Source organism: Acomys russatus, chromosome 29 (genome assembly GCF_903995435.1).
Source record: "Acomys russatus chromosome 29, mAcoRus1.1, whole genome shotgun sequence".
Classification (NCBI taxonomy): domain Eukaryota; kingdom Metazoa; phylum Chordata; class Mammalia; order Rodentia; family Muridae; genus Acomys; species Acomys russatus.
Genome location: NC_067165.1, coordinates 20,115,120 through 20,341,091, shown reverse-complemented (window position 1 = coordinate 20,341,091; position 225,972 = coordinate 20,115,120). Strand labels below are relative to the sequence as shown.

General features: G+C 48.9%; 5 protein-coding genes across 6 annotated transcripts; all 5 read right to left on the bottom strand.

Moving 5' to 3' along the window:
* Positions 1–5,510: 5,510 nt before the first annotated feature.
* Positions 5,511–43,577, bottom strand: Stk40 (serine/threonine kinase 40). Its single transcript, XM_051171879.1, has 11 exons — positions 43,435–43,577; positions 23,018–23,137; positions 21,813–21,898; positions 21,371–21,514; positions 18,701–18,928; positions 17,989–18,041; positions 12,075–12,190; positions 10,729–10,873; positions 10,444–10,563; positions 9,995–10,079; positions 5,511–7,611 (listed from the first exon to the last, which is right to left on the bottom strand). The coding sequence occupies exons 2-11, from the start codon at positions 23,127–23,129 to the stop codon at positions 7,393–7,395; spliced, it is 1,308 nt and encodes a 435-aa protein (XP_051027836.1). The 5' UTR covers positions 23,130–23,137; positions 43,435–43,577; the 3' UTR covers positions 5,511–7,392.
* Positions 42,715–53,410, bottom strand: Lsm10 (LSM10, U7 small nuclear RNA associated). The gene is made up of 5 exons (XM_051172051.1): positions 53,319–53,410; positions 51,510–51,892; positions 43,435–43,614; positions 42,953–43,095; positions 42,715–42,755 (listed from the first exon to the last, which is right to left on the bottom strand). Exons 2-5 carry the CDS (start codon positions 51,866–51,868, stop codon positions 42,715–42,717), a joined length of 723 nt encoding a protein of 240 aa, XP_051028008.1. The 5' UTR covers positions 51,869–51,892; positions 53,319–53,410.
* Positions 53,411–65,476: 12,066 nt separating this feature from the next.
* On the bottom strand, positions 65,477–97,376 carry Oscp1 (organic solute carrier partner 1). Of its 2 annotated transcripts, XM_051171880.1 has the most exons (11): positions 97,073–97,376; positions 91,511–91,540; positions 81,949–82,103; positions 78,793–78,960; positions 78,370–78,450; positions 72,774–72,877; positions 72,186–72,314; positions 71,020–71,089; positions 68,974–69,113; positions 67,801–67,864; positions 65,477–66,593 (listed from the first exon to the last, which is right to left on the bottom strand). In XM_051171880.1, the coding sequence occupies exons 1-11, from the start codon at positions 97,266–97,268 to the stop codon at positions 66,477–66,479; spliced, it is 1,254 nt and encodes a 417-aa protein (XP_051027837.1). In that variant the 5' UTR covers positions 97,269–97,376; the 3' UTR covers positions 65,477–66,476. The 2 variants fall into 2 exon arrangements, with proteins under 2 accessions (XP_051027837.1, XP_051027838.1); XM_051171881.1 differs by lacking the exon at positions 91,511–91,540 and having other exon boundaries at positions 97,073–97,351.
* A 2,759-nt stretch (positions 97,377–100,135) lies between these two features.
* On the bottom strand, positions 100,136–107,966 carry Mrps15 (mitochondrial ribosomal protein S15). The gene is made up of 8 exons (XM_051171885.1): positions 107,752–107,966; positions 107,476–107,523; positions 106,228–106,306; positions 104,180–104,228; positions 103,326–103,410; positions 102,214–102,272; positions 100,518–100,709; positions 100,136–100,286 (listed from the first exon to the last, which is right to left on the bottom strand). Exons 1-8 carry the CDS (start codon positions 107,879–107,881, stop codon positions 100,161–100,163), a joined length of 768 nt encoding a protein of 255 aa, XP_051027842.1. The 5' UTR covers positions 107,882–107,966; the 3' UTR covers positions 100,136–100,160.
* Positions 107,967–114,040: 6,074 nt separating this feature from the next.
* Positions 114,041–129,708, bottom strand: Csf3r (colony stimulating factor 3 receptor). The gene is given in 15 exon segments (XM_051172050.1): positions 114,041–114,517; positions 115,457–115,538; positions 115,705–115,792; positions 118,179–118,319; positions 118,430–118,576; positions 120,136–120,237; positions 120,599–120,784; positions 122,006–122,219; positions 122,607–122,686; positions 122,774–122,927; positions 123,010–123,179; positions 124,798–124,985; positions 125,172–125,295; positions 127,273–127,572; positions 129,361–129,708. Coding segments are annotated over 15 exon segments (2,688 nt in total). The 5' UTR covers positions 129,596–129,708.
* Between the last annotated feature and the right edge of the window lie 96,264 nt (positions 129,709–225,972).

The window sequence follows — 225,972 nt, the reverse complement described above, 5'->3', positions numbered from 1 at the left end:
CCAGTAAGCAGCGTTTCTCCAAAGCCTTTGCTGCAATTTCTACCCCCAGGTACCTATCCTGCATTCCTCCATGGCCAACTATGAGCAGAATGTGTACACCTGTAAACCCTTTCCTTTCCTTTCCATGTGACTTTAGGTTGTTGTCTTTATCACAGCAATAGAAAGCAAAGGACAGAAATTGGTGCTGGGGTGGTGGGACACTGCTGTGACACAGATGCTGGGGTTGTCAAGGGATGACTGTGAAGGACTTTGAAGCTTTTGACTGGAAAAGCTGCTGAGTGTTCAGAACTTGATGTGCCTTCCCCCCTGCCCCCCCCCCCCGAACTTAGACAATGTACAGACAGTGGAAGCCTGGTTGTGATGCTTCCGAGGGAGGTGTGAGAGTGCCTCTTGTTGGGGCTGTTCATTCGTGTGCTGTCATTTCTTCCCGCCCCTACCCTTGGAGACAGTGTTTCTCTGTGTAGCCTTGGCTGTCCTGGACTTGCTTTGTAGACCAAGTTGGCCTCGAGCTCAGAGATCTGCCTGTCTCTGCCTCCCAAGTGTTGGGATTAAAGGGGTGTGCCACCATGCCCAGCTGTGCTGTCATTTCTTCCCCACCTCCTCAGACAGGATTTCTCTGTGTAGTCATGACTGTCCTGGACTCACTCTGTAGATAAGGCTGGCATGGAATTCACAGAGATCCATTTGCCTCTGCCCAGCTGATGTGCTGTCCTTTCTTGTCAGCTGGGGCCATGATTTTTTTTTTTTAAAGAGTATTTTTATTTTCTTTAGTATTCTGCCTGCATGTGTGCCTACAGGCCAGAAGAGGGCACCAGATCTCATCATAGGTGGTTATAAGCCACCATGTGGTTGCTGGGAATTGAACTCACGACCTTTAGAAGAGCAACCAGTGCTTTTAACCCCTGAGCCATCTCTCCAGCCCAAGTCAGCCATGATTAACAAGAGACCAGAAACCACTAAAACAAAACCTTTGTTTTACTGAGACAATTGATGCTGGCCAGTCAGAGCTGAGAAAACGGCCGTGACTGAGAAGAAACCAGCGTCACTGAAGTGCATTCTTCTGGGAAGGTTTCCTCAGGGCCAGCACACCTGAACTGTGGCCCAGAGGAGCCCAAGGCTGTACTTGACACTGGCAGCTTAACTTGGCAGCATCTGAGCCTTGGCCTGGGGGATGCCAGGAGAGGTTGTTTGTGAACATTCAGCCTCAGTTACAGTGACACCCCCAGGATTTCAGGGGGCAATGGGGAAAAGGCTGAGGCTTGGCACTGTGTGACAGGATCAGGACCTTTGAATAGAATCCAGGAGATAGGAAAGGTGCAGGTGGACGAGACCACCAGCATGCTGGAGATGCCAGGATGACGGGATGCTCACCAAAGATAGCAGATGCTGTGGAGTGCAACTGGCCCGCACCTAGGAGACGGAGCTGCTAGGGCCCTTTGAAGCCTGGATGATAGGATCTGGAGTAGGTCTCGGGTGGTACACACGCAACTTTTTTTTTTCCTCTCACTTGGAGTAAGAAGTATTTATTTTATTTTACAGGAACCCACAGTTCAGACTTAGGATTCTTAAAAAAAGAAATGCTGGCCAGGTGGTGGTGGTGCATGCCTTTAATCTCAGCATTTAGGAGACAGAGGCAGGTGGATCTCTCTGAGTTCGAGGCCAGCGTGGTCTACAGAGCGAGTATAGGAGAGCCAAGGCTACACAGAGAAACCCTGTCTCGAAACACCAAGCCAAGCCAAACCAAACAATAAAACACCCCCCAAAAGAGGCAGGCATGGTTGTACATGCCTTTAATCCCAGCACTTGAGAGGCAGAGGTAGGCAGACTTCTATAGTTCAAGGCCAGCCTGGTCTACATAGTGAGTTCCAGGAAAGCAGGGCTGCATATATCCTGTTTTGAAATACAAACAACAACAAACAAAAAAGTAAAAGTCAACAACAAAGTTTAGCCTATGTTTTACACTAAGATAGGAAGGAAGGTTATGGCTTGTGATATATTTGTGTGTCAAAGTGACAAGGGGTCAGTTGTCAGTTTTCGCTGACTTGACAGAAGTTGGAGTCGTTTGAGAAGTAGGAACCTCAACTGAGAAAATGCCTCCACCAGACTGGCCATTTTCTTGATGACTGATATGGACTGTCCCAACCACTGTGGCCAGTGCTGCTCCCTAGGCAAGTATGTCTGGGGTGTGTAAGAAAGCAATCTGAGCCGGTAAGAAGCAAGCCAGTACAAGGCATTCTTCCAGGGCTTTGCTTCAGTGTCTGCCTCCAGGTTCCTGCCTTGACTTCTGACAATGAACTACAACTGTAAAGTGACATAAAGCCTTTTCTCTCCAAGTTGCTTTTGGTTATGATCTTATACGTTATAGCAACAAAAACCTAACGCAGTCACTATGGCAGGCCCCATACCTGACTTGTTATAAATAACAAATGTGTGAATGTTTTGGCTTTATGTATGTCTGTGTACCATGTGCCTGTCTGGTGTCCAAAAAAGTCAGAAAGGGAGGTGGGTGGGTGTCTGATCCCTCTGGAACTGGAGCGTAGACAACTGCAAGCCACCATGTGGGTGTTGGGAGTCAAACTTAGGTCTTTTACAAAAACAAGTGCTCTTAACTGTTGAACCATCTCTCCAGCCCTGTTTTATTCTTTGAAAAACAAATTTACACATACAAGTCTGTGTTTATGTGTGCGCCATGTGTGCAAAGGCTAGAAGAAGCTGTTGCATCCCCTGGATGCAGTGACAGGCAGGACAACCATGAGCACCTGGTGTGGATGCTGGGAACCAAACTCAGGTCCTCTGGAAGAGCATGAAGTGTTCTTTACGTTTTTGAGACAGGGTTTCTCTGTTACACAGAGACCTGGCTGTCCTGGAACTCACTTTGTAGACCAAACTGGTCTCAAACTCACAGAGATCCACCTGCCCCTGCCTCCCGAGTGCTGGGATTAAAGGCGTTCACCACCACAGCCAGCCTGCATTAAATATTCTTAACCAATGTGCCATCCATTTCTGGCCCCTTCCCTGATTTGTTGTTGTTGTTGTTTTGTTTTTGGTTTTATGAGACAGGGTTTCTCTGTGTTACAGCCCTAGCTCCTGGCTGTTCTGGAACCTGCTTTGTAGATCAGGCTGGCCCTTCTCTGATATTTTATACATGTCAATGTAGTGTATTTTGACGCCAGGCAGTGGTGGCGCACACCTTTAATCCCAGCACTTGGGAGGCAGAGGCAGGTGGCTCTCTGAGTTTGAGGCCAGCCTGGTCTATAAATCAAGTGCAAGATAGCCACTGCTACATAGAGAAACACTGTCTCAAGGGGGTGGGGGAAGGGTGTATTTTGATCAAAAACAGTTGAAACTTTTGGAGACAGTTTCATGGCTTCTGGGAGTGACCTTGAACTTCTGAGCATCTTGCCTCTCTACACTTCCCATGCTGCCATTATGGAGTTCTGGGAGTTGCATCCAGGGCCCCATTCATGCTAGGCAAGCTACAGCCCTAGGCTTTACTATGAAACCCTTACTGGCCGGGCGTGGTGGTGCATGCCTTTAATCCCAGCACTCGGGAGGCAGAGGCAGGTGGTTCTCTGTGAGTTTGAGGCCAGCCTGGTCTACAGAGTGAGTCCAGGACAGCCAAGGCTACAAGAGAAACAACAACGAGAGAGAGGGGGGAGGAGAGGGGGAGGGGTAGAGGAGAGAGGGGGAGAGAAAGAAACCCTTACCGGCCTGAACTTGCCATGCAGACCAGGCTAGTCTCAAAATTGCAGAGATCGGAGAGCTGGGATTACAGATATATGCCACCATACCTGGTTACACCTAAGTTTTTGTTTTTCAAGACAGGTTCAGTCTCTCTGTGTAGCCTTGGCTGTCCTGGACTCACTTTGTAGACCAGGCTGGCCTTCGAACTCAGAGATCTGCCTGCCTCTGCCTCCCGAGTGCTAGGATTACAGGTGTGTGCCACCATGCCCGGCCCTACACCTAAGTTTTAAGAGGCTCTTTCCTGTCCCCATAGCACCTGGACTGTCAGGGGTAGAAGAAAGGAGGCTGGGGACAAGTCTTGCCACTCACAGTGGAGTTGGAAAGTGCTCAGATTCAAGGCAGAGCTGGGGGTTTACAGGGAGGACTGTGAGGGAGACATGTATGTCACCTAGCCCAGCTCCAGGGACAGACCTGAGTGCAGCAGCAACGGGGTGAAGAAGAGACAGATGTACAGAACACTGGGATCAGGCAGTCTAGGCTCTCGGGTGGAGAAACTTCAGCTTGCTTATAATATAGAGTTGAAAAAAAAAAAAGACCCGAAATCTGATAATTAGTAAAGAATAAACAGCCCCAGTGCAGAAAAGCTAATCAGGGGGTGGAGAGTCAGCCCAAGTGTTTGAAGAGCACTGGCTGCTCTCCCAGAGGACCAGGGTTCAACTCTGAGCACCCACATGGTGCCTGTGACTCCTAGTCCTGGGATCTGATGCCCTCTTCGGGCCTTTGTGGGCACTAGGAACACAGGTAGTACAGAGACATAGACATGAAAGATAAGGTTTTTTAAAGAAAGAAAATTTGAGTGTCTAAACAGGGCCACTTTGCTTTGTCTGCTAAGGCAAAAACAAGGCAAACTAGGCAGTTCTGAGCACCAGCTGAGTGCCAGACCAATTCTGAGGGCTGAGGACACAGGGGAAGACCTGGACAGCCCCAGAGACACTTGTACCCAAAGTAGGAGGTTGTGAATGGAGAACAGACCCAGGACAGCAACTGGTGGTCTGAGAAGGGCAGGGCACCTCATGGTAGTGCATCTAGGCCACAGAGTAGTGTGTGTGTGTGTGTGTGTGTGTGTGTGTGTGTATGAGAGAATGTGTGGGCTGTGGGGAAGGGGCAAGGCAAGGCAGCCATGGGAATCGGGGTCCTGTCTGGGAAGTCTTTTTCTTCCTTGCCCAGCGAGGGCTGGCCTAGCCTACCTCTCCCTTCTCCAGGAAGCTCTCATGATTTTTTGGCTTTGCTGGGAAGTACACTGTACAGTCTAAACTTAGGCAACGGAAGGAAGGCAGGCAGGAAGGCACCCCAGGGGTTCCCAAGGAGGGGAGGGTAGTGCAGGAAAAGGCCAGGCCGGCTAGCTTCTTATCCCAGCTCCCTGGACCGGGCATGTGGGTGCACGGTGGCTCCCGACACTGGATTTTACAGAGGGTGCAGATGGCTCTCTAGTTGTCAAGTCCCTGCCATTCCTGCCTACAGTGGGCAGAAGCAGAGCCAAGTCAAGCTAGAAGCGTTCACTGGGCACTGGCAGGAGGCAGGCCATCCTGCTACTGACAGCATGGCTAGAAATTATGGTGACCAGAGATGGCGGGCTAGAAGAGGACAAGAACAGAGGCGTGCGGCAGGCCATGGCGGCTCCAGATCAGGAAGTTTTATTGCTGACATGCAGGAAGAGTCCCCATGTAGTACAAAAATACGTCTTTATACAAACTTTTTGTGACTTTTTCCATTTTGGTTTTTTTTGTTTTGTTTTTGATTTTTTTTTTTTTTTTTTTTACTTTTTTTGTTGTTTTTTAACAGGACTTCTCAGTGTGTGACACCAGTGAGGGCAGGCCCAACCTCCTCTCATCTGCAGTGCCAGAAATACCATCAGACCCAGGGTTGACCTCAGAAGGAACCAGGCTGTCTGATGGGCTCTACAGACCTGAAGGTATTGCTTTTAAAAGGTGGGCATGTGGAAGCAGACCTGAGGGGCTAGGCGTGACTCTGCCCAGGAGGACCCTAGCCAGGCCTCAGAGCCTCACTGGAGGGCAGTCATGGGCTAGGAGCCCAGGCTGACTTCTGCTCCCTTGGGAGACTTTTCATTATCAAATAAATATAGAAAAGAGCCCCCTCCCAGCACCAGGCCCTGACTCTCAGCGGCCGGCTGGCTGAACTAGAGGCAGAGCTGGGTGCTAGGGGAGTACCTGGGCTCAGGTGGGCTCCCACAGACCCAGCAAAACAGGCGCGGGTGCCCAGGGCTGGACAGGGGGCACAGGAGGAAGGGGCATGGGCGGCCCTGCTACTGCTGGCAAGAGGTGGCCCCATTTTTTTCCAGATGGGGAAACTGAGGCACAAGGAGGTTTGGGAACTTGCCCAAGGTCACTCACAGTGAGTCAGCTTTTCAGGGGGTGAGGAGCAGCTCACACTCTAGGGAATATGGTCTCCCCAAGAGGCAGGAAGGGTCTGCGACTGCCAGGATGGGGACAGCGCCCTCTTGAGAGTACATGGGGTGTAGGCCTCCAGAGAAGGATCTTTGCTTGGCACTTGGTGCGCCAAGTCCAGTGCAGGGAGGGGCATTCTGGAGAGAACAGCATTTCTGGCAAGACGGGCATCCACTTCAAAATTTTCGGCTCAAAAGGGTAGCAGGGCTGTTCTCAAGACAGGTAGGTAGGTCCCCATCCCTACAGATTTCCCTCCCAAGTCTTCCACCCCCAAGCAGGCATCTGCCCAGGTCTGCTGGGAGAGATACCACATCTGAGGCAGGGTGGGAGGCTCTCTGAGCACAAGTGGCCTGTCCTCAGCAGGCCAAGAGCATCCTCCAAAGTTGGCCACAGGTCCCTTCACACTGTCTATGCTACCTGGGTACCACATGAAGGATGGAGGAGGCAGGACTAATGCGAATGTGCAGCACCTCAGAGAAGCTACTGAGACAGAGAAAGAGCCAAGTCTTGAAACAGAGGGCCTTGGAGGGTCGTGAGCAAAGAGGAACTAGCAAGAGAGCTCCTAGGTGCCTGGGGGTGAGAAGGGAGCCTAAGTACAGATGTGGGCCCTGTAATTCAGCCAGGCTGGGGGACAGAGTAGCCATGGGCTGAACCTAGAGAGGGGAGAGAAGTTGGATTCAATAAAAAAATAAATATATTTGAATTGGGCAGGAGATGAGGTGAAAGTGTCCCAAAGCTTAGACTGAGGACAGCCCCAGGGGAAGGGGCAGTGGTGGGGACATGGACGGTGGGAAGGGGTGCTTACTGGGCGCCAGCAGCGAGCTGCATGGTCAGCTTATATGGACTGTGGGGAGCAGTGGGCTTGCCAGACTGCAGCTGCTCCAGGGCCTGGGCTGCGAATGTAGGCTCCCCTCTTTCCTCCTGGCACTCAGTCCAGAGACAGCGGGGTTAAAGAGACAGAGGTAGATTAAAATGTCATGATTAGAAGCAGATTAGGTATCTAGAATTCTCAGATTAAAAAACAAAAACAAAAACAAGAACAATCAAGCAATCATCCCAAAAGGTAGCTTTGTGGTACCTCTGTTGACCCTGGCTATGAGCTGGGCTGTCCCTACCCTGCCCTGTCCCCATTGCAGCCTGGGAGAGTCAGTTCAGCACTGCTGGGCCCTAGCCCAGGCCCAATGGCTGGGCCTCAGGTGGGCTGAGGAGAGGTGTGCTAGGGCCAGCGCTCTAGCTGAGAGCACTATTTCCGCAGATAGCGCTGGGCCAGGATGGCTGTGTCCAAGGAGGTCATGGGCTGTGCATCGTGGCCAAGCCGTCGCACTGGTGGCATACTGCCGAACTGCCGCTTGGGCACCCAGGTCCGGGCCTCGTGGATGGAGCTCTTCTCTTCAGCAAGCAGCAGTTGTTGTCGCATGTAGTTCTCAAACTCGTACTGGGAGCATTCCTCTGTTACCTTTGCCTGTGAGGCCGAGAGACCAAGGTGAAGCCAGAACACAGGGAGCCAGGGCTGGGCAGTGTGGCTGGCGAAGTCACGCTTCCCGGGTACCACCATCCAAGCCCCTTCTTCCTAGAGGCTGAGTGTGGGGCCCTCCCCTTGCTGGCTGACAGAGTGGCTGCCGTAGGCTCTAGCTGAGCACAGCCCAGTCCTGACCTAGATCTTTGCCTTTCAGGGTGCATAAGCACCTTCACCACAGTGTGTGTGTGTGTGTGTGTGTTGGGGGGGCGTGCAGGGGTGTGTGCATATGTATGAGGGTGGGGCACAGGGGTGTGCATGTGTATGAGGGTGGGGCACAGGGGTGTGTGCATATGTATGAGGGTGGGGCACAGGGGTGTGTGCATGTGTATGAGGGTGGGGGCACAGGGGTGTGTGCATATGTATGAGGGTGGGGCACAGGGGTGTGTGCATATGTATGAGGGTGGGGCACAGGGGTGTGCATATGTATGAGGGTGGGGGCACAGGGGTGTGCATATGTATGAGGGTGGGGGCACAGGGGTGTGTGCATATGTATGAGGGTGGGGCACAGGGGTGTGCATATGTATGAGGGTGGGGCACAGGGGTGTGTGCATATGTATGAGGGTGGGGCACAGGGGTGTGCATATGTATGAGGGTGGGGGCACAGGGGTGTGCATATGTATGAGGGTGGGGCACAGGGGTGTGTGCATATGTATGAGGGTGGGGCACAGGGGGGTGCATATGTATGAGGGTGGGGCACAGGGGTGTGCATATGTATGAGGGTGGGGGCACAGGGGTGTGTGCATATGTATGAGGGTGGGGCACAGGGGTGTGTGCATATGTATGAGGGGGGGGCACAGGGGTGTGCATATGTATGAGGGTGGGGGCACAGGGGTGTGCATATGTATGAGGGTGGGGGCACAGGGGTGTGTGCATATGTATGAGGGTGGGGCACAGGGGTGTGTGCATATGTATGAGGGTGGGGCACAGGGGTGTGCATATGTATGAGGGTGGGGCACAGGGGTGTGCATATGTATGAGGGTGGGGCACAGGGGTGTGTGCATGTGTATGAGGGTGGGGCACAGGGGTGTGCATATGTATGAGGGTGGGGCACAGGGGTGTGTGCATGTGTATGAGGGTGGGGCACAGGGGTGTGCATGTGTATGAGGGTGGGGCACAGGGGTGTGCATGTGTATGAGGGTGGGGCACAGGGGTGTGTGCATGTGTATGAGGGTGGGGCACAGGGGTGTGCATGTGTATGAGGGTGGGGCACAGGGGTGTGCATGTGTATGGGGGGGGGGCACAGGGGTGTGTGCATATGTATGAGGGTGGGGCACAGGGGTGTGCATATGTATGAGGGTGGGGCACAGGGGTGTGCATATGTATGAGGGTGGGGCACAGGGGTGTGTGCATGTGTATGAGGGTGGGGCACAGGGGTGTGCATGTGTATGAGGGTGGGGCACAGGGGTGTGCATGTGTATGAGGGTGGGGCACAGGGGTGTGCATGTGTATGAGGGTGGGGCACAGGGGTGTGTGCATGTGTATGAGGGTGGGGCACAGGGGTGTGCATGTGTATGAGGGTGGGGCACAGGGGTGTGTGCATGTGTATGAGGGTGGGGGCACAGGGGTGTGCATGTGTATGAGGGTGGGGCACAGGGGCGTGCATGTGTATGAGGGTGGGGCACAGGGGTGTGCATGTGTATGAGGGTGGAGGTGCAAGGGTATCTCCTCACAGAGGGTCTCTGGAACTCTGAGAGGCTGCCAAGGTTAAGAGCAAAGCCACTTTCTGACCCATGGCCTCAAATGAGCTCCTTCCCTCACAGGCAGGCAAAGCAATACTGCAGTTCTGACTAGCGGACGGCAGGGTTTTGGAACACAGTTCTCCAGCTGCCAAGCTGTGTGGCAGTTTACCTCTCTGATCCTCAGATAAAAATAGGTCCCACAGGCTTCCGGGTGGACTGAATGGGAGCCAGGCAGGCTTCCAGGCACGGCTCCTTCTGGTCCCCAGGCCCCGGTTCCCCCCTGGGGGGGTGCCCTAAGACCTCCTGTTGCTACCTAGCATGCACATCTCTGTCCCTACCCCTAGTCCAGCACTTTCACCAGTGCAGGAACAGGAAGGAGAGAGAAGGGATAAATGAATCCTCTAAGAACTGAAAGCAGGAAGGGTGAGAGAACCAGTGAGTCAGAGGGACAGAAATGTGACTTGGGCAGGAAGAGAAAGCCCCCGGAAGCCCAGATGGCTGCCTGGCACTGGGGCCTCCCCCATCTCGGCTATCTCTTCTCAGGCTGGGGACCTGCAGGTGGACAGACACAGGGCAGGCCAGAGGTACCTTTCCATTGCAAGGGCTGGGGAAGGAAGCCCTGCCCCTGCCACCCATCCCACACTCACCTCCTGGGAGCTGTCAGAGTTGCTCATTTGGTCATCGATGTCAGGGACCACTTGCAAAGGCCCACTCAGAGAGGACAGGGACTGCCTGCAGGGGACGTGGCCACATCAGATTAGACAGGTCCTTACTGCTCCTGACTTGCCTTCAGTCAGTTACCTTAGAGCCAGTCAGTACCTGCCTAACATGGCTGACTGCTCTGAGTCTCTGTCTCTTTGTCCAGTAAAGAGGGGGCATCTGCTGTAATGGCTGTGGTAAGAACTCAGCGAGGCAATGCCTACTTCACAGCTGGCATGTCTGGCAAGCAAGAGATACCCACTCTGCACTCTGCCTACACCTTCTTAGCCCCACCTTCTGGATGATTTGAAGCTGATGGCACAGCAGAGCAATGGGCTGCTCTCCTGGGCAGGGCAGCAGAGCATCTGTGCTCCCAGCCTTGAACAGGCCCACTTACCAAGATGCAATGATGGCACTGAGGGCCTCTAGGACATCAGCAGCAGCCAGGCGTTGCTGGGGGTCAAGGACCAGCAGTTTCCGGATAAGACACACTGTGTTCTCAGAGACCCTCCCATCCCTAGATGGGGAGGAAGAGGAAGAAGTCTCAGTGGGGTGATGAGGGATAGGATTGTGGGGGAGGGGAGGTGGGGAGGGCTTTGACCTAAGACTCCCAGGCCCCAGGTGGTGTTGCTGTCTGTTCACGGAAATCCCTTCCCTACCGCTCCCAAGAGGCAAGACTCACTCGGGGATGGTGTACTCGGCAGCTTTGATCTTGCGGAAGAGCTCCTGTGGGATGCTGTCGTAGAAGGGGAACTGGCCATAGAGCATGGTGAAGAGCACCACACCCAAGGCCCACATGTCACTAGGCTTGCCCCGGTATGGCCGGCCTGGGGACAAAGGACATTCATAGTCAGAGGGAAGGATGTACCCTGGCAGCTGCTCCTCTGAATCCTCTTACTCCTGGGGCAAGCACAGTGGTGCGCTCCGAGCTCCTGCACACTTGCCAGGCCCTCACTCCCCTGCTGACCCCTGGCCATGTACGGCCACCCACCATGCCCTGCTCTGTGGGGCTCTGTACCACCTTCTCCATCAGCCTAGTAGACTCTGGGAGCTCGGCCTGAGTCTACCACACCCAGGAAGGCAGCTCCCAGAGCGGGTGGTTGGCATGTCTGTAGACACAGCTGGCAGCCACTCACACCCCCACCCGTCACTCCCATCTCGCCTGGTTCCTTCCCAGCGTTTGTCACCATCTGCCAGGCCCCCTACTAGATGTGAGGTTCTCTGACATAGGCGCGTTGCCACTGCCTGGGCCCAGCCTAGATAGTAACCTCTGTCGGCTTCCCTTGTTAGTGGTGCCAGGATCCCCACCATAGGGAGGGGGCATGGAAAGAAGACCGTAATGGGACACATGGGACAAAGAAGCAAGAGAGACTACTGGGAGGGAAAAGGGAACTAGGAAGGACATGGAAGGAGTGGGGAGGACAAACAGGGACAAAGAAAGAGGCCTGAAACTGAAAACGCCGCAGTGAAACTGGTTACTAATTTTTGAAGGTGCCAAACAAAAAGGTCACCTTACTGTGGGGTTTTGTGAGATTGTCCTTAGGGTAGTAGTACAGCTTGCTTTGGGAGCAAGGTCTTGTTACATGGCCCAGGCTAGCCTAGAACCAAGATCCTCCTGCCTCTGACACCTGTGTGCTGGGATGCTGGAAGTGTGGCACCACTCGGCTTCTAGTTTTAACACTGCATAGATGCCACATGTGGGGGAAGAGTGGTCTCACTCTTGTTTTGGAGACAGGGTTTCTCTGTGTAGCCTTGGCTGTCCTGGACACACTTTGTAGACCAGGCTGGCCTCGAACTCTCAGCGATCCACTTGCCCCTGGGATTAAAGGTGTACATCAGCACTGCCCTGCATTGGGGAAGATGTCTTACCTACCCTTTATATGCTCTTGTGGAACTCCATTCCTCCCTCTCTCCTAGCTGTAACCTGACGTGGGCATGTGACCAGTCTGGGCTCAGGGAGCCCTAGCATGTAGTCCAGGTTCTGCCCACAGGTCACCATCTGTTTAAGGACTGTACTGCCACACGTACCACTGAGCACATCAGGACTGATGTAGGCAGGGCTCCCCCTCTGGTCCTTCAGCAGGTCCCCCTCACTCACGAGGTGCTTCCCAAGGCAGAAGTTGGTGATTGTTATCCGATGGGTCCTAAGAACAGGAGGCAGACATCGTGTGGGTCAGGCCCCCCTATTCTAAACAAAGCAAGAGGCCACTGTAAGTGCAGCCGCCGCCCCTGCTGCTCTAGCTCAAGCTCAGAGCTCAGAACAATTCCCAGACTTTTACCAGTATTCAGGAGTGGGAGTGACCTGGAACTTCAATATGATTCCCTCATTCCCACACACAGGAAAAAGACCAGCAGAGGTGACCGACCTTAACCCTCCCTCTCTGTGCTGTGGCCAGTGGGCAAGTCCTGAGCCTCCCTGCCTCACCACTGCAGAGCAGACAGGAAGCTCAGCACATCAGGCCTGGCCCTCATTCTGGTTCTGTGTGAAGTTTCCACATGCCCTGGTGAAGTGTGGAAGCTGATCTTATGCTATACTCTCCAGCTGACAGCTGTGTGTGTATGTGTGTGCACATGTTATGAAGGCCCAATGTCCGTATAAGCTATCTTTCTCTATTCTCTACTTTGGGTGTTTTGCCTGCATGTATGACAGTGTACCACATAAGTGCCTGGTGCCTGTGGGGGGCAGAAGAGGGCATGGATCCCCTGGGACCTGCATTACAGATGGTGAGCCATCTCTTAAGCCTTCTTTACATTGGTTTTAGAGATGGGGTCTCTTACTGAACCCAGAGCTCACTAATTTGGCAAGACTACTTGGGCTAGCAAGCCCCAGGGGTCCTCTTGTCTAGTCCTACCAGGGATGGGACTACAGAATCAGGTCATTGTTCGATTTTTTTTGGTTTTGTTTTTGGGTAGTATTTTGAGACAGGGTCTCTCTGTGTAGCCTTGGCTATCCTGAACTCACTATGTAGACCAGGCTGGCCTCAAACTCACAGCAATCCTCCTGCCTCTGCCTCCTGACCACCCAGCCCTCACTGTTCAGCTTTTTATGCCAGGGATCTGAACTCACATCCTCCATACTTGCCTGGCAAACACTTAACCAACTGAACCCTCTCTCTTGCCCCCAGGCTATCCTTTCTGGGGAGGAGGGGGGGGAGAGTGGGGGTATCTCTCCATGGAGCTCTGGCATCCAACTAGTGAATGTGTCATCTAGCTCTTCCTAGTCCCCACAGCCCTCAGAGCTAACAATAGGAACAGAGGGTGGCAGCACAGTTGACCAATTTCAACTACTCTTTCTAGAACCCCACTCTAGGCCAAAGCCACATGGGGGACTCAGTACTGGAAGGGTGGGGACTTTCCTGGAGTTTTCAGATTGCATAACCTCTATGGGCAGGAAGAAGCAGGTGAGGGCACGCGAGCCCTTGTGCAGGAGCAACTCCAACCCTGGTCTCCTCCCTGCTGCATAGTAGGGCAAGCACATCCTGCTGCTGATGTAGGGTGACCGTGAGCCCAGTGGCTAGGGGATAGCTGGCAATGCAGGTCTGGTCTTCACTGACTCAAGGCCTCCAAGAGAAGGTTCACCCCAGAAAAGGAGGCACTGTGAGCTGGTGATGCTGCCAAGTTGGGGTTCCCTTTGCTAGAAGCTTTGAGCAGGTAGCCTTTAGAAGAATTCTGGGGTCCTGCTGCACGGGTCTGTGGAGGCTCAGCCCACACTGTCTAGTGAATGAGGCACTACCCTAAATGTGGCTGGTCCCTGTGGGCTGCAGCCACACCACACCATGTTCACAGGCTCAGTGGGCACATTTCAGTCTCTCTGTGAGACAATGCGATGTCTACTCTCAGCAACCTTTGTGGCTGTTTCATTTCTGTAGTGCTAGGGGTCAAAGTGAGGGCTTGTGTACACCAGGCACGAGCTCTCACACTATACCCCAGCCCTAGTTCCAACAATTGTGAGCCCAAGCGCTGTCACTGACAGTGCAGCCTCCTGCTAGTCCTCCTCTAGAGCAGCGGTTCCTGCTGGGAGGTGACCCTGATTTCAGATGAGGAATACAACTCCACACCATGGGCAAGAGTCCCACAAGAGCCCTCGGCGTAAGGATGGAAGCTGAGCTGAGGCAAGAGATGCTACTCCACTGTTATGGTGAGGACAGCAGGGAAGAGGCCCATAGGAAGCACACAGAGCTAGCTCAGGGCCTCCCTTGGTAGCACTTCTGTCCTTTGCCAGGACTCAGGTGGGTTGTTTTCATTTACTCCCACAGCAGCCTATGAAGGGGTCTTCTTCAGTGTCCTATCTCAGGTGGTACAACTAAGGCTGAGAAGTAGTGGGACCTGCCCATGGTCACACAGCTTGGGAGCATTGGGAGGTAGGTCTGAGCCCAGGTCTGTTAGGACTCAGAGCCCCTGGGAAGTGCCCAGCCCCCAAATGACTTTTCCTTCTGCCGTCTCCAGGCTGACTCATCTCATGCCTTGGGTTTCAGGCTGCCTTGGCCTAGAAAAACAGACTCTTCTCCGAGAGCCACCAAGCAGGCGGCTTTGGCTTAGAACCTTTCTAGGAAGCTCGTGGTGTGGTCTTCACTACAGCTGGGAGTGAAGGGAGGGTGGCCCTTGCCAGAGGACCCAGGAGAGCACCAGTGAGGAGGGGTGTGTCTCCCCTACCTGTACCACCTGTGCTTGTTATTGGCTGAGCATTGCAGCTGGGGAGCACGGTGAGATGCTCAGTGAGCAGCCTTGAGCACCTCTTCTTACAAGTTTCCAGAGCAGAGGGGAGGGTGGGCTCAAGAGCAGGGTATGTGGCTGCAAGTGGACTTCCCTGGGAGCCGCATCCAAGAGGCTCTGAGAACCCTTCAGCTCCTTCAGAGAATTCTGCTGGCAAAGGGCTTGGTGTAAACAAAAGCCAGTCTGTCCTCCACGTTCCCTGTTGAAATGTGGGCTCCAGCTCTCACACAGGACTCCCTGCAGAAGCCTGCCTGGTGGCCTGTAGGCTAGAGCCTAAGAATACAGACAACTGCACATCAAGGTGCAAAACACTCCAGCTGAGCCTCCCGCGTCACTGCTTTGGACATAGGGCTGTAAGTGTTTACAGAACAGCACTGTGTTTCCGTGCTGGCCACTGCAGTCACAAATGTACGCTGTGGTACGTGCGCTCTGAGGATAGCTCAAAGCAGGGGCAGTGGGCTGAAGACTCAGGTTCCCAGGCCTGATCCTGTCTCTGCAGTTCCTTGCTATGTGAAGCTGTTGCTAACTCAAATGTCCTTTTCTGTGAGGGGAAATATGGCAGCGCCTGACTCTCAGGATGGAACTAGATCTGACTGGGTAAGAAGACAGTCCACAGTGGGTGCTGTGCTCCGGTTTGCCAGAGGAAGCTGCCATAGCCTCTCATTCTCTGCGGCTGGCATGCCTAGGACAGACACTGTCTGACATGGGTAATAACAGGCCCCGGAGCACATGCATTTGTGTTCTAGGTCCTGCCAGCAGGACAGCCAGCCTTCTGCTTGTGGCGGCTCTTCTGCCACAGACGTACCTGGAATCTCTCCCACAGGAAACACTACGGTCAGCCTGGAGACCTCCTAAAGCTTGGCAACATTTGTTTGTCTTGCCGCCGCCACCCACGGTGGCAGGGTGGCACACAGCTCCCCAGGAGTCCCAGACCCCCCAGCTGGTCCTGAGAGGAGGGCAAGGGCACTGGGGGTGGCGGGCAATGTGCGTCAGCAAGGGCTGCTCTGGGTGAGTCACGCTTCAGCTATGGCCCCTGGGCTACCACAGTGTTCTGCTTTTCTAGGAATTGGTATGCAACTTGCCTACCCAAGAGGAAGGAGGAAGAAGGCATCCACAGCCAGCCTCATATAACCCCAAGGACAACTTCAGATTTCAGCCCTTGCTTCTCCCTGTTCCCTCCCCTGGGCTCTCGTCCCATGTATCTGCATCCCACTGGCTAGCACAGGCGCCTGGCAGGACGGGTGGGAAGGGGCTGCATGCCAGGGATGAGCGGGAATATAAGGGGCTTTCCATGTTATATTTCTTTGTACTCTTCCTGAGTGTCTGGGTACTTAGCTGGATCCTGTCTGTTCTAAGTGAGCTACAGTGCTCTGCAACCTCAAGGTCACTTGAGACCTGCTACAGCTGTGCTGGGATTCCAGAGGTGCACCTTCAGACCACACATAGAATGGAGGGGGAGAGGGGGCTGGAGAAGGGAAAGACACAGAACCACCAGTGGGGGGAAAGCCATGCATACTTATGTATGCTAACAGGCGGGAACCCCACTGAATGTTTCCATGACAACTCCCAGAATGCTCATTTAGAGAGCCAGCAAGCCAACAAGCGGCTGTTATGTAGAGCCTGGGCCCTCTATTCCAGCTGGTTGGGTCATGGGCTCTGCAATGTCCCACAAAGGGCCTAGGTCAAATAGGATCCAAGCCTTCCTCTTTCTTACAGGTTTTGTTTTGTTTTTTATTTTTTGTTTTTCAGAGCTGGGGACCGAACTCAGGGCCCTGCACTTGCTAGGCAAGCACTCTACCACTGAGCTAAATCCCCAGCCCCTTGTTTTTTCTTTTAAAGATAGGGTCTTTCTTGCTTCTATAGCTCAGGCTGACTTCAAACTTGTGATGCTCTGTCTCTGAGTGCTGGGAACGAGGTGATAATTCGCCCTAACACAACACACTCTCCACACTCATGGCCACGCCCTCCAACATCTGCCGCCTTCTTCTCAGTCCCAGCCAGGCCTCATCTGAGGTGGGGGAGCACCTGGCCCACTTTTCTGTCTCACTCACAGGAACCTCGGGCCTTGAGGGAACTGACACTGGAGTGTACTTAGGAAGAGCCAACCCCACACTGGCAATCTATTTGATTCTCAGGCTGCTCTCTGCAGGACGGGGGCATCACTCCATCCCTACAGATGAGGGACAAGCAGAGTGCTGGCAACTGGACACATGAACGAGTGCACTTAACAAGTAAATAAATACGAGGCACAGCCGCTAGCGCACAGCGGGCTCTGCGCCAGGTCCGACCCCCACATCCTGCCCCTTCATCTTCCCTAACTCCTCACTTAGCCGCACGGGGTCAAAGCAGCTCTGGAATTTCCTGTTTCCTTCCCTCCCCTCTGCAGACTGTGACAGTAAGGCTCTCAGGCTGGCAAACCTTTGCTCAGCCAGCACGCAGCTAGCTCCTCACACACTGTCCTCAGTACGTGATGCGATAGTTGTTTTCTGGCCGGCACCCTCATCAGATGGCAGTGGGGTAGGTGCTGCACCCTCGAAACAAGTCTGTAGTCCCGACCCCCAGGGGAGCTGGCAGAGAGAAGGGTCACTTAGGCCCTCTGTATCATATTACCCAGTGGTGTAGCAGGCTGGGGCTTTGAAGCCTGTGGCCCTCTCTGTCCTCCTCTTGTGGCCCACCTCCCCACAGCGTCTTTTCCCATGACCACCGAGGCTTTGGCTACTGTAGGAGGACAGGAGGGCCCCTCCTGGGCTGACCACGTCATGGAACAAATCGGCACCATCCACTTGTGCTATGAGCACATGCTCTGCTGCCCTTTCTGCCCTCTAACCTACTGGAAGGGAAAAGGAAGGAGAGACTCAGAGAAGCAGGGGAGGCAGCGTTTCCCCACAGTGCTGCCTTTCCAGGACTGTGGTAGCCCACAGAACAGCACTTCCTCCTGTGGGATCCTGAAAGTTTGCTCCGTGGGTGCCCTTACACCACTGCCCTAATCCCGGTTGGTCAGTCGAAGGGGCTAGCGCCCAGGAGAGCCATCTGCTGCACCTCCCCCACCCCTCCAAGACTCAGCAACTCCATCCGATACTGGGGGTGTCACGCTTCTTCCTGTCTGAGCAAGACAGTAGTCCCAGCCCTAGGGTTCTGGGCGTCTCTGCGCTGGTTCCTAGGGCCGTGCGTGCACGGGGCAGCTGCGCATGGCCCCGCCCGGGGTCAGGCCGAGGGAGGGCGTGCTTACCTTTTATTGAGCACCATGTTCCCGAGCTTCAGGTCTCTGTGCACGATGTTTTTCTGAAAACCAATGAATGATGGTTTGCACCAGAGAGTGACAAGTGGGATGGGGTCCGCCTTGGGTGATGGAGGCTCCTCGGGGTTCTGGGAAGGCACGAGCCCCTAGGTCTCCTAGGACCCTCAAGCATGTGTCTGAAGTAGGTAAGAAGTGGCCTAGCAGTTTCTTCAGCTGCTTCTCACCCCAGACCAGTAGCTTATGGGAAAAGCTCCCACCTCTTCCTCACTCACCCACCCCATGGGGAAAGGAAGCTTCAGCCTAGAGATGGGGCAAGGAGCAAGCACCACACTTCTGGCTTGGCCTACAGCGCCCTGGACAAAGCTCAAGCATTTCTGTCCTTCACCCTGGGGTACCTGGGATATCATCCTACCAAAGGTCAGGCGATAGGTCCCTGCACTACGAAGCTATAATTTAGTCTCTTGACTGACTGGGAGCATGGAGCTCTCGTGGGCTGCTCTGTCAGTCGGCCTTCAAGGGAAGGTGGCTATGACCTGCAGTGCTGTGTGTGCCTCACCCAGGCAGCAGACATGCGGCCACTTTCCTCTGGATACTCTCAGCTGCAAGGCACATTTGGGTGAGGTCAGAACCAAGCAGTTTTCTGCTGAGCAGAAGCCAAGAAGGATGCTTTGGGGGGGTGGGGATTTGGGACCCTGGGCCTCACCTGGTGCAGGGCTTCCACCACGCGGACCACGTCATAGAAAATGACCACGGTCTCCCGTTCACTGAGCCTCTTCTCCTTGATGACGTAGTGCTGCAGGTTGATGAGGTCGGCTGTCTTGTCGCTGAAGTCGTGTGCACAGAGGCAATCAAGGACGAGGCAGATGCGTTTCTTCATCTTCTTCACCATCCGACCAGACTCTGTGTCCTCGACTGCTTCACAGGTGCGGTCCTGGGAGGCAAGGAGACGGGCCGTGGGCAGGGGCTTAAGGCTCTCCTTCAGAGGTTCAGAGGGAGTGGCTGGCTCTCTGCTGCCCTGGGTGAGGCGCACACAGGTGGCCACTCAAACCCTGCAGGAGTCAGTGGGTGGCAGCCAGACACAGACAGCCTGACTGGGTAGTGTCAAGTTCAACATCTCAGGTGTGATCACAGGGCAAGGGCAGCACTGGGCATTTAAAGCCAACTGGCCCCCTCAGCCCAGCGCAGCAGCAGTGAAGCTGAGTCCTGGGGCGTCTCCCTCCTGCTGTGCTCCCAGATTCCAGCTAACACCAGTGTCACTTCCATCCATGTCCAAGACTGCAGATGGTTTTCTCAGTTCTTTGAGACAAGACCATCTCACTAAGTAGTCTTGACTGGTCTACATACTGAGTTCTAGGCTGGCCTAGGACTCAGAGATCCATCTGTTGGGGTGAAAGTCATGTGCCACCACTCTAGGCATAAGACTACAGGAGTCTGAGAGTAGTCACTGTTGGAAAGCTCCAGTCACGCATTTTTCTGTGTATGATGGCTGATTTTGGTTGTCAATTTGACTGCACCTGGCATCAACTAACTGGGGAGGGATGGTCTTCATCTGGGTATCTGAATCCGGGCGAGCAACCCTGAGTATGTGCCACAGGTTTTGGTGGTAGCCTGCGTAGAGGATGTGGAAAAAGGAAACCGAGGGCCAGCCAGCGGGATCATGTGCTTGGGAGGCAGAGGCGAGCAGATCTCTGAGTTTGAGGCCAGCTTGGTCTACATATCACAATTTAGGCCAGTCACGACTACTTAGTGAGAGCCTGTCTCAGCAAACTAAAACAAAACAAAAACCTGCCTTTTGCCTGCTTGGCCTCACTCTCACTGGCAAGTCCACCCGCCCCGCTGCGGCAGCACTCCTTCACCCGTACTAAAACTAACTCTGACCTTCCAATACAAACTGAAGCCGAGAGGCTCGGTGGGAGGCCTTCAGCAGCAGGCTGAGGCTATGGATGGATTCTCAGCCTTCCTGCCCTCAGGCAGCCATTGTTGCACTCCCTGGACCACAGCCTGGGAGCCAGTCAATAAACCCTCCTTACGTTCTGTTCCATTAGAGAAACCTGACTGCCCAAGACAATGGCTTTCCCCATGGCTGCAGGACTGCTGGGCAGTCATAACTGGAAGGAGTACGGGGTGGGCCTCAGATAGCTTCACCGCATGAGTCTCGTTCTTCAGGCATAAAGGGGAGCTAGCCATCCTTCCCTCCCTTAAGTCAAGGATTCTATAAACCAACCCAGGCCTGCTGCCGTCAGGGGTCAGCAGGTCAGTTACTAACACTGGGCCTGCAGCCCTAGCCACTGTCCTTACTGCAAGGGATCCTAAGTGTGACAAAAATAGGTGTAGCATGAATACTGTGGTCCTGCCAGCCAGAGGAGGGCTGGCCATTACCAGCACACAGCCGAAGCCCTCTGGGAAACTCCTGGAGGACCAGTCAGAGTTATCCTTAAAAACAGGATCAGACCTGTGATTCGCCTGCTGCAGGGTCTGGGCCCAGTGTCTAACGCTCAAGGCACTTTTGGTCACCTCTGCTCTGTCATCCGAAAGAATACAATTGAAGGCCAAGCTTGTGAAGACACCAGAATTGCATATGAAGATATCAGAATTGAGATACTAAGATCAGCTTCATTTCCGTTTAAGAAAATGCTCCAGTTTTTGGAGCTGCCTCTAATGGCAAGTCTAAGAATAAGGCCTTGGCAGGTGTGGGTGTGGGCGGGTATCGTACTGTTATCCCCAGACTGGCAAGCTACAGTTCAGCTTGTTAGCATTTTCCACTTGCTTCGTGTGAGGGATCAAACTGACAGGGAAACAATGGTGATGATGAGCAGGTGTCACAGCGGCCAGGGCTGGATGCACGCCTCGTCACTGCTGCGCATCCGCCTGCCAGCCGTGAGGCAGGGGACACTATGACTGTCTCTGTTCTTTATACCATGGGTCTGAGGCTCAGCGGCCTGAAATGACTCGCCTGAAGTCACAAAAAGGACATCTACAGAACTGAGATGCCTGGGCAGGCAAGGGGCGGTGGTGCGGTCACGCCGTGAGAGCTGACCACAGGTCAGACTAACTCTTGCTCTGCCTTCCACACAAGCCCAGCCAATCAGAACAACATAGTTGGAGCGGACAGTAAATGGCTATCTTTTCTCCCTCAGAAAAGCAACATTTCCAAGCTCGCCTGGCTGCCGCAAGTTGTCGTTTGTGAACAGTCCTGCAGATTGAGACCATCACGAACACTGTAGCAGCCAGCATGGCCCTAGCCTGATTCCAAATCCCTCTGCTCAGGTCTTGATGGCCAGCAGGGAAGGAATACCGGGAATTTCATGTTGGGATGCTGGGAGCCACAGCTCTGAGCGATGCCAGGAAGCACAAGGAGTGCAGGGCCACTCACCTGGAAGAGTCCATGGTGGTGGACCACGCCGTCCTGCGTGTGCAGCAGGGAGAGCAGAGAGTATTCGGTGTGCAGCAGCATCTTGCCCTGCCTCTCCTCTTGGCTCTCTAGTCCTTGCTCGCCCCTCTCCTCAAGGGTGAGGATCTGTAGGGAGGCACAAAAAGGAAAAGAACAAATGCTTTCCGTTACCCAGGAGACAGGCGGGACGGGGGAAGCAGGTTCACTTCTGCTCTGCCTGACCCCACGCAGGCACGCATGGCAGCTGCTTTTCCTGATAGCCTGTAGTTCACACAGAGCTCTTTAATCAGGAGCTGAGTGAGACTGTGAACTTGACTGTTCTCAGGAAGAAACAGGGCTACTTATAGGTGATACAGTGTGAAGGTGACAAGGAGGCTGGGCTGGGCTGCCCTGGTTCTGAGGGCCTTGGCCTGTGCTTGCTTACCTTCAACTGATAGAAGTCATCCGTGCCATCTTTCCTCGCCAAACACTGCACGATGCTTGGTACCGGTGAGTTGCCCAGGCGGGGACCTGTGGCACACAGAGCTTACTTTGCAGAATGTCACCACATGGCCTTCTGGTGAGATCGGCTCTTTATACCTATTGGGCGGTGCCCACAAAAGTTTCCTGGTGGAGAGTTCTATCTCTTCCACAGTGGAGGGGGATGTGTGTGCATCTGCCTGATACACACCTGGCTTCTGCTGGCATGTTCCTCACAAGGGTTTCCAGTGTCTAGTGTAGGGCACGCCCGTAATCCTAGCACTCAAGAAGCTCATGTAGGGGGCCGGCCGGCTGGAGGCCAGCCTGGGCCGCACGTCAGGCCTTTCCTGCCTTCACCATCCACAGAATCTTCTCACTGTGTCCCACCTTGTTCATCTCCTTCTAGTACTCTGCTAAAGTCTTTTTTCTCCAACAAACAGGCTAAATTCTGTGATGGCAGCAGCGGACCCTCTTCATCACCCTACAAACAGTGCAGGGCTGTTTGCTGGGAGCAGGCGCCATTATGAGCTGTTTGCTGGGTGTCTGAGGTTGGAAGAGGTTGTGCCTCTGAGTCCCAAAGGCTGTCCCTAGAACAAAAGGCCTACCAAGCCCCTGGTGCCAAAGCCCACACCGCCGGAGCCTGGACTGGCCAGGCCTCAGACACACTCAGAATGGCAGCTGCTCCTCACGCGCTGGAGACGTTCAGTTCCACAGGATTTTCACACTGTTCTACAAGTAGCTCAGGGCACACCTTTAATCTCAGCTCTTGGGAGGCAGAGGCAGGCAGAACGCTTTGCGTTTAAGGCCAGCTTGATCTACATAGATCCTGCCTCAAAACACCCCTCCCAAATGAAATAAATATAAGCAGCTCAGGGAAATGCTATACAAAAACACTGAAATCTTTCATGTCATTCAAGAAAGGCAAAGAGTGCCTAAGGTGGTGAGTGGAGGGCTGTAATGCAGCTATGTGCTTTGTGTGCCTGTAGACACTCTGGGGCTCATGTTCTCAAAGGTGGGAAGTGAGAGACTGGCTCTTGATCTAAAGCTGGAATGCTGACAAAAAAACTGACTCTTTTTGCTATGGAGTGATCACAACCCCGCTACCTCCACAGATACTCCAGGGCCCTGCATAGCCCTGGCCACACCCACTTCCCGGGGCCAGAGACTCACCCAGGATGAACGGTCCTGCTCTCTTGGCATTATTTCCAGCAATGCCAGTCCCTAGAGCCTTGGCCCTGGCTGACGTCTCCCCAGCTCCTCTGTCTGAGGCTCTCCGCTTCATTCTCAGTTCTGAACAAGACAGAAAAGATCCTTTCTGTTGAGTACATCAACAACTTTCCTTACATGAACCAGCCTACCATGAGGACACATTACACAGCTGCCACTGCTGCCACCTTCTCCCCACCAGGAGGAGCATCCAAGGCGCCTGAGGACACAAAACCCAGCCCCTTTACTTGACAGTCAGTACACACCAACAGCAGATGTCCTTGAAGGCAGTAGACACAGATCACAGAAGTGAGGGTGGGGTAGTCTGCTGTAAAGGTGCCAGAGGGACACCGAGAGGAGGCAAAGGACTTTGTGTGGGTGTTGAAGACAAACCCCTACAAAGACAGAATAGGCAACTAAGCCCCAGCCCTGAGCTGTTGTTCTCAAAGTGGCCCCCACCTCCAATGCTTAGAGCCAAAAGACCCACAGTGCTGCCTCCTGGGCCATCTCCACGAGTGGTGGGCCATGGGTCCCAGGGAAATGGCCCCTTAAACATGGTGCTTAGTTCTTCCTTCCTGGCCATGAAGTCTGAGGAGTTCCCTATGCAGTCAAGGATGACCTTGGATTTATTTTTAATAATGAACTACCCATCATGGCCACTTGACGGTGCTGAACACAAGATAATATTTTATTTTATTTTGGTTTTTCGAGACAGGGTTTCTCTGTGTAGCCCTGGCTGTCCTAGATTCACTTTGTAGACCAGGCTGGCCTCAAACTCATAGCAATCCACCTGCCTCTGCCTCCCTGAGTGCTGGGATTAAAGGCGTGCGCCACCACACCCGGTTTTTTTTTTTTATGAATAAATTTTTGTTCTTAATTATGTATTTCTTAGTTTTTCCAGACAGGGTTTCTCTGTGTGTAGCCCTGGCTATCCTGGAATCACTCTGTAGACTGGCTGGTCTTGAACTCACAAAGATCCGCCTGCTTCTGCTTCCTGAGTCCTGGGATTAAAGGTGTTCTCCACCACTGCCTGGCTTACTTTATTTATTTTTATGTTATATGCATTGGTGTTTTGCTTGCATTTTTGTCTGTGTAAGGGTGTCAGATCTTGGGAGTTGTAAGATCAGATAGTTGTGAGCTGCTATGTAGGTGCAGGGACTTGAACCTGGGCATCCTCTCTGGAAGAGCAGTGAATGCTCTTAACCACTGAGCCATCTCTCCCGACTCCCTCCCACCCCCCCCCCCCCCCCCCCCCCCCCCCGCAATAGGATTTTCTCTGTGTAGTCCCGGCTGTTCTGGAATCACTCTATACTCTAGGGCTGGCCTTGAACTCAAGAAATCTGCCTGCCTCCTGAGTGCTGACATTAAAGGTAAGCACTACCACTGCCTCACTTAAGGAATATTAAAATTTAGGTTGTATAGCTATTTTGCCTGCATGTGTATCTCTGGCAGCACGCATATGCATGCCTGGTGTCTGTGGAGGCCAAAAGGGGGCACTAGATCCCTGCAACTGGAGTTAAGAGAGTTATGAGCCACGGTGTGGGTATTGAGAATTGAACCCAGGTCCTCTGTAGGAGCAGCAAGTGCTCTCAACCAATGGCGGAACCATCCCTCTAGCTCCAGGACACTATCTCTTAGAAAGAAAGGAAGGATGAGGCCAACCTGGTCTACAGAGTGGGTTCCAGGACAGCCAAGGTTACCTAAGAGAAACCATGTCCTGAAAAACTAAACAAAAACAAAAATAACACCACACACACACACACACACACACACACACACACACACACAAAAACAAAAACACGCAAGGGGCTGGAATTGGAGCTGAATGGCAGAGCACTTGCTTAGTGTGTCTGAGGCCTTGGGTTCCATCTTTATCATAGAAAAAACAAAACAAAAAACAAAAAACAAAACAAACCCAGATTTGTATATGATAAAAAACATAGGAGGTATGTCTTATCTCCCCCACTTTATGGGCATCCATTCCTTCCTTCCCTTTTTTTTTTTTAATGGTCACACATATGCCTGTATATTTTGGCTCTCTCCTCCTCTTTAAGGTTTAAACCCCAGGGTAGGCAAACTGCTATGCAGGAAGAGAATAAAGAAGAGAAGGCAACACCACGCTAGTTCAGCCCGAATGCAAGCAGCCATTTGGTTGGGAGGGGAATGAGAAAGAGAAAGAAAAAGAGTAAGGAACCCAAAGTACCAGAAAAAGCAAACTTAGGCTCTGGCCAGCACCAGAAGGAAAGAGACAAAGAAATAGTTATTCCTTTCCAAGTCAGGGCCCAGAAATGTAGACAGACCCAGAACTCATGGCAGCTCATGGGGACACTCTTGGCATCCTGTTCTCTCAGGATAAATGCCAAGAAGCAAGACGACAGGGTCAAATGGGGTAAAGAACTTTATTATTTTTTCTTTCTCTCCCCACCCCCCGCACCCCCACCCCCACCCCACGAGACAGAGTTTCTCTGTGTAGCCCTGGCTGTCCTGGAACTCACTCTATAGATCAGGCTGGCCTCAAACTCACAAAAATCCATCTGCCTCCTGGTATACACAGCCACTGCCTGTCTTATTTTTATTATTATTTTTTCAAATGGTCTCACTCTAGCCCAGTAGTTCTCAACCTTTCTTCCTAATGTTATGACCTTTTAATACAGGTCCTCATATTGTGGCGACTCCCAACCACAAAATTACTTCATTGATACTTTGTATATGTAATTTTGCTACTGTTACGAGTCATAATGTAAATATCTGAAATGCAGGATGTGTGGTGTGTGACTCCTATGGAGGGTGAGACCCACAGGTTGACATCCACTGCACCCAGCCCATGGTGACTAAGAGCACTTTATATAGCTCAGGCTGGCTTCAAACTTGTGATTCTTTCTCAGGACAAGTGTATAGGGTATAGGTGTGAACCACTGTGCTTAGCAGGGTGAATGTTTTATGTGTGTGTGTGTGTTTTACTTACTGACTTATTTTCCCCAAAGTGTTTATTTAACACATAGTGGCAAACTGTTCCTAGGAAGGCTGTGGCAACTGACAGTCCCACCAGCAGTGTCAGGGAAGGAATCACTGGTCCTGCACCTGTACCAGGGCTGTTTCCTTACTCTTGTAAATGACTCATTTCATGAGTAATAAAAAGGGATAATTCTTTATGTCTGAGGTTGAACTTCAACATGCTTTCTGGTTATATGTATTGTTTCTTTTTAAACTTTATTTTGTTCTCCATTTAAAAAGTGATTACATTCACTATTTATTTGAGAGAGAATGAGAGAGAGAGAGAGGGGGAGGGAGAGAAAGTACACACACACCTTGGTAGACATGTGGCACTGTGGGAGAAGCTTTCTCCATCTATCACATGAGTCTTGAGGACTGAGCTGAACCCTGTCCTCCATTTTTTATTTCTATGGGTATGAAAGTGTTACTGTTTAAACTGCTATCTAGCCAAATATCTGTCTGTTCCTTTAGCCTTGTTGGTATCCTGGAAAGCTCATGCTGATGGTCACAGTTCTGTTACCAGGGGTCCTCTCCAAATATCCAGCAGTCCCCAGAAGCAGAGAGGAATCAAAGAGCTTTAGAAACATCCTGGAAAGTCAGACATAGTGTGTACTAGTGTTCATGCTCTTTGCCTGGCTAACTCCTAGGCATCACCAGGGCACACGTAATTTCTGCAGAGAAGCTAAGTTCAACAGCCCATTGCCAGTGGCTCTCAGCTGGCCTTACACTTAGTGTCGTATGAGTTTGTTTGTGTGTCTATGTTTAATGACTGTCACCACCACTAGGAAAAGAATCTTATATATACACATGAGTATCAGCCCCTGGTGCCGGCCCAGCACACAGTAATCAACAGATGCCTTCCCTGCCGTTGCGGATGGTTCTGCCAGGGCCAGCAGCCTCTGGTAGTAGTTGGTACCACTACACTCTGATCCTGTTCTCCTTCTCTGGGGTGCTGAGCCTCCTCTTTTTTCCACAGTTCCCTGGAGAGCACCAGGCAGGCATATCACATCTGTGCCAATGCTTCTTCGCCTACACACAGTCTAGACGCCTGTTTGCTGGGAGCAGCTGTGACCCAGACAATGAGTGGGTTTAGCCTTACCCCTCCTACCCCACTCAGGATTCGACTCAAGCAAATGGCATGGGAACAGCTCCAAGACGCGGCAGACAGAAGGATGGGAGCAGATGGGCAGGGAGAGGAAAAGATGCTGGCGGGGAAGAGGTACCCAGGCTGCCTTCCTTCCTAAACATCATTTCCTGCTACCCAGAGTTGACAGAAGCAAAGGAAATCATGGTGAAAAGGCAGGCCAGGAAAAACTGGAGGACAAGGTTTTCAGAGAGAGAGAGAGAGATACAAAGGACAGCCCCACCTTGCTCTCCAGCCATCCAGGCAAGATGCTCCAGGCATACCTCTAAATGGTCCACAAAAAGGCCTGTGTGAAGGACCCACACCTACGGTGATGTAATAACAATACTGCCCAAGTCCCAAAAGGACTTGGGCATTGCCCTCTCAAGCAGTTGTCCTCAACCTGGAGTAGAGGCCCCCTCACCCCTCATATTTTGCAGAAGTCACTGATATTGGAAAGAGTACCATAGACCTCCATGTGTAGCACATTAGCAAAGATGCATTCCTTATACTCTTCCTTGGCTAAAATGTGCAAAATGAATCCTAACTGTGACAACCCTGAGTTGAAGTCCTTTCAACAAAATGGGTCAGCTGTGTGCTTCAAAAGCATCAATGCAGCCGGGCGTGGTGGCACATGCATTTAATCCCAGCACTTGGGAGGCAGAGGCAGGCAGATGGCTGTGAGTTCGAGGCCAACATGGTCTACAAAGGGAGTCCAGGACAGTCAGGGCTGTTACACAGGCTGTTACTCTGTCTTGAAAAACCAAAACCAGCCAAACAAACAAACAAAAAACCAAAACAACAATAAATCAATGCGAGTTAAAGAAAAGCTAAGCCACAGAACTGTAACCCCAGGAATCAAGAGGTGAGGGTAGGAAGACAAGCACTTCACGATCGGCAACCCAGGTCATCCTCCACTACCGAGCATGTTCAAACCCAGACTGGGGACTTGTGAGATCCTGACTCCTGCTGGGGACCCAACTCAGGTCCTCTGGAAGAGCAGCAGCTGCTCTTAACCACTGAGCCATCTCTTCATTTTACATTTCCTGGGTTTGAAGAGCATGTGTGGGCTATATAACAGAATGTCCTTGCTCTCTTAGATGCACAAGTGTTCATGAGTGGGCAGGACGTGATGTTTGGCATGACACAGGATGAGGACCCACCTGTTGGACTAGCTCCCAAGACTCAGCTCACAGGTTTAAAAGGGCCTGTTTGCATACATAATCGCAGTGGGGCAACCTGAAACCTTATTCTTGCTAGGCACTCAGTCTGGCATGAACAGATTTAATCATATATGGCCAAGAAATGAGGGGGGGAAAAAATCAGGGTTCTGTAACCTATAGGTCCGCCACCTGGTGGCGCCTTTCTGCAACGCATTCTCGGTACTTCTCTGCACCAAGGGCAGGGCAGTGGCCCTTGCTCTCCTTCAGGCTGATGAGGATTCAGGGACCAGTCCGTCAGAGACAAAGATACTCTCTGCTGACTGGTAATGGGTTGGGAAGACAGAGTCCATCAGACAGCTACCTGCTGCAGAGGTCCTCCAAGGCTCCCAGTTTTCAGAAAGAAACCCGAGCTCCCCAATGAGGCTGCCGGCCCCAGGCTACCTCCCCCACCTCACTGCCTTTATATGACGCTAAATGTAGCCCATGAGTCATGGGCGCTGTATGTGCCATGAACAGTCTTGCCCTACCCTTCTCTCTGGCCTGTTTGTCCTTCTCTGTCCTCACTGAAGTATCTGACACCTACAGCAGATACTCACAGCCACTTGCCAGGGCTGGGCAGTCTTTACCACCCAGAGCACCTCTGACCCCTCCTCCCCCTGGGCTGTGACTATTAGTTTGTTTAATCTCTCCATCCCAGGTTTTGGGCTCCCGGAAAGCAAGTCCAGTTCATCTTTGCTTGTCTTGCCCAAGCCCCATGCCTGCCAAAAGGCCGAGAGAACAAGCCACCATGCACCTACAAGGCACCGAGGCCAGGGCTAGGGCAGAGGCTAGAGACAGCTGGACATGGAGGCACAAAGTGGTGTTCACAGGTGAGCCCTGCCTCTGCCAGGCTGAGACTGGTATGGGATCAGATGGAAACACAGCAGGGCAGACTAGGTAGTGTCTACCAGCTCAAGGCAACAGACACAGGATTCTGCTGGTGTTGGACAGTTTGACCAGGGGGGAAAAATCCATGGCAAATTAGATGCAGTGAGCCAGGCACTCGCCTTTAATCCCAGCACAGGCGGATCTCTGAGTTTGAGGCCACCCTGGTCTACAAAGTGAGTCCAGGATGCCAGGGCTGTTACACAGAGAAACTGTGTCTCGAAAAACAAAACGAAACAAAAAAAGTGCAGTGGCACAGCCTATAACCCCAGCACTTAGGAAGTAGAGTTAGGAGAGCAGAAGCCAGAAGCCAGTCTGGGTTACAGAGTGAGAGGTGCCTTGTACTGCCCCCCACAAAATTAAAAAGAATAGAAAAGAAAAGGCAAAGAGAGAAAGCAAGTGAGAAAAGCAGCTAGCACTAGCTTGGCTGAGGCAAGAGGATCACTGTAAATCAAAGCTAGCCTGAGCTGCCATAAGACCCCATGTGAGCAGGGCATGGTGGCCCACGCCTTTAATCCCAGCACTTGGAGGCAGAGGCAGGTGGACCATTGTGAGTTCGAGGCCAGCCTGATCTACAAAGTGAGTCCAGGACAGCCAAGAATACAAAGAGAAACCGTGTCTCAAAAAACAAAACACAAGGGGCTGGAGAGATGGCTCCGTGGAAAGATCACTGACAGCTCTTCCAGAGGACCCGAGTTCAATTCCCAGCACCCACATGGCAGCGCACACCTGTCCATAACTTCATGATCTGACACCCTCACACAGACATTCAGGTAGGCAAAATACCTATGTACATAAAAAATGAATAAATAAATAAAATTTAAAAAGAAAAAAGAAAAACAGAACACACACACACACACACACACACACACACACACACACAAAAACCATGTGAGAGACATCTCAACCACCGAGTCAAACCCATTTATGTATGGAACCCCATAGTGGACAGACTAAACCTTGTGCAAAATCTCTTAGAGTCCAAGTAAAGGGGGCTGAAGAGATGGCTCAGGGGTTAAGAGCACAATCAGCTCTTCCAAGAGGTCCTGAGTTCAATTTCCAGCAACCACATGGTGGCTTACAACTATCTATAATGTAATCTGATGCCCTCTTCTGGTATGCAAGTGTACATGCAGATAGAACACTCATAGATTAAACAAACAAACAAATAAGAAAAAAGAAAATCCAAGTAAGAGCTCTACATCCTCACATTGTCTAAGTGGTTTCTGCTTACAGCTTTATAATTCACAAGGCAGTTGCAAATGTACACTTCTACCGATCCTCCCCAACACACTGAGGTGCATGCACATTTTTCAAGACAAAGGAAAGGAGATGGTGAGACCTGGGGAAAGGTGAGGCAGTAACACAGGTTTTCCAGGGCTAAATCTGTATAAACACATTGCTTCTTTAACAGCCTCCATGACACCTGAGATCGGCAACTTCCCTACAGACCTGAGTTCTCTATACTCAGGAAAGTAAGAGGAACTCACAGCCCACGAACAAGGGTTTTAAATCGCTGACGGTTACCCAAATGACAGTTGGGAGAGCAAGACCAACATGAGGTGTAAACCAGGGTTCAGGTCTTAGCCTGCTTTGTGACCCTAAGTGAGTTAACTACTACCTTTTGTGGGCCACAGTTTTCTCATTTTAAAAAAGGGAGATTAAGCCGGGCGTGGTGGCGCACGCCTTTAATCCCAGCACTCGGGAGGCAGAGGCAGGCGGATCGCTGTGAGTTCGAGGCCAGCCTGGTCTACAAAGTGAGTCCAAGATGGCCAAGGCTACACAGAGAAACCCTGTCTCAAAAAACCAAAAAAAAAAAAGGGAGATTATACACCTGTAATCCCAGTACTTGGGAGGCAGAGGCAGGTGGATCTCTATGAGTTTGAGGCTAGCCTGCTCTACAAAACGAGTCCAGGACAGACAAGGTTACACAAAGAAACCCTGTCTCAAAACACCCCTGCCCCCCCAAAAAAGGGTGATGGTGGTAACATTTCCTTCATAGGCTGTCCAAAAGATCAGCTGTTATCTGGGGCTGGCAGGAGAAAGTGTCCCTGCTGTGCACAGAGGCGACCTGGTACAGAATCTCTCCAGCACATTAACTTTCAGCTTGCACTTGAAGGGCCCCTCCTAATTACCAAGACCTATTCTTAGGCTGTTTTTGTTTTCCTCCCCCTAAATGCAGGGTCTCATTCAATATGTAGACCAGGCTGACCTTGAACATGAGATTCTCCTGCTGCCTCTGCCTTCCAAGTGCTGAGGTTACAGGCGTGCACGGCCATGCCCTGCCTGAGTTCTTTTTAATTCTTACAACGTTCTCACTTGTCTATTTTTGTTTGTTTGTTGGAATGCTGGGGATAGGATTCAGGCAAGCACCCCACCACTAAAGTACACCCCCTTCTCTGCTGTTGCTCTCTTTCAGGGCAATTCCTTTGAATCTGAATGACAGGTGTTGCTGAAGGAGGCGCAGGAAAGCAAGCTGTTTGGCTTTGTGCTCTGGATGGATGCTGGGGGGATGGGGAGGTGGATTAGTAATCCTTTGACTTCGGCCAGGATTCCCTGATGACAAAGACTCACGCATGTGCTGTCATCTTTACTATTCCCAAATAGAGTGACAGAGTGATGATTCTGCTCACTTTTAAATGAGAGAGGATCCACATAGCCCCAGTGTTTTAGGACAACGTAACACTGTATCACTGTATCACTCTGTACCGGCTGAGGGGTTACTAGTGAGAGGGCTACACAGAGTAAGCCTCACCCACTGCAGCTGCTCTACTCAGGGCCTGGGAGAGAATACCTGCGGCAGCCAGAAAGGAAGTGACTCAGCCAGGGGGAAGTGGGAGGGGTGCTCACAAAGGCCCTGCACAGCTCCCCCAAAGTACATCCGCTGCCATTAGGCAGCCTTTCCTCAGCAACACTTGATCTTGCTGAGCTCTGCAGCTGGGTACCAAAAGGGGCCTAAAAGCCCCACTCTGCAGCTTGGGGATCCAGCTCTGTCTTCTGTCCTCCAGGAGGCAGCCTTACAAATTAGCTCGGCACAAGGAGATTGTGTAATCACCTCACTACCCTCAGGAATCCCCAGTGAGCTCCACTAGAAGACCAAGGTGCTGGCCAGGGTGGGCTCGGAGCGGTTTTAGGGGAAAAAACCCACAAGGCTGTGCACCCTATGGGGATTCTCTGGAGAAAAGACAGGGTGTCACTAGTCCCTGTGGATGCTGAAGGAGGCTGGCTGTTCCTGAGGGCAGGTTTCACCAGCAGCCACCAGAAGAGGATCCATTGTCAACTGTGCTGTCACCAGCTGACCCCCCCTCCTCCCTGCCTCCGGGAGCAGCTGACGTGACAACAAAAATCTGTCAGGGTGTGTGGGTGTCAGAGGAAGGGACAGTCTTAATAGCTCTTTCTTGAGCTGTGCTTGCCTGGTATCTCCCACTCAGAAAAGCAGCCAAGCACACTGGCTTGGTAGACGTTTATGATGGGCCTTGGTTCTGCAAGGGGCCTTGAGCCATAAGCAAGGGACACTAGAGCAGGTCACTGACAGCTCTCCCTTGTCATACCAGTCTGCTTTAGCTCACTGGCTAGAAAAGAAATTCACAGCAAGGAAGATCCTAGCATGTGACTCAGGGGCCCTTCAGCTCAAAATATCAGTTACTTCTTTGTGTGGTTGACTCAGCCCCCCGAACAGGCCTGCCACAGGGTCCCATGTGGGGTTCAAGTACTGTTACCCAGAATAGATGAAATCAGGCAAAGAGAAAGCAACAGGAAGTCAAAGAAGGGTTGGTTAAGTCTGAGAGTCACCTCACTGTCCACTTTGTGTCCTGGACACATGTTTCGAAGCCTCCTCTCCTAGAGGAGAGGGGTGACACTGCCTCCAAGAAGGGTGCACCCTTAGGGACTGCCCTCGGAACCAGCATGCACATGAGGGACCAAGCAAGTGTCTAGCCAGATTTTCAGAGTGACACTGGAAAGCCCAGGCTGAGCACACATGCAGGCAACTTTCCCCTTACAACGTCTCCAAGAGCTGGAAGAACCCTGCTAATGCACTGCCAGAAAGGCGATTTCTTTCTTTTCTTTTTTCTGGAGACAGGGTTTCTCTGTGTAGCCTTGGCTGACCTGGACTCACCTGTAGACCAGGCTGGCCTCCAGCTCACTGCGATCCACCTGCCTCTGCCTCCCAAGTGTAGGGATTACAGGCATGCGCCTCCACACCCCCAGAAAGGTAATTTCAATCAGAGCTATAAATTAACTATGTTTTTTAAAATTGCCTCTATAAAAAGTTAAGTTAAACTTCACAGCTTTGGGCTAAAGACATGGCTCAGCTGGTAGAGAGCTTGCCTGCACTCCCATCACCACAGAAACTGGGCGTGTGGCAAGGGATGCACCTGTGACCCTAGCACTCAGAGGCTGAGGCAGGAGATTCAAAAGTTCCAGCCTAGCATAGGCTTTATGAGACCCTACCAAAAAGCAAAAAACAAGGCTGGCAGTGTTGGCGCACGCCTTTAATCCCAGCACTAGGGAGGCAGAGGCAGGTGGGCTAGAGAGGTCCAGGACAGCCAAGGGTACACAGAGAAATCCTGCCTCAAAAGAAGAAGCAAACAACAAAAACTAAACCACCACCAACAAAAACCTAACTCCAATAGTGAATAGTACAGGTTGGGTTTTTGAAGTTTCATGAGATGCTCTTTCCTGTGTGGCGGGTGGCCTGTATGATTACAGCCACAGGTAGGTGCAAAGTAGGCGCAGTCATCTCAGTGCCCCTCAGATGCTTGGTCACTCAGGTGGATGGACCCATGTGACCCCAAGCCACCAAAAGGCCAGAGCAAGCTATCTCAAGGATCATAACCCCCCACCCAGAAACTAATGTGAGCATGTGTTTTGCTTGAGTATATATTGCTTGAGGGAGTCTTTACCCCAGGCCATGGCTGAAGTTAGCAGCTATGCAGAAAAACCACAAGCTGTGTATGAAGCCAGACCCGGCAAAAAGGAAACTCACATGCTGTGGGCAGAGTACTTCCTGGGGATTTATTCTCTAGATAGGGTGCATACGCATTCACAAAGATAAATTTAATTTGGGTTCCATGCATTGCAGAAGAGAAAAAAACAAACAAACCACACACATACGAATCAAAATACCCATAGAGCCAGACAGGAAATGATCTAACTGCAACAACAACAAAATTTAACTAATTATGGTCTCTCAACCTGTGAGTCGTGACCCCTACGGGGGTCATGTATCGGATATTCTGCATACCAGATAGCCACATTATGATTCATAATAGAAGTGAAATTAGTTATGAACTGGCAACAAAGTAATTTTATAGTTGGGGGTCACCACAACATGAGGAACTGTATTAAAGGGCTGCAGCATTAGGAAGGGTCAGAACCACTTTCTAGACAGTAAAAAAATACTATGTAATCTTTTCTAGACATGGAACCCAGACTTTCTAGACAGTGAAAGACTAAGCCATACCAGCAGAGAAAAATGTCTATGATACATCTACTATCCCTCAAAAACCAAACTGCAAGCAAAGGCATACCTTTAATTAAAGGCACACCTTTAATCCCAGCACTCAGGAGAGTAGGCAGCGAGATCTCTGAGTTCAAGGCTAGCCTGGTCTACAGAGTGAGTTTCAGGACAGCCAAGGTAACACAGAGAAACCCTGTCTAGAAAGACAAAAAAAAAAAAAAAAAAAAAAAAAGAAGAAGAAGAAGAAGAAGAAGATAGAGGAGGAGGAAAAGGCATGGTGGCACACGCCTTTAATCCCAGCACTCAAGAGGCAGAGGCAGGTGGATTGCTTGAGTTCGAAGCCAGCCTGGTCTACAAAGCGAGTCTAGGGCAGCCAGGACTACACAGAGAAACCCTGGCTCGAAAAACCAAAGAAGAAAAGAAAAGAAAAGAAAGAAAGAAAGATAGATCAGCTAAACAACCTGCAATAACGTAAGTACATATGATCCTATTTTGTTTCAGGAAATTACAAACACTCTTGAATGTACATAGGAAATTTTTTTAAAGAATCCAAGAAAGGAAGGGGGATTTTTGTATTTCTTATTCATATTCTGCATTATCTGGTTATTTCCCTATAGGTTATTATAATGATAATTTTTGTTTGTTTCTTTTTCTTTTTCGAAACAGTGTTTCTCTGTGTAGCCTTTGCTGTCCTGGACTCACTTTGTAGACCAGGCTGGCCTGAACTCATAGAGATCCACTTGCCTCTGCCTCCTGAGTGGTGGGATTACAGGGAAGTAACACCACACCCAGCTAATGATAATTTTTATGAATCTGAAATTTTGCTGAATCAATTGTTACTGATAAATACAATAATGGCATCTAATGAGGCTGGAGCTTCTTGAGAAGGTGTGACATGGTGGCAGGTGGAAGCTAAGTGCCCCAGACGTGTGGAGCTGTGTGATGAGGCAAGGGGGTCCCAGGAACTAAGGATGGAAGGGTCAAGGCCAATGCTCCTAGAAAGTATGCTCTCCCTCAGACAGCTTGCAAAGATGCCTAAGGACCTTCCTGCTTGCCATCTGGTACCCATAGGGCTGAAGGCTGCCTTGAGCTCTCACTTTAGGCATATTTAATCCACTAATAGAGACAGCACCAAGTCACCCCAGCCCTGGGCCAGGAGCCTGACTATATGCTAGGCAATAAACTAAACTTGCTATCACAGTAACCTGTTTCCACCTCAGTGCAGGGATGGCTACATTCCTTTTACAGGAGGACAGGGTTAGAATGACTTGTTCAAGGTCATTTGGCTAGCATGTGACAGAGCTGGGTTCTGAAGCCAGATCTGACTGTGGCTACAATGGTTTAAAGTGTCCCTACCTATTCCCCACAGGGAAGAGAGAAACTTGTCTCTGGGCAATGGCAGTTCCACTCTTCAGGCTAGGGAGAGCCAAGGGTTCAGCCCTAACACGGATCCTTCCAGCTCTGCAGCTCTAGGACTCCACGGATCTGGGGACTTAGCTCCCTGGGGCCAGAGCCTGGCCAGGATGAAGGAACGGTTGGGTTGCGTGCGTTCCAGAGTCACACAAAGATGGATGGAAAGTCCCAGCTCCATCCTCACTGGCTGGCTCCTTAATCCTACGGATCCCAGCCAAACTGTTCTGTAGAGCAGAGACAAACCCTCCAACTGCCCCCAGCCCAGGTCATACAGTGTCCTCAATAGGGAACCTCTGTTGATTCCAAGCCTTTTGTTGTTCTTGATTTCCTTCCTATTTCTTCAGGAGAAGACACATCCCTTGCCCATGATGCACCCCCCCTAGCCTGGGATGTACCTTTCTTCTGTCCACATCTGACCACAGAAATGCTCTTTGTCAAGTTTCAGAAACTACAGGGTATTCCTTCAATCTGCCCATAGCTGCCCTGATCAAGCTACAGCCAGAGGGTCCCTAACAATCTCATTTAGAGGAAGCTCTCCCAGCTGCCTGTGGAGGTCCTGGACAACTTTACTGCATCAAACTTACTGCAAAAATGGCAGGACTTTCCTGGCCAGATCTAGGAGGTGCCAGCCACGAGGTCCAAAGTCCCACTGAATGTTGGACCAAGTCTCCCAAGGGCTGAGGAATCCTGTCCCTAAAAACACTGTTATACCTGTAATGCACCTCATCATACCAGCTGCACCCAGACGAAAAGACACAGAACTGGCAGCCCAATCCTGCACTTTCCAGTTCCCATTCCAATGATGAGGAGCTCTCTTCCTCCTGGACCGTTGGGCAGCAAACGTTTTTGTTTGGTTGGTTGGTTTGCTTGGTTTTTGTTTTTTTTTTGAGACAGGGTTTCTCTGTGTAATAGGCCTGGTTATCCTAGACTCACTAGACCAGGCTGGCCTGAACTCACAGCGCTCCACCTGCCTCTGCCTCCCCAGGGCTGGGATTAAAGGCGCACGCCTGGCTTGGACAGCAAACTTGGTAAAGGCTTAAGAGTCTGTCTATCAGGTGGGCGTGGTAGCGCATGCCTTTAATCCCAGCACTCGGGAGGCAGAGGAAGGCAGATTGCTGTGAGTTCGAGGCCAGCCTGGTCTACAAAGTGAGTCCAGGCTGGCCAAGGCTACACAGAGAAACCCTGTCTCAAAAAAAAAAAAAAAAAAAAAGTCTGTCTATTCCTCTAGAAGGGTAGGTGGCAGTCCGTATGCATATTTAGAGGGGACTGTTCATCAGCCCAGGGGGGAGCTAAGCCCCTGCAGTCTGCATTCCCACCCACCCACTAATCCCCTTATGTGCCTCAGGCAGGAGAGGGATGGGCTGCTCTATGTGCACAGCCAGGAGAGGCATACTTGTTGGGGAATAGGTAGGCTTAGCTCTCAGGAGGCTGAGAAAGGAGGAAGGTAAGTTCAAGGCCAGCCTGGGACAACCCAAGCTATTATGGCAGGACCTCATCAAAGCAGCAGCAGAAACCGTTCTTTGAAGTGGTAGCCTTTCCAGTAATTTGTTCCCTCATATATTTGGGTGGGGCTAAATCTTATGTATGAACAAAGTCAGGGTTTGGAGAAATGCCTTAGTGGTCAAGAGCACTTACTGCTCCTGCAGAGGACCTAGGTTCAGCTCCCCATACCCACATCAGGTAGCTCATAATCACCTTTAACTCAGGCTCCAAGGGGTCTTGATGTCCCGTGACCGCCACAGCCACACACACTCTCAGTGCACATAAACTCATGCAGCCTCATGCACACACAAACAAAAAATAATTAAAAAAAAAGAACGTCTGTACCTAAGAACTTGTTCAGTTACACTCAAGACGGTGCAGAAAGTAAGTATACTAGAATGACAGGTGTATAAATGGAACCATCTCTAAAACCACACGCCAATCAAACACGTAATACTAGCCTCTCCCCTCGTGGCTCTGGATTCTATCGCCTGGGGACCACCCGAAAGCTACAATCTCACTGGAGCTGGTGGCAGAGGAAGAAGACATGCTCCTGTCTCAGACCAGTTCACTTTTTTGGCTTCAGATTTGCTATGTAGCAGATGATCAGCAACTTATAAGCCTCCCACCTCTACCTCCCAGGTGCTGAAGCACAGGCACGCACCAGTACACCTGCCTTTGACGCACTGCTAAGGACGGAACCAGGGCTCCATGAATGCCAAGCAAGGCTCAACCAACAGAACCACATCCCGCCGGGCGTAGTGGGGCACGCCTTTAATCCCAGCACTCGGGAGGCAGAGGCAGGAGGATCTCTGTGAGTTTGAAGCTAGCCTGGACTACAGGAGTGAGTCTAGGTCAGCCAGGGGTACACAGAGAAACCCTGTCTTCAAAAATCAAAAAAATTAAATAAACAAAAATAAAAAATAAAAAGAAAGAGAGCCACACCCCCAGATTTTGTTTGTTTGAGGTTTTTTTTTTTTTTTTTTTTTGGCCCCCTCCCCCAAGATCAGGCTGGCCTGGAATTTGAGAGACCAGCCTGCTTCTGCCTCCCCAGGGCTGGGATCAAAGGCTTGTAACCACTCTGGGCAAGGGTTGACTTTTGATCAATGTTGGAAAGTTATTCCAATCTTGTGGCCTTTCTAGGACCTCCACAGGTGGCTTGGAGAGCTTCCTCTAAATGAGACTGTTAGGGACCCTCTGGCTGTAGCTTGATCAGGGCAGCTATGGGCAGACTGAAGGAATATACTGCAGTTTCTGAAACTTGACAAAGAGCATTTATGTGGTCAGAAGAAAGGAAAAGACAGGCAGAATGCCCTCATCCAAGGTACAGATGCAGGCAAACCAGCAGGAAGCCTGTCCCAAAGCTGGACAGGGTTCTGCAGGGCTGTGCATTTGAACCCTCTTCTCTCTTGTGGGTAAACTCGGGGCTTACTGAACAGGGCTGGCTGATCCCGCTGGCCGTTAATCTTCTCCCTAAACTGCCTTACTGCTGTACCACCATTCCCACTACCATCCAAACCAAGATCTGCAAGTTACCGCCAGCATTTCTCATCCTTCAATCATCACTATGGAATACTGTGAGAGACCAGCAGCCTTTCCCACAAACAGGACTGACCTCAGCCCTGATCCAAGGCCCCACTAGCCTGCTATATTACTGTAGCATTCACTTTCTCCTCAGCCCACCGTTCTCCTGAAGCCAGAGGACTCTGGAAGCTGCAGGTCTAACACGTTCCCAGCATGAAAGCATCCATCACAATAGAATATCAGAGCTCGAGCATCTTCACTGGGTGCCTGCTTATCTCTCCAGTTTCTCTTTCCCATATGTCCTGTAGCCAAGTAAATCCTGTTACAACCTGCAATGGGACCCCTGTGCTACACACACACACACACACACACACACACACACACACACACACACACTGTCTGTGTCACACTCCTTCCACTGCCTAGAGTGCTTCACACAACCCAAAAAAACAGGGCCCGGCGAGGTGGCGCACGCCTTTAATCCCAGCACCCGGGAGGCAGAGACTGGCAGATCACTATGAGTTTGAGGTAAACCTGTTCTCCTAAGTGAGTCTAGGACAGCCAAGGATACACAGAAAAACCCTGTCTCAAAAAACCAAAACAAACAAACAAACAAAAAAGAACCCCAAAACACTATCCATTCCTCAAAATTTTAAGGGCTCTCCAAACTTCTCCTTAATATCCCTACCTTCAGGAAAGTGATTCCTTTTACTCTCTTGATTTGCACTTCATGCTGCATAGACTTGTGAGAAAGACTCCCTAATACCTATACAAGTGCCAATGGATCGGGGTGCCTGTCTCCCCTGGACACATCCTTCTCCAGGGCACAGCTGTCTCTCTCCTCCTTTTCCTTGCCCCTGTCCCTAGCACGTGGCAATCACATGGGGGGAATTCACAGGTATACAGCAGACTCTCCACATTGAACCTCCATACACTCAAGTTTGATGCAGCACACATGTATCATATATGATGCTTCCCAATGACCTAACTTGGGTTCCAGACCAGACTCATTAGTCAAGATGCCAAAGAACTTGACATACGTTTTCTCCACTTCAATAATGAAAATGATATTTATCAGCCAGGTGTGTGGAGGCACAAGCCCATAATCCCAGAACTGGGGAGGCAGAGGCAGGAGGATCAATACAAGTTTGAAGCCAGCCGGGGCCACATAGAAAGACCCTATCTCACAAGGCCAAACACTTTCATCTCTCAGCAACTCCACTTCTACTTTTCTGGAGGTTGGGGTAGGGTCTCTTCATGTAGCCTTAGCTGTCCTAGAACTCACGAGGTAGACCAGGCTGGACTGGAACTCATAGAGATCCATCTGCCTCTGCCTCCCAGTGCTAGCATACCTAGCTCTGTTTTTCCTTTTAAAAAAGGTTTTTTGTGAGCCGGGCGTGGTGGCGCACGCCTTTAATCCCAGCACTCGGGAGGCAGAGGCAGGAGGATCGCTGTGAGTTCGAGGCCAGCCTGGTCTACAAAGTGAGTCCAGGATGGCCAAGGCTACACAGAGAAACCCTGTCTCGAAAAAACCAAAAAAAAAAAAAAGGTTTTTTGTTTGTTTTTGTTTTTGGAGACAGGGTCTCTCTGTGCAGCCTTGGCTGTCTTGGACTTGCTTTGTAGACTAGGCTGGCCTCAAACTCACAGTGATCCGCCTGCCTCTGCCTCCCCAGTGCTGGGATTAAGGTGTGCGCCACCACACCCGGTTTAAAAAACCGTTTTATGGGGCTGGAGAGATGGTTAAGAGCACTGTCTGCTCTTCCTGAGTTCAATTCTCACAACCATCTATAAGGATCTAATGCCCTCTTCTGGCATGCAGGTGCACATGCAGATAGAACACTCATATACATAAAATAAATAAATAAATAAATCTTCGGGGGGGGCGGGGAAAGTGTTAGGAAAGATCAAATCTGCATTGCTCCTATACAGCCTGGGAAAGTGTCCATTCTCATTTCAGAAAGAATATAATAAAAGACAGTGCTCCTCTGCTCTCTCAGGACAGTCCTGACAGCTCAATGGGACACAGCTTTAGTTCCTGGGACTTGCTACAAGTAGTTTCCAGAGGGTCTCCCTCCCCAGCAGCCTGGGAGGCATCTAGTACTTGGTGACCCTCCAACACCTATCCTAATCCTCACAACTGCCCTGTTTGGGAGGTCCGGCTGCTTCTCTTTACAATGAGAAATCTGAGCATAGAGAGGACATGTAACCTAGTGGCTGGCAGGGCTGGGATCAGAAGCAGATCTGTTTGAGCCCAAGGCAAGCTCCTAGCTTCTACAGCCTACTATCTTATTTATGAAAGGTACAAGAGAGAAATGTAACACCCTCTACAACTGGCCTTCTGGGAGGAAAGCCCTACCTTCCCAGCAGTTTAGGCAACCTGAAACTTCAGAGAGGGGCACATGTGCAGACACTGCAAGGTGTTACCCATCTAGCACTGGCTGGCGTCTCAGCCCAGATCTAGTGTGCCTCGACCACTCTCTCGGAAGCATGTGGTGGTGTCCGATAAGGTGCCCAGCTTCTTCACCTTCCTCGGCTCTACCTCTTTTGCACAGAGAATGCTATCTCAAACATGGATCCCGTCATGTCCCTCCTCAGCTAGAAACATTTTACTGGCCTCTCACTGCGCTGGACATAAAAGTCCCAAGCTATCAATGAGACGTTCGTTTCCTTGTTAACTTAGTTTGCTTTACTTTGTACCCTATCAGCTTCCATACCACTATACTTAATGGGCTGAGGTTTTTGGAATCAACTCAAATTTTTCTGACTCTCTGTAATTCCGTACAACATCTGCCACGTTAGTCTCACCTGGGTAAGCCTTCCCTATTTTCTATCCTTCTAGACTGGACTCCAGTCGCTGCTGTCCAGTTTTCCTGGAACACCCCTCCACTCCATGCCTCCCTGTCCCAGGCTGGCTGGCAGCTTTCCTTGCTGTGTTCCCTCAGCACTCAGTTCCCCTTGCTCTTGTAGATCACATTTCAACCATCTGCTAGCAGGTCAGTTTCCTCTCACTAGACAGTGAATTAGTTCAGATAGAAATCTCTTTATTGCTGTTAACTTAACTCTCCACAATAACTCTTTATCACCGCCAGTGTTTTGCAAATGACGACACTGAGACAACCAGTCCAAGGCCACATACCCAGAAAGCTGATGTACTGTAATTTCAGTCTAGGATGTAAGGGGCCTTTAATCCCAGAATTTAAGGATCATGGCTCCAAAACCCACTAATACTACACAACATTTGCCTCTGCAGGCAAGGTCCTTTTGTTACGTGAAAAAAACGAAAGAAAGAATGAATGAATGAATGAACGAACGAATGAATGAGGACTATTGCTGGCAGGTCGAGGTCTAATCCACAAACCACTGAAATAACAGGGCCATTAAGGGAAGGAGGAACTCACAGCACTGTTTATAAATTAGGGCTCTACGATTTTGCTCTTCCTTATCTCATGCAAAACTACTCAGGCAAGAGGGAAAGGTGCCCAGCCCAGCATGACTACCCTCTTCCTCAATGATTCTCAAAACCAGCAAAGCCAACCGGTTTTCTCCGGTGACTTAAAACAGAGCAAAGTCTATCCTGCTACTTAAGGCGGCTGTCATCTTCTTCCTTCCGCCAACAACCTGGGGGGAGTAGGGGCGGACAGAAGCCACGGAGAATCCGAAAGCTCCTACCCAATGTTGAAAGGTGGGGCCAAGTAGCGTAGGAATGGGCGGGCCTGACCAGGACGGCAGGTGAAACACTGACCACAGCAGCAAGCTCTCCCACGGTGAAGACCGGCCCAACGTGGATCTGGCAAGCAGGTAGCTGTGACTCGCACCTGAACGCCGCCCAGGATGTGAAAATTCCCCAGCAGGAATGGTGTCGGTGCCAACGGGCGAGCGCTCCAGGAGGAAAGCCTTGGCTGGCTGTCCCTGGGGACTCGTCCTAACTTCCAAGTCACTCTCTAGGTCAGGAGAGAAGCTTGGAGAGCAGGAGAGGGGGTGGTGGGGTCTCTCTGGGGTAAAATCTAGAGCGAGGCAAACGCCGGCTGCTTCACTGACTGACCGACAGGGTCCTGGGCAAGACGGGCAGTGCCCACTTTCCAGGGCTGCGACGAAGACCGAGGTTCCCTGCGGCCGCCCGCCCCCGCCGCCGGGAAAGACAGACCCCCCCATGGCGGAGGGGGAATTCGCTATGGCCATTTTTGTCGCGCTGGTCAGTTTCGGGCTGTCACCCGGGTCCCTCCGCCACGGCTACCCAGGCCCGCCCCGCCAGCACGCAGCCCCCACCTGGCTCCGCGTCCCAGGACACCCGGCTCACCTTTCCCGGGTGATCAGCGCTGCTCGCCCATAGTCCGCAGCCCGGAGCCGGGGCTGCTCGGCGCTCCGTCCCGGTGGCCCGGGCCGGCCGGGGGCGTGGGAGCCGCTCACCGCCGCCTCCCAGCGCAGTCGCCAGAGCCGCCGCCGCCGCCGCCTCCTTCCATGGCTGCGGCGCCGCCACCTGACAACGGAAGTGACGCACCGTCCTGCGGGCCCCCCCCCCCGGCCCCCTCCCTCTTGCCTCAGTCTGGGGTTGTGTGCCATCTTGAGGATGGGCGGAAGCCTTCAGGCAGGAGGCCCAGATAAGATCGCCGATTGGTTCTGGGTGGAGTCTGGGTCGAAATCTGCAAAACGATTGGGCAGCCAGGGGGAGGTACTTATGGCTAATCTACATCTACAGTGGGACTAGGACGGAGGCGCCGCCCAGCCTCGACTCTGCAGGACCTCGACGACCCTACGTTTTGTTGGGGTTGGGGACGTCACTAAGTGGCTGCTAGAGCCGTCGACCGCACTGCAGTCAATAGAGAGGCGGACTTTCCTTGATCCCCATTTCTCGGCTTCTGGAAATCTGTACGAAAACGCCCTGAAGTTGGGTTTAAGAGAAGACAGGAATTGCTGTCGCTACGTTCACAATTATTTCACTGTACGTCCTTTAGAAACCCCAGAGATGGCCAAGTTCATCCTGGACATCCCTGGAGCCAGGGAGATTACAGTGAAGAGTTCCAGTGAACGATCTCTGTCTACCTCACTCCCTCCTGCTAGTTTCCGTCCCTTTCTCCTCCTCCAGCAACCACGCCCTCCGTGAATCAGCTTCTTGCACCAGCAGATGAGCCCTTTAAAGGGATTGCATCAGTCTGGTGACTCACTGGGGGCCCTCGGAAAGCCTGGCTTCCCTCCACTGCCATGTAGAAGCAGCCAGAAGGGCTCGGTGGCAGCAGTACCAGCGGCCATAGTCCCACTCCTTTGTCTCGGAGTTTAACAGGAGTACTTGATGACTCTCAAGTTTTTTCCTTCCCTCCCCTTGGTCGTCCTATATCCACGTGTAGAAACATGGGGCCACGACTGTGCCCTGCTAGGAGTAAGCATGCATTTGTCATCTTACAAGGTGCTGCCAGGACATGAAAGCAGGTGTTAATGAGGTCTAGCTGTCCTAGCCTGCATCCTCAGTCCCTTTCAATCTTTGGTGGCTACTGAGCTATAGATAAGGCTGAATAACAGTAGTCATCAGAGCAGCTCCCAAGGTCTTGTCTTAGGAAAAGTGAAGCACTTTAGAGTCCTGTTTACGGATGTGGAAGCTAGTGCTGAGACAGACAGACAGATAGACAGACCTTTGCAATGACACTCAGCTAATAATGGTTGGGCTGTGGTTTGAAGAAAGTTTGGTGGGTTCCAAAAGGCTAGAGCTTGAATCCTTGTATCATTTACAAGCTAGGTAACTTAGTGCAAATCCTGGCTGTCCAAATGGAGCTAACACATCACACTATCTCTGGGAGGACCCAGTGAGTTTCAGATCCAGCTCACCACACCCTATGAATGTCCACTGGTTTGTCAGGGAACCTCTGTGAGGCACGTGACCCAGAAGCCAGGCCCACTTAGCTCCTCTCTCTGACAAAGGGGGAAGGACTAAGGATTCCGGAAGCCCTGACTGACAGGAATGAGTTTTGGGTTTTCCATATCTCTAATTATCAGTCAGATGAATCACTGGGTGCTGACACCACCACCCCAACTCTCTGTAGACTTTCAGCTGACTCAAAATATAGGATTTTGAACAAAGCAGAGGAGGAGAAAGAGGGTAAGGAAAAGGAAGTAAAGGTGCCAGCCAGAGGAGATTAAAAAAAAAAACAAAAACAAAAAAACAAAAACAAAAAACAACTGTCTTCAAGACACCAACTCAAGGATCTCTGAAATATACATGCGTGGTGACAGTCTCCTGCTGGCTTTCCAACTCTGGCTCACTGGCAGATGGTGCTGCCATAACAAAGTGACACCTGTCATAACAGCTCAAGATGGCTTCTTGACAAGGTATAGGCAGATTGGACTAGCACAGAATGGGGGGAGGAGACCTCACCCCCAGGAGCTCCTTCAGATGACAGAACCCTAGGTCTCTGTAGTGGCTGGTTTTTAGCTTATGTCAAAGCTCCAAGGTTTGGTGTTTTTTGGTTTTGCCTTTTTTAGTGTTTGGGACTGAACCTTTACGGCCTCTTCTGTGGTAGCAGATAGTTTACCAGTGAGCAGCCCCCAGTGCTTTTGTGTTTGAGATGGTCTCTACGAGTTGCTCAGGCTAGCTGTCCACTCAGTCTGGCCTTGAACCTCTAACCTGCCCTCACTTCCTCAGCAGACAGGATTATAGGCCTGCACCACCAGATCCAGTGGGATGAGCAATATAATGTCAGGAGTACTGGGAAACAGAAGAGTCCCACAGTGGCTGGCGTTGTAGCCCAGATGGTACAACTTAACAGGCCTTAGTAAGCATGAAGCTCTGAGTCCTATCCCTAAGTATTGCAATAAACCAGGCATGTAAGCCCAGTGTCCTGGGAGGTGAAGGCTAGCTTGGCGACATTGTGTTCAAAACAAACACAAAAGTGGTTAAGACAGGCAGGTGTGAGCCTGGCGGGTTATCGCGTGCTTTTAGGAGGCAGAGGCAGGTGGATCGCTGTGAGTTCAAGGCTAGCCTGGTCTGTCTACAAAGTGAGTCCAGGACAGCCAAGGTTACAGAGAGAAGCCCTATCTTGAAGAAAAACAAAAACAAAAACAAAAAAGTGGTTAAGACATGAAATCTGGTACTAGGCAGGCCTGATTTCAAATTCCCTGGCTGTTGTTCACCCCAGCCCATCATTTTGCATGATTGTGTGACGAGGCTGTTAATACACAGGGTAAATCTGCAGCTCTGCCCTGGTGGAACTCACCAAGCTCCCAACACAGGGTGGGGCAGCAGCAACTGCTCTGACTACCATTCTGCTGCCCAGGGGAGCATTCATTTTCCTCAGCCACCTGCTGGGGAAGAGTCCCCTCCCTCTCTGGACCTGCTTTCTGAAGGGTGACATAATGGAGTGGGCCAGTGCTTCTTAGCCTTCCCATCCTTTAAGACCCCCTCCCCCACTTTTTCCCCCCCTCCAAAGGTTATGTTACCCTTTTCATTGATAGCATACCTCTCCTCCCCCTTTGGAGACAGGGTCTTACTATGTAGCCCTGTGTAGGCAGACCAGGCTGGTCTTGAACTCAAGAAGATCCTAGCCAGGCATGGTGGTGCACACATGTAATCTCAGCACTTGGGAGGCAGAGGCAGGGGGATCCCTGTGAGTTCGAGGCCAGCCAGGACTGTAAGAGAAACCCTGTCTCGAACAATCCAGAAAAAAAAAAAAAAAAAAAAAAAAAAAAAAAAGGAGCCAGGCATGGTGGCTGACACCTTTAATCCCAGCACTTGGGAGGCAGAGGCAGGGGGAATCTCTGTGAGTTTGAGGCCAGCCAGGTCTACAAAGTGAGTCCAGGACAGCCAGGACTATAATAGGAGAAATTCTGCCTCAAAGAAAGAAAAATAAATAAATAAAAAGTATGTATCTCTGGGTCTTCCTGGAAAATTAATGAGAACTTCAAGGGCCCTTGCCTGCCCTTTAGCCAGGGGTGCCAGACTAGAGCTCACAGGACTGGTTTAAGTCCAGCCTGCTCAGCCATGCAGAGAAGTGAGCATATCAAAGTCCCTTGTGTGTCTCTGGTGTGAGCCAACTTGTTGGTTTTTTTTTTGTTTTGGGTTTTTTTTTTTGGTGGTGGTTTTATTTTTTTCCAAGATGTTTCTCCTTGTAGTCTTGGCTGCCCTGGACTTGGCTTTGTAGACCAGGCTGGCCTCGAACTCACAGCGATCCACCTGTCTTTGCCTCCCTCCCAGAGTGCTGGGACTACAGGCATGCACCTCCGCCCCTGTGAGTTAGCTGATTTGTAATCTGCACGCTTATTCAGCCTTCTAGCTTCAGTGCTCCCCTCCCTACAAATAGCAGTCTTCCCCACCCCCCCCCCCCCCACCCCCCAAAAAAACCCTCTTCTCTCCAGGAATGAAGTAGATATGAATGTTGCTTGAGCATGCAAGAGTTCTTGGGGGCTCTGCCATCATTGGGAACCCCACTTTGGCTGGAGCAGCAAATAGGGTGGGATGTGAAAGGTTGAGCAAATGCTGTGACAATCTAAACTCCAATACCCTCTTAAAACACACTGCCAGTTTTCCTTGGTGTTCTTGGGCCCCTGTTGTTCCATTTGTTACCTCCGGGAATGGGAGACACAACAGAATGCAGAGACTATTTTTAGTATATGAATTCCAAAAGCCCAGCCTTCAAGAAGGAATGGTAAGAATGTCTACGTAGAAACAAACTTCGGAAAACCATGGAAAAGGTGTGTGTGTGTGTGTGTGCGCGCACACAGACACTCCACATGAATCTCAGGGGCTGCCAGGAGACAAGAGCCAGCTCATTTCCCACTGTGAGGTAACAAGACCCTCCAAAGATCTATAGCTTTGGAACTGTGGGCTGCATTTGGGCTAACTGATCTAAAATCCACGAACTTCCTGGGACTAAGAGGACTTAGGGAGAGCAGCAAAGACCAGGATGCCCAAGCGGGCTGGAGTGGTGCACTCCTACAGTACCAGAACATGGGAGACAGACGCAGGAAGATCATGAGTGCAAGCCAGGCTGGGATGCATGAGACCGTGTCTCAAAATACTAACAGGAACAAAAATCTAAAACTTCTGAGTGGAATGTACCCTTTAATCCCAGGATTTCAGAGGTAGAGGCAGAGGCGGGGCTACATAGTGAAACTGTCTTGAGAAGAAATCAAAAAAAGAAAAAAAAAAAAAAAAAGGTGCTGTGCTGGAAAGACAGCTGAGCAATGTAGGGCACTGGTTGTTCTTGCTCAGGACCCAGATTCGGTTCCCGGCATCCACATGGTGATCACAACTATCCATAACTCCAGTTACAGGGAAGCCAATGCCGCCTTCTGTCCTCTGAGGACATTAGATGTACATACAGTTGCCTGTACATGCATGCAGGCAGAACACTCATGCAGAGGAATTTTCATTCAGAACATGACTGTTCAGGCAAGAGTTGACATTCAAAGACTTCCAGGCCTCTGGTGATCTGTCTAGATTACAAACACACCTTTAATCCAGGAGACAGAGGCAGGCAGATCTGAGTTCAAGACCAGCCTGGTATAGAGCAAATTTCAGGTAAAGAAAAGCTTAGGTCCAGGTGTGGTAACACCAGCCTTTAATCCCAATGAAGGTAAAGATACTTTGTAGAAGCACCCTGTCTGGTGGTGCACACCTTTAATCCTAGCACTTAGAAGGCAGAGTCAGGTGGATCCCTGTGAGTTCGAGAACAGCCTGGTCTACAAAGCGAGTCCATGACAGCCAGGGTTACACAGAGAAACCCTGCCTCAAAATAATTAATTAATTAATTAATTAATGGCTAGGCAGTGGTGGTACACACCTTTAATCCCAGCACTTGGGAGGCAGAGGCAGGTGGATTGCTGTGAGTTCGAGCACAGCCTAGTCTACAAAGTGAGTCCACAACACCCAAGGTTACACAGAGAAACCCTGTCTAAAAATTAATAAATAAATAAATAAATAAATAAAGATTTATGGCTGGGCAGTGGTGGTGCACACCTTTAATCCCAACACTTGGGAGGCAGAGGCAAGTGGATCACTGTGAGTTCGAGGACAGCCTGGTTTTGAAAGTGAGTCCAGGACAGCCAAGGCTACACAGAGAAACCTTGTCTCAAAAAAAAAATATATTTATGCTAGAGTAAGATCTGAAAGAATAGGATATGCCCAACTCTCTGAAGCTACTTAAGGGAGCAACACAGAGAATGGGGACCGAGGAGGCAGTTTTACCAGGACAGTAATGAGAGACAGGTTGCAGAAAGAGAACTCAAAGACCGAATGAGCAAGAGAATGAGAAGGAGCCAGGAGATTAGAGCAGATGGCTGGAGTTAGTTTGAGGCCAAGCAGAGCAATTTAGGGGCCAAGAGAGAAGCCAGATTGAATAAGTCAGGTGGGAGAGGAGTTTGGGCTGGAACAGCTGAGCTGAACCAGCCAGCCTAGAGCACAGTAAGAACAAGAAAAGGTGAGCTTATGAAGCAGTAAGTCTCAGAGGATAAAACTTCCTTTTACACACTCATACACATGGGGAAAAAAATCCAGCAGTGGTGCATGCCTCCAATCCCAGCAATCAGGAGGCTGAGGCAGGTAGAGTTGTGAGTTCGAGGCTAGCCTGGTCTATATATATTTGGGTCAGGAGTGACTGATGGAGGAATGGAGGAGTCTTCTGATCAGGGAGCAGCAACATTTGAGGGTTGATATGAAGCACAGAATTTCAGGGGATGCTAAATAGATGACCCCCAAGTGAGACTTCCCTGTCAGGGCAGAAAAGACCCTCAGCTCCAAATAAAGAAAATAAGGGGATTGGGGCAGGAGAGATGGCTCAGAAGTTAAGAGCACTGGCTGCTCTTCCAGAGGTCCTGAGTTCAATTCCCAACAACCACATGGTGGCTCATAGCCATCTGTAATGTGATCTGATGCCCTCTTCTGGCTTGCAGGTGTACATGCAGGCAGAGAGAGCACTGTATACATAACAAATGAATAAAAATAAAGGGATTGCTAAAGTAATTAAGGCCTCTTTCCAAAAGAAACCGTAACCAGCCCTCCTTGCCCGCAGCCTCACATCATTTCCTCATAGCTCACTGTCCTGCCCACCTGCCCGTCTCAGCGTAGGTACACAGAAATTCCGTTTACGAGCTTTTCCAACTCAAGGTCTTTGCACTGGCAGCTTTCACTCCCTTTTTGTCTTACTTTCTCAGACCATTTTCTTTCTCCTTGTACTGTTTTTGTTCTTCGAGATAGGATTTCTCTGTGGAGCCCTGGCTGGACTGGAACTCACTATGTAGAACAGGTTTGCCTTGAACTCACAGAGAGCCTCCTGCCTCTGCCTCCCTAGTGCTAGGGTCAAAGGTGTGGCCCCCACTGCCTAGCTAAAATATGTACCACAGACTGGCCTGAAAGTCATGATCCTCTTGCCTCCAGCTCTTCAGCAAACTCTACTGTGTGTACCACTAGAATCAGTCTGTTTTGGTGTTTTGAGATAGGACTTCACTGTTAGCCCAGGCTGGTCCTCCTGAGAGTCAGGATTATAAGTGTGAACCACTATGCCTGGCTGGGACTAATTTCTTTCTTTCTTTTTCTTTTCTTTTCTTTTTTTTTTTTTTTTGGTTTTTCGAGACAGGGTTTCTCTGTGTAGCCTTGGCCATCCTGGACTCACTTTGTAGACCAGGCTGGCCTTGAACTCACAGCGATCTGCCTGCCTCTGCCTCCCGAGTGCTGAGATTAAAGACATGCGCCACCACGCCCGGCTGGGACTAATTTCTTATTAGCTGAACTCTCCATCCTGAGGGTAGGGGCCAAGGGTCTCTGGACTCTCAGCTTCAGTAAACAGCAGTAAGACTCAAGAGCCTCAAGGACTACCAAAAAAAAAAAAAAAAAAAAGCCACTTTCCACTAGATCTCTTTCATGGTACCTGGGAAACCTCAAGTCCTACTGCCTGGGCCACATTCTAGACCAAGTAAACCGCGGTGTGCTCCCCACTTTGAGAGCTGCACTCTGAACTACATAGGAGCCAGTAGATGCCAGGGAGATGATCAGGCACAGCCTTGTATATATCCAAATTTGGTTTTATGAGCAAAGAAACAAATGTCAAGAAACATGGAAGAGTTACAGGTGATTCACTCCAAACACTTAATAATCCTCACTGTCAGAGTCGATCACTCCTTCATAGTTGCGGTCAATCAGTGACTGGAGATCCCAGATGCAAACCATCAACTAGAGGGATCATGACCTATCCACAAGGCCACAGACAGGAGGAATTCTGGGTCCCAAGTTGTGTCTGAAAAGAGAACCCTTTGAAAGGCAGCTGTGACAGGTGCCTGTCAGACACCAGGTCACTGGTGAGGAAAAAAAAAAAAAAAAAACGGCAGGGAGCAGGCTTGGAACACTCAAGGAGCCTGAGGTGGTAGCGGAACTTTAAGAGGACATGGCCTCACGACCTTTTGGAGGAAAACTCACGCCGACCTCGACCACCAAAGTTGCGCACACGGTGGATGATGGCCAGCTGCTGCTCAATGGTGGCAGTGATGTTCACACCGTCTGGGATATGGACGTAGCGGACATTACGACCTGTCACAAAGAGGTCATCCAGTTCGACCTGATGTCCCCGGCGGTCAGTATAGGTGACGTTGGCCAGGCGGATGTTCATAAAAGCATCGACGTTGTCAATGCGTCCTCGGGCCACGCTCTCGTCTCGAAGGTCCACAGTGGTGACCTGGCCCTGGAGGCCCTGCAGCAGGATGACGAGGCTGTTCTCAGAGATGGTCCGCTCCTTCACGGAGTGGCTCAGTGCCATCGTTCCACATGGGCTGGCTGCTCGCTGTGGGCGAGAGCACACGGATAGAGGTAACCGACCCCTGGCAAGCCCTGAAACTCCACACTTGTGGTCCAGAGGCCCCGCTGTGCACTAGACTCACCTAGGGAAACTTTTCCTGGCCTTTACGTCCCGCACATCCCAGAGGTCTAAATTCATTTGGTTAGGGAGGAGAGGTCCAGGATTTCATTGTTGTTTTTATTTTTTTTATTTTTATTTTTTTATGGTTTTTATTTTGCTTTTCGAGACAGGGTCTCTCTGTGTAGCCTTGGCTGTCCTGGACTCGATTTGTAGACCAGGCTGGCCTCGAACTCACAGGGATCCACCTGCCTCTGCCTCCCGGGTGCTGGGAATAAAGGTGTGCGCCACCACACCCGGCTCATTGTTCTTTTTAAAGACAGGATCTCACTATACAGCCTTGACTAGCCTAGAACTTGATATGTAATGGCATGTAGACCAGTCTGGCGTGGAACTCACGAAGATCCACCTGCCTCTTCCTCACCAAGTGCTGGGAGTCAAGGTGTGTGTTACCACATCCTGCCAAGTATCCTATTTTAAAATTATGAGACAGGGAGCCAGGTGCACGCCTCGAAAAGCCATAAGTAAGTAAGTAAGAGGCAGGGTCTCTCTACATAGTTCTGGCTGTCCTGGAATTCTCTATGTAGGCCAGGCTAGCCTAGAACTCAACGAGATCTGCCCACCTTTGCCTCTCTTTTTTCTTTTCTTTCTTTTTTTTTCTTTTTTCTTTTTAGAGACAGGGTTTCTCTGTGTAGCCTTGGCTGCCCTGGACTCACTTTGTAGACCAGGCTGGCCTCGAACTCACAGTATTCCACCTGCCTCTGCCTCCCGAGTGAGTGCTGGGATTAAAGGCGTGCGACACCACGCCCAGCTCCACCTTTGCCTCTCAAGTGCCACGATTAAAGGCGTGGACCACTATGCCCGGTGTGCATTTTTTTTTTTAAAGATTCCCCCCAAATAATTCTAATGTGCCAATGAGCTTGGGAACCATTGCTGTAAATTGTAGTTTATTTATGTCCTTCTGCCAGGTACTTGTTAATACATAATCTAGCCAAACATGGTGGCGCACACTTGTAATACCACCACTCTAAAGGTCTAAGCAGTAGGAGCATCCCAAGTTCCAAGCTGGCACGAAGAACATCCGGGACTATACAGTGTGATACTGTTTCAGAACAAAACAAGCCAAACCTAGCCAAGACGCATGCCTTTAATCCCTGCACTCAGGAGGAAGAGGCAGGCTGATCTCTGAGTTCCCGACCAGTCTGGTCTACAAAACGACACTCTGTCTTAAAACAAACAAAACCCAACAAGACCTTTAGCTCCGGCTCTGCCACTTCCTAGGGCTTGCCACTAGCGGTCAAGCTTGTTAGTTCCATCCGGAAACCCAGGGTGCCGAGTGCGCCCCTCGCCTCACCGCGTGTAAGGGGTTTGGGAAGAAGAGTCCGCAGCTGGTGCGCCAAGGAAAGAGGCCGCCCGGGTCCCAGCGCACCAGGATTCCCCACACTCGACTCACTACCTACCGCGTGATGTCTTCCGCCTTCTGCGCGCTACGTCGCCAAAACCCGCCTTAGTCTAGGGGCTCCACCCACCGCGGCTCAGAGAAGCCATGGCAACCGCGGGCGCCCCAGCACTTCAGAGCATGCGCCTCACAGACTGCGAACTACAAGTCCCATGAGGCCGCGCGCCGCAACCCAACCCCCCCCCCCGGGGGGGTCTGGTTTCCACCTTTTGTAGGCGCTAGGCTTGTAGCTGTGTCCCCATTATAATGGCATCCTATGTTGATGGCGCTGCGTGGGAGAGAACATCTGTAAGAAAATAATCCGAAAAAGCAGGGTAAACGTTCTTCACCTGATTAAAATTGCGGGAATAAAAACCCTGTCTCCAAAAACAAAAACAAAAAGAGACTGGAGAGATGGCTCAGAGGTTAAGGGCACTGACTGCTCCTCCAGAGAGCCTGAGTTCAATTCCCAGCAACCACATGGTGGGTCACAACCACCTATAATGTGATCTGATGCCCTCTTCCGGCCTGCAGGTGTGCATGCAGACAGAGCACTGTACACCAAGACGTCATGAAGAACACCCAGGACTATGGAGTGTGATACTATTTCTAGACAAAACAAGCCAAACCCAGCCAAGATGCATGCTTTTAATCCCAGCACTCAGGAAAGCTGAGGCAAACGGATCGCTGTGAATTCAAGGCCGGCCTGCTCTACAAAGCGAGTCCTGGACAGCCAAGACTACATAGAGAAATTGTGTCTCCAAAAAACCTAAGTAAATTTAAATAAATAAATAAATAAAATTGTGGGAATGTGGCCGGACATGGTGGCACACTCCTTAATTCCAGCAACTCCGTGGGCAGAGGCAAGTGGATCACTGTGGGTTTGAGGCCAGCCTGGTCCTACAGAAAGTTTTTCAGGACAGCCAGGACTATGTAGACAGACCTTGTCTTAAAGAGGAAAACATAGGGCTATGGAAAGATGGTTTAGCTGCTAAACTTTAGCAATTAAGATCACATACTAAGGCCAGGCGTGGTGGGCACCCCTTTAATCCCAGCATTAGGAAGGCAGAGGCAGGCGGATCCCTATGATCAAGGTTAGCCTGCTCTTCAGAGTGAGTCCAGGACAGCCAGGGATACACACAGAGAAACCCTGTCTGGAAAAACAAAAACAACAACAAATAGTGCATACTATTGCAGATGCCCTTAAATAGGTTTCCAGCTCACAATTGCATGTCATTAACAATTAAAAATAAAATCTAGAAGCCGGGTGTGGTGGCATAAACCTCTAATCCCAACACTCTTGATCTGGGCATGGAGTCTCAAAAAACAAATAAAAAATTTAATTTTAAACTGGGCGGTGGTGGCGCACGCCTTTAATCCCAGCACTTAGGAGGCAGAGGCAGGTGGATCGCTGTGAGTTCGAGGTCAGCCTGGTCTATAAAGTGAGTCCGGGACAGCTAAGGCTACACAGAGAAACCCTGTCTTGAAAAACCAAAAAAAAATTTTTTTTAAATTTTAATTTACCTGTTTGAGGGCTGGAGAGATGGCTCAGTGGTTAAGAGCACTGACTGCTCTTCCAGAGGTCCTGAGTTCAATTCCCAGCAACCACATGATGGCTCATAGCCATCTATAATGTGATCTGGTGCCCTCTTCTGGTATGCAGGCATACATGTAAGCAGAGCACTGTATATGTAATAAAATAAATCTTTAAAACATTGTTTTTTTTTTTTTACCTGTTTGAGTGTGTCTGTGTAAAGGTATACTGTGTGAGAGAGAGGTGGGTGCCCTCAGAGTTCAGAAGAAGGCATCAATTCTCTGGAGCTGCAGCTAGAGGTGGCATGGTTCTGGGAACTGAGCTCTGGTCCTCTGAAAGAGCAGTATGTGCTCTTTGTTTTTGTTTTGTTTTGTTTGTTTTTCCAGACAGGGTTTCTCTGTGTTAGCCTTGGCTGTCCTGGACTCTCTTTGTAGACCAGGCTGATCTCGAACTCACAGTGATCCGCCTGCATCTGCCGCCCGAGTGCTGGGGTTAAAGGTGTGCGCCACCATGCCTGGCAAGTTTTTTGTTTTTTGTTTTGTTTTGTTGCAGTATGTGCTCTTATTAGCTGAGCCATCAATCCAGCTCCTAAAAATAACATCTTTATTTAAAAAGTGTGTGCGTGCATGTTGGCCACGGAAACTAAAAGAGGCTGTCTGATCCTCTGAAGCTGAAGTTACAGTTGTGAGCTACTTGATGGAACCCAACCCAGGTTCTCTGCAAGAGCAGTAGGTGCTCTTTGGGACAGGGACTCTCTCTCTAGCTCTGGCTGTCCTGGAACTTGTTCTGTAGAGCAGGCTTGGCCTCAAACTCACTAATATCTGCCTGCCTCTGCCTCCTGAGTGCTGGGATTACAGGTGTGTGCCACCACACTCTGCTGGCTGGAAAGTAACTACTATTAAAATGTGATTGTTTAATTTTTGTTTCATTTTGTGACTGGGTCTCTAGGTGACCCATGCTGCCTTGAATTCACTATGTCCTGGAGGACCTTGAACCTGATCTTCTGACCTCTGCCTGCCAAATACTGGGGCGATGCGTACAGGCCACTGTGCTGACCCTGGCCATACTCTATTTGATCGTATTGTTTGTTTTGAGTAAGGCCTGCTTTGTTCACTGTGTTATGCCAATCCCCAAACTGATGAATTTGGGGAGGGGAATCTAATTTATGGGTACCCAAATATGAGACAGAACCCACACTGTTGAAGATTATTATTATTTTTTGGTTGGTTTGGTTTGGTTTGTTTTTCGAGACAGGGTTTCTCTGTGTAGCCTTGGCTGTCCTGGACTCACTTTGTAGACCAGGCTGACCTCGAACTCACAGCAATCCACCTGCCTCTGCCTCCCTAGTGCTTGGATTAAAGGCGTGTGCCACCACGCCTGGCGAACAGTATTATTTAATATTTATTATTTTAATAAATCAGTGGTTACTCCTTGGCCAGCTTTAAACTAACAGCAACACATGCCCCCACTCTCCAACCTGTGTTCCCCAGATAGGTTGGCCTAACCTATAGGGAAAGAGAAGCAAAACGATCTGTATTCTGCACAGAGGTGATCAAACCTCACGGATCTTCACAGAGAAAATTCCAGAATTTTCCTGTTGGAAGTGTGGAGTTTGGTCCTAATCCAAAGGTCACCCACTACACACTTGCACAGGCCCTGGGGAAGGAGGGGTGCTTTCAACCAGTTGGAATGGCTTCCAAGTTCCCTTAAAAAAAAAAAAAAAAGAATCTAGGTCAGAGTGTCATCTGCAGTAAAACTATGGGAAGTAGACAGCTAAGTAACCTTTGGTGACAGGGCTTTATCAGGTTTCCTTGGACGCAGTGCCTGCTGCCATGCAGCCTTCTCTGCCACTCCAAACCCTGTGCCTAGCACTCAGTCAGACTGCTCTACAGATGCCCTATCTCCAGGCATCTCTGTGGCATATTTTCATGTCCTTCTGGTACTTAGAAATCACCAGGGGACAAATTCACCTAGACCTTGTAGAATTTTTGTTTTGTTTTGTTTTGTTTTTTGTTTTGTTGTGCTTGCTACCACTATTTTTTACTACCTACGTTGGGTACCTTCAGTAATTATGAAGTCCTCTTCCCCTTCCCACCTGCACCCCCTCCCTCTCACCCCCTTTTACATTATTTCTTTTATGTGCATGTGTGTGAGCCTGAGCATACCTAGTGAATGCACCATGCTTGTGCAGTACCTCAGGCCAGGTGGTGTCAGATCCCCTGAAGGTGGAGTTTCAGATGCTTATAATCCACTATGTGGGTGCTGGGAACTCAACTTGGCTACTCTGGAAGAGCATTCAGTATCCAGTACTCTTAACTGCTGAGCCATCTCCCCTTAATACCCTGCTCCCCATCATTTCACTTTTGAGACAGGGTCTCATGTAACCTAGGTTGTCTCTAAATTCCAGATCTTCCTGTTTCTGTCCCCCCCCCCCCAAGAACTGAGATTATAGGTCTGTGCCCCTATACCCAGCCTCTTGGCTCTTTTGTTTTCTAGTGCTGTTGTACCATGCTGCAAACACAGTTGCATGAAAAAACAGATGGCTGACTTCTATGCCAGCCAGCCAGCCAGCCAGCCAGCCAGCCAGCCAGCCAAAGTAAGATCCTTTCACTTTCTCCCCCAATTATTTTTTTAAATTGTGTGTGTTGGGGGATGGAGTTGTACACGAGTGCAGGTGCCCTGGGAGGCCAGAAGAGAGTGTCGTCAGATCACTTGGAGCTGGAGTTACAGGTGGTTGTGAGCTGCCTGACATGGGTCCTGGGAACTGAACTTGGGTCCTTTGGAAGTGCAGGCCGAACTGTTGACCCATCTCTCCAGAACCCAGGCTTGAATTTCTGACCCTCCTGACTCCACCTCCGGAGTTCTGAGACTAGTCCGGCTCTGCTACCCTCAGTTCATGGTGGGAGTGAGACTGTGAGGTAGAAGAAAGGCCCAGCTTTGGTGCTTCCGTGATGTGCCACAGCCCTGTCAGAGTCAGGGAAGGAAGCAAAGGGCTTCTGCAGGTTGCTGCCAACAGGTGTGTAGGACAGTCCATCTGTCCTGTGCCCAGGACAGATGATTTGAAAGACAGATACTGTTTCTGATCCCTGTTAAGTACTCTATGGACTTGTGACCTCCTTAGGGCTTAGCAGGCTTTAAATCTGGAGCCAGTGACAACTGTTTCAGCTCAGTGCTGGTGTTGGTGTCACATGTTAATGTGCCAAGGCCTCTGGTCCTCTGTAGCTGAGGCTGCTCCTGAACTTTGTTTGTTTTTGAGTCAGGGTCTCTCTGTGTAGCCTTGGCTGTCCTAGACTCTCTTTGTAGACCAGACTGGTCTTGAACTCATAGCGATCCACCTGCCTCTGCCTCCTGAGTACTGGGATTAAAGGTGTGCGCCACCATGCCTGGCTGCTCCTGAACTCTTGATCCTCTGCTCCTACCTCCCAAGTGCTGAGATTACAAGCAAGTGCCAGCCAGTGTACTCATCTTACCTTGTTTTTTATTTTTGGAGTCAAGGTTTAGCAGCATAGTCCAAGCTGATCTGGAACTCACAACTCTCCCATCCTCCTGCTGCAGCATGTTAAATGCTACGATTAGAGGCTGGGGAGATGGCTCAATGGGTAGAGCATTTGCTTCTCTTCCAACGGTCCCAGGTTCAATTCTCAGCACCCACATGCCGCCACACAGCTGTCTCTAATTCCTGTTCCAGGAGGCCCAATGCCTTCTCCTGACCTCAGTGGGCCCTGCGTGCATGTGGTGCATAGACATTTGTGCAGGAAAAATATTCATATACATAATAAAATAAAAATGTAAAGTTTTAGGGTTAAAGACGTGTGTCACCAACATCAGCCAAAGTTTTACCTTTAAAAATGGTTACTTTTAGCCAGGCGTGGTGGAGCACACCTTTAATCTCAGGACTTGGGAGGCAGAGGCAGGTAGATATCTGTTGAGTTCAAGGCCAGCCTGGTCCACAAAGCAAGTCTAGGACAGCCAGGGCTGTTATACACAGAAACCCTGTCTCGAAATGTGGACCACAAAAAATGACTTTCCTATTGGAGCTGAGAGTTAAATACTTTTTCTCTTCTTTTTTTGCCCCCGTCTTTGGTTTTTTGAGACAGGGATTCCCTGTGTAGCCCTGGCTGTCCTGGACTCATTTTGTAGACCAGGATGGCCTCCAACACACAGAGATCCACCTGCCTCTGCCTCCCAAGTACTGGGATTAATGGTACGTGCTACCATGCCTGGCCCTCTTCCCTTTAAAAAAAAAGTTATTTATTTATTATGATGTATACAGTGCCCTGTCTGCATGTACACCTGCAGGCCAGAAGAGGACATCAAATCACATTATAGATGGTTGTGAGCCACCATGTGGTTGGTGGGGATTGAACTCAGGACCTCTGGAAGAGCAGGCAGGTCTCTTAAATGCTGAGCCATCTCTGCAGCCCCTTTTCTTTTTTATTCCAGTTTTCTTTGAGCAACTTTTTTTTTTCTTTTTTGCTTTTTTTCGAGACAGGGTTACACGGTGTCGCCTTGGCCTCCTGGCCTCACTTTGTAGACCAGGTTGGCCTCGAACTCACAGCTATCCACCTGGCTCTGCCTCCAAGTGCTGGGATTAAAGGCACATTCTACCACCGCCTGGCTTTGAGCAACTAGTAAAGTCTCATCTTTTCCACAGCCACTTTTACCTCTAGGGCCTCTAACTCTGTAAAAATAAGAGGGGACATTAGCCAGGCATGGTGGTACATGCCTTTAATCCCAGCACTCAGGAGGCAGAAGCAGGTGGATTGCTATGAATTCAAGGCCAGCCAGCCTGGTCTACAAAGTGAGTCCAGGACAGCCAAGACTAACATAGAGAAACCCTGTCTTGAAAAACAAAACAACAAAAAATATGAGGGGCCAATTTTATTTTATTTTTTGCATTTAAGGTACATAGATGTTTCCCTTATATGTTTGTCTGTATACTGTGTGTGTACCTGGTACCTGTGAAGGCCAGAAGAAACTGATTCTGGAATTACAGACAATTGTGAAGCAACATGTGGGTTCTGGGACTCGAACTTGTATACTGAGTCCTCTCTTCAGCCAGTACAATTTGAGAAGAGGTCTTAGTCACAACAGGGCCAGAAGAACAGGTGAACACAGGGGGAAAGCAGTGCAGGGCTGCGGGGAGAACATTTGAACCCCCAGATTCTCACCTGGGATGATGCCTAGACTCTGGAGACTAAACACACTCAGTTGGGTCAGCAGGGATATAGCTGAACTAGGTCTCCCTCTTTTTCTTTTTTCTTTTCCTTTTTTTCTGAAACAGGGTTTCGCTGTTTCTAGAACTGCCTTGTAGACCAGGCTGGCCTCAAACTCATGGAGTTCTGCCTGTCTCTGCCTCCCAAGCATTCGGATTAAAGCCCGTCATGTCACTCTCTTACAGTCGAGAGTATTGATGTTTTCTTGATGTGGTAACTGGCCCAAGACAACACAGTGAATTTGAGGCAGAGAGGGGATCAGAGCACAGTGTCCCAATTCCAACCGTGTTGGGCATGAGGCCCTTGTGACTTTTTGGTATTCACTTATTCATACAGTCATTTGTTTGTCGTGAGAGAGAGAGCACCTGACGTATGCATGCACCCTTTGGTCTGATTTGAAATGGAGACTTGTATATATTACTTAGCTGAAACTTTAGGTAGAGTTTCTTTTTTTGCCCCCAGTGCTAGAAACGAAGCCTAGGGGTTCACACACTATGCTGTACCACTGCGTCACACACCAGCTCCTATTTTTTTTAAAAATTCCCTTTCTGACTCCCATGCTTTAACTGGCATGCAAATAAACTTGTTTTTCTCAATATTTGTGCAGGCCTAGAAGCATGAAACTCAGGGATTGCTTCATCAGCAGAGATGTGTATCTCTCTTGTTTATCTACTGAGAGGGCAGGTATGTTTCAGATTGTCAGCATCTCTGCAGGGCAGGTGGAGGAGGAGACTAGGATTTCTGGGTAGCGTGTGTCCCCTCTTCTAGATCTAGTCCCAGATGCCAGTGACATCTACATCTGTGACAGTGTGGAGAGTCGCAGAACCTTCCCTTTGCCTTTACCCAGGCAGTCCCCAGGTGCAGGCCGGAGTGCTGAGAGGCTAAACAGAATGCACGTGCTGTGTCTGGAGCACAGAAACAGGTGGATCCAACCTGCAACCCATGGGATCCATGTGCCTCAGGATAACCATGAATGCAGCCTGACACGAGATAGAACTGTAATTTAGCTGCACTCCTTTAGTCCCAGCACTTGGGAGGCAGAGGCAGGGGGATCACTGTGAGTTCCAGGCCAGCCTGGCCACATAGTAACAGGAGAGTCAGAGCTACACAGTGAGACCCTGTCTGAAAAAGCAAAAAACAAAACAATAAACAAAATACAATAACCAAACGACAACAAACCCCTTAGAATTGTAAACTAAGACATTAAAAAAGAGACCAGTTTAAAAAAAAAAAAAGAAAGAAAGAAAGAAAAAGAAAAAAACGGGGCGTGGTGGTGCACGCCTTTAACCCCAGCATTCGGGAGGCAGAGACAGGCGGATCGCCGAGAGTTCGAGGCCAACCTGGTCTACAAAGTAAGTCCAGGACAGCCAAGGCTACACAGAGAAACCCTGTCTTAAAAAACCAAAAAGAGAAGAGAAGAAAAGAGGCCAGTGATGTGGCCCAGTTGATAAAGGTGCTCATTTCTAAGCTGAATGATCTGAGTTTGACCTGTGGGACCCACTGTGGAGTAAGAGAAAAGACCCTGAAAGTTGCCTCCTCCACATTCATGTGTCACCCACGTTAATACATTTGGCTTGGCTGATGAGCAGTTACTTTTTCAGCTCACCAGCCAATGTCCACTCATGTGGTTTATTTTTTCTTCTTCTTCTTTTTTTTTTTTTTTTTTTTGTTTTTTCGAGACAGGGTTTCTCTGTGTAGCCTTGGCCATCCTGGGCTCACTTTGTAGACCAGGCTGGCCTTGAACTCACAGCGATCCGCCTGCCTCTGCCTCCCGAGTGCTGGGATTAAAGGCGTGCGCCACCACGCCCGGCTTATTTTTTCTTCTTTTCTTCCTTCCTTTCTTTCCCTTTTTTCCTTCTTCCTTCTTCTCCTCTTCCTCCTCCTTCTCTTCTTTTTTCCCAAGACAGGTTTCTCTGTGTAGCCTTGGCTGTCCTGGACTCACTTTGTAGACCAGGCTGGCCTTGAACTCACAGTGATCCGCCTGCCTCTGCCTCCCTAGTGATGGGATTAAAGGGTGCGCCACTGCCGCCTGGCCCTCCTCCTCCTTCCTCCTCCTTTTCCTCTTCTTCTTGTTTTTTGTTGTTGTTGTTGTTTGTTTTTGTTTTTGTTTTTTGAGACAGGGTTTCTCTGTGTAGCTTTGGCTGTCCTAGACTCACTTTGTAAACCAGGCTGGCCTTGGACTCACAGTGATCTGCCTGCTTCTGCCTCCCAAGTGCTGGGACTAAAGGCGTGTGCCACCACGCCCGGCTTTGTTTGTTTGTTTTGACAAGGTTTCTCTTTTACTGTTTTGGGACTTTGTAGACCAGGCTGGCTTCGAACTCACAGAGATCTGCCTGCTGCTGCCTTCCAAGTACTGGGATCAAAGGCTTACCACTGGCTAAAACATGATTCAGAAAACAAAACAAAATGAAACAAACAAACAAAAAATCTCCCAACTCAGTTGTGCTGCAATGTGGTTGCAATGTCAAAATGTTGGACACACCTGGTGGGAAGGGTGGCTTTCCTGGATGAGTAATACCAAATGTATCTGGTGGCCTGATCTCGCATTCTGAAACTATATCACCATCCTTCCCATGGGGTGTGGTCTCGGTGGTCCTTCAAGTTGTCCCTCAGTGTGTCCTTCACACAGTGGCCTGCTCAGTTGTGCTTCTGTGCCATTCAGATACTCCTCTCATAGGAACGGGGACTCTGACTGCTGACAGTTGGCTGGCCCTGAGGGAACTCAGGGTTACTTGGTCCCTAGAGGGAGCATACAGGACAGGGCTCCTGGCCATTCGGAGCTATCTCAGGCAGCGTTGACCTGAGGCAGCTCACATGAGTCCCTGGGGGGAGGCACTCCACATAACACTTGCTAGGCACCCAGCCTAAGGCTCGGCCTGGTGTTTGATGGTGATTTTGAGGATCAGATGTCACAACACATCAAGCCAATGTCTTTGTGATAAAGGTAGATGCAGGGGAAGAGTAAATGCATGGAAGGGCAAACATCTGGGCCCCCTGGTGTCCCTTCTGGGCTCAGCAAAGCCTGTCTTGCCATTGCCTGGCTTACTCTGCCTCTCAGAGGGTGGGGCGTGGGAGGCAGGGTGCCTTTTAAGCTGAGCTATGACTGTTTTAGGGTTTCTATTGCTGTGATGAAACACCATGACTGAAGCAAGCTGGGGAGGAAAGGGCTTATTTGGTTTACTCTTCCACAGCATTGTTTATTATCAAAGGAAGTCTGGTTAGGAACTCCAATAGGACAAGAAGAACCCGGAGGCAGAAGCTGAGGCAGGAGCTGAGGCAGAGGCCATGGAGGGGTGCTGCTTCCTGGCTTGCTCCTCATAGCTTGCTCAGCTTGCTTTCTTATAGAACCCAGGACCAGCCCAGGATTGGCCCCGCCTACAATGGGTTGGGCCCTCCCTGTCAATCACTAATTAAGAAAATGCCTTACAGCGGGGGCATGGTGGCATAGGCCTTTAATCCCAGCACTCGGGAGGCAGAGGCAGAGGCAGGAGGATGGATGTGAAATCAAGGCCAGCCTGGTTTACAAAGTGAGTCCAGTACAGCAAAGGCTACACAGAGAAACCCTGTCTGGGGGCGGGGAGAGGGGAGGGAGGAGGAGAATGAGGCCCCGAATTCAGATCCCAGAACTCACATGAAGCCAGATGCTATGGCATGTGCCTGTACTCTCAGCATCCTACAGGCAGAGTTGAAGCAGAGATAGGAGAATCCCTGGAAGCTCATAGGCCAGCTAGCCAGGCTTTCACAGCAAGAACCAACACCTGAAGAGCAGACTTCCACACACATGCCATGGCACACATAGCTGAACTTCTTACACATGCGCGTGCACACACAAAGATTTTTTTGAAAAATTTGAAAAACAGTCAAGGTTTCTGGTGGGTGTTCTGTTCAGCAGTGGGTCTTGCAGGTGAGTTTGAGGTCAGAGAAAAGAACAGGTACCTCAGTGTATGGCTAAGCTTTACGTGAACTTGACACTAGCTAGAGTCACTGGAGAGACCAGAGCCTCCAGTGAGAAAGTGTCTCCATAAGATCTGCTGTAGGCAAGCTTGTAAGGCATTTTCTTTCTTTTTCTTTTCTTTTTTTGGTTTTTTGAGACAGGGTTTCTCTGTGTAGCCTTGGCTGTACTAGGCTCACTTTGTAGAATCAGGCTGGCCTCGAACTCACAGTGATCTGCCTGCCTCTGCCTCCCGAGTGCTGGGATTAAAGGCGTGCGCCACCACACTGGCTGTCAGGTCCTCATTCTTGTGCTGTTCTTTACCCACTGAGCCATATCCTCAACCCTGGGTTTGCTTGCTGGTCTCAAACTTATATTGCTGAAGCTGGTCTTAAACTCCTGATTCTCTTCCTTCTACCTGTCGTGTGTGTGTGTGTGTGTGTGTGTGTGTGTGTGTGTGTGTGTGTGTGTGTTGCATGCTGTGCTTTGCATGTGGGGTCCCGGGACAATGTTCATGAGCCCCTGGTTTCTGTTCTTGTTACTTACTTACCTGAGGTGACCTGGCCTGCAAACTTGCAGACCATTCTGTCTCCACTTCGCATCTTGCAGTAGAAGTGCTGGGATTACAGATGTGTGCTAGGGCTGGAGAAATGGCTCAGCGGAAAAGAGAGCTGTCTACTCTTCCAGAGGTCCTGAGCTCAATTCCCAGCAACCATATGGTGGCTCACAACCGTCTATACTGGGATCTGACCCCTTCTTCTGGCATCAGGTGTCCATGCAGATAGAGCACTCATACATAAGATAAATAAAATATTTATAGATGTGTGCTACCACATCAGCTTTTTAAAAATTAACTAAGTCGGGCAGTGGTGGTGTATGCCTTTAATCCCAGCACTTGAGACGTAGAGGCAGGCAGGCAGATATCTATGAGTTTGAGGCCAGCCTGCTCTACAGAGCAAGTTCCAGGAAAGCCAGAGGTATACAAAGAAACCGTCTCAAAAAAAAAAAAAAATCCACAAAATTAATTAATTATGCATTTTATGTATGAGTACACAGTCTGCATGTATGCTTGTGTGCCATAAGAGGGCATCAGAACCCATTATAGCTGGGCGCTGGTGTCACATGCCTTAATCCCAGCACTTGGGATGCAGAGGCAGGTGGATCTCTCTGAGTTCAAGGTCAGCCTGGTCTACAGACCGAGTTCCAGGATAGCCAGGGCTACACAGAGAAACCCTGTCTCAAAAAACCAGAATTAAACAACAACAAGAAGAACATAACCCATCATAGATGGTTGTGAGCCACCGTGTGCTTGCTAGAAATTGAACTCAGGACCCCTGGAAGAGCACCCATCTTTTAATTGCTGAGCCGTCTCTCCAGTCCCCACATCAGATTCTTTTTTTTTAATATTTTATTTAATTTTTAAATTTATGTGCGTTGGTGTGAGGGTATCAGATCCTAGAGTTACAGACAGTTGTGAACTGTCATGTGGGTGCTGGGAATTGAACCCAGGTCCTTTGGAAGAGCAGGCAGTGCTCTTAACCACTGAGCCATCTCTCCAGTCCCCCACATCAGATTCTTGACATGTAGGTTCAAGGAATCAAATTCTGGTCACCAGGCTTGAATGTCTAGTGCATTTGCTCACTGAGTCCCCAACCTTTTCTGGTTTTTTTTTTTTTTTCAAGACAGGGTTCCACTATGTAGCCTTGACTGTCCTGGACTTGCAGTGTAGACCAGGCTGGCCTCGAACTCACAGCAATCCACCTGCCTCTGCCTCCCGAGTGCTGGGATTAAAGGTGTATGCCACTACTGCCCGGCTACCCTTTTTGTTTTTTTGAGACAGGGTTTCTCTGTATAGTCTTGACTGTCCTGGACTAACTTTGTAGACCAGACTGGCCTTGAACTCACAGTGATCTGCCTGCCTCCGCCTGCCAAGTGCACCACCACTGCCTGACCCTTTTTGTTTTTTAAAAGAGATGTTATGTTATGTAGCCAAAACAGACCAGAACTTCCTATCCTCCTGCCTCAGGGCAGGGATTTCATGTGTTGCTTGTTTGTCCTTCTAGGCACTTGTGACATGCAGGTCCCTGCAGGAAAGCTGCCATGGTTAACCCACAGTGGTAATAAATGGCCATGCCTCCTTGACTTGGGCTCAGCCTCTGGCCCAGGATGCTTACATGGTCATCATAAAATTAATTATAATGAGAAAGGTCTGGGTTAAGAGCCAGAATACATTTTGCTGAAAATACACACGTGTGTGGCTTCAGAAATGGATACTCTGAGAGATCTTCACAGTTTGTTCGACGTAAAAGTGGACCACAGGTGCCTCCGTTGGAGAATCCAGCAGTGGCACACTGGATCCGCAGCCATCTGTCCCCGAGTGCCCATCTGCATGTCTACAACCGGTCCATCATGGCAAGCAAGTCATCTCCCTTGCTTGTGCTCTGCTCTGGCTGCTCTGTGATCTCAAATTCCCCCATGATCCGGGCCAACTCCTCATTCCGTTGCTGGTCCTGTGGGAGAAGGGAGGGTGGAGGGAAGGAAAGGCTGTGTTTGCAGGGGCCGGAGGCAGGGCACAAGCATTCATATTTCCATGCCTCCAGATCGGGGAAAAACAGAATAGGGGACCTTTGGCAATCGGATGTTTAAAAGATTTGTTTTGGGGCTGGAGAGATGGCTCAGAGGTTAAGAGCACTGGCTGTTCTTCCAGAGGTCCTGAGTTCAATTCCCAGCAACTACATGGTGGCTCACAACCATCTAGAATGAAATCTGGTGCCCTTTTCTGGCCTGCAAGTGTTACATGCTGGCAGAACACTGTATACATAATAAATAAATAAATCTTAATTTTTTTTTCTTTTTTCTTTTTTTTTTTTACTTTTTCGAGAGAGGGTTTCTCTGTGTAGACCTTGGCTGTCCTGGACTCTCTTTGTAGACCAGACTGGCCTCGAACTCACAGTGATCCGCCTGCCTCTGCCTCTGGGGTGCTGGGATTAAAGGCGTGCGCCACCACGCCCTGCTTTGTTTTGCTTTTGTTTTCTGTGCATAAATGCCTTGTCTTCATGTATGTATGCACATCATATGCATGCTTAGTGCCCAAGGAGGCCAGAAGAAGGCATCAGACCCCTTGGAACTGGAGTCACACAGATGGCTGTGAGCTGCCATATGGGTGCTGGGAGTTGGACTGGAGTCCTGCAAGAGCAGCCAGTGCTCTTAACCTCTCCATGCTCTAAAATAGTTGAAAATTTTAATTTATTATAAATTATTCAGATTACACCCCAATTCTTTTTTTTTTTTTTTTTTTTTTTGGTTTTTCGAGACAGGGTTTCTCTATGTAGCCTTGGCTGTCCTGGACTCACTTTGTAGACCAGGCTGGCTTTGAACTCACAGCGATCCGCCTGCCTCTGCCTCCCGAGTGCTGGGATTAAAGGCGTGCGCCACCACGCCCGGCTTACACCCCAATTCTTATCCCCCGACTTGTGGCTTCCTGTTCCCACCCTCCCTCCCTCTTCTGCCCTATTCCCCTCCCCTAGACCTGTGACAGACGGGGATCTCCACCCCCACCACATGACCACAGCCTATCAGGTCTCATCTGGACATGCTCTAAAACTTCAGAGCTTTTGGAGAGCAGTTTTTTGTTTTTTGTTCTTTTTTTCTTTTTTTTTTTTTTTTTTACAAGATGTTGATGAAGACAGGCCTGGACCCTGTGAGGCCCTCACGTACCTGTGTAGCCTGTATGCTGATGACTTCATAGGACAACTCCTCAGGCCTGGACTGCGCTGCATGTCTGGATGGGGCAGGAAGAAACAGCCCATGGTTACAAGATCAGTGTTCCTCTTCTTAGCATGGTGAACTACCTCCCTAGAACATGCTAACCTGCTTTCTCTGCTTCATCTTCTGTCACTTCCCCTCACCTCCCCGCCCCGCCTCCCCACCCTGCCTCCCCACCGCGCCTCCTTACCCCACCTCCCTACTCCACCTCCCCTCCACATTCCTATAGTTCAGAAAATGACATGTGTTTGTTTCTCTGCCAACATTTCCCCTCTCTGTTCCACAAGCCCTGAGGCTCAGGTCATGTGCCAGCCCCTTCAGACTACAGCGCCAGTCAGCCTTCACTAAGGCGTTTGTGACCAGCAGCTGAAATCCTCCCACCAGGCTGGGAGCCTGAGGCTGGCTCAGGGTCCTGTACCCCTTCCTCGTATGTGTTCACGAGCATGTGCACATGTGCCATGGCAAGCACGTGTGAGTCAGAGGACAACAGTGGGCATCAGTTCTCTCGTCCTACCGTGTGGGACCTGGGGCTGGAATTCAGGTGCCAGGCTTGGGACCGTTAGCTGCTCAGCCATCTCGGCTGCCCATTCAGCCTGGTCACCCCCGAATGCTTCTTGTTTAGCTTTGTGTTCAGTAAGACTTTAGGACTTTTGGGGGAATGACTTCAGGAAGCTCCAGCTGTTTAATCCCCAGGGAGCCTTTAGCTAGGACAACACGGATGCTGGGGTTTCACTTGTGGTTCTTGCATCTGTGCAAGTTGGTCTGAAGTTGTCATGTCTGGGTTCTCATCACACCTAGGGATTTACATACGTATTTACACTTGGTCTAAGCCATGGGGACAAGACATGTATTGTGTATCCTTAAAAACTAGGTTTAGGGCTGGAGAGCAGTAGGGCACTAGCATGCACAAAAGCCCTGGATTCGATCCCATATAAACGGAGTGTGGTGGTACACACCTGCAGTCCCAGCGCTTGGGAGGCAGAGGCAGAGGCAGCAGGGTCAGGAGTTCAGGGCTACACAGTGAATTTGGGGCCATCTGTGTGATATGAGACCCTGTCAAAAGAGAAAGAAAGAGAGAAAGAAAAGAAAGGGAGAAAGAAAGAAAAAAATAGGTTTTAAACGTACTCCTCCTCTTCATCAGTCGTAAATAGATTCAGCCGGAATCCTGGTTCAGGGCCACTCGGTTTCTTGATCTCCATCCCTCCCATTAGCCTGGCCAAGAAATTCAGCTCTTCTTTGGCAAGAGGGTTTGGAGCAATGTTTTCCTGTAGAAACAATTGTGTGATTTGTAGCCACACAGGGCGCTCACATTTCCTGCCAAGACCCCAGAGACCCAGGGAGGAATTATACAACAAGGCAAAAACAATAACAGTTTAAATTATTTCTGGGCTCAACTAATGCACAGAAAGTAAGCTGAGCCAGAAGAGTAATCCAGTCAGCAGCAGACAGGCTCCAGCAAAGAAGCAAACTGCTGACTCTCAACTTTGAAGCTGAGTGGAATGCCCCAGGGAGCCACACTTCTCAGACTACCTTCCTCCTTGGAGGAGAGGAGAAGGCCCGCTTCCTCTTCAATTCTGTCAGTGCAGTTCCCTCTCTGCCAAGTGGCTCCTGTCAAGTCTGCAGGTCAGGGGTACCACTCTAGAGAAACTCCCATACTGCCCTCTGGTGGTGACATCCAGGAACACAGACGGACTCTAGGCCTTTCCTCTCTTACCACCACCTTTTCCAGACTTTACTATTTACCTCCCTACACAGCTCTGGGCTCTATCTAATCCACTACCATCAGTTACTGAAAACAACAAAGCCCCCTATGTCTTCCATAAAGAACAAAATAGAGGCCGGGGGTGGTGGCACACGCCTTTAATCCCAGCAGTTGGGAGGCAGAGGCAGGTGGATTTCTGTGAGTTCGAGACCAGCTTGGTCTACTGAGTGAGTTCAGGACAGGCAAGGCTACAGAGAAACCCTGTCTCAAAAAACCACACACACACACAACACAACACACACACACACCCACACACACGCGCGCGCGCGCGCGCGCGCACACACAGAACAAAATGGAACCTAGTGATGATGGTGGCATACACCTTTAATCCCAGCACTTGGGAGGCAGAAGCAAGAGGCAGTTGGATCTCTGTGAGTTCAAGGCTGGCCTGGTCTTCAGAGGAATTTCAGGACAGCCAGGGCTACAGAGAGAAACCCTGTCTTGAAACACCCTACCCCAACCCCAACCTCTCAAAATATATAAACAAATAAATAAAAAACAAAAACAAACAAAACCCTCAAATGGAGTTAAGACCTTTTAAAATCAGGCCCTACTGTCCTTGGGACTAGTAGAACCTCTGCCACCTGCTTCTGCTGTGCTATGGTCCAGCCACGTGGAGTCTAGCTGCCTCTCCAAACAAAGCATGTTCCTCCTGTCTCTGCTTGTCCTGCCACCGTGACTGTCACCGCTCCTCCTCTGCTACTTGCTGTCTTGCCTGCCCTGGAGCGCTATTTCCACTCCCCCCTCCTCTGAACGCTTTTTTGATCCCTTGTCCCCCTGATCCCACCCCGAAGGACAGAATACGAGGTCTTTTGGCACAGACTGTCAATATGCTCCTTCCCTCTTGTTGCTGTTTGTTTCTACCATTGTCCTGCCCAGGGAGCCAAGAGCCTTGACCACCTACACCAAGCCTCTGTCCCAGTACCCAACCCATGGGCACAGCTCCACTAATGTGGGGATAGTTGGTGAAAATTGTAGATATGGGAGCTCAGAAGAATGAAAACCTCATTTTTAAGGTGGCCATAACGTCATGCCAACCAGGAAGCATTGGAAAGGGACGATTTAATAACTGCATCTGCTCACATGTTGGGCCCAGCAGCTACAGGCCTCATGGCTCTGGTACAAAACTATCTGTCAAGTCCTGCTATGTGGCTCCTATTTAATTACAGTGGTGAACCAATCCCCAAATTACCTAATTAGTCAGATCACTGGAAGGCTCCAAGCAAAGCGACAATTAAAAACCTATGTACATGTAAGGCTGAAGGGGCAGATGGCAAACAATGAGGGGAAAGCTGACTGGCTCTGAAAGCCAGAGTTGCTCCCTCCTCCCCATGCAGATTGTTGTATGTAGAAAGAAGCAAGGAGGACAAGAACGGGGGTGGGTGGGGGGATGGGACACAGAAGCTCACCTGTGTCTTGGAGGCTGAGTTCTTTGATGTTGCAGAGATGTGGGTTTCTACAGGACGACTCACACTGTACCTGGTGTCAACAGAAAACGGTGCTGTTATTCAGCCTGCTTCACTGACTTCCTTCTAATTGGTAAGCACAGTTGTGTGTGTGTGTGTGTGTGTGTTTTAAGATTGATTTATTTGTTATTTATACAGTACTTTGCCTGCACGTGTGCCTGCATGCCAGAAGAGGGCACCAGATCTAATTACAGATGGTTGCCAGCCTCCCAGGGGTTGCTGGGAATTGAACTAAGGAACTTTGGAAGAGCAGCCGGTGCTCTTAACCGCTGAGCCATCTCTCCAGCCCAGTACAGGTTGTTTGTTTTGTTTTTTGACAGGGTTTCTCTGTGGCCCTCCCCAGCAGAGACACTAACCACTTCTCCATGATTACTTAAGATTATATATCTTGGGGCCTGGAGAGATGGCTCACAGGTTAAGAGCACTGGCTGCTTTTCCAAAGGTCCTGAGTTCAATTCCCAGCAACCACATGGTGGCTCACAACCATCCACAATGTGATCTGATGCCCTCTTTTGGCCTGCAGACACACATGTGGACAGAATATTATATACTTAATAAATAAATCTTTTAAAAAATTATATATCTTTTGCCTATGGAGGTGTTGCTAGGAATCCTTGGCACTTAAATGTCAGGGATTATATTTGGGGAAAGGTCTCCGGTGGTTTTGTTTTTCCCCACACATGCTCTCATGTATTCCAGGCTGGCCTCAAACTCACCATGAAGCCCGGAATGACCTTGATGAACTTTTCATCCTCTGGCTTCCGTACCCCAGATGTTGAGATTACAGGCTCGCACCATTATGGCACTTTATGTGGTGCTGGGGTGGAGCGCAGGGCTTCACACATGTTCGGCAAGCACCCTATTAGCTGAGCCACAGCCTCAGTAAAGTCAGTGGGGTTTTTAGAACAGAAGGTTTTTTGTTTGTTTTGTTTTTCGAGACAGGGTTTCTCTGTGTAGCCTTGGCTGTCCTGGACCCCCTTTGTAGACCAGGCTGGCCTCAAACCCACAGTGATCAACATGCCTCTGCCTCCCTAGTAGAAAGTTTTTCTTTTTTAATGAATCAAGCGGCCTCTGTGTACTGAAGTTCATTCGGGAGGAGGATTGCTTACATGTTAGTTCCCAGTTTCAAGACTCGGTCTCCATAAAGTTCAAAAGAGCCTTCCTTGTGTGCAGCCACAAAGTTTCCACCATACGTGAATTTCATCTTCTTCACTTCTTCGCCTTTGTTATTGAACATTCTGAAATACAAAGTATGACACGACGGGGAGTTCTCTAAGCTTGGGCAGCCTCAGAGGACAGCTCATCATTTGCACACAGCAGGACAAATAGGAATTTAATCCCCAAGACACTAGGTTGGAGGCATAGCTCAGTACACTTGCTTAGCATGTGCAAGACCATGGGTTCTATCCCCAGTACCCCGAAAACCAACCAACCAACTGTGTCAGTCGGGCAGTGACAAGAGCTGTGTAAGCACTTCAGAGTGCGGCCACTGATTCTCACTGCAACCACTTCCGGATGGGAAGACAGACACTTGCCCCAGCATCCTCCCTTCCAGTGGCAAAGCTGAGATTAGATCCTTGACCTAATCTTTACTCAGCTTTACTGAAGAGGGGACAGAGAAGCAGAGCCTGAAGGGCTTGGCAGGGCTGCAGTTTGTGGGGTGGGGACACTCTGGCCAGTCACCACAGAGGTGTTACCTGATCACTCCAGGAACTTCAGTTCCCCAGGGAACAGGCCCGGACACCGGCAACACAAAGTGACCATTAGAATTCTGAACTTTGTCCTTTAGAAATGTGGATACCTGGAAAAAAATATAAATTTGGTGCCATTTTTCTGGTATGTTTTTTCTTTTTTTCTTTTTCTTTTTCTTTTCTTTCTTTCTTTCTTTCTTTCCTTTTTTTTTTTTTTTTTTTGGTTTTTCGAGACAGGGTTTCTCTGTGTAGCCTTGGCCATCCTGGACTCACTTTGTAGACCGGGATGGCCTCGAACTCACAACGATCTGCCTGCCTCTGCCTCCCGAGTGCTGGGATTAAAGGCGTGCACCACCACACCCGACCTCTTTTTTCTTTTTTGGTTTTTCAAGACAGGGTTTCTCTGTGTAGCCTTGACTGTCCTGGACTGGCTTTATAGGCCAGGCTGGCCTCGAACTCATAGAGATCCACCTGCCTCTGCCTTGCTCAACTGATATGTTTTCATGGACAAAAATCCTCTGGGGATGACGAGTGGGCAGTGGTTTGTGAATGGTATCTAGTGAGCGTGTAACACAAAGAGAGAAACATATGCAAACTGACATGCAGGGTTAGAGGTACCTCACCCACACAATGCCTTCATATGTATTCATGTGCATATGTGTGAGCAAGTGCATATGTGTGAGCAAGTGTATGTACACTTATGGTACCTGTGGAGGAGGCCAGAAGAAAGACGTGGGTCCCCTGGAGCTGGAGTTGTAGGAGGTTATGAGCCACCTAAACAAGGTGCTCCTAACGGCTCAGCTCCTTCTCCAGTTCCACGTGATTGGATGACTTCTGAACTTCACCCTAAACCCTGCAAAGTGAACAGTGTTTTCCTATTTTAAAGATGAGAAACATTGTGCTGGAGAGATGGCTGAGAGCATTGGCTGCACTGGCTGCTCTTCCAAAGGTCCTGAGTTCAATTCCCAACAACCACACGGTGGCTCACAACCATCTGTAATGAGATCTGGTGCCCTCTTCTGGTGTGCAGGTGTACATGCAGACAGACACTGTATATATAAGAAATAAGTAATTAAAAAATTTTTTTTTGGTTTTTTCGAGACAGCGTTTCTCTATGTAGCCTAGCTGTCCTGGAGTTGCTTTGTAGACCAGGCTGGCCTTGAACTCACAGTGATCTGCCTGCCTCTGCCTCCCGAGTGCTGGGATTAAAGGCGTGTGCCACTACTGCCCGGGGAAATCTTTTTTTTTTTTTTTTTTAATAAGTAAGTCTTAAAAAAAAAAAAAAGACCTGGGAATGCAAGTCAGGAGTTGAATACAACCTAGTATGTGTAAGGCCCTGGCATCAAGGATGGGGAGCAGGCAGAGCCTGTACATAGCATGTCCTTCTCTTTACTAGTCAGCTTGGAGGCCTAGGAGGTACTTAGTTTAGAGCTCGTGCTGAGCATGGCTGTGGCGCGGGGTCCATACTCTAGAGTTAGAAAGAAAGAAAGAAAGAAAGAAAGAAAGAAAGAAAGAAAGAAAGAAAGAAAGAAAGAAAAAAGGCCTATTTTGGACACAGGACACAAGTGTATGTGTAAAAGCACCACCTGGTGGTCTGAATGAGAATATGCCTAGGCTTATATGCTTGAATATTTGGTCCCCAGTTGGTGGAACTGTTTGGACCGGATTAGGAAGTGTGGCCTTGTTAGAGAAGGTGTGGCCTTGTTTCAAAAGACTTGCGTGATTCCCAGTGCTTGCTCACTTGCTCACTCTCTGCCCTGTGGTCCTGGATCAAGATGTAAGCTCTCAGTTGCTCCCCTCACTCTGCCATCGTAGACCCTAGTCCTCAGAAACCATAAGTAAGCCCAATTAAATGCTTTCTCTTATAAGTTGCCTTGGTCATGGTGCCACAGCCAGCAACAGAAACATAACTAAGACACACTATAGGACATTCCACATAGTATACTTGAGCATAGTAGTTTATGAAGAGAGCAATGGCAGGTCAGGGATGCTGGGAGTGGGGATGCTAGGGCCAGGGATGCTGGGGGCTGGGATGCTGGGGCTAGGGATGTTGGGGCCTGGGATGCTGGGGCCTTGGATGCTGGGGGCTGGGATGCTGGGAGCTGGGATGCTGTTTGATCTGGAGGAAGCAGGTATTTATTGTGTATGATGCGTCAGAAGCAGAAATGAGCAGGCACAAGTCATGTTCTGAGGGAATGGGTAAATGGGCTTGATCAGAAGTGAGTGAAATGACCTTTAAGGATTCTTCACTTTCAGACCCTGTGATGAAGGAACATGAGTTTAGCAGAGAGGAGAAGGCCGGGGCTACTGAATGCTCTTCTAACTAACCCTACTCTCTCCCAGCCTCCCTAATCCTTTAGAATGTCCAATCTTAGTGAGCACTATTAGGCCACCAAGCTAGCCATCTGAGCCACCTTCAGTCACTTTCATTTTTCTCTTGGGTGCCAAGCCAGTGCAATGGGCTCCTTGTACCTGGCGTCCTTCTCCACCCGACCCGCTGCTCCTCATTGCTGACCACCTTCTCCTGCTTTCCTTATCTGTTTCGAGCCAACTCCCCATCCTACTTCTGAAGACACTCTTCTGGACTACTCAGCAACCATGTACCTTCCTTAAAGCCCTGCTGCTCAACAGATCATGTCTAGCTGCAGGTGCATTTCTGACTCCTGTGTTTCCCATATGCAAGTGCTGAACCTCACTTCCAAGCCTTGAAAGCAGTATCTTTAGTTAGGTAACCGGGCCAGTATCCTTTGTTCCCACCCTGTCCCCATCCTTTTTTCCATGGGCCTGACAAAAATGTGGGGTAGAAGGCAGAGGGGAGGGGGAGGGAGGAAGGGGTAGGAGAGAGAGAGAGAGAGAGAGAGAGAGAGAGAGAGAGAGAGAGAGAGAAAGAGAGAGAACACACACACACACACACACACACACACACACGCACGTGTGCACGCTCAGTAAGTAGCTGCCTGCTGTGTAAGCATAAAGACCCAACTTCCCCCACAGCCCATATGTGAAAATAGGAGTTTTACTGTAAGAGGAAGGGCGGCTCAGAGTCCCACCAGCTGCTGCCAGAGGGCCCTGTCCATCTAAAGACAGCTGCTCAGGACAAATGGATACTAAGTAATGGCTCAAACAAATTTGTAGGTTACATGCCTATAAGCCCAGATGAAAACAGGCAGGTTCCACAGGCTTGCTAGCCAGCCTGTATAGTCTAATTGGCAAACCCAGATCCCAGTGGACATCTGTATCTCAGGAGATAAGGTGGACGGTGGGGTGTGGTAGTGCATGCTTTTGATCCCAGCATTTAGGAGGCAGAGGCAGGCGGATCTCCATGAGTTCAAGCCTTGAGTTTGTTAATATGTAGCTGAAGGGGCTTGTGGGGCTGAGATGGTTGAGGGCCCTAATGGAAGTGGCCTTAGTGCAGTCTCTGTCCAGGTCCCTACAAACAGGGCAGGACCATGGCCACATTTATGGTGGTTAAGGTATAGAAAGCTTGGTATTGGACATGGCAGCTTTGTATTTGCTCTAGTTTTTTAAAAAAGCAAGAGTTCTTGGTGCAGAACTGTGTTTTCTTCATTTAGTTGGTTTTGCTAACAAATCTAAAAACTATCCGTACTATTTTGAAAACAGAAAACTTGTATAGGCAATCACAAGTTGCAGCTGAACAGAAACATTATTAAAGACCAGACTTGGGAAGCCAGCCCAGATGTTAGGCTCATCAGAAGAGGGTTGCCAAGCTGTGGGAGCCGTCAGCCATCCTGCTTCCACACCCCCCACTCCCCAGGCCCGCTGGCTGGGGCTGCAGCTGAGGGTGGCCATGAACTCCTGTTCCTCTTGCCTCTACCTCCAGAGTGGAGCATGTGCTGCTGTGACTAGCCGTGACTTTGATGTTTCCTTGTCTACCCATTTAGCAATTAAAGCCCAATATATTTAGTGGCACAATACATTTTAATGATTTCACTATAGAATTATGATCAGCCATGCCTTTTCATTACAATGCATTTTATCTCCTCACAACTGAGAAATCAATATTGCTGTGTATATTAGTACAATCCATAAATTATGCCTGAATATGCATGGTCCTGGTACACTACTAAGTGGAATTTTCATTATGTTCAAATTGATTTTAATTCTGCTGCAGAACTAAATCTTGCTTGTACTTTCATAATTTTGTATTTTCACACATGAACATTAGACATCTTAGTTTATACATTAGAGGTTATATTAGAACTTAGTTCTTGCTCCATCCATAGTGAATCCAATGAAATTACTCATGAGTGTTAAAAAATAAAGTTGGCATTAGGGCTGAATGCCCTTCCTTGGAAGGGAAATACATTCAGGCACAAACTGTACTCAAGTCCTTTTCTTGGTATGGTTTGGTGTGTGCATAGGTATGAGGCCCCAAAGGTACAGAACGGGTTGTGTTTCCTTGCTCTGCTTGTCCTCCACAGTTCCTAACTCCCAGGAGGAAGCACTGTGACCAATTTCTTGCATATTCTATGCAATTCACATATAAGCACACACATACATTGCGTATGTTCCTTCACTAGGTTCTTCTAGCGAACTCCAAACTCATATAGTCATTTCCACTTTTCAGGCCAAGGAGCTAGGATCCCAGAGCACAGGGCTTGGCATGCAGCTGACACTGCCTAGCACCAGGGCCTCAACTTTTGGGAGGAACAGAGCCCCATCTAGGAGAGCCACCCCCACCGCCCCAAGTTTAGAAGTGTGTTTTTGAAAGTTAGGGCATAGACCTGTTTGGAGTAGGCATGGCACAATGAGAGAGGGACATTTAGGGGACAACAGATTGCAGGCTAAGGATGGAGCTCAGTGGCAGGGAACTTGCTTAGCACACACAGGGGCTTGGTCAGGGCGTCCCAGAAACTGGGAAAAAAATAATGTGACCCTAAGCTAATGTGCTGGCAGCTTGGAGAGAAGGGCAGAGCTATAGGAAGAACAAACCTATGCACTTTAGAAGCAACTGGACAAACCAAGGATGGCGAGTCAAAGTGACACTGGTTCTAGGCCACATGAATGGTAGAAAGGAAGTCCTCAACAGAAGCCAGAGAGTCAGGCACAGCTGGCTTTCAGGGAAGGGTTTAGTGGCAGACATCGGCAAGTAGGTGGATGGGTGAAGGCAGGAGGAGGGAAGCCTGGGGACAGGTGAAGGAAAGGCCAAAAGGGAAGTGGGAAAGCCAGGAAAGGGAGCATCTCATGGGGCAGGAGGCAGCCATGCAACAGTGTCTCATGCTGGGACCTTGAGGATGGTAAGCTGGAGAAAAGCTTTGAGATGACACTACTACCTGGACAGCACCGCTCTTTTGTAGAAGCAAAGGATGAGCCCACATTTCAAAGCAGCTCAATGGAGCTCGGGGGGGGGGGGGGGGGGGACAAAATGGCTTAATGGCTTAAATCTATCATGAGAATGCTTCTAGTCGCATATTCAAATCATGGTGGGCATCACTAGCTGGGCAAAATCCTGTTCCCAGTTTTTTCCAATGACTGGTGTGTGGCTAGGCAGCCAGGTGTGTGTGTGTGTGTGTGTGTGTGTGTGTGTGTGTGTGTGTGTGTGTGTGTGTGTGTGTGTGTGTGTGTGTTTCCAGGCACTTACCCGGATATGCAGGTCTTGGAAGAAGATAAGCAGTGTCTGCCGGATCAGCTGGAACTCCCCGGCAGAGAGACTCCCATATGTCTGCAAGGTGGTAGGAAATATTGCATTTTCCACCATGGGCTGAGTTGTGGGGACAGGTGGGGTAGAGGTTGCTCCTACGACTGAGCAAACATGCAACTCCCCATACCCTTTCAGATGTCAGGGGAAATTTTTTTGTTGCTGTTTTCCCACTACAAAGGCAACAGCAGAGGACATAAGATAACTGCCCATTGTAGTTACAAAATAGGCAGCTGTGGGATTTTAGAATGTTCTAGGAGAGTGGCAAGCTTTGGCCCTGTCCTTGTAATCATAGTCTGCTGGTTTTTACAGTTGACGGAGAACAAGGGCTGTGCCAGGGAGGGGACAGGCTGGGGGCATGCTTACTTCTGTCAGTTGCCGGAAGGTCTCGTCCACCTGATGCAGGATGGTTGGGGAGTCCTGGATGAATCCCTTGATGGAGTCTAAATGGTTGAAAGTGACCAGCAGCACATCCTTGGGACGTGGACACAGCAGGACTTGATATTTGAAAGCCATGATCATCAGGTCATAGAGCTGTCAACACGGACACAGGGTAGATGGGATCATACAAGCAGATTAGAACCGTTGCTGAAAAGCACCCATGGGCTTGCCTCAGGTGACCACATGGATTGTCATCCAAGCCAGAGCACTTCTGAGAATGCGAGGGGGTGGGTGATGCGAGTAACTAAGCTAAGACAGCAGGAGTAGCCAGAAGGTCCCTGGGAAACTGTGGTTTCTGGTCATCCTTTGTCTTCCTGATGGGACACATCTGAAACCCGACTAGCTGCTGTGAGTTCTGCACTGGGCACTGGACGGCCACCCTGTTTCTGCTTCTTCTCTTGGGGTGTCCAGGCCCACTGTGTACCGGGGCTCGATGCAGGGACCATCATTTGAGAGGTGGAGGCAGGAGGATCAGAAGCTTGAGGTCATCCTTAGCTTCACAGTGAGCTGGAGGCTGGCCTGGGCGACGTTAAGACTCTAGCTAAGAGAAATCTCAGTTTAGTTTCTCCCCAACGCCCCTAGATTTTTATGTGTAAGGCCACTGTTGTCCTTAGGAGTGCCACCCATCTCTTTTTTTTTTTTTAAAGGCAGAGTTTCTCTGTGTAGCCTTGATTATCGTGGACTCACTTTGTAGACCAGGCTGGCCTCAAACTCATAGCGATCCGCCTGCCTCTGCCTCCTGAGTGCTGGGATTCAAGGAGTGCCACCACCGCCCGACTCACCCACCTCTTTTGAGACAGGTTCTTTCATTGGTATGGAGCTCACTGATTCGGCTAGGCTGGCTAGCTAGCAAGCTCCAAACATCTTCCTGTCTTTGTCTCCCTGGGATTATAAGTGCATACCATGCCACCATGCCACCATGCCCAGCATTTGGTTCTGGGGATCAAGCTCATGTTCTGTGTCCTGTAAGGCAAGCACTTGTGACGGAGTCATTTCCCCAGCCCTAATGTTGCACTGTGCTGCAAGATCCCCCTCTAGAACAAACAGCGCATTTGGCTGCCAGGCTCTTCTGGGTTCCTCTTGCCTTTGATGGCCCCACTGACTCTCCTCGTTGGTCATGTTGATTTTTTTTTAGATTTACTTTTTTTGTTTGTTTGTTTTTCTTTCTTTCTTTTTTTTTTTTTTGTTTTTCGAGACAGGGTCTCTCTGTGTAGCCTTGGCCATCCTGGACTCACTTTGTAGACCAGGCTGGCCTTGAACTCACAGCGATCCGCCTGCCTCTGTCTCCCGAGTGCTGGGATTAAAGGCATGCACCACCACGCCTGGCTGTTTGTTTGTTTTTCAAAACAGGGTTTCTCTATGTAGCCTTGACTGTCCTGGACTCCCCTCTTAGACCAGGCTGGCCTCGAACTCACAGAGATCCACCTGCCTCTGCCTCCTGAGTGCTGGGACTAAAGGCGTGCGCCACCACTGCCCAGCTAGATTTACTTTTATTTGTGTGTATACGTGTGTGTGCATGAATGTGTGTACAGGTAAAATGGAGGCTGAAAGAGAGTGTCTGATCTCCAGGAGCTGGAGTTACAGGCCACTGTGAGCCATCCCACCTGGGTACTGAAAACTGAACTTTTAGTCCTCTGAAAAAGCAACAGATGCACTTAGCCACTGAGCCACTTGGCCTGCTGCTCGGGTTTGCATTTTTTTTTTTTTTTTTTTTTTTTTTTTGGTTTTTCGAGACAGGGTTTCTCTGTGTAGCCTTGGCTGTCCTGGACTCACTTTGTAGACCAGGCTGGCCTCGAACTCACAGTGATCCACCTGCCTCTGCCTCCCGAGTGCTGGGATTAAAGGCGTGCGCCACCACGCCCGGCTGGGTTTGCATTTTGTAGCATGCCAGTGCCATGTGTCTGACACTTTTCTTGTGGTCAGAATGGGGCTATGGGCTCTGTGGGGGAAGACCACAGGTGATGTGCCATTTTTATTCACGCCATGTAGGAGACATGATGCCAGCGCCCCCATCACTGTGATGGGGCCCTTCCAACCTGCTGAAGAAGGCTGCTGAGTGTCTGCATGAGAAGCCCTGAAAATGTTTGGTTTTTCACGGCAGAGCTGAAATTTATTGCAAATGAAGTAGTGTTAAAGTTTTTTCTTTTATGGAACTGGAGAGATGGCTCAGCAGTTAAGAGCACTGACTAATTTTCCAGAAGACCTGTGTTCAATTCCCAGTGTCCACAAGGAAGCTCACTGTTGTCTGTAACTCCAGCATCCAACACTCTCACATAAACATACAGACAAAACACCAATACAAACTAAAAAGTTTTCCTTTTAAAACATGATGATGATGATGATGGTATTTTTTAGAGAGGGCTTCTCTGTATAGTCTTGGCTGTCCTGGAACTTGCTCTATAGACCAGGCTGGCCTCAAACTCCCAGAGATCCACCTGCCTCTGCCTCCACAGTGCTGGGATCAAGGGCATGGGTCACCACTACCTGGCTAGAGCCTAATTCTTTTTTGTTTTTTGTTTTTGTTTTTGTTTTTGTTTTTCAAGACAGGGATTTCCTGCGTAGTCTTGGCTGTCCTGGACTCGCTTTGTAGACCAGGCTGGCCTTGAACTCACAGCAATCCACCTGCCTCTGCCTCCCGAGTGCTGGGATTAAAGGCGTGCGCCACCACCACCCAGCTAAAGCCTAATTCTTAAGGTACATCTATTGCTTCTATTAATGGGTTTCACCGTGGCATCTGCATACACGCACACCAGGCTTCAGGCACACTGGCTTGCCTAACTGCTCTCTCGTACCCTCTTCCAGAGGTAAAGGTGGAGTCCTTGATCTGGGGCACCCCATGCTCATGCCCATAAATAGAGATATGAATGGCAGGGCTCTCTTTGGGCAGGTGCCACACAACAGAGAGATTGGGTACAGATGCCTCCTGAGATCCTATCACCCTGGCAACTGGCCACAGCTCATAAGTTTCATGTACCTGTTTTCCCCAAGACACTGCTGCATATGGAATCCTACTTGATGCCATCTGGGACTGTCCACAACAGTGGCAATTGCAGCAGCTAAGCTAAGCGGCTGCCTGCTCACCTTATCCATGCTGGCCTGGTTCAGTCGCATGATGGAGGCATGGGCCAGGCGGTCATACACAGTCCTCAGGGCCTTCTTGGAGTACAGTTCCTGGGGTTTGAACAGCTCCTCTATAAACTTTCTGTTGAACATGGTTGAGATGATGTCATTCAGAACTGTAGAGACAAGAGAGAATCCCGATAAGCGAGGGAGGTACCGCAAGAAGCCTTGCTTAGGAGTTCTGTCTGTGTATGAATGGAGCGAGGCACAGGCAGAGCCGAGATATGGAGTGCTTAGTGAAAGCAGCCCAGGTGTCCAGGAGGAAGCAGGGCTCAGGGGTGCTCTGTGGCAAGCTTTCAGGGCAAATGTCCATGGTGACAATATTCCAGAAGACCGTGCTTTAGATGGTACATCCCACTTCACAAACATTCTCCACCTTGATAAGGAAACTATTTCTCTCTCCTCTCTCTCTCTTTCTCCCCCTCCCCAGGCTGTCCTGGATTCACTTTGTAGACCAGGCTGGCCTTGAACTCTGCCTCCCAAGTGCTGGGATCAAATGAATGCATTACCATGCCTGGCAGAAAATCTTTCTTTAAAAAAAAAAAAAAAAAAAGTACCACTTTGCTTTGCTCTGCAGTGGTGGAGCATACCTTTTGTCCCAGCACTCAGGAGGCAAAGGCAGGTGGATCTCTGAGTTTGAAGCTACCCTGATCTACAGGATGAGTTCCAGGACAGCAAAGCTATACAGAGAAACCCTGTCTCAAAAAACAAAAAAAAAAAAAAAAAAAAAAAAAAAAAAAAAAAAAAAAAAAAAAGAAAAGAAAAAGAATGTGGGGCTGGAGAGATGGCTCATCTGTTGAGAGTACTTGTTGCTCTTGCAGAGGACTTGTACTAAGTTTCCACCACTCACATGATGGCTCTCAAGTGCCATTAACTCCAGTTCCATGAGATCCAGTGCCCTCTTCAGATCTCTGAGGGCACCAGGCATGCAAACACTATACATACATACACATATGCAGGCAAAACACTTATACATACAAAATAAATAAATCCAAACCTTTTCTATTAAAAAGATTATTTAAACATATAAAGATTATAAGTTAGAGCATTTCCTTAAAAAGAGAAACAGTACACACATTCTTAAAAAAAGTTATGCCAGGCATAGTGTCACATGCCTTTAATCTCAGCACTTGAGAGGCACAGGCAGGTCTCTGAGTTCGAGGCCGGTCTGGTCTACAGAGCGACTTTCAGGTGGAACGCTGTTTCAACAAAACAATAACAAAAATCAAATAAATAAATGTAAGTGTTGTTACTAGTTTGTGTGGGGAGGTATGTATGACGCGTGGTGTGGTGTGTGGAACTGAGAGGACAACTTTGTGCCAATTTGTCTTCCCTTCCCCCTCACCAAGGATTGTGGGCACTGAAGTCAGGCTGTCAGGCTGCATGGTAAACATTTTAGCCGCTAAACCAACCCACTGGCCCTTTTACCAAAAATAGTCTACTTTATTATTAGTGTGTGTGTGTGTGTGTGTGTGTGTGTGTGTGATATGCATGCTGTTTTTCTTTTTTTGCAATCTAAACTGTTTTTCTCCTAAAATTAAACTTCACAAATGTCAGGCAAACAATGGTGATTTGCTTTTCCTAACAAATATCTCATGAAAATAGATATGCTGCCCGCTGGTTATTGACTACAGTGTCTTTAGTGCTTCTACAAAATGTGCCCTTCAGACTGCCCCATGCTAGCACGACCTAACCCCTCTTTGGTCTATGATGTTGACTTCACAGCACTGGAACAGATCCCGTCCTGTTGGGCTGGTAAAACTCCCAGCTTTTGGGAATGAAAGACTTGGACAAGCCAACATGGCCTCAAGTTTCCTCATGTCGCCATTCTCATTACTCAGCAAGTACCCTAGTGAAGGTAGCAGGGACAGGCGAGCGTAGATTGTTCTTAATGTTTTTTTCATATTGTTATTGTGGGGTGTGGGTGTGGTGGGGAGGTACATGTGTGCTAAGGTGCATATGTAGAGGTCAGAGGAGAACAGTGTGGCATTGCTTCGTTCCTTCCACCTTTCCAAGGCTTGTGGGGATTGGACTCAGGTTGGCACATTTGCTTGCCAGGTGCCCTGACCCAGATTAGTCTTGAAGAAAAATGTAAAATTTGTGTGTCTGTGTGGGTGTTATATGCAGGTGCCCTCAGAGGTTAGAGGGGTCTGACTTGATGGATCTGGGATTGAAGGTGCTTGTCAGCCACCTGACATGGGTGCTGGAACCGAACTAGGGTCCTCTGTGACAGTCGTACATGCTCTAATCACTGAGCTGTTTATCTAGCCCTCCAGATTAGTCCTAAGCCAGTTATTTTAGAATAAAGGGGAGAGTATACAGACATCAGAAGCATATATTCACAGACAACTGGGTTACTTAGTTACACAAAATGAATTAAAAAAAAAAAAAGAATATTTTTAGCCAGGCATGGTGGTGCATGCCTTTAATCTGCCCCTGGGAGGCAGAGGCAGGTGGATTACTGTGAGTTCGAGGCCAGCCTGGTCTACATAGTGAGTCCAGGACAGCCAAGGCTAAACAGAGAAACCTTGTCTCTGTGGGGGAGATGGGGAAAGAGTATTTTTAAAGATATATTTGTTGTTATATAAAGTGAAAATGCCAACCATTCAGTTTTACCAATGAAGACTCAGGAGCCAGATGCTGGGGTGAAAACCTGCTAGCTCAGAGAAGTAGAGAAAGTACCCAGCTGACCTTCCTACTCAGTTCACGTCCCAGAGGAAACACCATAAAGCTTACTAGCTCAGTTGACAGCCCAGGAGGAAAAGCCAAAGGCTTGCTAGCTCAAAGCTCAAAAAGCCACTTCTTATCCATGCTGGTTTTTTTTTTTTTTGGTTTTTCGAGACAAGGTTTCTTTGTGTAGTCTTGGCTGTTGTAGACCAGGCTGGCCTCAAACTCACAGCGATCCACCTGCCTCTGCCTCCCAAGTGCTGGGATTAAAAGTATGTGCCATCACACCTGGCTATCCATGCTATTTAAATATCCTTCAACTCAAAGTCCCTCCTACTCTTTAATCCCTGTCAACTGGTTTCTTGCTCTGCCTCTTGACCTAGGGTTAACTTTATTAAATCCTGTTTACAGAAAGTTCTTGTATTAAAGGTGTGTGCTAGGGCTGAACCATCACACAACTAGAAACAGGTTTTTACAGTACACAATCTTGGGATTCATAATGGGATGAAATATATTCTCTCTCTCTCTCTCTCTCTCTCTCTCTCTCTCTCTCTCTCTCTCTCTCTCTCTCTCTCTCTCTCTCTCTCTCTCTCTCTCTCTCTCAGTGCTCTAGCTGCACATACACCTGCAGGCCAGAAGAGGGCATCAGATCACATTATAGATGGTTGTGAGCCACTATGTGGTTGCTGGGAATTGAACTCAGGACCTCTGGAAGTACAGAAAGTGCTCTTAACCTCTGAGCCATCTCTCCAGCCCCTTAACATATATTTTTATTGTTTTAAGTGTGTGTGTGTGTGTGTGTGTGTGTGTGTGTGTGTGTGTGTGTGTGTGTGTGTTATAGGCATGTGCGAGAGAATGTAGGTACCCAACAGAAGCCACAGGAGTCGGGTCGCCTGGAGCAGAGTTACAGACAGCTGTCATCACCTGATGGAGTGGCTATCTACTGAACTCTGGCCTTGTGGAAGAACAGCACACACACATGTGCTCTTAACTGCTGAGCCATCTTTTCAGCCCTTATCTTTTATTTTTAATTTTATGTATTGTATCTGTGTATGAGTGAATGCAGGTGCCTGTGGAGGCCAAAAGAAGGCTTGAGATCCCTGTAGCTAGAATTATAGAAGGCAGTGAGGCACACAGCGTGGGTGCTGGGAACTCAGGTCCTCTGTGAACTCAGATCCTCTGTGAGGGCAATGCATATTCTTATATTATTATTTTGGTTTTTCGAGACAGGGTTTCTCTGTGTAGCCTTGTCTGTCCTACTCACTTTGTAGACCAGGCTGGCCTTGAACTCACAGAGATCTGCCTGCCTCTGCTTCCCAAAGTGCTCGGTTTACAGGCATGTGCCACCACGCCTGGCCTAAAATGAATTCTTAATATGAGTGCTTAGTTTTTCTTCTTTTTTCTCCTCTTCTTCCTCCTCCTCCTCCCTGGATCTTGCTCAGTAGACCAGGCTAGCCTTGAACTCAGAGATCTGCCTGCCTCTGCTTCCCAGGCGCTGAGATTAAAGGCGTGTGCTACCACTATCCAGTATGAGTGCTTATTTCTGAAAGTGCTAGGTGGTTGGCTCTGGTCCTCTTAAAGAACTAAGGCAACAAAGAGTTGGAATTGTTTATTATTATTATTTTTTAAAAGATTGATATTGTGTCTGCATGTACAAATGTAGGCTATCAGTACTCAGTATAGATGGTAGTGAGCCATCATGTGGTTGCTGGGAATTGAACTCAGGACTTTTCAAAGCGTAGCCAGTGCTCTCAACCTCTGAGTCATCTCTCCAGCCCATTATTTTAAAATCATTTTATAGAGAAAAGAGAAGCAGAGGGCTGTACATTATTATTATTATTATTATTATTATTATTATTATTATTTTGGTTTTTCGAGACACGGTTCCTCTGTGTAGCCTTTGCTTTCCTGGACTTTGTAGACCAGGCTGGCCTCGAACTCACAGCGATCCACTTGCCTCTGCCTCCTGAGTGCTGGGATTAAAGGTGTGCTAAATTAATTTTTTTAAAGGCAGAGTCTCATGTAGTCTGGTCTGGAATTAAGTAAGGCTTGTAGCTAAGGATGGCCTTGAATTTCTAATATCCTTACCTTCACCTTCAGATTCAGAGTGCTGGGATTAGAGGCAGACAACTAACTCAGCTGGTACTTGACTTGCCCTCCACCCCCAGACAGGGTTTCTTTGTATAGCTTTGCAGACCAGGTGGGCCTCGAACTCAGAGCTGTGCCCGCCTCTGCCTCCCCAAGAGCTGAGATTACAGGTGTGTGCAGGGCGCCCAGCTGGTACTTGACTTTTAAATGGAATTGCTTCAGAGAGAGCGGGAAGGGACCTATTTCCCTCCTATACTGACTGTGGTGGTTTGAATGAGAATGGCTCCCAACGGCTCCTGTGTTTGGACTCTTGGTCCCACGTTGAAACTGTTTCTGAAGGCTTTCGAGGTGTGGTATTCCTGGAGCTGCAGTGTCACTCAGTGCAGGCTTTCAGGTTTCTTTTGTTTGTTTGTTTTTGCTTTTCGAGACAGAGTCTCTCTGTGTTAGCCTTGGCTGTCATGGGCTAGCTTTGTAGACCAGGCTGGCCTCGAACTCACAGCAACCCGCCTGCCTCTGCCTCCCAAGTGCTGGGATTAAAGGCGTGTGCCACCACCGCCCGGCTGGCTTTCAGGTTTCAGGGACCCACGCAATTATTCCCAGCATCCTCTCTCTGCCTTGTCCTTACTGATAAAAGATGTAAGCTCTCCACAGTTCCTTCACTGGTCATCATGGCCTCTAATCCTCTGATGTCATAAGCTCAATTAACCACTTTCTTTTACAAGTTTTGTTGGTCCTGGTGTTTTACCACAGCAACAGAAAAGTAAGACATGGACACATACAGCCAATTCCTTATAGAACCGTTGAACTCACACTTGACCTTTGGACTTTCACCCTGACTGTCCTGCTCCTCAGACAGGAAGAATGAGACCCACAGGCAGTGCAGGAGCCCTCACCCCTGAAAACCCCAGCCCAGCATGGCTAGCGAACACTCCTCCCACAGGGCTGCTCAGAGACACAGGAAACATGCAGGGGCCTGCAATAAATTGGGGTTTCTAATGTTTTTTTCCCTCTCTCTCTCACCAAAGCCTTTGCATAGAGTTCAGAATCTGCAAGGAACAGATGCCAGTGAAAGCCCACAGAGTTCTCGGAAAAGAAAGAATTTCCCACAGGTGACATGGGCAGGGAGGAAGGCGGCCAGTTAAGCCATTCCTTGGCAACTGTGATTGTGTTAAAGCTCACAGAGAGCTGAGTCATTTCTCTGGGGTCTTTGAGTTCACTCAGGATCCAGGAGAATAGCTTACCCTCAAATAAATTGGTTTGAAAAGTGACAAAACCCCAAGGCGATTGTTACTGACTTTGGCCAAGCAAAAAGAGAGGAGAAGCCTTTCCCCAGGGACATGGAACAGCCATGCCTCCCCATGCCTCCTGCAGCAGACCTAAGTGATGTTCACTCCTGAGAACTGACGGCAGCAGGGGCTGTCCCAATGGGCACAGCAGGGCACACACGAGCCCCTGAGGAAGAAATAGAAGTTTCTGGGCCCTGTCATCCGGGATCCCTTGTCTCCTCTGCAATTATAGAAAAGATGAAACAGAGGCCATCAGGTGCATATGCTAATTTGGCCATGAGGTCATTGGCTAGAACTGTAGGAAATCTTTTCCTACAAGCCCCTCCTTTGGCGGATGCCAGTGTTCTACACAGCAGGGACTTGGGGAAATTTGAGTTCTTTGGAGTCCGCTGTTTCTACAGTATGACGGCTGACGGGAGGGGCACACATGTCTTCAAGTAGAATCTCTCTTCCCCTGACAGGGCCAGGCTTCCACTTTGGTGCTTGTTTCTGGCACTCAAATGAGCTTTGCCACCTTCTCATGAGGGGGAGTGGAGTGGGACTCAGACTTGATCATGAAGAGCATGAAGCCGGGGTGGGGGTGGGGGGGATGGTGGGGGGGTGAGGTGGGGGGTGGAGGGGTGGGGAGGTGAGGGGATAGTGGTGGTGGGTGCGGGGGTGGGAGGACAGGGGGCATCTTTCACAGGGACATCAGAAGGGCTAGGGATGAGGCTCCTGCTCTGGGCTCAGACAGATGATGATCAGTGTTGGCTGAGTATTTTTGAACACTTAAGTTAAAAAAGCTCCAGCAATCTAATTACACACATGAAAAGCCCTCAAGATCCACACTTCACACCTGAAATTCTGCCAGGCATCAAAGGACGGGCCAAAAATTGCTCAAGAGAAGTGTCAAAAGATGGTTTTGAAATATAATAAAAGCAACCCAGCACTTCAGCTGGGCTCCTCTGAACCCAGTCTGATGAAATAATTATCTTGATGAAAGCAATTCAGTTTCCATCAATTACCCCTGCTCTGAAATCACTTGTTTATGGAAATACACCCAGTGGAGCCAAGGATCCGCGAGAAGCCAGGGAATGGTCTGCACCATTACAATGCATTCAATCTTTAGGCTGTTCTAGACATTGGACTTAGAACTTTACATGCATTACCTCATTTAAAGTCGAAGGCAAGTCTAAATTATCCCCATTCCTATATTCCACCGAAGAGGAAATTTTATTATTATTATTATTATTATTATTATTATTATTTTATTTTTTTTTTTTTTTGGTTTTTCGAGACAGGGTTTCTCTGTGTAGCCTTGGTTGTCCTGGACTTACTTTGTAGACCAGGCTGGCCTCGAACTTACAGAGATCCACCTGCCTCTGTCTCCCGAGGGCTGGGATTAAAGGTGTGTGTCTGTCTCAGACACACACTCACACACACACACACCCCCCCCCCCCCCCGACCATTGTTTATCTGAGACAGAGTATGTAGCCCTGGCTAATCTGGAACTCACTAAGTAGATTAGGTTGGTTTTGAACTTTCTGCCTCTGCCTCCCAAGTACTAGGGTTAAAAGTATGCACTAGGGGCTGGAGAGATGCTTCAGAGGTTAGGGGCACTGACGGTCTTACAGAGGATGAAGGTTCAGTTCGCAGCACTTACATGGTGGCTCACATACATTACTCCAGTTCCAGGGGACCAAATTCCCTCCTCTGACCTCTGTAGACACCAGGCATGAATATGGTACACATACATACATTCATACAGGAAAAACCCTCATACACATAAAAATAAACAAATCTGTAAGGTGCACCACCACATCCAGCCTAATTTAGTGTGAGTGAGAGTGTTTGTGAGTGTGCTTATACAGAGGTCAGAGGACAAAGTCCTAGGTCAGCTCTCTCCTACCATGTGGGTTCCAGAGATCAAACTCAGGTTGTCAGTCAAGCATGGTGGCACACGCCTTTAATCCCTGTACTCTAGGAGGCAGAGGCAGGTGGATCTCTGTGAGTTCCAGGCCAGCCTGGTCTACAAAGGGAGTCCAGGACAGGCAGGGCTACACAGAGAGACTCAGGTTGTCAGGTTCGGTAGCAAGCGCCTTTACCCACTGAACCCAGCGATGGCTATTTTTTATTTTTTTGTTTTAAATTTTCCCTTAAGAGATAGCATCTCGCGTATAGCCTTGATTGGCCTGGAACTCTGTAGACTAGGCTGGCTTCAAACCCTGGATGTGCCTGCCTCTGCCTCCTAAGTGGTAAGGTTAAAGGTGTGTGCCACTACACCCTGACGCACATGATGCCCTCACATGTGGATTCAGAATGTTGTAACCCATCAACACATCACACTTAGATCCACTTACCAGAACTCGCTAAATAGATACTTCCCCCTATTTGTCTCCAAATTCTTCATTCCCTACCCTGGCATTTTTTGTTTTAAGTTTATTTTATAATTGTTTTTGTTTTCTATAATATCACATTCCAAGTAAATTTTATATTACAATTAGGAAAATATTTACAAGCTCAAAAATATTATGTAGTTATGCTAAAAACTTTCAATAATAAGGAAAACAAACCTACACCTTTAAAGTCAAAATCAGAAATATGGAAATGCTTTCAGTGGGCCTTTCATATTTTAAATATACATATATCTTATGCACAAAATTTCAAAAAAGTTTTTATGTAGTATATATTAATTATGCATAAAATGGGTTATGACGTTTTCACACATGTACATAATGTACCTTGATCATATTTACCATCATTATGCATTTAGGCATTATAAATATTCATAACTGGCATATCTGGTATGATAAGAGATTTTAAAATACTGAGGATGGCCGACGGTAGGTGTAAACGATTCCCATTTGTCAAAGGAAGGCATATAAAGATTGAGAAAAGCTGAGGTCTTGGTCTGAGCCAGCCTCAGCCTTTCCAGGCTTGCAGCTAGTTGTGGCTGAGGGGGGAAGCAAGATTTAACAAAAGGCAACAGTGCATGCATGATCCCATGCCTTCTGCCCACACTCCTGGCAGCCATGCAGCCACATGCTTCCATCCTCCTCAGCTGCTCCACAGGTACCTCTGTGTGCTAAGGCAAAGAGCTTGGGAGGGCCACTCACACTGAAGCACACCTGGTTACATCACAGTATCAGAAGGACATCTTAGGACTACCGTAGTACCCAGGAATGGAGCGTCCGCCCTGGCTGTCCCTGAAAGCTTGGCACAATGACGACGACGACGACAACAAGAAGGGTAGTGGCGGGACCTGGGTGGGGAGGCCTTCAGATGCAGTGTGGCCCCTCTACCAGAGCCTCACGAGTTTCAGATTACACACTATGCTTACTCCTTTGGAGTAAAACAGCCCAATGTCCTAGCTGAAGAAAATCACATCTGTTTCCTACCTAGAAATACTTAAAGTGGCCTTGCTTGAAAACAAATCCACTAACAACCAACCGAGCGAACCTGTGAATACAGACTGAACGCATGCAGCCCAGAAATTAGCATACCTCGTTTTCTGTCCACCTCTGTCCATTCATCTATATGAAGCATACAAAAAGAAAACACCAGTTCATGAAGCAAGAACATTAGTTACAAACACCACATCCACTTATCTGGCCTATTGAACTTTATTTTCTATATGAGTTTAATGTCTTATGTGCACACTCCACCTTCAGTTGGAAACTTAAAAAAAAATTCAGAGTTGGAAAAACTAGACAGATGACTAGTGAAAAAAAAAAAAAGTAGTGCAAGAGGCGTCTGGGGAGAACTAGCTACCTTGGGGCTTTTCTTGGAAGGCGGCAGAAGTAATGTTCTCTCTCCAACACAACAAGGACAGACAGGAAGCCAGGTGTGCTGGCATGTGTGTTTAATCCCAGCACTTGGGAGGCAGAGGAAAGCAGAGCTCTGTGAGTTCTGGACCAGCGTGGTCTACACATTCAGACACAGTTTCAAAACAAAACACAACAAAAATCCCAAACAAACAAACACCCCCCCCCAAAAAAAAAACAAAGCAAGCTTTTAACACTAGCTCTCCAATGAAAAATAATTGCAAGGAAAGACAGAAAAAGGAGCTTCTTTTCATACAGTTTGATTTGTCCCCCAAGAGCTGCCCTGGGCATTTTAGCAGGCACGTGTTGCACCAGTCACCAGTTTCTCCCCTAAGCCCTGAAAATCAACTTTTCCCTTTTGTCATTTCTTTTTTTTTTTTTTTTTTTTTTTTTGGTTTTTCGAGACAGGGTTTCTCTGTGTAGCCTTGGCCATCCTGGACTCACTTTGTAGACCAGGCTGGCTTCGAACTCACAGCAATCCGCCTGCCTCTGCCTCCCGAGTGCTGGGATTAAAGGCATGCGCCACCACGCCCGGCCCTTTTGTCATTTCTTAGGTAGGAAAATTTCATTCTACACCTCCGCTGCTTGTACTTTCCCAGCCCAGCCCTTCCAACGCAGCGCTACACATACCCACATGTGGAAAACATTTCACAACTAATGGCGTTTTGGGAAACACTTGCCACTATATTGTTTGGAAACGATTTCTGAAGTACACTGAAATTCTGCATGCCTTCACCAGCTACTGGCATAGCCTCAACATAGAATACAAACAGCTTTTTTTGACCAGTGGGTACCATGCAAGGCCAAATTTTCCTGGAAGTCGCCATCTTTCTCAAGGGCCACCGGCTCAGCTGGGGCCTGGGGACACAGGACTGGAATTCTCATTTCTCAGCAGGCTCAGGCATGATCCTACACAGTGGATTCAAGGCCACTTAGTGAGCCGGTGTCGCTAAATCACGTGAACTGGAGAGGTAGTTCAATGGCAGGGCGCTTGCCTAGGGTGTGTGAGGCTCTCGGTCTGTTTCCCAGTACTGGGGGCGAGGGTGGTGAAGTCGCCAGCCTTTGTAGAGCGTTTACTAGGCAAGCAGGCCCTGTCTGGCCTTCCTAAAGCAGTTCTTTCTTTCTTTCTTTTTTTTTTTTTTAAAGATTTTATTTATTTATTATATATACAGATCTCACTCTAGATGATTGTGAGCCAACATATGGTTGCTGGGAATTGAACTCATGACCTTTGGAAGAACAGTCAGTGCTCTTAACCTTTGAGCCATCTCTTCAGCCCCAGGTATTTCTTTTTGAACATTGTATCAACTGTTTCTCTGCAATGTTAGCATCAAAGGCTTGCAGTAATTTAGAGATGGGAAGTTTTCATCCTCCTGAGGGTATGTCTGGGGACAGTGATGTTCTGTCTGCTGTGGATAAAACAGCTGGAAAACACTGCAGTCACTCCAGTCCGCAACGGTACCCAGCGCCAGCAGAGGGCTCTAGAGAGCTGCTGGTTCCTCCCCACTTTCCTCCTTAAAGAGTTACGCGAGGTACCCCAAGCTGTCTTCAGATGACTTGTTTGTGACATTCAAGTTTCAGTTATATTTTGCACGGGATGTAGGCCCAGGGGTCCTAGGGCTGGCTGTTACATCTGAACTGGAAAAACCATACTGAGCTCCATTGCTAATTATTCCTTCAGTAGGACACGTCTTAGGAAAACAAAACAAAACAAAACAAAACCCAAACAAACAAATCCAAGCAAACAAATAAAACAAAAACAAAAGGCCACGTCACAGTCATGTGATCATGTGTCTCAATTTCTCTCCTACAATGAGGAAGGTAACAGGGTTTTAGTCGTATGGCTTTCACGAGGACAGAAGTGAGGCAAACAGCAGCCTTTATTGCCCACCCTATTGCTTAAAATGTGGGACAGCATTTAGTACACAACTCTCACAAGCCATGCTGTTAAGAGCACACTTCCTCTCTGTTCAGCACTAAACTCCGGCTGCATTGTGGGAGAAACTGTAATGTCTGCACTGGTCTTTTGGGACCAGAGACGGCCTCCAGGAGACCAATTAGTCGTGTAAGATAATGAAAACAGCTCCAAGAAATACGAGTTCCTTCAAAGCATCCACAAGGACTAATTTATCACCTCAGGGGTTTTTAATACAGGCACTTGTTACAATGGCACTGGCTCTAGTTCCTACAGTCTCACCCCCCCCCTCCTCCCGCCAAGCCTTAGCTGTCCTGGACTCTGTAGACCAGGCTGGCCTCGAACTCACAGCAATCCACCGGCCTCTGTGTCCCAAATGCTGGGATTAAAGTTGTGTATTTCCATGCCTGGCTAAGACTATCACTCTTTTAAAAATGTCTTATTTCTGGGTACAGTGGAACACAACTGTGAGGAGAGAGGGATCAGAGTTCAAGGCCAGCCTTTGCTACATGAGACCCTGTCTCAGAAAAACCAAAATAGTGATAGAAAAAATTTTTTTCTGTAGAAAAAAAATATGTATATATTGTACTTTTGAGATCGGTTCTTGGGCTGGAGAGATGGCTCAGAGGTTAAGAGCACTGAATGTTCTTCTAATAGGTCTTGAGTTCAATTCCCAGCAACTACATGGTAGCTCATAACCATCTATAGTGAGCTCTAGTGCCCTCTACTGGCGAGCAGGTGTACATGTGGGTAGAATAAGTACTAAAAGTTGTTTGGTGTTTTTTTTTTTTTTTTTTTTTTTTTTTTGGTTTTTCGAGACAGGGTCTCTTTGTGTTAGCCTTGGCTGTCCTGGACACACTTTTTAGACCAGGCTGGCCTCGAACTCACAGCGATCCACCTGCCTCTGCCTTCCAAGTGCTGGGATTAAAGGCGTGTGCCACCACACCCGACTAAAATTGGTTTTTACATTTTTAGTTTTAGGGTTTTGTTTGTTTGTTTGTTTGTTTTTTTGAGACAGGGTTTCTCTGTGTAAAGCTGTCCTGGAACTCTCTCTGTAGATCAGGCTGGTCTCAAATTCACATCGATTTGCCTGCCTCTGCCTCCTGGGTTCTGGGATTACAGGTGTGTGCCACCATGCCCGGCTATTTTAATTTTTAGTTATGTGTATATGTCAGGGTACGCGCATGGAAATGCAGGTGCTCTAGGAAGCCAGAGGACAGTGTTGGACTCCCTGGAACTGGATTGCAGGTGGCTGCAAGCTTCCCAGTGGATGCTGGGAATGGAAAACTGACCCTTTGAGAGTGCAGTAAGTGCTCCTAACTGAACTGATCCATTTCTCTTGAGACTACAGTTTTGTTTTGTTTTTTTGAGACAGGATTTCTCTGTGTAGTCTTGTAGTCTTGACTATCCTGGACTCGCTTTGTAGACCAGCCTCAAACTCACAGTGATCCGCCTGCCTCTGCCTCCCAAGTGCTGGGATTAAAGACCTGCGCCACCACTGCTCAGCTGTTAAGGAAAGCCTGACCCATTGTACTCAGAGTCTTGCCCAGAACTCAAGACAGACAACACCAACTACTAACTGCGTGAACATGAACTGCACGTTCATTCAGTCCTTACAGCTTTGCATTCAGGTGTGTATTTTGATCCCCATTTTATAGAGAAACAGGCTTACAGAGGTTACACCTCAAATCATGCAACTAGCTAAATGTGGGATCTTGGCCTATCTTTCTCCCAAGGGTAGACTCAATCGCTAATTGACAAGATGAAGACTACCTAGAGAAATCTAGTTCCTGTCACTCCACTCAGGCCGTTAGCCTGAGCAAAATCACATAACACAGGCAGCAAGAAACCAAGAAGCCTCCCGAGGAAGGAACACGGGGCCACATCAAACAGCCAAGTTGCTCAGCAAACCTTTACCGAGCCCCGATTTATTCCACCTGGGTGTTGAATGTTCGAGGCTGAAGTACAAACACGAGTGAGTAGGACAAACGAGTGGGGAGACACATGTAAACGGGTGAGCATAAAACAGCCATGGGGTGAGGTGAAGAGACGCACGGACAGGGCGCTGTGAGAACACAGGCAGGTCCTTTTCCTGTGGAGGGAGGCCTCTCAAAGGGTGATGAGTCTTCAGTCAATGGTACCTGAGGTCAGGAAAAGGGCAGAGGGGTAGGGAACGCAAGCACGGAGTCATGAAGGACATGCTTTAAAGATCTACAGACACTTTGGTGTGATTTGGGTTTAAAGTGTGAATTAAGCAAAGATGGAAAATCAGACTGGGAAGGGCCCAACATGTCCTGCATAGGACCCGGTCTCTGCTTAGACAGGAGCGGGAAGTTGACTGCAGCTAAGCATATCTGCATTTTGTAAAGCCCTCTGGAAGCAATGCTCCGAACGAGTGGGAGGGAGTGGCCTAGGGAGAGCTCCTGTCTGTCTACGCATGAATTTACACAATCAGACACAATAGTTACTTTCTGAATGTGCATGTTTAACACCAACCGAGTGTGGACAAGCTGTGGAGAGAAAATAGTGTTTTCATTAGTGTTCATGTCAACTGTCTTTTATATAAACTTTTGCCCCTCAACCTAGAAATATTATAGCTCATAATCAATCCCAGGAAATTTAGTGAACAAAGCTGCTTGCTGAGAAGAAAAACTATGGCAGAGTGTCTGACTGGCCATTTCTCTGTGAATTAATATGGCATAATTTTGCATTTTACATGTTTTCCAATAACATTTTTACAATTGCATTCCCCTCCAAACACCTGCAAAATAAAGAGGTATGTTTTCGTTCTTACCTATATTATTTTAGGACCCTACATTTCTAGAAATGGTTTCTGAAATGAGCAGACTAACCTTCAGCTTATGTGGGAGGACAGAGAGTGGGGGAATCAGAATCTGTTCCGTGGGGCTTAAAGAGGATGGCTGTACCAGCCAAAAGAAGATTGCCAGCTGAGAACTTCTTTTGGAAGGGGGCAAATTTCAAGAGACCTAGAAATCGAGGGTTCAAGCACTTTAACTATGACCAATGTATTAGGTTTCTCTGAGGGAAAATGTCCTTTTGGGGAATTAATTTGACTCCTGGGGGACTTCCAACTGCATGTGCGCTGCGTCTTTTGAGAAAGACACCCGAAAGACACCCGGCTGTCAAAGAGAAGTGCGCAGAGGCGCTGGTCTGGCTAGAGGGATGAAGTGAAGGGGACCAGGCTGGCCGTAGGTGTGAGGGCGAAGGCGGGCAAGCGGGGCGGGCGTGGAGTTGTAGTAGGTACTAGGCTGCAGATCGGGATAGGGATATTTAGTGCAGTGATGAGGCTGCAGGGGGCCTCTTACCTCTGCGGGCCTTGTCTCCAGGGATGTTCTGGGCCCTCAGTCGCTGGTCTAGGACGTAAAGCATCTCCCCGCCCAAGTTCAAAAAGAGCAGCGGCAGAGTCCGCACCGACATGGTGCCGGAAACCTGCAGGGCAGGTGATAGAAGAGCCCTCAGGGTTTGGGATTTCAACAGCCTGGAGGCCCCTACGCGTCCCATAGCCTGGTTGCTGGGGCAACGCAGTAGCCAGAAAGGCGAACCAATCAGATGGCAGTTTGATAGGCGGTGGCCCGAGGACGGGCGCCCATTGGGTTAGGTGACAAAGACCGGTCCAGGGAAATTGTTCCGAAGGGAGGTTTGCGTCCCTGGCCTCCCTGGAGCGCTGGTTTTGAGTTTTCCCTCGAAGCTTCTTCCTTCTGGCCCGGAGCCTTCCAGTCAGCCCCAGCTTCTTGGGAGCCGCCAACCGCGCAGTAGCCTGCTGTGTCGTCCCGGGCAGATTTGCGAACCACTGCCTAGGGACGCTCAGAGGAACTAGTGAAGTCTCTGCACACGCCAAGGCGCTCTGAGTTATATCACTCCCTCATCTCGATTAGGTGTATCATTTCTATTTCCTCTCTAGAACCTCCCGGAAGTGATACCACACCGGATTTCCTACTTGGTGAAGCAACCTGGCCCAGTGCTCCTCGCACCTTTAGTAGGCTCCTTAGATGTTTCTCCTCCCACTTTCCGGTCCAGGATCAAGTTCAGCTGGTCCTTTTCAGATAATTCTTGTAGATTTCTGCTAAGCATTCAGTCTGCCAGCCACTGCAATCTCGAGTCTTTAGCTTTGGCTCCCACACCCACCTCCCTGGGTCCTATTAATAATCAGCCACCTACTTTACTTGCAGGACCCTCTCACGTTTATCCCTCAATTTCCTTTTCTTTATTCGTGTGTTCCTCCGTATCAGTGCTCTGCTGCACTACATTTCAGAAGACAGCACTCCAACAAAACAAAAACCCACAGCACATTACTGCTTCTGGCATCCTCCATGTCACATTTTCCAGTCGTTTTCCTTTTTTTCTACCAGCCAAGCTTTTAGAAATTGTCTAGTACAACTTGATTAAAATAAAATAAAATAAAATAAAAAAAAGATTTATTATGTATACAGTGCTCTGCCTGCAATTATACCTGCAGGCCAGAAGAGGGCACCAGATCTCATTATAGATGGTTGTGAGCCACCATGTGGTTGCTGAGAATTGAACTCAGGACCTCTGGAAGAGCAGTCAGTGCCCTTAACCTCTGAGCCACATTTTTTATTTTTTTGAAACGGAGTTTCTGGTTGTCCTGGAACTTGCTCTGTAGGCCAGGCTGGCCTGGAACTCAGAGATCACCTGCCTTTGCCTGAGTGCTGGGATCCCACCTGTAACTTCTTTGTCGTGCGCTGGGCCTTATACATTTTGTTATCTGTCTAGCTCCCAAAAGTATTTGAAGCTTTGGCAACCGACTCCCTTTTTCTTATACTTTTCCTTCTAGGTAATGTCAGACTGTAAATGGACTTTGGAATCAAGACAGAGCTAGGGGCAAGGTCTGCTGGCTGAGCCTTTGATCCCAGCACTTTGTAGGCAGAGTCTAGCCTGGTCTACACAACAAGTTATGGATAGCCAGGACTGGGAGTCTATCTTAAAAAAAACAAAAAACAAACCACCACCACCACCACAGCCCAAAACTAGAGAGAGTTAGGCTTGAACCCTAATCAACTTGTGAATTTGGACAAGTTGTCTAAGCTTTCTAAGCCTGCTTTCAACAGAAAGACAATCAGGCTGGGCCATGGTGGCTCAAGCCTTTAATCCTTTGGGAGGCAAGCAGATCTTTGGTTCAAGGCTAGTCTGGTCTACAGATCAAGTTCTAGGACAGCCAGAGCCACACAGACAAACCCTGTCACTAACTGTAGCCCCCTACCCCCAAAGAGAGAGGGGTTTGAAGATTAAAGGATTTGAATATTAAGGCTGGGTGGTGGTGGCATTTGCTTGGGAGGCAGAGGCAGGTGGATCTCTGAATTCAAGGCCAGCCTGGTCTACAGAGCGAGTTCCAGGATAGCTAGAGCTGTTCCACAGAGAAACCCTATGGGGGGGTGGGGGTAGGATTTGAATATTAGGCAAGATAAAGTGCCCAAGGCAACATTCAAAACAGTGCCTTTCCTGCAGGCCAGATCCACTAGCATGGCCTTTTCTCCTTACCCACTAAGTCTCCTGAAAGGTGGGCACCTGGTCCTGTAGCACAGGACCTCTAAATAGGTGTTCACTCTAGGCCCATTTCATTAAGGCCTTCCTTATTGTTCCTGGAGGTGACACCGAACAGTCATCTCCACCTGATTCTTTCTACCCACTCACCTCCCCCTCCTCCAACACATCAAGGGGCACTCCGTGCCTCAGGCATCATTTCCCCATCCTGATATGGCCTAGTTTTCTTATATATTTCTTTCCTGGGCAACATAAATTTTGCTTTCTTTCTTTTTTGGTCTTTTTGAGACAGGGGTTTTCTGTGTAGCCTTGGCTATCCTGGACTTACTTTGTAGACCAGGCTGGCCTCGAACTCACAGAGATCTGCCTGCCCTTGCCTCCCGAGTGCTGAGATGACTGGCGTGCTCCCCGTCCACTCGACTAGTTGACAACTTGTAAGGCTGCCCTCTTACCCTGCCAGCATTAGCATTCTGAAACACGCCACCTGATAATCTGTTTCTATGACTGCATCCTCTGGGGTGATGGCAGGGAGTCCTGCCTCTGAGATCCCAGAATCAGATGAAGAAGAAATTCCTTGAGCCAGGCTTGGTGGCGCATGCCTTTAATCCCAGCACTCCGGAGGCAGAGGCAGGTGGATCGCTGTGAGTTTGAGGCCAGCCTGGTCTCTCCACAAAGAGAGTGGAGGAGGAAGAGGAGGAAGAGGAGGGGGAAGAGGGGGAGGAGGAAGAGGAGGGGGAGGAGGAGGAGAAGAAATAATAATAATAATAATAAAATAATAAAATGATAATAATAATAATAATAATAATAATAATAATAATAATAATAATTTCCTCTTCCTCAGGCTAAAAACTAGTCCATCTTCCATCACTCTTCAAGGCAGAACAGACTTTATTAGTTCTCTTTGGTCACCTCTGGTAGGGCTTTGGAAGGGTTCTCTGGCACCCCCTGGTTATTTTGTTTTTTGGCAGCAGCTGCAGCAGCTTTTTGCTTCTTCAGCTTTTGTACCTCCTGGAAAACCTGGTGGTTGAGAGGGGGTAGGAAAAGACTTTGTAATTTTATGTAAAACCTCAGATTTGGAGCTGGGCTGAGGGAACTATCTCCATGGAAACCTCATTCTTTCTCCATGTGTTGGTGACCTGGGTCAGTTCTTGGCCTTGGTCAGAAACAGAAACAGACAACTTATCCCTTCTACTCTTTCCCCTCAGTCCAGGGAGGCCAAGCAAAGCAACCAACCATATTGATTCGTACCCGAATGCACAGGGCCTTCTTGGCCAGGAAGCGGCGGTGGACCTTTTGGAAGTGCAGAGGGGGTAAGGTAAATTCCACCCCCAACTCCTTGCAGGTCTTCTCAAAGACATCATAGTTGGTCTGACGGAGGAGTCTAAGCATCTTTTTCTGCCGGTCAATGCTCATTAGCAGATGGCGTTTGTGGGCTTTGTCCTAAAGAAGAATCTGTATTACTATTATTATTTGTTGTTCTGAGACAAGGTCTCACTCTGTAACCCAGCTGTACTCAAACACCTGGCAATTCTGCCTTAGCTTCCAGCGTCCTGCCTAAGCCATCACACTCACTCTTACTTTTGTATTTTGTAAGTAGTAACATTGTTTACTATTAACGATATATAGTCATTTCATCATTTCACTGAACCATCCCTTCAATCTTATGCAGTCATTACTGTGGTTCTGCAGGCGTATTGTCATTGTTCATAGACAGGAAAATAAAGGTTTAGAGAGCTTATTTGACTTCTTTAGACTGTGACCTTGAGGTCATCTGGGTCTACTGACTTGTCTGACTTCGAATCTCACAGCATCCCCTGTACCATCCACCCAACTGCTCCAGCACTTAGCACATTGTCAGCTTCAGTAGCGAGATGTGCTACTTTATCTTCTGTTCTAGGTCTTGCTGTGTAAAGGCCTTTGCAATGGAGCAAAACTGTCATTTCCAAACAGCATGCTTAGCCAGCTCCTGGGAGCACTCAAGGCTAGACCAGTCTGTGTTCACAAGTGCATACTTACTAAAAAAAATAGCAACCACGCACAGTAGTTGGGTATGATGGCACATACCCTATAATTTAGCTCTCAGGCAGCTGAAGTGAAAGAATGGAGAGTTCAGCCTGGGGTGATGGCACATGCCTTTAATCCCAGCACTCGGAAAGCAGAGGCAGATTGATCTCTGTGAGTTCAAGGCCAGCCTGGTCTACAAAGCAAGTCTAGGACAGCCAAGGCTACACAGAGAAACCCTGTCTCGAAAATCCTAAAACAAAACAAAACAAGACAAAAAACAAAAAGGACATGGTGACATTGCTCCTTTGGAAGATTGCAAAGAAACAGTTCTAAGGCTTACCACAGATGATGTTAAGGCCTTAAAGAAGCGCTAAGCACCATACCAACTGCTGGTGTAAGTTCTTGTAGTCCTTGCAGCCCTGTGGCAGGATTTCTACTTTATAGATGTGAGAACACAGGCTCAGACCAATAAGCTTCCCAAAGTCACAGTGACTTTAAGTAGAAGTGACAGAGCTATTTATCCATGCATTTAAAAAATATTTATTAAAGTCAGGTATAGTGGCGCAGACCTTTAATCCCAGCACTCAGGAGGCAGAGGCAGGGGCATCTCTGTGAGTTCAGGGCCAGCCTGGTCTACAAAGTAAGTCCAGGATAGCCAGGGCTACACAGAGAAACCCTGTCTAGGAAAAAAAGAAATTATTAAGTACCCACTATGTGTGAGACTGGCTGTGCTACGGTTTGTTTCCTTGACCACTGGTGAGCACTGTAAGGCTCTTTTTGTCCCTCTGCAGGCAGGAAGGGAGTGTTTTCCTACTAGAGTTGATGCATGGCTGGCCTCTGGCACCGTAGTCACTGGCTTCTTAGGACCAAGAACCTTTTGCTCCCAGACTCCCCTCCCCCTAGCCATTGTGGTTAGTTCTGAGTGAAGCCCAGGGTTTACCTTTCGATGTTTCTGCATATGTTCTTCATAACTGCGGATCCTGACAGTCAGGGCAACAACTGAAACCACAAACCACAGAGGGTGAGAGTTGGGCACAGCGGAAGGAAGGCCCAGGCCCACCTCCTCTTTTAAGAACCAAAGGAGTAATAATCACCAACGCTTTAGTATAATTCTCTCTAAATTCCAAAGCACTCTGAATTGCAAGATCTCAAAAAACTCAATTACTGGCCAGGTGGTGGTGGTGCACACCTTTAATCCCAGCACTCAGGGAGGCAGAGGCAGGCAGATCTCTGTGAGTTTGAGGCCAGCCTGGTTTACAAAGGGAGTCCAGGACAGCCAAGGCTACACAGAGAAACCCTGTCTCGAAGACCCCTCCCCCCAAAAAGATTACTAGCTACTCTTCCAGAGGATCCAAGTTTGATTCCCAGCACATGGTGGCTCACAGCTGTCTGTAACTCCAGTTCAATGGGATCTGAAGCCCTTTTCTGACTTCTGCTGGCACCACGCATGCACATACTTCACAGACATAAACACAGGCCAAACACCCATAAACATTAACACATTTTTTAAAAGTGAATGAGGCATAAAGGATGAAGAGGCAATACAAGCTGTAGTGTAGGCCAACGGGAAGAAAGCATGCAGACACTGCATAAGGCCACCAGTTCACCCCACTGCTACTCCCTGGTTCAATGAAAGAGGCAGGCTTTCACATCCAATGAGGGATATTGCCAATTCCAGCTGGAAACCAAACTAGGAACCTGGAAATGTTCCATGCTGGCGGGCATGGCAGCACTCCACAGCTAGTCTCGATGATGTTAGCTTGATTGTTTCCAAGGTGTGTGCATAGTCTCCAGCTTCTTAGTCTTGCCGTAAGGTAAGAAATAATACTTCAGCCCTGTCCCCAGCCATCTCTGTCTCCAGACTAGGAAGCAGAGACTCCAGAGAAGATAGGAGACTTCACACAGAGAAGTGGGCAGGGTATCACTGAACTTGGAATCTAGAGTTCCAGCCCACCATGCCTCTCTCCTTCCCAAGCCACACCAAGAGCCCCAGGCCAGGCACCAGCTAGCAGACTCCTCTGTACCCCAATTTCCAAGGGCCCCTGGACCAACTTTTAGCTTCCAAGGTTCTAGAATCCTTAGGGTTTTCCGCAATCTTGTTCATCAATTGTTCTTGCTTGACTTTTAGCTTCTCTTTCTGTTGGAGAAAGAAATTTGGGGAAATCTGTGTTTATGGTTCTCTAAGGACTGACCTTCCTGAATGGAAGCTACAGTTATAGCATCTAGGCCCAGAAAAATTGGGGTAGAGTTACATGACCTTGGCCTACCACATGACCATCCATATCCTCATGAGCCCAAGGCCAGGGCTAGAGATACTTGCTTCCTCATTCATGTACACATCTGTGGTGGTTTGAATGAGAAGGAGCCCTATAGGTTCGTATGTTTGAATGCTTGATCATCAGTGAGTGGCACTACTTGAGAGGGGTTAGGAGCTGTGGCCTTGTTGGAGGAAGTGAATCACCTGGAAGGGCTTTGACCTTTCAAAAGCCCAAGCCAGTCCTAGTGTCTCTCTCTGCCTGTGGATCAGGATTCAGTTCTCAGCTGCTGCTCTGGTGTCTGCCTGCATGCTGCCATGCTGGCACCATGATGATACTGGACTAAACCTCTGAAACTACAAGCAAGCCCCCATTTAAATGCTTTCTTCCTAAGAGTTCCTTGGTCACAGTGCCTCTTCCCAGAAACAAGCCAAACCCAACAGTGCCTGAGACAACAGCTTTACTGTGCACCAACTGTTTATCAGTCGTCAGAGGCACAATGGAGGAGCACAACTTCCTGGTGCTTTCTCTGGGTAAGGAATGACAGTGGGATAAACGTTCTGACTGGGGAAGCTTGGGATGCAGGGATGGAGGGAGTTCGCAGGGAGAAGCCCGAGGAAAGCCAAGACTCAGGGTGGAACAGGCACTCACCTTGTTGGCCATTTCCAAAGACAAGATTCTTTTCACAACATCATCAACCCTGAAGAAAAACCAGAGCAACGAGACAAGTATTGGAAGGGGAAGAAACGCTTTTCTCTTTAAGAATTTATGAAAAAAAAAAAAAAAAAAAAAAAAAAAAGAATTTATGTATTTGTATGTCTATAGGCACCTGAGTGCCTGTGGAGGTCAGAAGAGGGTGTGTGACCCCCTGGGACTCTGACTTATAGGTGATTTTGAGCTGTCTGGTATGAGTGCTGGGAACAGAACTTGTGTCCTCTAGGTGATCTGGTATGAGTGCTGGGAACAGAACTTGTGTCCTCTAGGTGAGCGGCAACACTCCTAACTATGGAGTCATCTAGTTTGTCCAGAAATGCTATTTTTACAGTAGTTTAAAAAGGAAGAATGGCCGGGCGATGGTGGCGCACGCCTTTAATCCCAGCACTCGGGAGGCAGAGGCAGGCAGATCGCCGTGAGTTCAAGCCCAGGCTGGTCTACAAAGCGAGTCCAGGACAGCCAAGGCTACACAGAGAGACCTTGTCTTGAAAAACTACAAAAAAAAAAAAAAAAAAAAAAAAAAAAAAGAAGAAGAAGAATGGGCTGGGCATGGTGGCGCACGCCTTTAATCCCAGGACTCAGGAGGCAGAGGCAGGCAGATCACTGTGAGTTTGAGGCTAGCCTGGTCTACAAAGCAAGTCCAGGACAGCCAGGGATACACAGAGAATCCCTGACTTGAAAAAACAAAACAAAACAACAACAACCAAAAAAGGTGGTGCATGCCTTTGATCCCAGCACTTGGGTGGCAAAGACAGGAGGATCTCTGAGTTGGAGCCTGCCTGGTCTACAGAGTGAGTTCCAGGACAGGCTACACAGAGAAACCCTGTCTCGAAAAACAAACAAACAAACAAAATGGCAGAGTGGGCAGAGTGAGAGCGTATCTTAGAAGGGGTAGTGTGCTAGGGAGGACTTTCCAGCCCCCATATGTGGCTACAACCATTCAAACTTCAGTTCAGGGGGACTCAATGCCCTCTTCTGACCAATATAGGTATCTGGCACACATGTGGTGCACAAACATACACGTGAGCAAAACATACACATAAATAAATAGCAACAATTGAAACCTCTCCTGCCCAATCAAGAATGGCGCTGGGCAGATGTATAAAGGTACTTTCTGTGGAAGTCTGACCATGGGGACTATAAAGTCGTAAAGGAGAACTGACTGTGTGAAGCTGTCCTCCATTTGCACGTGGGAGCTTGGTAGGAGGCCTCCCTCCATTACGCACATGCACAATAATAACAAATACAAATTGGAAAAAGCTAAGGACTGGAAAGATGGCTCAGTGGTTAAGAGCACGTGTTCTAGCTCATTTTCAATGACAGTTCCTTCTGGAAGGAATGCAGCTCTCTGGAAGCGGTAGTCATTTCTCAGGTACCCAAAGGCAACATGGCTCTGGTCTGTTGGGCTGAAGACAGAACCAGATAACTGGGGCTATTGGCTTGACTGTTCAGGCCTTATCTCAGTGAAGGCAAAGGGAAGAGCTCCACCTCAGCTAGACACAGCCAGACTCACAGTAAGGAAGAGTGGAGCCAGCCCAGCTCCCTCCGTGCAGAGGACCGGGGCTTCGGTGCCTGTCAGCTCTGGACTCTAGTCCTAGTTCTGTCTTTCAGATGTGTAATACAGAGCAGTTAATACTCTGTACAAATAGGACACAATTTCTTCTCTTACAGGGCTTTTTGAAGTTAAAGAAGAGTGATCTCTACCAAGATCGGTAGAGCATGTTAGTTGTTTGGCATCTATTGGTACAAGGTCTTCACTCAGAGTACAGAGAGAAAAGGGCAGCTGAGCTCTGTGATCACCAGCTGCCCCAGCTGCCCACCTGAGCCCACCACATCCAGGGCGCTTACCAGTGCTCACCACACCCAGGGCTCCACATGACCAAGCTTCAAGTATAATAGGCCAAGTCTTTAAGTCGCCCTTTTCCTACTCCCTGCCCACCCTCCCAGGAACTACTGTATCCTCAAGAAGGTTTCTTCCTGCTTACTTTTCCATGCTGGGGATGATGTCCTTGTATTCTTTGATGAATGTGGTAGGGGGTGGCTCATCATCTCGGCTGGGCTGGACTGTCAAATAGAGGGATGGAAAATAGTGTTAACTCTCCTTCTCCCAGCTCCACTCTTCCCTCCCTCCCTGAATGTGTGCGGAGTACCCACGGTCTCAACAAGGCAATGGGCGTATCAATGCTCAGTTTCTCTTCTGCAAGCCCGTGGGCACCTGCTTTGATATTTTCATGTGGCAAACAGACGGCCTTTCCCAAGACATGTCCTGTGCTTGCACTTCTCACAGACCCACTTGGTTCTACAGTTATCAGATTTCTCACTGGGACAGCAGTGGACTTGGCTTTGTGTGAGCCACTCAATTGCCAGTCTGGTCCGTGGTCTGGCCTACAGTCAGCACTTGACGAAGCTTGCTGGTTGACCACATGAATGAAACAATGAGGTAGAGGAAGTGCAGCTGGCTTTAGGGGAAATGTCAGTATCCAGTACAGGTCTTTCCTGCTGTGTCCCTTGGAAGTGAGTTTGAGTCCAACCCAGTCCAGCCCAACCATGAGATCTATCATCCCTAGTCAGACACTGTTCTGCCCCTATGCAAAGGACACTAATGGCAATAAATACTATTATATCTTACAGGTTTTTTTTTTTAAAGATTTCTTTATTATGTATACAGTATGCATCAGATCACATTATAGATGGTTGTGAGCCACCTTGTGGTTGCTGGGAAATGAACTCAGGAACCTCTGGAAGAGCAGTCTTCCTTAACCTTAACCTCTGAGCCTCTCTCCAGCCCCTATCTTACAGTTTATTGTGCACAGGGCTAAGAGCGCTTTTCACACACCACCACGATCGAATCCTAGTAACAGTGTGTTCCAACGGATCCTTTGACACCCACTCATTTCAGCACGGGTCCACAAAAAGTAACTTGCCTCAAGTAACATGTGTTCGTCAGAGGGCCCTACGGCATACTAACTTGGGATTAGAAACTACGTCCTTCATCTCAGAGTGGCAGATAAAAAGTGTTCCACTCTAGGAAGGTTGTCATTGATGCCAGCCAAGCACCCACTCATTTTCACTAATATCCCACTCCTGCCTCCTCGTGCTCCCCACAAACAAAGGCTTCTGGCTTGGGGCTCTAGATGACGTGGGTGTAGGGGCCTTTGCTCAGTCTCCTTGTCCACCCCAAGGCTTCCTGGCGGTCTCTCTTCTGCCTCAAGCCTCAGCCCGAGTCCTCCTACCTGGTTTCGGTTTCTGGGTGGCGTACGCACGGGCGGCATGCAGGAGACCTATGCAGAAGAGAAAAGGGTCGAGACTCATTTCCTTACGCAGCCCAGCGTGACGCTTCTACCACCGACTGCGTGCACCTGCACCTAACGAGCGCCCTACTTCCATCTCTCCCGCTTCGTCACCCCTTTGCTAGCCACCACCCTTTGTTTCTCATCCTGCCACTGCTCTGCTCAGGTCTCCGGGTGTCAGGTGTCCTCCATCTTCCAGCCCCACAGCTCCCTGCTCACTCGGAGGTTGCAGGCCACAGCGTGCTGAGGGCTGATAGGCGCTGCCTCCGTCCCGAAGCACAGAGACTGGGGCTTGTGCCACTGCCTGGGCACGAACAGAGCTCAGCGCGCGCCATGCGGCCCGCAGCATGGTGACTCCTGTCCCCGCAGGTCCGCGTTGCCTCCGTCCCTGCCGCGGTGGCTCCAGGTTACACGGGCGCAGCCATGACAGTTCAGGCTCGACCAATCGAGGCGAGAGCTCGACAGGAGCAGTGGAGGGCTGAGCGAATGGATTGACTCCGGAGTGCCTAGGAGCTGGGCGAAGCCTTAGGGTTTGGCCTGGTTCGTGATCTGGCTCTATAGTTACTGGTGTGGAACGCTCTGTAAGCTCTAAGAAGTCATGTATTGATCTTGCAACCTGCCTTAATCACTTCCTATGTGCTTGACCTTAGGCCAGTAGTTCTCAACCTGTGGGTCGGGACCCACAGAGGGGTCAAACAACCCTTTCACAAGGATCCCACAGCCAATATCCTGCATATCAGATATTTACATTATGATTAATAGCAGTAGCAAAGTTACTGTTATGAAGTAGCAATAAAAATAATTTTATGGATGGGGATCACCAGAACATGAGGAACTGGCCGCAACACTAAGAAGGTTGAGAATTACTGTCTTAGGTCCTCTTAGTTATTTGGAGGCTTCTGTGGGACAGGCCATACACTCCCAGAGGTTAATATTCTTTCTTGACCCTTTTTCTCCAGAGTCAGGGGCTCCGTAAGAACCCTAGGTCCTAGCCTTTTTTGGGCAGCTTTGTATCCCAAGGACTAAGGATGGAGGTTTTGAAACGGTGCTGAGCTGCTACTATGGGACCCTGTGGACCAGGTCCACTGTTCTGGGCCACAGTGTAATAACAGTGAAGGAGGGGAAAAGGGGCAAGGAAAGAACACCCTGCCCCTGACTTGATTCTAAGCCCAAGGCCAGTACGCCGAGGGGGGGGGGGGAGTAGATGTAGGCTTTTCTAAAACAAAGAACAAAAACCAAAACAAAAGCTCCAATAGCGCAGGAAACAATCCCAAGAATTGACTAATGTGGTTGCATGGAATTAAAATGGCTTTGGCCCCTGGGGATGTAGTTTTGTTAGTAGAGTCCCTGCCTAGAATGCACAGGCCTGGGTTGGATCCCCAGCAGGACATAAAAATTAGGTGTAGTGGCAGACGCCTGCAATCCCAGGACTTTGGAGCTGAATGTCAGAGGATCAGAAATTATTCAAGGTCATTCTTGTTTGCATAGCAGGTTTGAGGCCAGCCTGGGCTACTTAGGACTCTGTCTCAAAAAGGGGCGGGGCAGGGAAGATGGTTCAGTTGGCAAAGTGCCTGCCGTGTAAACACGAGGATCCATGATTAGACCCCAGCAGCCGTGTAAAAGCCAGGCACAGTACCCATTGTTCCCGGGCAGGGGTTCAGGGAGGTCGTGTAATGAACCCCTGGAGCCCACTGGCCACCTGGTAAGGCTGAATCGAGGGGCTCCAGGCTCAGTGAGAGACCATGCTTACAAAGTGAGCTGAGAAGCTGGGAGCAGTGGCACATACCTGTAATCCCAGAACCGAGGGAGGCAGAGGGAGGTGGATTCTCTGGTCTACAAATAGAGTCCAGGACAGCCAAGGGGACACAGAGAGACCCTGTTTCAAAAAGCCAGCTGTTGGGGGATGGTCCAGCCAACCAACCACCAACCAACCAAGCAACCAAAAAAACCCTTGCCAAAACAAAGTGAGGGGAGGGCTGGAGAGGTGAACTCTTGTTGCTCTTGCAGAGGATCTGGGTTTGGTTCCTAGCACCCACATGACAGTTTACAACCTTCTGTTAACTCCCATTCCTGGGGCTCTGATGCTCTGTTCTCACCTCTGAGGGTACCAGGTGTGCACATGGTGCACACACACACACATATATATAGTCAAAACACTCATACATGTAAAATAAGCAAATCTAAGAAAAAGAAAAAATAAGTAAGGTGGATGGACACTGTGGTGCACACCTGTAGTCCCAGCACTTAGGAAGCAGAGACAGGTGGATTTCTGTGAGTTTGAGGCCAGCCTGGTCTATTTAGCAAGGTTCAGGCCAGCCAGAACTAGTGTCAAAAACAAAACAAAACAACAACCACAGAAAGTAAAGTCCAACCTGTGGTCTCTACATGTGTGTGGAACCTACAAAATGGGAGAAAATTTGGCCAGTTAATCATCTAATGAAATTGTATATATAATACAAAGAACTTTAAATAATTAAACTCCCCATACCAAATCATCTGTTGGCACATAGACAAATGAATTGGTCAGATAGTTCTCAAAAGACGAAATTGTCAATAGATAATTGAAAAAAATATTCAACACACTTGGCTACAACGTATATTTTGGTTGTGAGTCTAGCCTTTAATGGCTGAACCATGGGCTACAATGTAAATGGCAAATTAAAGGTGCATTTGCATGCCATCTCAGGAAGAATGGCTGTCGCCAGGAACATAAGTGACAGCAGATATTGATGAAGATGTGGAGAAAAAGAATTTTTTTTTTTTGTTTTGTTTTGAGACATGGTTTCTCTGTGTAGTCCTGGCTGTCCTGGAACTCACTCTGTAGACCGGGCTGGCCTCGATCTCACAGAGATCTTCCTGCCTCCTCCTCCTGAGTGCTGAGATTAAAGGTGTGTGCCACCATCGCCCGGTGAAAAAGAAATTCTTATACATTGCTGCTGGGAATGTATATAATCACCACAGAAATCAGAATTGGAACTTCTTCACAGCGGGGAGAAGGAGAACAAAACCAACCAACCAAATAACATAAACCAAACCAAACCAAATACCCTAAAAATAGGGCTGGATAGGAGGCTCAGTGGTTAAGAGTGCTTGCTCATCTTGCAGAAGACCAGAGGTCAGTTCCAAGTAGCCACGTGGTGACTCACAACCATCTGTAACAACAGTTCCAGGGAACCATGTCCTCGTCTGACCTCTCTGGACACTGTGTACATGTGGTGCACAGACATATATGCAGGCAAATACTCAGACACGGAAAAGTAAACATAAGTAAGCCCTTAAAAAAAAAAAGGTCTGGAGAGATGGCTCAGCAGTTAAGAGCATTGGCTGCTCTTCCAGAGGACCTGGGTTCAATTCCCAGCAACCACATGGCAGCTCATAACTGTAACTCCAGTTCCAGGGGATCCGACACCCTTTCACAGACATACATGCGGGAAGAACACATAAAATAAAAATTATATATAATATATGTAATATATAATATATAAATATATATAATATTATATATATATGGTAAAGCTTGTTTTTGTAATTAGCCTCTTTAGTGATAGCCTGCCATGAATCTTACATTCTTGTTTAATGCTTACTAAATAATGATGCTCTGTTCTCCTTGGGGAAAGAGTTTCTAGATTGGCAGCTGATTATTTTCTACCTGTGCTGAGACTCTTAATACATGCTAGGCAGCTGTCCTACCACTGAGCTACATACTCAGACTTATTTACTCAGTAAGATTTTATTTGATTTCATATTATGGGTATTTTGCCTGCATGCATCAGCTGCGTGTCTGTTGCCGCAGAGGCCAAAAGAGGGCACTGGATCTCCTAGAGCTGCAATTACAGATAGTTATGAGCCACCATGTGGGAGGTGAGAATCAAACCTGGGTCCTCTGAAAGAGCAGCCAGAGCTTTGTAACTGCTAAGCCTTCTCTCCTGCCCTACACACACACACACACACACACACACACACACACACACACACACAGTGGTGGTGGGGGTCTCTTGACTTGCTCTGTATCACAGTTTGGCCTCAAACATACAATCATCCTGTCTCAGCCTTCCACATGTTGGAATTATAGCAGCAGCAGCAGCAGCAGCAGCAGCAGCAGCAGGGCTAGCCTTGTCTCTGTCCCTTCACCATGTTCCCCAGCACTCTGATTCCTTCCAAGTTTTCCTTCTGTTTCTTGATAATAGTTTCAGGTCTCCTTTGCCAGTATGGCTGCTGTCTGTAGAGGCTGAGCTGTCTGTCCTTTTTGAATCCTAGACGCTAGGCAAGAGCTGGCCGAAGGAAGGAAGGAAGGAAGAAAGGAAGGAAGAAACAGATGGATAATTCTAAGAAACATTTTCCTGACTGCTGGGCCCTGAAAAGTAAAAACAAAAAACAAAAAACAAAAAACACTACCAGGCAGTAGTGGTACACATCTTTAATCCCAGGAGGCAGAAGCAGGTGGATGTCTGAGTTAGAGGCCAGCCTTATCTAGAGAGTGAGTTCCTAAACAGCCATGGGCACACAGAGAAAGCCTGTCTTGAAGAAGAAAAAAAATAAAAATAAAAAAATAAAAAAACCAAAAAAACCAAACCAAACAAACAAAGGAAGTAAAAGACAGCCATGCTCAAGAGATTCTTTTCTGGGACCAGTGAGATGGTGCTGAGCCATTGAGGAGTGAGTGGTCTTTGTGCACTGTATAAAGATTTTTCTTGCATGCACAAATGCTGATTTCTGTACCAGCAGAGAGCTGAGTACAGACTGGACTTTGTGCTGTCATTCCCATGGCTGCAGCATATTTTGGAAACACTCCCTCCAACACCTTCTGATTGGTCAGATGAAGAGCTGACTGTCCTATAGGAAAGGCAGGAGGGAGGGGGCAGGACTGAAAGAATGGGTCTCAGGTGGGAAATGGAGAGGAGGAACTACCTGCTGGGCCAGGAGAAAGAAGCCAGGCCGGGAGACCTAGTGGTGGCTGCTTGCCTTTAATCCCAGCACTAGGGAGGCAGAAGCAGGTGGATCTCTGTGAGTTCAAGGCCAGCCTGGTCTACAAAGAGAGTCCAGGACAGCCAACGCTACACAGGGAAGCCCTGTCTCAGACTGAACAATAATGAACCATGTGGCAGAACATAGATTAATATAAATGGGTTAACTTAAGTTATAAGAGCAAGTTGGGAACAAGAGTAAGCTAAGGCCAAAAGCTATTATAAATGAACATGCCTCCATGTCATTATTTAGAGCTGGGGTGGATAGAAAGCTCATATGATTACAATTAAACCTTGAGTTCAGTTCCCAGGATCCCCATGCTGACCTCTGCCGGAGAGCCTCCTGAGGGGACCCTCCCCCAGGGATCCCAGACTCCCCAAGTTCTCAGCTTGTTTGACTAGTCCAACTCCATGACAGGCTTCAGGTTTTTACTATGCCTAACTAGGCCAAGTTTCTAAAAATTCCTGGAAAAACCACAACTTATGGCAACTCATGGAGAGCTCATGGGCAGCCAATCAGCATCTAGGTCAAAGTGACCAGATACTATGTTTTTATTACTTTATGGCTTTGGTAAGGAACACAACTGGCCCTATCCAATCAAATAAAAAGGCAATTCCTGAGTAAGAGCCAAAATCTCAATGACCCAAAAAGTCCCCAGTAACCAAACAAGCAGCCAATCCTGAATCCCCTCCTATACTTTGACTCACTTCTAACCGATCAATTAAAGTTTGTCACAAATCCCTCTGTCTATAAATTGAGCCTGTTTGCTCATTTTGGGGTCGCCCTCTAGAGGAGAGAGGTGGTCCCAGCATGCTGGAATAAATGCTCTTTTTGGTTTTTGCATACTGCCTTGGGGTCTTTCTTTAGCAGCTCACCCGGACTCAAAACTCCGTCCCCAATAAAATAAAGATATTAATTTTTAAAATGTTTAATATTTATTTAGCTTTTGCTTTTTTTTTTTTTTAATTTTGTTTTTTGTTTTGTTTTAAACAGGCGCTCCTTACATAGCCCAGACTGGCCTGGAACTTGCAATCTTCCTTCCTGTGTCTTCCATCCCAAGTGTTGGGATGATAGGCTTGAACCACTATGTCTGACAAGAATTTCTGAAAACACCAGCCTCAACTCAAAACCTAAAATCAGTTTAACAGCCCGAAATTATAGGAAAAACAGAAGGTGAGTGGTGTGTTGGAAGCAGTATCTATCTGGACCTTAGAGTGCGAGGGTGACCTTGGGGTGCAGCCTGAGGGGGTTGGGGTGAAGGAGAGGTACTAGGGGCCAGGGATGGATACACATTGGGCCTTTCTGCTTATCCCAGGGTTAGTAGTTCTCAGAGGAGAGCCCTTCTCCTTTAAATAGACTAGGGCCTTCATCAACATACAAGTCCTGGCCAGATGTGGTGGCGCACGCCTGTAATCCCAGCACCCAGGAGGCAGAGGCAGGTGGATCACTGTGAGTTTGAGGCCAGCCTGGTCTAAAAAGCCAGTCCAGGACATCCAGGGCTACACAGAGGAACCCTGTCTAGAAAGAGAAAAAGATGCAAGTCCTAGAAGCCTCCTTATTCTTCAACTCCATGGACCTGGAGCCCCTGAAAGAGGGGAAAATCAAACGATGGCCCAAAGACACAGTCATCTTCCTGGTTTGGAGGTTGGGGCACAAAGGTCTCCTGGAGTCTTGAATGGAACCAGGCATTTTCATAGGATTTAGGGCTGGGTGTGGGGCCCCCCAAGAGGGGCTGAGTGGAGTCACAGCGAAGGTACCGAACTCCTCCTGGGCTGGTGGGGCTCTCCAGCACCTGACCATAAAGGACCTGGTCACTAGTGCCAGAGTGGGGCTGGAACTGGTTGGAAATTGCTCTTGGATCATCCTGGAGAACATAGGCCTGAACCAGGGCTGGAAGGCTGCTGGTCCCAAAGCTTTCACTGGAATCCCAGTGAGTTGGTTTCTTGTCTTCCTCCAGTACAGTGATCTTGGTGATCGGTGGCAAGCCGGACTCCCAGAAGCTGGGCAGCTGGAAGATTTCCTAAATACGGGGATACAGAATGAGGCATGGTTTCTCCCAAATGTCTGCCCCACACATTGTACCTTCCTTAGATGAGGCAATCTCTCTCTCTGCATTTTTCTCAAGTCACTGATGGGGCGGAAGATAGCAAAACACTATAAGTATAACACTAATGTAATTTCTGATCATTTCAGGGTTCTTCTTGCTGTATATAGTTTATTGTATATATATGTGTATACTTTATATATGTGTAATAATATAAATGTATAGGTAAAGGGGGGCTTTTTATTAGACTAAAAGGGGGAATTGTGGAAGAATGCCTTGAGTGGATGTAGCAGTTGTCAATAAAGCACTGTTTAGCCAATCAGCTGTGCAGAAGGACAGGAAGTGGAAGGCGGGACTTCCATGGGAGGTGGAAGGAGCCTGGAGGGGTTGACAGCTGACAGTTGGCAGATGGGGGAGAGAAGCCACCGGAGAAGGATCAGATTGGCAAGTGCTTGGGATATATGTAGGTTATGAGGATTAGAGTAGTCTATATTAGTTTATTGTTAGATAAGTAGCAGTTTAGATTCTGCCCAGCTTAGTGCTTGCAACTTTAAAAATACAACTCAGTCTTATTGTGTCAGTTATTGGCTTCCTAGGCCGCACAAATAAGTTAACTGTAACAAATTGTGGGGTCTCCCTTGCTGCTGTGTGGCAGAGCATACAGGGCTGTACTTGCTTGGCACTAGATACATCCCTGGCATGTGCCTGACATGTGATACCCCCTCCCTGCTGCAACACCCATGCACCCATTGCATAGTGAGGTCAAACTCAGGCCTGCATCTCTCCAAAGCAGAGTGTGTGGTGGGGAAGTTGGGGCTTGGGTGTGTGCCTGAAGGGCAGAAGGCCATCCCTTTAGCGACCTTTAGTGCCTTGCCTGCCAATCACAGTCTCTATCCCTTTCTGTCTTGTGATTACCTCTGTCATGATGGTGGGCACCCAGGAGCTCAGGCTGCTGTGGGCTGGGTCTGGCACATTTGGCCAGAAGAAATTCTTCCTGCTGGAGAAGGGGACAAGCGAAGTTCAGGTCAGGCATGCCCTCTCAGCTTGCCATCTGGCAGCTGAAGAGGGGAAGAGGTGGGAGGCCAGACTCCCAGACTGGGGCCTGGAAGTCTAGGAAGGCAGGGAGGGACTTCCACACCCCTGGGTAACAGGAAGTCACTCACCTCTTCTTGCACAAGCACCAGGAAGCTGCACAGAAGATGAAGAAAAATAGGATGCAAAGTATGCTCAGGAAAATGTGTAGCTCTGTCTCTAGGGTGGGAGAAAGAAGGATGATGTTAGCGTGTGGCTTTTCCACAGCGGAACTGAAGGTGGGGGGTGGTAAAATGTTGGCAGGAGTAAAAGGCTTCTAAAGAATATAACAATTGGGGCTGGAGAGATGGCTCAGCGGTTAAGAGCACTGACTGCTCTTTCAGAGGTCCTGAGTTCAATTCCCAGCAACCATATGGTGGCTCATAACCATCTATAATGTGATCTCATGCCCTCTTCTGGTGTGCAGGCACACATGCAGGCAGAGCACTGTATATATAATAAATAAATAAATCTTTGTTAAAAAAAAAAAAAAAGGAATATAACAACCAAGCCAGAAGCATTGGTGCACGCCTGTAATCCCAGCACTCAGGGAGGCAGAGTTCGAGGCCAGCTTGGTCTACAAAGTGAGTTCCAGGACAGCCAAGGCCACACAGAGAGACCCTGCCCATGCATACTGTCACCTCACACAATATCATCATGTATTGCCTAAAACACCTTAGTTCAGATTCAAGACTATTGTACGCTAGGAAGCCCAGAATCTCAGTGTGTTTGCTGTACATACAAAGGTTTCTGCCACTACAGGAACATAATGGTTAATTCTGGGAAGCAAAGCCTTTTTTTTTTTTTTTTTAAATAGGGTTTCTCTGTATAGCCCTGGCTGTCCTGGGACTTGCTTTGTAGTCCAGGCTGGCCTCGAACTCACAGAGATTCCCCTGCCTCCCTGAGTGCTGGGACTAAAGGCGTGCGCCATCATGCCTGGCTGAAGAAAAAACAAAACAAAACAAAACAAAAAAGGCTTTTAATATTTTTCTGCCATGTTTTCTCAGCATGTGGACATTAAGTTAGTCTATGATTGGATTGTGTCATATTAAAATGATTGATTTTAAGAATTGCTTTTCAAGTTGCTGACTTGAGTTTCACACAAAAGAAAATAAAATTGTTGGATGAATTCTGATTTGGGATCAAGTCAGAATTTCCAACAATTTCTGAAATGGCCCATTTGGCACTATATATTTATGCAATGTGTTCTCCCCAGCATTGATGACTGTAAAATTCAAAAATATTGATTAACTCTGAAAAATGCTGAATGTGGTTGAAGATGCTCTTTGCTCTGCAGTTCCAAACATTCAGTCAACATTTAATTATCTGTGTAAAAAGAAGCAAGCACATCCATGTCACCAAGTATGTAGATTTGCTCTGATCTTTAATAAATGAAAATCTATATGCATACCAAAGAATTGTTTCAATATAAAAGTATGGTTTATGATCAGTGTTTGATCTAGATATGTTGTGTATGTGGGCAGATCTAGAATTATGTAAACATTTCTTGTGTGGAAAGAGATGAAAATTGGAAAGGTTAAACAGGCCATGGGCAGGAGTTTGTAAGTCAGGGATAATGGGCAGGGCTGGTTTCCTCTCATAGGTGAGGGTTTGTGGAAGGGCCCCTGGCCTCCTCTCAGATCAGGAATCTTTTAAAAAAAAGATTTATTTATTATTATTATTATTTATACAGTATGCTGCCTGTCTATGATCCAGCAGGCCAGAAGAAGACAGCAGATCTCATTGTAGATGGTTGTGAGCCACCATGTGGTTGCTGGGAATTAAACTTAAGATCTTTGGAAGAACAGTCAGTGCTCTTAACCTCTGAGCCATCTCTCCAGCCCAGATCAGGAGATCTTAAGGCAGGCCCCTAGTACTCTCAAAATTAAGATTTCTCTTTTGTTTCTTTGTTTTTGAGACAGGGTCTCTCTGTGTAGCCCTGGCTGTCCTAGAACTCACTCTGTAGACCAGGCTGGCCTCAAACTCAGAGATTGGCCGGCCTCTGCCTCCTGAGTCCTGGGACTAAAGGCATGCGCCACCACCACCCAGCAAGGTTTTTCCTTTGTAAACTTAAAAGAATAAAAATAAAACCACATTTACAACATTTACATAATCTCCTCTCCTCCCTTTAAAATCATGTTTTTTTTGTTTTGTTTTTTATTTTGAGAGAAGGGCTTCACTGTATAGCCCTGGCTGGCTTGACACTCTCTATGTAGATCAGAATGGGCTCACAATCTCAGGGCTCCAGCTGCCTCTGTGTCCTTAGAACTCAGATTATAGATGTATGTCAGTGCACCTGGCAAAATCCGGATTTTAAAAAAATATTTATTTATTCATTTATTTATATAATATCCTGCCTGCATGTGTGCCTGCAGGCCAGAAGAGGGCACCAGAACTCATTATAGATGGTTGTGAGCTACCATGTGGTTGCTGGGAATTGAACTCAGGACCTTGGGAAGAAGAGCCAGTGCTCTTAACCTCTGAGTCATCTCTTCAGCCCCCGGATTTCTTGGAGACAAAGTGGGGCACTCTCCCAACAGCCATCACTGTCAGCTTCCCCACTTACCTAGGGCCATGGTCATCAGCGTGAGGCCTGTACTGTTGGTGGAGCCTGCCCGGCTGGTGGCCATGAGGTAGACATGATACAAACTGGCAGGCTGCAGGTGGTTCAGGACAAAGCCACGGAAGGAGATGTTCAGGACGGTGGCTGTAGGTGGAGCACAGGGTCAGTTCAGGGTGCTAAAACACCTCTCTGTTGGCTGAGGAACACCCCTTTCAGGCCTCCTGGGCTTTGTGGGGAGCTAAGGATAGACTCACAGAAGGACTGGTTGCGAGCATCGGTCCAGAAGATGGTGTAGTGGGTGAGGGGTATCATCCCCAGCCGAGGGGTCTGGGGTACCCACTCCAGCTGTGCCCAGGTCCTGCCAATGTGCTTCAGATGTAGCTCTGGAGCATGAGGAAGGGCTGTGGAGAGAGAGAGAGAGAGAGAGAGAGAGAGAGAGAGAGAGAGAGAGAGAGAGAGAGGGAGAGAGAGAGAGAGGAGGTAGAAGTGCTGGTATGATCCTGACTGATTGAACCTATTGAACCTGACTGGGCTCCAGTGGTTTCTAGACCCAGGACCTGTGACATACTATAGATGACAGAGAAGTGACATCTCAAGGGGCTGACTGTGCTTATGAGTGTCTATAATCCTAGCGCTCTGGAGACTGAGGCAGGAGGGTTGCTGTGCATTTGAGGCCAGCCTGGGCTATGGTATAAGACCCTGTTCTAGAACAAATATAAGAGGAGCCAACAAAATGGCTCGGCAGGTAACTTTCTTGCCCTGCAAGGTTGGAGACCTGAGTTCAAGCCATGGAACCTCATGCTCTGCTTTGCTTTTCTGTTGGCTGTGATACAGACCATGACCAAGAGTGACTTTTGGGAGGAAGGTTTATATCAAGCTTACACTTCCAGTCATAACTCATTGTTGAGGGAAGTCAGAATAAATTCAAGAAGGAACTGAAGCAGATGCCGTGGAGGAATGCTGCTTGCTGGCTCGCTCTCTGGCTTGCTCATCTTATTACAGCTCATACCCACCACCTAAGTAGGGATGGTGCTTCCCATAGTGGGCTGGGCTCTCCCACATCAGTCATCAGTGAAGACGGTTTCTCATAGATGTAATCACAGGCCAGTAGGGTGTGGGCATTGGCTCAATTGAGGTTTGCTAGATCCAGGTGACTCTAGGTTGTGTCAGGATGATGATAAAAACTATCTAGCACACCAGGCGAAGGTGGAAGGGGAGAAGGAACTCCACAAAGCCACCCTCTAATCTCCACAGGCACTCTGGCGTGGGCGCAACCATTCATGTACACCCAGGCACACAAAATAAATGAGTTCAAACAACAGCAAAACCAACAAAAATCAAACACAAAGTCCCCAAAGAAAAGCAAAGAAAAGAGAGAGAGCCTTTCCAAGAAGGCACTCTGTTTGTTTGATACAGGAGATCTCACCTCATGGCTCTGAAATCACAGTCCTACCTTGTCAGAGTGGCCAGGGTCAGAGGTATACACCCCTTTATCCAGAGCCCCACCCCACCCTCTGCCAGGATTTCATCTGAGTTCCCTTTCTGGCTCCCAGAGGCAAAGCCTGGGTTTGAATCCAGTTCTGTCTGGTTGCAATCTTTGCTTTCCAATTGCTGTCACCCCTGGTTTTACCTGACTTGGTGTCTGATTTCTCACTGATCCTCTGAAGCATGCCGGGTACTCTGTTCAGTTCTATCAGATGCGGCATAGTGTTTCTGTGGGAGCCCTGGATTGATTCTGTGAACCTCCTCCCTGATTCTCTCAAATTCACCGCTCCTGTCAACTACCCCATATCTTGAATTCTTCCCAGCTTTGCGGAGCCCAGTGTAAGTAAGCCGGGATGGAAAACATCGCTCTCTGAGGCCAGTAGTAAAAGTGTATCGTTTCCTCATACTCCCAGTCGCTAGGGCCCAGTCAGGGAGAGAGGAGAGGATTCTGGGAACAGGCTGCTGGTAGACAAACCTCTCTCTCCAGAGTAGGTATAGACATGTGCGGAGGGTCCCACGGTGCCTGGGTACAGGGGAGCCACTATGATTTCGTAGAGCTGAAAGGGACTTATGTTGTCTGCAGAGAGAAAACAGCAAGGCATTACGGTTGAGGGCTAACCTCTGCTATCCAGCCTTAGAATTTTATTTCTGCATGGTGTGAGGTTGACCGTGGGGCTAATCTCAGAGATTTCTTTTAGCTCACTTGGTGGACGTCACAAAGGGAAAGAGGAGCAGAGAATTCGAACAGGGCTAGACAAAGACGGGATCTGGCTAGAGTAGAGGGACAGTGTCCCCCATGGAAGTGTTCAGAAAAAGCTGGGGAGGCTACGTCTATATGGGGAGGTTCCGACTGCCCCTGCTACCTCTAGGTACACACCGCCCCCTCCGTTCCCTGGTCTTGTCCCTCGGCCCATCTCCCCGTCCCAGGCTCGTCTCACCCTGTAACAGAATTCCAGTGATGCTCCCCTCAGCTTCGATCCTCCAGCTCTTATTGCCGTAGTTGTGGTCGGGCCCCGGGCCCCACTCAATCAGATAGCCCTGAGGCAGGGAGCTGGGGGCTTCCCAGTCTACCCAGATGCTCCCAGGGTCTCGGGCCATGGCATGGAGGCTGGTCACAGCTGGACCTGGAGAGAAGGCGGGAAATAGGAGTGAGGATGAAAAGTATGTAGGCCTCAAGGCTAGACGGTCGGATCCAAATCCTGCCTTTGCTACCGATAGGCCTGTGATCCAGCGTATGTCAACATCTGAGCCTCAATGTCCTCATTTGTAAAGTGACAACAACCCCCCCCCCCAACACACACCTTATAGAGGCTTGGTGTGAGTTAGAGGAAGGGGCATAGAACAAGGCGAGCACGGAGGCTGCTGGCCTGGGATACTTCCTGGTACTAGTCAGCTTGATGGATATGATTCCTTGAGTTCTCTAGCAGTCACCCCATGGAGGTGGTCTCCCTTTTTATCAACGAGTAAAGATGGGAGATGCAAGGAGCTGAGAGGCTTCCTAAAGATCACAGAGCTCAGGGCTGGGGAGATAATTTAATTGATAAAGTGTTGATAAGGCAAGCATAAAGTTTTGAATTTGATCCCTAGAATCCACGTGGAAACAACAAGAAATGGAACAGGCCAATGGCATTTATAATCCCACCACCGGGAAGGTAGATCCCTGGGGTAGCTTCTTTTTTTTTTTTTTTAAGATTTATTTATTACATAGACAGTGCTCTGCCTGCATGTACACTTGCACACCAGAAGAGGGCACCAGATCTCACGATAGATGGTTATGAGCCATCATGTGGTTGTTGGGAATTGAACTCAGGACCTCTGGAAGAGCAGACGGTGCTCCTAACCGCTGAGCCATCTCTCCAGCACCCACCCCTTACCCCCCCCCCCCCCCCGGGGTAGATTCTATTCAGCGAGTTTCAGACCAGTGGTAGATCCTGTATCCAAACAAAGTGGACAGCACCTGAAGAATGACACAAGGTTGTCTGCCAGCTGTTAATATACTTACACACACACACACACACACACACACACACACACACACACACACACACATACTTTGTAAATGGGACTCTTTTAGCTTCTCTCTCTGTCTCTGTCTCTGTCTTTCTGTCTCTGTCTCTCTCTCTCTGTGCAGGTATGAATATTTTCCCAGATTAACCTAGTTCTGGCTAGCAACAATAACTTAGAAGTTGGCTCAAAGTTGGTTCTGGAGACAACAGGGGACAGGGAGGGAAGTCACTTGTCCAAGCCACTGTGTTAGTAAGTGGTTGGCCTAGACAGGAGCCTAGGCAGTCCAGCCTTCAAACTCTCACACTGCTGCCCACTGTTCGGCTGCCAGCCCCATTTACCTTTGTTCTCCAAGAAAACCACTGGAGTAGGTAGAGAGGTCCCTGCTTCATTGTAGGCCACGAGGGTCACGTTCTGGGCCTCTGAGGGCAGGTGGAAGGTACAGCTGAGCTCTGTGGTGTTGCAGAGGTGCATGCCTTGCCCTTGCTGAGCTGAGGAACTCCAGGAGAGCAGGTAGCCATGGATCTGCCCACTGTCTTCCTGTAGGGGTGTTGGCTGTGATGTGTGAGGAAGAACATAGTGAGGGAGTTGTGTCGTTCATTGTGAATTGGTCAGTACCTGAGAGCCATGGACTGGCCATAGGAACTGTGCCCTAAGTCCTTTCTTTCCCCACCTCCCCTTCCCCTGTGGCAAGATCTAGGAGGGAAGAAGGAAGAAGCCAGTTAGTACATCAGCAGTTGCTTAACTGTTCTCTGACTGGACCCTTTGGGGCACAGGTGACCCCAGAGCCGTGCGTTGTAGTCTCTCACCAAGGCCACTACCCAGCTCTAAGGCATGTGTAAAAGGCTATGCAAACTGCCTCCCAGCGCCCCCCCCCCCAACACACTGCAGTCTTGAGCCCTAACTTGTTAGGGTGGCAATGAGGGAATCTCAGAGAGTCACCTTCCAGAACAGTCGCACACTTATTGTCCCAGGATCCAGTTGCTTCTTTTGCCACCATGTGTCCAGTCTGATGACAGGGGCTGTAGACGGGATGAGATAAAGGGGCTTTGATGGGGAGGGGTCCTGGGGACTGGACTGAGCTCTGATGGCCACCCCTGGCTTCTCACCCTTAATGGTGGGCCTCAGCTGCAGGCCAGGGCTCCAGCTACTCCAGAGTCCAGGCAGAGGGGAGCGGATGCATCGCATCTGTAGGGTGTAGACTGGGACCTGTTGGAGCCCACAGAGCTTGAACTGGTCCTTGCTGGAAGGCAGGTGGGACACCTGGTGTGTGGGAGGTGACACTAAATCCAACTTGTCCTCTCTCAGCCCCCTACCTCCGTCTGGAGATTGTTCTCGGACTTACCAGTGTCCAGTTGGCTCCTCCAAGCTGCGGCTGGTAGCGGAGTTCACACTCCTGCTCCATGAACTTGCTGGGTTCCCACGGCTTCCAGCTCAGCCACAGGCAGCCAGGCACGTGTGGGACTCTATCAGGGCTGAGGTCCAGGGCCTGCAGCGTGGGAGGCTCCAATTTCACTGCAAGGGATGAGCTTGTCAAACATTTCCCTGCCTCGTGGGGAGGGCTCTGTCTTGGCTCCCTTTTCCTCCCTGGGTCTCTTTCAGTCTCTTTTTCTGTGTTGCCATATCTCTAGCTGTGCCTGGGTATGAATATCTGTATTTCTTACTAGGCGAAGACATGCCTAAGAGACTGTGAACTGGTTGTTACGTCCGCTTCCAGCATTTTCTTTCCAGACATCCAGAGGCTGGCTCCTTCAGTTCCTCCCAGGGTCTACTTAGCTGTCAGCGTCTTAAGCCACCTGACATCCTGTTTTATTTATTCTGCCACCTAAATTGTTACAATAGTCTGAGGGTGGGACTTTGAGGCTTCTTCACTGCTGTATCTTTAGGACTTCCACAGCCTAGCACGAGGTGAAGGTACGTTGAGAAATCAGCTGAAGGCTGGCGGAATGGATCACTGGGTAAAAGTACTAGCTAACTAGGTGAGCCTGATAAGCCAAGTTCAGTCCGCAAACCCAGGTCAAAAAGCCCAATGCAACGGTGCATATCTGTAAGACCATTACTATTGTGGCTAACTGTGGGGTGGAGACAGGAAAATGACTCTGAAGCTCCCAGGCCATATTGCCCGGAGTCAAGGGCAGCATCAGAGACAAGAGAGACTCTGCCATCAAGGAGGAAGGAAAGAACTACTCCAGAAGGTCTCCACATATGCCTTATGATATATATGCACTCTTCTTATAAATAACTAACTAAGTCCGGCGTGGTGGCACACGACTGTCATCCCAGCATTTGGGAGGCAGAGGCAGGTGGATCGCCGTGAGTTCGAGGCCAGCCTGGTCTACAAAGTGAGTCCAGGACAGTCAAGACTACACAGAGAAACCCTGTCTCAAACAAAACAGAACAAATAAATAACTAAACAAACAAACAAGCCAGGTGGTGGTGGTGGCACTTTTTGAGACCAGCTTGGTCTACAGAGTGAGTTCTAGGTCAGGCGTGGTTGTGCATGCCTTTACTTCCAGCCCTAGGGAAGCAGAAGCAGGTGGATTACTGTGAGTTCGAGGCCAGCCTGGTCTACAAAAGTGAATCCAGGACAGCCAAGACCACACAGAGAAACTCTGTCTTGAAAAACAAAAAAACAAAAAACCAGAATGAGTTCTAGGATAGACAGTGTTACACAGAAAAACCTTGTCTTGAAAAACCAATGAGAGGGCTGGAGAGATGGCTCAGAGGTTAAGAGCACTGACTGCTCTTCCAGAGGTACTGAGTTCAATCCCCAGCAACCACGTGGTGGCTCACAACCATCTATAATGTGATTTGATGCCCTCTTCTGGCCTGCAGGTGTACATGCAAGAAGAGCACTGCACACTTAATAAATAAAGATCTTAAAAAAGAAGAAGAAGAAGAAGAAGAAGAAGAAGAAGAAGAAGAAGAAGAAGAAGAAGAAGAAGAAGAAAAGAAAAATGAATGAGTAAATAAAAGAATAAACACGCTCCCCAGCCTTTGGTTGCCATTTCTCTCTTCTCTGCCTCCTTCTGGGTCTTCTAAAATCTCCTCGTCTGTGCCATGTCCTCCTTGTGCTTCTCTGGGTCTCCCAATTTGGGGATATCTCCCCTTTCTCACACCAAGGGTCACTCACCAACATCCATGGGGTCAAGGCACAGTTTTGGCGACTCGCTGGTCCCAAGTGCATTCTCCGCTTGCACCCAGATAACCATATTCTGGTACAGGATCAAGTGTTTCCGGGGGATGGAGCAGCTGTTCTGCCTGTCCTCTGGCACACAGTCCAAGATGGAGTCCCTCTGGTATTGACAGTCAGCGCGGCTCCTACCAACAGGCCGGGGCTTTGGTGCCAAGCAGAGGAAGAAAGCAAGGCTGTCCCCCCCCCCTTCCTCTCCCTCTCTCCCTCTCCTCCTCTTTCCCATGTCTTTGCCTCTGGCTCCTGACCCCCACAGGGACTTGTGTCCCAACCCAGGACCTGGAGGAAGGGGCTGACATGGAAACCTTACGTACTGGAAGCTCTTTAGGATGAAGCTGGTGGGCAGGTGGGTCTCAGGGCCTGGCTCCCACTGGCAGACCAGGCTGTTGGTGATGAGGTACATGAGGCAGGACAGATTGGAGGGGCTGGTAGGAGGATCTGGATAGGGAGGGAAGAATGTTAGTTGCCCGCATGCACAGTGTGTGTGTGTGTGTGTGTGTGTGTGTGTGTGTATGCACATGTATGTGTATCTGTGGCCTTACTTCTTTGGCTCTTCTTTCTGCAGTGTGGACCTGTAAGGGCAGCTATGTCACTGTCAGGTACAGGGGCAGGAATCTCAGATCCTTAGTACCCTGGTGGCTCCTTTATCAGTGACTGTGTAGCCTTGGCTTTATTCTGGTTTAGTTAGTCATTTGATCTTCAAGTGACTGAACTGCTCTCTGCTGGGCTTCTTTTCTTTCTTTTTCTTCTTTCTTTCTCTTTCTTTCTTTCTTTCTTTCTTTCTTTCTTTCTTTCTTTGAGACAGGGTTTCTCTGTGTATCCCTGGCTGTCTTAGAACTCATTCTGTAGACCAGGCTGGCCTTGAACTCACAGAGATCTGCCTGTCTCTGCCTCCAGAGTGCTGGGATCAAAGGCATGTGCTACTACCCCAGTTCTCCTAGGAGTCTTAAGGGCTACGGTGGTTTGATTGGGAACGAACCCCAAAGGCTCCTGTTTGAATAGTTAGTTCCCAGGTGGTGGAACCGTTTTTGGAAGTGCGTTGGAGGAGGTGTGTAATTGAGGTGGCTTTGGGGTTTTTAATGGATTTGTCCTATTTCCAGTTAGTCCTCTCTGTCTCCTGCTTCCTATCCAAGACGTTAATTCTCAGATATTTCTGTCACCATGCTTTTGCTCCACCATCATGGACTCTGACCCTTTGGAATGCTCAGGCCAATTACATGTTTTCTTTTATAAGTTTCCTTGGTTGTGATGTTTTGTCATAGTGATAGAAAAGTAACTCACACCCCAGCTGAGTGACTTTCTATGTCAAGGGCACTCACATATGTATTCATGCAGGTGGCAGCTGAGATGCTCACTGCTTTCTTCTTTTGGAGATATAGGCCTCGTGATAAGTCCAGGCTGGTTTCTAACTCACATCCTCCTGTCTCAACTTCCAAGGACTAGACAGAAGTGTGGTTCCATACCTGGCTCTGTTATTGGTTGGTGTGGTGCTAGGATTCGAACCCAGAACCTTGCTCATGTTGAGTATGCATGTATTCTACGATGGGACTACATCTCATGGCTTTTTGAGGGGATGGGATAGACAGGGTCTCACTATATTGCCCTAGCTGCCATGGAACTCTCTACGTAGAGCAAGCTCTCTTCAAAAATTACAGAGATCCTGAGAGGCAGAGAGCAAGAGGCATTTTCTGGGTGGTGGGAGCATACACCTTTAGTCCAGGCATCCAGGAGGCAGAGGCAGGCGGATCTCTGAGTTCAGGGCCAGCCAGGGCTACACAGAGACCCTCTGTCTCAGAAAACAAACAAACAAACAAACAAGCAAAAAACAAAATCACAGAGATCCACCTTCCTCTGCTGGGATTAAAGACGTGCCCTCGCACCTTGGTTCTATCAGTTCCTTATACCATCCTGCTCAATTTGGAAAAAAACAACAACCTGGAAGCAGATTTAAGAGGAGCTGGAAGTAAGCCCCTCTTATGGCTAAGAAACTTGAGCTTGAGAGCCGGGCATGGTGGCGCACGCCTTTAATCCCAGCACTCGGGAGGCAGAGGCAGGCGGATTGCTGTGAGTTCGAGGCCAGCCTGGTCTACAAAGTGACTCCAGGACAGCCAAGGCTAACACAGAGAGACCGTGTCTCAAAAACAAACAAACAAACAAACAAACAAAGAAACTTGAGCTTGCTGAACAGCCACACAGACAGGTGGTTCCACAAGGGCCACTGTGGGGTGTGGACTTCAGTAAGTGACTTGTCCTCGTTAGATGTCGGTTTCCTCCTCTGGAGAATGGGCTCACTAACTCCTGACAGGAAGGACCATACCCTCTATCATACTCCCAAAAGGTGAGCTCTTAGCTCTCCCCGGTTTTAGCAGAGGGGCATTGGGGCATTGGAAGTAGATTGGAAGTGGAGGGACTTACAGCCTGCCCGAAGCTCAGCTTGATCCAGGACCTGGAAGCTGTTGGCCCATGACACTAAGCAGGAGAGAAAGGCCTGGGTGTAGTTCAGGTGAGGCAGAGTGATGGTGGATTCCTGGGTCCCATCAGGCAGGTGCCACTGTCTGTCTCCTTGCTGGTTCGGCTCATCTCCCAGTCTCCATAGAATCTGTGGCTCTTGGTCCAGTTTGCTGCAGTTTGGGCTGAGGGTGCAGGAGGCTATGACAGGGTCCCCCAGGCGGACAACGGGGGTTGAGATCCTGATATGCCCGCAGCTCTCCAGACCTGAATTGGTAGAGGGTAGGCCCTGGAGGATTCTTTTGCCAGGCCAACATGGACCATGTCCAGACCTTTGGATTCCTAACCTCAGAGCCCGCCTCTGTCTTTTTACCCTCCTATCAGGACCTTTGTACTAAACATGAAGAGTAAGTGTGAGGCCTGCAAGATGTACTATAGGGAGAGAGAGAGAGAACCATGTGCCGGCAAATGGTTTTCTATGGGTTCTGCAGAGAAAAGCAGCTCCTGACTTCTATTGGTCACTTCCCATGGTGTGAACGCTCTCCACAGTGTGAACATTTCCTGCGGTGTAAATACTCCCTGGCCTGTGAGCACTTCCTATCATGTGGGTGTGCCCCATGGTGTGAATGTGTGGTGTGAATACTTCCTGTGGTGTAAACACCCTCCCCATAATGTGACTACCCCCTCTCATGTCCTCCCTGAACACAGTCATGAATGCAGTATAGTCCTCCTAGCCAGCTCCAGTTCCCCACAATGGAGGGACTGGGTGGTGAAAGCCACAATCAGACTGATAAGAACCCCCAAGGCCACAGCAATCCTTCTCAAGTTCAAATCTGATTGTAAGAGCCCATTTTGATTGTGCCACTTCAAAGGCATGTGTCTGCGTGCAAAGGCAGGCTGGTGTGACGGGTGTGAGCCTGGGCTAGATTGCATGCCTTACGTATTGTTAGTGACCCCAGTTATATGTACTTGGGACTCCACGTCCCTTACTTCTTTCATCAGCGAACGGAGACTAAAGCAAAAACAAACCAGTCTCTACCAGTTAGATCCCAGAGCTGTCCCTGTAGAGTGGCTCAGCCACGGCTTACATTCTGTCTGGCATTTTCCCAAAGCTGCAAGGATCCTAGCATGTCACTGCCCCGAGGTAGGGTGGGACAGTAGGGTTAGCTTCCTACGGGATAGCCCTCTATCCTAGCCAATGCCACCACTACTCTGATAAATCCAGAGATTACCCCTCCACTCTAAAGTAACTTCCTCTGTTCCGTGGGCTGCTGTACCATCTCCGCCACATTCCAGTGTCCTGTGGCCGGGCAGCTGGCATTGTCGAGGACCTGACTACTGGCAATACGTCTCAATGCCTGTGTGTGGTGAGTCAGCTTCAGGTTTGCTTTCCTCCTTTATCTACATTTGTGTCACTGGAAAAAAAATTTTTTTTTGGTTGTGGTTGTTTTCTTTGTTTGTTTTGAGACAGTTTCTCGGTGTAGCTTTGGCTGTCCTGGAACTCGCTCTGTACACCAGGCTGGCCTCGAACTCAGAGATCTGCTTGCCTTTACCACCCTGAGTGCTGGGATTGAAGGCGTGTGCTACCATCGCCCAGCTAAGACAATCAGGTGCTCTAACACAGTTGTGCAGAACAGTAGCTGGCAGGTCAGTACATGCTGCCAGATCCTTCACGTAGCCCCTGGCCTGGCCCTAGCCTCACTCTCACTGTGTCAGCTCAGACTGTGGTTTCTGCTCACAGACACCGGGTCTGTCCCTGAAGGAACAACACGATATCTCCCATGTGGGGATCTTTGCACCTGCTGTGCCCCTCCTCTCATGGTGCCCTTTTGACCCTCTCTCACCAGGTTGGCATGTGGGCATTCTGGTGAACCAGGCTATATCCTGGAGTTCCCCCACCACTTTGTAATTAGAGTCCTTAGACCTGATACCTCTAGTTTCTGTGATGTAGAGGCTTTGGCTGTTTTGGTCATTGCCACACTCCCAGGGTCTGGAACACAGCAGTTTGGGGACCAGTGTCTCCCTTTGAATCCTCCTCCCCAGCTCCTGACTTACCTCTGGGGAGCAGCAAGAGGATCAGGGTAACTCCAGTCAGGCTGCAGGCTCCCAGCCCCACCATTGTGCCAATATGATGTTTACCTGGAGGCAATGAGAGATGGTTAAGAACAAGCTGTGTGGCCAAATCCTTGCCCAGCCGCAGCCCGGTCAGGTTACCTGACCCCTGAGTCTCAGTGTTTGCGACATGGAGGAAGCACCACTTGTGCTGCCTAGGACTTTGAGAGGAAGACATGAAATGGTTCAAATCAAGGTGCCCCACCCCCACCCCCAGCTGGGCATCAAGGCAATAACTGTGTGTGTACACCACACCACCACAGTCAAACCTGCGCCCCCAGAAAGAACAGGCATCAGAGCCACGAAGAACGCAAGCTCTTCCACTGTCTTGCCCTGGTTATCTCTGTTCACTTATCCCTGTTTGGAAGCTGTGCTGGCTAGTTCTGTGTCAACTTAATAAAAGCTAGAGTCATTTGGGAAGACGGGACCTCAGTTGAGAAGATGTCCCCCGGACAAGATTAGCTTGTGGGCAAGCCTGTGGTGCATTTTCTTGGTTGATGCTCGACGTGGGAGGACCCAGACCACTGTGGGTAGTGTCACCCCTGGATTGGTGGTCCCAGGGCTATAAGAAGGCAGGCTAAGAGCCGGGCGTGGTGGCACACGCCTTTAATCCCAGCACTCAGGAGGCAGAGGCAGGCAGATCGCTGTGAGTTCGAGGCCAGCCTGGTCTACAAAGTGAGTCCAGGATGGCCAAGGCTACACAGAGAAACCCTGTCTCGAAAAACCGAAAAAAAAAAAAAAAAAAAAAAAAAAGGCAGGCTAAGCACACCATGGGGAGCAAGTCACTAGGAGCACTCCTCCATGACTTCTGCACCAGTTCCTGCCTCAAATTCCTGCCCTGAAGTCCTTCAGTGATGGCCTGTTGCCTGGAAGGATAAAGCTGAAATAAACCCTTTCCTCTCCAAGCTGCTTTTGGTCAGGGTGGTTCTTTTTTTTTTTTTTAAATCACAGCAATGGAAACCTTAACTAAGACAATCATCACCTCACCTCAGCATACCAGTTTGATATCTCCTGATATCACAAGCACACACACGTGTACACACTGGGTGGGAAAGACAGCACCTCCCCCCCCCCCCACGCAGGGCTCAGGATGCTATTTCCCCTTTCCACTCCTTTGTGGTTGCAGCAGGCCTAGCTCATATCTGGTATCACCATATCCTTCCCACAGGCTTATGCCAAGAGCAGATAACTGAACAGAGAAGACCAGCCATCCTCCATAGGTTGCCTGGGACTGGCATGTTTAGCATCAGCATAGTCCCTACAGAAGCCCTGGGGGTGGCCCAAGTTGAGTAGGAGGAGCTTGGGCCTGCTGGAGCCTATGCCTATTGTTTAGGGAAGAAGTAGGCAAAGAGGCCAGGAGCCCAGTTCTGAGCCTGGCTCCACCACTTACCTGCCTGGTGACCGTGGAAGAGTTACTTCACCTTTCAGCACCTCGGTTTCTCCATTTATGAGAGAGGGCTTAACCATCACACTCATGGCTTAGCAGGGCTGTAACGATGAGGTGAGACAGTTAAGGTTAGAGCCTTTGGCACGGGGCTGGGGGAACAGACTCTCAGAAGCAGTGGACTTTATCTGTATGAGCCCTAAAGCAGGAAATCAGCCAACAGAACCAACAAGATTTAGTGCCAGTCCCCACAGCCTCCTGGGGCAGTCACCTTCTCTTCATCTGCGCTGCACTGCATGGTCCCGTCTCTGGGTCTACTTTTAGTTCTGAGGGTCTCAGGTTCCCATCCCTCTGGCCACCTGTTTGGCTCTGCAGCTGCTCACTGTGCCCGCGGTGGACACAGCTGATGCCGTAAGTCACTGCTGCTGCGGCATCCTCCCTTCTCGCCTTTTACTCGCTGTTGCCAACTTTCTCCCTCGGCTCCCTTCTCCTGATTCCTTCTGAAATCCTGTCTGTGGGAAGAGAGGGAGGAACGGAACATTGGGAATAAACGAAAGGAGAGGGCTTCCCAGGTGCGGCAGAGATAAAGCTAAGGATGGGTGGATAGACAGCTGCACTGATAGGTGCATGGGTTCGGGGAAAGGGATACACAGAGACGGACTGAGGCAGAGCCTGGCCCAGTGGCATGGGTCTGAGATCCCAGCTGCTACCCTAGAAGTGGAGGCAACGCTTGTATTACAAGTTCAAGGCCAGCCTGGATTATCGATGACATTCAAATCTATTTTGAGCAGCTTGGTGAGAACGCGTCTCAGAAATACAAAGCAACCAGGCATGGGGATATAGCTCTGTTGGTAGAGTGCTTGTCTGGCAGGCACAAAGACATAGGCTTGAACCCCAGGACCACGCTGAGTACCAGGCATGGTGGTGGTGCAGGTCTGTAGTCTAGCAGCTAGGGTGCAGGAGGAGCAGAGGTTCAGGGTCCTTATTTGCTCACATGGTGATGCGCTTCATCTGCCTGAGTGCTACATTACCTCAACAACAGAAACAACCAACCAAGACCAGGCTGGGGAGACTCAGAGTGAGAGGCAGGCGGAGAAAGCTAGCCCCAGGGGATCTAGAGACGCAGAGGCTCAGCAGGCCTAGTCTTGCCCCAGCTGTGTAAAGAGGCAAAGGGAACTGGGAGAGGAAAAAGAGGCCCAGAGACTGAGACAACCATGCTTGCCAAGAAGAAGCTGGGGGTCCAGGTGGCTGAAAACAAGAATTAGGCCAAGAGAGAAACTGGGCACATAGAACCCACCCGAGGGACAGAGACTCCTCATCGCTGAGCTCAGTTTCTTCCCAAAGAGATTTCAACTGACTGACTTCCTTGATGCTACACACACACACACACACTCCCATTTCCCAAGGATCACCTGTCCCATGCCCCGCTGGTGTCGCCCTAGCAATGCTGGGGACTGGGCTGAGGCCTCCAGGGCTCTGCCCTCCTCTACTTACACTGGGGCCAGGGCGATGTGCCCAGCCTCCGTGCGTGCTCTCTCTTCTCTTGTCTCCTCTCCTCTTGGGGCAAGTTCCCGAAACTTCTCTTTCTAGCCCAGTCGTTAATGACAGGCCAGGGGACCCAGGATTGCGACACCTTCCTGGCTTCCCTCCTGTACTACCCTGGGCCTTCACCCTTGAGGGGGGGGTGGCATAGACAGCCCCTTCCTCTCAGGAAGGAGGTTGAGGGAAACTGGTGAGCTAGCGACCTTCCTGCCTCAGGGGTCTTAGAGGGCTGGGCATTGTGGCAACCTGGCCCGAGGAGGCCCTCTCTCCCTCCTCTCCGGATTTCCTGAGCTCTAAGCTTTGAGGCTGGGCAGGGCAACCGAGAGAAGACCGGGCCAACGGAGGGCTGGGGTCTTCAAGTGTTTATTAAAAACTAAAGCAGGACAAAAAGACAGGGAAATTGAGGGGGCGCCCTCCCTACTGAGTCTGCTTGAAGCCCCTGTGGGTGGAGAATCAAGATTCCACAGGTAACATTTACTTAAGGGTTTCTTCCCTTAACAGCTTAAAACCTGCTATTTTCTAGGACTTTCACCAGAAATCCCACCCCTACCTACAGTAAAAGGTCATGTCCTCACTCCTTCGTCTAATCCCAGTGGCTTCTGGTTGTTTTGTTTAAGTTTTCCAGACAGGGTTTCCCTGTGTAGCCTTGGCTGTCCTGGACTCACTTTGTAGACCAGGCTGCCCTTGAACTCACAGCGATCCACCTGCCTCTGCCTCCTGAGTGCTGGGATTAAAGGTGTGTGCCACCACACCCAGCCTCTTCTGGTTTTATTTTATCAGGTTGTAATCCCTTTCAAAATGCCTCAGGACCCATTTATTTGTTTTTATTTTTATTATTATTTTTTCCAATTTGTCAAACCAAGTTTATTGGAGTTATTTACAGAAACATGCATGCCTCAAAACAGGACCCACTTATAATTTCTTTCTTTTTTTCTTTTCTTTTTCTTTCTTTCTTTCTTTTTTTTTTTTTTTTTTTTTTTTTGAGACAGGGTTTCTCTGTGTAGCATTGGCTGTCCTGGACTCACTTTGTAGACCAGGCTGGCCTCGAACTCACAGTGATCCACTTGTCTCTGTCTCCGGAGTGCTGGGATTAAAGGCGTGCGCCACCATGTCCAACTCCATTTATGATTTCAATTATCAAGAAAAAAAAAAAAAAAAAAAGAAAGAAAGAAAGAAAGAAAAAGATGTTGGGGAAAGCTCTTAGTTTGAAAAAAAAAAAATCACCAAAACAGTATATATTAGTCTGTCAGTCAGATTTCTCTAGGGCAGTGGTTCTCAGCCTTCCTACCGCTGTAACCCTTTAATACAGTCCTTCATGTTGCAGTGACCCTCCCCTCCCCACCATAAATAAATAAAATTATTTCCGTTGCTACTTCATAACTCACTTGCTATTGTTAGGAATGGAAATGTAAATATCGTGTTTACCAATGGTCTTAGGCGACCCCTGTTGAGAGCCAACATAGTGTACACACACACACACACACACACACACACACACACACACACACACACAAATTTATTAAGTTAGCTTATGCAATACAGCGGAAGTAGTAAGAACAGCCATCATACACCCGAGTGAGAGCCCACCTGGGGACCCTGGACATGCTGGGAACCTCAGCCCTCCCAAGGTAGTACTGAAGACCTGGAGGGTGTTTGGTTGAAAGCCCGGAAGCACTGGTTTTGACTTGAGTGAAGGAATCATCCCCATTGAGGAAGCAGCACCAGGGCAGAGTAGGTACCAGCAGGAGGAAGGTCAGGTGAGCAGAGGTTGAACAGTCTTCTGTCTTCCATGTCCTGCATTTGCCTGGCCTTTTTTTTTTTTTTTAAATATTTATTTATTTATTTATTTATTACATACACAGTGTTCTGCCTCCATATGCACCTGCATATCAGAAGAGGGCACCAGATCTCATTATAGATGGTTGTGAGCCACCATGTGGTTGCTGGGAATTGAACTCAGGACCTTTGGAAGAGCAGACAGTGCGCTCTTAACCTCTGAGCCATCTTTCCAGCCCTTGCCTGGCCTTTGGCAACCAGAAGGTGACACCCATATTTAGGGTGAGTCTTCTCACATCCATTAAGGCAGTCAAGATAATTTCTCAAAGGAGGGTTCCTGCTCAGGCTGCTCTGAACCATGGCGAGTTGACACTTCAGGTCAAGCATCAGCATCCATCCCTTGTCACCAGTACACAAACAGGTCACTTTGAAAACCATAACCTTCCACCCCTTATACCCTAAGTCTCATGTCTATATCACAATAAAAAATATAGTCTGGCTGGGCATGGTGGTGCATGCTTTTAATCCCAGCACTTGAGAGGCAGAGGCAGGTGGAACCCTGTGAGTTCGAGGTCAGCCTGGTCTACAAAGGGAGTCCAGGACAGCCAGAGCTACACAGAGAAACCCTGTCTTGAAACCCTGCCCCTCCAAAAAAAGATAAATAAAATAAAATAAACTCTTTGTTCCCCAAAAATGCTTTTGGTCATAGTTTTTATCACAGCTACAGAAAGCTAACTAGGACAGATATTTATTTATTTAGTGCCATAAACTATTGAAAGTATGATTTGCTTTTGATATTTCTTTAAGTTTACAGTTAAGAGATTTGATACTTTTGTTGTTGTTTTGAGACAGTATTTTTTTTTTTTTTTTCCTGTGTGATCTGCCTGCCTCCGCCTCTCAAGTGCTGGGATTAAAGTTGTGCACCACCACCACCCAGTGGAAAGAGTTTATATTAATGTAACACTTCCAGGTCACACTCTAGCTTTGAGAGAAGTTAGGGCAGAAACTCTAGGCAGGAACAGAGGCAGGACCCATAGAGGAAGGCTGCTCACTGGTCCATGCTCAGCTAGTGTTTGTATAATCCAGGACCTCCTGCCCAGTGATGCTTCACAATGTGCACCAACCAAGACCATCTGATCTGGGCATCTCCTCCATTGAGGTTTCCTCTCTTACTTTACTTTAGGTTGTGTTAGGTGGCCAATAAAAAACCAACTAGCACACATGGCTAAGAGAGCTAAGTGTGTCTCTTTTGGGGAAGCTCATAGCTACCCTCTTAGGTGTTTCTTATTCTTTCCCTGAGGGTTTTTCTTATGTGTATGTATGAGTGTGTGTGTGTGTGTGTGTGTGTGTATGTGTGTTTGTTTGTTTCAGACAGGGTTTCTCTGTGTAACCCTGGATGTCCTGGAACCTATTATGTAGACCAGGTTGGCCTCACAGTCACAGAAATCCACCTGCCTCTGCATCCCAAGTGCTGGGATTAAAGACTGGTGCCACCATGTTGGGCTTTTCTACCTTGGTTTGTTTGTTTGTTTGTTTTTTGTTTTTTGTTTTTTGTTTTTCTCGAGACAGTGTGATTCACAGTGGTTCATAGACATGAATGTTTTCCACAGTTGGAGTATTTTTGTTGTTCATGTCCATGATTCTCTTGCAGTTACCTACAGGTATCTTTCTGAGGATTCAGCCACTCACAGTTATATACAATTCACCACTTGATAAAGGTTAGGCACCAGCACACTGGTACCCTAAACATGTTAATCCCATGACTCCTCCTTCACATTACACCCAGCATCCTGGGCATGTGAGTGCTCACAGTAACATTCAACTTGGCTCCTCTGTGTCTGAATATTTTCACAATCACGTGTTGGAATGGCAGCTGCCATGTTTCCCTCTGCCCCAAACTCTGTGATGGCTCCCATCTCACTTGGAGCCAAAGAAGAGGACTGTTCAGTGATCTGCGTGGCATCCTTTGCCATCCACAACCCTCTTCTCCAACCCCAAATACCTCTCACTGATTTCTTCTAGCTTCTCTGCTTTCCTTGTTTGTTGAACTTGCTAGATGCTCTGATACCTCAGGGCCTTTGTGCTTGCTGCTTTTTTGGTCTGGATACTATCCCCTCAAATGAGGGAGAGATGTGGGGTCATTCCCTTCCCTTTTCAGGTCTTTGCTCAAATATCACCATCCTATTGAAGTCTTCTGGGTACCCTTGAAAATTGTATCTTAGCCGGGCGTGGTGGCACACGCCTTTAATCCCAGCACTCGGGAGGCAGAGGCAGGCGGATCACTGTGAGTTCAAGGCCAGCCTGGTCTACAAAGTGAGTCCAGGATGGCCAAGGCTACACAGAGAAACCCTGTCTCGAAAAACCAAAAAAAAAAAAAAAAAAAAAAAAAAAAAAAAAAAAAAAGAAAATTGTATCTTGTTCCTTATTCTTTCTTTTGTCCCTTCTATCCCCTCCACCCTCTCTTTCCCTCTGATATTGGTTTCCCTCACCCCTGCTAGAATTGAACTTCCATGCTATAAAAGTTTGTGCCTGTTCTGTTCAAAACAGCAGTCCCAGATGATGGCGTTGGCACTTGGGAGGCCGAAGCAGGAGGTTAACTGTAGATTTGGGGCCAACCTGAGCTTCATAGTGAGTTCTAGTTCAGTCTGGATTACAGAGGGAGACCCCGTCTCAAGAGAAACGGGGCTCAAGAGATAGCTCAGCTAGGAGCACTCAGTGCTCTCTCAGAGGACCCAGGTTCAGTTCCCAGCACCTACATGGCAGCTCACAAGTGTCTATAACCCCAGTTCCAGGGGATCTGATGCCCTTTTTTGGCTTCCTTGGACACCAAGCACATGTGTGGTGAAATATACATATAAGAGAAATAATTCTAAAAAAAATTTTTTAAAGCCCCACACAAATAAAGCAAATGAAACCCCAAAACCAAATCAGCACCTCACTGTAGTCCCAGTCTCTACAACTTGATCATCGCAAGGTGAGTCTGCAACCCATGCTTACTGAGTTATTGAAAGACTGGATGTTCTTTGCTTCACCAAAACTGTCCCCAGTTCCCATTGACTTGTCTCAGCATTTGATCACATTTCCTTCCCCCTCCAGGTGGGGTCTCTGCAAACACCATAGTCAGCAGAGTGTGGACCCTCCCTGTGAGTCAAGGAGGAAGTTAGGCTGGACATCAGTAGCTAGTGCCGGTTCCAACTTCAAGAGTCTAAAATTATTTTAGGGTTTCTTAATTACAGCATAATTTGGAAAACGTTTCCTGGTCATCCTTACCTTGTTCCTGTGTGCACCGATAAAGCTTAAGGCATGATGACATTGAAATTCTTTGTGAAGAGCATATGGCATCTTCCATAAAGATGGGTTCCATAAAGCCGGGCGTGGTAGAGCACGCCTTTAATCCCAGCACTCGTGAGGCAGAGGCAGGTGGATCACTGTGAGTTTGAGGCCAGCCTGGTCTACAAAGTGAGTCCAGGACAGCTAAGACTACATAGGGTCTATAGATTGGCTACATGTGACATCTTAAGGGTCTGGGGGAGGACTGGGCGTGACCTTAGGTGCACAGATAGCACAAAGGTCACCAACCCATAAACTACCTCCATTCCCAGCCTTCTGGGCAGAGATAGGGTTGTATAACCCTGTATGTTTAACACTCCTGGTTTCCCTAATCGTTATCTGAGAGCACAGGACTTCATGCTTCTGCACACCCCACACCCTCCAGGGCCGCCATGCCCATCAGTTTTTCTGACTGAAGTGAATCTGTGCTTAGCATCTGGAGGACAGATTACTTGATTGAATTTGGGTCTGGGTGTGGATAGTGGTTCCAGCTCTGGCCTTTATAGACTTCTCAACTCTGTTTCCCTCCCACTCTAGTTCTGCATCTTGTCCCGCCCCTTTGCCTAACCTCAGAAGCCTGGTCCCCTAACTCCTTAGAGCAGTGGTTCTCAACCTTCCTGATGCTGCAACCCTTTGACACAGTTCCTCATATTGTGGTGACCCCCCAGTCATAAAATTACCTCCTTGCTACTTCATAACTGTAATTCTGCCACTACCACTATTTTGAATTGTCACGTATATATTTTTTTGGAGATAGAGGTTTGTCAAAGGGGTTGTGACCCACAGGTTGAAAGCTGTTGTTTCAGCGGTTCTGGTAAGCTGCCCATCTCTCCTCCCCTTGCATGCCTTCACTTCTACTTGCTTTATGCTCTGGCCAGGCAGAATGGCTTCTGTTTTCCAGTCTGCTTAGGCTCCGAGATGCTTCTGTGCTTTTGTTCTTGCCAGACAGGTGAGGCCCCATCATCTGTCTACTTCCTGATCTTGGCTTCCATCTGCATCAGGTGTCCTCCTTGTCCATCTTGTAAACACAGTAGTGGACTGTGGCTGTCTGCTTCCTCCATTAAACTCCGAAGTCTACAGGGCCAGACACTACACCTTGGCCTCCTGCTCCCAGCTCAGCAGAGTTCGAAGATACAGACAGAACTCCCTCCTATTGGGCTGCAGAATCCTAGGGACCGGTTAATCCTCCAGCCTTGGCTTGCCCACCTGCCGAGGGAAGATTAAAGGAACTCCCAGAAATGCAAGGTTGGAGCCTGCCGTAGTAACACATGCCTGCAATCTCAGCACTCAGGAGGCTTGAGGTCCTATTAGACCTCAAGTTCCAGGCTAGCCTGGGCTACATATCCAGACCTTGTTTCAAAAGTACACACACATGGCTGGGCGGTGGTGGTGCACGCCTTGAATCCCAGCACTTGGGAGGCAGAGGCAGGTGGATCTCTGTGAGTTCGAGGTCAGCCTGGTCTACAAAGTGAGTCCAGGACAGTCAAGGCTACACAGAGAAACCCTGTCTCGAAAAACTAGAAAAAAAAAAAAAAAGTACACACACACACACACACACCAACACAAGCCAACCAAATGAAACAGGACAACAACAAAAAGAAGTGCAACCAGTGCTCAGCATGGCACCCAGCTCACAGTAGGCATTCAATAACCCTGCTTTGTCTCTCCCTCTGCCAGTTTTTTTTTTTCTTTTACTTTTTATGTGGCTGGAGAGACAGCCATGGATGCTGGGAACCAAACTCTTATATTTTTGGTTGTGAGCCTAGCCTTTAATGGCTGAGCCATCTCTCCAGGCGCCACCTCACAAGCCCCCTCTGCCCATTTTGATATTTCAGAAAACCACTTTTCTATTCTCCTTGGTCCAAGCTCCTCTGAGGACAGGACTCATGCTAGAAAATGGAACTGTTGGGTGGCTGAAGTGTAAATTAGTTGTGAGGAAACGAAAGTTGGTTTTGCGGAAGCACTTTTCTGGGCAAGAATTAGAGAGCAGAGAGGCTGAGAGCACGGGCTATAAGAGTCACACTGCTTTTTTTTATTTGTCACTTCCTGTGTGACCTAGGCAAGTAATTTAAGGACTCTGAGCCCCAGGTTTGTGATATTTTTAAGATTTTATTTATCTCTCTGTGTGCCAGAGTGTGTGCACATGCACTATATGCATGCAGCTGCCTGTAGAGGGCAGAGGGCCTCAGATCCCCCAGAACTGGGGTTACTGGTAGCTGTGATTTATCTGATGGGGGTTCTTGGAACTGAATCTGGATCCTCTGCAAGAGAAGCAAGTGCTCTTAACAGCTAAACTGCCTCTCCTGTCCCCTCCCCCATTTTAAAGAATCTTTTGTTTTTGTTTTATGTACAGATAGTTTTGAGCTGCTGTATGGGTGCTGGGAACCAAACCTGGGTCCTCGGGATGAGTAGCCAGTACCCTTTAAAAAAAATTTTTTTTTTGAGATAGGGTTTCTCTGTGTAGCCTTGGCTGTCCTGTACTCACTTCTGTAGACCGACTGACCTCAAACTCACAGAGATCCATCTCCCTCTGCCTCCCAAGTGCTGGGATTAAAGGCATGTGCCACCATGCCCGGCTATGGCCAGTGTTCTTAACGCTGAGACATCTCTCCAGCTCCTCCCTCCAACTTTTTTTTTTTTTTGGTAGCCTCATGTTGTCCAGGCTGAGATTTAACTATCTTATGTAGTGAATTTGAACTTCCAATCCTCCTGTCTCCCTCCTGAGTGTTAAGATTACAAGCTCGTGCCACCATGTCTAGTTTATAATGTGCTGGGGTCAAACCCAGGACTTTGTCTATGCCAGGCAGTTGCTCCATCAACTGAGCCGCATCCCTAGCCTGTTTTGACACCGTAAAGATCCTGCCTCGCAGGATCCTTGAGAGAAATCAGTGAGAAGTAAGGCTAATGGAACAGAGTGAGGGAGGCACCTGGTAAACACTTCAGGAGTGTTCAACTATGGAGAGGTGACGTGGCGTCCCTTCTTCACCTGCACCAGGCTTCGGCTGTGTGGTACTTCCTCCTCTCATGCCCGTTCTTCCTCCATCAAATGAGCCTCTGTGGGTTGGACCACCCCCTCCCTTCTTGGCATTGCTTTATTCTCAAAAGCCTGGACTCCAAGAGCCGGACCGTGGGAGACTGCTTTGTGGGTCAGGGAACTGCCGGATTCAGAGGGGCTTGGTCAGGCGGTGTAGGTCAGCCACTCAGCTTGACTGTGCACAAGTGGAGGCTGTGTTCCTCTGCCAGGGCTTGCTCTGGGTAGGATACAGCAGTCGTTGTCGGCGGCTGAGATTGTGCAAACAGGTTGTTATGCAAGCACATCCCCGTGTGTGACCTTGATTGTGCAAATAGGTGTTTACTGGAGACTACCCAGCTTGGGCAGTGTGTTTACAGAAAGTGCCAGAGTTGTCAGCTCAGAACCAGCATCTAAGCTGGGTGTCTAGGACATGTCTCATCTTCCCAGTGCTCCAGAGGCAAGAAGATCAAGAGTTCCAGGACATCCTGGCCTGTGTAGGGAGACTTTCTCAGGAAACCACCTCCACCACCACCACCACCACCAACAACAACAACAGCCCCTCCAACAAACAGCATCATTCTATGTAGAATTTGATAGTTCACCCTTTCTTATTTCCAGGCTCAGAGACAATGCCCTCCTGTATTTCATCATAAAATTCCCCTCATTTGCATACTCTAGGCAGTTGACTATCAAGATTTCTTGTAAAGCTTTTTTTTTTCCCCCTCGAGACAGAGTTTCTCTGTGTAGCCTTGGCTGTCCTGGGACTTGTTTTTATAGACTAGGCTGGCTTAGTGTGTGGGACTCACAGTGATCCACCTGCCTCTGCCTCCTGTGTGGTGGGATTAAAGGCATGGCCACCATGCCCGGCCACTTGTAAAGCTTTTAAAAATGTATATCTATAATTTTATTTAGGATTTTTAAACAGCTTGTGTGTGCACGTCTTTGTGTAAGCCAGAGGAAGCTTTCAGGACCTATAGAGCTGGAGTTCAGGATGCTGTGAGCTACGAGACAAAGGTGCTGGGCATGGAATTCTATCCTCTGTAAGAGCAGCAAGCGATCTTAACCTCTGAGCCTTCTCTGAAACCCTCTTAAGGCCATTTCAAGATGGCAGTCTTCCCAAGTTCAAGAATTTTTCCTTATTTGCTTCTGAGAGGTTAGGAAAATGAAGCTTAGCACAGGGGGAAAATGACCTGCTAAGGTCACACAGTGTGAGGCTGAGGCCCTAGTTAGGCCACACTCCTCACCCTCTCTTTCAGACCCACCCACTCCAGACCCTGGATCTGGCTCTAGTTCTAGAGTGGAATGGGACTCCTGCAGGGAACTGAAGGGTAGGTGGGATCTGAAAGAGAGAGTGTGCTGAGTGGAAGAGCAGTGGGAACAAAGGCCTAGGGGTTGGATGAGGAGTGTGAGTGTGTGTGTGTGTGTGTGTGTTCATCACAGAGGTAAGAGGAACTATGAAGGGTCTGCCGCTCAGTGGCATGAAGCTCTGCATTCTAAATTAGACAAAGCCTTGACTCTATAGGACCTTGAACAGCACCTGTGTTCTGGTCCTGCTTCCGGGGTTCCCATTTATGCCCTGAAGCCCCCAGACACGTCACTCCCTCACTCCAAACTGAGTTCCTGTGCATTTTCTTTTGAAAATCTACTTCCTGTTCTGTTGGGTAGCTCATCCGATGCCCCTCTGGCCCTTCACCTGCACATCTGACCTGGCATGCCTTCTGGTGGGTTCTGTTCCTTCTCTGCAGCCTCATCACCCCCCCGCAACCCCCCCCCCTCATCCAGGACCCACGATCCTGCTTGTTTGAGTTGATAGAAACCAAAACCACTCTCTCCCCTAGAAAGAGTCTCGATTGAGTAATTTATTAGGTTGGTTCTGTGAGCATGTCTGTAGGGGGGTTGTCTTAAATGGCATAGGAGGCTTATTGTGATTGGCACCATTTCCTGGACTGTTTAGGAAAGCTTAGCTAGGGGATGGAGAGGTGGCTCAGTGGTTAAGAGCACTGACTGCTCTTCCAGAGGTCCTGAGTTCAATTCCCAGCCACCACGTGGTGGTTCACAAACATCTATAATGTGATCTGATGTCTTCTTCTGGCCTGCGGGTATACATGTGGGTAAAGCACTGTATACATAATAATAAATTAATTATTAAAAAAAGAAAGCACAAGAACATTATGACGGGCGGATCTGGGCCCAGGGGTCGGGCTCAAACTATGGCACTAGCCAAGGACAATATGTGCAATAAATTTCAAACCCCTACCCAGATCTAGCCAATGGACAGGACATTCTCCACAGATGAGTGGGGACTGACTTTCACACAAACTCTGGTGTCCCATATTTGACCATGTCCCCTGGATGGGAAGACCTGGTGGCACTCAGAGGAAGGATAACAGGTTCCCAAGAAGAGACTTGATACCCTATGAGTATATACAGGGGGAGGAGGTCCCCCTCAGTCACAGTCATAGGGGAGGGGAGTAGGGGGAAAATGGGAGGGAGGGAGGAATGGGAGGATACAAGGGATAACAGTTGAGATGTAATAAGAATAAATTAATGAAAAAATATATAAAAGAAAGCTTAGCTAAGGGAAGCCTGTGGGCAAGTCAGAGAAAGAGCAAGCAGCATTCCTCCATGGTCCCTGCCCAGCTTCCCTCAAGGATGGATCAGCATGTGGAAGTATAACCCAATAGACCCTACCCCCAGCACCACTAAATTGCTTTGGTCGGAGTCACAGCATCAGGAAGGGAAGAGGAACACTGTGGTCATGTATCTGGATGGTTGTAATGGCTTCTAGCTTCATCTCTGGGACCTGGAGCTATGGAATGGCCACATGGGACAGCAATGGACAGTGGAGTGGCTCAGTGCTGAGCTCACAGAGAGAAGAAACAAGGTGACAGGAAGAACCAAGGGAAGAGGCACCAGGGCTAGGAGAGACACAAAGGCCACCTGGAACTTTATCCTGTGACCCAGGCTAGTCTTGTCCACTTTGCAGCTGTTAGCATGGCATTCTTCTGCTTCCTTGGTACCCAGCTAGGCAGGATGCCTTCTCTGCCTCTGATGGGTGCTCCAGGGCAAGCAGTGAGTGACTCGGGGGTCATCTGACCCTCAATGATGGTGAAGTGTTTACAGGCCTGAAGGCCGAGAAGAGGCTTTACCAGGTGCTGTCTTGGGGAAGGAAGTAGAATTCTAAGTTACGCTTCTCTCTCATGTCCCCTGACTGTGACCAGCTGCCCATGGAGGACTTAGCTCGGCATCTTAGGACCTGTCTGCTATAGTATGGTTGTGGAAGGCTGTTCTGGTGGCGACTGGTGTGGAAATCAGAGGCATGTTTGGAAATAGACACATATTTGTGTCTGGGCCGCATCTGCCCCTGGGCTGGGCCGCATCTGCCCCATCATGCATTTCTTTGGAAGAAGGACATAGCTCCATTGTCTGGAGACTGCCAACTCCTCCCAAGCAGGCAGCTGGCTCTAGGGCTCTGAGGTAGGCAGGGAAAAGATGTGTGGATACATCTGTATGTCTTTTCTTCCTAAAAAGCTCCTCACAAGCAAAATGACAGGCTGAAGAGTAGCAAGAAGTGAAAGCAGAACAGGACTTCTGGACCACTGTCTCCATCTGCAGGTGCTCTGCTTCCCCAGTCTGAACTGGATCCTGAGAGGAAGGAGGGGTTCTGCTCCCAGAAGCAGCCAGTTCTTGGGTTCTGTGTCCTCTGCTCCTGCAGTCTGGACCCAGGGAGTGCAGGGTCAGACTCCTGCCCACAGACAAGCCTTTGGTCTGGGGGGACACAGGGCAGAAGGGCTGTGACTGTTGTGATTGTAGCATTCTTCGTTAGAAGACCACAGGCTGAGCTGGATTTGTGATCTCTAGCAGCTGTCTGGCCTCTCCTATGCTATTTCCCCATGCTTTCTGGAATGCACAGTTTATTTCATTTATTTGTCCACTCATTCACTTCCTCACCACACTCGTGGCTTTCCTCTCTTTCTTTTTCCCATTCATTTCTACATCACACATGTATCCATCCATCACCTGTTTATCACATCTATCCATTCACCCTTCATCCATCTACCCTCTAAACCATTAAAGTCACCTACCCATTCATCCACTCAACCCCTCATCCATCCATCCATCCATCCACCCACCCATCCATCCATCCATCCATCCACCCATCCATTCATCCATCCATCCATTCACCCCCCCCCACACCCACCTATTCATCAATCCTTTTATCCATCCGTGCATCCAGCCATTCTACATGCACTCTTTCATCCAGTATTTTTTGAAAACCAACTCCATCAGCTCCTGAGCTTGAGACTAATACAGGAATCAGACTGCTGGCATTTACAACCCATGACAAGCAAACTTTCACCCATCTGCATGGGCGTCATACAATCAGCCTGTCCTAAGAACCTCCAAGTATCTCTCATCCCCAGGGGCGCCCCGCCACCTCCCTGCCACCCTCACAAATCGTCTCCCAAGCTCTAGGTATGGCAGGAACCAGAAATATGGCTAGTGTCCCTACTGATTCTCAGGCTTGTATCTGATGTGGTGTTGGATTCTCTGGGACTGGAGTTATAGGGTGTCAGCACCTGATGCGGGGGGACTGAGCTCTGAACCCAGGTTCTCTGCAAGAACATCTGAGCCATCTCTTCAGCCCTTACTTATTTTTTATGTGGTGTGTGTGTGTGTGTGTGTGTGTGTGTGTGTGCGTGCGCTGAAGTGTGTTTGTGCATTTACATACGTGCACGAGGAGGCTAGCCCATGGTGTTGGGTTAGCCTCCTCTATCCTTCTCTGCTATATTCTCTAGAGGCAGAGTCCCTCACTCAACCTGCATCTCACTGTTGGTGGATAGAAGAAAAAAAAAAGTATCCATAATAGAGCTAGAAATATAGTTCAACTCAGTGAGTGCTCGCCTAGTATACAAAAGGCCTGGGGGTCAGTCCTTAACATGCACACACCCACGTGCGTGTGCACGCATGTGCACTGGGACACACCACACTCACCCACACCCACACCCCCATAGCAGAATAGGCAAGGATGTAAAGACAGAAAGAAGATAAATGATTGGGTAGGGCTAAGGGGGCCTGAGATGGTGGGAGCAACTACAATGGTCATGGCCTCTCTCTCTCTCATCTTGTTGCCCCCTGGAATCTGTCTTGGGGGAGTTGAGGATGCACTGAAATGTTCGTACAGCTCCGGGAACACTCAAGGTATGCTTTAGATGAGTAAATTGTATGGTATGTGAATTACATTGCAATAGAACAGTTTTATGAAAAAAAAAAAAAAAAAAAAAAAACCAAACCAGTTTAAAAGGAAGCCCCTTCTTTCTCCTCCATAAGAAAGTAAGTCGACACCAATAGACTGATTCCTTTCTGTTGTTCTATGTCAGTGTGCTTAGTGGGAACTCTAGTTAACCATCTGTAGACTGGAGGCTGCCCTAAACAAAGCTGAGGCAGGAGGATTGCGTTCGAGGCAAGATTTTACTATGTAGTCCTGACTAGTATTATTCTGAGTTGCTGGGATTACAGGTTTGCATCACACTGTCCTTGTTTTCTATTGGTGATTTGTCTTGTTTTGGCATAGTGTTTCACTATGTCACCCAACCTAGTCTTGAACTCGCAATCCTCCTGTCTCAGCTTCCAAGTGTTGGGAATACAGGCATGTGGCATTGTACCTAGTTATAGTTGGTGGATGTTCTGAGGGGGCTCCTTCTGTTCCAGGGGTCCATGTGAGCCATCCAAGCCAGCAATTTCACTTTTCTCTCTTGGGATATCTGGTAGGGAAAATTCGCTCACTATCCCTCCCCTTTCCAGTGCTGTCTACGTATGTGTCTTTGCTTTTCCAAGGGATGGTAGAGCTGTCTAGACCCATAGAAATTCTGAGTGGTTTTGGTTGGAGTCCCATTGACTTTATCAGTTTAGAGGAACTCAATATCTTTAAGTATCAAGCCTACCTTTTCATTGAAAGATTTGTGCGTGGATCCTATGTATGTGTGTGTAAGAGTTTGTGTGTGTGTATGTGTGTGTGTGTGTGCGCGCGCACGTGCACATGTGCCTGAATATGGAGGCTGGAGGACAACCTGGGATGTCATTCCTCAGGAGCAATTGATTTATGTTGGTTTTTATTTATTTTTATTTCTTAATCATTTTATTTTATTTTACATGTGTGAGTTTTTTTGCCTGCATGTATGTTTGGGCACCACATGGGTGTCCAGCTCTTGAGAAGGTCAGAAGAGGGCATCAGATTCCTTAGAACTGGAGTTCCACATAGTTGTGAACATCCACGTGGGTGCTGGGAATTGAAACTGGGCCCTCTAGAAGAGCAGCCAGTGCTCTTAACTGCAATTGCTGGGCCAGTTCTCTATCCCCTGCCTTATTTTTTGAGATGGGGGTCTCTCATTGGCCTGAAGCTTGCCTGTTAGCTGAATGGCTAGAATCTCAGGGATCTCCCCCTAGCACTGGGATTATAAGCACATCCTCTCTCTCTGTCTCTATCTCTGTCTCTCTCTCGGGGGTTCTGGAATTGAAGGATTTAAAAATATTATTTATGTGGTGAAGAAGACTTAATTAATGTTGGTGCCTCACCCATTTGACATGCAAAAAAATAAAAATAAAAAATCCAAAAGACAAGCAGCTAGGGTGGGAGAGATGGCTCAGCAGGTGAGGGCACTTGCTGCCAAGCCTGACACCCTGAGTTCTGTATTCAAAAGCCACATGATGGAAGGCAAGAAACCAATGCCCACAAGTTGACTTTTCACCTTCACACACACACACACACACACACACACACACACACACACACACACACTGGGTGTGGGGCCAGGGAGAGGGAGGCAGAGGGAGAGAGATATTAAAAATAAATGTAATTTTAAAAATCCCAAATCTTCTAGAGATTTTGAGTAGATACAATCTTTTATTGTTAAGTTTCTCCTCTTAATTTTCCATTCATGATTTTTTAAAAAAAAATCACAAGTGTTAAATCATATCAAATACTTCTGTATTTATTGAAAAGGTACTTAATAATAGTGTATTACACATTTCAAAATAGCTAAGAGACCAAATTTCAAATGTTCTCACCACAAACAGTAGTATTTGAAGTGACAAATATGCTAATTAGCTTGATTGTGTGCCTCAAACATATAACACCACTTTGCACTCCATAAATGCTTATGATTATAAATTGTCAAATTGTTATAAAGGAAAAAATACATATAGAAGAGAAAGATGAGAAGGATAATGAAGTCTTTCTCATTGACTCCATGAATGAGACACGTTCACTTACAGACTCAAAATATTAAGACATCCTGGCAAGGCCTGGGGAAGCTGGGCTGTCGTCCCCACTGCTTAAGAAACAGAGGCTGTAGGATTTTGAGTTCAAGGCCAGCATGAGCAACTTAGAGAGACCCTGTCTCAAAAAAGTGACAAGCAGGGCTGAGCATAATGTTGTCTAACATTCTCAAGACCTTATTCAATCCCCAGTATCTGAGGGGATTGGGGAGACAGCTCAGCAGGTCTAGGACACTCATCATGTGGCGCTGGCTTCAAATTGTTCTTCACCTCGGGCTCCTGTGTCTCTGCTCCATAGATTTTCCCATTGTAAGGTCCGCTCATCCCATTTGGAGTCAAAATGAAGCTGTCCTGGGGCAGTGGGCTGGGCCTGCCCGAGCCTGTAGAAGCTGGAATGAACTGGTCACATTCTTGCTTTCCGTCTTTCAAATCTCTTTTGGATTTTAATTTTCTTCTTTATTTTTAATAATAGTCTTTGGGTCTCTCCTTTGTTTTTTTGATCAATTTTGCCAGAGGTTTATCTTTTTATTAGTTTTTGCGAAAGACCAATTTTTGGCCTTGTTGATTTTATTTTTCATATTGCTTTTTTTTTTTTTTGCTTTGATTTAATGATTTTTCTCTCTTCTTAGCTTGCTTATTACTTCCTTTGGGCTTATTCTATTTTTAAAAAAATATAACTCCTTAAGTTGGGGTTTACCTTATTAATTTTTTTGGATGAACTTTCAAGGCTCTGTATTTTGTTAAATGTACTACTTTGGTGCTTTCTCTGTTTTTAATTTAATTTTAATTGGCTACAATTTTACATATTTATGGGTACAGAGTGATATTTTGATACATGCATAGCATGTGCAATGATCAAATCAGGCTAATTAGCATATCCATCTCTGTAGAGTTTATTGTCTCTCTGTGTTGGGAGCAGTTCAAGGTCCTCCCTTCCAGCTATTTAAAAATAGACAATAGATCATTGTTAACTACAGTCAGCCTACTATGTCAGAGCCCCAGAGCTTAACCCTGCCCTCTCTGTTCCTGCCTCACCATCAAGCTTTTCTCTATGCTCTTCCTGGCTACCTGCTTCAGACTCTGCTAATAAGCACTGCTACTCTTGTCCCCAACCAAGTCTCACAGTGTAACCCAGGCTGGCCTCGAACTCTCCATCCTCCTGAGTGCTAGGATTACAGATGTGTGCACCATGCCTGGCCACTGTTATGCTCTCTACTGCTACAAGATCAATTTTGTTGTTGTTGGAAACTGGGTCTCAAGTAGGCCAGGATGACCTTGAATTTCTAACCCTGCAGCTCTATGCCTCCACCTCCTGAGTGCTGGGATTCCTGGTGTGTGCTGTGAAACTTGGTTCATGCAAAGCATGCCAGGCAAACGTTTACCAAGGGAGCCAGAGTCACACACTTCCCCCACTCGGACCAACTTTTAGGAATTCCACCTTTGGGCCTCACAGTTTTTGCTTCTTTGTTTTGATTTTCTTTTTCTTTTTCTCTTCCTTTTCTTTCTTTCCTTCTTCTTTCTTCTTTCCTTCCATCCTTTCTTTTTTCTTTTTTTTTTTTGAGACAGGGTATCCTAGAACTGGATATATAGACCAGGCTGGCCTTGAACTCATAGAGATCTGTCCATCTCTGTCTCCTGAGTGCTAGGATTAAAAGGTGTGTGCCACCCAGGGATGACTTGATTGATATATTTTTTTTTAATTTAAATTTTTTTGGCAATTATTTTTTAAGACATTTTTACCTATTAATTTTTAAAAAAGAATTATATATTTATCACATATACAGTGTTCTGCCTGCATGTACACCTGCACACCAGAAGAGGGAACCAGATCTCCTTATGGATGGTTGTGAGCCACCATGTGGTTGCTGGGAATTGAACTCAGGACTTCTGGAAGAGCAGACGGTGCTCTTAACCGCTGAGCCATCTCTCTAGCCCCCTATTAATTTTTTACACTTAAATTTTTATGTGCATTGTTGTTGTGTTTTCCTGTGTGAGGGTGTCAGATACCCCAGAACTGGAATTACAGACAGTTGTGAACTGCCATGGGGGTGCTGGGAATTGAAACTGGGTCCTTTGGAAGAGCAGCTAGTGTGCTTAACTGCTGAGCCATCTCTCCAGATCATTACATTAAGTGTGTGTGTGTGTGTGTGTGTGTGTGTGTGTGTGTGTGTGTGTGTGTATGCACAGAGGGCCGAGGACAGCTCAGGAGTTGGTTCTCTTCTTCTACCAGGTGAAAGGGGGTGAATTAAGCTCAGGTCTTTACACTTGGTGGCAAATGCCTTTACTGTGCCATTTCGCTGACCTCTCACTGTCATTTTAGGTCCTTAAGGATTTCCGTTATGACTTATGAATTACTTAGAGGAAAGATTTAGCACCAAACAGGTGTGTGGCTGCGTCACACTGATCTTCATCTTAGGTCCAATTTAAAAGCCCTGAGGTGAACGGGCATGGTCCTCAGAGTGAGACTTGCCTGATAGCTAATCTAGTACGTGACTAATTTAAAAAGAGCTTGGGGTTGTCACTCATCAGTAGAGTGCGTGCCTAGCATTTGAACTGTCCTAGATTCCATCCCTAATGCCAGTAATGGGTGGAGCGTGATGGGGGACACAATGCTTGCTGGCGGTTAGTCAGACTTTGAGAGACATATGGTTGGACACCCCTGACTAATATGCTGGCTGCTTGGCCATGGAAAGTCATGGAAAGGCAAGCATGAATCCTACCCCAGGAGTCCATCGCTGCCTTAAAACAAAAAAGATTTGTCCGGGTGTGGTGGCGCACACCTTTAATCCCAGCACAGGCGGATCGCTGTGAGTTCGAGGCCAGCCTGGTCTACAAAGCAAGTCCAGGACAGCCAAGGCTACACAGAGAGACCCTGTCCCAAGAAACAAACAAACAAAAAAGATTTATTGAGACAGGATTACTATATAGTCCTGACTGGCCTGGAACTCACTATGTAGACCAGGCTGGCCTTGAACTCACATGCCTCTGCTTCCCAAGTATTGGGGTACAGGCATGTGCGTCCAGGCCTGGCCCCAGCACTCTTTTGCTTGGCATTCTGATGGTCTTCAATCTGTCTTTTTATGTGTTAGATGTACACAGGGAAGAGTTGAATGTTAAAATCCTATCCAACAACATGTCTTTTAAAGGGCACATTTAGAATTTTTATGTGGACTGTGATTATTGATGTACTCTGACTTATTTTTATTATCTCATTTTCCTCCCCCTGTGCATTCTTTCTCCCCTCCCTTGTGCTTCCTCCGGCTGGATTTATTGGGTTTGTTAATTTTCTTGCTCTGCTTTCTCCTACTCCCTTTGCAGGTTGGGAATGTACATGCCTCACTCTGTGTTTCTAGTGATAGCTTTTAAAAATGATTTTCACTTGTTCTTATGTGTGTATGAGGCATGTGTGTATGTATGTGCATGCCATGGCATATGTGTGGAGGGTAAAGGAGCACTTTGGGGAGCTGGCTCTTTTCACGCTGGGTGCCACCATGAAAGTGGAGCTCAGCTTGTCAGGCTGGTGGGGCAGATGATTTTCTGCTGAGCCACCTCGTTACGAAATATAAATGCAGTGAGGGGGTACCATGGCGGGCCCATGACAAGGTGTGCCCCTGAGAAATAACACCATGCAACAGATCTGGCATAAAGGGGGTTCACTGGGGGAAGAGAGAGGAGTGAAGGCCCGGAGAAGGGGTAGAGGAAGTGAGCAAGCCATGAGGGCAGAGAGGGAGAGAAAGGGGGAGCCAAGAACAGAGAGAGGAAAGGTGGGAACACAGAGAGAGTGAGAAACAACGGGGGGGGGGGGGGGGGGCGGCGGAGCCCTGGGGTTGCAGGCCCAGAGGAACTCTCAGAGCCCAGAAGCATGCCATTGGGCATCATCTTCCATCTTTGACTCGTTGCCTTGAGGCAGGATCTGTCACTGAACCAGTTTGGTTAGTCTGGGTGGCCTCTAATTACAGCACTAGGGAGATTGAGGCAGGAGGATTCCCTTGAGGTCCTGTTTCAACAAATCCAAAGCAAGCACAGAATACAACAACCAAACAACCACGTTCGAGTCGCATCTGTCTCTTAGCTACCTCACAGCTGGTTCTCCACAAAGGACTGCTGGGTACCAAAATGTAAGCTGAAAGATGCTTTCTTGGACCGGACATTGACTAAATGGGGCTCCCTGCTTCCTCCACATTCTCACGGTCACACACTTCTTCTTGGAAATGCAAGAAGTCCTCCCCACACCTGCTCTCCCCTCCCGTCCCCTCCCCTCCCCCAATACCTGGGAATCAGACACAGCCTGTCAACATACACTATGTGCTGCCCGTCAACTGAGAGGCCTGGAATCTTCCATTCTGCCTCTACTCTGCCACATGACCTGAGCTCTCCTCAGAACTTCCATTATGGGGTCTTAATCTCTTCCTCAAAGGATGATCTGCCTCATTGTCATCCCCCCCTCCACCTCGAGCCACACATCTTGGCTTTTTTCAAAAGATAAAAGACATGAGCCAGCTGAGCTGAGACCTGTGGAAATCTCAGGTTTTCTGAGCCACAGGCAAGACACATGCTCCCTCCAGGACCTCCAGGCTTTTCTGCTTCTTGACTCTACCCCACGTTGTTATCTAGTTTTTTAGAAGAGTTTATTATGCCATCCATGCATATGTGTTCCTGGAAGTATCTGTCACCGTGAAGGAACTGATTAGCTTCCCCTTTCTGGTGAAAAGAATCTCGGAACTTAGTGTTTCCTTTTCATCCCGCCTTCCAGGAAGCTCAAAGCTGAATTTCTGGATTTATCACGGCATCTCCAGGCAACTCTGAGGGTTGCCATTTTCTCCCTTGAGCACCGTGAATCTGCTGACAAAATCAATCCATCTTGTTGTTAAGCCATCTTATGGCCTTTGGGGTGGTGGGGTGTGGGGTGTGGGGAGGGGAGTTAAATGGCTGCAAGTCCTAAATCTGCAACAACATTGTGTTCCATCAAAGCCACAGGGATGCTGGGGAGAACCAGGCTGCCTCAGTGCAAACCCTGCCTGTCACTGCCCCAGGGCTCATGTGCAAGCGTCTAGTGATGTCACTGTCAGATAGCTGATGGGCTGGGAACCTGGTCCCAGTAGTGGCCCCCTTCTTAGTGCATATGTAAATTAAGTCCACAGGAATATGAAGGAGAGCCAAGGAGGACAGAGATAGAGGAAACTTTCTCCACAGAGCAGGTGACCTTAGCATGCATTGCTGTGGGGACAGGGAGGCAGGGAGTCAATCAGAAGTATGGGACAGGAAGGAGAGCGGAGTCCATAGCTTCTGGCACAGGGTGTCCAGAGGGGAGGAGGCACGGGAACTCTGAGGGAGATGCTCTTCCCCAGCCCTCTGTGCTCATGTCATTCCCTCCTGTTCGAGTGCCACTCCCAGTGCCTTGCAGCTGCTCTGCGCTGTTCTCCAGAGCCTAAAGACCGAGAGGGGTCCAGGAGGTCAGCTGCAGTGCTACTCAGGGTAGTAGACCGGGCAAGGCCTGTTTGGAGAAGTGAAGCAGGCTTCGGGGAGTCTCTGTGGGTGGGGCCCTGGTACTGAGGAAACAGACACTTTCCAACAGGTGACATATGGGAAACAAAATAACAGAAGTCCTTTCTGGGCAGAGACTGCATGCTTCTGGAAGGGACACAGGACAGAAGAGAAAGAGCTATGTGTAAGAGTGTACCTGAAGCTGGGCGTGGTAGCACATGCCTTTAATCCCAGCACTCGGGACGCAGAGGCAGGTGGATCTCTGTAAGTTTGAGGCCAGCCTGGTCTACAAGGCAAATCCAGGACAGGCAAGGCTACACAGAGAAACCCTGTCTCGAAAAACAAAACAAGGGCTGGAGAGATGGCTCAGATGGCTCAGAGGTTGAGAGCACTGTCTGTTCTTCCAAAGGTCCTGAGTTCAATTCCCAGCAACCACATGGTGGCTCACAAACATCTGTAATGGGATCTAATGCCCTCTTCTGGCATGCAGGCACATGTGGGGACAGAATACTGTATAAATAATAAATAAATAAATAAAATCTTAAAAAAACAGAAAAACAAAATGAGCAAAGAGGGCAGTATGATGTGGGGTGGGGAGTATGGGTGGGGCAGGTAACACAGAAGGACTAGAGACCCTAAGCTTGCTGGGAAAACTGTGGGCCCAGAAACAGCCTCAGAGCTCAGAGCCCTTCTGTTTCCCATAGGAAAGAAAAGCAAAGTACCCAGCCATTTCACTGCAGCAAAAAAAAAACAAAACAAAACAAACAAACAAAAAAAAACCCAAAACCATTAGCTTGCATTAATCCCAACACTTGGGAGGCAGAGGCAGACAGTTCTTTGTAAATTCAAAGCCAGGCTGGTCTAAATAGTGAGTTCCAGGCCAGCCAGGCCTATGGAGTAAGACTCTGTCTCCAAGAAAAAAAAAAAAAAAAAAAAAAAAAAAAAGAAAGAAAGAAAGAAAGAAAGACATCATCATCTGGAGTCCCCGAGAGGTTCCAGCAGCCTCCGGAAAATTCTAGGGTAGTGGCCCCTCATATTACTCATACCTTGGTGGCCCTTCACACTCCTGGTGGAATTCTAGCACCTTCTCTATACTTCGAGTCACACTTCCTTAGAAATGTTTGTAGGAACGGAGACATCCTTTCTGAATGAGGCTAAGAACTCAAGGGCTGCCAAGGAAAGCAGTTAGGCTTGACCTCATAAAGTAAAACTCTCCTTCGCGATGAAGGGCACTATAAAGGAAGTCAAAGGGCAAACATTGGTCCAGGTATGGAAGGGATAAGAAGAGAAAAACCTTTGATCCCCACGCAGGGGTCGTGGGCCTCAGGAGGGGAGTTAGGGAGAAGAGAGTATAAAGGAGGGTCTGTCTCAAGCTACCCTGACTTTATGATCTTGGCTGCTCTGGAAGCTAAGCGCCATTGGGCCTGGATGAGAGGAAATGGAGGGGTGGGCAGTTGGATGAGTGTCTGATGAGTGTCTTTACTAGGTCCCTCTGAAAGGATGGTGGGACTCTATGAGTCACATTTTATAGGGGCTGCATTGATGGGGCCGCTTTGTCATTTGTGTTTTCCTGGCATCCCACTAGACTGAGTCCTGGGCTGGTTTATGGAGACAACAGCCTGATGCACTCCCCGTAAAGTCACATGGGTCACTTTGGTACTGCACTGACAGCCAACTGTTCTAGTGAGATGGTGGAATTGTCCCTACCCTGCCCTAGTCCAAGCCTAGCCTGTGGATCCCACCGCCAGGACACCATCTGTAATGCCCCCAGCCTTCTGTGCCCAGAGGTTAGCTTGAGGGAGGCAAAGCACGTGGGACAGGGGTGGGTGGGGCTGGTTCTACCTGGGCGGGGAAGGACTGCTGGGGAGTGAGCATGCAGCCAGGCCAGCAATGCTCCTGGATAGGGCCAGGTTAACAGGCATCCAACCCTTCCCTGTCAAATACAGTAACAGAAAGGATGATAAAGCTGCCGTGGTCAGTCGGGGACAAGGAAGCCTGCACACAATTCCCTTCAGGAAAGGCTTATGGTATAAAGGGCCTCGAGGCCATGACTGAACCTCACTGTGGAGGAAGAGCATCAGACAGACACTATGTGAGAATCAAATACAATGGGGCCTGAAGGGGAAGGAGGAGAGGCGTCACAACCGTTTGTAATCCAGCCTGAGGGGACCCAGCGCCCTCTTCTGGCCTCTGTGTGTACCTGCACTCATGTGGTATTCACTCACCTAAGCAAACACATATATGTAAACAAAAGGAATACAAATACATCTTTAAAAAAAAAAAGCGAGAAAGAGAGGGAGAGAGAAAGACAGCCACAATGAGAATGATGGGGGAAAGTGGGGAAAAGCCCAAGACATCTCCTCAGAGCAGGCTTGGAGCAATCCCGAGGACAAAGAAGGTGCTTGTGACTTTTGGGGTTTGGCATGAAGTCTCACATCATGTCTTTTTTTGTTTGTTTGTTTGTTTGTTTTTGGTTATTTGTTTGTTTTTGTTTTTTGAGACATGGTTTCTTTGTGTAACCCCAGCTGTCCTGGGAACTTGTTCTAGAGACCAAGCTGGTCTCAAGCTCAGAAATCCCCCTGCCTCTGCCTCCAGAGTGCTGGGACTGAAGGTATGGGACACCAACCACTACCCAACTCACATCGTGCCATTTAGTCAACATAGCCTACAACATAACAAAGAGCATGGAAGAGCTAGGTACCAAGTTACAGCATAGATTGCTTCTTAACTATGTCCTGGAGGTTACCAGGGCATGTGGCCTTCAGCCCTTCAGCCCTTCAGGCTGCAGGATTTGGATTAAACAGGGGCAGTCTGACTTGAGTGTGCTGACAGGCCAGAGATGGCACCTGAAGATGGCCACTGAATTTTCCTGCACAGCCACCCTGCCAATGGCTGAATATGAGTGTTTTAGGGGGAGGGGAGCTTCTGGGGGTGTCCTCTAGGAAGGCCAGTTACTGAAGAAACAGGGACTTTTGCACGTGAGTTCCATTCAGGTAGGACCAGAACTACAGTGGTTGGGGGTCTCAGTGGTTTCACACACAGAAGGGCAGCCTGGGCTATAGGTCAGTTTAGATCAGTGGTTCTCAGTGTTCCTAATGTTACAACCACCTAATACAGTTCCTCATATCATGATTACTTCCAACCATAAAATTATATCATTGCTGTAATTTTGCTACTGTTATGAATCATATTATAAATATCTGATATGCAGGATATTTGATATGTGACAACCCCCCTTCCCATAGGGGTTGAGACCCACAGGTTGAGAACCACTGTTTTAGACTTTTGCCCTGTAAATTTGGGGACCTCAGAAGAGGTCCAGGAATTCTGGGTGTGGTGCTGAAAGCTTATAGTCCCAGCTCTCAGGATGGATGTAGAGGCAGTGAGCTCAGATATTTCAGGCCATCCTCAGCTTTGTAGTAAGTAAACTGAAGGTCAGCATGGGCCACCAGCACAGGCCATGAAACTGGGGAAAAAAAAAAAGTAAGCAAGCAAGGGAGCAAGCAGTGATCCAGGAATGAGGCTGTGGCCACTGATCTGCTGGGCTTGTCTTCAGGCCTCTGCAGTGACCCCTCAGGGTGAACGGGTCTCTTGAGGGGGAGGGTATTTTGGAGGTGGCAAGGCAGCGGTAGCCACCTTGTCCTTACCTAACAGCAAGTAGGGAGGAGTAGCAGGTGATTTGTTTCCTTTTGATTTCTATTGCTTTGATAATCTGACAAAAAAGCAACTTATGGGAGAAAGGCTTTATTTTAGCCTGGGGCTCCATGTGACAGACCATCGTCATACAAGAACTTTCTTTCTTTCTTAAGATTTATTTATTTATTAGGTACACAGTGTTCTGCTTGCATGTACACCTGCAGGCCAGAGGAGGGCACCAGATCTTGTAGATGGTTGTGAGCTACCATGAGGTTGCTGGGTATTGAACTCAGGACCTTTGGAAGAGCAGACAGTGCTCTTAACCTCTGAGCCATCTCTCCAGCCCCCTTTCTTTCTTCCTTTCTTTTATTTCATTTTCTTTTTCCCTTTCTTTCTTTCTTTCTTTTTTCTTTTTCTTTTGGCTTTTCAAGACAGGGTTTCTCTCTGTAGCTCTGGCTGTCCAGGACTCGCTTTGTAGACCAGGCTGGCTTTAAACTCACAGTGATCTGCCTGCCTCTGCCTCCCTGAGTGCGGGGATTATAGGCGTGCGCCACTTTGCCTGGCTGTATTGATTTAGTTTAAAGGTTTACTTATTTATACTGTATACAGTTCTCTGCCTGCATGTACACCCGCAGGCCAGAAGAGGGTACTAGATCTCATTACAGATGGTTGTGAGCCACCATGTGGTTGCTAGGAATTGAACTCAGGACCTCTGAGAGAACAGACAGTGTTCTTAACCTCTGAGCCATTTCTCCAGTCCTGTGCAAGAACTTTATTTTATTTATTTATTTATTTATTTATTTATTTATTTATTTATTTTTGTTTGTTTTTCGAGACAGGGTTTCTCTGTGTAGCCATTCTGGACTCACTTTGTAGACCAGGCTGGCCTCGAACTCACAGCGATCTGCCTGCCTCTGCCTCCCGAGTGCTGGGATTAAAGGCGTGCGCCACCACGCCCGGCTATTTTTTTTCAATTTTCTTTTTTTTATTTTTAAAAATTAATTTATTCATATTACATCTAGATTGTTAGCCCTTCCCCTGTTTCCTCCCATTCTTCCTTCCCTTCCACTTCTTCCCTTCTCCCCTCCCCTATGTCTGTGATTAAGGGAGACCTCCTCCCCCGATATATATGCTCTTAGAGTATCAAGTCTCTTCTTGGTAACTTGCTATCCTTCCTCTGAGTGCCACCAGGTCTCCCCATCCAGGGGCTGTGGTCAGAAAAGGGGCAGAACTTTAAATAGCTAGTCACATCACATCACAGCTCAGTGCAGAGAGAAATGCTGTGGTCCATCTGATAGCATCATTCTTACACAGTTTAGAATCCCCTGCCTAAAAAATAGTGCCACATCATCAGCCCTCTCGGTAGAATTTCTCAGAGAACTCACAACTGGTAGCTCCCTCTGTAGGCCAGAGGCAGACCCTTAAACAAGAAAAGACCAGCAAGCTAAAAAGCTGACCAGGAGCGCCAGTGAGACAGCTCAGCAAGTAAGGCTCCTATTGCCAAGCCTGGCCACTGAGTTGGAGCTCCACATGTGTACCATGGTGCACACACATGTGCATGCATGCATGCACACACACACACACACACACACACACACACACTCACACACACTAAATGAGTGTAAAATTTTAAAAAATTTAAAAAGTAGCCAGACATAGTGGTACACACCATTGGTCCCAGGACTCAGGAGGGCAGAAGCAGGTGGATCTCTGAGTTTGAGGCCAGCCTGGTCTACAGAGGGAGTTTTAGGACAGCCAGGGCTACAGAGGGAAACCCTGCTTGGGCTCACAAAAACAAAACAAAACAAAACAAAACAAAACAAAACAAAACAAACAAACTCAAAGCAAAACAAAACAAAAAGCAAACAAAAAATTAAAAGAAGATCCATTTCTTCCAGCCTGCAGGATGGCCAGAAGAAGCAAGCCAGGACCGATGGTGCTCACTTTTGGGGGGTGGGTAGTGATTACCTGGGGGGGGGGGCGGACTTCAGCAGAGAACAGAAGATGGTAAGAGATGGTACAAGCTCTCCTTGCCCTACTCAGTCTGACAGGAGAGGCACCATTTATGAAAGGGACCAGGGAGCTTGCAGAGCATGCATGTGTTCGTGCCTGCGTGTGTGTGTTTGTGTGTGCTTGTGAATTTAGGGAGAAATGAAAATACATTCCTTTTCCATAGAAGGGCTAAGACCCTGTTTGTTTCTAAGGCTGGGCTTCTTGGTACCGAGGAGCACGTGTGTGCATGTGCAAGTAAGTGTGTTTGCATGATGGGAGGGGTAGGGTGAGCTTTTCTGATCTTCTCAGTTATCCCCTAAGCACTTTGGTGTGAGAAGTGAGTCAAGGTTCAGTGTGGCTCAGCCCTACAGAAGGAAGAGCCATCAGGGGAAGGCTAACCAGAATGTGTTAACAGGTGGAATATAAGGCAGGGCATTGGCTCCCCTGGAAACTGACAGGCTGAGAAGTCATCAGCGTGCAAGGAGACAGACCCAAGGCCAGGAACCACTGGAAGCCATCAGCACCTTGTAGGCGAGAAAGACAAGGGAGAAGGTAGGGGTCCAGGGCCCAGCTCCACTGAGGTGCTGACAAGCAAGGGATGGCAGTGAGAAGTGGACACAACGGCCATCAGATGTGCTGCTCAGGTGGGATGGCTCTGGCTTATGGGTGCTGTGGGGGTGGGGTGGGGATCGTATGGGATGGGCATGGTTTAGAGCTGTCTATTGTGTTGGAGTGTATGTGTGTGTGTATTTATGTTTGTGAAGGTGAACACGTATGTGAATGCCAAAGAAGAACCTCGGATCTCATTCCTTAGGAGGCATCCACCTCGTATTTTTAAGACGGTTTATTTATTTATTTTGCCTAGAGCTCTCTGATTGGCCAGCAAATCCAGACTATTGATTTCAGGAACCCACTTGTTTCTACCTTCCTAGCATTGGGGTTACAAGTGCACATCACTGCGCTTGGTTACTACTTTAAATTTAGATTTATTTTAAAATGTGTACGTGTGCGCGCCGGTGCACGCACACACGCATGAGTACAGGTGCCTATGGATGCCAGACATCAGATATATTTCAAGCTGGAGTTATAGGCCAGCTGTGAGCTGTCTGATACGGGTGCTTAGAGTTGAACTCAAGATTCTCTGGAAGAACAGCACTTGCTCTTAAACGATGAGCTATCCCTCCAGCTGTGATGGCTACTCTTGGTTGCCAATTTGACAACATCCGGAATTAATTAAAACCCAAATGACTGGGCACACATGTGACGGATTTTTCTTAATTCTGGCATATTCTGAAGGCCAGTTGAGATATCCAGCCTCATGGGCTGAACTACTTCTGTTCACAGGCAGCCATCATTGGATTAGCTGGACCACAAACTGTGTGCTGACCCTGAGGAAATAAGTTCCAGAAGATTTTGCCTCAATGATCCTGGCTTTTTTTTTTTTTTTTTTTTTTAAGATAGGGTTTCTCTATGCAGCCTTGGCTGTCCTGAACTTGCTTTATAGACCAGGCTGGCCTTGAACTCATGCTGGTCTCTTCTTAATCACAGCTGATTCTTCAGCCCTAGTTAACCAGAACCACGGATTCTCAACTCAAATGGTCCAGTAAAGTTTTTGCTGTCCTCCTCAACATCACAAGCCAGGCCTCCATAGTCGCACTGAACTCAACATTCTTACTTTCCAGGCTCCTACAGAATACTCCACTGAGCTTTCAACATCCGTGGCTTTTCTAGCTCAAATTCCCAAAGTCCTTCCAAATCACCTGCCCCACCCCCCACCCCAAACATGGTCAAGCCACAATACTATCCCACCATGGTGGTACCAGTTTCTGTCTTAGTTTCGGTTTCTTTTGCTGCACTGAAACATCATGACCAAAAGCAAGTTGTGGAGGAATGGGCTCATTTAACTTTGACTTACCCTTCCAAATCATAGTCCATCATTGAAGGAAGTCAGGACAGGAAATCAAAACAGGGCAGGAAACCTGGAGACAGGAGCAGATGCAGAGGCCAAAGAGAGGTGCTGTTTAGCTCCCCATGGCTTGCTCAGCCAGCTTAAAAAAAAAAAAAAAATATATATATATATATATATATATATATATATATATATTTCTCCTAGGACCATCTGCCCAGGAGTGTATCAATCACTAATTAAGAAAATGCCCTACAGTCTTGCCTACAGCCCAATCTTATGGATACATTTTCTAAATTGAGGCTCCCTCTTCTCCACTTACTCTAGCTTGTGTCAAGTTGACATAAAACTAGTCAGCACTACGAACCCCTTGACAGCTTGACAAACAAACACATTACTACTAAGCCACAACCTTCTCTTTCTTATTCATCCCCAAGGTCTCACACTGAAAACATAAATAACGTTAAAAGTGCCACAGTCTTTACACATTCAAACACATTAAAAGTTCATTCCCTTTAAAATGGTCACAGTCTCTCAACTGTGGGTTGCTATAAAAAAAAAAAAAAAAAAAAAGTAAGTGAAATACTTTCTTACTTCAAGAGGGAAGAGCCAGGGCACAGCCACAATCAATCAAAGCAAAGCCAAACTCGCACTGGGTAAGTAACTCAGGGCCTAGTGTCGGGGATGGATTCACTCACCATCTTCTGAGCTCCTCCATGGGCCCCTTCTCTAGCTCTGCCCTCTGGTGCTGCACATGCTGGGTGCCTCCCAGGCTCAGTGTGCCTCCAAGCCATCCCTTGCTGTTCTCCTCGGTGCTCATCCCATGCCACTGGCATCTCCAAAGTCCCGGCGTCTTCTGCTGCAACCTGGCTGCACTTTCATCAACAGCCTCTCCTGGGCTCTCTTCGGAGACTCCGGCCCTGCCACACACCTCCCTCAGCTGCTCTCCGTGACTCCTTCATGCCTTCAAAACTGGTACCACCTGGGAGACTTTACTTAGACTACCAAGTTCAGCTTCCCGGACTGCTTCTGGAATACAGCTTCTGTGTGATTCAAGGCATCAACATAAAAAATATGAATGTATTCCAGGAACAGAAAACCAATACTTCCAGCATCACTAGAGCCGAAAGGGCCATTCAATTTATTTATTTATTTATTTATTTATTACATGTATAGTATTCTGCCTGCAGGCCAGAAGAGGGCATCAGACCTCATTATAGATGGTTATGAGCCACCATGTGGTTTCTGGGAATTGAACTCGGGACCTTCAGAAGAAAAGCCAGTGCTGTTAGCCTCTGAGCCATCTCCTCAGTCCCCTATTTATTTATTTTTGGTTTTCCAAGACAGAGTTTCTCTGTGTAGCTTTGGCTGTCCTGGACTTACTTTGTAGACCAGGCTGGCCTCAAACTCACAGCAACCCACCTGCCTCTGCCTCCTGAGTGCTGGGATTAAAAGCGTGTGCCACCATGCCTGGCTTATTTATTTATTTATTTATTTATTTATTTATTTATCTATCTATTTATTTATTTGTTTATTTTTTGTTTTTTGAGACAGGGTTTCTCTGTGTAGCCTTGGCCATCCTGGACTCACTTTGTAGACCAGGCTGGCCTCGAACTCACAGCGATCCACCTGCCTCTGCCTCCCGAGTGCTGGGATTAAAGGCGTGCGCCACCACGCCCGGCTTTATTCATTTATTTTTAAAAATTTAGATTCTAAGCCTTGCATTAAGGTCCTCTCTAGGGGTTGGGCTGAGGTTCTCCTGACTGCAAGTACTTCGCCAACCGAACCATCTCTCTAGCCCGCACCATAGGAACTTTCTGAGGAACCCCATGTTGCAAAATACTCTGGTTCAGAGGTACGGCGGGGAGAGTCAGGGAACGGGCTGATTTAGAGGAAGAGCCAATGGGCTGTGGAACGGCCTTATGTCCTTCTTCAGGCTGCCGTAGTTCTAGATCAGCACATAGGTAGAGAGCCTGGTAGAGCCCGGCTCAAAGAGGAAGCTTGTGGTTTACCCTTAGCACTCTGGGGCCCAGTCTGTGATAATGAGGTCCTGCTAGCACTGGGATTCTGAGGACAAAGGTCACATCTGGCCAAATGCCTGGCTTCAGGCTGCTCCCGACAGCACTCCCAGATCCTGGGATCGCCTTCCTCATGTTCTTTGGTCATGGTCATCCGTCATCCCCAGAGGCCAGAACCCACTCATCTGGAGGCTATAAGCTTCCTGACTGGGGCCTAGGCTGGCCAGATATTCCCATTTCTTGGCTCTGATGGATGCCATGCACTTCCCATGATCTTTTCTATTCCTGGTCCAGGTTCTTTGTTTACTGCTGGGCTGGCCTGCCGTTCCTGGGAAAGAGGACTGATGGCAGTTCTCAGGGCTGCCTCGCTTCCTCCTGACTATGAGCAAGCAGAAATCAGAGGCAGCGCTATAGGCTACGAGCCTTGAGCCCAGGGTACAGCCCACAACTTATCATACCCATTGCACAGATGGGGAAAACCCATCCGACCAGAAAGAAAATGACATAGTCATCCACAGACTTGAGAATAACTCTGGCCATGGGCTTGGCCCTTGGGCAAGCTGTACCTCACCTGTTCTCCCGAGTGCTGGGATCAAAGGTGTGTGCCACCACAGCCCAGCTGATTCTTATTCTTTTTGGTTTTTCGAGACAGGGTTTCTCTGTGTAGCCTTGGCTGTCCTGGAACTCTCTCTGTAGACCAGACTGGCCTCGAACTCACAGTGATTAGCCTGCCTCTGCCTCCCAAGTGCTAGGATTAAAGGTGTACGCCACTACACCTGGCTTTCTTTCTTTTTAAAAAGATTTATTTATTGTTATATATACAGTATTCTGCTTTCATGTACACCTGAACACCAGAAGAGGGCACCAGTTCTTGCTTTAGATGGTTGTGAGCCGCCACGTGGTTGCTGGGAATCGAACTCAGGACCTTTGGAAGGACACAGATAGTACCCTCAACCTCTGAGCCATCTCTCCAGTCTGCTACCCTTCATTTTGTACCCTGCTTCTAACCACTCAGACTGGCCAGACAGGGGCTCCATTATGTCAAGAACTAGGCGGTCCCTTTCTTTTCAAGACCTAAGGCTACATAAAACATCTGAGACTTGAATCGAAGGAGGACGTGATCATTTTGCATTGCTGTGCCCTGTCACTTGAAGGAGATTTTGGTGGCCCCAGAAACAGAGACAACATCCTGGGTCCCAACATTATGCCTTTCTCCGAGAGGCCTTCGAACTGGCCTTTTTGTGCGGTCCAACCTGTTTTTTTGGTGCTCTCCTCTGGTGGCCAGCAGGTGGTGCTGTGGGCCCCAGTTTTGCAGGCCTCAGAGCTTAGCTCTGCTCATGCTTGGAGGCTGGTCTGCAGTCTGGGGTGGTTCCTATAACTGTTGCCAGGTTTGATGACCCTCTTTTTCCTATTATCTAGTGGGGACGGCCATGACCGAGGGCACAAGTTCACAGTGTGTCCTTTGTCCCAGCTCCTTGCTGAGAAACCACTCAGTCAGCTGCCTGGGCTGCTTTTAGTGTCCTGGGTACTTTAGTCACTGGCTATTTCTGTGTATTGTGCTCATTGGTAGATAACAGCAGTCAGATCCTCCATCCACCACACAAGCATACGAAATATGGACCCCTGGCATGAGATGGTATGCCAAAGCCAGGGTAAAATCTTGTGAGGTGACGACCAAGGTCAGGGAAGACTGCACACCTAGCTTTGTTCTTGTCCTCTGCCTGGGCCATAGCCACATGCTAAGATACATTGCTGCTCTGAGACCAACAATCTTAAGGCTGAGCCCCTCTTCCTTCCTTACCAAACTATCTTTAGAGTTGGGGGTACATTGTCCACCTATGTCAAAAATGACAGTCCTAGACGGCAGCTGGGGCCGGCCTGATGGGAGCGTGTGCACTACAAGGGAGGGTCAGGGTAGGGGAGAGATGTGGAATCCCCCCCACTCCTCACCCCCGAGGTTGGAGACTGTCTGCCTCCTTGCCCCATCCTCCTCCTCCTGCCCGCAGGTTCTCCCTTCTCCGTGCCTGGCCCTCTCAACTCTGCCTCCGCACCCCTCTTTACTGTGCCCGTCTCTGCCGCCCAGTCAGCCCGTCTTTCTCTCTTTCACATCCCTGTCTCTCTCCAACGGAATCAGAGTTAAGTGACAGAAGAAGAATGATCCCCTCCTGCCAGGGTTATTAAAATCGTGTTCTGCAATTGAGCGGCCAGAAGAGCTCTGGCTAATGACGGATGATGAGGCCACAGCGTCCCCGCAGCGGCAGCGAGGCTGCGCGAGGCTGCAGGATTACCACCAATTACTCTGCTTTCCCTCCGGATCATCCTTCTCCTGTTCCTGGCAGATAAAGTCTAACCCTTGGCAGGGGACGCTGGAGCTGGGGTGTGGGCGGATGAGCAGAGCTACTCTGTGCCCCTGGAGGTCCAGGCCCCCCCGCCCCCCCCCCCCCGCCCCCGGCATGTGCGGGGACTACCTCATTCACTTAGAGCGTCTGTCTGCACGCAGCCACCCCAGAGGCAGGCAACGCTGGGCTCTGAGCTCTAGAGAGATCGGAGCTCAGAGAAGTTAGGTAAGTTGCCAAATGTCACATAGCTTGGGAGTGACACAACTGGTACTCGAACCTCAGACTCCAGCATCCTTTTACTTACTGGGAAACTTTCTCTCCATGCAAGGAACATCGGGAAAGGGGAGTTTTGAACTCTGGAAAATGACAGTCACTGTCTACCAGGTGTTGTGTGTACGTGCGCTGCATTTTCTTGTGTGTTTGAATGCATTTGTTGCCATGGGTGTGGAAGCCAGAGGTGACCTTTAGGTATCATTTCCTAGGTGCTGTTGACCTTGGTTTCTGAGGGTCTCTGGAGGTACAAGGACAACTTGCAGTAGTTGGCACTCTTCCTCCACCATGTGGGAACCAGGAGATTGAACTCGGTTCATCAGGCTCGGCAGCAGGAGCATTTTTGCAACCATCTCTCTGGTGCCATTCACCTGTCTTTCTGCTTCCTTTGGCAGTGGGGTTATAAACGTGTGCCACTGTGCCTGGCTGGCTGTTTTAGGTGGCTTCTGGGGCAAGCGTTTTATTTACAGAGCTGTTCCTCTACCAGGCATTCTGCAGGGCACCAATGACAGTCCGCAACCACAGAGGCTGGGGATATGCTCAGTGGTCCCAGAACCCACCTCAGGCGACTCTCAACTGCCTCTTTATCTTTGACTCCAGGAGAGTCTAAAACTCTCTGGTCTTCTTGTGTGTTGCACTCACAGGCACAAACCCACATTCAGATACACATGCGTGCATATAATTAAATCTTTTAAAAAAGTTAACAACTAGCCAGGTGTGGTGGCACACGCCTTTAATCCCAGCACTTGGGAGGCAGAAGCAATCTGATCTCTGTGAGTTCGAGGCCAGCCTGCTCTACTAAAAGAGTTCCAGGACAGCCAGTGCTATTACACAGAGAAATCCTGTCTAAAAAAAAAAAAAAAACAAAAACCCAAAAAACCAAAACAACAAAATAAAACAAAAAAGTAAGCAACTACATCACAGGAAAGTGGAATTGAGTTAGACATTTGAAAGAAAGGGGGTACTGAGAGCCTGTGATCACTTTCTTGGAAGGTGTTTTGAAATCAAAGTAATATCCTGAAAGTTTTCCTAAGTCAGGCAGGGTTGAGGCTGCCTGACCTGGAAGGGAACACTTGTTTATTTAACATAAAGGTGCTTTGTTGGTGCTGGGCAAGTCACCCAGAACATTTGAGTGTCCTGGGTGTGTATGTGGGATTGAGAAGACTTGCTGAGGTTATCAAAGCAATTGCAAGGCTCTTTTGTTAGCCCAGGGCTGAGGCTACACTGAAGAGCCAGGCCCTTTGGGTTAAATGGAGATACGGCCTCTCATGGGTGCAGCCAGGCTCACCAGGCACTCCCACCTGCATCTCTGTTCTGCTTTGATTCTTAGACACCCTGTAGAGTGATCTCCCTGTTTTCCAGGTGAGTCTTGCAAGAGGGGAGTGTGTCTGTCAAGGTCACACTGGAAGATAAGACCCCAAGCCTTGGCTTCAAGTAGCTTCTTTCCATGTGACCAGGGTGTGAGGAAACCATAGGGGGCTTTGGTGTCCTGTCCTCCCATCCTCCGTTCTGCAGCTACCGCCCCGGGGCTGGGACTCACACTGGCACCACCGTCTGTTCAGGACGAATGAGTATCTCTTTCCCATCTGGATTCTATTATTTTTCAGTTTATACTAGTCAAAAAGCACAAGATGAACGTCTGGAGGAAAAAAATATATAATCTTTGAGAAAATTGAAAATATATATCATTGTTTGGGACTGAGGGCCCAGGGCCCCAAGAGAGTGGCTCTCTCTGTTTCAGCTCCAGCTTGGTTGGTACCTGGCCAACCCTTCCTGGCACACAGCTGTCTGTCTGCCAGATTGCAGGCCCCCAAACCCCCTCAGGAGATGTCCCTCTTAGTCCTGGGCTCTGCCCAAGAACTGATCTCTAGAAAGGGTGTGTGTCCTTGAAAGACAGAGCGATGCTAGAGACAGCCACCTCTCTCCTGTGGGAGACAGCTTTCCTGAATGTTTCCAGTTGTCCCGCAGAAGAAGCAGTATCCACCTTTGTGGTGACAGCCAAGGGCTGAGGGACTCCATCATGCCTGAATTCTTCGATGCGTTCCAAGGACTTTTCACCTTCTTCATCTCCAAGCCAACAGGTGCTCCAAGGCACCAGCACCCCGCATCTTTGTTATGAGAAAGCTTAGTCCCAGAGAGCTGAGGGCAGATATCCAATCACACAGTGGGACTGAATAGGATGGAGCTACTCAAATCCGTGGCTGAATTGCGGGGTGCACTGGTCAGCCACTGCTTTGTCATTTTCCTCTATAACCAGAGAGGAGGGGCTAAGGAGGAGAGGAGGGAGAGCATGCATGTGGGGGAGGGTTTGAATGACTCTAATCATGTCCCTGTGTGGGGCTGGGAGGAGTACACAGTGGGTGCGTCCCCTGAGCCATTGTGACTTGTTTGTTCATTCATCTCTCAGCCACATCTCACGTCTGTCCGTCCGTCCGTCCATCCATCATCTACTTCTCACCTATCTCTTTCTATCTGTCCATCCATCCATCATCTATCTGCCTCGCTGTCTGTCTATAGCTTTCATTTCTCATCTGTTTTAAGGCATCCAATCACAGGTAGGCAGGGCTGTTTCCAAGCATGTCTGTAAACATGCTATGCATATCTGAATGCGTATGACATGTGTCGGTATAGGTCTGGAGGCCCAGATCTGAGTCACCAGAGACCCTTCTCCCATACCCAAAAAAGCTACATGAAGAAGAGAAAGAAGAGGCCCAGGGCCCTGGTTCCCCATTGAGCCCCAGCAGAGAGTTAATTAAACCCCTTTCTCAACAAGTGTGGTAATTAGTGCTAATGGCTCAGTTTCAGCTGGGCAGCTGAAGAGGCTCCTGCTGGTGTGGGGGGGGGGCATGTGTGTGTGTGGAGGGGCTTAGGGGGGATAGGCGGGGCTTTTGAGAGGACTTTATGCTTTTCAGCATACCTATTTACGATCATTGGGAGCCCCAAGAGGCTGAGAGGGTGAGCCTGGCTCTGTAAGTCTGTGTAACTCAGCCTTTCTGTTGAGTGTGTATGTGTGGCTGCCCGTGTGAATGAGGGACGCTGTGTACCTTGTTTTTGCTTATAAAGGACAAGTATGTAACAGCCAGTGGGCAGTGCCCCTTGAGTTAGCAAGGTGATAACCCTGACACACAGGCCACAGATTCGTGTGGCCTCCGTGTGTGCTGAGGTGTACCTCACTGTAGGTTCTTGTGTGTGTGTGTGTGTGTGTGTGTGTGTGTGTGTGTGTGTGTGTGTGCCTGCCTGTGTGTGAGACAAAAGGCAGGGAGCAGCAGGGCAGCTGACTTCCCGGGGCCTGACTGACACCCCTTGCAAATAAATGTGACAATGAAATATAGTCCTGGAATTGCCATGGATGCTCCATCAAGCAGGCGACAAAGAGTAGGTGAAGTTGTAAAATGTTCCCTGGGGAGCAGCCGCGCTGAGTGACAGCCCACGCGCTGCCTTCTTTAGTGAGGCCCTGGGGCTGATGATGCTCATCCTGGGAGACTCAGGAGCCCCATCTACAGCTCATTTGAGGGGTGAGGGGCAGAGATGACCCCTCAACCCTTTTCCCTGAAGGGTCGTCTTATTTACTGTCTTCAGAAGGGTGAGCCTCTAGCCTCCGCTTCATACAATCAGATCTCCTAAGGTCAGGGCGTGATTCCTTCAGACTAGGCTTCCTAAGGAGAGGGTCCTGCCCCTCTGTAACTGCACTTCCAGAGGACACAGTTGTACCTCCCTTCCCTGTGGCCGTAGATGGGATCTCCACAGAGGACTGTCCAATGTTTCCTGGACATGTTTCTGTGGTCACGGTTCACTCAGTACACCCTGGTTCTCTGGTTGTGTGTATATTGATGTGTGTTGAGTTTGGAAGCTGTACGGCGAGGAACACAGGAGCTGAGGCTATGGGGATTTGGTTCCAATCTTTTAAAAATTTTTTTAATTTTTAATTTTTATTTATTTATTTTTTTGGTGGTTCAAGACAGGATTTCTCTGTGTAGTCTTGGCTGTCCTAGACTCGCATTGTAGACCAAGCCAGCCTTGAACTCACAGCGATCCGCTTGCCTCTGCCTCACGAGTGCTAGGATTAAAGGTATGCACCACCACACCTGGCCTTGGTTCCAATCATGCAATGACCTCAGTCATAGATGATGGCTTCTAGGAAGCCAGACTGCTCTGAAGGCTCTGACCACTGGCTGCCTGACCCGGAAGGGAACACATATTTATTTAACATCATAAAGGCGTTCTGCTGGGAGCTTCTGCTAACCCATTAGTCCAAAGTGGTCCTCAAGGCCCATAGCAGATAGCTGGGGTGGGAGGTGATGGGGTCAGGCCTCTTTTCCTTTCCCATCAGTCTGGGTTCCCTTCATCCTCTAGATGTACTTCTGGGGGCCCCACTACTGCTCTTCTGGGACTGTCCCCTGAATCTTTCTGGGCACTAGAGGTCATGTGTAGAGAGAGGACACAGAGAGGGAAGTCCTTGTCACCTGTTGTGTGTCTCCAAGTCAGGACAAGGCCTAGTCCTCCGGCAGTGTCTTGAGAAGTGCCTCTGAAGAGCCTGGAAGACCGTGAGCCCCGTGGGTGACACCCAGGAACCAAGGGCGTGGAATTTGTCCTGTGAACATGTTACCGTTCCAGGATCCATCAGTCCATAGCCAGAACTTCTAGCATCCTGTGGGTCACTGCAGAGGTGAGCACAGTGGCTGCTCAGCTGGCAGGTTGTTCTGGAGGACTGTGGATGGGGAGACAGGGCAGCAAGACCCGGATGAGCCCCACTCAGGAGAGGTTTCCCCTCATCTTCCTGAGCCTGGGGTGGGGGCGGGGCACATACACTGTCTGTTAAGTTATTCGTAGACATGGTTGTGCATACATGCAGCTCAGCATGATGTCCTGGCCTTGCAGGGAGACAACTGTCCTTATGCCTCTTGGTCTCCTTTCTGAAGGCTTTTAGCTTGTCCTCGGTTCTTCCAAGTAGGCCACCCATTGACCCCTGGGAGTCCTGAGGCCAATTTGAAAATTTCCAACCTCTTAATGGATCCTACGAGGCCTGACTATTTCACCTTCCGCAGACACAGTCCTGTTTACAGATGAGGTATAAAAATTAGCTCCTGGCTAGAGGCTCTGGCTTAACAAAAGCGCATATTCAGGCCAATTTAATCAGAACAAAGGAAAGACATCACGCAGATATCTGATCTTCGAAATTGTTCAAAATCATTCCTGCTGGAAAGCAGCTGCCCACGCCCAGGTCACCGGTAATTTCACTTTTGTATCAGACTATTGTGTGGTGAATAATTACACACCTCAATGGCATGCGTGAAAGCTGGAATGAAGGTGTGTGTGTGTGTGTGTGTGTGTGGCGGGGGGGGGGGGGGGGGGGGGGGGAAGTGGTGCTCAAGGCCCAGAGCACAGCTTTCATTTTTCTGATAGTTACTTCGCCACTCCTCATCCCTGTTTCCATGACTCTAGGGTAAGAAGGACACCTGATTTGCAGGGCTTTTCACGAGAAGGAAGTCACAATATGCGTGCAAGAGGCTGAGTTCATTGTTTTCCAAAAATTATTTGTCATATTGTTATTCCAGTGTCTGTGGTGTGCATGATGGACATCTGGAGGTGTGTGTGTTATGGATAATGTGCATATGTGTGTGCATAACACACATGCATGTGTACGTGCAATGGAGGTCAACATATAATCGATACCTGTGTATATGTGATGGGCACATCAATATCTGTGTGTGTGTGATGAATCTATGTATTTGGGTACACGTGTGGTATATGATGTATATGGATGCCCGTGTGTGTGTGTGTGTGTGTGTGTGTGTGTGTGTGTGTGTGTGTGTGTGTGTAATGGACATCTGCCATAAATATTTACATGGTAGATAGTTACAATTGTGTATGAAGGATCCTATGTGTATCAGATTATTTATATATATTGTCAAGTGATAAAATCACAATAAAATTAATTGAATTTCTTTCTTCTTCTTCTTCTTTTTTTTTTTTTTTTTTTTGTGATATGGGAATTGAACCCCGGCCTTGTACCTAGTCAAGCCCTCTGTCTCTGAGCTACTTCTCTAGGCTTCTTTTACCTTTAAAATGTGTTTTAAGACAGGGTCTCAAAAGCTTGCCCAGGCTGGCTTTGAACTTGTGACTCTTGCATCAGCCACTGTACTGTATAAAATTACAAGCCTAAGAACACTGGACTTGGCTCTTGCTGCTAGAACTTACTGGCTTCCACTTTCCATTGAAAGGCAGGCAGCCCTCGTTTGGTAGGGCTGAGTGGGCGTTCTACACAGAGAGGGCCCACAGAAGCAGGAACAGAACACAAACACCAGACTGCTCACTTCTCATAAAGACTAAAGCAGGAGGTGGCAGTTGGGGGATGGCACACTTCTTGGCCTGTCTGGAGAACTGGCTGGTGTCTCCCACTCTCCTGATGGCTGAAACATTAGCACAAGGCACTCCATTTTGAGTTGGTCTGTTTGACTTAGTGCAGCCCAAACTGGCAACTTCCTACAAGTTTTACTTGATAATTACAGAGTGCAGGGAGCTGGCACTGGTCAGGTCTTCGGAGCTTGGATTCTATTGCTCTGTATGTGGCATGGAACAGACCCTTTTGCCCATGTGAAATTGAGATACTTAATGAGTGCTCTCCTATGTGGCAGGCTAACAAAGGTGCTCTCACCCTGGGCACCTATAGGGTTTATGTCAGACTGACAGGTGGTAACTTATACTTTTCACATTGAACTGTCCTGGTCACACAAGAGGCGAGGCCACTGAGAATGTGTCTGTGTGCACAGTGTCTTTCTCTGTTTCGTAGCTGGGATGTAGGGACACACTCCTGTATAGAGAAAGCTCCACCCACCTGTGCACGTGCACCCACACACAGCCACATATGTGCTCACATATGCCACATGTCATTTCAGCCAGTTCATGCTTTTCAACATGTGCCCGAGTGGGTGTAAATGCACCTATGGGTGCACACGTGCATTCTGGTGCAAGCCCTGTTCCATTCCCATCCCCATACAGCTACTCACAAGCGTCAGCACACAAACCCTTACACATACCCTTATAGTCGATGGAAGCTAAACGGTACTGAATTCTGGTGGCCATTTGTGCTTCCTGTGGCTGCCCCAAGAGGGCAACTTCAACCACTCAGACTTGTCTCCTTGAAGTTCTGAAGGCTGCAAATCTGAGATTGAGTCGTGGGTGGGCCAGACATGGATGAAACACCATGCCACTTCCATGCCTCAGTTTTCTTGTGTGTAAAATGGGAAAAAAAATAACTGTACCTTCCTTATAGACTAGCCATAATAATTAAGTCTATTAATCTATGGGAAGGGCTTGGGCCAGAGCTTGGCATCCACGAAGTGCTCAGTAAACAGCTGTTTAGATGGTCATCTATTATTTCATATTAGCAAGAGTCTCTCCTTTAAGATGAGTCTCTTACGCTGAACCTGTAGTGAAGAGTGGTCCAGGGACTGGGCTGGTTTCAAACCTCTCGGCTTGGTTTCCTGCTTAATGCTGATGGGACTGGAAAAGTGACGGTCAGTGCGGGTCAGTGTCAGAGAAGATGACCCTGGTCACAGTGCCTGAACTTCTTAAGTGTCCATGGAGTGTGACCTGTCTAGCAAGCATATGTCAGGTCCTGTTTGCATACCTCTCATCCTTCACAGAGCGGGAAGCTCTTTCTAGCTGCTGTTCTGAGCTGTGGGTCCTCCATCCCTCCATCTCCCCACTGGAGCCTGCAACAAACCTGCTCCCATCTCTAAATGGTTTCTCTCGGACTACAAAGCCACTAAGAAGGATTTTGTTTCAGTCCCAGGTTGTGGCCCAGCCAGTTCTTCAGCAAATATAAACAAGACAGACATTGAAAGAAAATGTCGGCCAGGCGTGGTGGCACATGCCTTTAATCCCAGCACTCGGGAGGCAGAGGCAAGCGGATCGCTGTGAGTTCGAGGCCAGCCTGGTCTACAAAGTGAGTCTAGGACAGCCAAGGCTGCACAGAGAAGCCCTGTCTTGAAAAACCAAAAAAAGAAAAAGAAAAGAAAAAAGAAAATGTTAATAGTGTTATTATTTTTCTTGATTTGAAAATGTAATATGGACCATTAAAAACTTCAGGCAACATAGGAAAACAGAGGAAGAAAGTAAAACCATTGCTTTAGCAACCAGAGCCAACCAGCACTAGCATTTGTTAATTTAGTTTTTGAATAGGCAATACATTCACTGGATTCAAAATTAAAAAATTATAAAGAGGTGAAAAATTTCCTTCCGATTCTCAGTCTTCCAGTTTCCCTGCCCCTCCCTGCAGCTGAAAAAAGTCATTAATTCACTATGTATTTATCTGAAGATATTTTGTGTTTTACAAAGTTATTTTAAGATATTGCCCAGTTGGGGGCTGGAGAGATGGCTCAGCGGTTAACGTGTGCTGACTACTTTGGCAGAGGACCCAAATTTGGTTCTCAGTACAACCACATGTCCCTCCAGCCCCAGTGGGTCTGATCCCCCTCTTCTGGCCTCTTCATGTCCCTGCACTTATGCATGACATGAACACACACACACACACACACACACACAGACACTCATGCATGCACACATGCACACACAGAGACACAGACACAAAAAATAATAAATTAAGTATTAAAAATAGATACAACAGGGCTACTTTAAATATCTCTCTCTCTCTCTCTCTCTCTCTCTCTCTCTCTCTCTCTCTCTCTCTCCCTCTTCTCTTTCTTGCTGTTTGCTCAGCTGTTTGTGCTACGACCCGTTTCCTGAAGTTTTCAAGCTCAGCCACTTCTTACACTTGGACTTTTTGGTCTAAATGTGCTGTTTGGAGTTTGGGCATCACTGGACATTCTTCTTTCTGCCCCCCCCCACCTTCAATGGCGCTGCCCATGAACCATTTAATCAACAGCTTCCACTGGCTGTGATAGTCCTGTCTCACCCACATTCTGCAGAAATGAAAGCCTCTGGACAGCTCTGTGAGGCGGGACTCAGGTCCTTGGCACTTGGGAAGCTCATGCTTGTGGGCATAGTGGATGGAATGTATATATTATATATGAATATACATATATTATTTATATATGTACACACACACACACACACACACACACACACACACACACACACACACACACACACACATATACATGGGGCCTATGTAGCCCAGACTAATCTAAATTCACTGTTAGCCTCAAACCTGTGTCTATCTATCTGTCCTCTGCCCTCTGAGTGCTAGTATTTCAGGAGTGTACCTCCCTGAGGAGCTGAGCCACAGCTGCTCTGATGGGGTTCCTATTTCCTGGCAATGTTAACAATCATCAAATAAGTGCTCGTCTTGCCAGACACTGGGTTGAACTCTGGGTGGTGTTTACTCCATCCACAACCTTAGGAAGACCTCACTGTCACCAGGCTCAGTTTACACTGAGGGAAGGGTTTCAGAGAGGTGAGCTCACATGCCTGAGGCCACACAGGTGTAGGCACCAGCCTGACTTGCGGGCCAGCCTCTGAGTTTCCCCACCTGCTGGTGGTTTTATAACAGTGGAGTGATGTCCTGCAGAGTTCTGCCAGCGCTGGCCCCAGCTTCCTGTCCCTGCATAGCAGCTCTTCCACTGGCCTTGGTTGACTCAGAACTCCAGGCCCCATGATGGGGTCCCTCTCATCACTGGGGTTCAAGGGACACTGGTCCTCACGTTACCACGATCCTCCTTTGGGAAATTTCTCTTGCATGCTTTTGAGGAAAGCCCCCCCCCCCCCCGACAGGGTTTCTCTGTGTAACCTTGGCTGTCCTAGACTCACTTTGTAGACCAGGCTGGCCTCAAACTCACAGTGATCCACCTGCCTCTGCCTCCCGCATGCTGGGATTACAGGTGTGTGACATGACGCCTGGCTTGAGGAACGTTTTAAATTTCTCTTAAACATTATTCATTGACAGTATCATCCATGTATAAAGTATATTTTCAGCCTATCCCCCTTCTGTTCCCCTCTCTCTGAGAGGGAGCCTTTCTCCCCCTAACACGACCCTCTCCTACTTTCATGATTTTTTCAGAAAAAAGAAATTACCCACTGAATTTAAATACAGCAATGACGTGGGTTTATTAATAGCAGCATGGGCAATCTGTTGGTAGCTATACCACTGGGGAAAGTTGATGTCTCCTTCCCACCAGCCATGAACGTCAGTAACTCCTGGACTTGGGATGGTGTCTGCCTATTGGGGCGACGGGGCCGGGGGTGGGTTGGGGACAGTGTGGTAAAGGGTCATTTGAAGGGTACAGGTTCAGAGGCCAGACCACACTTCAGCCACGTCCCATCGCTCACGGCTGTGTGATCTTGGACTGGTTTCCTGGCCTCTTTGGACTTCCTGTCCCCTTCTCTAAAGTGGCAAGGATCAGGAGATGACGCGTGAGAGAGCCTGCTTTTGTGACTGCAGCAGCCAGAGGACCGAGGTTGCTCCCCTGGGCCATCTTTCCTGCCATTTCCCCAGCTTCTTCCTCTTTGGTTTCAGTCCCTGGCTAGGCACAACCATTAGGTAGCTGCAGAGCTAGGATGTCCCAGGCCCTACCTCAGAGGCTCCAGCCTAGTCAGGGATCCAGGCAATGTCAGATGGGGGGGCGCTGAGGCCCAGAAGGAGGGAGTTGGTCGGCCCACTCTCATGTCTGACCCTGTTGTCTGAGTCAGTCCTCAGACATGCCCTGCTCCAGCTTCATCTTCCTCTGACAGAATCAGCCTCCCTCATTCTCCCTTCCTCTGCCCCCCCACCTCCCCACCCCACCCCCAGCCAGAAGTTGCCTTTGGTTGTTTTCCTCTGTCGGTGTCCACTACATACCTGGAAACAAGTTCTCTCACTGAGCCTGGAGCTCCTGGAATCTGTCAGATTGGTTGACCAGTGAGCGCCAAGGGTCTGCCTGACTCTGAGGTCCCTCCCCCTCCCCTCTGGAGTGACATGGAGTTTTACATGGGTGCTGGAGAACTGAACGTAGGTCATGACCGCACAGCAAGCATTTCACTGACAGAGTCACCCTCCCCAGCTGCTGATTCTGGCGTTTTGCCCCATCTGGCCCAGGGAAGCTGATGGTAAGATGCTGCTGATCTGACATACCCCGGCTCTGGCTGCAGCCCCCCTTTGAGACTGCTCTGCTGGTGGGCTAGGTCTCTGTTCCAACTATGTCATTCCTCTCAAAATGAAGGGTCTCCAGAGAGAGACAGACAGAGATAGAGAGACAGAAAGACAGAGACACAGACAGAGATGACAGAGACACCGAGACACACAGAGACAGAGAGACAAAGACACAGAGAGACAGAGACACACACAGACACAGACATACAGACACAGACACACAGGCGTGCGTGCGCGCGCGCGCGCGCGCGCGCACACACACACACACACACACACACAGAGTCTGTGTTTCTCCAGAACAGTACCTCCTGCACCCCAATCAAGCCCTGAGTCTCCCCTCCTCCTCTGACTAGGGTTTCCCTGGGGGCCAAGATGTGTCTCCCATAGGGCTATTCAGGGACAGAGATGTCATCTCCCTCAGACCAGACCCCCAATCTGTGCTGGGTTTTGCCCTTACTCAAACTGGGGCCTCCAGGGTCTCCCAGGCTGCTCTGGCACACCCCGGCCCGGAGTTCACTGCCAGGCACATAATTGAATTCTTGGACATTAACAAGTCAGTCATAGAACAGTAATGAGTGCCGAGTAATTTCAGACGTGTGTGTTAATTAAATAGCTGTCCTGCTCTTAATCCACTAGAAGTTAATCACTGGGGAATTAGAAGGTGTCAGCTGGGAACTTCATTAAGGCGGGGTAGGTGGGAGTGGCCAAGGGAAGGCCAGGGAGAAAGGGAAGTTGGCTCTCCATCCTGACATCTAAGCTAAGGAACCCCGGTCCATCAGAGGGGTCAAGGCAGGGCATGCACCCTAGGACCCAGTTCCTGCTTGCTTCAGGGTTAAGGCTAGCCTTAGTCGATGTTTTTGCCAAGCTTACAGAGTGAAGAGAACTCCTACTCACCCTACTATACCCCAAGCCTGGCTGCCCATCCCTGCTGCAGCTTCATTGTCTCTGCCTCCTAAGTGCTGGGAGTTTTCAAAGTATGCACCACCATGCCCAGATCCTTTAACTTTACAGTCTTCGTTAATTTTCTTTCTTTTAAAAATCTCTCATGATATATTTTGATCATAGTCTTTCCCCTCCCCCATAGCCTCCCTGAATGTTTTTGATTTGCAGCAGGTGTATTTTGCAGCAGGACGGGGTGTCTACGCTCTGTATATAAATACTTGGTTCTCATGAGTCTAGAGACTTAAGAAATCCCACCATCAGCTAGTCTCAAATCCGGCCGGTTCAAGACACAGAAACCAGTGTTCCCAATCAGGGCAGGGGAGACACTTCAACCTCATGGGATATGGTGGGCTGAATAAAAATGGCCCACATACACCCATAGGGAGTGGCACCATGAGGAGGTGTGTAGCCTTGTTGGAGTAGGTGTGGCCTTGTTGGAGGAAGTGCATCACTAGGGATGGGCCTTGAGGTCTCAGATGCTAAAGTCTGGCCAGTGTGTCAGGATCACTTCCTGCTGCCTGCCAATCAAGATGTAGAACTCTCAGCTGCCTCTCTAGCACCATGTCTGCCTGCACATCGCCATGCTTCCTGCCAGGATGATAATGGACTAAACCTCTGAACTGTAAGCCAGTCCCAAATAAATGTTTTCTTTTATAAGAGTTGTCGTGGTCATGGTCATGGTCATGGTCATGGTCATGGTCATGGTCATGGTCATGGACTCTCTCTCTCTCTCTCTTTCTTTTTGAACCTTCGCTGTCCTGGACTTGCTTTATAGACCAGGTTGGCCTTGAACTCATAGAGATCTGCCTGCCTCTGCCTCCCAAGTGCTGGAACTAAAGGCGTGGGCCACCACCATGCGCAGTGGTCATGGTGTTTCTTCACAGTAATAAAGCCCTAACTGAGAGGAGCAGTTCTCTCCGTCTTTAAGATTAAAAATATATTTGTTAGTTTTTGTGTGTGTGCATACATGTGTAGGCTTATTTTGGTGTGTACATACATGTCGTAGGTGCTTTCATGCTATGGCACAAGTGTGGGCAGGGAACAAAGAGTATAGGGGACTTCGTTTTCCTTCTACCAGGTGGGCCCTGGGTATCAAACTCAGGTTGGCAGGTTTGGCCAGAAAGAACCTTTGCCTGTTGAGACAGCTTGCAGGCCCCCTTTTGTTTCCTCTGGTCCTTCATCTGACCAGATGTGCCCCACCCATACTAGGGATGGCAGTTGGCTTTCCTCCCTGTGACCCTCTGAAGTATATATTTGGTCTTTATTTTATTTTCTGCCATACAGCTATTAGATTCCCTTCTCTCTCTCTCTCTCTCTCTCTCTAAGATATATTTATTTATCTTATGTATATGTATATGTGCATATACACTGTCTTCATGCACACCAGAAAAGGGCATCAGATCCTATTACAGATGTTTGTGAGCTACCATGTGGTTGCTGGGAATTGAACTCAGGTCCTCTGGAAGAGCAGCCGGTGCTCTTAACTGCTGAGCCATCTCTCCAGGCCCCCTGGCATCTCTTAAGTGATAAATGTCTATTTGTGTGGTAATGACATGTCTTGTGCTCACTGTCCCTTTTGGACAGCTCCAGAATGGTGATTGGTTACTAGGGCAACCAACTGTGTGACTGGAGTGTTGGTGCCATGCTGAGGTCTTTAAAGGGAAGAGAAGGCCAAAGGGTGAACTAACCATCAAGGCCAATGGTTTAATCAATAGTGTCCATATAGTGAATTCTCCATAGAGCTCCACAACCCAGGGAATGGGGGGCTTTGAGGGCCCCAGACTTGCCGAATGGGATACACCTGAGAGGGCTTGGATGCTCTGTACCCAGTCCTCCACTTTGTGCCTGTCACCCATCTGGCTGTTCCTCTGTAACTTTCATAATATCCTTTGTGATAAATGGTTAAACCTAAATCAAGCATTTCCCCGAGTTCCGGGAGCTGGTCTAGTCCATTAATCAAACCTTAGGAAGGGGTCGTGGAAACCCTGATTTATAACTGGCTGGCCAGAGGCACAGGCTACAACTGGGGGGACTGCAACAGGAATCTGAAGTGGAGGGGCAGCTTTGTGGGATGATGGGTTCCCAACATGTAGGGTCTGAGCATCTCTGAGAGAGTGCATCTCAGACCTGGGTCACTGTTAAAGGACTGTTGCGGGTGGTATATTCATGGGGCAAGGTGACCCTCTTTCCTTCCCAAATCACAGTGGATTAGGTTTCCTTTTGTGCTCAGTAGGGTTTTTCTTTTTCAACTTGATACAAGCTAGAGTTATCTGGGGAAAAAAGAACCTCAATTGATGAAAATGGCTTCCTTAGATTGTCTGTCAGGCAAGACTTTGGGGGCATTTTCTTAATTAATAAGCAAACCACAGGGGGCAAGCCAGGAAGCCATGTTCCTCCACAGTTCCTTCCTCCAGGTTCCTGCCTTGACTCCTCCCTGTGATGCACCGCAGTCAGAAAATGCAAGCCAAACAAACCTCTTTCTCCCTGAGTTGCTTTTGGTCATGGTGATGATAACAGCAACAGAAAAACAAAAAACAAAAACAGAAACAGAAACCAAACCACACCCCCCCCCAATAAAACTAGGGTGCCCTTTTAGGGCAGTTTCCTCCACGATCCTCTAGAAAAACCTACAAGTGTGTCAAAACCCACTGAATGCAGCCAGTGCATGCCCCCAGCAGAGCCCCCTTTGGGGCAGAAGAACTGTGGTCCCCTGGGACTCCCATGAGGCCCTTGATGACGGTCTCCACCAGGACAAGGTGGCTGAAGTCAGGCCTGATCCTTGGACCGCAGCAGCCTGCACTGTTAGGGTTGAATAATCTTTTCCCCTGAGGATAAAACAGGGTTGTTTTTTTCAGGCCATAGGCAAGCTGTGGCCCCCTGTGCTGACGCTGACCCATACGAGCTGACCCTACATGGGACACTCCACCAGATAGTTGTCAAAGCTCTGTTTTGCCACCTCCTTTATGATGCAGTCTGTAGGCTTAACCTTAGAAGCACTCTGCTATCCCTGTACTTAAGAGTTAGCCCTGCTGGGGCTGATTCACTTGGAAATCACACACGTGAGTCACACAGCACAAGCTGGGATCACTTTCCAGCATCCTCAAAATCTCATTCTCACTCCTCCTAGGGGTTTGCCAGGGTTTTTGCATGCTTAGTGGTCTCCTCTGGGCCCTGGGGACCTCTGTGGGAACATGCGCTACTTTGTTTTTAGACTCCCAGCAACCCCCTGCCAGTGTGATTCTGGGCTTCAGGGATGAGGGTACTACCGTCTCCTTCGGCTGGGCTTCCTAGATATTGGCAAACATACTCCTCTATTGCCCGCCTAGGAGCGGAGGCCGTTTTTCTTTTCCACTGCTATGAAAAGTGAACACCTCATCTAGAAAGCTTTTCCCAGTGGGCAGGGCCTGCAGCATGGGTTGTGGTCATGTTGGAATTTGATTTGTCTTAAAAGAAGGTCTACAAGGGCCACTAGAGTTACAGGTGTGTGCTGCCACACCCATCTCGACCCATTTTTATTAGTCTATATTAATTATACATGATACTTTTTGCTTTCTTTTTGATGCAGGGTCTCACTATGTATTCTTGCTTGGCCTGAAACTCAAACTCACTATGTAGACCAAGTCAGCCTCAAAATCACAGAGGTTCCCCTGCCTCTGTCTCCTGGATGTTGTGATTAAAGGCGTATAAAACCACACTTAGCTGGATGGCTACTTTTTATTGTCAAATTAATTGGATTAATAAGAGCCTAGGACATTGGTGTGTCTATGAAGGTGTTTGTAGACAAATTAGCAGCCTCTTGAATGTGGGTGCCACTCCTGTGGGCTGCAGGCTCAGTCTGACTAAGAAGGGGAGAAGAAGAAAGCCAACAGAATACCAGCCTGTATCTTTCTCTGCTTCCAGCAAGCATCCATACTTACCGCATTAGTCAGGGTTCTCTAGGGATTATAGACTGAGTCTCTCTCTATGCATAGAAAGGAGACTTTAAAGGCTGTGGTCCAGCTAATCCAACAATGACTGTCTACCAGTGGAAGAGCCACAAGTGCAGTAGGTGTTTAGTCCACAAGGCTGGATGTCTCATCTGGTCTTCTGTATACACTGGACTCCTGAAGAAGTAAGCTCCAATGAGAGAGCAAGCAGGCAAATAGAGCAAGCCTCCTGCTTCCGTGAGCTCTATACAGGCTGCCTGCTGGCAATGATGTGACCAAGACTAAAGGTGGATGTTCCCACCTCCAAGATCCAAATTAGAGGTGGGGTTTCCCACTTCAAATGATTTAATTAAGAAAAAAAAAAAAAATCCCTCACAAGTGAGCCCCGCCATTTCGGGTTTAATTAATCCCAGAGATAGTCAAGCTGACAACTAAGAGTAGCTATCACACAGCCTTCTGCCACCAAAGCCATGAGCCACTCCTGCCCTTATGCTTTTCCTACCACGAAGGACTGGACCCTCAACTATGAGCAGAAATAAACCTTTCCTCGTTCAAGCTGCCTTTTGTCAGGGATTTGGTCCTGCAATCAGAAACTGTAGTAATGCATGTAGGTTCCACACGTGAGTTGGGCTGGTTGGTTTTGTGTCGACCTGACATAAGCTATAGTCATCTGAGCAGAGGGACTCTCAATTGAGAAAATGCCTCTGTAGGATGGAGCTATAGGCAAGCCTGTAGGGCATTTTCTTTCTTTCTTTCTTTTTTCTTTTTGGTTTTTCGAGACAGGGTTTCCCTGTGTAGCCTTGGCCATCCTGGGCTCACTTTGTAGACCAGGCTGGCCTCGAACTCACAGTGATCCGCCTGCCTCTGCCTCCCGAGTGCTGGGATTAAAGGCATGCACCACCATGCCCAGCTCCTGTAGGGCATTTTTTTAGTGATCAGCATGGGGAGGTCCAGGCTAGAGGTCCTGGATTCAGTAAGAAAACAGGTTGAGCAAGTGATGATGAACAAACCAGTAAGTAACACTTCTCCATGACCTCTGCATCAGCTCCTGCCTCCAGATTTCTGCGCTGCTTGAGTTCTTGCCGTCACTGTTTTTGATAATAAACTGTTATATGAGCGTGTGAGGGAAATGAGCCCTTTCCTCCCCAAGTGGCTTTGGGTTATTGTGTTTCATCACAGCAATAGTCACCCTAACTAGGACATGAGGGGAAACACTGCTGTGTTTGTCTGAGCCTGGTTTATTTTGTTAAACATGACGGTCAGTCTCTAGTTCCATCCATTTTCCCAGTAATGACATAAATTCATTCATTTTTATTATTGGGTAAAGCGCCGTTGTGAATGTGAACCACATTTCCCTTCTTTCTTTCATTCACGCCCCCTCCCCCCCCCCCCCCACCCCCACCCCCGCCACAACAGGGTAGGGGTTTGAACTCAGGCTGACCTCAAACTCACTGTATCATCCAGGCTGGCCTTGAACTCCTCATCTTCCTGACTCATCTTCCTCAGAGCTGAACTTAGCATTGTATTCTGATACCTTCCTTAGCATGCTGTCTCCATCTCTCTGACCTGTGTGGCCTCAGTGGCTGCCTTGGCCCTCATCACTATTGTCAGAGTACAGCCACTGGCATTGCTGCAAATGTTTACTGAGCCCTTAGGGACCAAAGCACTTGGTGCTGTATACAGGTGTGGGTTTATTTTTTTTTTACTATTATTTGTTTTTGTATCTTTTTGTTCATATTTCATCCTGGTTGTAACTCCCTTGTTCTTATCTTCCCGTTCCCACACTGTCTCCCTTTTCTGTTCTATTCCCTTCCCCTAGACCTGACAGGTAGGATTCGCCTTCCCCACAGCTTCTTAGGTCTCATCTGGATATCCTGCATCCCCATCCCCTTCCTCTGTGTTCCCACAGGGCCTCTCCCCTAAGGGGCAGTGATCAAATGGAGGGCACCAGAGTTCTTGTCAGATGCAGTCCCCTGTTCTTCCCCCTCCCCCTGTGGAGACTGCATCTGAACAAGGGGTCTAGGTCCTCTGTTTGCAATGATGCACTTGGTTGGTACATCAGTTTATGAGGGCCAGGTGTGGGGTTTTAAGCATCATATAAAACCTACCAGTGGCTCCTGAAGTCAACTGAACTCCTTATCACTTTATAGACACACCTGGGGCTTAACTTTATGGTCTACTTTTGCTCACTTGCTCTGGCTGTAGGTCTTTTTGTTGGTTCACAAACATACCACACACACACACTAAACTGGGATGTTAATACCTTAAGTCTTTCTAGGGAAGCCTTGGAGGCCCCAGGCTTCAGAAAATAAAGCTATATATCGGCAGGTCTCTCTGAAGCTCCTGTCAATTTGACTCTTTGAGGCAGAGACTCTCTTGGGCCAGACTGAATCTGCTGCCACTTGGACCAGACATAGATTTTTCTCTGTGTCATGCCATTGAGATTTGGGGGTTACTTTGTTACTGTCGTGTGGACCAGCCCTTCCTGATGAGTGCCATCTTCTTGATCTATGTCCCATCCCCTCCATATTTGTGGTCCACATCTCCTGTGCCAAGAATGGGAGTATAAATTGGTACGGCCATCCTGGGAGACGATGTGGCCATCTGCATAGATGAAAAGCCCTAAATAAGTGTATTGTCTTTGACTCAGAAATTCTGCTTCTAGAGATTTATCCTAAGAAAATAATTGGACAAGTTCAAGAAGTTGTCTGGATAAAGAGGATATTCATCACAGAAAATAGTGAGAAATTGGATCAGCCTAAATATCCCCCAACAGCAAATTGGTTAAATAAATTGTGATCCTGCTCTACAATGGAATAGTCGCTGCCGCCTGTGATACATATTTATTGACATGAAGAGAGTCACACTCCATTGCGGTGCAGCGTATGCATAATGTGAGCCCATCTTTGTTAAGGAAATTTGCATGAAGCCAGTCTGGCTGGCTGTCAGCGATGGCTTAACAATGGTAATTTCAGAGTGTGGAATTGCAGGTGATTGTACATCGATTGTTTTCTATTTTGCCTCCTTCTATTAATTTTTTTCCCTTCCGTGATTTTTGTATCATGTGTATAATTAAAAATGAAATGGGAGGGAAAGAAATGGCCGTGATCTTGGATGAGTGAACCTCTAAGGTTCAGTTAGAGCACGTGTCACAGTGCACCTGGCACTTACAGGGTATGCCATTCCCAAAGTCATTGTGACCATTGAACTAGGAGCATTAGAGGCCGGTGGGCTCATTAACGAACCCATTCATATAGCTGCTCATTCAATAAATATGTTCTGAAATCCGTGCACTTGGCTACATACTGGAGAAATGGAGACAGTGAAAATAAGAATAGCAAATACTTTGATGCCTTATAGTGTTGGAGAGCACCACACCCACCTTACGCTTATTAACTAATTAGCAGAAACGACCATTCCTGGCCTCTCAAACTGAGGCATAGAGGCCAGGTGACCCACCTTAAGTTGCTAGGAGAAGGCCATGTGACCCACCTGAAGCTGGCAGGAGGCTGAGCCAGGCAGTCAGCATTCTCAGCTGCTGAAGTATGTACTTTTCTGAAGGAAGCTAAAGGTGGGTTCCACTCCACCCTGGGGTCCTTGCTTATCTCTTAGCTTGGAGGAACGGAGCTAAGGCCCAGCTGGTAGAGAGGCTCAACAGCTGGGCTGGAGATCTCAGAGCAATCAAAGTACCCATGAGGTGCTAGAGGACAGTGGAGAGTTTTTATGAGGCAGCTCTCGGCTGAGCGGAGAACGGGGACATGACTGCTCTGCCCTGGGTCTTAAGAGGCCAGTCATGACTCACAGGATGCCTGGGCTCCTCTTGGTCAGGCCATAGGGTGGGGTCCTTATGGGCTGTGCTCTCTGTGGCCAGGTGCTAGGTGAAGCATCTTCCTGCATTATGTCATTCAATCCTGGGGCAGTTCTGTGAAGTAAACACTATTGCCCAGAATAAGAAACTGAGGCGCAGGGAGGTAAGGTGGGGCTGAGGATATGGCTCAGTTAGTAGTGTGCTTGCCGTCCAGCACGGAGCAAGAAGCCCTGGGTTTGATCCCCAGCACTGCATAGACCATCATGGTGGTATAGAACTGTAATCTAGGCACCTGGGAGGTAGAGACAGCGGAACAAAAGTTCAAAGCAATCCTTAGCTATACTGTGAGACTCTGTTTTTAAAACCTCTTAGAGAGGGCAAGTGGCTTACATCTTGTCAGCAGGAAGCCTAGATCCCGAATAGTGTCCTCAGATGGTCTCACACACAGGCTTGTAGTTACTGAGTCTGCAGTTGCTAGGGGGCTCATGGTGCATCCACGGGACACTGTCCTGTCAGAACAGAAGCAAGTGAGAAGCAGACACCTCTAGGGGTCACATGGTGACCCACAAGGTCATCTAGAATGGCAGTGGGCTAGGAGGAGTCCCTGGGAATAAGAACGGGGATGGATATAGGACAGCCCAGGCTTTGGGTGGCACCCTAGGTTATAGCCTCCGTGGCCGCCCTCCCTGGGTGTGTGTAACGAGATCCCTTCCAGTTCGATTTGCTAGTATGGGTCCCAGAACTCAGGGAAATGTGATTTGTGGCTACTGGGTTGTTGTTCAGGTATTTTACACAGAAGACAGGCGGGCAATCAGATGGGTAGGGACAGGTGTGACCATGGAGAAGGTGCAGGAACGTTCACACCCTCTCTAGGAGTGCCCTGCTCCAGGTACTGCTCTGAGTTCAGCAATCCAGAATACCCAGGACCCCATCCTTCAGCTTTTAACGGAGACCTCCTTTCCCAGGTGTGACCATAGAAATCACTGGCCATTCTGTACTGATTTACTTCAGTCCCTTTAATTTTTCCCGGGGCGGGGGGATGAGGCAGAAAGCATATGCCTTAGTTCTGGTGGCCAGCCCCTCCTCCTGAAGCTATGTAGGGCCACCAGCTGCCAGCCCTCTCAGCACCTATGGTCCAAATGCTGGGATCCCTACCCCGACCCTAGTTCATAGGTTGAGATCTATACCTCAAGACGATGGTATTAAAAGGTGAGGCATTCAGGGATGTGATAAGTGTGAGGGCTCTGCCCTCACCCCTGAGGTTAGTACCCGTGAATGGTGCTGCCTGGTCCCTTCTGCCACTCCAGCCACGTGAAGATGCGCAGCCATGAGACACCATCTACAGAGCCTTACTAGACAGACATCCAATCTGCTGGCACCTTGATCTTGGGATTCCCAGCCTCCAGGGCTCCAAGAAAATAGAGTTCTTTCATTTATAAATTAGCCAGCCTAAGGTATTTTGTTATAGCTGTCCAAATAAAGTAAGGCAGTACACAAAAGACTTGTTATTCTGGGGATTCAAAGTGCTTTAGGAACTGTGTGCCAGAAAATGGGACCCACGACCTAATCTAATATACATTTCTCAACCTCACACCTTCCTCAAGTGTTGGCTGAAAGTCCCCAGGGAAGCCATCTGATTCTGAAGTTATCTTTGCGGGAAGGTTGTTACCTCAAATTCAGCTGGCTAAATAGATGTTCTTTTTTTAATATCTGTGGAATCTTGGGCAGGGGAGATGGCTCAGTGGGTAAAAGTGCTTGCTGCCTAGGCCTAACGACCTCAATTTGAATCCCTGGGGCACATATTGAGAGCTCGATGCAGTGGTACGCATCTATAATCTCAGTATTTTTTAAAAAAATATTAAAAATTATGTCTGTATGTGTGTGTTTGTATATGGGTCTGTGCATGTGAGTGCCGGGGCCTGTGGGATCCAGACGGCATCAGATTTCCAGGAACTGGCAGTTGTGAGCTGTCTGATGTGGGTGCCAGAAATTGAACTTGGGTACTCTTCGAGAGCAACGTGCAAGGTGGGAGGTGAGCCCGAAGCTTGTGGGGCAGCTAGCCTGGAGTATGAAGGGTAGAAACAAGAGAGATGCTGCCTCAGCGAGGCCGAAGGAGAGAATTGACTCCTTAGAGTTGTCCTCTGACCTCACACACGCACATGCGTGGTGGTTTGAATGAGATTGGGGCCCCCTTCCCATAGGCTCACAGAGTTGAAAGCTTAGTCATCAGTTAGTTGGTAGATTGGGAACGATCAGGAGGCGTGGTCTTGTTGGAGCATAGGAGTGGGCGTGGTCTTGTTGGAGGAGGTGCATCTCTGTGAATGGGCTTTGAAGTTTCAAAAGCCTAGGCCAGCCCAGTCTCCATCTATCTGTCGGTCGCTGTTTCTCCTTCCCTCCCTCCCTCCCTCCCTCTCTGTAGAACACGATGTAGTGCTCAGCTATTTCTCCAGCACCATGCCTGTCTGTGGAGCCATGTTCCCCACCATGATGATAATGGACTCACCTTCTGAAACTGTAAGCAAGCCTCCAACGAAATGCTTTCTTCTCTAAGTTGCCTTGGTTGTGGTATCTTTTCACAGCAACACAACCGCGACTAAGACAGCATGTGACACACAAACAGAAGAATATCTATGGAGTCTGTAGTGATGTAATCCCTTTCATTTCTGGTACTGGTAAACACCTCACTATTTCCCTGATTGGTCCAGCTGGAAGTTATTGGTTTATAGATTTCTTCAAACAAACATCTTTTGTCTCTATTAATTTCTTCTATTAATGTATAATTTATGGCTTTCAGTTTTAGTCTTTTTTTTTTTCCTGTTTACTTCAGGTTTAATTTGCTCCCTTTTTCTCAGTTTCTTTCTTTTTTAAGATTTATTTTTTTGAGCCAGGTATCGATCGTGGTGCACACTTTTGGTTCCAGCACTCAGGAGGCAGGGGCAGGCAGATCTCTGAGTTCAAGGCCAGCCTGGTCTACAGATTAAGTTCTAGCACAGGTAGGGTAATACAGAGAAACCCTGTCTCAAAACAAAACAAAACAAACAACAACAACAACAAAACCCCCCAAAACCCAAACAAACAAAAAACAAAACAAAACAACCCCCCCAAACCAAAAAACAACCACCACAAAAATATTTATTTTTCAGTTTATGTATATGCATGTGTGTTGCTATGTGTATGTGTCCGTGTGTGGTGGTGTCCACTGAGGGCAGACGAGCATCTTAGACCTGTATTATTCAGGGTTCTCTAAAGAAACAGAACTGGTAGAATGAACATACATATTAAAAGGGGGCTTATTAGACTGACTTGCAGGATGTGGTCCAGGTTGTCTCAAGGAGGAGAAGACTGAGAACCCAGCAATTATCTGTCCATGAGGCTGGGTGTCTCTTGTCTCCGCCCCCCCAGCCCCCCTCCTCCGGGTGCTGGAGTCTGGGAGGATTCCTGGAGAGCTTCTGGGATTCAGTATTCACTGAGATCCTGAGGAAGCTGGATTCCATAGGAGCCACAGCAGCAGGATAGACACGTGGCAGTGAGAGTCGGGGTAGCAGGCAGAAAGCAAAGCTTCCTTCTCCCAGGTTGGTTTTATGTAGGCTGCCACCAGGAGGTGTGGCCCAGATTTAGGGTGGGTCTTCCTTCTGCAAATAATCTGATTAAGAAAATCTGTCTCCGGAGTGCCCAGCAGTTTGGGTTTTAGTTGATTCCAGGTGTGGTTGACAAGCAAGGTTAGCTAGCACAGGTCCCATGGAGCTGGAGTCACAGGCAGTTGTGAGCCGTGATGTGAGTGGCTGGGAACCCAGCTCAGGTCCTCTGCAGGATCTACAAGCATCTTAGGGCTAAAGGATCTCTCCAGCCCCCTTTCCTGGTTCAGTAAGGCAGAAACTGCAGTCACGGATGTTGGTCTTTTCCCACTAGTGGACTGGGCTCTCTCACCATCCTCTTAGTGCTTTCACAGTGGCACTCCGCTAATTTTGAGTTTTCACTCACCTCAAAATACTTTGGGATTTCTCCTTTGGCTTACAGGTTATTAAAAGTATTCACTCTTTCTCTGTCTCTCTGCCTCTCTGTCCCTCTGTCTCTCTGTCCCTCTCTCTCTCTCTCTCTCTGTATGTGTGCATGTCTGTGTGTGAGGGCACACACATGCATGCAGCACATGCAGCCGTCAGAGGACAACCCCTGCTGTTGATCTTGCCTTCTCCTTTGAGACATCACTTGTTTCCTGCTGCATGTGTTAGGCTAGCTGGTCCATGAGCTTCCAGGGAGTCTCCCACCTCTGCCCTTATCTCCTAGGGTGTGCAGAACTGCGGATGCATGTACCCCGGCTTTTAGCTGGGCTCTGGGAACTCAGGTCCTCTGGCTTGCATGGCAAGTGCGTTCCCTTCTGGGGCATCTCTCCTCCTTACAGGCTCTCGCCCTGAACCCAAAGCTCACTGATTGGACTAGATTGGCTGGCCAGTAAGCCCCAGGGGTCCTCCTGTTTCCACTTACCAAGCCGGGATTACAGACACGGACCACGGAGTCCAGCTTTTGATGGAGGTGCCAGGGATCTGAACCCAGGTCCTCACGTTTATGCAGTGAGCGCTTTGCAGACTAAATCATCTTCCTAGGCTGTGATCTACTTTAAACATTTCCATGCGTACTTGAGAAGAATATGTATTCTGATGTTGAGTGGCGTGTTCTGAAAACATCAATTAGAGCAAGCTGTTTATAGTGCCGCTTAAATCTTCCGAATCTTTAGTGATTTTTTCTGCCTGTCTGTTTTATCAGTTATTGAGAGATAGATATTGGGATCTCCGGCTGTAATTGTGGATCTGTCTGTCTCTTCTTGTCTGTTCTATTTTTTGCATCATGTATTTTGCAGCTTTGGCATGAGACACATAAACAGTGTGAGTTGTTATGTTTTCCTGATTAATTGGCCCCTGGTCATTATGATCAGCAATATGGCTATGATCTGAAATACATTTTGTCTGGTGTCAGTGTAGTTACTCCAGCTTCTCTTCTCTTTCTTTCTTTCTTTTTTCTTTTCTTCTTCTTCTTCTTTTTTTTTTTTTTTTTTTTTTTTGAGACAGGGTCTCAGGTATCTCAGGATGACCTTGAACTTGGTATTTAGTTGAGGATGACCTTGAATTTCTGATTCTTCTGCTCCCACTACCCAAGTTCTTTGATTACAGGCATTCACACCTGGTTCAGTTCTTGCTTATTTAACATTAGGAAGATATGCTGTTTTCCATTATTTTATTCTTAAAGTTCTTTTTGGGCTCAGGGTCTTATTATGTAGCTTTGGCTGACCTGGTACTCCCTGTGTAGAGCCAGGCTGGTCTTTTTTTTTTGTTTGTTTTTTGTTTTGTTTTTGTTTTTTGAGACAAGGTCTCTCTGTGTAGTCTTGGCTGTCCCAGACTTGCTTTTTAGACCAGGCTGACCTCGAACTCACAGAGATCCACCTGCCTCTGCCTCCCAAGTGCTGGGATTAAAGATATGAAAGCCACACCCATCACATCCTTCTATTCTTAACCTACTTTATCTTTATATTTAATACACTTATTGTTATTATTATTTTTGAGACAGGTTCTCGTTATATAGCCCTGGATGTCCTGGAACTAGCTAGGTAGACCATGCTCATAGAGATCCCCTGGCCTCTGCCTCCTGAGTGCTGGGATTAAAGGTGTGTGTTTACCACCGTGCCTGGCTTGATACTTCCTTTGAAACAACATGTAGTTGAGCCCTGCTTTAAAAAAGATTTATTTACTTTATTTTGTATGTTTGTGTGTGCCTGCATGAGTTTATCTGCATCATGTGCGTGCAGGAGCACTTTGAGGTCCAAATGAGGGTGTTGGATCCCTGGAGCAGGAGTTATACCTGGTCACAAGCAGCTATGTGGGTGCTGGGAACCAAACCTTGGTCCTCTGCCAGAGCAGAAAGTACTCTTAACTGGTGAACCATACATACCTCTAGCTCCAAGTTGTGTTGTTGTTGCTGTTTAATTTTTAATTTTTAAGTCCATCTGACTGCCTCTGCCTTTATAACTGTGGGTATTTGGGTCGTTTACATTTAATCCAAATATTGATATCAGACTTAAGTATATCATCTGATTATCTACTTACTAGTTGTCTCATCTGTTTATTGGGTCACACAGATTTTTTTCCCCCATCTTTTAGATTTTACTTGTAAGATTTGTTGGGGCCAGAGAAAAGTATTTAATTTAGGACCACTTATTTCTCACTGTTAAGGCAGGACTCTGTGCGATCTACTCATAGCGCGTGAACTAGTTTCCGAGTCCCAGTACATCCCAGTGATTCTGGATAGTTATCTCCTGGCCTTTCCTATTTTATTGAACACACATGCTGCCCAGTTCCCTGAAGGATGCTTAGCAGGACCCTCTGTATATGTTTACAGTCAGAGAGAGCAGGAGGCATGAGAGGGCCAAGACAAGACATTGTCATCAAAGGCCCGCTTCCTATGACCTACTTCCTTCAGCCGGGTTCAACTTCCTCACGTCTCCAGAGCCCTCCAGAATAGCGCCACCACCTGGGGACTAAGTGGCCTAAATATGAGCCTCTGGGGGAACTGAAACAATTAACAATTGTCTAGGCTCTGCCAGCGGTAGAGTGTGTGGCTTCTTTGAGCTCAGAGACTTGGTCTCCGTTAGGGCTGGTTTGCTTGTTTCTAGTACAATACTGGCATATAGTAGGTGCTCGGTGAAACAGAGCAGTGAATGAACAAATGAATAAATATATTTTTTTACATTCGGCAGATCTACTTTCTGTGTGACCCTGGACCAGTAGTCATGTGACACCTCAAGTGGCATCTTTAGCGGGCTCTGTCTATTCTGCATACGGTCCATGCTGGAGAGGGCGGGGTCTGTATGCAAGGATGATTGACAGCTCCAGGTTTTAATTGGCATAGTCACCACCAGAGGGCGCCCGATGCTCACATTATGGACTAGGGGCTTTCAGGAGCTCCCGGGGTACAGAGGTCTGGATGCAGGTGGTGCTGAGCAGGTAGGTGATCTCAGCTTAGGTTCCCCACTTAGAGACAGCTCTGGAGGAATTTCCCACCCGTGTTTTCCCAAGTAAAGGAAAGAAGTAGACCCATCAGGGTAGGGCCCGCTTCAGATGCTCCATGACCTCCTCTGGGTCCCAGACCCCAAACCTTACCATGTCCTTGGACAGGATGAAGGACGTTCTTAGAGCGATGCAGCTGGGGTTTCTTATCTCTGGAATCCATCCAGAGTAGCGTCCTGCCCACTTAGGTCACTCCCTCGGGTCCAGGAAGACCCTTCAGACTCATCCCAGAAGAAAGACTTCTGCAGGAGCGAGGAGAGGCTTCTGAGTGGGGAACTCGTGTGACCAAGCTCATTTTATCCCTCCATGTGTTGGAATGTGTTTTCTATTGACGTACATCCAAATGGGGAAACCCAGTTTCAGAGACGAGAGAGGGCAGCTTGAGGTCACATCTCAGCAGCGGGTGTGTTTGGTCCCACTGCACTGGGTGTGCCACCAGGCCAGATGTTCCCTCCCAGAGAGGCCCTTCTGTGGCCATACCCCACGCCATCTGCCCATCAGCTGCTCCTGTTTCCTCTAGAGCAGGGGTTCTCAACCTGAGGGTCGTGACCCATCCGGGAGACTCTAATGATCCTTTCACAGGAATAGCATAGCAGACATTCGTATTATGATTCACAACAGTAGCACAACACTATAGCTGTGAAGAGGCAGTGAAAATAATATTATGTTTGGGGGTCACCACACCCTGAGGAACTGTATTAAAGGGTCGCGGCACGAGGAAGGTTGAGAACCACTGCTGTCAAGCACTTTTCACCATTCGACGACGTCGGCCATGTTCCTGGCTTCCGATGGATGGTGCTGTCACTCGTTAGCAGGAAGGCCCATGGCCAGCTTGTTTCCTCAACAGGCTGTGTATTGGCACTTGGCAGTCAGTGGGAGGAGCCGTGTGAGCACTGCTGAGCGAGGGAATGCTGGCATCCTGCAGGTCCTCAGGCAGCTGAGTGCATCTTCAGTTCCTCCCGGTAAACTCTGGCTTTTTACTATCGATGGGGGCAGAGTTGTGGCTAGGAGTCGGAGCAGCGGGAGAGAGGTTTTCTGTGGGTATGCCTTTGTGTGAATTTTGAAGTAAACGCGTGCATCGACTGGTTTAAAAGATGAGTAAGAGGTTAGGGAGATGCCTCAGTGGGTAAACTGTATAGCAACATGGGGACCAGAGTCTCATCCCCAGAGCCCAAGTACAAAGCCAGGTGCTGTGGCGAGCATTTGGAATCCCAGCACTGAGGAGGGGTAGACAGGTGGATTCCTGGGGTCCACTGGCCAGCTTAGCTCAATTGGACAGCCTCTGGTCAAGCTACGAGAGGACGCCATCTCACAATACACGTACCCACGCACTAAAAGTAAATACCCTCAAACGAAAAACAAAACGAAACAAAAACCAACCCCCCCCCAAAAAACCCAAAAAACAAACAAAGAAAAAAACCCAAAACAAAAAACAAAAAAAACCCACAAAGTGGATGACTCCTCAGGTGACTAGAAATGAACCTCTGGCCTCCACATGCACTCACACGCACGTGTAGCCATATGCACCAATAAGGACGCGCTCCCACCTACACCCTGCCCCACAATGAACAAACAACAAATCTAGGAAGTCAAGCCAGCCAGCCCAGGCAGACCCTGTAGACCATGGTCAAACCTAGGAACTGACAGAAACTGCTAAAGGGCAAGTTTGGGGCTGTCCACTGTACCACACTGTCTTTGGGCAGCCCCTGCCTGTGCAGTCAGGTGAGGCAGAGGCCACAGTCCTCTTGCAGTGTGAGGGATGGGGACACTTGTCTTAACTCTCATCCGTGCAGCTTGGTCACTCTAAACTCAATTAGAAATTTAACAAACCTTATAAATCCTCCCTAGCTTGAGCCTTGTAAATCTCCAGAGTGGGGCTGGCTTAGCACTTATCCATCTCCGGCTAATGACCTCCCCAGCCCAGCCTTGGAGTGATTCCGGCTGGCGACAGGTCTAATTAGAGAGCAGGATCTGTAGCTCCCTGGCACCACAGGGAGGAAGGGCGGGCTGTCCCTATCCCCTTGTCTATCCCAGGTCCCAAGAGGCTGGTCCTTGAGAAGAGAGGCGAGAAGGAGGTGACAATATTGATGTTTAGTGCTGTTGAAACTCCCATGCGTGCCACTGTTTAGGGATGGCTGCTGTGTAGTCAAGGGCCGCCAGGCCCTCAAAGTGGTCTCCCAGGTGGGAGCAGGCTTGTAGGATGGTCTGAGGTCATGTTATCAGCATGTGTGGTGGAGTTTGGCTGAGGACGTTGACCTCCCGGTGCATGTCAGAGCATGTGGCCAGAAAGGGTTCAGGAAACCTCATTTGTAAGGAAGGGTTCCAGCTCAGCCTTAATGGAGAGGGTGGACTTTCCAGCCCTGGGAGGATGCTGAGCCCCCTGTACATGGATCTACATTGCAGGACTTTGAATTGTCATGGAGGCTCTACTGTGACCCTCGGCTGACACTGGAGCCCAGCTCTGCCTTGACCTTGGACCTCTCATGTTCTAGAACCACAAGAAGTAAATGTTTATTGTTTTGGGCCGCCTTGTTTACACATTTTTGTCACAGCTGCCCAAGGGCCCATGACACTGGGGGTGTAGGTGTGAGGCCCTCTCTTCTACCCATGGCTCTCTAAGCCCAGGTGAAGGAAGCACCTTGGCTCTGTGGCCTGAGGTGACAAATGCCAGCTTTTACTTCTCCCAGGCTCCTCTGACTCCCCCTGCCCTGACCTCAGAGAGAGCAGGCACCAGGAGGAGGTCCCGGTAATTGGTTTCATCCAACCCTCATCTTCAGTGGTGTGAAAGGGAAAGTTATAAATATTTTTTATCTATAACTCAGGACGAATAAAAATTTAATTACACTGAAAAATTTAAATTTCATAAGAAATAAATATTAATCTTGGAGAGTGACTTTTGTGGGAAGTTAACTTTCGAACGCCTTCAGTCTGGAGGGAAGCTGAGGTCTGAGAGGGAGCAGGTGGCTGGTCGCTCTGGATCTGGGTGTGGGGCCACGGTTGCCAATTCCAGGAGCTCAGGCCTCCAGGCAGGAGCAGCTGTCCCCTTGGCAGCCTAAGAGTACAGGTAGGATTGCCTTCTCCACTTCCTGCTCAGCCTCAGGGCACCCCCTCCCCCTTTCACCAGCAATAATAAATCACTTACCAGGCCCAGACATTTTACTAGGTTCTGAGGAATACCACCAGGAGGGATATCAAGGTTTGTCCTTGTCCGTGATCTCTGCAGGTCACATGAAGGGGGCAGACAGGAACCTAATGGTGACAGTACCATCCTCTGCTGGCCACACCTTCTCAGATTTATTACTATTACCTTATCATCGAAGAATTCAAACATAATACGCAGTAAGAAAGGAGCACGAGACACATGCGGCTCGGTGGCTGACAATAATTTGTGGAAACACACACTGCCTGTGTTAGGGAACACAATAGTCCCCTGTGCTGGGCATTTGGGGTAGGGAAGGCCTTGCCTTGGGGTTCTTCACAGGATGACGGACGGTTTCTGGAAGTCTGACCAGGGAGATAACGGCTTGAGGGTAGGACAGCCAAATAATACTAACATCTCAATGCATAGTGAACATTCGTCATGCACTGGCTAAATTGTATAGACTTGAGGGGTACCAGCTCCTTGGCCCTGAAGAAACCCCTGGAGCAGGTGCTGTTAAGTTCCCCACTTTATCGATGGAAAGATGACTCACGTGGAGCTTATGTAACAAACTCAAAGTCACTGAGGTCATGGGAGGCAATGCTGGCTTACACATGGACCCCCCCCTGGGTTGGGGCCCCCAAGCTCCTCAGCAATGGAATACTCAGGCCTTGGTCCTAGAAAGCCTGGGGGCTTGTGACCCCTGCTGGTCCAGTCGGTACCTTTGTGGTTCTCTGCTGGGGAGCCTTGGGCCAGGCTCTCAATCTTCCTGGGTATCAGTTTCCTCTTTCGAGGCATGGTGATGAACACTTCACTCTGTTCATGCCAGGGCTTGCAGGGGGTGGGGCCAGGTGGCAGAGGCAGATGTCTCTTGTCCTCTGGACTGAGCCTCTCTGGCCACGCTGGTGGATTCTGGGTCACTAAGCATGTGGCTACCTCACTCGCTTTCACTTTGAGCATCAGTCTCTGTTAATCCCAAGGTCCCTGGGGAGGACAGAAGAGGATAAGGTGGCCAAAAACCTCCCTGGGGGAGTACCGAGGGAGAGTGAGTGAGGACCTGCCATCCAGGAGGGTCCTGCACCAGCGAACGTTTGGAGGAGGGTGTTGTGTGGGTGTTGTATCTGGGACTGCAGCATCTTCTGCTGCGCCAAGCTGAGGCTGGCCTGTGTTGTGAATTGGATCACAGCCATGTTTCCACCCCATAGAGACAAGGGCAGAGGCCATCGAGGCTGTCCCCAGATGAAGGAGGAGGCAGGAAGTGGGAGAATAAGGACTTGTCTTGAAATATAAACCCTGCCCCTTGATCCAGAGACTAGTGCCTGCTCAGGGCACTGGACTGAAGCCCAGAGGTCTTGCAAGCCTCCAGGTGCCAGCAATATGGTTGGCTGGGACACTACGGTTTTGCATGACAAAGAAAGTCCAGAGGGGTCTATGTTCCCTTGGCAGCTCTCCATGGAAGTTTAATAGGCTATCTGGCCTTCTCTAGGGACCAAACAAACCAGGAACCTCTCGGAATTGGGAAGTACCTGGATTTTTATGTGGCTGACTCAGGCCTCTGCAAGTGGCAGAGGGAAAGTCCATTGTTTGTATATGTGTGTGTTGTCTGTATGAGCTCATTCCTGTGTGACTGTGTGTGTAGGCTAGAGGTTGACGTGGGGTGTCTTCCTCTTTCGTTCTCCACTTTAATTTTAAAGACGGGGTCACAGGTTGGCTAGACTAGCTGGCTAGCAAGCTCAGGAATCCACCTGCTTACTCACCCTGAGCTGGGATGACAGACATGCGTCGCCACAGCTGGTTTTTATTACATGGGTACTGGGGAGCCAAAGTCAAGGCCTCATGCTTGTGCGGCAGGCTCTTTCCTGACTGTGCCATCTCCCCCAGCCCTGGCATATCCTCCTTTTACACCCCCAAAATGCATGAAAACTTGGTTATCCTCCAGACACACCCACAGCTCCCACTTTCAGGCATGGGCGACACATGCACACATGTGTACACACAAACCCAGGCGTGCTTTACAGACCCGTGTGCCCACACACATTCCTTCATTGGTGCCCACACCATTGGGAAACCGGGTGCTTGCATGTCCCTGAAAACCCACCCTCCTGGCTTCATTCCGCTGATGGAATGCTGTAATATTTTTCTATTAAATGTTGCATTTGTTGTGCCTTTTAGTAGCTTCCCTCATTAAAAATGATATTATCCCCATAAATAAGCTGGTGCCCAGGAAGAGTCCCGACTGCATTTCTCTTTCTAATTGAGACACTTAGCTTTGATTTGCACGTCGGCACGTAGTGAGCGGATTAATTTTCAATTAATGCTCCTGGGCGGGCGGCTGCAAGCAGCGTGGGCGTGCAGCCCAGTGGCCTGGGAACAGCTGCCTTAGCAGGGGCCTGGGGTAGGCAGGGGCCCGGTGGAAACAAGAAGCCCCTGGAGACGTTCTGGAGTTTCGTGGTTTTGTTCTTGGAGGCAGAGGGGTCCCTGGGGGTTCATCTGTGGGAAGTGCCCCACTCCAGCATCCGGAGGAACCCCTCCCACAACTCTCACCCTTTGGTAGTAGGAGCCACTGAGCCTGCTTAGTTCTTGGCTGTTGCAGCTCCTACTTTGGAGACATGGCAGGTTTGAATGGAGCAGGGCCAGAGTCACCCCCTGCTGCCTGCCTGAAAGCCTCATATGCGGCTCCCTTTTCTCTTTGACCTGCAAGATCGTGGGACCTTGAGGGAGCAAGAGGTGTGAGAATTCTCACATTCATTTAGTTTATTCTTTTCTTTTTGGGTCCGATGTAGTTTGGGCTGTCCTTGAACTTGCCATGTAGCTAAGGATGGCCTTGAACTCCTGATCCTCCTGCTTCACCCCCCCCCTCCCCAGACTGCTGAGCTTACAGGCATGCACTTCTAGGCCTGCTTCCCACATTTATTACCTTTTGTTTTGTTTTGTAGTTAGGTCTCTCTATGTAGTACAGGCTGGCCTGGAACTCAGAGAAACTCCCCCGTCTTGACCTCCTGAGAGCTGGATTGCAGGTGGGTGCCACCACACACGGTCAAGCCTTCCTACATTTGTAGTTTTTCTTTGAAGGCACCAGTGAGGTCATCCCCGAACCCTGGGTCCCAAGCAAGTCTTCTTAGCTCCTGCCCTGAGGGCAGATGCCCCCAACCCCCCCACTCTCCGTCTTGGTTCTCTAGCCTTTTGCCAGTACAGTTAACTATTTATATTACACAGTAAATCAGCTTGGAGCTTTTCCATGAAAGCAGGAGAAGTTTCTAGAACCAACCAGCACCTGTCTTCTGGTTACAACAGTGCCTACTCTCCAAGCCACAGCTTCCAGAGCGTATTGCTACTGTGTCCCCCACCTCCCTGCAGGCCTCTGGCTTCCCTGTAAATGCTTGGGAGATGGTAGAGCACCAGGGCGGGTGGGTGACAGACTCAAGCCAGACGCCCTGGCTTCATGTACTGATTTTTTTACTTAGCTAGTACTTTGATCACATTAGCCCATCTCTCTAAGCTTTAGTTTCTGCTGTCAAATAAGGGTGATGGCAGGAGGACCTGCCTCATTGCATGTTGTAGCAGCTAAATGAGATAAAACAGTCGCTCCTGACACTCTAGGGACGGCCTTTTGACAGCACAGCACCGGGGGCTCAGCTCATACGTGCTGGGTCCAGTCTGTATTTCAACAAAGCACCCAGGGGTATCCGATGCACTACCAAGTTGGAGGAGTTGTGATTTGGCCTGGAATGCCTCCTTCTGCCTCTCTCTCCACCTCTTGTTCCTCTCTGGGAACATGGAGAAAATGGATCCATCTCTTGGAGCTGATGGAAGGTTGAAGATGAGTCAGAAAGTGTTTCTGGAGGTTAGGGAAGCCAACCATCACACACACACACACACACACACACACACACACACACACACACACACGCACGCACCATTGCATGCAGGTACACATGCATACATGCATGCACACACATTGAGATAGGGTCTTGCAGTCCAGGCCGGTTTTGAACCGGCTGTATAACCAAGGATGACCTTAAGCTCCTGATCCGATCCTCCTGCCTCTGCCTCCTGAGTGCTGTGATCACAGACATGTGCCATTATGCCTGACTGATATTTTTGGAAGCATTCTTGCTCGCGCTTTACTTGACACTGCCTCCTATTCCCATTTTAAGCTCTCAAAATTATCATAATTATTATCATGTGTTTGTGACTATGGGTGTGCAAGCCTCATAGCACACATAGAGAGACCAGAGGACAACTGTATCTTGCCCTCTATCATGTTAAGGCAGGGCCCGCCTTCTTGTTTTCTCTGCACCGTGTATTCCAGGCTGGCTGCTTCTCCTATCTCTACCTCCTGTCTCATTCTAGGACTTCTGGGAGGTCAGATGTGCATTCCTGCATCGGGCTTTTTACATGGATTCCAGGAGTTGAACTTAGGTCATCAGCTTGCGTGCTGATCACTTTAACCCGCTAAGCCATCCTGTTGGCCTGCTGTTCTCACTTTACAGGTCCAAAAAGGAGCTTTCATAAACTCTTGGAGCTGACTGGTTCCTGAACTGAGTCTAGTCCTCAGATCTCAGTCTGTGGTCAGTGAGGGACTCCTGGGTCACCAGATTGGCCATTCAGAGTCTATGTGTGGGTCCCGCTCACCTGCCTGTCACCCAGGGGCACCTACCTTGCCTATTGTGCTGTGACCAGTGAATGCTGTTTGTTTGCTCGTGTTGAAGACGGTGGTGACTGCAGAGTGGAAAGGGTCGGGAGGGAGAGGTGGAACCACTCTGGGATCTGACGGTTAATTAAAATGTCCTCAGAGGTGATCAATCCACAGTCAATGACTTGAATCCGCAATGACCTGGCTCCTTTGGCTGAGTGCTCAGCCTTGGCCTTGCTGAGGCAGTAGGCAGGAAGCCTGGCTGACCTCCTTCTGGTCCTCGGAGGCCTGGCACTGGGCACCGCTGTCCACACCGCCTCCCAAATATTCCTGTCTTGTTTCCATAATAGCTTCTGTCACTGCTCTTGACAGGCCAGCCATTAAGTCTTTGGCAAAATTGTAAGAATTATTAACATACGAGGTTTTATACTATTTGACAGCTGTCGGCTCCTTTAGAATCCCATCATCCCATTCCCTCCCTCCACCCCGTCATCCCCCACCCCCATCCTAGGGGGAAGGGAGGAACCTTTCAGTCACTGTGTAATAGAAAGAAGGCCAATCATTTTTTAAAAAATTGTATATTCAAGTTAGGGTCCTGCTATGCAACCCAAGCTGGTTTTGACCTTGTAATCCCCCTGCCTTGGCATCCCTAGCATTAGGATAAAAGGATGCAATAAAGCACATTGGTCACACGAGTCTTCCAGAGAGGTCCCCTCATGGTTCCTCCGATACATCTGTGGACTGTTGCTGTGGTCCCTGGGCCCTGTGTGTGGGCTTCACCTGGAACCTTCCTCAACATGGGGCAACATCACGGTCTCTGCTTCTGTGCCTCTGTGAGACTTAAGCTCACTTTCTGTTCTAGCTCTGCTTACTGGGCACAATCACATGCCCACCACACCTAGGACACTCTAGGATGCTGCAGACCTCTTCCCAACAGGACCCCAGGCCCCCACGTCTTCTACGGTTCCCCACATGACGTCTGTGTCTTTCTCCACACTGCTTCCTAGAAGTTCTCACCTCCACCTTCTCTTCCCCCAAAGCCTTGGCCCTTTCCTGATCTCGCTCTCTCTTACTGAGCCACTGCACATATGTGCTTGGTGGCAGTGCCCTGGCCCCCTCACCACACCTGCTCCCTTCCATTGGCCTAGCCTTTCTGGGTGGTTCCAGGAAGGTCAAGGGATGTCAGGGTCTCTCTCTGCCATAGTCAATGGTAGCAGCAGGGTAAAACCTCAGCTCCTTCACTATGGGTGGGACAAAGTACTCAGAGTCAACACTCTGAAAGCTCCATCCATAGTGTATGGATTGTTGAGGTTCCTCCTTCTGTCCCTCCCTCCCTTCCTCCCTCCCTCCTTCCCTCCCTCCCTTTCTCCCTCTCACGCACTGCCTCTTTTCCTGTTCCCCCTCTGATCGATCCTTGTTTAAAAGTCAGCTTTCAGGGACTCACAAGGAGACACTCCCGTGTCCTTCCGGCATGCAGCAGACAAGCTATGCTTCAGGCCCACATTTTTTATTTTCTCATACCTTTGTTGGAACGGCTGAACACTTTGGAGTTTCAAGTCCAGCCTCATGGTGATGTTTTGGTAGTATGGTCATCCTGGGGTCACGACCCAGCTCTGGATAACTTGGGTCTCTACAGAAGCTGTGAACAGTTGTCCATAGGTCAAAAGTTGTCTCAGACCTCAAAGAGAATGCTCTTCTGAGAACTTGTAAAGATAAAGTTTGGTGTTTACACAGTTATCACGTAATAGGTCCAGGGTGCTAATGTTGAAGAGAAAGACCTTCCTAGACATCAGACTATGTCATAAGCCAGGCCAGACAAAGCTTGTGTTGGCTAGCACAGAAAGGGAACAGATTTACAGGTCAGTTCCCAGTAAATGATAAGAAGTGACATTTCAAATCCGCATGGAGAGGGTTTAATTTGTCTTGAAATGGTAAGGGCTATTAATCAACTGCTCGTGGAACATAAAGATGCCCAGATCATGCAGATGCCAAGTGTGTGTCACAACATTCCTGTGCAAAGAAATTCACACAAGAGAGATAAGCAGCAAAGGGTGAGGGGGGGCCTTGGAGCACAGAGACAAGGCACAGACCAACCAAACACAAAGAATACTACTGGTAAAAGCGGCAGGTCTGGCCCGGCTGTGGTGGTGCATGCTTGTCATGCCTGCACTCTGGAGGCAGAGGCAAGTTGATCCCTGAGTTTGAGGCCAGCCGGGCTTGTAGAGTGAATTCCAGAACAGCCAAGGATACACAAAGAAACCCTGTCTTGGAAAAGAACAAGAAAACCAAATGAAACAACACAAAAGCAGCCAGTCTGTGGTTAAGAGGACATGCTACTCTTGCAGAGAGCCTGTGTTTGGTTCCCAGTGCCTGGAGGTGGCTTACAACTGTTTACAACTTCAGCTCCAAGGATTCTGACATCTTCCTATGGTCTTTGAGGGCACTTTCACTCCCATGCACTCACACACACACACACACACACACCACACATACACACACACACACACACACACACAGAGAGAGAGAGAGAGAGAGAGAGAGAGAGAGAGAGAGAGAGAGAGAGAGAGAGAGAGAGAGATACACACACACATGTACACGCACGTTCTAGGACTTATAAAATGGCTCAGTCAGGAGAGGAGTTTTCTGCCAAGCCCAACAACCTAGGTTTGACCCCACAAGTTGTCCTCTGACCTCTGCAGATATGCTGTGGCATATGTGTGCCCTGCCCCTCCAACACACACAAAATAAAGGAATAAATGTTCAAAAAAAATTAAAACTAAACAGGCCAGCTGGGAAACTATCTTGGCAGGTTCTGTTACAAACAAAAACAAAACACCAAAATACAAAAGCAAAAACAAAAAACCAACCAACCAAACAAACAAAAACCCACAAAGAATTGGTATGGGGTCCAGTTGTTCAGCCTGCTTCAGCTGGCTCGTGTGTTCAGTACTATGTACTTAACAGTTAGCCAAAGCCAGGACAAATCCCGAAAAGGTAAAGATTTGGTCATCTCTTGGTGAGACACTCACCATCCTGAAGTTCTTTTGTTGTCTAGCTTGCATTCCTCTTGCTGCAGAATTGTTTCTTCTGTTGTTCAGTTCCCAGGGAAGTGGGAGGACCTCTTCCACTGAGGTGACTCCACAAACAATGTGTGGCTCCCAGGGCATCAAGGGACTGGGTGTGGACGCATTAGTTCAGTGACATCCACAGTCCAGGAGAAGGTCTTCCAGGGTGGTTGTCTCAGACATATGGCCCCAGCTGGTTCCAGTCTCCAATCTGCTCATCTCCCCCTTCAGAGACCATGGTAAGCCCTCCGACTCGTGGCATGGTCCTGCCTTCGGCTGGAGCCTGAGCTGCCCTTGAAGGGTGGTGGCTACCCCAAGCTGGCCCGACTGTGTAGGCAACAGCTGGCCCCTGTGGATTGGCGGCAGCGCAGAAGCTAATCCACTTTTATCTCGTTATGGTGACAGCCGCCCCGTTAAATGGAATGGACTATCGATTTGGGGCTCACTTCCAGCCCCAGGATTTTCCATCACAGGCCTGAGTAGAATAGAAGAAAAGCAACACTTATTAACTCGAGTGCCAGTCAGGGGCAGGTGCTGGCTGAGGGGTGGAGGGTGGCTGAGGAGAGGTAGCTACAAGCTGGGAGGTGGAGCCATGGGACCTGGCCAGGGTAGGGGGGCCTGTTTCAGTGCCTCTATCCATGAGGGGGACAAGTGCTGTTGTGCTGTTGCATACCTGTTCACACAAAACACATGCACACCCAGTGCAGGAATACATAATAAATACAACCCCACATGGCATCTTGAATCACACATCTGTTAGCACACTTGTGAGTCCATTTCCCCCCACCCCCCACATGCACACAACACATGCACACACACACACACACACACACACACACACACACACACCTACACAATACCATCACAGACATTGCCAATACCAACACAGGCACACTTCTTTTTTTTTTTTTTTCTGAGACAGTGTTTCTCTGTGTAGCCTTGGCTGCCCTGGACTCACTTTGTGGACAAGGCTGGCCTGGAACTCACAGCACTCTGACTGCCTCTACATCCCAGAATGCTGGGATTAAAGGCATGCACTACCGTGTCCAGCTGGCCCACACACTTCTAATCCCAACACATATGTACACTCCCAATATCAACACTGTGAGCATTTGCAGTCCCAATACCAGCACTAAGTGTGCGTGCACTCCCAGTTCCAATACACACATCAATCCCAACACCCCCAATACCAACAACCTCCTAATACCAACATATGCTTCCAAAACCAACACTCCCCAGTGCCAACACACACTCCCAATACCAACCCTCTCTCCCAAACCAACAGTCCTCCAATACCAACCTACACTCCAAATACCAACACACACTCCCAATACCAACCCTCTCTCCCAAACCAGCAGTCCTCCAATACCAACCTACACTCCAAATACCAACACACACTCCCAATACCAACCCTCTCTCCCAAACCAGCAGTCCTCCAATACCAACCTACACTCCAAATACCAACACACACTCCCAATACCAACCCTCTCTCCCAAACCAGCAGTCCTCCAATACCAACCTACACTCCAAATACCAACAACACACTCCAATACCAACCCTCTCTCCCAAACCAGCAGTCCTCCAATACCAACCTACACTCCAAATACCAACACACACTCCCAATACCAACCCTCTCTCCCAAACCAGCAGTCCTCCAATACCAACCTACACTCCAAATACCAACACACACTCCCAATACCAACCCTCTCTCCCAAACCAGCAGTCCTCCAATACCAACCTACACTCCCAATGCCAACACACACTCCCAATGCCAACACACATACACCACTGACAACACATCACACATACACTACCAATAGCCACACACACTCAGTTCCTGTACCTATACATACATGTACATACCAGGTTGGCACACATTCGATGCTGCACACACCCCTGTGTGCGATATATTGACACAGGTCCATACGACATGACACTTATGTCACGCTGGCATACAGAGAACACAATGGGATGCATCCGCTGTTGACACATATACAAACACAAGTTGACATATACCTATGCATATATCTAGACCTGACAGACAGAAACACACCAGGCTGTTTTCAACAATGACAATCACACACAGTCAGACAATGCAGACTCACACAGTGACACATACATATCACACCGGCATAGATACTTGTACGCAGCACTATTCCCAATTCTTTCTTTCTCTCTCCCACACATATGCTGAAGCATGCAACGATACAACTCTGATTTAAGTAGGTAACACAAACGTGACACACTGTAACACACTGCTACTGACAAGTGTGTGGATTATCCATCAACACGCAGTTATACACAGTCAATACTGACACATGCATGTACTCACCCCCGACACACAGCTACATACAGTCAACACTGACACATACATTGACCCATTCCTGACACACAGCTACATACAGTCAACACTGACAGCCTATACTGACAAAAAAAATCTTTATAGTACCGTGCATCTGTACATACACAGGGGCAGACACACCCAATGCGGTGGGTAATCTCCACCGACTTGATTGTATTTAAAATCTCCTGGGAGACCAGGCACACATATCTCTGGGTGTGTCTGGGTTTCCAGAGAGGTTTGACTTAGGGGGAGTGGCTTGTGCGGAGGCAGCATTTTTCTTTTCCAGGATCCTGCCTGCCACCTCTCTGCTCCCTATGCCCTTCCCACTATGATGGAATGAAGCCTTTAAAACCAGGAACTAAAGGAAATCAGTGCTTCGGTCATAGCAATGCAGAGGAGCTAATACATCCATCACGGGCCCAGGTACACACCAACCTCGCCACACTGTACCTCTAGTGCCTACACACACTTGCACTACTACACACAATGCTGACACATGTACTGACACAGAAACACATGGTGTGCATACCTCCCAACACAATTCACAGGCACACCCACACCCGCACCATACACATCACTGGTCCACATATTTTAACATATCCATCACCTGCTGGTGCCTATATCCAAATGACACACATACACTACTGATAGTCACAAGCACAGCATTGACACTGCCACTAGCCACCTATTACTGATACAAAGACTGATGGTGTGTACGTATGCACATGCGCAGACACTGGCTGGCTCCTTTGCCCGAAGTCTCTGAGGCTGGCTTTCTGTTCTGTTCAGGGTGATGCTGGGGTTCCATGGGTGTCCTGCTTAGGTTTCTATTGCTGTGACAAACTTGGGGAAGAAAGGGTTTATTTCAGCTTGCAGTTGGAGTTGTCCTCAAGGGAGGTCAGGGAAAGACAGGGCGGAAACTCAAGGCAGGAACCTGGAAGCAGGAACTGAAGCAGAAGTTAATGAGGACAGCTGCTCACTGGCTTGTTCCTCTGGGCTTACACAGCCTGCTTTCTTTTCTTTCTTTCTTTCTTCCTTTCTTTCTTTCTTTTGTTTTTTCAAGACAGGGTTTCTCTGTGTAGCCTTGACTGTCCTGGACTCCCTTTGTAGACCAGGCTGGCCTTGAACTCACAGAGAGCCACCTGCCTCTGCCTCCCTGAGTGCTGGGGTTACAGGCATGTGCCACCGCTCCCAGCTTTCATCCTGCTTCCTTCTATATAAGACCACCTGCCCAGGGGCGGCACCACCCCACAGTGGTCTGGGCTCTTCCACATCAATTGTTCATCAAGTAAATACCCCTTAGGCTTGCTTACAAACCCACTTGACGGAAGCGTTTTTCTCAATGGAGATTCCCTCTTTCCCGACGACCTTCGCTTGTGTTGTGTTGAAGAATAAACAAACAAACAAACAAACACTCCCAAAAACCCAACCAGCACAATGGGGGAAGGGAGTGAGGCTCAGGCCCTGCCTTCAAGCAGCTCTTCATCTAGTGGGCTTGTGGGCTCACAGCTAACTCTTCCACCACTCAGTGGTCCAGCACTTTTAAAATGTCCACCTAAAATGTCTTCACAGGGAGCTGGAGAGGTGGCTCAGCAATTAAGAGCAATGGCTGCTCTTCCAGAAGACCCGGGTGTGATTCCCAGCACCCCAAGTGGCAGCTCTCAAGGATCTGTAATTTCAGTTCTAAAGGACCAGATACCTTCTTCTGGCCTCCGTGGGCACCAGGCATGCGTATGGTGCACAGACAAAGTACCAATACACACAAAAGAAAAAAAAAAGCCTTCAGTCCCAGCACTCAGGAGGCAGAGGCAGGTAGATCACTGTGAGTTTGAGGCTATCCTGGTCTACAAAGTGAGAGTTAAAAAAAAAAAGGGAAAACCGTTATTAATCCTATTTGTAGATGAGGGATCTGGACACAGGGTTAAGAAGGCTGAGTGACTGGCCTACGCTTACACATCTCTGAATTTGTACAGATGGGAACTGAACCCAGAACATCAAGGTTCAGGGTCTGCATGCCCAACCCTTTAGCAATCCCATGCCCCCCATGGTCACATGTGGACCTGTCTGTACACGCAGGCACATTCCTCCAGCCTCGGTACGGTGCACTGGAAAGACCCAAATGGTTCACCAGGGAAGTCCATCAATGCCGGCCCCTTGCCCACACTTCCTGGCAGGGCAGAGTGGGAGGAGGGTCCTGGGGGTGGGGTTAGGGCTCCTGCTGGGAAAGGCAGCAGGGGAAGTCTGAGTGCAGGGTGGGTTTTTTCCCCTGGGGAAGTCTAGTCCAGCAGCAGCCCTATACCCCATGAATCCTCCTGCCCCTCCTGGCCCCCTGCCCCATTCCCAGGCCTTTGTACACCATCTATGACGGCTTTATGTAGCTGGGGTCTCATAGAGACCAGGGTCTGGGGGCTACACACTACCAGGCAGTCATTCTCTCAACAGCAGAGGTGGGCAGCGGAGTCAGGAATCAGTGGTGTGCTGGGCTTTGGGGCTTTACTTCTTGGGAGTAGTGTTGGAAGGCTGCAGTCTCCTGACAAGAGCACAGAACTGGATTGAACTGGTCAAATCCCAATCATCTGACAATGGGCAGGCCACTTAGTCACTCTAATCCTTGGTTTCCCCTTTTGAACATGGTGCTAATATCATCTGAAACACAAAAGTACTAGAGAGATTGAGTCAAATGACACATGGCAGGCTGGGAGCATGGCTCAGTTTGCAGAGCACCTGCTTAGCATACTAAGTCCCTGAGTTCGATCCCCAGCACTCACTGCATAAAATGTGGGTAGTCAGTAGCACACACTTGTAGTCCCAGCATGTGGAGGCAGGGTGATCAGGAATTCAAAGTGACATTGGGGCTAGACATCACACCTTTTTTTCTTTTCTTGTTTTTTCGAGACAGGATTTTTCTGTGTAGCCTTGGCTGCCCTGGACTCACTTTGTAGACCAGGCAGGCCTCGAACTCACCGAACTCTGTCTGCCTCTGCCTCCCTGAGTGCTTGTGGCTAGGCCAGGATGTCCCCTCCTCGGATCAGCTGTCCTCTCTTCAGCTCAGTTGTCCCTTCCTCAGCTCAGCTGTCCCCTCCTTAGCCCAGCTGTCCCCTCCTAGCCAAGCTGTTCCCTCCTTAGCCCAGCTGTCCCCTCCCCAGTTCTGCTGTCTCTCCCTCAGTCCAGCTGTTTGCCCCCTCAGCCAAGCTGTCAGTGTAGCTGTTCTCTGTCGGCCAACCATTTTTCCTTATTAACTTTGGTGGCTCCCTCACCTCGGGTCATGTGTCACCCCTCAAGTTGTTCTTCCTCAGCATCTCTAATGCTTCGACTCACCCCGTCTTTCACACAGCTGCCCCTTCGCATCTGTTGGATGTTCTCCCAGCCTCTTCAGTCAGCCCAGCTGTTCCAGTGGCTGGCGCTCCTCCCCTGATGTGGGCACAGCCTTTCCAGGGCTTAGAAAGGCCACTCTGCTCCAGCTTCCTCTTCCAAGGCTGCCTAATCCTAGGGTCTCTCAGATCGTGGGGAGTATCCAAGACTGGGAGAGGAGGGAGGATTCCCTCCCATTGGCTAGAGGCTACCCCTGTGTCCTAGGCCCCGCCCCCTCCCCATACAGTAACCGCCCCCTCCCTCCCCACCCCCACCCCCTCAACCACTGAGGGTTCTTTCAGCATCACCCTAGCCCCTCCCAGAGCCAGGGATAGATCTGGGCATACCCCAGCCCCAAAAGGCAGGGGCCACCTTGGGAATGCCTCAGTTATGACTCCAGGCGGGTGGACTAGGTAGCTTTGCCCCCTCCCCTCCTGCCCCTCCCTACACAGGATCAGTCTGAGCCCCCAGAGGATTAAAGACAGAGGCTGATTAAATATGAAAATTCAGGCAGATGGCGGATCCTGGTGATGGACAGGTTGTCAGTGGAGCATGTCACTCTGCTATGTGTGCGGGCCTGTGCCATGGGTGAGGGAGGCATTGCAGGGGGGGAGGGGGAGGGGGAGGAGGGGGCGGAGCCCGGGCCACAGGGGTGGCCTCTAGCCAATGGGCTGAGCTTCCTGAGTCCAGAGTGAAGGGAGGAAGGAGGTTGACTTTCCACCACCAGTCAACCCTCTCTGCATCTGGCTCGCCAGGTCGGTCTCTCCACGCCAGGATGCTAATACCAGCAGCACACTGCTGAGCCGGGCCAGGAGGGGATTCGTTAGTATAATCTGCACCTGTATCCCTGCTCTTGCCATCGGCCAAACAATAAAAGACACAATATTTACACAACTTACCGGGGGAAGCAATATTGGGCCATTGATTTTGTGTCCCTCGGATTTCCACGGTCTAAACCTTAATGGTTTTTAATCATAAAATATTAGCACCGCAGGGCACTTAGTGCTGGAACCTCACTGCTGAGGGATGGCAGCCCCCTCTGCAGCTCCAAAGGGGTGGTACTCCCTGACGAGGAAGGGCTGAGTCCCCTTGCACACACCCCTGGAGCACTTCCCAGGCACTGCAGTGGAACTGACTCAGGCTTAGGCCTGGAGGATGCCCGCCCACCTGTTAGTCTCTGAGGGCTGGAATCCGGGCAGGCCTGGAAAAATGCAGCTGTCTGGAGAATGTGAAACCTCCATCGGGGACTTTAGAAATAAAAGGCATTCTTAGAGACACCTCAGAAGACACTTTTGAGCTGTCTTAGGTGAGGTGCCCCAAGAGGATCTGACCCAGTGCCTGGACCTCACCGTGGGTTGAATATGTAGATGTGGTAGACCAGGGGTTCTCAACCTGTGGGTCACAGCCCCCATGGGGGTTGCATACCAGACATCCTGCATATCAGACATGTATATTACAAAATGGTTATGACGTAGCAATGAAATAATTTTACGGATGGGGTCACCACAACGTGAGGAGCTGTATTAAAGAGACGAAGCATTGGGAAGATTGAGAACCGCTGTGCTAGGCTCTCACGTGGGATTCAAAGAGGTGATTTTCGCCAGGCCTTTAATCCCAGCACTCGGAAGGCAGAGGCAGGAGGATCACTGTGAGTTTAAGGCCAGCGTGGTCTACAAAGTGAGTCTGAGACAGCCAAGGCTGACGCAGAGAAACCCTGACTGGAAAAACAAAAACAAAATCAAAGAGATGATTTTCATTCATTCATTTATTCATTCATTCGTTCATTCATTCATGATTACTCACTAAGTATTCTGTCTCAGAGAGGAGACGGCAGGCCCTACCCTTGCCATGGTGAGGTGATACAGGAGACACGGGTGCAGGGACCTGGAAGGAGAATGAAGGCAGCTCAGGAGAGGAGTTGGATAATGGCATGTAAGAAAGCTTGTTTTCTTCAAAACAAACAAACAAACAAACAATTTATTTTCATTCCAGACTTGTCTTTGTGTCTAGGTGACAATATACCATCTATATTTGGGAGCCCATGGAGACTAAAAGAGGTTATTGGGGTCGCTAGAACTGGGTTTGTAGGTGGTCGTGAGCTATCTGCTGCGGGTGCTAGGGATCCAACCCAGGTCCTCTGAAAGAGCCAGGAGTGCTCTTAGCCACTGAGCCGCCTCTCCATCCCTGAGTGGACTTTTCAGAAAGGGGGAAGCCTCTCCAGAATCAGCTGTGGGGATGCTGGGATCTGAACCCATCACAGCCCCTTCTGGCCCTGGCCTGGAGGACTTCCTGCACAGGGCTTCTAGGGGGTGACATTTGGCCACTGCGTGTGTATGTGTGTATTCGTGTGTGTGTATGTGTGTTTGTGTTGTGTGTGTGTGCACATATGTGTGTATCTACATGCCTTGGGAAGTCTCACTCACAGCCTGAAAGAGAGTTTCTCTGGTGCAGAGGAAGAGACGGGCGGGGCTGATCACTGCTCTTTATTTTTTCTGAGAGTGAACACACTGCCCCTGCCCCCAGTGCTGGCGGGGAAGTCGATAGCGATGGATTAAACTGCAAGAGGAAGGCCGAGAGCGCAATTGGAAGAAAGATAAAGATAATTAAAACTAATTCCAACTTCTCTCAGAGAAATCAATTTCATAACTTCCTCATGTCCCTAAACTTGCTCCCGAGGCAGCATTGAGCAAAGGGCACAGGCACGCGGCATGCAGACACAGGTGTGAGTATGGATGCTTGTGCTTGTGTGTGTGTGTGCATCTCTGGCTCCATACACATATGTGCATGCTTGTATGCTGGTTGCCTCCTATACACTCGGGGGAACTGAGGCCCAGAACATGGAAATATGCCATGAACCAAAGCAGTTGAGGAACCAGGCTGCGGCTAGATAAAGGTTTCCTCAACCCTGGTGGACTCTCTGGCCATTTAGGGGAGGCGACAGGGAGCAGAAGAGCTAATCCGACACCCCGTGTTGTCATCTCACCTTGCCCACTCACGCACCCTTCAAGCTTGGCTGCACACCTGCTATGTGGCAGGCCCTGCAGGGGTCTCTAGCTTGATTGGGCTAGAGGACAGGGCTCTTCGGCTGAGGGGACTGGAGGATGATGCTTTGTGTCCCCCACTAAGGCACAGGGCTCTCAGGGCCCACTGTCCCTGGTTCTGGGTAGTCGCCAGCATTGCTGTCATAACTGGTCACTTCATACAAGGACCTCATGGCTTGTCTCCCAGGGAACTTCCTGGTATGGTCCCTGGTGGGAGAGAGCCAGGTGTGAGGCCATGTCCACAGCCTCCATTCTTGTTGGGTACAGCCAAGGCGGGGTCTGATCTGCACAGGCCATGGCACCCAGTAGATCCTTTTCCACACAGGACTGGCCCGCTAGTGAGCCTTTGAACCAATGTGGACTTCCTCCAGTAATGAAGCTGCAGATTTGCCTGCATTGGAAGTAGGTGTCAATTGCTCAAAAAGAGTGTTTTCTTTAACTCGAGGGACCCTTTCTGGTCTTTAAAATAGGGGCAATAGGGCCTTGAGCTGAAGCTTGGTTGGTAGCGCTAGTGCACATGAGTCCCTGAGTTTGAGTCCCAGCACCACGCAAATCAGGGTACAGGTCTGTTGTCCCAGCACTGGGAAGGTAGAAGTATGAGGGTCAGGGGTTCAAGGTCATCTTTGGCTGCATGCATAGTTTGAAGCTAGTTTGGGCTATGTATGGCCCTGTCTCAAAGATCAAGTAAAGTAAAACAAAACAAAACAGAGCTGGGCGATAGAATTGACAAGGCAGATTCTGTAAGTCTGACACAAGGTACCAAGTTTATATATTCCCTTCTTGTAAACTCTGCGCTGCCAGACGGGGGTCGACCAATGAGCAAGGAGCCAGGAAACCTGATGAGATGCAGCCTCGCTGAGTCTCCAGGGCAGGGCAGGGTGTCTGTGTATTTCCATCTTTAGAGCTTCCGGCTGCAGTGGGCCTGGAGGAGGAGCAACCTTGGGGCTTCAGTGCCTGTGCCTGCAGTGCCTGAGGCCACCTCTAGATGGCAGCATTGGCGAGCTGGAGCCAGGTGAGAGTTGCTAGGAGGGGGCTGGGCGGGAGCTGCCGGAAGGTAGCTGCCAGCCCCGGGTCCTTTATGTCACACCCCTCTCTACCCCTGAGGGCAGAAAAGGACTGGGGGGGGGGGGGCAGTAAGAGGCATTCTGGGATTCCTAGATTGGGAGGGAGGCCAGTCCCTTCTCTTCCAGAGACAGTGTCTCTGTAGCGAAGTGTCCTGTCCTGTTGTCTGCCTGGGTAGGACCTTTTTTTCCCACAAAACCTGCACCTCGTTGGGAGGGCCACAGTCTGGACTCCTCTGCTTCTGTACCCTCACAGTCCCTTTCTGAGATGGGGTGAGAGGAGCTCCCAGGATCAGGGCCAGGGGTACCCAGGCAGCCCCCAACATAAGTCACCTTGGAACTATGTTCTCCCCTCGTCTCTCCTAGAATTTGCACTCTCCTTTCGCAAGGAGTCCAAGTGGCAGCAGATGGAAACTCACAGCCCCTTCTCAGGGGTTCGCAGGGATAGAGAGCTGGGATCCGGCAGATATTTAGAGGGTGGAACTCTTGGCTAATTCTCCATGGGCCTTAGACCTTTGAGGGCCCAGTAGCAGCTCCTCCTGGTCCCTTTGGCAACCTAAGGGAGTGGCTGGGAGGAACCTCAGCTCTCCAGGCAGCCATATGGAACAGCCTGAACAGAAGCTGGAGTACCACACAGTCTGCGGGCTAGCCAGGCTCCAGCCAAGCAGCCAGGCAGTAGCAACTCCCAGGCCAAGGACACAGGAGCCTGCGTGTGCCATTGTGGCCTGCAGCAGACCACTGTCTCTCCATCACATGGCTAATAATAATAATAATAATAATAATAATAATAACAATAATAATAATATATGTAATATATATTATTATAATACATAATGGCCCCTGTCTACTGGACAGGGCATTTTAAATGGACTTATGTAATACCAGTGACTTCCCTCAGGGAAGATATGGGGACTCAAAGGTGAGTGAGTGACTTGTCCAAGGTCACATACACTAAATAGCAAGGACTCAGATCCAGGACAATCTGAAGTCCAGCCTCTCGCATCCCATATGGCAGAGTGTGTGACTCCCCTGTCCTGATGCCTCCCATGGAGGTTGGGTGTGCATGCACGGAGGAGGTCAGTCATGGTAGGTTTTTCGTGTAGCCAACCACAGCCTAGGACATCTGGCTAAATTTGAGTGTCAGATGACAAAAATGCAAACTTAATTGTTTTATACAATATACTAAGAGGGGTGGGAGCTGAAGAGAGGACAGTGGGGACATATGTGTGAGGTCACGCTTCACTACTCACCTTGGCTTAGGACAGCTCCTCCACTCATAACATGGAGAAGAAGGAGCCCTTCCTCTTCCCCCTTTTAAGGGACGATGCTTAGATGAAGATGGCTTGAAAGCATCCACACAGTGTGGCAAGATAAGGCCTGGGTTGGTTAGTGCCGAGTTCAACCTGAACTCAAACTCATCGTCCTCAGACTCTCTCACCGCCCTCCAGCCACGGGTCATCCCCAGTACCAGCTGCAGAGAAAAAGGCAGGAGCAGGCTGGGGAAAACAGGGGGGACAAGGCCGTGGCACAGGGAATCAGAGGTGACTTTACTCTTGCTGGTGCCCTGGTAAGGGCTGGTCCCCGGGAGGCTGCATGTACACCCCAGTGTCGCCCTTTCCAGTCCAGAAGCCCCTCACTTTTCAGAGTGTCCATTCCAACATGCGCGAGCGGAGGAGACAAGTGCAAAGAGGGTAGAGGGGACATCCAGGGTGTGCTGCCTCTGCCCTGACCCAGCATCATCTTGTCAGGGACACAGGACACACCACCAATGACATCTCCTCTGCCTGCAGTCAATGGATACTTGGGAAGATAATCCACTGTTCCTAGGGGTCTGGGCTGAGGCTTACTTGTGCAGGTAAAGTGATGTTGAACTGCACATGTGCACACACACGTAAGTGCTGGCGCGGTTTTGCACTCAGCGCACGCTCATGTCCACTCTATCCTGACAGGAGGGTCCCTTCTTATGCATTTTCCCCCCGATGGTGGCCTGACAGGGGCTCTCTGGTTCTCTACCCAGACCCTGGAGCCTCCCCATCTTGCCAGTTTGGAAGCTCCTCTCTGCAAGTCTATTAGTCCCTGGGCTTTAGCTCCCTCAGGCTGAGTTACTGCTAGCTGGCTGCATTTGTTTCCAGCCTCGTTTTATGCTGAAGTTGTGTAATTCAATTAAATAAGTAAACCAAGACACTGTGAACAGGCACCGAGTTGTTGTTTCTATAAAATGAAATTGAAATCTTTAGGATGACTCTATAAAGGTGAATTGCTAAAACCAAAAATTGCTGTCAAATTAAGGGTGGATAAGCAACTGTGAGATACGATGAGGGGGACAAAATTGTAAAAAATCGAGAAGATTCTACTATCATACCACGGTCTCAAGAGTCTTTTAAGTTCTTGTTCCACTTCCGAGAAATTGAAATAGGGAATTGTGGGTGATGTGTTGTCAAGTTAGTTTACCCTAGAAAGATGAACCAGCTGTAGTCGGAAGACACATAAGCAATGGCGAGGCTCTGCCTGCGTGAAAGGACATTAAAAAGGCAAACAGCTTATATACTCTGAGTGGAAATAAAATGCTGGTCTTCTCAGAACCTTTGAATTTTGTTTTGTTTGACACAGGGTCTCACGCAGCCCAGCTTGGCTTGGAACATGTCAGGTAGCTGAGGTTGGCCTTGGCTTCTTGATCCTTCTGGCTCCTCCTTACAAGTGCTGGGATGGCAGGTGTGCACCACCACATTTGGCCTGTGTGTATGTGTAAGTGTTTGTGTGCTAGTGTGCATGCCTGAACACATGTGTGCAACCACAGGTGTGTTGTGTGTGTGTGTGTGTGTGTGATATACTCATGTGTCTGTGCATGTGTGTGTACAGGTGTCTGTGCATATATATGACAGTGGAGGTCAGGACTTGGTAGCTGGGTATTCTTCTCAATGGATATCTACCTTGCTTTTGGAGGCGGGGCCTCTCATTGAACCTGGAGCGCACTGGTTTGACTAGAGTGGCTGAGCAGCGAGCCCCCAGGCTCATCTAATCAGCACCTCTCCAGCACTGGGATGATTGTGCTGCAGAGCCCAGCTGGTTATGTGGGTGATGGAGCTCTGAACTCAGGTCCTCATGCTTGTGTGACTAGCGCTGTTATCAACTGAGTCACCTTCCTAGCTCCTACGACAGTTATTATGTTTTAAATGAACACAAACTAATGATTGTAGTTTAACCAGAAGTTGTTTCTATACTAAAAAACCTGTGTGTGTGTATTTGTGTGTGTGTGTGTGTGTGTACACATATACATATACAGAGAACCAAAGAGCTTCACTGAACACACCCACATATACACACACACTCATACTCGCCCTTGTACATGTAAATACACACACGATCACACTGCTAGGTTCACATATATCTCCTCTAAAGTCCACACTGCCAGTGAGCACCCGGCACACACGTACATGCATTTACAAGCCGGAACCTTTCCTCCTGCAAGAACAGCCAGAGTGGTGAGCAAGCAGAAGCTGGTTTTAATCAGAAATTCACCCTTTGGCTCTGTGGCAGGATTGGGAGGACAGGGGTTGCGGGAGGTGGGGAGGTAGATGGAGGCAGGGAGAGCTGGCTGGAGAAGTCAGGCCTCCCTTGGATTTCTCCCCAGGCGCCAGCTGGGTTGGAGCTGCATTATTGAGAACCCTGTTCCTCTTGCTTTTATCTCTAAGGCAGCCAGACTCGCCTGGGAAGGAGGTCACCTCAGGAGCTGCATCCCAGGACATAGCTTCCCTGAAAAGAAGCATCTTACACCGCCCAGCCTCTCCCTTGCTGTTTCCAGGGGCCTCATTTAGGTGTTCTTGACGGAGGCTTCTAGGCTTGGTGACAGATTCCTGACTGAAGGGACTCCAGTCAGCCTGGGCATAGCGAGCATGACTCTGGCAGGTCTTGCCCTTCCTCCCAACTCCCTCTGCCTTGCTAAAAACATTCCTAAAGCTAGCTCCAAGGTCTAGTCCCCTATTTGGCCACCTCCTGAGGCTGACCATCGAGGTCCACCTATCAAAGTATTGAAGTTCAGCTATCAAAAGCCCCCTTTGGCTCACCTAATTAACATGTCTAATTAAAATTAAACACCTCATCCTATCATGGGGGTTTCTGCCTTTACCTTTATAAACTGCCATTTGCCATGGGTCACATGCGACTTCTCTCTGTCCAGAGGCAGTCTTCTGTGTGGCATCCCTTAACCTATCCCGGAGAAGCACCCCTCCCCCTCCCTTGTTCTCTTACCCGTACTTTTTCCTCTATCTCCTGTCTTTGTTGCTTATTCCCTGACCTTTGTCCCAATGAGGCAAATAAATCTCCTTTGTGTTGAGACCTTGGTCTTGGGGTGTCCTGAGCAGATACTGCTCTCTTTCCTCATTGACACCTGGATCCATGAGTCAGGCTGATTTTCCTTGGTGACTCTGATGTGTAGACACCTTGAAGGAGAGCATTTCACTGCCATCTTAAGGGATCCTTCTTGGGGAATCACAGAATGTGTTGTGTCCCTATTTCCTCAAGAGCCTGCGCCATCTTGGTGATGGGAAATTTCTAATACAAGAGTAGAGTTTGGAATTCTGAGAGAAAGGAAAGAAATCTCACGCAGGCATGTTCTCTCTCCTCTCTCTCTCTCTTCTCTCTTTAAAAAAATATTTTATTACTCAGGGAGGCAGAGGCAGGCAGATCCTGTGAGTTCAGGACAGCCAAGGCTACAGAGAATCCACAAAAAATATCTTATTTAAAAAATTTTAAATTATGAACGTGTGTGTATGTATCTGTGTGTGTGTCTGTGTGGGATTGTGCACAAGAATACAGTGCCTTCAGAAGCCAGAAGAGGGCACCAGCTCCCATGGGAGCTGAAGTAATAGATGGTTGTGAGCCATCTGATGTGGGTGTTAGGAACCAAACTCAAGTCTTTTTTTCCAAGAGCAGTATGTGTTTGGCCATCTTTCCAGCCCCAGGTCATCTCTGTTATGAAAGAGACAGAGGTCTGGAGGGGAAAAACTTGCCAGGGCCACTCTGACAGTCAGTGAAATGGCTGGGATTGGATCCAGGGCTGTAGGGGCCCAGAGTACCTGTTTTTCTTTTGTCAGCCCAGACGGGTTGTGCTGTACTATAACAAATACCCTTGAGTCTCACTGGTTGAAGACAACACAGACAACAAAAGTTAGCAACAGTTAGCTCACCCAGGTCACTCCAGATCTGGCTGGTGGTACAGCTGCCATCTTGGATTTACCGATTTCTGGGACAGAAAGAGAGATCAGGAGGTTGTGTTGGCCAGTCTGTGTGCTGGCCTGGAATTGGCAGTCATTGGCCAGAACTGGTCACGTGCCTTCATCTAGCTGCAGGAAGGATGGGAATTAAAAATAGGGAACAGTGTCAATCACGCCCACTTTTCCACCGTCCTCATGTGATTCGGAGACCAGGAACCACCGCTGTGCCTGCTGGAGACCAGCACCAACCGCTGTGCCTGCCAACTTGGGACGGCCCTCAGGCCCTGATCTCCACTTCGGCTGCTCAGCCTCAGTGGCCCTGTCTCCCCCACCCCCCCCACCCCGCCTTCTAGTCTGGGTCGGGGTTTTACAGTCTAGCTCTGGCTTTGCCCCTAACCACTGTGTGGGATGCCCCAGGTCAGCCTTCTCACATTAGCTGGGCTCAATTTCCCCATCTGTGTTCAGGGATTCTGCCTTCAACCTTGGCCCCCTCCCCCTGCCGCTTGTGGAAGTGTTTCTGGAGGCCGCTGCTTGTTGAGACAACAGACCTGGGGGAACAGATTTCATTTTCTTTCCTTTCCCATCCCTGTTTTAGAAGATCCCACATATGTTGGGCCTGAAGGCATCCCACGCATGCTTGGAGCTGAAGGGGCGACGGCAACGCTGCCAGGAAAATGCCTCTTTGGAGGTGGGTGTTCTCCCCAAAATGGAGCTGGGCCAGACCAGTCCCCTTCTTTCTCACTCCTATGGGATAGGGGCAGCTCCTGGGACACAAGAGAGCAATGTTAGCCAGTGCATCAGGCTAAAGCTCTGGCATTTTCTCACCTGTCCTCTGGAGACTGCCCACATAGGGAGCTTTGTAGCCTGAGGTCTTTAGATAAAACTGGCTTGGGGTGTACAGGGTGGTGTGGCCATAGGCAGCTTGAAGAATTTAGGTTTTCTGTCCAGGTAGAAATAGTTACTGTGTGAGAAGAGGACGCTTGGAGCTTCTTCTCTGACGTATATTTAATGTTTTTTATTTTAATATTTTTGTTTTGTTTTTGTTTTTTCGAAATAGGGATTCTCTGTGTAGCCCTGGCTGTCCTGGAACTCATTCTGCAGACCAGGCTGGCCTTGAACTCACAGAGATCCGCCCCTATATTTAATTTTAAACTTGTCTATGAAGCTCAGGCATCTTGCTGTGTAGTTGGAGGTGACCTTGAACTTCTGACCCTCTGGCTTCCTCTTCCCAAGTGCATGCGTCATCGTCACGGCCTGCATGCCTCATTATAAAAACAAGTTTCATGCTACCCTGGGAATTGAACCCAGGGCTTTTTACATATAAAACAAACACTCTATGACCCAAGCTATATGCCCAGCTCTTTAACATTTGTAAATTTTGTTTTTAGCCCTCTGTGGTGACACCTATAATGAAGGCAGGAGTTCAAGGCCTGCTTCAGGTACATAGGGAGTTCAAGGTCAGCTTGTGCTACTTGAGATTCTGTCAGAAACAGAACTAAACAGAAAGAACTAAAAATGGAGTCTGGGCTGCATTCTTGATACTGTGGAATGTGGAGCATCTTCTGTGTTTTTTGGGGTTGATCGATATTTTGGTTTGGTAATCATCAATGCTGAGAAAGGCACTTTGCATAAATACACAGAACAAAACAGCCAAAAGTGCATGTGTTAGGACCATTTCAGAAACCGTTGGAAGTTCTTTGTCTTACTCCCAAGTCAGAATTCATTTAATGAGCTTTTATGAAACTCAAGTCAGCAGCTCAAACAGCAATTTTAAAAAATCAAACATTCTAGCACAATACAATTCACAGATACACAAATTTGATACTTACATACTGAAGGATGGTGGTAGGGACATAGGGAAAGAGTTTCCTGTAATTAAAGTGTCCTGTTTCGGTTGCAGCAGGAAATGGTGAGAGGGAAAACCTCTGCATTTGTCTTAGCCAGGGTTTCTATTGCTGCAACCAAACACCATGGCCTAGAAGCAAGGTGGGGAGGAAAGGGTTTATTCAGCTTACACTTCCACATTACTGTTCATTGTCAAAGGAAGCCAGGACAGGAAGTCAAACAGGGCAGGAACCTGGAGGCAGGAGCTGATGTAGAGGCCACGGAGGGGTGCTGCTTACTGGCTTGCTCCCCAAGGCTTGCTCAGCCTGCTTTGTTATAGAACCCAGGCCCTGTAGCCCAGGGATGGCACCACCCACAGTGGGCTGGATGCTCCCGCATTGATCACAAATTGAGAAAATGCCTTAGAGCTGGTTCTCACAAATGGTATTTCCTCAACTGAGGCTCCTTCCTCTCTCATGAGTCTGGCTTGAGTCAAGGTGACACAAAATCAGCCAGTACAGCATTCATCACGTATGGTCATCTTGGATCTGGGTGAGGTATTTCAGCCATCGTTCACTGGTGAGCAGCGAGGCAGCACACACAGCCTGAAATGGCCATGCTGTGTGTGGTGAGGTCACGTGGTATAGCATCGTCCAGCGCGGACAGAAACAACTCAGATTCATGAGGCTTTTGACTTTGAATTACCTTTTGGCCATGGTGCACTCAGAAAGCGTTTACTTTTGCCAGATTTTTCCTTTTTTTTGCAACCTCCACCTTTATTTACATGACTCTACATGGGACTGTGATGCACAGTTTGAGAAGTTGGGAGTCGAAGTCCAAGTTCATACCCACCCTGTGTGCTGTATCTCCCTACAGGCACGTGCACACCAACACAGGCTTTGCGATACTTCCTTAACAAACTAGGGCTGTCTTTGTTTATGAATGTTCTACACCCCCTCTTCTACCACCAGTCCACTCACTTTTCTTTTTAAAAAGGATCTTTATTTTATGTATATGGGTGTTTTGCCTGCATGTATATCTGTGCACCACTTCCATGCCTGGTACCTGCAGAGGCTAGAAGAGGGTGTCGGAGCTCCTGGGCCTGGAGTTACAGACTATTCTTAGCCACTATGTAGCCAATTCTTGCTGGACTCGACCCCTGCTCCCCTGCAAGAGCAGCTAGTGCAGCAGTTAAAAGCACCCCCAGATTTGATTCACATCTGCTCCGGTGTTAGGGCCACAGGGCTCTTTTGTGGTCCCCTGCCTGAGATCCTTAGCTTTGCCAAGGGGCAGCCCCTAATGTCCCTTATTGAGTGCCTGTTGTGTGCCAGGGGATGTCTTTCAGGTCCCAGAATCACCAGGCTGCCCTTCCATCTTAAAGCTGGGGGGGTTGGGGGTGGCTTTCTATAGCTGCCCAGCCTCTGGGCACTCTTCTTCCCCTCTCTGACTTCCTCACTGAAATGTAAATTCGTCCTCAAGAGCGAGGCATGTCATCAGGTGTTAAGTCCACATCTATCATTTCTAGGCCCTTGAAGAAGCTAACTTAAAAAAAAAAAAAAAAAAAAAGACTTTCGCTGGCTTCATGCACTTAAGAAACAGGGTAGGACTTAGAGGGAGGGGCTCTGCCCCCCCATGTCTTTCATTCCATTTCTCAAGAAAGCTACAACCCTCCCTGCCTCCCACAATCCCCACCCTGCCCCACTGTCCTAATTAGGCTTACTATTGCTGTGATGGAACACCACAGCCAAAAGCTGCTTGAGGAGGAAAGGATTTATATGGCTCCCATATGTGAGTCACGGGCTACCGAGGGCAGCCAAGGCAGGAACTCAAGCACGGCAGGAACCTGGAGGCAGGAGCTGATGCAGAGATCGTGGAGGGGGTCTGCTTCCTGGCTTGCTCAGCTTGCTTCCTTATAGAACCCAGAACTGCAAGCCACAGCAGGCTGGCATCTCTCCATCAATCACTAATTAAGAAAGTGCTCTACGGCAGGTTTTCAACTTCCCACTGCTGTGACCCTTCAAAAACAGTTTCTCGCGTTGTGGTGACCACCTCCCCCCAACCATAAAATTAGTTTTCATTGCTGCTTCATAACTGTAGTTTTGCTACTGTAGTTGTAGTAGTGGGGTTGGCGACCCCACTGGTTGAGAACCACCCTACAAGTGTGTCTTCAGCCTGATCTTGTGGAGGCATTGCCTCCTCTCAGATGACTTTAGCTTTCGTCAAATCAACATAAAACTCATCAGCATGCCCTTCCATCAAACCCTGGCTCAGTGTCCGGGTGGACTCGGAACCTTACCAGCCAGAGCAGTGAGTCTCGAAAGTCCTTGTCCAGGCTTGAACACTTTATTTGATTGGGAACTCATCGCCACTCTCTGTTGGCCTGCCCCTGAGATGGGGAGTCTCCTCGAGTTAGCACAGGATAGCCCCTGGGCACCAGCCAACTAATGTCTTCTCTCTTTACAGTCATAGGAGCTGTCTCAGAGTCACACAGCAAGTGAATCTGCAGTGAGAACCTGGGACCTGCCCTCTACCTCAATGCCACTCCCCTCACCAAAAGGTCCAGGGTCTGGCCTCTGGGCATGCCTGGCTGATGACTTTCCTCTGGCTCAGGGATGTGGTGACCGAAGCTACGACCTTGGAGCCTTTCCCACGCCCACGGCCCCATCCAGGCTGGTGCTATGTGGCTGAGACAGAAGCTGCAAGCCTGGAAGGCTGCTGTTTGGCTCCACACCCACTTCCGTCCCCCTCCCCCAGTTCCTCTCATTTTTCCTCTGAAAGGGAAAAATTAATAGAAAATGTAAGTGAGCAATCTCACAGGCGAGGCGGGTTTTCATTATTTGCGGCTGGGGAAGGCAGGCCGGGACTCGGGTCCCAGCGAAGCGTGGATCTTGCCAGAGCCTCGGGGAGATAATTGAGAATCGGCAGACTCAGGGCGGGTGCCTTGCGCAGGCTGTATTATCATTAGAATTTACATGACACATTAGCCAGAAGTGGCAGCGTTCATCTCTCTAACCAAATCCCATTTACCAAATGAGCAGCCTGTGATGCCAGCCACCAGCTGGCTTAGTTCCCTGTGGCCTTCTGCTTAGAGCATTCTAGTGGCCTGCTGTCCCCCTGGGCGGGAACGAGGGGCCCCTGACATCCATTGAGAGCCCATTCTGTGTTAGACGCTTTCTTGCCTGGTACTGCTTTCCCCACCACCCACCTCCTCACTGTGGGCCGGTAGTGTTAATTAGACCCACTTGATGGACAGGCAAACTGAGGCTGTGAGGTTCTATTTCGTTTTGCATTGCTCCCACGATGAGTAAACTTTGAAGGCGGACTTCCCGGGCTTCAGCCTTGATTCATTTTCTTGTCAGCTGTGCGGCTTGGGCAAGTCACTTAACCTGTCTGAATCCTTCTCTCTTCACCCTGGAGATGATGCTAATAGTGGTGTCTGCAGTCAAGCTGTTGTGAAGATGCAAAAGATACCAACGAGGGCAAAGAGGTTAGCCCTGGGTGAACTTTAACCTCGTGAGCAATTGGCATCGGTTATTGCCGTTGCTACTTTGCTTGCTGACATTTGAGATGCTCCAGTAAGTAAAGGCTGTTAGGCACTCAGCATCCAAAATGGCCCTTGATTCTCTGAGAACACTGTTGTCCTCCTCCCTCTGTGTCATTTCCCCCCTCCCCCCAGCCCCCCATCCCACCCCACCCCAGAGGTGAGCTGCTTTGCGCAAGGTCATCCAGCTCCAGAGTGGAGAAGCTGGTTTCTGAACTGGAGTCTGGTCTTTCTGTGCCAGCTGTTTCCCAACGGATAGACTTTTCCCCTAGATCAGCTTGGTGACCTTGCCAGTCGGCAGCTCCCGGTTCCAGCCTCTCTCCTTGTCTCCCAGGCAGCCTGTGTGTGTCTGTCAGTATGTGTATCTGCGTCTCTCTGTGTCTGTGTATCCGTGCCCTTCTGGATTGCTTTTTTTGCTTTCTCTGTGTATCTATGTCTATCTCTCTGTTTCTGTATCTGTCTGTCTATTTCTGTGTCTCTCTGTGTGTTTGTCTGTGTGTGTGTGTGTGTGTGTATTTGTGCCTTTCTGTGTTGCTCCCTGTGTGTAGCTGTGTATGTCTCACTGTATTTCTCTATCTGCATGTATGTCTGTGTATCTGTATCTGTCTCTGTGTGTGTGTGTCTGCTGTGTATCTTTGTGTTCCCTCTCTGTATTTCTGTGTGTGTGTGTCTGCTGTGTGTGTGTGTGTGTGTGTGAGTGTCTGTGTCTGTGTCTATGACTACTCTGCCTTCGGCAATGTCTATTGCCAGCCCATCACTCATTCACGGGGAGGTGAAGAGGGTTAACAGGCAGGGAACCCCCGACTGAGCACCTACTATGCACCAGGCCCTGGGGCCGGACAGAGACAAATGAGACACAGCCTCCAATGACAACACAGAGGGTATCACCTGACAGAGCATGATTAATTGCCAGGACGCCCACAGGCAGTGGCTGGAGCGTGCAGGCGAGGGCTCTGCACCGAGCCACAGCTGTGGGAAGGGCTTGCCTATAGCCAGGAGCTTGTTGAGGGTCTGCTATGTGCCAGCATCTCTTCTAGGTGCTTAGGACTGTTGCTGGGAGCAACCCAGACCAGGCATCTGTTCCCCTAGAGTTTACAGTCTTGAGGGAGTGACCAGAAATAATTACTGAAGGAGGGTCTGGTGGCATATGCTGTTAATCTCAGCCTTGGAGAGGCTGAATCAGGATTGCAAGTCCTGGGCTAGTCTGACCCCAAACATAACAAACAGCAACAGAACCACAACAGCCACGATGACCTATGACCCAAAACGTGGCTGCCTACAGGTGGGAAGGGCTCTGAAGGCAGCGAGAAGGTGGGACTTCGCATCTGAGGGTGGGCTGCACCGGGAGATGGAGCTGGCCATCTCCGGACTTGTGGGAAGGGTGTTGCAGACCCAGGGAAACTGTGGAGGTTCTGGGGGCAGCCGTAAAATCAGACCAGAGGTAAACACCACCCAGGCTGGCGTAGGGGAGAGCTGAGGGAGGGGAGTGGGAATGCAGGCCCAGTGCCCAGAGGCCTCAGCAGACACCCACCCCACCCCCTCTTCTCAGTGGCCTCTTGGTCTGTCTTTGCCTTGTCAGTAACCTTCCTGCTTGAAGGTGCTGTGGATGCTCACTCAGCCATCTCCTGGGGTCGGAGTCCCCTCAGATGCCTTCTCTACAGTGTCATCTCTGCTGCTCTTTTGACTTTGCAGGGCACTCAGAGGGCTCTTCCACAGCTGGGTCTTTGATTTTTACTACCCCCTTTACTTTGGAATCCCAGCACTGTTTCTACGGGGCCAACTCCTATATATCCTTTAGTCCTGGTAAGACGGGGGGCACTTCAGGGAAGGCTGGCCTCCTTCTCTGAGTCCCTCTATCCCCAAGCTACCTCTTGGGGTAGAAAGCACCAGGCACTGCATTGTAGTCACTTGTTTTCTGGAGGTTGGGGCCTTACTCCTAAATGTCACTGGGGAGTGACAGAACCATGGCTCTTTTTGTCTGGACCTGTGACTTAGTCCTGGGTTGGGTCGAAAACTCAGGCCTTTGGGATGTCCCCAAGAGGAGAACAAAGCAGGCTATCCCTACCTGGCCCCACCCCATGGGGCGGGGCATCCTAAGCTGGGGGCGGAGCTGCAGCTGTGCTCCTGAGCTCCTGCTCCTGCGTGAGGGGAAATGACTTGGAGATGCTCTGTCAAGCACGAGATATAAATTGCAGGCAGTTTTTAAACGTTTGGAGAGATTGCTTTTTGAGTGGCAACCCGCATCTGTGCGTATCGGAGGGGGCGGGGCAGAGGTTCACATCCTTTTTTTCCATTTGTTCTCCTCCCTGGGGCTTAAGTTCCTTGTTGGCCGGCCAGGACCCTTGCTCAGCTTGGGGGAAGAGGCAGGGGCTGTGGGAAAGGTCAAGACTGACTGTGGAAGCTGGACAAGGGGCTGGTAGGCTGCTACTGGACAGGCCTGTGGGCAGTATTGCAAAACTAACTGCTGGTGGTGGGCCAAGGGACCCACCCATCAGTTGCTTCCTAGTGCGTCTGGCGTCCAGGGTCTTGATTTTATTGCCTTTCTCTCATTT

Excerpts from the sequence above, each read along its gene's own strand:
- Lsm10 (XM_051172051.1), bottom strand. The coding sequence starts at position 51,868 with ATGGCACTGAGCCACTCCGTGAAGGAGCGGACCATCTCTGAGAACAGC. Across the intron at positions 43,615-51,509 it reads GAGTTTTCCTCCAAAAGGTC|GTGGCGGCGCCGCAGCCATG; the intron begins GTGAGGCCATGT and ends TTCCGTTGTCAG. Across the intron at positions 42,756-42,952 it reads ACATCCTGGGCGGCGTTCAG|GTTGTTGGCGGAAGGAAGAA; the intron begins GTGCGAGTCACA and ends TACTCCCCCCAG.
- Oscp1 (XM_051171880.1), bottom strand. The coding sequence starts at position 97,268 with ATGGGACGCGTAGGGGCCTCCAGGCTGTTGAAATCCCAAACCCTGAGG. Across the intron at positions 78,961-81,948 it reads ACCAGGCCAGCATGGATAAG|CTCTATGACCTGATGATCAT; the intron begins GTGAGCAGGCAG and ends CCGTGTTGACAG. Across the intron at positions 71,090-72,185 it reads TTGAAACTGGGAACTAACAT|GTACAGTGTGAGTCGTCCTG; the intron begins GTAAGCAATCCT and ends TGTTGACACCAG.
- Stk40 (XM_051171879.1), bottom strand. The coding sequence starts at position 23,129 with ATGAAGCGGAGAGCCTCAGACAGAGGAGCTGGGGAGACGTCAGCCAGG. Across the intron at positions 21,515-21,812 it reads ATGACTTCTATCAGTTGAAG|ATCCTCACCCTTGAGGAGAG; the intron begins GTAAGCAAGCAC and ends GCCTCCCTACAG. Across the intron at positions 10,874-12,074 it reads CAGTCCTGATGTGCTCAGTG|GCCGGCCATACCGGGGCAAG; the intron begins GTACGTGTGGCA and ends CTTTGTCCCCAG.
- Mrps15 (XM_051171885.1), bottom strand. The coding sequence starts at position 107,881 with ATGCTGCGGGCCGCATGGCGCGCGCTGAGCTCTGTTCGTGCCCAGGCA. Across the intron at positions 107,524-107,751 it reads CTGTGGCCTGCAACCTCCGA|GTCTCCTGCATGCCGCCCGT; the intron begins GTGAGCAGGGAG and ends TCTTCTGCATAG. Across the intron at positions 100,287-100,517 it reads AGAAGGCCCTGTGCATTCGG|GTTTTCCAGGAGGTACAAAA; the intron begins GTACGAATCAAT and ends CTCAACCACCAG.